General features: G+C 39.1%; 1 protein-coding gene across 1 annotated transcript; it reads left to right on the forward strand.

Moving 5' to 3' along the window:
• The first annotated feature begins 76,323 nt into the window (after positions 1 to 76,323).
• CDH7 (cadherin 7) lies at positions 76,324 to 196,243 on the forward strand. The gene is made up of 12 exons (XM_037128714.2): positions 76,324 to 76,782; positions 86,826 to 87,231; positions 126,133 to 126,427; positions 130,042 to 130,161; positions 136,677 to 136,844; positions 139,167 to 139,354; positions 151,465 to 151,718; positions 165,263 to 165,399; positions 166,238 to 166,359; positions 167,005 to 167,122; positions 170,511 to 170,762; positions 193,579 to 196,243. Exons 2-12 carry the CDS (start codon positions 87,022 to 87,024, stop codon positions 194,070 to 194,072), a joined length of 2,358 nt encoding a protein of 785 aa, XP_036984609.2. The 5' UTR covers positions 76,324 to 76,782; positions 86,826 to 87,021; the 3' UTR covers positions 194,073 to 196,243.
• Positions 196,244 to 288,358: the final 92,115 nt, after the last annotated feature.

The following is a 288,358-nucleotide window of genomic DNA, read 5'->3' on the forward strand; positions in this document are numbered from 1 at the left end:
CAGGAAGGTTATAGGTATTAGTAGATGGTGTGAACTGGTCTGAGTGGCCCACAGAGTGACTATATCAAATTCACCGAATTGTGAAATTCTCTTGATTTGAGGCTGGGGTTCCTAAGAAAACGTTTGTACGATTTCTGCACTTCCCCTTCACTGTGGCTGCAATAGAAAGGTAGGGGTTACTGGGGCATGGCCCTCCACTTCTGGCCAGACTGGGCTCCTGCCACGCCCCGCAACACTTGGCAGATAAATTCCTGTCCTTTCTCCTACTGCAGATGTGATTCAGCCATGCCGCAGCTTTCTAGGGCACCTGTGAAGACAGCCAGTGAGACGGAGCCATGGGCTTATCACGGATCACTCTTCTGCTTCCCTGGGAGCAGCAGCGCATCCCCACTTGCGCTTTGCCTGGGCCTGACTCCTGAGTGCCCTTGGCCATGAAAGTCAGTTTCCTCTTCATTACTCTTCCCTATAGGTTTGTTTAAAGTCTGGTATTATCACCACCTTTTGAGACCCTGTAACTGAAGTTTAGAGATATTGAAGCATAGGAGCAGCTTATTTTGAAATACTTGTGCTAGTTCTTGGGTTTCATTGTAAATGCAGGTGGTGGAAAAGGTAACAGAAAACACTTGTAATTCTTTTATCCTCAAAATTGTCAATTAATTTTAAATACCTTATGATATTCATTTCCTATAACCTTAACAGTGGTATCTTAACATTTTGTTTCATGTTTTCTCCATGCATTATTCTTTTATGATATGCTGATCTTATTCATAATTGTTTTTATTTTTTATTTAAAATAAACGAAATCCATATGCTAGGAATATATATTATGGGGACATGATTCTGACATCATAGGCAACATTGCTGTCTTTAAGGATCTTATGGTCTATGGAAAAAATAAATGTATAACCCTGAAAATAATAAATTAAATAAAATAAGAGATAATAACTTTAAAAAATAATAAAATAGAAAGGGGAAGGACATGACCAAAAAGCCTTAACATTTCCCTCAGCGCAGTTCGGTTTTACTCAAGTTTCTTCCTGATGACACGTCCCTCCTTATTTCCTTTCTTTATTATAATAAATACATACACATACACACATACATACATACATACATACATACATAAGAGTTATATATAATAACTCTTTACTTTTTAGAGCAATGAGGTTCACAGGGAAACCGAGAGCGTGTTTCGGAGATCACCCATGTAAGCCCTGCCCCCACACGTGTGCACGCCTCCCCCTTCCCCACCGTTATCAACACCATCTACAATACAGGTGCATGTGCTGTAATCAATAAACCTATGGTGGTGCTTCATTATCACTCAAAGCCTATAGTCTACATCAGGGCTCACCGTTGGTGCTGCGCATTCTATGCACATTCTATGTGTTTCGATGAATGTATATGGCACGTACTCATCAAGACAGTGCCATACAGAGTATTTTCACTGTCCTAGAACTGCTGTGCTCTGCCTTTTCATCTCTGCCCACCACCTACTGCTTGGCATCCAGTGATCTCTCTGCATCTCAGTAACCTTCTCTGGGATGTCATAGAGGTGCAGTCATGCTGCATGGCACCTTTTCAGGTCAGCTTCTTTCATTTAGTGCCATGCATCTAAGGTTCCTCCATGGCTTTTCATGACTTGACAGCTCATTTCATTTTAGTGCTGAGTAACATTCTTTTGTCTGATGTATCACAGTTCATTTATCCTTTCATTTACTGAAGGACATCTCAGTTGCTTCCAGGTTTTGGCACTCATAAATAAAGGTGCCACAAACTGGTACATTCAGGTTTTTTATGCAAACATAAAGTCTTCAGCTCCTTTGGGAAAATATCAAGGAGCATATTTGTTGCATCATATAAGGATATATATGATGTACCAGGATATACTGAGGATATATCAGTATAGGATATACTGAGGATATACTGAGGATATAAGGATATACTGAGTTTTGAAAAATAGTCAAACTGTCTTCCAAAGCAGCGGCATAATGGTGCACTCCCACCAGCAGTGAATGAGAGGTCCTGTTGCTGCCTTTCCTCACCAGCATTTGGGGCTGGCAATGTTCTCGATTCTCGCTGCTTTAACACATGTGTAAGGGTATCCCATTGTAATGTAGAGTATATTTTCACGTGCATAACTGTCATCTGTGTATCTCCTTTGAAGGTCTTTGTATGTTTGTATATCTGTATATCTTCTATGAAGGTCTTTAGCCCATTTTTTTAAACCAGGTTGTTTGTTTTATTGTCCAGTCATGAGAGTTCTTTGTGTGTTTTGCAAATTTTTTTCCCAGTCTGTGGGTGGTGTTTTCATTCTCCTGGTAGGGCTTTTCATTTGAATGAGGTCTACTTTATCATTGATCGTGCCTTTAGCACAGCATCTGCAAAGTCATTGCTGTACCCAAAGTCATCTAGGCTTTCCCCTGTGCCATTTTCTAGGTAGTTTAGAGTTTTACATTTAGGTCTGTGGCACATTTTGAGTTTATTTTTGTGAAGCTTCTAAGGCCTATACCTACATTTATCTTTTTGCATGTGGATGTCAAGTTGTCCCAGCACCATTTGTTCTAAGCGGCTACCTTGTTCCATTTAATTATCTTTGCTCCTTTGGAAAAGACCAGGAGGATAAACTTATGCGGGTCTTTTTCCCCAACTCTCTATTCTGTTCCATTAATCAGTTTGTCCATTCCTTCGCCAACACCACACTGCCTTGGTTACTTTAGCTTTAAATAAGTCTTAAGGTTGAGTAGCGTCAATCCTCCAACATCCTTTATCTCCTTCAATGTGTGTGGGCTATTCTGGGCCTTTTGCTTCTCCCCACAAACTTTAGAGTCAACTTGTCAATATTCACAGAATGATTGTTAGGATTTTGGTTGCATCGAATCTGCAGATCAAGTTGAGAAGAACTGACGTCCTAACAATACTGAGCCCTCCATCCATAAACACAGAACATCCCTTCATCCGTCTAGCTGTTACTTATTTGGGGGATGCTAATATAAAAAGTTCCTTGTTTTTAATTTTAAATTCCATTTGTTCTTGGTTAGTGCACAGGAAAGTGACTGACTTCTTTTACAGCATTTACTTTATAAAACTTATCATCGCACACTTGTTCTCTGCTCTTGTGACATATGTATCTTTTAAAAGCTTCTTTCTAGGTTTACAACCCAGGGGGGTGTTTGTCAAGGATCTGAGAGCCACTCCTTTGAAATGGAATAGTTATGGCACATAGGATAGTAATAGGAAGGTTGTAAAACTACCTTCTGTCATGAAAACATGAAAAGTTTACTTTTTCTTTGAGTAAAGCCATTTAGTAAAATACATAGGCTGAGATCTCCTCTCTCTTACTGCTGATCTTAAAAGCCCTGTTCCTTTCATTTCAGTGAGGTTGGGTTCAGACTTAGTGTGACCCTTTTTGCTATTTCAATATTCTTGAAAACAGTCCTCCCCGCCTGCACTTCTGGCTGGTGCAAATTTTCCCTTTGACAGAGCTCATGCTGTTCAGGGTGAAGGAGTGGGGAAACCTTTCTTGAGAAGGTGGCAGTTGATTAGAGACATGGATAATGTGAAGGATGGAACGTTGTAAGAAGTATACAGTCTAGGTGGAGTGGAAAGCAAGTGTTCTCTGAGGCAGGGATAAACTTGGTAAATTTTAGAAATAGCATCACTTCAGCATAGCTACAATAGGCTGAGAAAAGAACAGCAAGTGAGGTGTAAGTGATCCCATCGTGGAAGGCCTTATAAAACACTTGACTTCTACTCTTTATGAGAGGAGAAATCATTTTCACTAGAGATGTGGCCAAATTGGGGTATAGTTTAAAGGTTAATGCAACAAGACCTCTGAAACACAGGATGTTGGATGAGATGGAAAAATAGTAAAAAGGAACCAAACCTAAATAATAACAAAAGAACATAAACTGCTTAGTCTTATAATAAAGAAGGGAATAAATTGTTGGACCAAAGATTTGGGACATAGTGACCTTTATGGAGGAAAGTAGTAGATTGAGAATATTGTTGTGAACATAATGGACTTGAGGTTCCTGCTTGATATTCACATGGGATGTCTATTAGGACATGTTCCATATGCATCTGTAATCAATGAGAGACCATAACTGGGGCATGAACTTGGTGTGTTTGGCTCTAGGGCTTCCTGACATGCTGAGGAGAGGCAGAGAAGGGGAAGGGCAACAGCGATGAGTGGTTCAAGTAGTTATAGGTAATGAGGGGGACAAATCATGCAAGGAGATTGTCTAGATAAAATTACAGGAGTAAAATATTAATAGAGTCACTTTTTAAAAATACGAGTAAGAAGCAGCCAACTCTGCCTTTTTTCCCTAAAATAAAATATGTTAAGAGAAAAATATGATATAAAATATGTGCCTAAATTAAAATTTTAAGTGGAAAGAAAAATAAATGAACTTCTGTTAAAAGTCTATCAGTTAATAGTATTAGTTTCACAAATAAAATGTCTGTGAATGAAAATTTAGCTGGTAAATATTGTATAATATAATTTACATCTCCTCTAAGCTAAATGCTTGTTTTTCTATAAAATTTGAATTTTTATTTCATCTATGTCCTGATAAACAGAATAGCAGACATATCTGCACATTAATAACTTCCTGAATCAGTCTGTTTAAATTCTTTTTAGTATGTGAAGAAAAAGGCTAAGCCTTCTCCAGTCAATCAACAAAGACTATTTTCTTAATAGATGTCATGTCTCCAATTACTTAGCCAGCTTGAAGTCAAAATTCAAATTTTGTACATTCAAAATTACACATTCTTATTAAGTAAGAGAGATCACTTGGGATTGATCATATTACAGACTTGTTCCAGAAAAAACTGGGTTTTTTTAGCATATTAATAAACATTGGTGGTATGTTTAAGTACAATGATTTAAAATATTCATTTAAAAATTTAATTTACTTTGGAAAATATTCACCTAAATCTCACCTCCAAATACGGTATATTTTGACTATCTTGAGAAGTCTTCCTCACCGTATTATTCCCACCAGATTTCATTAGGAGGACTAAAGTATGAGAGGTTACAGATTTTTATGAGGTTTTCAACATTATACTAACTAAACTGCTGTGGTAAATCTGCTAAGTGGTGATGGATATTAATATGCACAAATATCAAATTGTTACATTGTGCACCTGAAAGAAATAGCATGTATGTCAATTACACCTCAATATACAACACACACACACACACACACACACACACACACACACACACACACACACCTGCATTTGCCTGAGTACAGTATAATAGAGCCCACCTAGCCTCCCTGCCCAGGCACAATAGAAATCCAATCTCTACAGTGTTAGGGAACTTCATACCTACTCAGAGAAGCCTTAAGTGAATGTGACAGTTGACAGTGACCATTGACCCAGCATCGAACCAGTAGTTAAATGACATTGTCTGCATGGGGAGGGGCGTGCATGCTCACTCTTGCTTGGTTTCCTAATCTGACATTATTAAACTCATTACTATTTCCTGTCAGAGCTTAAGATTTAAATTGTTACCTGGAACATTGTTAATGATCTATATACCCATTTTATTCCCAAATTGATTTGTGGTATACTTAAGCTCTAATTTAAAAAAAAAGAAGAAGAAAAGAAAGAAAGAAAGAAAGAAAGAAAGAAAGAAAGAAAGAAAGAAAGAAAGAAAGAAAGAAAGAAAGGAAGAAAGAAAGAAAACTAAAAACCAGACTTAATTCAAACCTCAACTATCTTTTTTTACAGTGGTTGGCTAATTCTCTAAATGGAACAGAAACAAAAGAGATGGTGTTCTTTATTTCTGAGGCCTTCCAAAATATATTTTGTCTCAGCTACTTTAAATATGTAGATGATAAGGAGATAAGGAGGGCTCAGAGGAAGTTCATTAAATGCCTTTTAAGTGTCCTGTGCTCTTCTTACTACCTTATTCTCAGAGGCCCATTTAATCCTCACCAAGATCCTACTGGTTACTGTTATTTTAATAAAACAAAAATAGCTGAGACTCAAGGTGTTTATGTTGCTCTATCAAACTTACAAAACTTTCCATTTTACACTTCTATCTCTCAAACAATGTTAGAAGAACTTCAATTTCTCCAGGGGACAGTGAATACTAGAGAATTTGCTGGGTGAACAGATATTTGACACAAATTACTGTTTTGGTATGAATAGTTGATAACAGCTCATCAAAAAAGATACCAGCTTAAAAGTATGGTAAATGAATTTTTCCAAATAATCATATCTTATTAAGCAACTAAGAAATACTCTACTCCTGGTACAGGAATAAAAATTATATTCATTGATCCATCAAATGTTTGTGGAGTGCCTCTTACAGGCCAGGCTGGACCTAAGAAATGGGGGAATTTTTATATTCCTCACAGGTAGAGTTGACACATGTACAATAGCAAATGAAAATAAAAGGTGCCCAGATGAATTCCAAATAAAGAACATATAAGTTCTTTAGTATGTCTTGTGAAATAGTTGAGAAATTCTTATACAAAAAAATAATACTTTATCTGAAGTTCAAACCTAACTGGGCATCTTATATACTGGCATCTCTACTCATAAGATCTAAGATGGAATTGAGCAAAATAAGAAATAGTGAAATAAATGTAAAATTCAAAAGATGAGCAAGAATTATGCATACAAAGATATAAGGAAGGACTTTTCAGGATGAAGTAAAAGTATGAACCACAGAACTACAGCAAGAGGCGTGCAGAAGAAGGTTGGGCCCACGGGAGAGTGTGAGGAGAGGTGCCTCCAGGTGAATGCACAGAGCAGAGCAGGGGTCTGGTGGTGGAGGTCCATGGTTGGGGGAGCATCTAGGAAGGTTCCCAATAATATCTGCCCCCTGGTTTTCATACCATTGACTTATTCTATCATAATAAATACAAAAGTGATAGCATGTCACTTCTTATATTAGGTTACAAAATATGTGACTTTTGTCTCCCTGGGTCTTGCTCCTCTATCTTCCCCCCCAAACTTCTACCCTCCCCTCCCCTTTTTTTCACCCCCTTGTGCCTGCTGAGGCAGCCAATCAAATGCTCTTGTGTTAGTTGGCACTTGCGTTACCTACTCATCAGCTGTCTTGTCAGAAAACTCTGCCCCTGGCTGCCCTGCCCTCCAAGCAGCTGAGGATGACCACGTGTAATCACTTTGGAGACATATCACAGTCTTACAACTTATTTTCTATAGATTTGAATTCCCAGTTAGAGGTCTGCTTAAACTATTAATACAATCCACTTGCATTTACCACCTGAAAGTGAGAACTAGAGCATCTAGCAGAGAACTTACATTTTACTACAAATGAGCTATACATGTTTCTCAATTTTAAAAAAGTGTATCACCCCTCTAAATAGCCTCTGAAGATAGACTTTTTTTTTCTGTAATTGCCCTTCCCTGATGAAATGTAGTTCTGCAGATGTGTCCCATACCTGTTTATGTCATGGGCTTGGGGAGGCCACATACTATTGAAGCCCTCAGTTTTTTTCACCCCCACAAGACAAAAGAACCGATTTTCACCCCACTGGAGACACCATCCCTTGCACTGAGGTTGTGTAACCTACAGAATGGGAACTCACTCTCAATGCCCCCCAGAATATATATATATATATATATATATATATATATATATATATATATATATATATATATATAAAGGCAGGAATCTTTCAGTACCTGACAGGAAAATTTTCATTGTGTAATGTTGGTGATGATAGAAATAAAGTTATATTTCTGGTAATACCACTTTAAGCTGTCTGGTTCCACTGATGTGATGTGAGCCCACCTCTGCGGCCAGGGGACCATCATGATGTGACCAGTGGATTAGGTCTGCTATTGTGGAGCCATTGGCTTGGTAAGGTGAGTGAAGTTGCCGTCTGTGTTTTAGATCAGACAGGTCTATCCCTGCAGCAGAAAGAAGGGTCAGTCCCTCCCAAAGTGTGAGATCACGATAAAAAGAAAGGCACAAAATGGGCTTTAAAAATGCAGCAGCAATGTCTGGTTGGTGATGTACTTATTCATCCTCAGTATTGAGATCACTACAACAGCATATTTGCTGTCTCTTCTCTCCATGGCCCTACACACGCCCAACCCCCACACAATGGAATATTACTCAGTCTTCAAAAAAGAAGGAATGTTTGCAACAACATGGATGAAACTGCAGAGCAATTTGCTAAGTGAAGGAAGCCAGACAGAGAATGGTATAATTTATATGTGAAATATGACAACAACAACAAAAAACTCAACAGAGTAGAATGATGGTTGCTGGGAATTCAGGGGTGTGGGAGATAGGTACAGACCTTCAGTTATAAGATAAACAGGCCTGGGATTGAATGTATAGCATGGCTGATTTGCTAAGAGAGTAGAACTTAAGCTTTCTCTTCAAAAAATAAAAGGTACATATATGAGGTGATGATTATGGGAATCTTAGTGCATATGTATATAAAGGCATCATCACATTGTACACTTGAAATATATAGGCATGTCCCCAAGGTTTGTGGGTTTGGCTCCTGACCACCACAATAGAGCCAGCATCACAACAAAGTGACTCTTAAGTCCTTTTGCTGCTGGAGGGTCTTGCCTTTGATTTGTAAAAATCAGGACACCTGTGATGTGCCAAAAAGTGTAGCACAATAAAAAGAGATGTGCCTGTATATAATTGTATTTGATAATATATCTCAATAAAGCTAAAGTTGAATAAATAAAACATAAAATATGAAGCTTGAGCCAGACTGAAAAAGTCAGTCATATCCCAAAATAACCCCAGAGAGTTTAGGATCCTCACATTATCCATCCTTTCCAGTGAGGACATTAAAAGACTGTATAGCTTTGAAAGGACATCTCATAAATCAAACATAAGCTGTTGTTCCTGTGGTTTAAATGCACTGACTAGATTAGTTATTCAGTCACATCATAGAAACCAGGAGGAATGAGGACAAGGTCAACCAGTTGTGCAATCTGGAAGGCAACTGGTCTCAGAAATTACCCCGGAGGGGAGGCAAGAGAATTACCAAAATTGTGATTTTAGGGAGAATTTGAAGAGAATTTAGACTACTATTAAAAACATTGCTTTCATTATATTTAATATCAACTTGTTCTGATTTTTCATTGTTTCTGGCAAATGAAAAAGAACTCAGTGCTTTATAATGTTTCCTTTGATTAAAATGCCTTCCCCTTCTTGATACACTCTCCTCAATTTCATCTCCCATCAAGCCAGGCTGATGAGCACCTACTTACCTTTTAAGAAATGGGTTGTGGAGGTGGGCAAAGTGTGTGTGGGGGGTACATCTGTAATAGTGTCAACAATAAAAATAAATAATACTATATATAAATACATAAAGTCAAGTTTTAGTGACATAGCAGGGAAAAATATTGATCCAGGAGAATGTAGAAAAATATATTTTACACGGTTAGCTTTGATTTTAAAAAACAAAGAAAAATAAAAAATGAAGAAAAGTGAGAAAAAGAGCTAAACCCAATGTATCCCTTATGCAGCGTCTCCTAAACCTTCTGGATGGTGGTGCACACAGGTCTTCGCTCTCCCGTGGTGACACATGAGGCCTTCTCTCAGAGAAGGCACATGTCATTCATGCAGCTGCCCCTCCCTCCTCACAAATATTTACTGTTACTTAGTGCAGTAGACATTTGCATGCTGGGCCACGAGATGAAGAGAGTGAACAAGACGAGTTTGATTCTTCTTGTCATGGAGCTAACATTTAAAAATAAGACATAGTTTCTCCTCTTTCCCCTAAGAATTTGGGATTCCCTTAGGAAAAGGAGCCATGAATTATTCAATTTGGCATCTCAGAATTTTAGCATAGTTGCTGGCACGGACTGTAGCAAATAAATTAAAACTATTTTCTGTGACACACAATGGAAAATCATTTTTTTGTTTGTTTGTTTTCTCTTAAAAGATTGGCATATTGTCATTGAAAGCACAATGTCAATTCTGTTACTGTGGAAGACAATTTATGCCTCAGGCGAGTATTATTTCTCTTTTCATGAGATCAAGTTGAGCACTCACAGCTGTTGTGTGATAGTCCCAAGAGCCGAGGCCAGAAATAGCACTGCAGTGATTCAAACCCAAACCCACCCGACCCAAAGCCCCAGTCTTTTCAACTCCACCACTTACTTGCCTCACAATACCTTGGTTATTGTGGGTTCTAACATTGTTTTATTTTTAAAATGAACTCTCTAAGAATATGTACACAGAGAGAGAAAATCGCGCAAAATGATAAAATTTGACAAAATGAAAGCAAACAGATAATGGGCATCTACACCAAGAAACAGAATAGGATCAGTACTCCAGAAACCCCACTCTTCCTCCCTCTCAGTAAGGGAGTCGTCCATAAACCTAGCAATGATCTCAAATGCAGACAATTACAATACTGCGCTTGCATTTGAGTTGTTTTGTAAACAAGTGAAGTTACTCATTACATATGTGTGGTTGTCTTCATCCATTCAACACTGTGAGATTCAAACACGTGAGCATAGCGATTGTTCATTCAGTTCCATTGCTATATGGTATTTTGTTGGCCATTTACCTATTTTCTGTTCTAATGTTGATTGACATTTAGTTGGTTGTTTATTACGAATAGCACTGCTGTAAACATCCTTATGAATCTACTTAGAAGACTATGGAAACCATTCTGATGAGTGTTTACCTAGCAATGGAAATTGCCATACCAGAGTATAGGAGAAAGAACTTTCTGCAGTTATGAGTGAGAGGAACCAGTAGCATTTGAGGCTTTGATTTCTAGTCTGCAGACTTAAATGAACACTTGGCCAGTCTCGATTGTCAGCTTGTTTCATTTTGCTATTGTAGTGATTATCCCATTAGGGATATCAAATCATGGTTTTGACTTCTATTTTCTTTTTTTAAGCATTTTTAAATTTAATTGTTGTTCAAATACAGTTTTCTGTCTTTTACTCCCATCTCAGCCCATCCCCCCAGTGCTCCCCACCTCCCTCCCATTTCCACCCCCCGTTAGTTTTTGCCCATGTGTCCTTTATACTCGTTTCTATGAATCCTTCTCCTTTTCCCCTGAAATTCCCTCCCCTCTCCCCTCTGGTCCCTGTGTGACTGTTCTGTATTTCAGTGTCTTTGGTTATATTTCTATTTTCTTAATGACTTAAAAGATTGTGCTTTTTCTCTATTTATTGACAATGAGTATGTTCTATTTTGTAAATTAGGTACTTAAGATCTGAGCCTAATTTTAAAGATTTAACTTCCTGTTGTTCTTACTGATTTGCAGAAGTTCTGTATATATTCTAGACACAGGTTCTTTGCCAGGTATAAATATTGCAAGTATCACCCTCCATTCTGTGGCTTCTTTTTTATAATCGAATGGTGTATCTTTTAATGAACAGAAATTTGTAGATTTAATGTAGTCCAACTGATCTTTTTTAAAAAATTTAGACCAGTTTAAAAAATAACTTTTGCCTGTTCCAAAGTCAAAAGATGTTTGCTACTGTATCTTCTTAAAGCAGTTAATAATTATTGGCAATAGTTGTTCATAATATTATTTTACAGACTTCTTTAATCTATGGAATCTGTGATGTTGTCTCTTTTTCTGTTCCACCCTGTTATTTTTTATTCATCTGGCTATAATTTCTTAATTTTAGTGTTTGTTGCTCAAAAGAAAATTTGTTTTGATTGATTCTCTTCATTGTATATTTTCTCTTATATCGATTTCTGTTTTTATTATTATATTGCTTTTCTTTTACTGTCTTTGAATTTGATGTTTTTCCTAAGTTTTCATAATGAATACATAAACCTTTGCTATTCAATTGTTTTTATTTCTTATATATGCATTGGACAATGAATTTGAATATGTATATTTCTCCATTTATTTCATTAAAACCTCAGCCTTCATTATTATGGTTGCTCCTTTTAAGATCATGTATGTTTATTCTCTTATTTCTTTAAGATATTTTTGCTGTCACAATTTGCTTCACTATCCTATGAAAATCTAGAATTTCTTTTCATTCTATTACTGTTTAAAAGAGTTTCCTAAAAATATAAAGAGATGTTTCTCATTGGCTGAAGAAAATTATTAACCATTATCTTTACAAATATTGTTGTTTCATTATCTCTCCGACTTTGCTAGGACTCCAGTTCTGCAATTGTTAAACATGTTTTACATACCTTTTTTTAAAGATTTCATTTATTTACCTTTCAGAGAGAGGGTAAAGGAAGGAGAGACAGAAAGAGAGACATATCAATGTGTGGTTGCCTTTTGCACATCCCCTATTGGGGACCTGGCCTGCAACCCAGGCGTGTGTCCTGATTGGGAATCAAATCAGCGGCCCTTTGTTCACAGTCTGCACTCAATCCACTGAGCTACACCAGCCAGGCCTGTTTTATATATCTCTTACGTTTTTTTCTATATTTTCATTCTTTTGCCATTTCATCATTCAGACTGAATATTTTCTACTAGCCTTTCTAATAGTTTACTAGTTTTCCCTTCAGTTGATACCCATATGCTGTTAAAATTATCTGGATAATAATTTTATCATATGTATAATTCTAGTATTGTGTAATTTATATAGTGTTATATAGTGTATATAACTATATAGCATAAATATAATATTATAAATAAAACATTATATATATATATACACACACATTTAATTCCTAGACTTTCCACATGAACCTTTTGATAGATTTAATTTCTTGATAAAAATCTCCAAATTTTTTAATATTTTCTTCCACACATTTTAATAGTTATTGTGATAAGTATAATAACTGTGCCATTTATCTGAATTTACTGTTGACTTTAAGTCCATTTTTTAATATTTCTGGTAATGTATACTTGAATACTGATGTATTTATTTCCTGAGGCCACTATAACTATGTACCACAAACTGAATGGCTAAACGCAATAAAAATTTATCCTTTCATGGTTCCTAGAGCAAGAAGTATGGAATCAAGGTGTGTACAGAGTAATGTTCTTTCTGAAGGCTTTAGAGAAGAATCATTTCTTGCCTCTTCCAGCTTCTGATGCTTAGTGGTAATTCATGTGTTCTTTGGCTTGTAGTGACATTACTTCAATGTCTGACCATCATTATAGCCTTTTCCCCACATGTGTGTTTCTCTGTGTGGCCTCTCTTTTCTCTTCTCCTCATACAGACACCAGTCAATGGACTTAGGTCTCACTCCAATCTACTATGACCTCATCATAGCTTAATTACCTCTGTAAAAACCCTCTTCCAAATAAGGTCACATTCATGAGTACTACAGTTAGAACTCGAATATATCATTTTGGGGGGGCACATCTCCATCCATCATAGCTCAACACTATTGAATATTTTGAGAATTTTGATGATGTTATTTTCATTTGAGTTAGTGTCATCTAGTGTGTGTGTATGTAGACAGAGCAGGAAATGAGCTCACTTACAGTGGAGTGCAGTTTCTGTAAGGTTCTCGTCTTTAACCCCTATATCCACATTTAGCCTACCAGGGCTTCCCACTGAGATCTGAGGTTCTTTCCTTTTTGGAAGGTTCTGTCTCCAATTTTTGTCTTCCTGACGCTATAGGACTGATAAAACTCTTCTTTGATTTTAAGAGGCTTTGAGCTTGCCTTTTTATCTTGTTGTCCTGTGTGGCTTAAGAAATTGGCACCTACATCCAGGGAAAATGGAATGTCAGATTCCCTTCTCAACATCTTCGTTCTCTCTGAGTTTTTGGACCTCCAAGTTCAGAACTAGTTGGCATCCCCAAACTCAAGCTGAAAATGTTGTCTCTGATGCATTGTGAGATTCCAGAAACCGCTGGCTTGTCTGCTCTTTGCTGTAATCTTCTGGCTTGGTCATGGCAGCCCAGATTACGTCTTGTTGATCTGACACAGATTCAGGATTTGGTCATTTCCTAACTTCTCAGGAAACATTGAAAATCTTATCTGATTATCATCTAAAACTGTTGTTTTGAACCACTACATTCTGAGATAGTTTGTGACACAGTAATTTAAAAGGAAAACATAATAAACAAAACAAAGTATTTGATGATGTTAATTCACTGAAAATCTCCAAAAAGGGCTTATGTGGCATTAAAATATCTAGTTAGTTGTAGGTGCGAGTCTCTGAACGTAGAGTATTTTCTAAAATGAAACAAAAAAGGAAGGATGAAGGAAGGAAGGATTCTTAGTATTTGGAAACTTTTTTCTTCCTGGGACATTTGAATACAAAACTTCTGCTTCCATTAATTGGCAATACAGTGACGGACATCTACTCTCTGTGGGCAGCAGACAAAAGAAAAGATAGAAAAAACCTGAATCACTGAGAGAATAGGTGAACAGCCACAGCAGCCCTGGACTTCTGTCTTTCAACTTATTACTTGGAACAAATGAACTGTTATTTCTTTAAGACTCTTTGGCTTAGATTGTCTGTTAGATAGAGGAAGTCCAGGGCTGGTGGAACATGTATACCATGTCAAGGGTTGTCAAGGAACAAGAATAAAGGACACATGGACAAAGTCAAAGGCAGGTAGGATCAAGGGTGGGAGGTGAGGGTGGCTGGGGTGTGGGGAGTAGTGGGGGGAAATGGAGACAACTGTACTTGAATAACAATAAAAAGTGTATTAACTAAATAATGCAGATATAATATAGATATATTCTTCTCAGTGGAACTAGAACTGTTCTAAATTATTATCACATTGCTATTTTTATACAACTCCTGGAATAACAAGATATATATGACCGCTCACAGATGGGCATTTAAAAAATATATATTATTTTTAAAGGCTTCTTAAAATAAATAATTAGCAAATGTTTCAAATATTAAAGCCACCAGATTTTCTTCAAAAAGAGTAGCTGTACATGTTTTTCTTTAACATATGGAGTAACTCAAAATAAAACTTCTGTTTGACAATTTATAAAATATTATATTAAAAATCATACATGGACAAAGGACCTCATGTGTTGCAGGGTATAGACACTCACTGTTTCAGAAACTTAATACATAACTATTTGAACTTGATATAGTTATGCAGTTGTAATCTAATTTACCTTATGAAGCCATAACACTCAATCTTAAAGATTTTTGAGGCACAAATAGTCAAGGTTAAATTCCTTTAGGCAATATAAACATGATTATGAAACAGGAAGAGGAAATCAATTTTCCAAAATTGGAATCAGAGACTCATTAAAATATTTATCAAGATATTCTTGTGGTCTGCAGAGTTCTAGACTGGTGACAGAACCATTACTGGGCCAAAAGCTTGTGGCATTGATAAAATGATTTTGTAGGTAACAAATATTAGCAGGAAAAGTTGACTTCTGCATAATATTATGCTAATAATATGTATTTAGTATGCAGCATAATGTGTCACATACTAGAAAAACACTGCCATATCATTTTATTTTTCTAAAACTTTTAAACTTAATCTCATTTTCATGGAAAAGTTACATTGATATTGCGTTGAGTAATAAAAGTATCTATATCTGTTTTGTGTGCCTATAATTTACAATAACAATGCTGAATTATGCTTAATCCACAAACTATGAGATATATAACTATGAGCTTCCACAAAATATAAGCATATATAACTATAAAATATGACACAAGATTTCTATTATACTGTCTGTAGCAAAGGGAAAATTATATTCAAAGAACTTCTACTTTGTTTCTTAACTTTTATTCCACTTAGCATGCCTAGAAAAGAAATAAAGTTGGCTGCATTTTAAGGAGACAGACCTGAATGCAATATGAGAATAATTTTCTTCCCCTAGCTCCTTTCAAAAAATCACTGTGATGGATTTTGACCAGGGCCAATATATGAACTAAAGGAATGGTTTGCCCTTCTCATGATGAAAGTCAATGGAAACATTTATAAAAACTATAGGTCTTTTCAACAAATGGCGCTAGAAAAACTAGGCATCCTCATGCAAAAAACAAAATGAATCTAGACAGAGACTATACACCCTTCACAAAAATTAATTCAAAACACATCACAGAACTAAATGCAAAACTATAAACCACCTAGAAGGTAACACAGGAGAAAGTCTATGTAACCTTGGCTTTGACAATGACTACTTTGATACAGAACCAAAGGCATAATCCAAGGAAGAAATAACTGGTAAATTGAACTTCATTCACAATTTCTGCTCTGCAAAAGATGCTGCCAAGAAAACAGAGTGACAAGAGACCAATTGGAAGAAAATATTTGCAAAAGATACATCTGTTAAAGGACTGTTATCCAAAATATACAAGGACTCTTAAAGTTCAACAACAAGAAAACAAACAACTTGGTTTTTAAAAAAATGGGCCAAGACTTTAACAGGCAACTTACTCAAGAAGATATATTAATGGAAAACATCCACAGAAAAAGAAGCTCCATAGCATATGTCATTGGGAAAATACAAATTAAACCCAGGAGACACAACTACACAATGGCTAAAATTCAGAATACTGGCAATGCTGAATGCTGATGAGGTAATGAGAAATGGTTCAGCCACTTCAGACGACAGTCTGGCACTCTCTCTAGGAAAATCCCATCTCTCTTTCTAGATTTCCTAACTGACTGAGTGAATCCCATCCAAGAGAACCTCTCTTATTTAAGCCTACTGTTTAGAGACCATTATTACTATACATTTACAAAATTCCTTTACAGCAGTACCTAGGGTGATGTTTGATTAAAACTGTGGAAGTGGGGAGAAGTGGAGGTGAATGGAGGTAGAAAACAGTAGAGGGGGGATAAATGATGATGAAACCTATTTAGAAAAAAAACCTCTGAGGACTGTTGGTCAGCCTAGCCACAGTTACACATCAAACCCAACCAAGGTTAAATTTGAAATTCATATATTTAATTATCAAAATGTGTGTTACTCATTTAAGTACCAACATTAACCATGAAGTTGAAAAATGTTTAAATGACAGAGATTCCCCATTGGGGTAATCAGCATGTGGAATAAGGAGCTACAAAACCTAAAAATGCTTTGTGTGTGGCTACATTTTCACAGTACTTAGGAACCATGGTAAGATTGCTGTGGCTTTGCCTGAGAGTTCTCATTCTTAATATGTTCAGCACTTCATACAGATGTCAGAAAATCTAATTTTCTCTTCAAGTCAGATAATTTTTTTCAGATTTGTGAAGAAATTAATTTGCTAAGCAGCCATGGCAAGGAATGCTAAAGAGGAAGAGTGTGCTGATAAATGTTACATAGGTGATTCTTTTTATGGAGAAATGCAAATGAAAGACATACAAATGCACACACACATCACTCGAGTACAAAATACGTGGAGATATCCTTTAGCCTTTTATCACACCCCTACCTTCATCTTCTTCCAACTTCCCTATCAAATACAGCCCAAGGAGACCTAGAGCATTGTGGAGCACTCTTCTGTTTTTCCATATTCATAAAAAGCATGTAAAATCAAGCAGGAGCAGATGGTGATATTTTTTTTCCTGAAGGAAGGACCAAAATGCATAAAATTTTAGTCTATGATGCTAATTTTTCAGGTGTATGCGCACTAGTTGACAGTGTGCATGGTTATTATCACATAGCTAGAGCTCTGCTTTTCTCATCACTGCAAGCAGTGAGGATTCAGTCTTAAATATCACCTTGGCTTTGGTCTGACAGAGTGTTACAAAGAGATCTTCCAAGAAATAGATATACTTATTCTTAACAAAAGTTTTTAGACTGCTCCTTTTCTTTTTTTTAATTCTATTTTTGTTCTTGAAAGCTATGTCCATCTTTACTGAAGGTCAGAAAGGCTATCAATACATATTCTTTGCATGAATGATTAATTGAAAAATAAATATTCAAAATAGATTGTCTACTGTATGTGAATGCAATTAATTTCCATAATAGTGAGGATAACAGTCAAAAATGTTGCTGTCCTTAGCAGAGCTCACCTTGTGGAATTTGGTCTGTGATTTTGATCATAAACTTATTGAATAAATTCCCAAGATGTTTCTGGATTCACCCAGTGTCATCTGAGTGACCGTCTATGTGGATCTTTACTAAGATATCAGAAAACAGAACATAAATGATGATATTGGTCTTTACTTGGATTAGAGGGATGATTAGAGACTTACAGTATTTGGTAGAGAAGAAGAAAATAGAATAATAGTGACTAAAAGGCCAACAGGAAAGCTCCTTGTTTTCACTTGTCTTTGGAAGCACACCCAGGCACAGAGTTCTGAGTTCAAGCCTCTGTTGAACTGTGGCTTAACTGTTCCTGCTATAACTCATTGCTCCCAGGCCAGAAGTCCAACTAAAGCAATGTAATGCTTTCAGTTATCACCTTTCACATGTAAAATTTTCATTTTCTTAAGTTAAGCATATAGAAGAAAGTCAAGATATAGAGTAGAAAAATTAATTTAACTGTAAGCCTAAAAATTGCGGTTTAAATTTTAAATGTTATTTCTATTTAGTGGTTGGATGCCTAACACTCTAATATTTAATTCAGAGACATATAATTATTTCTTTCTCTTAAGTAATATGATTTCTAAAATGTTTACTTAAACTCATTTACAGTTTAAAGATATTTTTGTCTGATACTTGAGGAGACCATGCTGAAATTAAGGAAGGGAAGAGAAAATAGGAAATGAAGAAATAACAAAGTAACTTGCACATATATTCCTGCTGAGGAAATATAGAAAATTTAATTAAAATATATGTATACCTCTTAAATATTTTAATCTCATTAGATACATAACAAGATTGTTAAGAATTGTGAGTCAAAAAACTCAGAAATAAAAGAAAACTAGAGAGGTGAGTCCAGTATGCTAAATGGTTTTCTTATAAGTGTATTTGCTTGTTTTGTAACAAGTGGCCTGAGCCTGAGAAGTTTGGCAACATATTTCAAAATCTTGGAGACCAAACTCATCAAGGAGTAATGTCTGATAGAACTCCCAGTTTTGCTTTGTGTTGAGATGCCAAAGATATAGACTTCCAAAGTAAGAGTGATCTGAAAGAGCTTGTTTTTATAGAAGCTAAATCTCAGCTCAGTTCACCACTGTCTCTGAAATTGGGTTAAGATAATTCCAAACTTCCACTGATCTCACCCACTTCTGAAGTGAAATTTAAAATGATAGGCCTCAAATTATTTCACAAGTTTTATGCATGCAATGTATAGCATCCAATCAATATTAATTAGGCATGAGAGGAGATAAGACTGCATGAAGCAAGAGAGAAGGACAAAGATGGAGAACAATGAGAGAGGTGGGGAGAACAGCAACGTAAAAGAAACAGATGTGTAGAACTCCATACATATCAGAGCCTATATCCAAAGACCAGACTTTAAACTAAGTATCCTTAACATACCTTTTTAAAAAAAATCAAGGTTGAGAAGTGAGCAGATAATGAGAAACCATGAAAAACAAAAACAAAATTTATAGGACTTAAAGACACAATAACCAAAACCGAGATCACAGCGTAGAGCTATAGCAGATTGAACACAAAAGAGAGAGAATCTGTGAACTGGAAGACATGTAAGAAATGAATATTGAGACTGAACCCCAGCTATTAGAAAAATTGGATAGCACCAAGAAGAAATTTAGAGATGGTAGCATTTTGAGTAAAGTCCTGAAGGAGGTAGGGTGTTCATCCATGAAAATACATAGGGGGAGAATTTTCCAAGCAGAAGGAAGAGTAAATGAAGATTCCCTGAGCTGACACTGCTCTTGTTTTTCTCAGAAAAGCCATAAAACCATTGACCTGGATGAGGATGACAATGAGATGTGTTCACATTGAAATATGGTGGAGAGGATGGAGGCCTCTATCTGTCCGATGTGAAGGAGGTGGAGAAATGAGGAGAGCAGAGGAGAAGGAGACAGAGAAATAGAGACCAAAGAGGTAAGAAGAAAACCAAGAGATATGCACATCCTAAAGCCATGCAAGAAAGGTTTAAAGGGGAGAGGATGTTGAACACTGACTTCAGAACTGCCTATTGGATTCATGGTGACCATGACAATACCTTTTGATAGGTGTGATAAATGTGAAAACCCAACTGGAATTTTTTAAAGATTTTATTTATTTATCTTTAGAGAGGAAGGGAAGGAGATAGGAAGAGAAATATCAATGTATGGTTGCCTCTCGTGTGTCCCCTGCTGAGAACTGGCCTGCAACCCAGGCATGTGCCCTGACTGGGAATTGAACCATGATACTCTGGTTCTCAGGCCCGCGCTCAATCCACTGAGCTACACCAGCCAGGGCCCAACTGGAATTTTCAATAAGCAATGAGAGAAGATCACAAGCTATGGAAGACATATTTTGTGGAATTTTACCGTGATGGACAGAAGAGAATTGTGTAGTAGCTGGAGTGAATAATGAAGTCAATAGATTTTTAAGGTGGTTTAAATACAATTGAGTTTACATTCTGTAAAACATCTAGCTGATTTGGGGGAAAGATTAATCAACTTGAAAGAGGAAAAATTGCTGGGGTACAATCCTTTAGTAATTGAAAGAAGATAGAATTGAGTGCACAGAGAGGGCGTCCATATTATCAGAGGAAACAGACCATATCAGTACAATTGCTTGCAAGTGGGTAGATAATGTTGACATTGTAGTCTATGAAGGTTGTACTCTGATTGTTTTGTTTCTCAATGAAGCAGAAAGCTAAGTCCTCAGAGGACAAAAAAGATGGGGAAGATATCGAAGATTTAAAGAGAGAGGAGACACCATTTGTGAGTCTGAATGAACCAGTAAAACACTGTGTGATTGTCAGGAATTTTAAAGACAGAACTAGGAGGATCCTGAATTTGATAAGAGCAGCCAGTGAATAGTGTGTTTCCTTTTATCACACCCATCTGCACAGTTGGACCTCAGATGCACAGTGGAGAGTTAGATTTAATCACAGTTGAGGTTTAGACAAACAAGGGCAGGGGTGGGGAGGGGCAAGAGACTTGAATTGAAGCCCTGGCTGGTGTAGCTCAGTGGACTGAGTGTGGGCCTGCGAACCAAAGAATCGTGGTTTGATTCCCAGTCAGGACACATGCCTGGGTTGCAGCCCAGTCCCCAGTAGGGGGACTCACGAGAGGCAACCATACATTGATGTTTTTCTCCTTCTCTCCTTCCCCTCTAAAGATAAATAAATAAAATATTTTAAAAAATAAAATTTCTTTTAAAAAAAGAGTTGAGTTGAGAATGGATGCAAGACAATGTTTATAATAACTGGACTTTTAAAGCTTCATAAGGAAAGAAGTGATAAAATGGAGAACTGAAGAAAAGTGAAAAGCAAGTCTACAAATCCCAAATTCTGGTGGGATCTAAGGATTTGTCAGCATCAGAACACAGGGAAAAGTTCTGGAATGTGAGTCCATGGCAATTAGAGAGTGGATGATCTTGCAGTTACTGATAATGACAAGGTCCAAAATATGATTTGGGGTTGAGGGGCTTGAGGAATGGTGGAGTGGAGGCTGGGTGGTATAGAGGCCCCAGGGTCCTGGAACAACCATACAGGTACCTATTATACTCACCACAAATTATCACAGGAGTAGCCTTACAATTTCGCTTAAGGGTAAATTGCACTTAACTCAGATTACTGAAATTTATTTGTAATGGAAGATACAGTCTTTGTTGCTGTTTTATATTTAAGGTTCACTGCATTGTTTACTTTAAATCTTCAAATGGAACCAAAAAAATAAGGAAAGGAAAGGAATCATATTTAAGGCTGTTGCCTAAATTGGGCAACATGTGTTACCAAATGAGCATCATATGAAGTAGTTTCACTTATGGGAGTTGTCTGAAACAGTAACAATTAAGAAATTTAATATTTTTAAAGATCAAAGATATATTAATAAAAGCGATTACTTGCAAAAGTCTATGATACTTGTTTATCATAAGCCTGTGAGGTAAATACTACTGTTATCCTATCATTGTTGAGGAACTGAAGAAGAGTTTAAATGATTACTCAAGGTTAAGAGCTAGAAAGTAAAAGAATAAGGATTTTAACTCAAGCTGACTTCTGAGATCTTACTCTCTGCCCCCAAGTGAGTGTTAATAGATTTCATACAGACTATTATTCCTATAGCGAGCTCATCTATTTCACGTTTCTTTGGTTTTTCAAATTCATTACATCTTCCTAAATGGTATTCTTTATTTGTCTGTCCTTAAATGAAATCATTTTATAGGATATATTATCAATTATGAAAGTGATGAATTGCTGCATTACTTTCTAAAGAGCTGTTCTAGCAAGCTGTCAAGTGTGAAATTTCCTCCAAAAGCTCTGAGGTCACCAATCGTCTTGTTACAGCCCTAACAAGGACTCTTCCTTTGCTAGTGATGCGGTTAGTTGTCAGGCCTCGTCATATGCCCTTTTCTCATAATTAACTCAAGGAAAATATCAAGTCTCATGGCAACCCATGTTGATCAGTATTCCAAGGTCTTTTTACACTTATTAACTGAAGTGAAGTTGGTGGGCAAAACTGAATGTACACCAGGTATTCCTCAATACCTTTAAGTACCTTTCATGAAGAATACCATAATGGACAGAGGAAGTGCTATAAAAGTCAGTCTAATGAAAATTAAATAAGAAAGGAGGTAAGCATATTAAGAAATAGGCATAAAACTTAAAACACCCAAATATCACTATAGACTTTTTATTTGCTCTGTCACAAGGGTCTGTTTATTTCATTTATTATGATATGTTATGGATGGAATGTTTGTGTTCCCCCCCCAAATTCATTCAAATCTTAACCCCCAGCAGGGTAGTGTTAGGAGGTGGGGCCTTCTGAAGGTGATTGGACCATGTGGCAGGGCTCAAGGGCATGGAGTTTGTGTCCTTGGACAAATCAACACCAGGGTGCTCCCTCACTCTTCCCACCATGAACCAGAGAGCAAGAGTGGGCCCTCACCAGACACTGAGTTCACCAGCTCCTTGAACTTGGACTTTCCAGACTTCATAATTGTGAGAAATAAATATTTATTCTTCAGGCCACCCAGACTATGCTATTTTTGTTATAATGGCCCTAACAAACTAAGACATATGCAATCAATAATTCTAATTATTTTCCCAAACCCTACTTTTAAAGGAGATTAAGAGAGGGACAGTTGGGTGTCACATTGAAGGAACAAAAGACTGTCTGGCACAGAGTAGGCATTTCAGAAAATTTGAACAAATCTTGGTTTCCTGCATGTTCTTATAAAGTCATTTAAAAAGCAACCATGACTGTTTTAACATATTTGCAAAGAATAATCTTTTGTCAATTTTAAGAATGGTGATTAGTAAACCCATTTTGGGTTCAACGTTGTTTCATGAAATCTCCAGTTTGAAAACATCTCACATGGTTGAAAGCAAAAGTGTTGTTTTTTGTAGATTTATGTATTCTCACTGCATTTTTCTTCTTGTTTTTAATATGCTTGGCTAAGCCTGAAAAATAGGCAAAAACAAATGCAGATATAGTTTTGTGGCAACTGAAGCTTTTATCAATTCAAGGGTGAGAGAATACTTCATAAAAAAGAATGGAAAATTACAAAGGCAAAACCAATAATAAAATGAATAGTTAGATTGTGAAGTATATAGCATCAGATGAAAACTTAAAACTAGCAAATATTACAAATATAAAAAAATACAGAAACAAATATTTTATTAACTTCCTGACACGTTTTTATAATCTTTTTTTCTCTAATTTTTTTGCTGACTATACTTCAAATGCCTCATTTGATAAGAATTGTGTAATATTTCCATATAGAGAGCAGAGGTCATTCAGCATTTTCTCTAGAAGAGCTTAGAATTTTTTATTGTGTATGCTTTCTAAGAGTCCCTCATTATTTTTAAATTGACGCACATTTTAGAATTGTCAAATTTGAAAAAACTGCTGTGACCATCTTTCATATGGAGAATGTAGGATTCCAGGGCCCTAATCTTAAATACTCTGGACTGAGAAAAGTCATTTGCCACTTTGTCATTGATGTCCTGGTTTTAGAACCTTGTTGGGATTTTGATGTTATCCTCCCCCATATTTCATGCCCCATCAGCAAGAAATTTAAACATTTTTCTAACAAGTTAATATGATTCATGCTGCTGAAATAATTGGGTTATCAACCAATTCAAAAGCCTATTAATTACTTGCATTCAAAATTTATCTCTTTCTTTACACAAGTTACTGCTTTTGGTGTTATCAGAAATCATTTTTCATTATAATTTGCTCCTCCGTGTCAGAATTATTTCGATTTATTATTGCTTTTGTTTTGCACTCCATTAATTTTATCTACATTTTTCTCAGGTCTTTAATAAATAAATTTAATATTCGTATGTAGTTTCAATTCAGCAGTTTGTTCTCTCTTACTCACTGAAATTTTCCAAACAATCTTTTTCCCAAACTGTAGGTCTCACAGCCTCTTTTTCTCGCTCTCATACCTGGGTCCACTCCAGGGAAATCCCAAAGAAGGAAAGGTAATGTGGAGGGAAGTGGTGGTGGAAAAGGGCAGCTGGCTTAAGGACACATTGGCTAAAAGCTTTTAACTTATGGAATTTTATCACACAGACGCACACGTGTATAGTCACAGGAATGCACTGAGAAGGTCTCCACGGGACACAGGAGGGGAGGGCCCCAAGTGCACGCCTCCGCAGTTCCATGGTCAGGAGTGAAACAAGAGTGTTCTCTCCCTCGGTAAGTGTGTTTGATGACTAGGTAAATGCTTGCAGTGCTACGCTCCGTGGAGCATAACAAACAGGCTTTCTTACTAAAAGTATGAAATGACTTTATAAACAAATTGGAGAAGAACTTCCATGCAGTTCTTTGAAAGTAACTCCATTTTCTTAAAATATGCATTTAAAAATTGATATATTGCAAGTGGAAACAACTTTTAAAAGTAATAACACCAAGTCTGAAAGACATTGAGCACATTTTAGACCATAAACCCTTGATAAAGTTTATTTTATTTGTTACTAATGCTTAATGTATTGATTGAATACATTAATCAATGAACTCAACATTTGAAATTACTAAGACACTAACTATTTAATATTTAAGAGGCAGGATAAACCAATGAAATGGATAAAACATCCTCCTGATTAAGGAAAAATGTAATGATGAATAAGGAATGATTCATTTCTACTTAAATTTTCTTTCCTGTCTGAGAAGGATAATGATGCAGAAAGTGGTGCTCTCCCAACAGAGAGATCGGATGCTGGGGTGGGGTAATTAGAGTGAAAGACACCACTAGGGCCATCAACAGACTCATCAGTGGCCAAAGCAGAGCTGAAAAGTAACCAGGGTCACTGATAAACTCAGGAGACTCAGCAGGAAACAACTGTGTGTTTTCCCAATTATTGTACTTTTCTTCTGAGCAGCATGAATCCACTCCCCTTGATAAGGTATCTTCGCCAAATTAACTTCTCAGCCGCATTTGCTATCATTATAGTCTTACTCTTGTGTCTAAGACATAGTCGTGTTCATTTTAATTGGACAGCCTCCTATCTGGGTGTGGACCAGAAGGCTTCTGTCCTCTCTGAAGCTTGACTTGGAAGAATGTGTGTTGTGTGTGCGAGTGTGCTCCTTGCCCCTTGTCCCCCACCATTGGGCTAAGGACAGGAGTGGAGACGTCACTCTGGATCTCAAATCCCATCTCTACCTTTTCCTCTTCTAAACCCCAGCTCTACTGGTATTGATAGGAAAGGCAGGGAGAGGAAGGAGAACAGGTGAACATCTGACCTGCAGGACAGGAACACAGCCCGATTCTGTGGGTTCTTGCTGCTTTTCTGGGTAACAGTGTAACCCAGGGGATGGTGGAGGACAGTTACGATGTACCTGTGTCTTTGCTGGAAGTTCTCAATCATGGTGGGAGAGGGATTTTGTTAGCAGGATTGATTTGCCCTGATCCATGTCTACTTGAAATTAGCAGCCTAATCTTTCAAGCCACTCATCCCTGTGGGTGAGTCTTTCCCTCTAGGTAAATTCAGCTACTCGGTTTCAGGGTGAGCGCTGTCTCTAATCATGCTTGAGTCTTACCAGGAGTCGACAGGAAGAAGAGGCAGTGAAAGAAAGAGGCAGAGGGTTGAACCGAATGACTAAGGAGTCTAAACCGAGAAGAAAAAGGGTGATGTGATAACCTTTGTAAAAGTGTCAGATCAAGGAAGGAAGCTGTGTCGATGCTCAGAGGTTGTCAGAATGTGAATGTTCAACATGAAATTTTGGAAGTACCTGTGCTGTACGTCTCCAGAGAGTACATCTCAGACTTCATAGGAGGATCTTAATTTTTAAAACTCCAGGCAAGAGAGGAGAAAAGTCAGTATTCAAGTGGGAGTATTTTGCTTATTTTGCCTGATCTACTGAAGTAGTTGCTCAAATAATCTTAAATTATTCAGCTTGCTTCTTATTCAATATTCATTTAACAAACATTTACTGAATTTTAGCTAGTTGTCAGGCACACTACAAGGTTCTGAAGCATTGGCGATGAAGAAGATAAAATCTCTCTTAAAGAGTTTCATGTTAAAACAGGAGACTGACAATTCGCCAGGACATTAAAATAGAACATGGAGGGACTTTCCACGGGTCCTCCTGACTTACAGGTGGGAGACAGGTAGAGATAGAACATTATCCCAGCCCACCTGTAACCAACTCCCAGGCAACTGACACCTCATAGAGCTGAGTATGAGAGCAAAGAAAACCATACGGCAAATCAATACAGCAACACTGCCTAATGTTCCCTTTCAGCGTCGGTTGTATTTTTTTCTAAAAAGTTCATATTTTTATAGTAACCACCACATCTTTACCTCTAGAAATTTTCAGACACTGTCCTCTCTCATCCACGCACCTTCTAAAACCCAGTCGCATTCTGCAAGACAAATCAAAGCTAAGGAGAAGTGGTTCTCAAACTTGGTTGCATTTCAGAATCACCTGGGGAACTTTGAAAATGCCCTTGGCCCAGAGTCGCACCCCAGAGCAGTAAGATCAGGACCTCTGGGGGTCCTGATTCAGCATCAGCATTTTTTTCACAGTTCTCCAAGGGCTTCTAACGGGACTGCAAGGTTGAGTTCCACTGCCTTGGGGCACTCAGTAAACTCAAACTTGGTCGTAATTCAAACCATGACTTCCTGTGTCTCAGGTGTGGCCTCCAAACAGAGCTTACATTCATGGCTCATCCCAAACAATCCAGGTCAAATGTGGCGGTGTTCTGAATGCATGTAAGGTTTGAAACTGGGCTGCCTTAAAGCTGGCCATGCAGTCTGTGGTCTGGGCAGGAGGCCGTAAAGGACACTCAGGGCAGCCGATTGCGTGTAATCCATAGCATGCCTGCAAGAACTGCCACAGAGTTACTTAACGTCAATGCAACCAGATTGCTTTAGAAACTTAGTGTTTTTGAAAAACAAGAATACAACTAATTATATTATTTTTGAAATAAAAACAATAAGAGTCCCTGCGTTGCTAAAGGAGAACTTTCAGTTCTAAAGGACAATGTATCTAAATGATGATGCTCAAACTAAGAGACTATTATGTAGTAATATGCTTATCTGTGGAGAGATTGAATTTAAACTAATGGATAGATAAGTCATTTTCTTTTTTAATTGATTTTTATAATGTATTTATTTTAATCCTCATGGGAGGCTATGTTTATTGATTTCAGAGAGAAAGGAAGAGAGAGAGGAATATCAGACGGGTTGCCTCTGGGATGTATCCCGACCAGGGAGCAAGCCCACAGTCTAGGTGTGTGGCCTGGCTGGGGACCGAACCCACAATCCTTTGGTGTACAGGATGATGCTCCAACCAACTGAGCCACCCGGCCAGTACAAGTCATTCTTTTTTTAACGTTGTCTTTGCCTTGTGTTAAACCCTATGTTCTTTTAATCAGTGGCTCTTCCAATCTCAGTAATATTATGAAAATGATCATGATTTTTCCAAGAACAGTTCTGTGGGAGCTTTAAACAAAAGCAAAATAAAAGTCATTATAGTTTTGCCACGGAGGAGACTGCAGTGAGTACCACGCTTCAGCCAGGGTCTCACCAGTGTTCTTGAACATGGGACATTTTCCTCAAATTTCCTCCCACTATTATTTTGTGTTCTTTATAATTCTCTAAGATATCTTAGAATGTTTAATCATTTTTTACAGACTCTCTATGCTGTTCTGACCAGTAAAGTTATTTTAAAAAAGCACTCTTCAGTTTCTATCCACTTAGGACTCGTGTGCCAAGGCCCTGGTATGGTCCGATAGGTTTGGTTTTAACGAATACCGCACATGCCCTAACTTACGATTCTGTCTCAGCTTCGGTTCGAGGTTACAATAGGAGAAATGGCACCCCGAGAGCGCTTTCACCTTTTCTCCCAGGCACACAGTGTTCTCCAAGATGAATGACTGGATTGCATTCTGGTTATTAAAGCGAGGTTTATTATGCTGTTCAACAAAAGTACATTTAATAGCGTTTTCATTATATTCAAATCATTCCCAGAGTTACACACTCAAAAAGCCAATGAAGTGTAGTTCTGCCGAGAATTACTCCTGTGTGAATTCAGGCAAAGTAAGAATAGTATATTATTCTTAATGGAAAAGTCCCAAATACATATTTGAGCTATAAATACATGTAAAGATGAATGATATGTTTTCCAAAGGTATTTGACTACGAAGTTAAGGTGCTTAAAGCAGAAATGTATAAAGAAGTTTAAGTATTTCATATGGGAAATGGGTGATATGCTGTTCACTCCCTGCAGCCCTATGGCCATTGCTCCAGTTGTTCCTGGGACACCTGCCAGGTATGTGTCTTAAGGTTCATGTGCCCAGTGGTGGTATTTCTTCTACTTCCCTTGGGCCACGTGGGCCCTCCCCACTGCTGGGAAGAGTCCTGAGTACATTCGTGTGCATAACTTTTTCTCTTACTTCTTCTCATTATTCTTTGGGATTAGGTGAAATCCTTCCTCATAACTATACCTGAGAAGCCCTGGTAATCAGATAATGAAAAGAATAGAAGATAATGGGAGAGAAAACTTGTTTTACTAGCTTTCTAACAAACATATATTTACCATCTGGAAGTGCTGATGGTTTACAGGGAGTGGATTCTGAATACTTAAATAAGGGAATGATCAAAAGTTAAACCTAAAACTAAAAATCAGATACTTTTCCAACACTCACAACTTAAAAATCACTTTTATCCATAATTAAGTGAACACCCATCGACAGAGTGTGTTATTCTACACCATCTTTCCATTCCTTCTGCTGTGCATTACAGCAGTGCGTTTGTAAGTAAATTTGTGAGAATTACTTGCTAACTTTCTTTTTTTTTTTTCATTCCAGCCTCTCACATCAGGTATATAAACCTGTATTTTTTTATTATCTGAAAAAATGAGATCAGTTCAAATAGAAGGGAGGCTGTTGGTCAAAAAAACAAACTAAAAGGAGGAATTGGAAATATGACCCACAACACTATTCTTTTTATCAGCAATGCACTTTACCACCAGCTGTTTATAATTGGGAAACTATAAAGACTACTAAAAATGTGTTTTCAGAGGCTGAGTTTCTTAGGAAAGTTCATTGCATTCTTTTATTTGAAAATAGACTCCACATAGAATTGAGCCTAGTGAGTATGGCCAAAGAAAAATATTTGTAATAAAATAGTACCTTAAGTGGCAGAATTCAGTATTTAATAAACCTATAAGAATTAGGTAGTATTTGAAAGTTTTCAGCAAACAAATTAACATATTTAAAATAACTACAGATTTGTTAATTCTTTAAATTTTTAAACTAATTTTTAAAATTTAACCTAACATGGTTATAAGAATTATACACTTGCAGTATAAATTTTAAATCATTGCAACATAGGCTGATTTTTTTTAATCTACCTGTATTCTAATGTTTTAATAATTATTTTTAGCATTGGCCATTACACTGTTTATCCTTGTAATTTTCTGTGTGGTAGTTTTGTTCTTGATGATTTGAACAAATATAAGCAGTTATAGTTTCAAACTAACAATTATTCTTAGCTAAGGGAAAAAATGAACTTTAATAATACATCTTAGTTTAACAGTAAAAATCTCATATAATTTTTAGGTCTTTTTAGATAATATTATTAAAAATTAAATTTTGAGATTAGTACTTAATTTATTTCCAGGAAGAATGGCAATGACCTCTTCAGATTCAAAATGTTAAAATAGTATTCTCATACATGTTGACCTCATTATATTACAACTTATTTTATTGTGTTAGAAAAAATAAAGGCTTTTTTTTTTACTTCAGGTCTAATGGTTTCATTGAAATATACCTTAAGAAATACCTTCCTATAACTAAGGCATTCTACTGAGGTCCTTTTAAAAGTTCCAGTAACTAAATCCTTTGGACTTTTTTATGACACTACTATTAGAACTAATCAATTAATTTGGTAAAATTGCAGGATCAAAAATACACAGAAGTCTATTGTGTCCCTCTATGCTGATAGCGAACTGTAAGAAAGAGAAACTAAGAAAATAATCTCATTTACAATTGCATCAGAGGAAATGCAATACTGAGGACTCAATTTAAGAAAGGAGGTGTAAGGAAAGACCTGTACTCTGAAAACTGTCAGACATTGATGAAAATGATTAAAGACATACACCTGAAACAAATACAATATTGCATATCTACTATAATTTAATAAGGAAAGGTACACTATTTTAAAGCTGCGGCACTATATTAATGCAAAGTACATATAAATAATAAAATGCTTTAGAATTAGGTACATTTGAATTTCAAAAGCATCTATATCCTTCTGGTTGTCCAGTTATCCAAAGAAGCCCAGCACCGAGATCAGGAAATCAGTGCTGAGTTTTACTTCTCCATTTCCCTAATGCTCAATTACACAATGGAACAAATATGGCCCTTTTTAAACGTGCATCAACACTCTTAATCCACGAGGGTTTAATACATAATTTGTGCAGCAAAGTGCATAATTCTGTAGTGGTGTGAAAAAGTCAATGCTTTTTAAAAATCCCCAGTGCTCATGAGAAAAATTTATGTACTTGAGAAATAAAGTTGAATAAGATTTCAGTTACATCCCTTTATTAAGCTATGGCCTTTTGGGTTAATAACTGCAAGAACTAGAAAGTAGGGGTCAGTTTTTCAGGGTGTCTCATTTACTATGAAAGCCCACGTTAGAACTATGGACCTGGGCTGTAGGTTATGCTGAGCCCTGTGGGGGAAATGGAGTACAATGTAGTTCACTAATCTGCTGAAACTTCCCACGGAACATCTGCATCCCAGTATCATAAAAAAATGAATGATTTTCTCTTCTGTAAAAATATGTATTGCTGAGATATTCTCTAATTAGAAGCCTTGTGAGTTTCAGTAATAGCGCAAGTAAAATTTAAACTCAGAAAAATCATCTTTTCTTTTCTTCTATGGGCCCGCTAGGCTATATTCTCCTCTCCCTGGTCTGCATTTTTAAGACCTTTTTTTTTCTAGCAAAGATCCCACGGCAAGAATTGGTTCAGTGTGTCAATGGATGAAATTAGTCAGACTTGCTTCAGTGAACCAATATATGTGGTCATTCATTCATACCTACTTTATTGTTCAGGTGAGTTGTTCTGGAGATTTAAACACCTAACCTAGTAGGGGAAGATCACCTTAACCTGCACACTCACCGTGGTTCTCAGTGACCAAGATGGCTTTACTCTTGCCTTTAGCTTGACTAAAATGCAGATAGCTTTCTTCCTCATTGTAGGTCCCAGACCTTCCTTAGAACTTTTACTTTTGCACAAAGACCTGGGAGTCACCTCTTTGAAATGTAATCATCTGAGAAGGTAGGGACTGTGTCTCTCTGTCTCTGTGGGAAAGCAAGAGCCTAACTTCCATAGATGGCAAGTGGAAGACACAGGGGAAGACACAGATGCTCTAATCGCATTGACCAACCACACCTCCGTGTCTTCCAGGACTTTTCCACCTGTTCACCCCAGCATGTAAAAATCCTTTCTCCTTTTGTTTTAGCTGGGTTGAGTTCAGTCTCTCTGCTCTATTGCCATAGCCTTGAATAAAATCTTCCTTGACACTTTAAACAAGCGTTCGGTGCAAATTTCGCTTTTACATCAGTTACTAAGATCTTCCTCTACCATTCTGTTCTGTCTACATGTCGATCATTCCCTTTGTCTCTTAGTCTATTTCAAAACATTTGGAAAAGTCTCTGAACTGATAAGAACCATTATATATGGGTTGTATCTCTTGAAGCCGAAATACACTAATGAATTAAAAACCAACTAAATAAAATGAAATAAAGGGGAAGGAGGGACAAAGCAAGTCCACAATATGATTCTTGTGAGGGTACAGTACATAAATATCATATTTTACTTAGGTTGAGCAGTGACACATGGTTTAGTCAAGCTTTCTAATTTGCCCTGGTGACCGGATATGTTAGTGAGGGTGCATAACCCTCCCAGGGTACCTGCTTTTCTAGAGAGATTTTATTTCTGACTCCCCATCTTGCTAGTTGGAGTCCTTGTCCATTTTCTTTTTTCTGCTTGGGTTTTGGAACCAGCGATCACTTTTACATCCCCTGCCATCTCCTTGCTCACATTTCTGGTCCCTGTCACTCCCCTTTCTGCTTCCCGTCACTCCTCTTTCTGCTGGGCAAGCGTTGACAGGCATAAAACTATCTTACTGCATTTATTTCATATTTAGTGAGCATTCTAGGTGTTTCGGAGAATTTTTTCAGAGTTCCCTGTTCGACTGTGGGGTGACTCATGGCTTTCCAATAGAGCAGAACTTTTTAGTGCTCATATCTATTTGCACTACTGAAGTTCATGTGTAGAATATGCACAACTATCTAGTGATGGTGTATCTAGATTTAAGTTATACAACACAAAATCATGGTGATTTGGGTACAGAATTTAATGTGACTTAATAATAATTTGAATTGTCACCTCACATCAGAAACAGTCCATTGTCAAATCTATGACTCTATTAAAAATAAAATAAAACAAAATATGATCACTCTACTTCTAACATTTTCTTAAAAATAGAACTATAGATACTAATACTTGCCTAGCATTTGAAAAGTATTGGTCAATGTGCTTAATTGATAGGAGCATAGTTATTGGCATATGACTGTATACATTACTTCTTATAGCAGATTGCAACTTTATAGACTATAGTATAACTTCTGTGTAAAATCTGTACTGTGAGGGTACATAAAATAGATGTAAACAAATGCATATTATAAAGACTAACTGAATGTCCCTTACAGACTTTTTTCATAAAATGATGTTTCCTGGAACTGTCTTAGAAACAAGAGTCTGAACACATTCAACATGATTGGTGGTTTAACGAAGCACTAATAGTAAACGGACGAAAAGCGCCTTTTCTTTTCTAACTGAATATTAAGTTAGTTCATCTTCAACATTGCGTGAGCTGCAGCATGTATTATAGAATACAGAGCTAATTGCCTTAGTGCTTCAGCCCTCTGAGCAGTGCAGATGTTATGCAAATGGTTTAGTGCTCATTTTCAGAAAGTAAACAATTGTGGTAAATTTTGCAAAGGTTCTCTCTCTCTCTGCATTACTCTAAACTTTCCAAAAATTGTTGCTAGATGCAACTCAGATAAATTGAATATGTTTGTGGGGCAAAAACCTGTCAGATGTGTAAGCATGATAGATTTTTTTCTAATTATAAAATTTCATAACATTAGAAAGTAACATGCAGTCAAACAGAACAATTAGTGTTGAGTTGCATCCATAATTTGATGAAACACATTCTTGCTATCCCAGACAACAAGAATTTGTCAGGTGTGTCTGTAGTAAGTATAAAATACAAAGAGATTTATTTATTTACATGAAATTTATACTTGGTAATTTTTAAGAAAATATTTTTAATTTTACACTTATTTTGTGTCAACTACAAAGATGAATTTAGAAAAAATTATGTTAACAATAAATATAAAGATGATTTTGAAATTCAGTTACTATATAACTTATAATCATTTATAAATATGCCATTCAGGTTGCTTAGAAATCTGAATTCTAACAATTTACAAGCACTCTTACTATAAAAGGGCAGGGTGTCCATAACTTCTTGATTATGTAAATTTGAGAAAGTGTGTGTTTTCAATGCCTATCACTACTGTAACAAATTACTGCAATTTGCAGGCTGAAAACCATGCAAGTTTATTATTTTAGAGTTCTACAGTTCAAAAGTCTTTGAGTCAAAATGTCAGTAGAGCTGTGTTCCTTCTTGAGGCTTGAAGAGAGAATCTGTCTCCTTGTCTTTTCCAGCTTCTAGAAGCCATCTGCCCTCCTTGGCTGCAAGCCCATTCCTTCCTCTCCAAAGTCAGCAGGCCAGCATCTTCAAATCTGGCTGTCGATGTATTATCTATCTATCTATCTATCTATCTATCTATCTATCTATCTATCTATCTATCATCTATCTATCTGACCTTTGTTTCCAAGGTCACATCTTTTCTGCTGATTCTCCTGCCTTGCTTATTTCTTCATAAAGATCTTTGTGCTAATTTTGGGTCTGTCTCGATAATCCAGAAGAATCTTTCCATTTCAAAAGTCTCCATTTGATCACTTCTACAAAGCTTCTTTTGCCCTGTGTAATGGGTTGAAAAGGAGCCTCCAAAGATGAAACCACCTGGAACTTTAGAATGTGATTTTCTCTAGAATAAGAATCCTTATAGATGTAACTTAAAGATCCTAAAATGAGATGATCGTGGGGGGGGGGCTAAATCCATTGAGGAATGTGTGGTAAGTGACAGAAAAGGAGATGCAGATGCACAGAATGAAGGTGGTGGAAACAGAATCTCCCTCAGAGCCTCCAGAAAGAATCGGTCTTGCCAACACCTTGATTTTGGCCTTGTGGCCTCCAGTGGCTTTGAGAGAATACACCTGGATGTTTGTGGGGATTGTTTATGGCAGCCCTAGGAGACTAGTACACCACTGAAGGTAAAAATACAGAAAAAATCTGGGGATTTTAGGATATGACATCTTTGCAAGGGCATATTCTGTCTACCAAGAATACAGATATCCTACCAAATTTGGGAAATTGCCCTCATATTCTGGCACAATACATTGTTTATTTCTGTCTCATTGGTGGTAGCAGGATACTTGAAACAAGGTCTTAACATTTCTCTTTATGGGCGACGATGATGTTATTGACACCCAAGCACAAATAAGTTCTGGAAGAAAATGTCATTCATTCCCTAAGGAACAGCTTGCTGAAAGGCTGATGATAAAAATGTTTGGTGAGGTTAGATAAAAAGACATATTCTGGAAATTTGATATACTGGGCCTATAATTTAGAAATACTTGTTATTCTTTTCTGTATTGGTCCTTTACTACAAGAACAATAAAATCACACAGAGTAATTTATCAGTTGAAATTCTCTGAACAAAACAAGCCCGTCGCCATCTCTGTGTTTTCCCTGTGAAATTTGTGTAATGTAAACAAAGAACGTACTTATTTAACTATTTCTCTCCCATGTGTTTTCCAGAAACTAACATGAATTTTCATCTAAGAGGTCCCGGTTTTAATTTGACAGTGAATTATTACTAAATCTTCCAAATGCTCCACAGTGTTAGATTATTTACAATTACATTTTATTACTAGTCTTAGAGTAATTATAAACTCCTCTTAAATTTCTCTGTGGATCTTTTCCATAATAGACAAAGATATTAAATTAATGGATTAGTAGATCAAATGGAATTGATTTGATCTATCAATAACAAAACCACTATGCTTATTTTATGTGTTGAATTTGAATAACTCCAAATGAACAATAAAAAATTATAGACACCCTTTGTGAAAAATGCTCAAATACTGATTTTATACCATTTGCCAATAGTTCACCACAAGTTTTCTCAATTTAAACAGCTATCTTTTCATAACTACCGATTAAGTATCTTGGCTGGATTTTATAATAGTAACTGCAGGTTGGCTTTTGCTGTAGCTATTCATGCCCCCAAGCTCCCTTCTTCTAGCAGTAACGGCATATATACCAACAAAAGTACGCCTTCTTACTGTTTGATCAGACAATGCAAGTAGTTCAAACCAAAATTTATTTTAGCACACTTAGATATATATACCACAGACAGACACAAAGGAGAAATAGGCTAATTCTTTAATTTAATATGTATGAATTAATTTAATACATTTGACTACAATTTCTTGCTGCCCTAATTTTATTTTCAAAAGAGACATAAATTATAGAGTTTTTTAAAAATAGGTTCCATTTCTACTTGCCTGTTGCAAGAGCATATGAGACTTTATGTCCAATTGCACTTCATTGAAGTATAAGGGGCCCAGTCTTTCTCAGAAACGTTATTGTCTTTTGGTCAAGCAGTCATCTGAAACAAGCAAAAGAGTGGCAGAAACCTACCGATAGCACTCCGTGCGACCCGTACTTCAGATAATACTTTTTGAAAGAGAGGTCATCTGGGTTAGAGCACAAAACCGTGTAATACTAGAGTAGTTCTAAAAATGAATAACAGACAACTTCTACAGTGTTGTTTTATTTTTCTGTGATTTAAGACAAGAGTTTTCTTCAGAAGTGCAGAGCAAGGTGAAGTACTTTAAAGCATTACTGAATATTGTGATCCTTTCCTTATTCAAATAGACCACGCTAAGCACATTAGTAGACCTCTGTGACTATCTGCTAGTGTTCTCACATGTTCATAACTATAGTGAACTTCTACATGTCCGCAAGCTACAGGTGTGCATCATAAGTGATGTTAAATATGTTACTGAATTTTTCTTAATATCTATATATTTATCAGTTTCCATCAAAAGACCCCAAACTCCTTACCAGGCTACATGGAAGCATGGATAATGTAATATGCTCATTCTTTGCTTTGGCTAGAATTGGTCAAGGCAATAATGAACATATGACAAAATTAGGGGGTGTTCCTCTCTGATATTCAACAGATACTGAGAAAAAAGTGAGTGAGTGAAAATTAATCCAATAAAAATATCCTCCACCTGGAGTGTTTTCTTATGACCAGGATTCATAAAGACAGGAATCCTGGCACTCAGTCCCAATAAGTTCTCCCTTCACGATGGCTCTGTCTAAAGTGCCAATGGCATTACCTTCCTTAAAACCGGGTCTAGGAAGGTCAATGTTCAGTCCAAATTGTCGAGGTCTACCTGTTACTTTCGAAATGAAGTATACATGAGTTGGCACTTTTCAAGTTTCTCAACTTTTCTACTTCTTAACAATTTGTTCATCCTTTCTCTTCCCTTTTCAGGTCATTGCTCCCCACATGACTTTGCACATAACCTCATTCTTGCTCTGTTACTATGCAGGATCATATTGCCACTAGAAGTTGTAAAAATATTACCTCTTTAAAGACCCTGTCACTACTTGAGTTCACACTCTGAGGTACTGAGAGATAATACTTCAACATATACACCTTAGAGGAGGGCAAACTCAGTTCATGCACCTTCCCTTACTTCATGCAGAATGGCATCATGCATAATAACCTGTGTAAGGTGCGTGATATCGAGAGTAAGACCAATTATTTGCATAGGTTGAGGGTGAAAAAGCCTCACTGGATCATTCAAAAACATATTATTTCATCTGCAAGGTTTAAATCAGTTGAAAATATCATATATATTTTAATTCAGTTTCCTCTCTTCCAGTTTTCTCTATGGGCTTGACATAAAGGTACAGGAAATGGTAAAATAGCATCAAGTTTACCCATTTGATGTTAAATAAAATGCCTGCTTAAGAGCCACAGCAGACCTTTAGCAAATCATTGCTGAGCTGTCGCACCATAGGCACTGGGAAGAATGTAATAAATTTCTGCTCTATTCAATTGCAAAAATCTAAAATATCATTCCTGAATAGGTTTGCTGGAAAGCAATCCCATCACATTTGATAGTGTTATTGTTTGGCACTACTTTGTACAGAGAGTTTGTTTGGATAGAAATAATCTAAACTGAATTGTGAGGAATTTTCAATGTTATTCCTTGCTATCAGTTACTAAATGGTCAGCATGATGCCATGGTTTGTATAAAGTACTAATAGCACTTAAAAATTCCTAATAACTTTACATAATTACCCTGTCTCTGGATAGAAGACAAGATGGGATGACATATTTTAACTCCTGAGAGTGAAGCATTTTAACATATTTATGTAGAATGTCTCCAACAAATGTAAGTTAACATAGAACGGCAGTTTACTGCTGTCACTGAGAGCTGAGACAAATCTTCAGCCTTAGTAAAAATTAATTTTATTATTTTCTGTATTACATGATATAAAACATCCATCTTTAAAAAACTTTTTAAAATTCTAAAAAAACACTTAATTCAAGAAATGACAAGATCATTGTCAGCAATTGTGTTGAAATTTTAGGTTATGCAAGAACAGAAAAGATCTCATTAGTGAGTATAATCATAGCATGAACAAACAGGTGCATCACAGTTTGAAAAGCATGCAGTGCCTAGTTGGTTTTACACTACCAGGATGCTCTGAGTTATCAGGGGTCTTGAGTAGACGGGGCTCTTGGATTTGGTAACAATGTTAGAATCAGATGGTTATTCATCACAGATTATGATTTCCATCATGGAATAATTTTAATGTTGTGCCAATCAAACTCAAAACCGATGTAATTTATATCTTAAATGATATAGTCACTGTGGTAGTGGCATATATTCATTGCAGCTAAAAAATATATTTGTGCTCGACAGCATGTACAGCATCATGCTATGCAAACCCTGCAAAAACATATCATCCGTTGACAAGCTAAAGAGTTATTTGTGTTTTACAATGCCTCTGTGGATTTTTACATTGGTATTTTATAGTGTTTTTAAGGATTGTGAAGAAATGTGTGGTTTTGTATAGATTTAAAATGTATTATTGCATATCCTATTTAAATCAATGGCATATAGATGCCCATTGCCTAAAAATCCATTATCCAGTTGATTTTCGGGAACTGATTAATTCTGATAAATGAGTAACATTCAGACTACCATTGGATCAGGAGGGGAATAATAGATTTATGAAAAAGCACTCATCGATCTTTGTATATTGCACAAGATCATTATTGAATTTGTTTTTTCATAGAAATACATTCTAATAGGAGCAGAAAGTCTAATTCTTCTTACCCAGTATCTCTAGCTCAGTCAACAAATAGATGTAAAATTGCTGGTCAACATCCTTAGATGAAATGGAAGGATGAATTATGTTTATATGTAATCACATTGGAGCAGTGTTTGATTTTATGTGAGTAGTGTTATATGCTATGTTCTCTTTTTAATTACAAAACTATAAGGCAAAATCTATCAATCCTCTTGTAAAAAAAGTTGTTCTATATTTTAAGCTGGCTTGGATTAACAAGTCTACTTACATGTCTAACAAAAAAAAGAGAGAGATGCTATAAAAACATAATGAGTTATCAAGATTAGTATTATTAAACTACTATCATATGCTGACACAGCTTTCATTTAAGTGCACAGAATAAATGAATTGATCTCCTCTGTAACTGAGATTCAGCTGAGCTTTTATTTGATCATCTCATCATTATATAATGAATTAGGGCTTGTTCAAGTAGGGCTCTTTTCAAAGCTGAATAAGGAAGCATTTCAATAGCAGGTAAAATCACCGATTGCACCTACGATGCACTGTCTCCACTGGTGTGGACAAAGTCAATACCAATTCAGGACATAGATTAGAAAGAGGTGGGTGACTTTGACAAAAAAGGAGTAGGTCTTCCTTTGCCTTTAAAGCAGAGATTGGCATTTGCATTATAAAAACATTCATATTTGAAATTAATTCAGACTTCACATAAATGATGGTTTTTTCAAATTTCATAATTTGGGGGGGGGGAGTAATGAAGAAGCATACTTACCACATCAAGCAAGAATAGAGTTGAGTCTTTATTGGGGCCAAGCCTCAAGAAATTATGGCTGATTTGTGATTCCATTTATCAGTTTACTCGCTTCATACTCAGTGGAGATAAATAAATATAGATATATTATAGATATAGATATAGATGATATAGATATAGATATAATGTGCACACAGCCTCAGAAGGGTCAGGGATTATTTTTAAATTTTTAATAATAAAATATTCACTATATTCTAAAAATAAAGTCTATATCTAGGCCATATAAAGTTTTCCTTTGACAGGGGTCACTGATTCACCTGTTGCGACAAGTCAACTTCTGACAGCAAGTACTGTTCATTCATGATCAAAAGTAATTTCAATGGTCAGATATTTCAAATTTTCAATTATAGAGTACTAATGATGATAACACATCATCTTTTCCTCTATGGTTTCTCATAACCATTTTCCTTTAACCAATAAACCTTTCCGAGGGGGGAGGAAAAAGCATTTTGCAAATAAATAACCTTTTTTCTTTAAAGAAAGGCATAGGAAGTTGTTAAATCTGTTTATGTAAATTTGTAAGACAAAAAAATAATTTATGATGTTCTCTATATATGTATATGTAATTCACTTATTCAAGTATTTTTTCCGTTACTTATTCATGCTTTCTGTCAATGAATATTTGGTGAACCCAACAATGCTGTGTGGCCACTGTGCTCTGTGTGGTGATACAACCCTAAGTTGTGCCATATCTTTGATCTTTTAGATTTCCTGGACTTGGGCAATGCAGACAGGTAGGCAATTCAATGTAGTGTAGTAGGTGTTAGCATACAGGTAAACTCAGGGTAGAATACTACGTCTCTGTAGGCCATCCGTTTGGCATGGGTCCCCCTGGGCTAAAATCAAGATGACAGCAGGACTAGATTCTTTCTGGAAGCTCAAGACTAAGAACTAGTTCCTTGTTCATTCCGGTTGTTGGCAATGAAGTCCCCATTTTCTCAGTGGCTAAAGTCATTGCTCACCTTCTAGAAACCACCCTCATTCCTAGGCTCCCAGCTCTCTGCACTTCAAAGCCAATGACAGAGTTGAGCCCTTCCCACACTCTTCTCTCCTGCTTCTTCCACCAGCTCCCTCTCACCAACCCTCTTGCCTTCATCTTCCACTTCTCAAGGCCAAAGCCATTGCTTTGGGCTGATTCAGATAGTGCAGTATAATCTACCAATTACATAATCTACTGAAGGTCAGCTGATGATGAACTTGAACCATCCACAGCTTTAATTTCCCTTGATCGTGTAATAGAACATATTCCTAGATTTCAGGGGTAAGGATATAGATATCTTTGTAGAGCCATTGCTCTATCACAATATTCTGCACATTTTCACCATATATATTTCCAGGCAAGTATAGTTATTTAACTAGTACTTTAATAGAAAAAACACACATTTTTCTAGGGGTCAACAACAAAACTTTGTATTACAAAATCGTCTCTCATTATTTCTTTATAGATTGTTTTTCCTGATATGTTAATTGGTTCAGTGTCATTAATTACTTTATTTTGTATCAATAATTACTTTTAGTATTTTACAATTCTTCCCTGAGTAACTTCTATTTGTATTCACCTCCAAGTAGTATTTATTAGATTATGTTTCATAAACATAATCTTCAGATTTGGGCAGGGTTTTTTTCATTTTATCACTTTCAGTTTTTTTATCCATGGTTGCTCGATACTATATGAGCCCCACTAAACAGAATGAAAACAGTACTTAATATCAACGACAAATTTCTCTTAGTCATGTAATTATTTCCTATCTTTCATGTGTAAGTTCCAACAAACTGCACCAAAGGCATTTTTACTTGAGGAGGAGACATTTTGACAGAGTTTAATCGATGCAATAATATGATTAAAGCATGTTTTCAGACTCATAGCCACATGGAGGAGGAATCACGTGTGGTTACGTCTGGAGACTTGGAAACCTAAGAGTCATTACTGCAATAGCCCCCTGAAAAGTAAGAAAGTACTGGAAATAAAAGAGCAGAAAAGGGTTAAATGATGTTTTAGAGATGAAAGTAGGATTAGTTAAAGATTTTATGAATGATAAGGGGGGAGAAAGGAAGAGTCAAAGATGACTGTCAGGTTAGTGCCTGGTTGGCTGACCATGGCTTCCCAAAAATAAGGCCAGAGGAAGAAGAGGCTTTTTGGGATTAAATTTAGATTAGGACATATTCACGTCATGATGCCAACGAGGAACTGAACTCAAGATGATAGTTTTATGAATCATCATTTCAATCCAAAAAAGCGATTAAGATTATCCAGGGAGAGCAAGCAGAGGTGAGAGAAATAGCAGAGAACCTTGGGGAAACAGTGATATGTAAAGCACAGGCAGAAAAAAAAAGAGAATACGAAAAAGTACATGCGGAATAATCCCTCAGAATGGCGTGTGAGAATGCAGGCAAAGGTCAGAAAAACAAAGTCCGATACTCAGACATTTCAGCCTATCAGTTATTTCAGATACACCAAGGGATTTGAAAATTTAGCTGTAGCTATGGGTGTTGGTAAAGTTCAGGAACTATTGTACTTTATAATCCTCAGCAGATAGATTTTGAAGGTTTTAGTAACATGTGCGAGGGTATACAGTCAGTAAATAAGAAGATGTCATTTTAGCCAATGATATTTAACTCCTTAATTTTAATCGTTATAATAAACAAACCAAAAAACAAAAAGCTTTTGAAAAGGTCTTAGAAGAAAACTGAGTTAAAGAAAAAGGGTATTTTCATGCCAATTGATAATGTCCCCATGTAAACAATAAAAGCAACCTAAGAGGAAGCAATATTTTCAGTGATATATTTATACCTATGTATTTTAATGTAAAGCTTCTACCACATTTTCCTTAAAACACCTAGACTGATGCAGAAACGCCAGATCTCACAAGAACACGGAAAAGTACAAAATATTACAATAATTTGAAAGGAAGTACAAGACCTAAGGGGCCGAACCGAGAATCGCAATTGGCAGCTGACATGAGCTTTGCCAATTGGAGCAGATGGTTTGAATATGATCTGGTTCCAAGCCACAACCTCCCCCTGGTAAGAGACCAGAATTCACGCTAACAGAAAACTTGGAAGCTGCCCTCCTACTGCACAGAGATAAGATTTTCAGGCATCATAGCATACTTGCTTTCCCCTTCCTACCCTGTTGCAAGCAAGTACCTCTCATTATGCAAACTGGAAGATTTTAAAAGAAAGGATGCGGACAAAGACATTAGGATTAATAGATTGTATCCAGTGAGGTGGTGCTCCAAGGCATTCAACTTTGTGGGTGAGATCAGTAGGTGCCTCATAAATTGTAGCTCCTGGGGATTAAAGGTTTTTTGGTTTTGGTTTTCCTCCTAATTCTTTTAGCATAGTGACAGAAAAAGCTGTCAGTGTTTAAGTGATGGTACCTCAGTTAAGTAAAATGATACTACATAAATAAATACTTGCGAGACCACGAAATGGACCCAGGAACTCTACCATCAGTCTGACATATACAAACTGAGAAGTCCAGGGCTGCCTTGCTCTTGTCCTGCGTGCTGAACAGGTCAGTGTTCAAGCTTCCTGTTTAGAAAACAAACAAGTACTAGTGACTTAGCTAAAATGGTCCTCCGTACTACATTGGCCCAGGCCATGCAAAACGCTGCCAAATTGCTGCTTGAACATGAAAGCAGAAGGCATCCACCCAGCCCCTCTTTCCTGACGCAGTCTGTGGAGCACACCCAACAGGCAGTGAGAAAACACTGGGGGAACCAAAATATGCTTCTTCTTAAACACTGAGTCTGCTAGAGGGTTCTTGTTTCCAAGATAAGAAAATAGAATAAAAAATCCATATAAGACTTACAAAAAACCCACTCAGAACAGTAAATAAGAAATGAAGTATTATAGCTTTAAGATTTAGAGAAAGGTTTTGCCTACAAAGATTATTCAGTTCTCTGAAATCATAAAATTAAGTATGTTCATCAATCACATGGTCCAGATCTGCTGAATGCCCAACACTATTATTGCCTTTATTCCTGATTTTCAGCAGCACTGAGGCCTCCAAAACCCAAATCCCTCTTCCTTCTTGCTCACATCTTTTAGCAATGTCACTTCCTATTTAGCACAGACTTCAGAGCCTTGTTTTGATCTTACTCTGTGAATAACGTTAGCTTTTTCTTCTCACTGGTTGTAGCCAAGTGGAATAAGTTCAGAGTTTCATCAACCCAGTGTCTGCATTCTCTGAGCCTCCGCCAGGTCTGCTGAGTCATGCCAGGAGAAGAAATTGTGGAATCTCAAGGATGAAGGCATCCTCTGTACACTGATCGGCATTTGATTACACACACACATGAGAGCATGAAAATCAATAATATCCAATATCTATATCCTATGTATGACATATACATGTTATATGTCATGCATATGCTATATATGTAACTTTATATGTGCGTACACATTTATTTTCATACTCTTGCTTCTTCCCCCCAGTGGACTTGCATCTTCCCCCTGGGTCATATCTTCCAAACTGCCTTCAACTGTAACCCGATTTCTCTTTTCCTTTCAGAACAGGGCCTTGCTCTACACAACCAAAATGCCCATCAGATGAGAAGGCATTCCAATTTCGATCACTGAGTTTAACAATCACCTGTATTGCTATTAGAACTTATTTCTTCCTGTTGAAGAAGAAAATGTGTGTTTTCTGTCCAAGCAGAAAAGACACTTGTTAGAAATTCTAAAATGTTCAGGGGAGAAACCCCTCATTGAAAATGTCTCACCTCCTGCCACAATTTTCAAACGTCTCTCTGGAATTCAGAGAAGTGGAAAACCTGTCTATAATTACATGACTGTACGACGTAACTCTGATTTCGAGGTAGCGCACCACCTCACAGGTGCAGCAGCCAGAAGCGCAGCTGCTATAAACATCCAGGGGAAATTTAGTTTGTTTTTCAGAATTTTACCAAAAGGCGTTCATTAACTTGTCCTTTTGGAGTTGCTATTTTGTGCTTATAATAAATATGTAGTGTGTGATAAAGTGATAAAGACTATAGAAAAAATTATAAAGCACTGGAAGGAGAGTAAGTTGTCTTAGGTAGAGATTTGTAATTTAGCTGGGATCTCAGGGTGACCTGGTTGAGAAGGTGTCTTCTGGGCCAACCTTGAGAAGGCAACAGATTTAGCCTTTATTGATTAAGGGATGACCCAAAAAGGAAAAGCTACTAATAGGAACCTCTCACATTCATGCCTTCTAATGTTTAATTTATGACAGATATTTTTCTACTATAGCTAATAATACAGTCTTGGTGTAAAAATGTACATGACCTGAAAAAAAGCTTACATTTATATCCTTCACTAAAAGATATGTGATTTCTACAAAAACTAATACTTGTTTTACACAAGTATTACAATAAAATATATCACAAAAATGAAAAGTTAATGACAATCTAAGTGAATCACTAAGCTGTCCACCTGAAATGAATACCTAATAAAGTGAAAAAGAATAATACAATATTGTGAGGTGATTAAAATTGTTTAATTCAAGATTACTTAATACTAAAGTATAAACTTTAGGAACTTTTTCTGTAGTTGAGTTAGAAATTGTTAGTTTAATAAAAAGAGCAATAATAAATAACTATAAATAGGCTTTCGAAATATAAATAGCTATGAAGTTTCTCTTTAACTTTAAATAATTATATTTAACTATATATTTATATTCTATTTAAATTTTTTATTTCATTTATATATTGTATTTAATTTCATCCATCAGCATGATATATATTAATTATATCATCACTGTGCATCATTTCTTAAGTGTGTGAGGACTATGAATATTTGAGACCTAATGTTTACAGATGCACTGTTGACATTTTTAATAACCAATCAGATCATTCCTATTGTAACATTTTTATTAAAAAATAAATGGATTTTTATTTTAAAATAAAAATAAATTTTACATTCAAATAGTAACATATTTGCAAATTGCAGAAGATTGAGAGTATTTAATAAAACCCACATTTATACAAGTTAAATTTGAGATTATAACCTGTTTTGCAAACTGACCATGGGGGTACTGAGGGGAGACATAACAAGCAGGAAGAACGGGCCACACTGTGAAGCATTAGAAATAAGAAGTAGGAGTACCATCTGCTTCGGAGAACATTGCCTTTTATCCATCAGTTAAATATTTGTAAGCATTGTAATCATTTCTCAAAGGATGTCTGTGCTCCTCAAAGAGGATGTCATTTATAAAATCCAATGTAAATATTCATAAATGTAATGCGTGGGTATGCACAAGACTGAATTCTCTAACTTAAGATTTCAAAGTGGAGCATTGTTGAAAGAATAGCAAAGTGCAAAAGGAAGAAATGTTTCATTGTTTGTTATATAATGGCACCAAAGGCGATGTCACCAATTTCAATGCTCCCTTTTATTGTGGCTACAGCATTTTTTAGTAAACTAAATAAATAAATAGGCTAAACACTTCTGTGAATCTCAATAGGAATTCTGAGAGAATTGTTTTACAGTTTGCCTACTAACTTGAGGCAAAGATACTTTTTGGAATACAAAAAAATTAGCAAATTTGTTTGTGATTGCAATGAAGATGAGTATATACTTCTTCACACCAAAATTACTTTCTTTCAGAATGAGAGCACACCTGTCAGATACAATAATGCTCATTCTATACAAGTTGACTGTAGGGCCCAATACCCCTGAGTGAAATGTCTCCATATTTGGGGGCTTGTCTTCTGATAGACCAACATACAGATGGACTGATTACTTAATTTCCACTCAAACGTTTAACCACTATCTAGTTACTAAGTCATTTATACCACATCCCACTGTGTATACTACCTTTAAAGTGGAGCTTGAATATTTGTCTCTAAAGACAAACATTTTTATATTTATATTTTCCCAAATATAAGACATCCACAAAGTATGCACATAATGCTCTTAAAACATTCATTCTCTTTGCTGAGATGTAAATTTAAGCTTAAATGGTGTGTTGAGACTATTCTGAAAAATAAGTTTTTGATACATTTTAATTATTTTGCATATAATAAATATTTATTTGAGGAAATGGTTCAAAAGCATAGATTCAGTTCTCTGTTGCTACAATACACTTGACCTACAAATAAGATGGCACTCATGTAATAATATTTACATGCATGAAGTTTTATGTGAATCACTAAACTTTGATACTCTTTTAGCTGAATACAACATGACCTCCAATTGGAACAAAGTGTTTAGAAATGGGGTTAGGACAAATGATAAGATGTTTAATAGACTATTCCAGAAAAAAAAAAACACATCAGCATCTTACATTGTAAAAAACATGTATCTATAATGAAGTATTATTCAACCTCAACAGGAGGGAAGTCCCGCTCCTGTGCCAGCATGAATGAAACTGGAGGTCGTGGCGCTAAGTGGGATTAGTCAGACAGAGGCAGAAGAATACTGTGTGACCTCACCACATATGGAAGCTACGAAAGCTGAACTTGTGGAAAAAGAGAGAAGACAGGTGGTTGCCTGGTGGTGACGGTGCTGGAGTTGCTGTTCAACGTGAGTATAATTTCAGTTATGAACAAACTGAGTAAGTTCTAGAGCTCTGCTATACCCCATGTGCCCACAGTTAACAACAATGCCTTGTGCACTTGGAAAAGTTGTCCTGAGAGCAAATCTCATGCTACATGTTCTTATCACAGTTTAAAAAATAAAGAAATAAACATTTAAAATGAAATACCATTATCTAAGAAGATTTTTCAAGACTTGGAAAGACTCAATGATACAGGCATTCTATCTCACATCTGGTAAGGTAAAAATGGGTAACACTTTTGAAAGATTATTTGGTGCTATGCCCTGAAGTTTAGAGGTTTCAACTCAGAAGTTGAACTTCTAGGATGTCATCTTGGCAACAACATGATGTGAAATGATCATGCACAGGCCAGTAGTGAGACCAATGATTACAGGATTATTTGTAATAATGAAAAGTAGAAACGATCATTCTGCAGAGAAAATTGTTAAAATAAACTTGTAGAAGACTTGATGTAGTGAGGAAATACAGGAACCTATTATTTAAATAAATAAATTACATTAAAATGTATGCATTAAAACATAATAAAATAATTTAAAAAAACCTGGCAATCCCAATGGTAGACTACCTAGCACATGGTGGAACCTAATTACATTAAATAAGATTGAAAAATAACAGCTCAGTGTTTCTACCAAGTTTTTAAAAATGGTTTGTCCCAATAGCTCAGTGTATTTTATTTTAAACTGGCATTGTCTCTCCTCCTTAAACTGGAACTTAACATTGGGAAGAAATGAGCAAAGAGAGTGTATTGAGAACCAGACAATGGAACAACAGGCACGTGTATCAGTCATTCCTATTATTCATGAATGATAGGCCCCGAGGGACCAATTGGGTAAGAGATGGGTAGCAGTGTGAGCATGTGAGCGGCAGTGCAGAAACACCTGGTCAGTGAAAGCCAGGCTGCCACCATGGAGATAGATTCTGGATAGAACATCCTTACCCAAAAGAGGTCCAGGGCAGTGGGGGAGATGTGGCAAGCAAGGCATCACTACACACACACTGGGCCCTGTGGTCGCCTGTGGTGTGAGCTGAGGCAGGAGTTCCATCACTGGTTTAAGGGTACAGGATGTGGGCTTGTCCTTCAGAGCCAAGAGAAAGGTAAATATATTCTTGAACTGCATACAAAATTAGGCAATACCAGCAATGACACTGGCTCGATACTGGTCCTGGGGGACTTTCCTGAGCTCTGTGTATTCTTCCCCCACCCAGGCGTAGAGTAGAAGGGTAAGCATCCAGAGAGATGAAACTAGAATGGGGGATTCTGTTTATCTCACGTTTTTAGTTTTTCCTCTCTCTTTTCTTCCTTCCTTTTTATTTATAGATTGTCTTCAGAATTAGTGTATGTTCTACTCAGAGCACATGTCATCTTGAACTCTGTACTGGCCACGCATTGTAGGACCAAGGGTGACTGTTGGCTACCATGTCCAAGGGCACCAACATGGGTTAGCCCACCACACCCATGGCGGAGCCCTTCTTTTCCTCCACTGAACAGATCGAGAGAGATCATGTTCCTGAAGGGAAATCAATCTGAGCCTCCTTTTTCAAACTCCTTTATGTTATCTCAATATATGGATGTTAGAAATTGGGCTTCAAGGCTCTTAATACAAAGGTAAAGATTAAGTAAACTCATCTATGTGATAAATGAGATAAAATATTCCTACTTTATAGAAGAGGGAATTAAATTTCAGAGAAGGTAAGCAACTAAAATAGAGTCACAGGATGTCAGATCAATACACTAAACCTTCATATTTAAATATGTTTTACTTGAGGATTAGGATTGGAAATCCAAACAAATTGACTAATATAGTAACCATAACAGAAAGATGAAGAACAGGATGCCAAACTAGGGATCACCAAATTTAGATTATTCATTTATATTATTCATTTATAAACATTATCAACTTTAATAATATATTTTATATAAAATACAAAGTATTTTTTTGGCAATGCTTCTGACTTGGTTCTGATACATTTTGGCTAATCCATACACTCAGCATGGAAAAGTGAGAGTTGAAATACATTACCAATTAGAAGTACACATTGAGTCCACACTGTATGTCCAGAGACACATTCGGTGCGGAATGACTGGATGAGCCTGGAGTGAACTCTGCATCACGTGCAGCATCAGGCAGGCTGCAGTCTCTGAGGAGAGCTGGAGTTAAGCCAGAGGGCAGGAGCTGAGTTTAGCTGCTTCTGCCAAGGTTCATGGACCCCGGGCTCACGCTGGTCCTACTTTTGTGGTGGGCTGAGCACCGAGGTCCCCATATTTTCTGGTAGGTCAAGCTCATTGATTTATTTGAATCAATGAGTATCTGTTCATGACTCTTAGTAATATTATTGATAGTATTGTTGATTATTGCTTTTTAAAGTCTCAATAGCTGTCCCTGCTTTTGCATGTAAAAACCAAAATTTTGGGATCTTGGAGAGAAGTGTGTCAGGTTTTGTAATACTAATTTCATTTTTCAAGGAAAGTATGTGTGTGTTTGTTTTACAGTATAATTAAGGAACCTTGTATAATTAGGTGCCTATGATGCTGCCAGACAGCAAGGTAAGGTAAGGCATTAACTCCTAATCACGCACCTTTATGGTTCAATGGAGATCTTTTCAAGAACCTATAGGTATGGCAAATAGCTAATAAGATGAATTGATTCTAGAAGTTACCAGAGGAGACACCCCCCTCCAAAATTCCAGATTTGTATTTTAGTAGAAGCCTCTTGGTGACTAAGCTTACATTTATTGACAGACTTAAAAGGAATAACTACGAGACTGAAAACTTCAGATTTGAGAAAGGAGAAGCTAGCAGATGAAGGAGCTGCCCGAGATGAAAATGCTTTTTATGATCAAAGAACTCAGAATGGCCCACCTGATTTAAACATGGTCCTAGCCTTTAAACCTTCTTTAGTGTTAAAAACCAGAAAGGAAAGGGTTTATGTAATAAAAGTGGTATCAGATGCTTAACCTTTTTGTTTATAAGATTGTTTTAAGAAAAATTATAATACAATGATATTCAAACATCATTAAAATGTTAAATATATGTATGTATATATCAGAAGATTTTGGAATAAAAGAATGATCTTAATCTAGAAATAGTGTTATCATCTCTTTTTGATAGTCACCCACCACAATTACTAATTTGCACATAGAAAAACCAAGAAAACTAAGGCATAAAACACTCTTTTACTCAGAAAGCCAGTGTTATAAACATCAATGGTGTCATAATAGCACTATTCTCATTTTAATTTTTATCAACTTAACAACTTGCAAAATAAATGAAAGGTACTCTTTAATGGAAAATTATTTGATAATATTTAGGTTTCTATGGTGTTTTATAATTCAACTCACTTGTCTGTGTGTAATAAGGTCATATTGAAAGAGGGTGTAAAGTTATGTTTAATAGATGATATACTGAGAAGAAAATACTTCATGACCAATTCAGTGTTAAAAAAAAGTGACAAGACAATTAGCATTATAAATTCAGTCTTCGGTAGGAAATCCTGAATGGCTGATTCTCCCCCAATTTCAGAGACATGTTGTAAAAATTAGATTACAGAAATTATAAGACACTATTTCCAGTAAAATAAGAAATAAGCTTTTTTTAAAAGATTCTGCAGGATTTAAAAGATAAATGCATAAGCTAATCATAAATGTATGTTAATACATAATATATAAAGATATACTTTGTAATAACAACAGAAGAGAGGGAAGAAATGTACGAATTTTGTATGCTATGTTAAGCTGGTGTCTATTTGAATTGAACTATTATAAATTTAAATGTAATCTCCATGAAAAGCACAAGTAAAATATTGTTAAATTATACATGTAAGTAAATGAGAAAGGAATCAGAAGAGTTCAGTAAAAATTCAAGTAAATACAAAAGAAGACATTAACAAAGGAAATGAACAAAATTATCATTAAGACATACAGAAAACAAATAGCAAAATAGCAGGTCTTTTTTTTATCAGTAATTGATCTAACAGAAATGGGTTCAACTCTCCAACCAAAATGCAGAAATTGGTAGAAGGGGTTAAAAAATGGTTCAAATACATGCTGTGTACAAGAGGCTTATTTTTGATCAAAAGACACAAGTAGATTAAAAGCGAAAGAATGGAAAAACCTATTACATGCAAATATTAATCAAAACAGAGCTGGATAGCTATACCAATATCAGAGAAAATAGGTTGTTAGTGAAAAAGAGTTACAAAAGACAAAAAATGATCATGGGTATTGACACAAATGTTAACTCATGAAGAATATGTGACAATCGAAAACACATCCGCCAGAGGAGGATGCTGGGAAGATGGCAATGTGGAAAGCCTGGGAAACTCTCCTTCCACCTAGACAACAATTACATTGGCAGAATCTGTCTCATGTATCTATTTTGGAAATCTTGAATCTGTTGGAGGCTTGCAATTTCCAGGGGAAGACTCGGAGTGAAAATTATAGTTAATTTCGGTCAATTTCGGCAATTAGCTCTGTCAAAGCCGTCCATCCCCCGCACTCGGCCCCCTGGAAGGCAGCTGTGCGCTTGTTTGTGGAGCAGCTTACAGATACTTGCACAAAAGCCAGAACAGGCAAAAAGGACTCTGTTTTAAAAATATGGTGGGTCTGGGCCCTGACTGGTGATTGCTGTTTCTAATCCCAGAGGCGCGAACAAAGATGTGGGCGTCGTTTTTCACCTGCTCTCATTGTTACAAGCTCTCTCCCCTCCTGCAGGAAGTGACATCCCTGGAATTTAAAGGGCTGACACCCTTTTCTTGTTTTTTTTTCAGTTTGCCTCTTTCCCCCTTTGAAACACAGATATTCAAGAATAAGACATTTTAAAACAACTGCATATACAGAGAAAATTATAAAGTGATCACATGTGCCCAGAAGAAGGCATGAACTCAGAAAGACTGGAGAAGACATAGAGTTTGCACCTGAGGCTGGTCTTTGGCACAAGGCAGCGTATAATAATCAATCAAACACACACACACACACACACACACACACACAATTTAAAAGCCAACAAACCCTGAGAAAGGGGAAGAATGGGATTTCCAGAGTTACCACATAATTAGATTGAATGTCTAGAGTTGAACAAAAAATACCAAGACAATACAAAGAAACAAGAGGAAAGTGTGACCCATTTAAAGGAATAATAAGTAAATGACCAGAAACTATCCATGAAAAAGACCTGATGGCAGATGTACTAGACAAGGACTTTAAAACAACCATGTTAAAGATGCTCAAAGAGTGAAGGAAAGATGTGGAAAAAGTAAAAAAAAAAAAAAAAGATGTATAAACAAAATAGAAATATTGACAAAGATATACGAAGCTGTTGGGAAAACTTCTTGAGATGTACTAGTACCGACTTGTAGAGGAGGATGGGGCTGAGAGACTGAAGGAAGAGGCTGACAATGTATAATTAGACTTATGGACAGAAGCTGAGCATTGGGCTGCAGCAAGGTAGTGGGTCTCTGCCCCCACAATGCAGTGAGGGCTTGATATTTATAACACTAGGAAAACAGTTGACTTGAGGCCAAGTGGCACTTACTTGTTAAGAGCTGTGTATTTCAAAGCAGTAAACAAGTTTATGGGCCTACTTCTCTATGTGAGTACATTTCTTTCAGGTGATAAGTGCTTACTCCTACCTGAGTAAACTGGCAACCAGCCTACTTTTTAAGACAGTGTCTATTATTTCAAGCATCAGAAACCATTTTACCTTATAAAAACCTAAAAAGAAGCCAAAAAGAAATGTTGAAGCTTAATAGACAATAAGTGAAAAGATCACTGGAAGAATTCAAAGACAGATTTGAGGAGACAAAGAAAGGATCAGAGAACTTGCAGATAGACGAATGGAAATTATCAAGTTTGAGGGACAGAAATCAAAGAAATATTGAATAAAAGTGATTGGAGCTTAAGGGAATGGGCACATGAAAAAATTAACTAAGATACATATTGTGGGAGTCCTTCAAAGAAAACAGAGACAAAAATAGCAGAGAGAATATTTGAAGAAATGATGGCTGAAAATTCAAATTTGCTGAAAACCAAATAACATAATCAACTAAGAAGCACAAAGAACTCCAAGTGGAAACTAAAACCATAATCAAATTTTTCAAAGACACAGAAAGAATCTGAAACTCCCTGGTGGGAGTGAATATGATACAGCTTCGTGGAAAACAGTGCGATAGTTCCTCAAACAGCTGAAGATAGACATAGGACCCAGCAACCTCACTACTAGGTAGATACCCAAAGATTTAGAAACAGGAGCTCCAACAGTTGTTTATACGGCAATGTTTATTGCATGATTATTCAAATTGACAAAGGTGGCATCAGCCTAAGTGTCCATCGACAGGTACTGGATAAACAAAATGTTCCATACGTACGCATATAGTAGAGTATCACTCAGTCTTTAAAACAGGATGAAATTTTGATATATGCCCCAACATGGATGAATCTTAAAACAATATTCTACCTCCAATAGACCAGGTAGAAAATGGCACATATGGTATGATTCCACATATCTAGGCACATTCACAGAGACAGAATGTTAATTAGAGATTACCAGTTGCTGGAGGGAAGGTGGATAGTGAATATAATAGTTACAATGCTTCTGTTTGGATTGTTGATTGAGTTTTGGAAATAGACAGTGGTGGTGTTTGCTCAAATTTGTAATATAGAATGCTACTGAATTTTAAATTTAAAATGGCTAACAGGGCAAATTTTGAGTTATATGTATTTTGCACTAGCAAAAAGTTTAAACAATCTCCCAATTCAAAAAAATATAAAATAATCAAACAACCAACCTGCTAATGAGAAATTAGATGCAAGAACATTAGCAATCTTTGATCGTGGACATACACTGACAAGTAAGAGACCAGTTATTTCCTCTAATGTAATATTTCAAATTAAACAAAAATAAAAAGTATCTTCTACTAACATCTGGCTTTCCTGCACTATGACTTTGAAAGGCACGAAAACCATAAAGCCGCATAACTGATTAAAATAGTTTATATTAGATAATGAGCTCCTGAGGGCAGGAAAGATTGCATTTTAAAACTACTGAGAAGCACAAGAGTTTTCATTAACGAGTGTTATACCTGCTGATAGTTATCGTATTTTAAATTAAACACATCAAATTTTAAAATATGAATTTATTAACTAATTAAAAATAATCAAGACCTAATTGTGTTAATATACTTTGAGTGAAATATTTTAAACTTCCCTTTGTTTTGCATTTTTGCAAATCTGTGTGGTTCCCTCTTTAGTAAAAGACACAAACATTGCCATATTTGCTTGTGAGTCCTCTTTGTTAAGATATGTTGTTTTGTTGGAAGAACAGGAAGAAAATCTAACCTCACATGGGCATGTAGCCAAGAAGGGAGAATCTAGCTGACCCCTGGAGGGTCTCAGGCCCCAGTCGCTTTTAGCCACACTTCAGAACCACTGATCTCTCTGGGCATCAACTAACCAAAAGACCTCATCCAGGGGTCTCAACCAAAAGACCCTGATGACAGATACAGATTCTACGTGGAGTTCCCCTCAGCCTCTAGGACTTAATACGAATGGCCCATCTGTTAGAAAACAACCACAAATATACCCATTTCAGGAGAAGCATTTCTCTTCTGTTTTCCCACAAAATCGGAGCTTAGTTCTGTCGTTCTACCATCACCATTTTACTGTCTGGTCTCTCTCTTTACACGGACAGCCCTTACGGGGCATGGGACTGTCCTTCCTCTCATTAGGACCAAGGCATCCTTTGAAAAAAGTACAGACTATTAATCAGAGGAGTGGTTGAAGAAAAGCATTTGAGATTCTCCTCAGAAGGGAATATCACATCTTGTACCATCTGGAAATAAGAGAAGCGTCCATGTTCTAACCGGAAGTGGAGGCACGGTGAGGGAGAAGACTGTGTTCCCTTACACTGGGTGGCATCTTACAAGCCTGATTATTTTAGAGTTAAAAGCAGGTTTCTACTTTTTTTTTCCCTCTTTCAGTTTGCTAATGTGGTTCCAAAGATAGCATTGCTTTTATACTAACCTTGGCATTTGGAACCTGAAAAAAAATTTTATAAAAACCATTAAATTTACTTAGAAACAATTTTCTAAATTGGATGATGCACTGAGAGTTACACAAATAATACCTCTCATGATAAAATAGAGAACAGTCTTTCTAGTCACATCGAAGGTATAAGACTTCTTATACCTTCTTCTGACCCCTGATGAGATGATTCTATCAATGCAGTTTATTTATTTTTATTTTCCTCTGCTTTTTAGTTGTTTGTAAAATTAGGTTTCTGAGTTTGTACATACATGTGGGAGACACAGAGAAAAATAATATATGGCCTACAGAATGCAGATATAAAATCTTGTCTTGCAATTTTATAGAAAGTTTACCTTTTCCTTGACAATCTATTATACTTAAAATTTGTTATTTCTCTGCCTTATGTAATAGATCAGAAATGAAAATACAATCGTCTGTGTTTTAAAGATATGGAAACAGGTTACATGCATTGTCTAAATGCATGTAGTTAGCAGAGAATGAACACTCTTTGTCACCTCATTGTGTTCTTTCTTTCCTCTCCCTGTTCTCCATCCCATGTTCCTACCCTGGACATGTGTTCCCCTCCCCTGTGACAGTTTGGGTGGGTGCGGAGCTGACTGTAGACCTCATTGCATGATGAAGCATCTGGTGGTGCCCCTGAGCTGCTGGCCCTCCTGGTGAGCTTGTCCCACGGCTCTGCCGTGGCAGATGGCAGAGCCACTGATGGAAGTGATGGCCTCATGTACGAATGTCAGCCAGAGGGACAGCTTCTGCCCTTGGGTTTCTAGGACCAAGCCCACCTCAGGAAGGGATCCTCTTACTCACGGGAACAGTGCGGATTTGGGAGGTGGCCACTTAGGGTGGGCAGTAAAAGTGCATTCTTTGTAAGAAAACACTGACTTAATAGGCAAGTATAACAGGTAAATTAAAAGTGTCTCCCAAGTTCATTTTTTGAAGCACATTAGAAGGTTCAAATTCACATTCTAAATTAAAATCTGAATTTTCATTCTCTAATGTACCTCCTCTATAATCTGTTTATTAATTGCATGTATCTTTATGCATGTTAAAGAGAGTATGTCACACGCACAGAGTCTAAGGACTAAAAACAATCATTATGTATCATATGCAGAAGAATACCAAGTTATTGTTGTGATTTATAGTAAAACGTTCTCTCTAATAGATCTTATTTGTCGGCCACGTTTTTGTCTCTCAAATGAGTATGTTATAATTTTGCTTCAGTGTAGCAATTTTAGAAATGATAGTTTACTGCAATTTTCTTCTTACGTCTGTTGCCTCGTGATTGTTGTAGTTATATTCATCAAATGCCACATTCATACACAGCAACACAACCGTGGCCATTTAGTGCCTATAATCACATAAAGAGAGGGAGCAAGGGATTGTCCGCAGCTGCAATGTGTGAGGGGGGAAGAGTGAGCTTTGGTGTTTAAAAAAACAGACGGCCACGCTTGGTCTCCAGGTTTCCTGCAGGGTCTGTACCTAGTCTGATTTTCTTTAGACTGGGGAAAATGCCTGTACCTGTGAAGAATGAAAATGAGTACATTATACACGTTATATTCAGGTGGAATATAGTAGTATATGGTAGCCCATTTAAGGGATTCCATGCTTGAAAATTCAGTGCAATAAAAAGTTGTGTCTCCTCACACTTTTGTGATTTATAGACAAGGTGAAAAATTGCCTTAAAAGTAGTTTTGCGTACGAGAGAAGGCTCCCTTTTTCATGCATATTTGATACATGTGGAAGTAAACCTGAAAATTATAACATCACAAACACGTGAGCATCAAATTGAGATTTGAACATTTAGTGATGTTTCTAATTTTTTAATGTTTTTTTTTAATCAGAGCCAAGACTTACTACTCTTCTTAAATGATGGGGGGAGGGTGCAGGGATGTTAGAGTATCCAATCTGGAAAAAGAAATCAATGTCGTTATGATATTTTTATTTTCCCTTTCAATTTTCCTTCTCACTTGTTGGTTGTCAAGAATGTCAATTTTAAGATGAAGTATTTCAGATGAAAATTCCTCTAATTTCTTTTTCAATTTTTTTTATTACGTAGGGGTTTATCAACAATGTGCATAGGAAGCAAACAAGATATTCAGCTTTTCCACGTACTTCTTATTTTGCTATAAATGTGTTAGAAATTGGGTAACAACTCCATTTCACATTCCAACATGCTATAGTCAATGCTGTCTGTATTCAAGGGGCGTCAAACTCATTTTCACCAGGGGCCAGGCCGGCCTTAGATTGCTTTCAAAGGACTAAATGTAATTTTAGGACTGTATAAATGTAACTACTCCTTAACAGTTAAGAGAGAGCTTGGCACTGTCGCCAGGTAGAAACAAGGTCCTAGGCCAAGGTGGAGGGACCAGATTCAGCCCACGGACCTTGCGTTTACCACCTGAGCTCTAATCTATTGCCACTGAATGGATGCAGCATGATTCTGAGCATGATTCTTCCTCTTCCTCCTGTATGGCCACTAAGTAATCTCACAGGATGATTCAGTAACAATTTTGGGCCTCAGAATGATGCAATTCGAAAACAGAAATAAAATGGCCCATCTAAATGTACCATGGAAATGTACTTAAGACATGGGTACGGAAAAACAGAAAATGAACGAGGCTTTAGAGAAATAATAATAATCCAAATCTCGTTGATCAAACTATATGCCGGATCCTTTACTAAGAATGCCACATTCTTCTAATCCCCATAATTCTGTGAAACGGGTTTATTTTTTCAGCAGGTGGGAAAGCAGCCCAGTGAGGAAATGCAGCTTCCCCCACATTCCCCAGAAACCGCGTGACAGAGGGAGGTTCCAGAGTGTGTTGATTGACTGTGAGATCGAATGTAGGGGAAAAGAAAGATTTTATACTTGTTCATTGCCCTACCGTTCACAGAGTGCTTTCGTTCTACCATGGGATTCTCTGAGAAGCCCCAGGAGGTACGGATATTGTCACCTTTATAGAGCTGAAGAAATGGATACTTATAACAATAATTACAGCCTAACAAAGCGCAGAGCCCGAGGTCCAGCACGAGACTCGTGCCTTCCCTCTCAAGTCAAACCAGCTGGCTTGGAGAACTGATTGAAAGGAAAGAACATACAGGGGGAAAAATGTACAGCTGCCGGCCATTCAGATGAGGACTCGTGGCTTTCTCTATTGAGTCTCGTGGTTCGCGTTACCGCAAAAAACGTGCCTGGAGGGCACCTGAGGGGAAAAACCGGGTTTGAGAAAGTGAAGGTGTTTAGGGCTGCGTGCGCAGCAGTCCCCTAGGAGCTCTGAGCCCTGAGCTCTGGGCTCTGCGTTTCGGGGATAACAGAGCAGAGCCTGGCTCGGGAGGGGAGCTTGGGGCCTGAGGCCGCATCAGAGCTTCCAGGCCAGGCCCCTGCAAATAACAGGCTCAAAGATTTGGGGAGTCACTCAATTCTTGGAGACTTATTTTCCCCCATTTATAAAACGAGACAGCTGAATTATACGTTGTAAAGGACTTACTGAATCTGAGAAGTTACGACCCTCGAGTTTAATTGTACTTCAATCCTTATTTGGAACCTATCGCTGGTGAGGGAAGAACCCAATCTCCAGAGAAGAAGAAAGTGCCGAAGGTCTCATAGCGCCTATCACGGCCCCGGTACCTAACCTTCGTTTTCAAAGCTGGCAGGAATAGTCTGGCACAAAGGTAAGTATGCAATAAATGCTGTCTATTTTATTATTTAAAAAATGCAGTAACAGTATTTGCCTGCACTTTGTCCCTATTTGTCTTCTTTGTAATTAATTCAGGTGGAAAAGGGAAGCCCCCAAAGAAACAGAAAGATCAAGAGCAATTTGTATGCAAAAGATTTCTCTTGATTTTATAACCACCCGCCTTCCTCCCCCCCCCCTTAGAGGACTGCTTGTAGGGCTGCTTCCAAGCTGGGCTGCAGATTTGAAGAGATAAACGGAGAAGATCATGTTCTTTAAGGCACATTTGCCAACGTGATGCGTACCTCCGAATTTTCTGGTTTCCCTAACTTCACCAGCCAACATGCTCCCAGTTCAAGTTCAAATGCTGGCCAGCTCCCTCTTTGCTCCTGAATACAGTAGGCCTCTCCCAGTATCTACCGACTCACTTTCTTGGATTTCACTTTCCGCGGTTTCAGATTTCAGTTGAAGGACTGAAAGGACTTTAATATGGTCGGAACTTCAGACCAAGGTCCAACCATATTAAATGGAAAACTCCAGAAATAGGACATTTTAAATCGTTTACATTTTAAATCGTGCACCATTCTGAGGAGCATGCTAACGTCCTGTGAGGTCCCAGCTCAGTCTCACCCCGGCTGTGAATCCCGTCTTTGTTCCGTGTATCCAACCCTACACACTGCCTGCCCATTCATTAGACCCCTGGTAGCAGGCATAGCGACCTGATCAGCTGTCACAGTCTTGCAGCGCCTGTGATCGAGTCGTCCACATTTAGTGGATGAATAATGGCCCCAAGGGCAAGAGCAGCGATGCTCTTTGCAATTCCGACATGACAAACAGAAGCCAATGCACTTCCTGTAGGTGAAAGGTGAGGACAATACAGCAGTGGTTTTTGAGATGAAGGGAAAGAACACACTGACATAACTTTTATGGCAGTGTGTTGTCATGATTGTTTTGTTTTATCGTTAGTGATTGTTGTTAATTTCTTACTGTGGCTGATATGTAAATTAAACCTTTAGCATGGGTGTGTATGTATAGGAAAAATCATAGTATATGCAGGGTTCGTTCAGTACTGTTCTCAGTTTCAGGCATCCAGTGGGGGTCTTGGGTAAAGGGGAGACTGTATAACAAGAAAGGACATTCTGCTTTGGAGACAGACTCATGTTTGTCCCTTCATTTCTTCTGAATGCATTCCTAAAAGCGGGGTGTACTTCCTGGGTCCCTAAAAAAGACAAAGCTCTGCCCTTCCAAAATGCACGTAACCCGGGGATTCTCACTGCGGGCATTTTGGACAGCGGCAGGATGGCTTTACACCCCCTCAAAAATGCACGTATTGAAATATACATTATTTTAATATAAATTGCTTTATTTTTACTTCTCATTGATTTTTGTTAGAACATTACATGGCCATACTTTACTTATTGTAAGTGTACAGGGGGATTCTGATCTATGAGTTGCATTTTGGGACGTTGAATAGCCGTTTTGAAGCATTTACCACAAAAGGATTCACTGGGTCCTAGAGGAGAGTTGGGCTCACCTTGTTGATCAGCAGGGTCCTTTCCAGGTGGGAGGAGCAAAGCTTCCCGCAGCTCCAGGGTTCCTTTAACAGCACTGGTGAGCCAGATCCCCCCTTCCCCAGGTTCACAAGGTCATCAGAGTTTTAAATTATATACACATAGATTGGTAGCATGGGGGTGGGTAGTCTGAAATCAGTATTGGTGCCTCTTCTTTCCCTACAATAACCTGCTCCACTAACATTTACTGAAAATATGCCTTGTGAAGAGGTAAGGGCTCACAGGATACAAACGGCCTCTCTGTCCAAGAGGTTACACTCACAGTGGGCAGGGGAGGAGGGGGCGCAGGAGCATGAAGGGAAGGGCACAGGTGTTGTGTTAGGAAACACGCAGCATGCTGTGGGACTGCCGGAGAGACAATCCTTACAAGTGTGTTCAGAGAAGGCTTTATGAAAGAAATAATGTATGAACAGAGGCTTCAAGGCCGAATGGGGTTTTGATGTACTAGGAGAGCAGACAGTCAGAACAAAGTTAATTGGTGTGAACATGTGGCCATGCTCAGCGAATCCTAAACGGTCCATGTGTGCTCCAGAGCGCGACTCCAGACGGAGCTGGCAGGTGGCCTGTGGTCAGAGCTCAGACAGTTGGGCTTGAACGCCATGCTTAGGAATTTGGACTGGTCTTCTTAGATCATAAGGAGAACCTACATGTTCTGGGGACCATACACTGTGTTCCCTTTTAGTGTACAGGACAAGAAGGGGACACAGAGAGAGGAGGGGCTGAGGGACTGAGGAGGGTCTTCTCTAATCCAGCGGTGGGGCAACACCACAGGGCTAGCACTGAGCACTGATATCAGAATGGGAAGGAAGAAGGCAGGTAGGAGAAAAGTGTTGTTTGCAAAATGGATGCAGGAGGTGCAGGAAATCAAGGAGTAAATGGCCACTCTGATTCTCTTCACGTGGGTGTTATAAGTAACTGGGGAGACCAGATGTTGAGAGTGGACAGTGAACTTGGTTCAGAGCCTGCTGAGTATCCCCCCAAAGAAGCTCTGCTCTCAAAAATGGTAATGTCAACATTAGAAGCAAATGCTCCCATCCACCCTCCAATCAGTCCTAACTTGTCACTATCAGTCATCTCCAGGGTCCAGTCCTGACTGGTTCAAAAAGCCATTTACAATATGAATCAGATTCTATCATGATTTTTTATAAAGGTAATTGAATCACAGAGACATCACTATTGTAGGTAGGCTTCACTAATGCATATAAACTATGTTCTTGGACAAATGCCATTAAAATGCATTGTGTATACATTGACAATAAAAATACTGTTTCCACCACTCCACCTGTGATGGGACATGTCACATGAACACGCACAGAGGAATAAAACGAAGTTCATGAGCACAGAGCAAACACTCACACATGTGCCCATTCCCCAAATCAGTCTTAAGAAGCCACTCACTTTTACACATTTCAGTGACAACAATGTTGGATGAGGACTGTCACTAACTATTAATATTTCTTTTTTTTTTGCTGGATTTTTCCAAAAACATTTCAGGTGTCTCTCAGTCAGACACCAAGGCTTCTTCCTATGTGACACCCTAATCATTTTTTAAATTAAATTTATTGGAGTGACATGGCTTAATAAGATTATATAGGTTCCAAGTATATGTTTCTATGATACATGGTCTGCAGATTGCATTGTGTGCCCACCACCCAAAGTCAAGTCTTCTGTTACCACAGATTTGACCCTCTTTACCTTTATTCACCCCCTACCCCTTTCCCTCTGGGGATCACTGTTGTCTGTTCTATGAGTTTCTCTTTGTCTTGTTTGTTCATTTGTTGCTATTGATTTTATATCCCAGATGTGAGTGAAATCATGTGGTTCTTGACCTTTTCTGTCTGACTTATTTTGTTTAGTATGATATTCTCAAGGTCCACCCATGTTGTCACAGATGATGGTATTTCACTTTGTGGCTGAGTGGTATTCTATGGTATATATGTACCGCATCTGCTTCATCTAATCATCTGTGGAAGGACACTTTGGTTGTTTCCATGTTTTGGACACCATGAATAATGCTGCAGTGAACATAGGGGTGCATATATCTGAAAATAAATGTTTTCAAAATTTTCAGGTAGATATCTGGCAGTCTAATTCTAATGTGCTATAAAAATAAACAACTATAATGCTTGTGCTTTCATTCAAGACATGACCTGCCATCTCTTCATCTCCATCGACTGGGCAACATTCCTGTCCAGGGTCCCAGTGCCATCCTGGTGGGAGAGCTGGAGAATGAGGGACTTCAGAACCAGACAGACAGTCCCCTCCCACTGGCTCTTGATAGGCTGAGTAACATCAGTGAGGCCATTTTAAAGAGAAGATAACAGCTCCCAGGAAAGATGGGGCTTAGGAAAACAAAACAAAACAAGCCTGATTAAGATGGCAAGAGAAGTAAAGTGTTAACAAGAACAAGGGGTTAGTCAGAAATGGAAGCACAGTATTAAATAATAAGCAATTTGGGGAGACATGCACACCTCTAGCTGGATGCTTTTGCTCTGTTGAATCACATGACAATCCTGATTCTGACTCCATGCACTAAGTAACAGCCCGATTATAAGGTAGCTTCCCATGTAGCTTGCCTGGACGTGGAGTGTCTAGTTGCCTCTCCAGTTAGATCGATCATTATAAATTGATCAGCTGGTGTGCATTATTCTTTCTGAACTTGGATAATGTGAGACCACCCTGTTCCTCATATGTTGATAAATTGGCTTTCTAAGCCACCTTGACTTAGAATCAACCCTTGAACCAGGATGAATTTAAGGCTACCTCCCTATGAACTTTTTTGAGAAACATATAGACACATCTTCCTTTAAGACTCCAAACACATCACTGATTCCAACTTTTCTGAATTGAATTCAAGAATTGTCACGTTAGGCAGGGTGAAGGTCAGAATTACCTACATGGTAGCATGTGGGACCCAGCACTGTCCTGTGGCTGGGTGAGCATATAGTTCAGGGTTCACCATCAGATCACATCTGAGAGTGAAATAGAGCCCTCACCAAATGTACAAACAGAACAGGAAAGCAGCTGTAAAAGAGGACTGTCATAGGAAAACCAGGGTACGTGGTCATCCTACTGATAAAGCAGGTTGTGCCAGACCAATCTTGAGATTGAACTTGAAATTTTCATGGTGATTCGTTTGTGAATCTAAAATGAACCAGCAACGAAAGACACAGCTTTTTATCTGCTATGTAGGCACAAAAATCCCTCAGAACTTCCTGGGCCAGCTCAGGTGGCCTTTCTGTACTCAGTGTGCTGTGGCACAAGCCAGCTTTTCCTGCATGGTGACCTCCAGGTCTGGTGACCTCACATGTGCTTGAGCTCGGATACCTCTTCCCTGAAGAGAGGACATGGAGTTCAGGTCCATACAGAACTATCACCACAGGGACCTTGGATTTCACCGGGGAGAGTGTGTGGGGATCAAAAGGGAGGAGAAACATTTACTTTTCATGTACAGTTTTCTGTCCTATTTGGATTTTCTTGAATTTATTTGATTTTTTAATAAGTCTTTTTGAAAAAGTCACTTTACCCTTTCCAAAATTATACACTTGTGCAATTGCGCGACAATGACCTCTATTGGAGGCCCGTGAACTTCGGAGTAGAGCAGACATATTGGACGATGTGAGTGCCACAGGGGCTCTAGTGCAGAAGAAATGTATTTTATAAATTAACAAGACATGTAATCTATGCATAACAAAATACAATGTCTCATATATAACACAGTATATGAATATGTACATGATCAGATTTGCTGCCTCCTACTCTGGTATGTCTACCCTGGATTTCTCTTTCTCTCCTCATCATCTTTAGTCGCAGTTTACCACTGACCATGGCCACACTGACGTCCACACAGTGAGCAGAGGGAGACACCTGGGTGCAGACTTCATTTGCTAAAAAAGGCTCCTTCGAGGCCGCTTTACACATGGAGCCAGCTGCTATAAATCATGTGGAATTAAACGGGACCTATTAAATTCTTAAAGTGGAATTTATTAACATTAAAACACATACACGTGAGTGAATAAATGCAGAAAACAAGTTTTAAATGCAGCAGCAAATTCCTGTTGTTTTAAAATCAGTCAGCTCCATGTTTTCAGTGATAGCAATGAGGATTGTATGGAACCTCTGCCTAAGGTCCAACCCGAGAGCACAGCGGCAGTCTGACTCTCTCCAACAATGTATGTCGCATGGAGACCACGGACGAGAAAGGAGCTGCATGCATGTCAGCTTGGCTTCTGATATGGGCACGACCGTGTCTCTGAAATGCATGGTCTTCCAGTGTTCCTGACGTTCCACAGAGGCCCGATTCTAGACAGTGTGGTGACAAGGTCAAGAACACTGCAGTCTGGTACCTGCAGAGTGGAAGTGGGAGGACTTTGAAAACGAGGTAACAAAACAAATTAGCAGAATGTATGTACATTTGATAGGCTACATGAATACATATTTAACATTTTTCAATATTCAATTTTAAAAGTAGATAATTACACTTATACTATGCTTACAGTTGTTTAGCAGTTCTGAATTCCCAGGAATGAGAAACAGAATCTGTGAGGATGGAGACTGTTGATGCATTAAGGTAGGAAGACCGTGATAATGGAGAGAACCCACAAGGCAAAGGACCAAAAAGATAGAAGGCTGTTTGTCTTTCAGATAATGTGTCAGGGAAGATAAATTGATTCTGTGCAGCCCTCCTGTGACCCAGGCTGACAATAGCTACCATAGCTACCATGCAGTTTCTACGGCTACTCTGAACGTGTGAAGGAAGGACAGGCAGGGGTCCCCTGTGAAGCAAGTTGTACACGTCAGTCCTACTCATGCTCCACCGAGGACAGCTTGTCTTCCCACCCTTGTGCAGTTCAAGGCAGGTTGAAAAATGTACTCTTCTCAGATGCTCACAAAATAAGAGAAAGACCAGCCTTGATGGACCGTTGCCTATCTTGACCTGGCACTGTGGCTATTTATCTATCCTTACCTACGTTAGACAAAAGTGTAATAATAATGAATACCTATTCCCAAACAATCCCCCATGTGCTTCTTTGGCCATTCATAAAAACTCAAAATTCTTTAACAATTGAAGAGTGGGTTCAAATTAAGACCATATGACTTCGCCTGGCACAAGCAAACGTTTTGTCAGAAAGAATAGGTGTTCCCATCCTGGAGAGGCAGAGGGTACATCTTGTCCAGCAGCCCATACCAGATGTTTCACTAAGAACAGTAAACCTCTCGTAACACAGAACTTGGCAATGCTGTTTCCTGAGGGTGCTGTCTTCCCGACCCAACTGTGAGCAGCTTCCAACCTGAAACGTGGCGATTGAGACCTGCCCAAATTCTACCCTCCCTCCCCGGTCGACTCGGGCAGCAGGTGCGCATGTCTGATTACCTTTAGGATCGTTTTCTCTCATTCACATCCTGTTGCCTGGAGTTGCAAAGGTTAAAAATGTTACGAATCCTAGAACATCAGCCGAAAAAACCACTTATGCATGTTTAATGCATTGTCTTGTCTTATTTGACTAGATACAGGTCACCCGATTTTTTGAAAAACTGTTCTATTTATATGTTACATTGCCCCCAGTGGTTTGAGAGATGCATCTGGTAGACTATTTTTTTCCAAAATATATCATTAGCTCCATTTGCCCCATGCCAAATGTCTTTGTTTATTTTCCATGACGATTTATAGTCATGAACTAACTCCCTTGCTGCTAATTTCACTGTAAATTTCATTGTGTTACTATACAGCCTCCGGATACAATTCTAACAGATCGATACACTGAATTTATATTTGATACGCAGCTATTAGCACCAGGATCAGCCAGGTAATTAAGTACCCAAACAGAGATATTTTTCCCACCTTTATTATTAAGAGTGTGTATTTCTGGGGGAAATATTTCTACGTGCATCTAACTCACATCAAAAGAGCTTGCAACTAAACCCCAAAGTCCCTGTGAATTCTAGAGTTTAGGCACTCAATTTCTTGGCCTAAGATAGTTTTCAGATACATTAGGAAAGGAGAAAGTTGAAAGGTATATAAATAGACAGTCATGTAAAGAGCTACACATGAAAACAAAACATAAACACCACATAAAGAGCTCAATATTAAACACTTCTCAGAATGTACATCATTTTCTCTGATAGAGTAGTCACCCCCTATTTAAATGACTATGGAATTCCCTTAAAGTCCAGTGTTCGCTTCAGTAAAGCAAAGGCCAATGAGTTCCCACTGGTGAAATAATTTGCCCTTCATAATTTAGTACGTAACTACCTTGGACAAAACATATGTTGTATATGCTTCATGATGATTGGAAAAATGTGCGGTCTTTCATATATTTGCATTTGTTGAGTTTGTATGATATTATTACATACCAAAGTAGTTTAAATTAATATTTAAACATAACTCATGTACTGGCTGAGTGTGTATATGGTGCAGACTTTTCTCCTAAATTCTTGGATATGAACGAGGCAATTACCTCCCCTCGATAATGCTAGTTCTAGTGGGGATAAGGAGAAAAATATTCTGAGGCAAAAAGTTGTAACATAAAAAGCTCACCACTGCCTATAAATGGGGGATCTGGGATTGAACGAGGCATAAGAATAATTATCCTGAACTTCAGCACGATAATGAATCTTGGGAACTGAAAAAGGTGGAATTGAGGCTGCTAATTTAAAGAGTATAATTTCACCAAAGAAGAAAAGAGACTTGTCTGTTCTTAGATAATGTTCACCCAATGTTTTTTCTCAACCAATGCGATCAGAGCCATTTGATATTGAAAACAAATATGAGACCTTTTAAAATTTCTTTGTTTAACCATTTCATGAGGCCTGATTAAAACTGATAGTGCCATTTAAATCAATTAATGCTGCTTTTTTTGAAGTTGATTTCTGTTATCACTTGAACATTTTACTTTCCCTTTACAGCTTTGCGTTTGGAATCCATTTAGGTCATAAGTTTTAAACCACTCGTGCTTACATCAGAACATGAGCTATGAAACTTTGCCTAAGTATCACTTTGCTTGAAATCACTTCCTGCTTCAATGGCAATGGGGGCTTTTCTTTATAAAAGCCCCCAGCCTTTTGTATTTGCCTTGTACACCTAAGCCTTTCTTTACCTAAATGACACTGAGAATTCCTCAGGTGTCAGGATGACACAGAAACACAGGGCGTGTGCTAATTAGGTGTAACTTAATAAACACCCAAGTACTGCTTTTCCTTATTGTCTTTTGTTTAACTACCTTGTAGTTTCTTAGCCATTATGGCCTACTTTTCAATACAATCATGTCGTAATATCCAGTGTATCAAATCTAATCCTACGGTGTATTGTGGGCCACCCTAGTTGGTCTGTTCTGAGCTTTTCCTCCCTTCCCAGTGAATGGAAGTTATACGTATGCCCTGCTGGTGGCTCGAATCACCTCAATTTGTTCCGACAATGAGAGGCAGCTGCTTCCTGTGAAAGGTGTGAGGGCCACTGAGCACCCCATTAAGGACTGGCCTCAAGCTGAATGCAAGAGGCTCCGCCCCTTTCTGCAAGGCCGGCAGAGCCTGTACGCACAGATTCGCTCCACTGCAAAGTGGTGCAATGGTTTAAAGTGAGGCTTGGTCTCTTTTCCCCTCTCTCGGTCTCCTTTTTTCTTTTTTTAAAAAAGCAAAACAGGAGAGCGGACAGGCTGGTGTAATCTTAGGAACATCTGTTGCCTCTCACAAGGGTCTTTAGCTGAGGACAATAAGTTTCTGAAGGAGTCCGAGCTCCTGTTGACAGGGTGCAATAAAAATCCCCAGCAGAAAGGAGTGTGGACGTGTTTGCACACACACAGTGCAGTCTTTTGTGCCTTCTGTCAGAATGGGGTGAAGAAAGGGTTCTTTTTCCTCTTTCTTCCCCATGAAACTGCCAGAAAAAAATACCTTTCCCCATGAGTACTTAATAGACTTAAAGAGTTACATATCCCCCCCTGCTCCCTGCGGAAAAGTTACATATCCCCCTGCTCCTTGCTTCTCTTCTCAAACTCTCAGTCTTAAACTCAGTTAGTCAGGAGAGTGAGGGAATCTATGCTTTGCAACATTTCACATCTGTCACTTTGGAGTTTTCTTAAGTTAACTTTTATACTAGCCCAGACAGTTTGGAGAGCAAGTGTTAGGCTCTTAATTGTGTGTGTGTGTGTGTGTGTGAGAGAGAGAGAGAGAGAGAAAATGATATTTCACACTGATGATTTTTTCCCTTGAATATGATCTGTTCATTGTACTCCAATTACCTAACATTGGGCTGCAATAACCATTAAATTGAGATAATTTATGTAGGAACAGTTACTAGGGTGTTTTTTTTCGTTCTTTTGCAAGATGATTTTCATGAGCAATTTTGCTCACTCCAACTATGACAATCTTTCCATAAATGAGATATGATGCAGCTGATATGTGTACATCTCCTGCAGCCTCTGGTTTCTTAAAACAAAACACACAAGAATTCCAATAGCTATACTTTTATTGATATGATACATGTTTTTGGAAATCCTCATAGTTTTACAATAATATACAGGGTCTGGCACAAATAATACTCTTTTTTATTACAAAATTATAAGCATGTAATTCTGTAACATAACAATATTACACTCAAGCACACCCTATGACATTTTAGGTGAAATGTTCAAATTAAACCTATAACTTATTACACCCACATTATTACCCTACCAACCACACTCAAGCAGGACTTACTTCTGCCGGACCCTGTATAGAAAAAAAAATCTAAAGAAATACACTCATGCCTATTAAGAGAATGGTTGATTTGTATAGATTATTATTATTATCCTATTCTATTTATAATAAAGACATATACTATTTCTGAAAAATATCTGAATTTATACATGGTTCTTTAAAAATATAATGGGCCCTTTGATCCTCAAATTCTTGTACCAATATACTGGTAATATATTCACACATTATATATTTTATCATTGTTTTAGTGCTCTTTAAAATTTCTAGTTATAGTGCTATACTGCACTTTATCACAAAATTAAGATGCTAACCCTTCAAAGACTTTAAAAATATTCTTTTCAGTTTAACTGAATCATTATACTCCAAATCCCATTTACATATGTGCAAGTAAAATACAAAAGTATGATGTTGTATTCATGCCTCCTATGGTGCTCATCGATAATGATCAAGTTTTCCTATTTTTAAATCAGAAGTACAAATAGCAGAACAAATGCAGTGTAAAAAGTAGAGTTTAGGGATACAAAGGCCACACATTGTAAATATGGAACAGTACGGCGGGCGTGATCAGCCAATACGCTGTCAATAGTAGGTGGGATGCTCATTCCTTTATGCAAAGCTTGTCATGAGCCAATGAGCCACACCCTTTAACTTCCTGAATCTGTGTCATCATTGATAAAATAAGGAAACATGCTTCAGTGTCTTCAAAGCTGTCTGTGTAGATCATTCCCCACCTGAGGTGTTGAGTCCAAGCACCCTCCGCAGCTGGCGGGCACTGCTTCATGAGGCTCATTAACCCTTTCACGTATCTGGAAGGGAATCTTCCAGTTGCATACTGTGACATTTTTCTGACAGTATTAAATGTAAAATGCCCCAACGAACTAAATATAGCATAATGAGTATTCATTTCCACGACTTATTCTCAAATACACAAGTGCATCAGGAAGTATCATGCCTTAATTTGTTCATAAGGTCTGTTTGTTTGTATTGGTGCTAACTTATATCATCAGTCCAGGTTGACTTAGTTTTTTACTTAGTTTTTTGTTGTGAGGGGCCCTTCCTTAATTTCAGGTGTACAGTAACTGTTTTGCTGGATGGGGAATGGAGTAAAGGAGAGAGGCATGTTATATTCCTGTTTAATCATTCGGTCAGACCTAAAAGTGGGAAGTGGAACCACTTACAGTTCACAAGATAATGACTGCTTCAGAGTTCACCTCTGTGCATGCAGTCAGTCGTTCAAGTTCATAAAAAGACTGCTGCTCTTCTTAACCATAAGTATCTTGTAGGGTGGCTGTTATTCAATATGTTATCAAGCCTGCTCACCTCCCTAAAAATTCACCTTTGAAAAAATGGCTCATTTTGTCCAGTCTTTCTTTGCAAGGTACACAGCTTCCTCTCCTATTTTTCCCTCCTGGATTTTCCTTCTGGGTATGAGATTAGCCTGAAAGCCATGTACTCTGGAGAGCCGTACTCCGGCTCCATGCAGCTCCTGGAAGGAGGGTCATTACCACGTACGCAGTTTATGTGTGAGTAGAGCACTGAGTAGAATTAAGTGACTGCAGCTATAAAGCCTGCAGAACTCAGGGCCAGCCAGCTCTCTGATTCAACACACAGGGAGTGATCAGGTTAGTACTCCTGAGAGGAGCCCAGTGGGGACAGGCGGAGAAACTGGCCCCAACACAGGTGCCACAAGAGAATGCATGTGTAGGGAGCCTGCTTTCTGTCTAGGGGTGTAAAGGATAATGCGTAAGAATCTAATTTTATCTGGGAACAACAACAACAAAACTATTAAATTCTTTTGCTCCTTGGAGGGTGTTTAGAGCTCTAGGAACACGGTGATCGGCTTATGCCTCCTACTGTCCACATACTCAGCACGTCCCAGCCCCAAGCAACTGTCCTATCAGTTTATGGTTTGGGGCTTTCCAAAAGCAAGTGGTTTCTTCCTCCTTCAAATGCCGGGCCACAGTGCTCATGGTTCTCGTACTGATTTGGCCTCTTCTCTCCTGTTTTTATAGTTACGTGTGTGCCTGCAATAGTCCCTAGAGCCTCGGCCTGACTTTCCTTTGTAGCTCCTTCGACGTGTACCATTAAACCTGGTACACAGCGCACACTCAACAAATATTTTTGAAATGAGTTTATTGTGAAAATCTACTTTTTCAAAAGATTCTATGGCTTATGGCAGAATGACAGAGTGATGTGTTGCAGAAATTTGCATTATTGTTTTTCTCACTGAAGGGTTTAGCAGGCTCTTGTGGAACAACTATAATTCAAGAGATAGACAGCATAGTTCTCACTATACTATATTATTTCCGACAATTTGGATTTGAGCTGCTTTTTTAAAAGTAATTTGTGTTCCAACTATTCTGAATCCAGAGATACAATTGCACGTGAGCAGTATGATCTGCTATTTAAATAAGTAAATGTTTTCTTGCTTTGGCATTTTATACCAAATCCAACTCAAATGTTTATCTGTTTGAATTTGTTCTTCAGGAAAAAAAACGTGTTGAGAAATTTGACATGTAGCAGCAGAAAATTCTATCTCTTCTTAAAAGCGATATGCAGCGACCCACACAGTCTCAGATACTCCTGAGCCCCGAGCAGAAAGATATCGGGGGGAGGTGGGGGCTGAGGGTCAGTACAACTTCCTTTGCTCAGATGAGGGAAAAACGAATTCTTCACCTTTGCTTTCCAACACTGTTAGGTGTCGCTGAGTTCCTGCCTCCTTCTAGGATCTTTTTGTTCGTTTGCCCCTGGTGAGGGGTAAGCTATTCGCCATCTCTGAGCAGATGTGGTCTCTTGGGCCGCAAAAGTGAAAGTCTCCAGAGAATCTCCCCTGGGGGTTTCCATGTCCTTCCTCCCAGCCTACTGAGTGCTGGTTGTCCTTGTTCTTAAAGGTGGGGGCTCGGAAAGGCCTGCTGCCCTCTTCCTCAACCAGAGAACTTTTAAGGAGCAAATTCCTTAGACCCTGTTAGACATCTTTGGATGTTTTATAAAAATTGGTGGTGCCTCGACAGTTCCCTTATTCTGTGAGTATCTACTGGGCCCTTCCACTAAAAAGTGTAATCTCTGAATAAGTACTTAATTTTGGACAGACTGACTTCTTACATAATGAAATGGGAGACTTTGAGAACATGCTAGGCAGCAAAATGGTTGTAAAAGCTCAGACTTTGGAGTCTTCCCATCTAGTTTTCTGTGAGGGACCCAGTCATCAATGAGATGCAGTGGCGGGGGGGGGGGTCCATGATGTTTATTACAGGCACATATGCCTGCCTCCTTTTAGTGTTCAGTTATGCTCCCTTATCGGTCGGTATAATCTAGACATTGTTAAATCTGCTCATGTTTTCTGATCACATCCCAGGAGCGGTCATAGAGCAGCACCATAGCTGGAGTCCCGGCGAACAGCTTTCTCCCCTGGATTTCTGCAATCATTTTCTAGACACTTCCTCACTTCCAGTCCAAGGCTAACCCAGAGGCTGCCAGGGTGTCCCTTTCTCTGTGGCAGTTAGGGTCACAGTGCCCCTTCATGAACCCCCTCGTGGTTTCTCACGGTCCTCGTGGGACATTCCAAACCTTTTCTCCTCCCATTCACAACTTCCACCCCACTCCCACACCGGATAAATCCACTTCCTTATGTTCCCACCACGTTAGAAGGTTCCTGAAGGCCAGACTTACATGTTATTTACCCTCATGTTCCCATCTCTAGGCTGAGGATCAAACAACAGGTTTGGTTAATATGTACCAATTTAGTGACTGACAACTAGATTTCTAAGTCCTTTCTTCTAATTAGATAAAATATATTGAATGTAGACATCCTCAGGAAAGTGCTAAGCATAACATAATGAAAAGACCTATTTTTTATTGTTACTACAATTTTATATTGGGGGAGACAGTCCCAAGAAACTATAAATTGTCCAACTTTAAAAATATATTTATTGATGTTAGAGAGGGAGGAAGAGACAGAGAAACATCAACAAGAGAGGGACATCTACGGGTTACCTCCCATACCCACCCCGACCAGGAATTGAACCTGCAACCTTGTGGTGCACAGGATGACTCTCCAACCAACTGAGCCACCCAGGCTAGGGCCATGGTCCCTCTTTTTGATAGCCTGTCTTATGTCAGTGCGTCCTACCTTCTGCCACACCTGTGTTTGGTGTCTGAGGACAATCTAACCATTGCAACTACGCCGGAAACTTGTCACTTGCACCAATCTGCTTCAGTGGACCAAACGCGTAGAGAAATAACTTTCCAGGCTGACAGAAACCAAGACGGTATTCTAACATTTCAGATTCCTCAGTCTTCAGAATACTGTGCTGCCATAGCTGCTCTCACTTAAAGAGGAAAAGAAATCAAAAGGTTTTGTTTTTTAAGTGGGGCCAAAAAGGGGGCATTTATGGAATCTGCATGAAACATTATATGACACTGATGAAATGAAACCTTCAACTGAGGGGAGTCAAATGAGACTGGTTTATATATAAGACTGGAAATATTGAGAAATATTTAAAAATTAAATGCAAATGCTATGACATTTCTTAAGTAAGCATATGCTGTTATAACTTACAGTTGTATTTTATAGAATCTGAAACGCGGTAGCACCTTAGGATTTGTGCAGTACAGCAACTTTTTTTTTCTTAGAAAACTAGGCTTTCTAATCAACCGAAAGCTGTAGGGAAAGGAGGGGAGAGGAGAAAGGATCTAATCAAATAGGACTCGTCCCCAGACTTGGCCACAGCAGAAACCTGGGGGGGTGGGTCATTGTATTTGTTGTGTCTAATGCCAGGCTTTCTCCTAGGAACGAAACACAAACACCTTCCAGACCTGGTAGGCCCACCACTCCGGCACGATCCATCAGACCTACCCCATGCAGGACTCTGTTTCTCAAACAGACCCAACTCTTTCCTTCCACAGATGTTTGCCCTTGTTTATTCTGCCCTGGTCACGTTCCCTTTAGATCCTCACAATCCAGCTCATCCCAATCATCATATTTCAGATTAAGTGCCATCTCCCCAGAGAGACCGCCCGTGACCACCCCAGAGAGAAATGGGTCCCTCAGGTACTATTGGAACCACCTCCCTTCTTCCCTTTGCCCTCCAGGTGGAGAGGAACCTGGGCCTCCTGTAGGTTTTTGCTCACATCAGGACCAGAGCCAGCATTCTGCTTAACAGAACTCATTTCGCCTCTTCTGGAATCTGTGTCAAGTTTATGGTTTAAGAATTTTTTTTTTAAGGAAGGCAGTTAGTATGGAAAAATCTGGTTTAAGCTGAAAGCCCAAACTGGTGATCAACATTTATGCAGAGGCACAAGATAAGACAAGGAAACTTTGTGGGAAATTTGAGGAAAAGTACAACTGAAAACACTTTTAAATAAGGGGACTTCCAATTTGTTCCTTTGTGATGGGATGTCCTCTGATTAAAACAAGCCGGTTGAATGAACATGCTGCAGGGCCTGGTGGTTTTGTGATTCCTCATCACTCTCCATCTCTTGTAGAGGAAAGGCCCAGGCAATCAGAGAGCAGCTTACAAGAGGCGGCTGTGTTCGGAGTCACGTTAGTGCCGACTGTGGTTGTTGCAACATTCACTTCTCTCACACACATTGACTGTGGGCCGAACAGGTGCTCTGTCTTGATGTTACTATCAGTCTTTGTCTACCTGAAGCTTCTAGTCCAGAACAATTGCAACAAAGGGTCCCATTCCAGAAGCCACATTATTATACAAAGCAAGACAAATGTACAGCTATAGATTGTATGATATTAGAGCCCTGGCTGGTGTAGCTCAGTGGATTGAGAGCTGGCCTGTGAACCAAAGGGTCACTGGTTGGATTCCCAGTCAGGGCGCATGCCTGGGTTGCAGGCCAGGTCCCCAGTAGAGGGCATGCATGATATTAGAAAGAAATGAAGATTTTTAAAGCAGGGGAAAAATCACGTGAAAGGTCTCAATGACGAAGCCAAGGTTTAGTGTCTGGATAGGCGAAGAACGATGCTGCCCCAGATGGAGAAGCACATAGTACAAAATCCTAGGTGCTGTCTGAGAGAAGAGCGGGTCTGTTCTAAGCATTCAGAGTTGGAGCAGTGATTGACAGCTGAGTAGAAATGGACCATGAAATGACCATCTAAGCAGGACTTGAGCTGGGGAGGTTTTCGGTCTGTGATATAACTTGAAAATCGAAGCATTGTTAAGCACACCCAGAAGCATGGTAATCTGCAACTTTGAACAGAATCTCAAAATGTTTGCTGACAGCATTATAAGCATATAATTCTGTTTTAAATACTAACTAGATGAGAGGAAAAATGCAAGCTAAACGTACAGGAGCAGGAGAGACAGAGTGAATAAGAAAGCAGAAGGGCGAACTAGAACAAGGTGACGCTCACACAAGTATTGGAAGACTCCCTGTTAAGGATGGATAAGAGAAGCAGGGTGAATTTCATTGGCGGAATGAGAAAAAACACAACGTATCTGGCAGTAATCTACTCATCTTCATAACGCCTACGAGGGAACACCTGGCCCCCAGGTGTAATCACGGACCGGGGCAGAGGAAGACAAAGCGTGCTCAACCCCACGGGCTGCAGCGTGCTCCATGTAAATTGCCAGATCTGCTTCCCCACCCGCTGAGGGGTCGCCATCCCACCGATGCTTACAGCACCCACCTCCCAAGTTTTGTGTTAGCAAATTTTCTGCAAGAAAGTGGAACTGGGGCAGTCTGAGGAAGCTGAAAGGGCAAAACTATCAGGCAAGAAAACTGTAAGTTCTGATTAGTTTTATGACTTTGCCTCAAGCCTCAGGAGCTCAATTGATCACGGCTTCCAGGACGGCTGGCTTGGGGAGGGGAAGAGGGGAAAACGCCTACAAATAATCTCAAAACTCTCCTTCAGCTCCGGCTTTCAGATGCAAATACCTCGCTTCAAAATGCACGAGCTGCGGCCCCTCCTACTTTCCCCAGCTTCTCCAAATTTTCCTGGGAAGGACTCCATCTGTACGGATTTGTCTGGAGGGCGCTGGAGGGGGGGCGCGCATGTGTGTGTGCACGCGCGTGTGTGTGTGCACGCGTAGCGGGCGGAGCAGATACCTTTCCTACAGCCCTCACAGAGTCTCCAGTAGCTGCCCAAGTCTCTGTGGCTCCCTGGCTGGTCGCGCTCGGTACTGACTGTAGGCGGCTGCCGAGGAGCACCTTCGCCGGCTCAGCCCTCCAGCCCCCGCGCCCTCCTTCCTGCGCCCTGGACGCGCGCTCTCGTTGCTCCGGACCTGGTGTCCTAGTCACTCAGGGGAACCAGTGTGATCCCTCAGAGCAAGCGAAGGCGGCCAGCCGGGGGAATCAGCGACCGGGACAGGGGCCCAGCGCCCCACTCCCCACGCCCCACAGAGAGGGCTGTGATTGGAGCACAAGCCAGCGTGCGGCGGGCACAGCCGGTGCCTGGCCCGCACCACCAGTCGGTCGGGCGCGCCGAGCTGCGCGCACTGGGTCCCGGAGCGCCCGAGGGCGCCCGGCCGCTGAGTGCGCGCCCTTTCGGATGCCAACGCCTGGGCGGCCGGCCCAGGACGACGCGGGGAGGGCAGTAAGGCCCCAGGTAAGTGTGGCTGGCTGCTGGGGGCTGGGACTGGGCTGCTGGGCAGAAGCGCTGTGCGCATTTGGAAGCGGGGTTCAGCATTGAGCGGAAGCGTGCGGAGTTTCCCTGTTGTCCCCAAGTTACTGCTGTGTGCAAGTGGGACTTGCTCAGCCAGGCAAGACGGGTGTGCAAACCAGGCTGAGAGTGCTTCCGGAAAGCAGGTGCTGGGTGACACCCGGTGCGACACGAGTTCACGAGTTCAGGGTGAGCGCAGACCCCAGCGCGCTTCTGATGAAGCAGTGAACGCGGTCTGGACTGCTCTCTTCCAAGAGGAACACCAGTGGGTCCCCCATGACCTGGGTTGGATGGGATTAAAAGTCTGCGCTGGCGGGGGCAGCCAGGCTCTGCAGCAGCGGTCCGAGACTGGAAGCGTGTGTGCATCGGCGTGGGCGGGGGGTCCTTCTGCCATCCTCGCTAGACTCCTCTTACCATCTGTGAAGGTGGAACTCATCGAAGGGTGCTTTGCTGTCTCTGTAATTAGTATTCTGTTGCTACCGTGCGCACGCAGGGCGTCCAGCTTCCTCCCCGCTGCTCCTTGGGGTGCGCTGGGGATAGGGCGCCCCGCTGCTCGGAATGCGAGGTGGACTTCCTCCTGGGTGCACCTGATACCCACGGCCAGTTGCTGGTATTCGACCTCCCTACGAATGAAAAGGGGCCTGTTTTCTGTTTTGACTGCACGTTTTAGATTGCTCACCTTTAGGATTCCGTAGATACCATTTAGGTGAGTAAACATTGGCAATGAGTTCACCCAGCTGTGGGCAAATGGAGACCCGTAAAGAAAGCTCCGGTGATTGGGTGTCTCCAAGCTTTGGAGTCCTGCAGATTGGAGCTTGGATAACTGAAAAAGCCTTTTATTTTGCAAGAAATATCTTCTCTTTATTAGATCATTTATTAAGTGAGAGGTCTTTAAATTAGATGCACCCGTCATATTCCCTGGAAACAGACCAGTGTTCAGGTCAGATTTAATGTAGAAGGTGCATACACAGAACTTTAGGGGGAAATAGAAAAAATGTAAATAATGTGAGACTACTTGGCTCTTGCTAAGTGACAGGTTTGCATTTTAAAAATCAAGTTAACATCACACACACTGATACAAACAACCATGTATTTTAAAAGAGTTTAGGGGCCCTAGCAGCCCTATCCCCCCTTTTTTTGAAGGAAAGTTTTCCCTGCTGTACTTATGAAGACAAGTTAGTGGGGGGGGGGGCAGGGGAACCAGGGTAGAAAGTAATTACATTGCAAGCTGTCAGTAACTCTCTAAAAATTTCTTCTTTCTCAAAGAACTAGTTAGACTTTATGTTTATCGGAGCTCTTTTCTTGTTGCATATCCAAAGGGGGAAATAGAGGAAGAATCCTTTTCTTCCTTTTTAGGGTGACTTGGAACCATGAATTAAAATTCAAAAGAACTGAGGCAGGTAGTCCAACTGGCCACTTCGAGGAAATCTTCCTTATGGGTGGGTGTTCATTAAGGACTGGAGTGGCAGAAGGAGTCAGGTGGCATCCAGTGATGACAATCTTTTCTGGTGAAGCTAGTTCAAAGTCCGGAAAAAGAAAAAGGGAACACTCACTAATCAGTAGTGCAGAACAGTACCGTGCTCAAAACTACTGAGGTCTGCAGCTTTAATAAAGGGTCATTGTACACAGTGTGAGATATTATTGTAATTAAGGCTGCAGTGGGTCTTCAGTATTGTGTTAATAATCAGCTGACTGACCCACAACTCCCCTTAAGTCTACTTTTATTGATGTAATGCCACAGAGCCTTTCCCTTTGTTATAAAAGTATAATTGTAGAGCATCTGCGTGGCTGCAGTTTCTCCTTGAATGGACTCTGGTTTTGCACGTCCAGTGCAGAAGAGAGGTTGGGGAGCAAACCCAGTCGGCCACCTGTGAGCCTTCCTCAGTCTAAACCTCAACCCCTCTGTCTCCTCACACCTGATGTCTTTGCTGGTGTCCCCAGCAGTCGGCACTTGAAGATGTTTGCTTGTTTGTTGTTCGTTTTGAGGGCAAAGCTGAGAGGAACTTCTCAGAATGTATAGTACTGCGAGGAAGTATGTCCAGTCAAATGCTTTTTGTCATCTTTTTTTTTTTTTAGAAATCTTTCTGAAAGTACTGAACCCAGGAATTATTGAGTGTATGAATATATATGCCTGTGTGATTTCCACCTTCCTGGATTTTTGTAAGGTTTTGCATTTATTGCATTACTAGTTTGTATCACTACATGGTTCTCTCTTGAAAGGCTGGAAAAAGCCTTTGCTCAGATCAGGAGCTTCAGAAACTTCTGAAATGACTTACACATGTTAGCTGATGGCAAAGTGACTCCTCGGTGTGAGGGAACCAGTGGCTTCTGAATGGGGTGAGACAGGGGAGCCCAGGACAAGGGAGGAAGACATGTGATCAGAGTCCTGAGTGTGACCGGCTGAGCCTCTGATGAGCCGAGCCTAGCTGGCTGTAACCAGCGGTACTCGAGTGCCTCCTCTGGGAATTTGTGGGCTCTGCAGAAAGATGCCCTGGCCAACGTATGTCACCCTCGTCCTTCTGCAGGAGTCCTCACCGATCTGTGCAAATGAGCATTTAGGCATCTGTCCATATGTTCATTTCAGATTGCATAGTGTAAACTTTCACTCTGGTAGAATTTCTTTTCGGCTTTACTGAAGCATGGTGCCTTTTATCTAATTCACATAAATCATACCCGGCGCAACGTAAATGCAAGGGTAAATTAAAAATTAACATTGATACAGCTCAGGTACGTTGTCAAAGCGTAAAGGAAAACCCTGGTAATAAGAAATTTGCCACTCGGTTATTATATAAATAGCTCATAAGGACTATGCTTTATTACTTTGGTTTCTTTTCAATTCATAGAGGCTGCTTCTATCAATAGTTAACTGCAAACTATTTCTCTTCTTTTTCATTCCTTTCACTCACCACACAGGTAATGTGTGCTTAGTGGAAATTGACTCTGTGGTCCACTTACAGAAGTTTTCACACGGCGCCTGATAATGCCAGGCACATGACAGCCTGTGTGATTCATTCCCAGCACCCCTGCCCGACCGTTTAGTCCAGCTGATGGCAGGAGGCTGCGGTCTGTGGCTGTGATGCTATCTGACCCAGGGAGCTAATGGTTGGATCACAGTCTCTTTACGTGAGAAGTCACATATCACAGAGGGCTCCAGCTTCACTAATTAAAATGTAAAGAATACACACACACACCTTTGACATGCAAAAGAAGAGGGCTCTTTCTTAATATTAGAATTATTGAAGTTCATACTAAACTTTTAATGGTATGCAGATGAAACAATTTAAATGGTAGTATATTTCTACAATAGAAGCTGCAGATGGCAATATTAAATCGAGAATGATTATAATGGATACATTAGGAGCAGATAGTCATCTGGAAATATAAGATTTTCAGCAACAATCAAATAATCGTATACATACATGCTCATAGTCTGAGATATTTTCCTGAGTTGGCACCCTATTTCAAACACATTCCATGGGCCATCATTCAAAGTTCGGTGGAAATAGTTTACTCCTCTTGTGTCACAGTATAGCAGGAAGTTACTTTTTGATCACCAGGGCTGTTTAGAAGTGGGGGGAGGTATTGTAAAGTTGGACACAGCTCACCTTCTTTTTTGTTGTTGTTGTTACATGTAGACTCACAATCCTAAAGAACAGAGCCTTTAACCCTCTTCTTATTCTGCCCCCTGACCTTCCTGATTTCAGGATTGAAATCCTGATGATTTCTGACTTTGAAAATTCAGACTCAGGGTCCTATAACAATGTCAGATCAACTGTGCTTTTGTTGGCTTTGGGAAAAAGTGGTAAATTCCGTAGTTAATAAAAAGCACTTTATTATCAGAGTGAGAACTATTTGACAGCCACTTGAAATTGCACATTGCATCCCATCAGGTACAGTCTCATCAGTGACTGGCTCTGTGACGTTTGGTATTTCAGTAGGATGCTGTAGGTTTCTGTTTGTCCTCATTAAAGAGGACAAGACTGCCTTGGGTGCTTCTAATGTCTGTTCTGGTTCATCTCTGTTACTCATCTGTGGTTCTGCCACGTGAGGGATCTTCAGTCCTGGGGAGCTTCACATTTGGGATCTTCTTTGTGGTTTTCTGCTGACATGGACCCTCAGGAGAACTAGGTGATTAGATTCTTCAGTGCTGAGTGACATCTTGATCCCGCAGGTACTGCCCTGAGTAACTCAGCTCGTGTATGGTGGTCGGAAATAGCGTGGCCACAGCTCTTAAAACACTCCTTGCCCTGGACTGTGTTCCCTCCCTTGGGCTCGTGGTTCTCTACGCAGTCACAAATGAGGGGACCTGAGGACAGATCTTTTGCCCTTTTTGCATTTCCCCAAACACGTGCATGTTCAGTGGATCTAATTGAAATCTAAGTAGCAAGGAGCGGATACTGTCCTTTTTACAAAACAGCGCTCTAACTTCATGGACAGAGTAAATCACAGTCAGGATGCCACTGGTGATGGGTGGTAACTGTCCTGGGAAAAGCCAGGGCAAGAGCAGGTCTTTAAAGGAGACCTTGGATGAATCAGGAGGCAGGAGTGAATCTTGACATTGACTTTAAATAACACCATTAAATGCCTCAGGAATGTCCAAAAGAGAAGAGGCTTTGCTCCCCTTGCTAGACACGAGAACTAGTAAGTGGAAGTTGTTCTTAAAGAGATGGTGAATCTTTGGAGTGCCCTCTGGCCATGGCTGTGAGTGGTTCTTCCCCACGTCTAAGCATGCATGTCATTCACCCTTCCTAAGGACTTGTCAGCCACATGCTGCTTGTCAACATGCAGCCCAGCATTGAGGCAGACGCTGGAAATGACAGTGTCCTCCCAGTAGGCAAGAGCGGGATTTTTTACCCCATTTTGTTATTGTTACAACTGTGATGCCTTGTGCTACCATGTTTTATAGATCAGCCAACAAACACCAGGGGGCTTATCAGTTAGATTCTGGAGGTATTTGACAGTCACCCATCATGGATGGATGGATATGTGTGTGTGTGTGTATTATCATAGATTACTTTCTGTGAAGCACACTGACAGTCCTCAAATATTATTTCTAACATTTTTCCTAGAAAAATGTGAATTAATGAATTTATTTTGGGGCTATCATGTTTCATCTGTGACCTATACTCATCTTTAAGAGAAAGGTGTAACTTCCTTAAGTCAGTACTGCTGACAGGTAATAAATTGTGTTAGTGTTGAAATAGACACCAAGTATAGTTCGAGACAGTTTCAGAAGACCCACTTCCGGTGCTGACTTCAGACACAAAGCTTGGGCAGTTGTTCCTTGCCCATAATTCAGAGGAACTGAGATGGCATACGAGTTTTAACAGAGGTAAAATAGAGCACTGGCTATTTATACTGGACTGCAAGAACACAGCCCAGTTTAAGTGCCACAAAAGCTAAAATAGTAATATATTTTATTTGAGTGTAACTGATAGTCATAGTGTATAGCTAAAGTTATTTCTAGGAGGCAAATATCACTGGGCACTTTTTAAAAAGCAGTTTAGCATATCTAAAGTGATTGGTAATTAGGGGTGTGTTTACATATGCTACTATTATGGTTACATATGAACTTAAGTGGCTTGGCTGAATCTGATACATTTTATGCTTCTTGTCATGTTTTTAGCTTGTTGCCATTAATTTCGATGGGGCAGGATCTAGAAGACTTGTGCTTTTACTAATTAACTATTGGTATGCTGATTCTTAAAATTTTTTGTTATTATGGAAATTTTAGTCACTGTTTTTAGGCATGAACAAAACATTTGATTAAGTATGTGATAGTGATTCGATCTGATTTTTAAAAGTAGTTTCACACAGTTAAGAGGAGCAGGGAATCCAAGAAAATTTTATGATAATGATTTCAGTTTGGTAACATAATATTCACTATTAAGGTTAAATGAATAATGAACTATCTACTTGGAAATAAGTGTTACCACCTAGTTGAACAAAAACAATTGGAACAAGACGCAACATGATAAAGTGATTTCAGGTCAAATGAATTATTTTAATGTAGTAAATACTGCTTGACTGATTCTCGCCCTCTTTTTTCCCCATTTGTTTTAATCATTTCATATCTCCTTTGTGAGGTTTTGTTTTATATTCTCTGAATTAAGGGGTGTGTTGTGCTGATCCCAGTATTACTTGTGGTGATGTTCACGTATGTTTTTGTTTGGAAAAAATGTCGTAAATGAAAAAATACAGGTGTTAGCTTTAAAATATCAGAGAAAAAAACACCACCTTCTAAATCTTACTCAGATAATTTCTTTGATCCGAGACCATTGTCCTGCAGCCAACATCACTGCTCTTTCAGATCCCCGTGGTGGGCTGTTGCTGTTCAGCTCTCCTCTCCTCAGATTTAGGCTGTTTCATGTTTCCTCCTCAAAGCTCTAACGCAAACATTTGTAACTGTCGAGAAATGGACACAGACGTGTGGAAGTGAACTGAACTGCATGCCACACATCAGTTCTCTGCACTGTCTTTCCTCCTGACCTTGGAACAGTGGCATGTCCACTTTGCAGACCTGGATAGCCGGTCACTCTCCTGACCTATCTCGCTGAAGACCAGAGGATGCACAAGACAGATTGGGTGCAGCGTGTGTCTGCTGTGACTTGTCCCTTGTAGGTGCCTGTGTAGGATGGGGGGGAAGTAGCAGAAAGGAAGAGGGTGAACAATACGCAGGTGTAAGATGGAAGGATGCAGGTGTTTCATTTGGGGCTCAGATTCGTGAGGTGGTATTTAACCCACTGTGAAAAAGTCAGCAACTGGGATTGATAGTGTGCTCAAGTTCTTTTATATATAAAACATTATTGGGGTACCTTTATATGTGTTAACATCTGTGGGAAGGTTGCAAGTCTGCTTGGAGGGTTATATAATAGTACATCTCAAGTTCAAGTTGTGGTTCCTTATGTTTGATGGCCATGGATAACTGGAGGTAAATGGTTCTTTTACACTCCTGTGGCTTTCTTAAATCTCTCTGCCTTTTATCTTTAATTAGTAACAAGGCACACATTTTCATAGCTTTAAAAAGCTAACAAAATTAATTCTATATAATGGTCAAAAGCATAAAGGTAAGACCTGTAAAAAACAGAGTTTGAAGATAATTTGGTTCAGCTCCCTGCTTTGCAGATGTTGCAAATTAACTCCCAGTGGAACCCAAGGTCCCACAGAAAGTGGAGTGTTCAGGACCAAGGGCCCAGTGTGCCTCCTCCTGGTCCAGATCGCCTTTGGTTTCTTACCAGTGAACACCCTGAGACAGCGGGGGCAAGTCTCTCCAATTCCGACACCAGTCTTCATTTGATTCATAAAAATGCAAAGTTCATGCCTTCAGGAAATTGCTTCCTGATTACAGTCTTTTTAAAAAAAGTAATTTGGTGCCATTGTGTGTACCCATCTCGATTTTTGGGGTTCATGATTCAGAAAGTTCTCCGGCACTGGCCAGAACTCTCAAGGCTGTTTACAAACACCACTTCCCAAACCAATGTTAATAGAACTCGCATCGAACTGAAAAGTATCCTCGTGATAATAACATCCCCAACGGCTATTCACTTTGGTGTTTCATTGTGCCAGCCACTGCCCTGAACTCCTCCGGATTTCCTGATTTAATCCCATAATGAAGTAGGTGCCATTGCAGCCATTGTTTTACAAGTGAGAAACGTGAGGCTTTGCCTTTGTAGAGTACCTTCTTAGAGTATGAGTAGCTTGCCCAAGACTGTAGAACTATAGAACTAAGACAGGAAGACTCAGCATTTGTATTTATTGGATGCATTTCCCAGTCCTGAAGTGTGTGCAGTTATAATAACTCCCCAAAATTTGACCTCTCCAAGTTCATTCCCTACTTTGTTTTCTAGAAGTTGGGGCCATTTTCATACTGAAGCCATGTTATCAAGTTCACTTAATGCAGAAAGGAGTCCAGATAGCATAGTTTAGCTATATCACATTTAAAAAAATTATTTCTGGAGTCAAAGTATTTTTGTCCTTGTTTTTATGAGAAAATTCATTCTCTCTTTGGGGAAGAGGTGGTTGACACTGGAAGTGTTCTTTGGCCTGAGGTTTCCCACACTAGGCACCATCCTGTCACCACAAGGGTAACACAACCCTCCTTGTTCCCGGGACCTTTGGCGGCCACTAGCACGAGGAACATAACTATGCTCCTACCATGCTGAGAACTATTGCTACTGAAGGCTGCTCCCCCAAGCTCCTGACTGCAGTTCCTGGCTCATCATGGACCATCGCGTATACCAGTGCATCACTGCCCAGCTCAAGCACCTACTTAATTTCTTTAATTATAGGGAACCTGTCTCAGGTGGGTTAAGTTAGCTCAGACTTCTCTACCATGAACTCTGAACCTCATCAAGGGGCTGGCATTGGGATACCAGTACCTGACCCCAAGTTACTTCTTGTTTATGGTTCTTAGTCTGGAATAAGACCTTCTAGAGTGGTTTCTAAACAGACCAATTTCACTGTCACTCCTCAGATGGGAGACATGGATTTGGGGAGATATGTTTGGCACCCCCATCACAGTTTACTCATCCTGGGGGTTCTCAGCATATGTCAGCAAGTAGCTGTCTATTTTGCAGGTAGCTGGATTATTTTGCAATGTCCTATGGAATTTCAAAACTTTATAGAGATATTTTAACACAAGTAGGTTCACTTGAGTAGAGTTCAAAGTCAATACAACCTGTTGTGTTCCATTGTGTGGGCTATTAAAACATATTTAATACATTTCACCTATCTTCTACTTATATGGCATTTTCTATAAGCAATTTGACAGTCAGAAACTGTCGTAGTAACAGATACTCCTGGTAGAGGAGAGACAGGTAGAAAAGGTGGAAAAGTTTATAATATAAAGATAGTGTATTTTTCTGCTTTGACAGGGAGATATTGTTTCAAGCTGTTCCTAAAATTGTATTTTTCTCCTCTCTCAGAAATAAGCACATGTTAATCCTTCACTCTAATTATCCTATTGTTGATTTATTTATAGTTAGTCAAATGAATGCATAAAGCCAAATATGGCACAATGATTTAAATGAGCAGTTTGTCATAAATTCTCACTCCTCTGTGTTTTGGGGTGTGTTTGAAAGTTTCTTTTGTAACTGATTTTATATCTCTTACATAATCAGAATTCTGTAACTAAAATAAGTAGACCTTAGGATAAAAAGGTGTTTTTTTTTTCTTTTCGGTGCTGCTGATACTGCACCTCCCAGGTACCTGCCCACAATGAATGGGGCTCACGAGTGCCCTTGAGTTTCCTCACCCCTCCCAGGGGCTATAAAATTTAATCCCACAACTGTGTCTGGGGGAAGGGCCTGCTATGCATGAGCTGAGCCAGGAGATGTCCAGTAAATATCTGTGGAGTCACTGATCACTGCAGTGGAATAGCATCACCCACCCCGCTGCACAGCATCCTTGACAATAAGTTTGAGGGGGGGCAGGGGACCCCACTGAGCTTTTCAGCTGATCACAACCAAATCGGAGCACATCAAAACAGCTGGTGTTCTGTGACTCAGAGCGCATCAGCCGAGGCTGAATCGCCTCATGCTTCTTCCTTTCTGCAGTTTCGCAGAGGAGGTTTAAACCCGCACACGTCCTTCCCATTTGCTTAAATCCCTGCTTTGAGCTGCTTTCCTTTCATATTCTAATACCAGTGCATGAAACTGCCTGCGCTATAAAAATTACATAAGTAAAGGCTAGCATTAAGATGATTTTTTTAACCAATGTTGCTCCATTTGAGTTGAATAAACCATATGCTCCAATAGACTGCCCTAGAAGTAACAATATTGTAAGGCTGCTGTACGGAATGAGAATAATTTTGCATCAGCACGATTTATACAACTTACAGACAGGGCAACAGTGATTGCAAATTCCCATCTAAGTTCATAATTTGGGTTTTCTGGCTTATTATACAAATAATGACACCTTGGGAATACCAGTATGAAGTTAGTCAGTGACAGTTTCTGGTTTCTGACACCAGTCCGTCTTCGTCCCGACAGGAACCTCTTGCACCATTCTTTGGCGGAGGCTGCTCGGCTCTGGTGACCTCCTCCAGTGGAACCCTCTACAGATCATCATCTCTGGACTCCCAGCTGACACCCTGCCGGAGGCAAGAGCTGCCAGGCCAGCTGGAACTGTGCCTTTTCTGTTGTCAAGGTTTTCTTCTTACACAGGAAAAAGAAAGAAAAAAAAAAGATGAAGTTGGGCAAAGTGGAGTTCTGCCACTTCCTGCCCCTCATTGCTCTCTTCCTGTGCTTTTCTGGGATGAGCCAAGCGGAACTGCCCAGGTCCAGATCGAAGCCCTATCTGCCCTCGGGAAGGCCCCGGACCAAGCGCAGCTGGGTGTGGAACCAGTTCTTTGTGCTGGAGGAGTACATGGGGTCAGACCCCCTCTACGTGGGAAAGGTAGGGCTCGCGGCCTTTCGAAGTCACAAATGATCATTGGGGATGTCTGGGGTTGCACGGAGAAGTGCTGGTTTTGCTTTGGGGATGGAAAACACGCACCTCTCACCCCTGTGAACAGGTGTCTGAGGCTGTTGGCCTTGGTTAGCCACTCTGAAGTTGTAAGACAAGTGTTATTCATACAGGGAAGCCATAACCCAGGCAGCCACCATTCCCTCCTGAAACAGGTGGGGATTCTACAGATGCCTCATTGTCCTTGATTGTGGCACGCCCAGCATTTCTACAGTTAGAGCAGGAATGTTCACTAGTAAATGAAGAGTTGTGGGTGTTTATAGCCACTTGCTTTCATGTCTTTTTGGGCGGTACTCTGTAAATGATGCCCAAACTAACTTTATGCTTCTATAGCCTTTCTGGATACTTGTAGTTTAAAAACTGCAAAGCGAAATTACTGAGTCTATTGTCTTTAAATTAGGAACAATTTAAACCCACGTTTTGTAGCAGTGGCCTTTTTTTGATGGATGTTTTAAAATCTGCTTTTTACAATGGCCTTTGGGTGAACAATGAATGTGAACAGAAGTCAGTTAGAAGCAACATTAGACGCATGGCGGGTTGTTTGTGGTGCATTTGTTTGGTGGCCAAGTGGTCACCAAACTGAACTTTCTTTTTTGTCTGGCTATTTGGGTGGGATTTTCATTTGAGCATGTTCTGCACCAAAGGGCAAGTAGCAGAGAATGACCTTTCCCCTACCATGCTCGTTCGATGGGTCCAGCCCCTAGTGTGTTGCAGTTTTGATATTTTCGTATGTCAAAATTTCCCATACTTCTCAATTTGGTGATGAGCATGTTTTTCTAAACAGTGCTCTCGACAGGAAATCCATACATCTGCGTTTTTGCCTTTCACATTGTCAGTGTGTGTGTCCATTTCTGAAAGAGCTGATGAATTTACCTGTGAGTACATTTTCAACTTTGAATGATAGAGGAAGAATCTTCGCAGTTTATTTACTTCGTGGGTTATGTTTTCACCTGAATACATCTCCAGTAAGGGTGAAAACCTATTTTGGTTGAGGAGTGTCTGCCTAAGTCAGGGTAATCTGTATTATATTTACTGTTTTCACGGAATGCCTCTACAGTTTACACAGAATGACAGACATTTATTGTAAAGGAAAGAATCTGAGTGAGTTCATTGTTTCTAGGGATGTGGGTTAGGATTTTTTTCCTAGCCCAGACATAGCAGGTTTCTGCACCAAGAAAAGATGTGTGAGCACAGAAATGTTTGGTGTGCACATCTGTTTTTCCCTAGCCATTCTACTTTTTCAGTAGTACCATCTTTTATAGCGTACATGTGATCAGTTTCTCAGTGTCCCTTGTTTTCTTGTAAACAAAGGGAGAGTAAGCAACTTCATGCATTGTTATTGACTAAGAATCTAGCTCTTAATTTCATTCATATTTAATGAACATTTAACAGTTCATCAAATTTTTCTTCCATGGACAGGTTTATAATATTCAGCTGATTCAGAAATAATTAGTAGTTATTGGTGAAATCACACTTTTGTGAGAATGTAAAAATTTTCTAAAGACAACTGTTCTCATTAATTTCATTTTAAGTGGAGTTGCCTGAGCGAGGTTGACATTTCGAAGTAAACGTAACTTAAAAAATATTTAAAGGCACCCTTCTTTTAAATATTACAGTCTTCACACAACAATTCAGAGTGTTTGTATCTAAATAATCCCTATGAGTCGATTTAAAATTATGAAATGCATGTGCCTGAGGTTCCTGACGTTTCAAATGTGCACGGGCCCTGTTGTTACTGCTTTTCTGAGAAATTGTCGGGTTCCTTGATTAGCACAAGAAATACTCTGTGCTTCCCTCTTAATTAATAAAAGACAGTCACTTGGCAGATGGTATGTGACAGGAAACAAGTTTATGTTTATGGCCTGTGTGGTGCATATTGGGAGTTCCATACAGAGGCTCACAGTAAAATGTTCAGGATGCAAAGAGGTTAAAAAAAAAGCTATTACATGACTAAAATATTTTTAAAAGGCCATCACTTAATTTGGGATGGAGAGAGAATTTATAGACAAGATAAACAAATGAAAGGACTTACAGGGACAATTTGTATTTGATTGGGGACAGGTGGCAGAGAACTGGCGTGTTTTGGGCTGTATGTCCAAGAAGACAAAATGGTGCTTTTTCACCATTTCGGGTTGAAAGTCTGAATGAGCAGAGGTATGAGAACGACGTGGACCCTGATACATTCCCTTGTGTATAGGGACAATAGATCTATTTTCTCTTTTTCTAAGTTGAGGGAGATAATGACTATGACCAGAAGTTTTTATAGGACAGACAGAACTAAAAATTAGAGATGGGACTGTGGATGAGTGGGTAAGCAGGTCATCATGGGAAAAAGGAGGGAGGCTGATCATTACTTTTCATAGACATGTATTTAACCTGTGCCGGTTAGATGGCCACACTCAGTCTTTCTGACAAGCTGTGGCTACTTAGGTCATTTGGAGAATACGCATGACAGCCTAGATGAACTGGATGGCTTGTTTTGATCATGTAGTGGATAAGTACCGTGTGTGTTGCATTATCTTCAGGGTTATTGCTTAATCCGCCACGTCCTACCAGTTCTATAACTTTGAGTACGTGCTTCCTCATCTCTAAAATGGGAATAATGATATCTAGAGGTCAAGTCTCACAATGAGAGTGACTGAGATAAAAGTATTTGGAACATGCATTCAATTAATTTTGACATTCTATTTATCTATTTCGCTCTATACTAATTACAAATTAACTGATTTACAGATAATCTATTGTGTTATATCTGAAATGTTACCTTTGTGATCCTTCAGCTGAAAGCAGACATGGTTTTAAGAACTATGAAGTATTTAAATGTACTTTAATGAGAGGAACGGCTTGTATTGCATATGCTTAGAAATATATCATGTCTTTATATTTGTATGTGATTAGAGTCTGGCCAAATATAGTCAGTAGGTGAATGATTCAATACTTAAACAGGGATTTCAAATGTCAGAGAAATCATGTGTGTATATATAAGATTTTAGACCTTTGAATTTGGAGGCCATGGCAATGGCTGATAGCCAATGAGATAAATAATTAAAATTTGGTTATTAAGACATTGAGGATAATAAAGTCACAAGATGACTTGTGACATTATTTTAGCCAATGTACTGGGTCATTTAACATAACTCAAGACCTAAGTAGAGCAGTTTGTTGAAGGTGCCAGGAGTGCTTCTAGAACCTTCTCCAGGAGGTCCCCAAGGCGTGTATTTGTGGGCTGGGTTATAATTTGACCTTTATCATTAGCATCCCACCATTTTCTTGTGATACAAGTTAAGAAACTGCTTCCTTCAAAGACAAAGACTTAAAAAAAGAGTTGTTATTATTCTGATAGGAGTTTTTTTTTTTTATTGCAGTAGAACTGACATCTAACATTACGTTACTTTTAGGTGTACAACATAATGACTCAATATTTGTACAAATTGTAAAATCACCACAACAAGTCTAGTTAGCATCCATTACCCTGAATAGTTACAGATTTTTTTCTTGTGATGAAAACTTTTAAGATCTACTCTCCTAACAATTTTCAAATATGCAACATGATATTATTAACTATACTCATCATGCCGCATGAACTTCTGTTTTAAAGCAAAGAAGTGCGCTTTTCCCTAAGACTGTTTGATAGTTACCATCATGCCTATTTCCCTGTCCTTTGTGGGGAGAACGAGTGGAGTCCGTGCCTGTCCACCTGTAGTCGCCTCAGCCCGAGTTGGCTGTCAGTACTAAGGCACTGTTACCTCACAGCCATCTCACTGAATGGCACTACACTCTTCTAAGTCCAGTCTTTTCCTCACCTTGGCATTTCTCGCTTAACGTCCCCCAAGCACCTGACACAAAAATTTGTCTACCAAACCACCCGGCCCGTGTTGCAGGGATTAAGAGTTTTTCATCTCTCCTAACCATAATGGGCTGTCAGGCTATTGCTGCGCTGCGGGCCATTACTTTCCCTGAAATGCCTGCTTCGTGCCTCTTCCACAGTCTGCTCTGCTAGTGATTAGCATCACTCTTGTCCTGCCTGCTACTCCCCTTTCTTCCCTACTCATTCAGGGGGAATTGATTCCATTACCCCAGACAAAATTAATGCGGAGAAATTCAGTGTGGGGTTCACTGGGCTTTCATGTCAGCTTGCTCACCAAGTGTCGGTGAGCATTTTCCATGCATTTGATTACACCTCCACAATATCTCTCGCCAAGAGAGCCTCTGTTCCCTGATGCCCAGGGCTAGGTTCAGCATTCCAGGAAAGAAAGGTTCATCTTGAAAGTAGGTCACGTGAAAAAGTTGAGGTAGGAATGAGATTACGTAACTGGGCAGGTTTATGTTTGATGCACAAAAAAGCAAATAATCCCAAGTATTTATTACTGAGTTCAGAGTATGTGCATCATGGTAAAACAAACATTTTATAGATTTTGGAGCGAAAAACCAACAGGAGTCTCCTCTCAGTATATAGATTAACCTGAAGTGGGCTCTGTTGTAGGAGAAAGCAAAGGTGGTATGTTTTTTCCTACAAATGTGCAGAAAACCCATTTTTGTAATAGCCTTATAACCAGAGTGAATTGTGGAGACACTTGTTCTGATCTTGTTACTCTGTGATAGAAATGGAAAACTCCTGGTGGCTTCAAAGGGAATTAGGACATGGATCAGCTCTGTGGGAAGTAAATAAGTTCATATGTTCAGAAATATTTGGGGGCAGTTATTCTTAGCTTTTAAATACTCTGTATAGCTATCAAGTATTAAATGCCCTTTCTCCACATGGAATTGACAATTTAGTTTTTGTTTCTTTGCAATCATACCATAAAGCAAATACATCTGATTTTGCCACTGAGTTGCAGAAGCCTACCATTCATTCATTTTCACATCGAAGGTATCTTAGGTTAGAGATGAAGGTTATCATTACTGAAGCCTGTACCAGGTGTGACTACATAACTAGAAGCTAAAGGAGGGGTGCTTATAGTTAGAAACATAATTACACTCAAACTAAACCATCTGGAATGGCTCTAAATTTTGTGATTATTTGCATTGATCAAAATCATTTAAAAGCACCATCTTCTTGAACTCTTATTTGTGGTTATGTATACTTGTCACCCATTTGGTGATAGGAAAAGCACAAATAAAAATAAATCTATACTAGTTGTGTTTTTACTGTGTTTCTTCTGAGATTGTAAGTGCAAAACGAGATACAGTAAAATGATGGTGTGGGGCCCTTCTATGATAAACATGCTGTAATCACTTGACAAGCTGTATGTGAGATGCTGGTTGATACGGAATCACAGTCTCCAGCTGTCTCTGTAAGTCACCAAGACAAATGACAGAATTAGACAAACAGCAGGACAGTCACTGAGCCTTCGCTGGCTCAGGCATGGATAGGTAACTACTATACTGGGAGAAATTTCATCCTGATCTGCATGCTTCTTGTATGATTTATACTGATGATCTGTCTCGGTGATTGTGACCATTGAAGAGAAACAGTAGTTTGTATAACTATGCTTAACACCGTGTCCCACAAGTTCTTTTGCATGTCACTCAGCCTGTTTTTCTCCAAGTTTACTCTCACCCCCGTTCCCTGTCTCCTTTCTCCTCTCAGTACTTCCCAAGTACCTCCCCTGTGGTAGGTGCTAGTAGGTGCTATGCTAGATGGGAGAGTTTAGAGAAAATGAACTCTGCTTCCACGCAAAGGTCAGAGTCTGGTTAAAAAGCTATTCAGGTAACAGGATGGCAAAGGCAGGCAGTTAATGCTACAGCTGATCTGCCCCTGGGGCAGGACAGAGGATGGAGGATGGAGCAGTGGATTCCTGGATTCTGAGCAAAAGCTTGTTTGAGGATACCTGGCGGGTGTACCTCTGTGATTGTACACTCCCTTTATACAATCTTCACATCAAAGGGGAAAAAATATCTTCTTAGAAAGTAGGACAGAGTATTCTAAAACTACATCGGGGGAAGCTTTACACCATAGGAAGATCAACAGGTAGGAACCCTAAGTTACACTTTCATGTTTCTCGGTGTTGTGAACAATGTTCTAAAATAGCGGTGTCTGACCGCTTGGCATCTCTGGGCCACACATTAAATACATTAGGACACAGAATCACAAAACAGTCTCATAATGTTTTGAGTAAATGTATGACTTTGTTTGGGCCACATTCACAGCCATCCTGGGCCACATGTAGCCTGTGGGCCGCAGGGTGGACAACCCTGCAAAAGAGAAATTCCTCTCCTCTTGGTAAAACGGAGATCTAGAGGTGAAACTTGAAGATGTTTCATTTTGAAACAATTTCAGGCTTACAAATAAGTTGTAAAGTATGCTTTTAAAACTCAACCTCTCCAAATGTTAATCTTACGTGACTACATCTACTATTTAAACCAGGAAATGAGCATTGGTGTAATACTGATTATGTCAGCAGCCACACTTACATTCTCTGCTTGTTATAATAGAGTGGTTTTGCTGGTAGCAGCCAGTCTAGAATGACTTCCTGTGTCTCCTTAGTCTTTTCAGCTGGGAGCAGTTCCTCAGCCTCTCACGTTGTCCAGACTGTGAAATGGTAGCGCATTTCACAACCTGATGGAGCTTTGGCAAGAACACCGCAGAGGTGATAGTTTGCCCTTCCCACTGCATCCTGTCAAGAAGTGCAGGAGGACATCGATATGACTCATCTGGAGTGACGTTGACTTTGACCAGCTGGGTCAGGTGGTGCCTGTCAGGGTCCTCCATTGAGAAAGTGTGTCTGAAAGTTTTGAAATCCAAACTGAAATTATGGGTTGAAATTAATGCTAGCTCTGGTTCTAGGGGACATGCTGGGTGATTCATTAAGGTGCACTGTCCATTTTTAGGGTGAAGAGTTGTGTTCATCTGAAACATGATCAAATTTAAATCTATAAACTGTCAACTAATGTCCATAATTTTATGTAGCAGTTGGTCTTATTTCTCAAAAGTTTTACTTTCATAATTAGAAAGAAAATATGGTTTTGGAAAATAATAAATACAGTCAGCTAAGGTAAAAGAAGTATCTCTAGAGAATGTGTCGATCTAAGGTGTCATATTTTAATAAATAAGAGTTAGAGTCTAAACAAGGAACAGAATCATATTTAATGTTTGAAAAGATTTAGTAATGACAGTTACTCCTAATGATTTATTTAGAGCCTATAACATTTGTTTCATAATCAATACTGATTAAATCTTTGAAAAGCCTTGTGAGTCAAAAAGAGGTCTTCTATTGCAGATGAGGTAATGGATACATTTGAAAGTAAAATAAGTAAGTGAGGGATCATTAGAGCTGTAATTTAGAAGAATTAAAAAGCAAATCAGGATGATTATATTAATTGTGGAAAGTGAGTTTCTGAAAAATATGTTAAGATGTTTCATGATTATGAAAATATTTTGATTAACTGCAAAGTATCAGGTTTAGTTTCATTATTATCAAGCCCTTTTATCATTTTTTTTGAAATCTTTACCTTTAAAGAAGGCATGTATTCAGGAAAGAATAGATACACTTCCATGGCTCCTAAATCATTACATATTAATTCTGAAACTTAACAAATCTTGAAACTGAATAGAGTTAGAATAACAAGCAGTAGTGATATTGGAGAGATTAAAATGGTATTTAACCTGGACATAGGAATATTAGAAACATATTCTAGAACAGAAATTTTCAGGAGAGGATGTGTAGAAAGAACATACTATTGAGCATCTGGAAAATTTAGGACTTTTGTTTAGTTCTTTCAAAATCTCATCCTGGCCCTGGTTGCTGTGGCTTAGTGAGTTGGAGAGTCATCCTGTAGACTAAAAGGTCACAGGTTTGATACCTGGTCATGACACATACCCAGGTTGCAGGATCAGGGCAACAAATCCAGTCGATGTTTCTCTCCCTCTCCCCCTCCCTCCTATTCTAAACGCAATAGCAATAAAAAATGTCCTTGGGCAAGGATACAAATACCTCCTCCTTTACAAATTCTGGTTTCTGGTATATATGCAATATACAGAACATTGAAGGAGTTTTAACTCATGCAAGTGCATTTTCGGGTAAGTGGGAAGGCCATTAGCCCATCCCAGAGGGGGGTCTTTAAACCAGAAAGAACCTTTTGTCACTAGCTGACCCTAATCACAGAGCCACATTCCAGTGAGCCGGTGTGGGCCCAGGAGGTTGTCCTGGATGGGGACATGCTCAGAAGGTGGCTTAGCTTCCTTTCTCACCTCATGGCTTTGCATTTCAGTGTAAGGGGCGGTCTGAACACACTCCAGTAAACAACAGCTAGAGAAAAGGAAAATGGCAGGAAAACAGTCGCCTTGAACTCAACCAGCCTTAGGTCTTCTCAGACCAAGGACCTGGGAATGATCTGTCCTGTCTCCACAGAAATGAGAGAGGGCCCAAAAGATATGAAGAAAAGCAAGAAAGTGTTGTGAGTCTGGTCAAGAACGTCTACATTCCTAGTTAAGCTAGAATCTTCATCTTTTTGTAAGAAAAATGCAGAAGAGTAATTTCTCATAATGGGGCTGTGTCCCGGGAATGGCAATCACAAGAACCAAAATGATTAACATCATCCCAGCAAGTTCTGTGTGTAAACAGTGCACAATTATCCGATAAGAATGCTTCCCTTAGAATGTTGACTTATCTTCTTAGTTAAAATGCTGGCATGTTTTAAGGTATTTAACTGAAAACACACAATCAAGATTTGGACAACACAACATAATGCTCCCCAGATGTGAGCTGGGAAGACGTGGCATCATCAGTAGTGAAAGCAGTCAAACCATGCTCGAATTAGAGTTTCCTGATCTGTGAGTCATCTAGGAGTCTGCAGCGGAGAGGGATGTGTGTGGAGAGTGGACGATTGCACATTCTGCACTCGGTTCTTTGAAATGAAGAAGTAACGTATCTGAGAAACTCAGTTCTGTATCTCACATTCACTCTCTCCCTGACACGGTTTGTATAATTCCCCCAACCAAATCGCAACAGAACAGAATTCAGGTGGCAAACTAACTTTGCTTGTTCAGGATCAATAAATAGGTATTGGTAAGTTCTAGTCATGAGAGTCAATGTTATGATAGCTAACAAAAGTGAAGCCATCAACAGTTAAAATGATTACTGACGAGTTAGATGAGAATTATGATGTGGCTATAGTGCATAGTCAGAGCTTATTTGCAATGTTAAGGTCATGCATGGAGTGTGGAAAGAAATACAGAGCCACGTCTAAAATAAGAAGAAACTCAAATTGTTGAGCAGATGCATGGCTTGGAAAAGTGTTTTTATAAAGATTCGCACAAAATGGTGGCGTTGTATAAAGCTTGACGTAGAAATAAAAAATATAAGCTTTATTGCAAAGGATGAGTTATCTTTTTGGTGGATCACCAACACACCTGCAAGACTTTAACCTACGGCACAGCAGTTGTGCTCGGCGAATTTTGGGGAGCAGTTGTGCAGAGTAATGACCTGAAACGAGACTGTTTTTCCCATTGATTAGATCATTTGTTGGAGACGTGAGTACAATTGAGGATGGGTAATATATACAAATGAATGAGGGTCCAGGGTTAAGGGCAGAGGAGGCAGTGTGCTCCATTTCAGATCCAATTAAGATTTCACCGTGGAATTTATGATGAAAAACATAGGGAACCGATATACACATGATTCATATCTTGTCTTGTGTATTGTTTTCGAGGGGCTGCTCTCGTCACTGTCTACAGCTTCTGATTAATGTTGAAGCTTGATTTCTGTACACTCTGGGAGCACTGATAAAGCCTGGTTTTTCAGGGCACTTCATTTTTAACATTCTACCCAGAGCGCAGGGATGTATGGAAGACAGGAAGCTTAAGGGAGGAGGGTTTAAACTGTGTCACAGGCTCCAGCAATCCTGTGATCACTCTCTCTGCTATTTTTCCAAGGATTGACCCCTATTGGGATTTAGCAAAAAAATAAAGCATTGAATGTAATTTCAGTTGTGAGATACACATGATCCCATATGGTGATTTTTTTCAAATTCCATGTGCCTTTAATATTGAAATCAAAATATTTACATGGATATTTATTATTTTCATCAAAAAATATATTCTCTTTATTTTCTAAAAAAAAAAAAAAGCACATTTCCTCAAGTCCTTTCCCAAATTCTGAAGCTTGCTGTGCGCACCGCTGACGGATGGTGACCTGGCAGCCTGAGGTTTATCTGTTAGGGCTGGGCTTCTGGGGGAGACCCAGGCGGAGTCCCACCGTGACTCCTCACCAAAGGGTTACTTCCAGTAAATCACTGACTCTCTTTGTTCATCCTCTTGTACAATAGGAGCAAGAGCAACAACGTCACACAGCTATTGCGAGCATAAGAAGCACCAGGGAGAGACCATTTCCAAAAGGAGGGAGTTCCCCGTGGGAAAGAATCAGTGCCTGTACTTGGTCCCAGGCTGCTTAGCGGCTGCATGGGACGCTCACGGGTTTTTGGGCCTTGCGGGGAGGCGTATTTTAGAACGCTCTGGTTTTCAGGAACTTGAATTACATTTTGCTATTAAAATATTCGAAGGCAGAGTTTTGTGGTTTTCTCGTACTCCCCCCATGTAAAGTGAGTGCTTGAAAAGATTATTCTTTCATTTCAAGTATTTTGCTTGTTGTCCACTACTGTCCTCATACTTAGCCCTGCTTTTTTTGGTTAATCCTCACCCAAGGACCTGCTTATTGATTTTTAGAGAGAAGAGAAGGTAAGGAGAGAGAGGAGAGAAACATTGATTGGGTGCCTCTCATATGCGATGGGAGGCTAAACTTGCAACCTAGGCTTGTGCCCTGAATGGGAATTAAACCTGTGACCTTTTGGTTTACAGGATGATGCTCTAGTAAATGGCCAGGGTGCTTTGTTTTGGGGTTTTTTTGATGTCCCAAAATATGATGATCAGGGTTAAATATTAATAAGTTTTAACTGATTTACCAGTTCTAAAAAGAAAAATCAAGATCCTTATTTCCCTGGATGGATATGAATTCTGTCATGAACACATGCTGTGGTCGCACTTCCTATTGTTGTTGTTGGCATTATTATCAACTCTTGAGAAAAACAATGTAAGAAAAAATTAGGGTTTGAGACTAAATATATGTCATCATAAAGTAACTAATAAATATGCTAAAAAGAAACCTATAATAAAATTGAGTATTATCTGGAAAAGCCAAAATTGATTTCTAAATAAGGTTTTTCTCAGTAAAATATTAAACGAGGAACCTAGTATCTCATCTCCCTCATCAAACTCCGAAAACTTCCTACACAGGCTGCCGATGTTCGCTCTCTCTAACCCTAATGTTTCTCAGTATTCTGCTCTGGGTTTGCAAGTTAAAACAGCATTTTTGTAAACCTTGGGTGGGCCAGAATGTTTGTTTGTCTCCATAAGATGGCTCCAGGAGTCATTAGTTGTTTTTTAGCTCTTTCAAAACAATACGGTTAGATTGTATTGTGACAGCTGTCATATCAGCGTGCATTTAAAAAACATCAAAATCGGTGATTTTTTTGTGTAGCCATTTTAATGATGAAGATGGAAGAAGATAAGCACCATTTTGGCATGTTATGCTTTATTATTTCAAGAAAGGTAAAAACATCACTGAAATGCACAAAAACATTTGTGTAGCATATGGAGAAAGTGCTGAGACTGATCAAATGTGGCAAAAGTGGTTTGTGAAGTTTCTTGCTGGAGATCTCTCACTGGACAATGCTGTGGTCAGATAGAGCAGTTGAAGTTGATAGCAATCAAATTGAGACATTAATTGAGAACAACCAACATTCTATCACATGGGAGATAGTCGACGTACTCAAAGTATCCAAAGCAATACAGTTATTGGTGGGAATGGAAAATGTGTCTTTTATGGAAAAATCTAAACAGACCTTTGGGCCAACCCAGTAGATTATAGGCTCTCTGCTCTAGGCAGACAGACAGACAGACAGCCACCATACTGCAGACACACCACACAGCTGTGGGTCCCAGGACACCGCGTTTTCCTGTGTGACTGGAGCTGCTGCATCTCAGTCGGCAGGGTTTTCTTAGGGCTGGACTTGGGTGTGTCCAAGGCATCTGCCATTTCTTAGACCATTTCTTGGACAGTCTAGTCTGCTGGAAAGATGGGGTGACCCAGGGCACGATGACCTGGACCACAAACTTTACTTTCCTAGAATCCCCATGGTAGACCTGGCTTTGTTGTAAAATCTTCCATGAACCAGCAGAAAGAAAGAAAGAGAAATGAGGGAGTGAGCAGGGCTAGGTTATCTTGGAGCTGTCTGGAATGTTCAATGTAAAACACTGGATATTTCAGCTGGTTTTCTGATAAGAAACACATAGTGGATAAAACAAAAAAGCTCACAAGTCAGGGCTTTAGGAAAGAAATATAGAACCTTTCTATTTGTTTTGTTTTCCCAGAGGGTATTGCTAATTATGTGGCAATTTTCATTTTATATGACCATCTTTGTATATGTTACCTACTACAAAGGGTAATGAATTGGTAGATTATTCCAGTATATTGAGAGAAAGCTGAGCTAGTTGTTAAATCCTGTAACTCAAGTCCATCAATCAGGGAGATCTGAGTGAATCTCAGAACCACCTTGGAAATGACTCATCTTCTGTCAGCTTATTCTCTGCACAGCAGGTTTAAAATAGGTCTTATGTAATACAGTGCTTATGCTAATACACGTCGACTAAACAGGATGATACATGTAACGTCCTGCATATTTGAGACAAAGAGCATCCATGAAAGCTTAGTTGTCATTGTTAAGAATCCTGATAAATGTTATCACTCCCCATCCAGGCTCTATTTCTTATAACTGATCTGGGTCCAGTGCTCTCTTTTCAAAGAAGAGTTTTAGAACAACACATAGTCTAAAGAGAAAACAAGGATAAATATAAGCAAGATTCGTCCGGTGCATTCTGTGACTGCAGACAAGTCTTTTGCACCACCTGTCTCTCAGCTCTCATCCACCACAAAGACTTGCCACGCCAGGTATCCCTACCCCTGGCAAAGTCGGAGTCAACCTCCGACAGATAACATCAGTTAATGTGCTTTGAAATATATCAAGTATGCAGCCTTCAATAAAAGTTATTTTTGGTGCAAAGAGCAGCTCCCAGTTATATTTTTTTAATATAAAACAGAGTTTATACCACATACCTATTTGGGCAATTATTAATGGATAATACTTAGTCTCTTTTGGTTTTTATTGACGAGTAATATTTTGATATATACCATTAAAATGCTTTTAGGGCTTGGCTGCTACTTTAATTTTTATATATTCAGAATCAAATTAGATTTGAAATTACATAGGACAGCTTTTCAAACCACATATTTGAATGGAAAGGGCAGGGCACACACACACACACACACACACACACACACAGACACACACACTTGTTTTATCCTCAAACACTTTCTGAATCTAGAAAGCTAATGACATCTTTGAGAGCTTCCCAGGAGGCAAGAGACTCCAGTGCCATTAGGATTCCACTGAAGAAAAGCAGTTCTTTAATAGAACTAGATAAATGGGATTCCCTGTTAATCTCTCCGTTGATTTTCCTTCTTTCTTTTTTAAGACTGTGCCTTTGGTCAGAACTTCATTTAGTCTGAAGTTTGGCTCAAACCTATTGCTAGCTTTTACCCATTTTATACTCCATTAAGTTCTAAATTTAGAACTGAATTTGACTCATTCATTTTCGTTCCAAAAACCTCCAACTTTTGTGTTGAGAATGCATGTTGCTCGCCTAACATTTGAGGGAAGAACGATACTAAACATCTTGATGTAATTAGAGTATTTTTTATAAACTTTGATTTTGCTTTGTGTCATTGGACAGATAAATATGAAGTAACTGAATATTTTGCAGTTCTGATAGCCACGTTTCTACACAGAAGGAGAGCCATAGGGTTCATGTTTGAAAAGATTGTTAGGCTTCCAGGAATTGCCACTGCAAAGGAATCCATTCAGGTAGGCAGGTGACCCAGACTATAACTAAAGAGAAACCAGAGGGTAAAAAGAAGGCCAGAGGTTATTCCCCCACTGTCTTATAAATTAAATAAAATGCAAGACAGGATGTTGCGATAAACCACCTAAAGGCTATGTGATAGCAAAGCGGGGCTTCCTGAAACACAGGTGGACAATGAAGGCTGAAGAAATGCATCTCTGGCTAAGCTAACCATTCATGTACAAAAATAATCATGTCAGTTGGCCATCTCCAAATGAAAGCCACATGAATTTTAAAGCAAAGCCAGTACCTCTGAGCATGGAAATCTGCAAGGTTTCTAGCTAAAATGAATGCTAAACCCACCCCAAATCTCAGAGGAGCCTTAAAATATGATGTCTGCAGTGAGATTGGCCTGTAGGTGAGTAGACAAACCATTCAGCCTGGAGTAAATTTGTCCATTGAAATGGATAAATTTATGTTTTATTCATCCAAATATAACAGAAGCATCTCATTGAGTGGAAATAATGCAGAACCTGGCTTTGGAAACGCTTCACTGCTGATTGACACCCTGACTTGAGGTAATCTTTCTCCTTCATCCCTTGCCACATTTGAAGTGAGAACTCTAATAAAATTCATGTCCTGCTCCCAGGATAAAAATAACTGTATTAAAGTATGGTATATATAAGTGCAAACTATCCTTATATTAAAAAATATGTGTGCATAAGAATCTGACAAGTGACCTTCTTGATGGGTTTGTAACAATGTCCACTTAGAGAAATTAAATTATTTCCTCATATTTGTCTCAGCTGCGATCATATCTCATTGAAAGGTGTCTTTAGCCACTTGGTGATTTTAATCAGAGGTTCAGTTGCTTCCTCTTTGTACTTTATGCTGACCTACAATACAATATTAAGTGTACCTAAGTGTCTGTTGTCCTATTTTTTTTCCAAAAACTTAATGCCATGGTGAATCAAAAGCACATTATTTGACCCTGGCCAGTGTGGCTCGGTTGGTTGGAATGTCATCCCATACACAGAAGGGTTGTGGATTTGTCCCCAGTTGGGGAGTGTACAACAGGCAGCCAACTGATGTTCCCCTCTTGTGTCGCTGTTTCTCTCCCTTTCCCTCACTTCCCCTCTCTTTAAAATCAAAAGCATGTCCTTGGGCGAGGATGAAAACAGCACTTTACCTGAATGTGATTGTGTAAATGTGATAGGCTAAGGTACAAAAACCAAACAGGATAAGCTGCAGAGAGAAGACGGTTTTATTTGTATGCCCAGGAGTGCTCCATCATGCTTTATTTTTTCCATCAGAACTTGCACAAACCACAGTGAAACACCTTTTCAGTGTTCGGCCCCTGGTGCCTCACACCTGGGAAGGCTCCTGTTGTCACAAAAAATACCAGGACAGGGTTGGCAGTTGCCTAAAACGCAGAATGAGATCATTCTTAAACTTTGCACCCTGAATAGCCTTGCTTCTAGTCTGGGCCTTCGGCAGAAAATCCAATAAGAGGATTTTCCTCCCAAAATCTCTGACACTAATTCATTGATTGACACTAGTTACAGGCTCCACACAGCCACACCAGGTCCTCACCAACGCTTCTGGGAGTCAGTGAAGCTATTAAGGACAGTTACATAACTGCCAAGTTGGTGAGAGAATGGGACGGATTGATAGTTTCTTCCAGTATTTTCGAAAGAGCGTGCGCCACATTTGAATTGAATTTTATCTCCTGGCTATGCCTTTGCCATTTTATCAGAGAACGGACTCTGAATTCTCAGAAAGATTTGATGGTGGCGCTTAGAACCCATCACTGAGATTGGCCCTGGTCAAGCTTTTGTTTTGTTATATATTTCAGACCTTTTGAGTTTTATGCCGACCACACTTAGTGGATGGTGACAATTGAAAAGAGCAACATTGATTCAAATAAGAAATTAGGTAAATGCCATTTAAGTTTTTCGTTAAAAGGGAATGGATATAATCTGACCATGCATTTAAAATTTATGTGAATACATGCAAATATACATATGATAACTTTTTACTAAAAGCATTTCATATACTTGAATGTGGTTTCTTGGTACAACGTTAGAGCTATTTCACTAGAGAAACAATTTTGGGTTTACAAGTCAACCATTTAGACATTTTTAAAGGCAATATTATCAGAAACAAGGGAAGATAAAAGACAAGAATATGTATAATTCAAATCATTTTTACCTTCATTGACCTTTCCCACATCCCCTTTCCTCTCCCTCCTACCCTTTTTTCCTATTCTTCTGCCACATTTTAACACCTGCCTGGCACTGCAGGCACGGGAAGAACTGCTCCCCTCGGACAGGGCAGAGGGCCTGGCCTTCTAACGACCCCATTGCTTTGACTTTCACCTGTGGGTTGAAATGGAATTAAAGGGCACCCGAAGTGTTTCAGTGGAACAGAGTTTTCTGTTGGAAGAGTGGTTATGTGCACCAAATTGATTCTCATATTTATGATCATTAAGTTCTGTATAGTCGCCGTGAACACTGAGTTAGTAAATACCCCCTTGCCCCTGCAGGAAATACAGGGTTAGTTTCTTGTGAACCTCTAGTCATGACGTTTCTGTCCACTGATCAACATGAAACCTTGTTTTATGAAGTGTTTGTTTAAAGACTCCTTGTTTATGCCTTTGTATACATTGCCAGTCATTAACATTGAACTCACGACCACTGGCACTATAACTCACACCTAACAGGGCTTAACTTCCTTCTTTCTCTCCTAAGGCCATCACAGTTATCTTGTGCACGGGTTCCTTCAGCACTACACTTGGGAACCATTTAAACAGCCACAGCACCAAAAAACCCAAAAATATAAAAGTTATGTCACAAAATGCAAAATGGGTACCCGTTAACAGTATGAACTGAAACAAGAAGATGCCCTGTTCAACCTTACTTGGAAACAGGCAAACCAGAGAGTCACTAACTATTTTTTTACTGCTCGGACCTGGTCCAGAAGTGACCACTAACAAAACGAATAAACATTAGCGAGTGGGCAAAATCACACATGCAGAGTCATGAAGGTCAACTCTATCTACTTTAGCAAAGATGACACACCACTCATATCCTGGAACACAATGTCGGAATACTTAAACATTAGTTGTTAGGCAACTAATTCCCCCAAATAAAGAAAATAATTTGCTAATGAAGATAAATTAACAGTAAGATAATTAATTATAAATAATGAATAGCAATAGTGAGCAATTCTGAAAAGCTACATAAATCCAGTTAGTGATGTGTTCTTTGATATAATGACAATGGATTGTTCAAAAGTACTGTAAGAAAGTAAGTCCTAGGTAACACATCTCCGTGTGTGCTGTGGAGATATTGCCCATGACCTGCCAGAATGCTTAGTTCTTACTTTGTTGTCCAATCATAACAAATGCCAGAATGTTTGGGTAGCATCTTTTGGCTCCCTCTTATCACAAAATTCTTGTGTTGCCCCATTTGCTATCTTAATATTGCCCTTGCTATCCATGTTTGCTGCCTTGTATGTAGCCTCCCGGTGGGCCATCATAGGTCCCTCTGGGACAAGGCAGCCAGTTGATAGGTGGAGAAATAAATAGATACCGAGGGAATTGATTTTGTATTCTTTCATTATAATTTCAGCAACTATGGTTTAATGGCTTTTGGGTTGATTTTCAGTTACCTTGCATTTGGTCAATTTATTATAGTATTCCACTTGCAAAGTAATACATTTTAACTGTGATTTGACTGAGTCCAATATATTGCATCTGACATTATTATAATTAACTTATTAGAGAACCATGGTGTGTACAGAACAAGAGTATGTGTTACATGATATGCCATTTGAATATATACATATTTGTATTGGGTAATTCTCAGACCAAAGGGACAAGTATAACACATAGGTATCTATAGAGACAGCAGGAAGACCGGGTTGTTTCCTTAAAATATGCTGACAATCTGGTAGAGAAGTTTATGTACTGTTTTCAGTGCAATTTAGTAAAAATATCTGGTTAAAGTGATAGCATGAAATTTGTTGTGTCATTATTAAGGCAAATGCTGGTCCTTTAAGAACCATATTCTCTAACTCAGAACCCTTATTTGTAGAAAATAGGAGTACATTAACAATAAATTCTTAACCAGTATTCCAAGACAGCTTTGCCCAGTACAGAAAATATTATGTAATATGGAGGAGAAAATCTAAAATCCTTGGGAAGAAATGAAATGACAAGACAATGAAAAAGTATCTGATCGTGTTTCAGGAGCTTAATATGTCCTTTTCTAGTGTCATTAGATTTAGAGTTAATTGTCTATATCATGGAAGAAGTATTTAATTATTTTAACCTGATCTTGATATTGTCTAAATAAGAAAAACAATAAAAAACATTTTGATTTAGAAGGAGATTGGTTTCCTACACAAGGAAATAAAACAAAAACTACAACAAAATTAAACTTTCAGCTACTATAACAAAGAAAATTTTTGGCCCTAGCAGGTAGTTCAGTTAATTAGCTAGTCATCTGGATACATCAAGGTTGCAGGTTCAATCCCCAGTCAGGGCACATAAAAGAATCAACAAGTCTCTCTTTCTTTCTGTGCCCTCCCTTCCTCCTTACTTTCCTCCCTCCCTTTTACCCTTCTCTCTCTCTCTAAAAATCCATAAAATATTAAAAAATTAATAGAGCAATAGAACAGATACAGCATCATATTAGAGTCAGATGCTGAACATTCACATTAAAATGCGTTGTAAAAAATTGTGAGGTTTACTGCTACTCTGTGTTTTTAACATTGGTGTGGAAAGTCTTTGGTTTCCTAGACCCAGAGTTATTACTTGGCATAAAGTAAAAAGTGGTCATTCATCTGATTTAAGCTGCCCATTAATATGGTTATAACATGAATTGGTAATGCTGACATTTTTCACTGTAGCATTAACACATACTCAGGCTTGCCTTCCTATGGTGAATATATTGGATTACATAATGGAGATGGATGAGGAAGTACATGTCCAGCTAAACATTTTGATACGGCACATGACCTATCAGGAGCAGAGCTAAGACTGGGAAAAAAAGTGATAACCCAGGCAAGATCAGAGTTTTGTGCGTTGTAAAGCTTCATAAGAAAAAACAGAGACGTGACTTGTGGGCATCTGACAAAGTCGTGATTGCATTGCTAAACCCACCACCTCCCCACACAGTCTGGGTCAGAGCTGTCCCTGCGTCAGGGCCCAAGTCAGGAGCCACATGGGCTTCTGGGGAAACCACTCTGTGCAGCTGGGCATCGATCTTTACAGAATTTTTTTTTTTTTTTTACATTTTTACCCCCCGCCCTCCCCCCTCCCCCAAATTTTAACTAAAGAGACTCATATCATGGCTGTGAAGGGTTGGTTTCTTGTTCAAAATGACTCGTGCAAGAACAGTGCTCAGGGCTGAGAATTCTCAACTTTCTTGTTTTCATGCCCATCAGTGAAACCCCCTGTTTTTGACATAAGACTGCCATCTTTTTGTATGTCTTTAGCAAAAAAAAATTAAGGATTGTTATCATAAGCAATATTTATTAAAACTTGTACATTATAAATTATGCATGAAATGCTTAAAAAATTTTATCAAAACTTATGCATTTTAAATTTTAGTAGAAATTTGAAATTTCTACTCATGTATATACATGTATATATGAATATGGAGGAAGAAAGCTATTCTTGTAAAACATGTCATGTGACCCATGTTTTAGATTCATCATATTGTGCCGCATATATTTAGGGGCTCCTTGGTCTGGGAAGGGTCGCTGAAGCTTTGCTTTGGGGGCGGCGGCTGTCAGCTAGTCTGCACTGCTGTTCTGTCCCTGTCCCGGCTGCTGAGGGTGGAGGCCATGCTGGGGTCCTCGGCTCTCAGTGTAGCCGAACAGCAATTTACAGAGCACTCGCCATCCATCCTACGAGACGCAGGAGCTTTCCTTACAGGTGTGGGGATGCGGAGTAATTATCAGACACATGTAACATATTCTTAGTCTAAATGCCAGGAGACTTGGGACAAGTGAGCTGGGTATACATAACAAGAATGAAATTAGAGCTGCTGTAGGTTTGAATTTCAGACCGTGGAGGCCTGGAGGGGCTGTGCGGATGTGTCCAGGCAGGACAATGGTGAACGAGGGAGCTGTGAGTGCGGGTTTACTGGACTGCACTCACACCTCGTGGGTGAGCTCTTTGATGGAAGGGCTGTGCCTTTCATTTCTGCATTCTCCACTGCGAACAGATGGTTTAAGTATTTTTAAACTGTATTACACAGATGAATATAGCTTAGAAGCTATAGTTTCTAAGTAGGCGGAGACTAATAGGAGTCTGCACTCAGTAGATGTAGGTAGGGGCAGTATACTCCCAGATAAGTTGGTGAAACTCAGAGCAACAGAAGTAAGCTGTTGTGTGAAGAATAGAGACGTGTAAGCAGGATTTACTTTGGAGTGGGCTAGATCTTGGTAAAGGAAAAGCTCTGACTCATGCTTTAAAATCTTAAGAAGAAAGGCAAATATCAACTAGCTATAAGCATTTTTGTTTTTATACTAGGTAGTTTTACTGATCTCTTTCATTTGGACATTCTAAAGACAAGCTTATATGTAATCAGGAATTGATCCAGGTTCAAGTGAACAATGTATTAAGCGCTCTGGGCAATGGCTGGTTGGGTACAGAGGGTGCTTGCTGGTGGTTAATTGAATAAACGTTCATGGAATACCAATAATGCACCCTTTAGGATCTTTGGACCCAGCAGAAGTTCTTACTTAGAGCTAGTTCTACTACGTTACATAACAAATTCTACATTGCTGGCTCAAATCTTCAAAGAGTTTTAAAGACCAAAAAAAGTTAAAGTCAGGAAACCAATTGGGGTCTTGAACCATAATAGAGCTGGCTTTAAGAGCTTTATCTAACCTGCCCATTCTAAAAAATACATGCAAAATCTGAAATTAAAAAAAAAATGGGGCGGGGAGAAAGGAGGGAAGGGGAGGAAAGAAAGAATGAAAGGGAGAAAGGTAGAAAGAGAAACCCTGCCTGTCTCATTGTGTTGGAAGCTCATTTGGTAGCTGTAAGCTGTGCTGGGTGATGTGAGCAGGAAAAACTACAGCTAATGGCTCTTTCAGACCTCAAGGGGCTGCCTGCTGGTCTGCCCCACCAGATGTCTGAGCTCCCAGGAGCGCACACCTTCTTGATGTCATCACCCCACTGACCACATATTCATTTCTGATGATGCCACGTGCTAGACAGCTGTGCAATCCGGAGAGTAGCATAGAGCGTGCAATTCCTTGTTCTTGTTGAGAAGAAAGATGAAGAATTATACCTGCTGTCACTGAGATGGTTGTTCCCAGATTTTCAGCTCATTAGTGACCATCAGTGTTTGCAGTAAGAATCTATTCTGGACAGATCCACTTTCCCCAGGTTTCCATTTTCCCTGTAGCCGAGACTGTTTACCTGGTTGAAAACCAAACCAATGGCATAAAGAAGTGCACAAAGGAGGGAGTCTGTGGTCTGGGATGGTCCTGTAAGAGGTCCTGTCATTATGAATATCTTTCAAGACATTCGTGAATTTACTATTTGATTCAATATTTATGAAGTGCAAGAGCTATACACTCATATGGCTATGTATTGGGGCTATAAATATGCAAAGAAATAATCTTGTCCTTTTTGTAGGTCACGCTATAATGAGGAAACATGCAAGTAATCTCAGTGTTGACTGATAGTGGGTTTTATAAATATGCAATGGAAGATTAGGAAGGAATCCAAAAATCATGCTGGGGAGATGAGACAAGTCTCTAAAGCAGAGGTCAGATTTTGGCTGAGCCTAGAAGCATGAGAAAGCAACTGCTAAATAAATGGGACAAGAGAGAAAGATGCTCTTGACCCAAGGGAGTGGATAATGCAAAGGAAAGGCATGACGTTGGGGTGGCACACATGGTTTAGGGTCTCTCTTTAATTCAGATGGCCAGAGAACAGGAAAAGGAAGACAGAGGCAGCTGTAACTTAAGAGTGCATCCCAAATGTTCAGTACACTTGCTAAGGAACAGTTTTATTGTTGGTGGTCATGTGTTGGTGCATTTGGGGGATGGTGTTGAGCCTTTTTGTATTTAAGAAAAGTAAACTTGGCCCTGGCTGGTGTAGCTCAGTGGATTGAGCGTGAGCCAGTGAACCAGGCAATCACGGTTCGATTCCCAGCCAGGGCACATGCCTGGGTTGCAGGCATGTTCCCTGCAGGGCAGTTCCCAGCAGGGGCTGCATAAAAGGCAACCTACATTGATGTTTCTCTTCCTCTCACCTTCCCTTCCTGTCTAAAGATAAATAAATAAAATCTTAAAAAAAAGTTAAAAAAAAAAAGAAAAGTAAACTCTTCTAGTGGTAAGGGGTTTTAATATGAATGGGGCCAATTTGCCAACTGTAATAGCATAATCAATAAAATATATTTTAAAAAAATTGAATGGGGCCAGGCTGGAGTCAAAAGGTCAATTCAGGGATGGCTCAGTGTTTCAGGTGCCAGGTGCCAGGGACTGCAGTGTGGTGTGGGAATGAGGATGAAAAGGACAAGGTGAGTTACTCAGACAGTGAACTAGTTATGAGACTTTTAGCAATGAAGTGTAGCATTGAGAATTTTAGGGGTGTACACAGGAGAAGGGAGGAGGGGTTCCCTGTCTTACTGGTGTACATTTAGCATCAGGGAAAGGACCCTCCAAATAATGAGTGTGGCATACTGATGATGAATTGGGTGTGTCTGGCTCAAGACGAGAGATATCACATTAAGTTGTAATCTGGTGATGCTGCATTGGAAGTTGCCTGAAGGACAGCCTTGTAGAGATATCTGTTAATGAAACTTTGAGATGCTTAAAAATAGGAGATAGGTGAGAACAACAAATTTTTGGACCTAGTTGATAGTTAAGTATCGGGTTGGCCAGAAAGGCCATATGGTTTTTTTCTGGAAAATGAAATACACATTTTTCATTTTCACCAGTAACTTTATTGATTTGGATATTTTGAGTATGTCAACTATCTCCTGCATGGTATGACATTGATTGTTCTCAATCAATGTCTTGATTTGGTCACTATCTCAACTGGTCTACTTGACTAGTGCATTATCTAATAAGAAATCTCCAACATGGAACTTACCAAACCACTTTTGACACTTCTAGCACTCACAGCACCTTCTCCATACACTGCACAAATCTCTGTGTGTGTGTGTTTCAGTTTCATTTTCACCTCTCTTGAAATAAGGAAGCATAATATAACAAAAATGTCTATTCTTCCATCTTCGATATTGAAATGGCTGCACAAAAATCATCAATTTTGATTTTCTTTTTAAATGCACACTGATATGACAGCTGGCACAATACAATTCAACAAAATTGTTTCAAATAAAGTTACAGACTACTAAATACTACTAGAGCCATTGCACAGAAAAAACCAAACGTACTTTTTGGCCAACCCAATGGATTTGATGATGTTGGCCCCCTGGTGAAGAGATGACTCTTAAGTCTGTTCATTAATAGGATTCGTGAGGAGGAAAAGCAAAGGCAAGAACTGTACAGGGTTCTGATTGTCATAGTCTCTCCCTCTTCATTCTCCTTTCCTGTTTGCCCACATAGTCATACTTTTAAAACATTGCTTTAAATAATCTTAGTAATCTTTGTAGGAAATCTATTTTTATGGACTAGATATGAAAGGCAATTGATTGGTTCAAAATACACCCTCTGAATCCTGAAGTACATACTATGAGTCACTGTATATATACAGCACGTAGACACCTTGACCAGAAAAAGATCTATGTATTTACAAAGGGATTTCAGAAATCATGAAAGGTTTAAGATTTCACTAATGTTCTTCCTTGTGAAGCAGCTGTCTTATAAATTTGTGAAATGCTTTAAGAAGGATCCTGTCTAAAAATTATAGACACTTCTCTAAGTCTCTGTGCTTGTTGTTTCTATTTGAAACATAAAACATCTATGAGTGTGTATGTATATACATGCATTTATACATACATGTGGACATATTCATATATCCATATGTATATTTGTGTGTAGTTAAGTGTTATGCATCTAGTCAGCCTTTTGCGCACACACATACAAAATAGGGTGCATGCAAAATATTTTGATCTGGGATGCTGCCCTTTCTGCACTAACATAATAAAAACTGTTCATTATTTGGTATTTCGCAAGCCATGTTTTCCACATGATTTCACTGGAGTCTTACAAAGACACTTTGAGGTTGGGACAAACGTGATGATCACTGGTTCATTACTACCCTTGAGAGATTAAGCAGGAGAGGTTACGAATGTAGCTAATAAGCAGTAGAGCCAAGCCCTGGCCACCAGCTCAGATCATGGACCATCAGCTCTTTCCATTGTGGGTCACTGTCTGTTTAGAGGATGCCAGACTCTCTACGAGTATTGTTAGGGGCCATGTTAAGTGACATAATATATAAAAATTGGATGTTCACTCTGGGATTCTCTCCAACAAATCCTGTCCCAAGTTTTATAATTAGCTTAGAACATGACAGATTTATTGGGAAAACAAATACAGCTCGATGAGTTTGCATTCCATCTGCCCTAATTGTTGCATGTACAGGATTCTCCAATCCTCCTAATCCTTCATCTGTTTCTCTTTGACCTTTACTTTCAATTGATATCTGCAGCTTTTAATTAAATGACATTTGACTAAATAACCTTTCTCTGTTTAGGAGGCTAATCTGTTTATGTGTACTTGGATATTGAGTTTTAAAAATGACATCAACTCTTCCTCTTATGCTGGGGCCCTAGATATTTTTATTAAGAGCCCCTGAAGCTGACATTCTATGCGTTAAAACACCAGCTCTTAAGAGTCCTAGCCCCCTTCTGTGGAGCCTTGGAATGCGTGCTGCAGACAGTCTTTGCTCCAGAGGGGTGATATCTATGGAGGGCACCTAGGAGGATTTGTGAGTGAAAGAGAGAAGAGAAAAAGAGGGTTTCCCAGTGTCCGTACTTCAGATGAGTGAGTTGATGTGTCCTCTAAGCTGGGCTTGAGGTCTGTTGAGTATACGGTAAATAATCAATATACCTGAACCTTGGAAACAGTCCATTATCCTGCCCTCAGAGAAGCTTACAGGTGAAACAATGGCCAGTGTACCACCCTAGGACTGTGACTTCGTTGTTTTATATTTTCATTTTCTCACCTTATAATGAAAAAAGACAGTGCACATGGAGAACCCGTGTATCTTCTTCCTAAGGCACTAAGTGTTCGAATGATACTGCATTCCAGAATACTCTGCTTTTCTGCTCCCCCCACCCCCCAGGGCCACAGAGCTGCACTATAGCACCATAGCCCTGTGCCCTCCAGAGCAGCAGATGTCAACAAACACTCATCCTATTTCCATCACTACCCTGGTCCCAGCAGACCTCATCTGCACATACTGATTCCGTTGGGTCCCCATCAAAACTCAGCTCTTCGAGAATTTCCATGAAAAAATCCAAGGACACTCAACGTGTCTCAGCATTTACAAAAGCCATCCTGAACCTTCACATGAGGCTCTGGGAGAGCGCCGCCCCGCATCCACCCCAGGGATCCTCACCCAGTGCTCTGGCCTGGCCCCCACTGCTGCTAAGGTGCCCCTTTCCACTTCCTCCATGGGGCACACAGCTTCTGGTTCCTCTTTCTGGTTTACCCGTGCTGAGGATTTCGTGATTATCCTTTCCAACTTCAGTGCGGGTGAGGATGTGGTGTGTGTGACTCTATCTCCATCCCACAAACTCTATGAGAGATTTCTTACCCATGGATGGCCTAGGAAACATTCTATGAAGACACCGCTTCCCATTCCATTACAGAACAAAAATCATCCTCCACCACATTAAAGGCCTGGGCGTCAGCATTTCTGCCCCCAGTCTGTGGACTGGAGCCCCCCGAACCAGGAGTCTGGCCTTGGTGGTGACTGTGAACCGCTCCCATGTATCACCACACTGTGCTTCTCAGCAAAGTATTCTATCACTCAGTGGCAGCAGCGGAGGCTGGGTTTTATAAAGGGGATACGACTAAGAAGGCCCGTGAAGCAGCGATACTATACAAAATGCTGTCCTCCGTCGAAAATGTTATCATCATGCTACTTTGAGCAACACGTAATAATGTCTCGTCTGCTCTTTCACACACCATTTGGCTTTCTTGATTTTCATGTTTGACAAGTGCAAACTAGGGGTAATTTCGGCTGGGGCATCTGATGGATCTGATTGTAGAAAGCCTTGGGCCGTGTGGTCCTGCTTTGCAAAGCCTGTGGGCCTCCAGGGCAGAGAAGGAAGGTAGAACAAGAATATGGGAGAGTTAGAAGGAAATAGGAGATGACCACAGACACAGCACTTCCTATCCATTATAAGATGGTTTTGTTTTTTACTTTTCTACCATCAGACATTAGGATACCTTGTACAATTAAAGACATCTTCAACGATAATACTTGGGCTTCTTTTTCTTTCCTGGTAGTGACTGAGTGTGGTGCTTACGAGCTCACAGCACTGAAAACATGGAAGGGTGAACTGCTTTTTCACAATTAAAGAGGTAGAGAGCCACACTCCCGCTGCCCTGGCCTTGAGCTAGAGAAAAATCAGTGTGTGTGTGTGTGTGTGTGTGTGTGTGTGTGTGTGTGTGTGTGTGTGTGCAGCCTCACCGAAGGATGTGTTTATTCATTTTAGAGTGAGAGGAAGGGGGAGAGGGACCACGACCATGGGTTGAACCTGCAACCTGGGTATGTGCTCTAGCAAAGATTGAACCCGCAGCCCTTTGTTGTACGGGATGGTGCTCCAACCCACTGAGCCACCCAGCCAGGGCAAATCATTGTATGTTGTTAAGATCAGATGACCATCATATAATACTATGTATTCCTGATGTTTCAAAGGCAGGATGACCAGTTCAGACTCTGCACGTTTTCTGTAAAGTGTTGTTGCTATGCTGTTAACGTATGTGAGAAATAACATGCCCCTGATTTGGGGTTGTAAGGGGGGAAGTGGAGACAAAAATGTTTTCTGGCTATTGAGGTGGAACATTGGTAATGGACAAGCGATTGTGATGGAGGTCAAAGGAAGACTGGGAGGCAACAACTGAGAAACTCAGCGGCTATAAACTCATGTTGGTTTTTTTATATGGAGGAATGCAAGAATCTTAAGATCTTCTAGAGCTAGGTCATTCATCTCTTATGGGAGGAGATGGTGGGGAAACATGGTATGAGTAAGAATGGGGAGTACAGACTGTGTCCTTGGTGAGAGCGAGGTTCAAGTCTGTGGCGTTACTGCCTAAGGTTGTTCAAGGTACTTAATCCCCTTAAAACGAAATGTTCTCCTCTATCAATGAATTAGGTCAATCATGCCTACCTCAGAAGTTTGTTAGGAGAGTTAAAGTCTCTTTTACCACAGTGTCTGGCACATAATTACACGCAATAAATACTTGCTCTCATTGTGAGCTATTTGAATAAAAGCGCTATAAAACAATACCCGAAGCAGGGTGGAGGAAAGCGGGATAGTGAGTGTTCAGCAAAGAACTATTTGGTTACAGGAAGGAGCAGAGCAGCTACATTTTCTAACGGGAGTGATGGGATCCGAGTAACATGGGATCAGACCTGCAGCAGAATTTTGGCACAGCTTCGTCACAGTTAAAGGGGCACCACCTCACACAGTGCTGTGGCCCAGATTCCACTGCTCCTGCGATTGCTAAGTCACCGTGACTACGGATGGTTTTCTATTTGACATGCGACAACACACACCTGTTTTGTTATAGGATTTTTTTAATATTGAAATTGCAAGTATTATGAAAAAAGAAGAGTGATTCCGTTGCCACCCTATTTATTATTTATTTTTATTGGTTCACAGTAAAGGAAGTTTTAGTTAATAGAAGCGACGTAAAAAAACTCCCACTCAAAGTGACGCCCTCTAGGGGCATTTCTGTGCATTGCTGTGCCTGGGTAGCAGCCTTCCCCCAGGAAGTTATCATCGTCCTGGTTTTGTTGCAAGGAGTCTGGGGTGGTTCACACCGTGGTAGAATAACACATCTGTATTTACCAACTATCCAGCAAAGCTTTCATTTAGAATGGAAGGGCAGATAAAGTGCGTCTCAGATAAGGTCAAATCCAAGGAGTTCAGCATCACCAAGCCCTTATTATATGAAATGTTAAAGGGGCTTACCTAAGAAAAAGAAGATAAAAAAGATGAACAGTGAAAGGACAGCAAACTCACAGTTATTAGCAAACACACCTAAAACAAAAGCAAACTGAACAGACAGCTAGATCAGGAGCAGAACCATAGAAATGGAGATCACATGGAGGGTTAGCAACAGGGGAGTGGGAGGAGGGGAAGGGGGGAGAAGGTACAGAGAATAAGTAGCATAGATGGCAGGCAGAGAATAGGGGGAGGGCAAGAATAGTATGGGAAATGTAGAAGCTAAAGAACTTATGACATATGGACATGAAGTAAAGGGGGGGATGGTGGGGAAGGGGTGTGCAGGGTGGAGGGGAATGAAAGGGGAAATAGGACAACAGTAATGGCATAATCAATAAAATCTATTACAAAGAAAAGAATAACACATCTGAGCCATGTGTCCATAATGTGTCAGGTGGAAATACTGAGAACACATGTAACTGAAAATCTCAGGGAAAGAGAGAGCAGATGGGTCTTCCTGGTGTGCATATTTGTGAGTGGTGCTAATTGAATTTGCGCATAATATACACTGTAAGTAAGAGTATTGGTAACATTTTTTAAAGATTTTATTTCTCTTTAGAGGGGAAGGAGAGAGGGATAGAAACAGCAGTGTGTGGTTGCCTCTAGTGCGTCCGCTGCTGGGAACTGGCCTGCAACCCAGGCATGTGCCCTGACTGGGAACTGAACTGCGATCCTCTGGTTTGCAGACCAGTGCTCGATCCACTGAGCTACACCAGCCAGGAATGATAATATTCCCTTTTAAATAAGTGCACTTGTGCTGACATTGTGTTTAGCTAGCACGTTGTTTTGTTGGGCCCTTTAAAGATACTTTGTGTATATTCTTGACATACATTTTTAAATCAAAGCTAATCACTTCTGCCCTGGCTGGTGTAGCTCAGTGGATTGAGCGCGGGCCTGGGAACCAAGAAGCCATGGTTCGATTCCCAGTCAGGGCACATGCCTGGGTTGCAGGCCAGTTCTCTCCCTCTCTCCTTCCTTTCCCCTCTAAAGATAAATAAATAAAATCTTAAAAAAAAAAAAAGCTAATCACTTCTGTTGCATTATTTAACCAAATTACTACTACTGGCATACATAAGGGACAACAGATCCTCACTCACAAGTGCCCCGAAATAATGTCTTCAGGCCCCCACCATTACAAAACAGACATTTGAAACTGTAGAAAAGAATGTTCAAAATAAATCTATGGGATTTTCTGCGGATACCATCATCCAAACATATTCTGCAACAGTTTTGCCTTTAGCAAGGTGACAGAACCGCACAATTCCTGTGTGGGATTTTACAAAATCGTTTATCCGAGGCATCACCATGTACCCGTCATCCACCTAAAACACAGCTCCCATTTCTGTGTGGTTCCGGGAACGGCAGTGCGCATGTGCACGAGGAGGGGGGTGGGCGGTTATGGCTCACCCAAGTTTATCCAGAGGATGCACAGCGAGTTGTTAGGAAAACTGCCTGGTCCAATCCACTTTGTGGGGGACAGACTCATGTCCTGGGAAGGCAGGCGCGAAGAGCCTCGAGTTGTCCAACATCAGAGCAGCACCCGTGGCACCTGCCTCCGTGCCCTGACTCTCATCCTTTGATGGGATGCTTAAAACATGTGAATGGGTGTCGGCATTGCTCTGACTCACTTTAGTGATTCTGATTGTGCTGCTGAAAAGCTCGTTTTATTCCCCTTGACTCTCAGTTTGTGGATTAATGGAGAGCAGAGTGCTAATATTTGATACTCATTTGAGAAGAAGGGACAGAGTCAAACTATGAAATAAATGTAGTTGTTCAGAAAGTACTCAGAGAACGTACTGCATTTTAAAATTGGACAGAATTTCATTAGTTTAAAAGCCAAACCGGATTTTGCAAGAAAATCAGACATAAGCAAGCGTGTTACTCATCCTTCCTTGCCTGTTCCTCAGTGTGGGGGTGTGGCCACCTCTTCCCAGATGGTGTCCGTGGAATCCTCCTGTGGGCACAGATCACTATATGGACACTTCCTCCCAGGAGCACTGGCCCTGCCCGGGCCAGGTCTGTGAGCAAAGCTCCTGGAGTTTGGCTCCGCCTCTGTCAACTGGAGGTAGACCTTGCTCCATTACTGCCCATCTCTTCCATTTCGCTCATTTTTTCTCTTCTTTCTTTCGTATTTTCTTCCTACAGCCTGACTAATTTTATTACATTTATTTATGCAAACTCTCAGGACATTAAACACTCTGATCAAGATCTCCAGCAGTAGGGAGGCTGAATGTCAAAGTCATGGTGGTTGCTAGGGTGCCCAGAAGGCTCTGTGGGGCCTCACTTTTCCTCCTTTATCTCCAGGTGAGACTTCGCTTTAGAGAAGAAAACCCGTCTCAGTGCCCTCCTGGGTGATCTGGGGGGGAACGCGGTCTTCTTCTACCTGCCTTGTAGCTGAGACAGCACGTGTTCCCAAGAGCTCTGTCCTGGGAACCTGGGGACTGTCTCCATTTAGGAAGCTTCTGTATTTATTGATTTCAGGCCAGAGATGTTTTTCAGGTTTGTTTTTAAAATTTCTACCTTTTCAGCAAATCACTGCCCGAGCTCTGCAGACCGATTTTCTCCGTTTCACCTGGTCAATAAGCCTTTTTCTCCTGCCTTTCAAAACAATGTTATCAATAAAAGGGAAGGACCTTTCCTGTGGCTTCCCTTCTATTCCTGCTGCCTCTGTGCCCGTGGTTCTGACACTGGGTGGATGATGGTAGGACCGGCAGAGCTCTCCCAGATGAGAAAGCCTGGGCCCAGGACACGTGTGCTGTTTGAAATGGTCTGCAGCAGATCTGGACCTCGCACCACCTGAGTGAAGATGAGACAGCCCCCCCGGGCCAGGAAAATGGGGCGAGGGCATCCTGTGGGGAGACATGCACACGGATTTGGCCGCTTTCTCTCCCCCAGTGAAAATCATCACAGTGAATCCCCCTCACTCTTGTGCCTGATTCATTCCCAGGTGGTTTCTAGATACTCGAGTGTTTGGGAGCGTGGGGAAAATAAGGAGTCCATCAGGTGTAGGTGGAAGGAAACCAGTGGCCTGCTGCTCAGGGTTACGTCCTTTATGAATCTTGCCACCTGGCTTGTCCCCCTCAGCAGCAGCTGCTTTACATGTAAGAGATCACATCTGTCACCTGATGAGAGGAAACTTGGGCCTCACTGTCCCGAGCTGGAGAGGGGGCCACACTCTGCTCAGCATCACTGAGTTAGTTACCTGTATGTGTTGCAGGTCAAATCCACAGCAGACCAGCTGAGACAGGGAGTTGCCTGCAGGGGATTTATTGGAATGTGTTCTTGAAATCAACACTTGACAGGGAGGGAGGGGGGAGGAAAGTGGGGTTGGCCGAAGAAGGAGCTGCAAGGCAGTTGGAACCTCAGTCTTGGCTAACCTTGGGGAGCTATGGAGCTGGGAAGGCTCTTCAGAGTTGTCCTGAATCAGGGGAAGAGGAGGAGCAGCTTAAAAGCCCCCCGTTAGCTAGTTGTTGGATGTAGGATGGCCCAGAAGAAAGGATTCCCTTTGGCAAAATGGCTCTTTTTGCCAGTTTTCCAATTTGCCAGGTGTTGATGTTTTTGCACCCAAAAGTAGACTCCGCAATTTTATTTTTATCAGCTATTATGGTTCCTGTTTTTGCACGTACAAGGTAATCAGTGCGGTACAGAAGTCTTCACGAAGTAGTTTGCAACCCATTTTGCTCTTGGTTTCTGCAGCATTTACCCAAGTCCTTTCTCTAAAACGCTGTGTACAAAACATCTAAGTCTGGAGGACGGCCTCTGCAGACCGCCTTGTGCCTCTCTGGTGGCGAGCATCCTCCAGTTTACCCTAATGAGAGGACAGGGAAACAGGTTTAAACTCGGGACTGCCTAGAAGCATTCCAAAGAGCATCGATGTAGAATAATGTCCACGACCCAGTGGTTCTTAGCTGATCTCGGTTGAGAGCAAGATTATTTGTTTTTAAAAATACAGTGCATACTCTGCTGTGACCTCCAATAACTCTGTAACTACCTTTAAAATGAATTACGTAGGTAAAAAATTCAATCCCTATTTATCATTATTACTGGGTTTAGCCGACATTAAATTACTCTATCAGGATCAACATCGCTGAGCCCTTTCACTCAATTTTTGGACTCCCCTGGCCCTGGAGAGATGGACCCAGTCCTTGGACCAGACTTCGAGTAGCACTGCTCTACCTCTACTTAATGATCAAGGTGAGAAGTGATGCTCCGGAGAAAAAAAGCTGACAGTACCCGGGGGTTTGCCTTCTGGTTCACTCCTTGGCAATTAGAACTGAGTGAGTCAGGTGCTCCCCAGGATCCCCGAAGTGGACCAGGTGATGTGCTCCTGCTGACATTTGCCTGGGAGGCGTTGGGTTCAATAAAATCTGACTCCAGGCTGATTGAGTCATTGAACGTTCTGAATGTGGCCTGGAAACAGCCACTGGAGCAGGGATGAGATGAGTACGGTACGGAACTGGAGCTGCCTCTCTGAGTGGTTATCACTGGCTCACTAATGCAAGAAAAGCGCCTCTTAATGGGGGGAAAACCGCACCATAGGCACAGGTGTAGATCTTTTTCGGACAAAAGCAAGGATATTCCCCCATGAGGAATGTGGGTGGTTCGGCTGTACCACTACAGGTGCCTGTATACTCATGGACAGAGAGTGACATTTCGCAGAGTCCTTCCAAGTGCATGACTTCCTTTTATTCTCATGTCACCATTCAAGGCCAAGGGTGCATGTGCAGATGCTGATCTGTAACAGATGGATCGCCTGGGATGTAAGAGTGAAAAGGGCAGCAGTTAGGTACGAAGTGGAGTGGACAGTCGGCCAGTACACCTCTGGTTCCTTAGTCCTGACCTTGGAGTGGTAGCATTCAGCTACTGAGTCTGCGAACTGAGACCCCGGAGGGCATGTGTGTGCCACTGAATAAGTGGGAACTATTTTTTTTTTTAGAATAAATACCATCTGAGTAGTCATTGGTTACAAAGAAATGGAAATGAGATTTTCTTGGCAATTTTCACCTTCCCTCAGCACTTCCTGAGTGGGATTCCTTTCCTGTGTTGCTCTCTGTAATAATTAATACCTGCACTTCTTAAACCACATGCGTTCCTCAAGGAGACTTTGAGCAGAAACGGTATTCCATTGGCCTGGACCGCAATGATACTTACAAATCAGAACTATTCAAGCAGAAGTTCAGTAAAAGTAAATTGCATGAGTTCTAACACTCTGTAGTAAATTTTTAAACTTTTAAAAATCAGGAATCTATAATAAGTAAACCCATGGTAGAGAATTTCCCTTAGAAGTCCTTTGCTAACATTTAATAAAAATCACTCACAGATTTATTAATTTGCTCATCAAAAGAGAATATGCCTATTTTTACTCAGCCATTACTCTATTTTTTTGTATACAAATGTAGTAACAGTCTAGACTTTATTTATATAATAATGAATTTTGCATTTTGTTACTCATTCACTGTAATGAAAAATTGAATGTAAAGCTATAACTCTCCACCTTCATCATATAGGTTAGTGAGGATGACCAGAGAGATTTGGTGTCTTTAGTTTTACTTCCTGGGGTCAAAGCTTCCATGATAAACATGATCTCTTTCCCAAAATAGTTTCATCTTATGTCTAGATTTGTTCTTTTTGATGATATGAAATACAGTGTTTTCAAAGGCAAACACATTAAAAGTACAGTTCTGATAATGTGGTAATATACCTTTATGGGTCACGTTCTATGGCATCATCTCCAGTGATTGCCACAGTATTTCAACCAAGTTTAAGTGCAGAGATTTTATCTCCATTTTAAAGAAGAGGAGACTAAGAGAGTGAAGACCACATCATCAGTATGATGGTAACAAGTAGAATTAAGATGTTCCTGGAAGGAAGAAAAGTTGATCAATATATTTGATTTTTTTTGTCTTAGTCTTTACTAAATTGAGGAATAGCTCCCATTTTCAGATTTTTCTTGAGGCAGATGAGAGTACTAGACCAGGCAGTTCATTAGTTGGTATCAGGTCCTCGCTGATTAAAAACTTGTAGAAAATTGTCATCACTATAGTGCACTGATCTGTTCGTAGCTTTGGTCTTTATAATCTTAAATAAAAGAAATAAGTGGTGGCTAAAAATTAATCAAGAACATGTTGATTCTGTCATTCAGGGGCATCCAAGGGCCTACAAAATGCAGCGAGAGAGAGAGAGAGAGAAAGACTGTGTGTGTGTGTGTGTGTGTGTGTGTGTGTGAAATCACAGCTGCCCCTACAGGGCTCTGTCTCTGGGTAATAAAGGCATGTACATGCCCTGGCACAAAACGACATGTCAAGTGTTACCCTGGGCAGACAGAGCCAGTGTCCATCCTCTAACTGGGCAGCTCAGAGGAGTGTTGAAAACCAACCAGATATACAGGGTGTGTTTTTTGTCTGTTTATTTAGTTTGTTTTCTTTTTGCCTAACGCTGTTAACGCTTAAAAGGACAGGAATTGAAATAAAACAAGCATGACTGTTTTTACAAAGTGGATTATACGTTTGCTAAATTTAATACAATGAATTGTTTATTGAGAATGTGGAGTATGATGATAAAAAGAATCTAGCTGTTGAGTTTATAAGTTAAGGAAGGGATTAGATATGAAAACAGTTAAAGCAGATTTCCAATGTAAAGCAGAATTAGATGCATTCTGTTGTAGAAATTCAAACAACATGCCCCGGAGGAAAGTCGGGGGACTCTTAAGGCCTCAGTACAAGGGAACTTGAACATCACTGGCAGGCAGGCAGGTGAAGGGTAGGAGAGAAATTTTGGAAAGGGTAGAAATGATTGCTATGCTTAGGCACTGGTGAATGCAGACCGACTTTGGAGCTCAAGAAGAGAGACCATATGGCCACATGGAGCGCTGTACTTAGAATTCAGGTTAAATCCATCGATCATGGGAAGCAATTAAATGTATTTCATGAGGGTGTAATATAGTTCAATGTTTATTTTAGGGGGAGATATTTTCTGACAAGAACAATGACAGCCTAGATGATGTGAGTTATTAAAGGAGAATAACTGGGCAGTTTTGTAACAGCCCAAGTGAAAGATTTTAAGATTCCAAATTAGGATTATTACTGAGAGAAAATCAAAAGAAAGGGTTGATATAACAGAGATATGGATGCGTACCCTATCAAGCAGGAGCCATAGTGAGTTATGAAATATATTATGTTTTAGGGTGCCTGTGAAATGCACTTTGTATCTGTGGCCTGTGTGCACTGTGAAGAGTCCAGCGTGATCTGACTCTCGGTTACATGCACGGTGCTGACGTAGAATGAGGTATAGAATTCACATAATGATTGCATTTCCTTTTCTGCCCTTCGCCCTATAGTCAGAGTCAGATAAGGAGTCTGTGCTTCTCACTCTTTGTGCTCATTTGCAATAATAATAATTAATAACTGTGAGTATTTACTGTGATGTCACAACACTATTTTGAAAAGGATTAGGAACCTAGGCAGCACAGGTGAATTTTGTCTAGTGACTAATGAACCAAGATTCTGTCATTGTTGTTCTTTAGATGATTCATAAGAGGTTTCCGAGGGTATTTGCAAGTGAAATCGGCATAACATTGTGAGTTCTACTCTGCCCCACACAGAATACAGGTACTTGTTTTTGACTGTGTTTTTCATGTGTTGTTTACTGGTTGTTGGCCATGTTGTGGCATCGCAGAATGTACCCCCACCCTAACCAGAGGCCTTTGCTGTGGGGAGGGGTACTCATCCACCTCTAACAGTCAGCCGTGAAGGTTGTGTGCAGCCTGTTGCGTGTGGCTGTGCCCCTGTTCATCCGTGCACCTGTCCCTCCATAGACATGTGCCAACTGAAGCATGCCATTAGGTAGTTCTACACTTGCAACATTTTTCTTTGCTAAACATACTTTTTCAGAGCAAAAGGATGGTAGATTTTCACTAGCATCATGGGGCTCACTCCACCTATTAAGATGATTATAGTGTGCATCGTCTCTCAGATTAACTGTCTGAAAGCATCTGATAATCATGCATCCATCTCAACACTTCAAAGTCGGTTGTCCACTTTTAAGTGCACAGCTTGTCCTGACCTTACAGGGACATGGAGCTTAGACTCAAAGCAATTTTCTGCTGGCAAATTTTGGCAGTGAGTCCAAGCCTAGAGATGGTCCTTGCTAAGGGAGGGCACAGTGCCAAGTGCTGGGGAGGAGGGTAAAGTTCAAGGGCTCCTGAAGCAGGTATGTGTGTGAGTAGGGGAGAGAGAGAGAATGTGTGTGTGAGAGATAGTGTAATATCTTCGTGTGCAGGAGTGTGTGTGAGAGGGTATGCAAGACAGTGTGTATATGTGAGAATTGAGTCGTGAGAGTATATGTGTGAGTGTGACTATGTGTGAGAAGGCATGAGCATGTGAGTGTGTGTCTGTGTGCATGTGTGAGACGTGGCGGTGGGCAGAAATGGGGTCCCTGTGTAATGGGAGAAGCCTTGAAAAGAGCAGGGATTAGTTAAATGAATCAGAAGGGCAGGTTCTGTAAACACGATTCCCTAATCAGATTTAGAGACACAGCAGGCCTTTGATTAAAGGTATGACCTGTGTATTACACATGGGTGTTCGTGGTCATCGAATCTTCCTGAACGTTTCACACCATGGCCAGCCATCACGTGTAGACACACCTAACCCAGAGAGGCTCAGCTGGGCGTAAGGAGCCCTTAGGAGAGTGCCCATGAGAAGTGGGCACAGGGGCAGTACTTGAGGTGTTAGCAGCTTAAAAAACACGTGTTTCCACCCATCACCTGTCTTTGTCTCAGGGCCCCCACTTTTGCTGCTAGTCGTTGCAGTGCTAGAGTTCAGGGCTCTTACAGAACGCCATGAAAGGAACCTTCTGGTAAGTCCTACAGTGTGGGGATGGGACCTACTGGAGGAGCTGAGTTGCTTTAAGATTTGGGGAGCTCTCAACTGGTGGGGGGCAGGTTGCCTGCTCCAGGGGGAGGATCCTACTGTAGAGGTGGCAGGTGGGCTTTTCTCCTGCTGGCCGGGATTTGCAAGCCTGGGGCAGCCACAGACAGCTGGCTGTACATAGAAACCGTTAAGAGCAGTGCCTGGAGCACAGGAAGCGCACAATCATTCAAACTGTAATAACTCTCAGCTTTCTTCATCTAAAACTAGAGAGAGATATGAATGTAAGTGTAACCCTGAGAATGACTTCAGAAAATTAAGTAATTCACTCTTTTTCAAGACTACAGCTTCTCTATGTGCTAGATAAGCATCCTGGACATGATCCCCTACGTCACCCCACACTGAACAAATCTAAATTATCACTGGTGCCGGAAATTCTTTTTTTTTGGTATTATGTAGTCCTGACTAAAAACTACGGAAACTAAGGGATGAATCAAGTATTTGGACATTCTGAAGCAGAATATAAACGCAGCTGTTCCAGTGCAGTGGAAGGAGCAGTTAACAGATCTGTGGTGCAGCCCTGGCTACTATGGCTCAGTGGATTGAGCGTGGGCCTGCGAACCAAATGGTTGCTGGTTTGATTCCCAGTCAGGGCACATGCCTGGGTTGCAGGCCAGGTCCCCAGGAGGGGACACATGAAAGACAACTACACATTGATGTTTCTCTCCCTCGCTTTCTTCTTCCCTTCCCCTCTCTCTAAAAATACATAAATAAAATCTTTTAAAAATTCTTAAAAACAAAACAAAACAAAACAAGAGATCTCTGGTGCAAAGTAGCGGTCTCCTCAACAGCTTCCCTAGAAGGAAAATGCACCAAGCATGCAGGTTCCACAGTCATGGTCCATCTTTTACAATTTCAGCTCCTGTCTTTTACAGAATGAAACAGACGTCTCTAGGACAATGAAAAAAAAGGGTCGTTCTTTGGTAAATCAGGTTTTCACGTTCATATTAATTGAAGCCCAGAGTGATAGCAGTTCCGGGGAATGAGAGATGGTTGAAATGACAGACTGAGGCCCGGGTCTCCCAGGTTATGAAGGACAGGAAAATGTGTAATTATTTCTGAGTTTCCTAAGGTTCCTCTGTTCAACATAATGTTCTGACGTCCTGGAGAGACAGGTCCAGATAGGAAATGCAAATCAGACACACGCCCCGGCTGCTGACGCTGGGGTTAACCGTGCAAGTCGAATGCACGGTTCTTGGTATTTTCAGAAAGGTTTTAGTTGAACTCTCAGGCACATATTGATTTAAAATTCCGACTTCAGAGAGCAGTGTGATTTTTTTCAGCTTCAAATTCGAAAATGTAGAACAGGATGTGGAGACCAATGTATCGATGGGCTTATATCCATAATTGGTAATCACGAAAAGGAGAGCAAGGTGGGAGGTCAAGGCCCCCTTAAAGAATGCAGTGATTTCTAAGCCCAGTGATTAACAGAGTAGGTCTACATTTACAAATGTTCTATAGCAAGTCCCTTTGCTTGGAATAAGACCAAATCAACGTATTATACATGTTTACTGAGTGCTCAATTCAAGGAAAATGTCTAACCCTGGCAAGGACAGACCCCAGTCAAAAATAACACCCCAAGTTCCTATCTTTGGGAATGACAGCAAATGCCTTTGGACATGAGATGGTTTACAGAAAGAGATGAAATTGTCTTGCTCGCCAGGGCAAGGCAACACTTGCCCCCAGCCTGTCCACCGTGCACAGTAAACACAAGTCTGTCTTTCCAAGACTGACATCCTTTTGTGTGCTGCTGCCCGGCCTAAGAATTATTTTTGCGAATCTCCATATCGCTGACTCTCTTGTAAGTTAATCTCATCTCACATGAATTTTTCACCAGCTTCACTCTGATGTTGATAAAGGAGATGGTTCCATCAAATACATCTTGTCAGGCGAAGGGGCGAGTTCCATTTTCATTATTGATGAGAACACGGGGGATATTCATGCCACCAAGAGGCTGGACCGCGAGGAGCAGGCCTACTATACGCTCCGAGCCCAAGCGCTGGACAGGCTCACCAACAAGCCCGTGGAGCCGGAGTCGGAGTTCGTCATCAAGATCCAGGACATCAACGACAATGAACCCAAATTCTTGGACGGCCCCTACACTGCCGGGATCCCTGAAATGTCTCCTGTGGGTAAGTAAAGAACATACTACGTTTGCAGTATCTACTTTTAGGGCATTTGTATGTAAAATTAAATCACCTTATGTACTGAAAAAAAATCACTTTAGTCTTTGTCTAACGGTTGCCAGTTAGGGTGAGGGCATTGTTGGAGATGTGTTAATTAGCAAGGACCCAGATTCTAGTATTCAACACGTTATTTTATTTTATGGAAAAGTGGGGGGTTCACCCTTTTACACAGCTGTCTCAATGTCTTCAAGGAATGACTTAGTTTTTACATTCCCTTTTCAATTTAAAATTAAAAAATGCCATTCCCACATGCCAAGGTTTCTGGTTTAATCCCCAGTCAGGGCACCTGCAAGGGTCCATCAATGAATTCAAAATGAGTAGAACAACAAAATGATGTCTTTCCCTTCTCTTTCTCCCTCTTCCCCTTCCCCTTCCTCAGTCTCTCTAAAATCAATAAAAATAAGACAAATGTAAAATAATAACTAAAATGTTGCCTAAAAGTTAAATAGTAACAAGTTAAAAAAGTAAATCTTCGCAGACACAGCCCTGTGATGATCTTTTATTTTCTATCGCCTGATAGTAGGATAATGATTTACTATTTGAAGATTCTCTCTGTGGTCAGTGAGTTAGGCAGCTTGTCAGTGGCTGGCCAGACTGTCCTTTGAATCTGCCGGTCTCTTTGCTGCAGAGTATTCTTGAACCACAAATGTCTATCCTCATGGACCCACTAATCTTTTTCTATTTTCTCCAGAAACTTAAATGCATGAAAAATTTTATTGAATTTGTAATAATGGGAAAGTGATCCTCAGTTTGAGATATATAAAGAAATGATGGTTGTTTTGCTCTGAGGCCTTTTGAAATTGTCCAATTACTGGAAAAATAGAAAGTAAAGTACTTCTACTATATACTTTATATCAGATATTACACTCTTTTAAATTTCATGTGTGCTACCTTTGGAATAGTTTCAGCCAGTATGTCCTTTAAATATGGATGATTGCATAAAACAAGAAAGCGTTATGGGACTGGAATAGAGACCAGTTGCTTTATATGTTTATTTCCTGTCGTTCTTAGTATCAAAGAAGGGTGCTTATTTAAAATAATGATTAAACTTGTATTTTAATGCATGAAAATTTTACCCAGCGTGACTTGTTTTACTTTCGGTAAAGGTCATTTCATTCATTCCAAGAGTCAGTCAACACATCCACTCTGCTGGGACATAGAATTGCAAAGCTGTGGACTGTGCGTGCCCTTTAAGGGAGATCAGAAGTCAGTGACCCAAGACTTCTGTTCCTATCCGATGGGGGAGGGAAGATTATTTGGGGCACCATGGCTCTCGCTGCCAACAGAATCGATGCTGTCTGTGGTCAGGAAAAATCTGACCCACACTGTCAGTCGTTGCCCCCGAGTAGCTTCTATGTAAGCATTTCTTCGATCATGCAAGCTTTGTCCACACTTTGTAGAGTCCACACCTTCCAAGTGTTTCATGCTGTTGTCGCTTAACCATAATAACAAAGCCAATAGCGATAGCAACAGCAACACGATGGTGGAGGTTTTAGAAGGAAGAGGAGGAGGACACTGTCCTCCCCAGATTAGTGATGTTTAGCAAAGCAGGGAGTTTTGTGGAGCAGTAGGGCAATTCTGTTCAGCTCCATCATTTTCAGGGGCACTGTGGGAGCTCTCCATCTGCTTGGCGAAGTCGTCTCCTTTTCTCCGCGGACTCTAACATGCAAATTGGATTAATGGGAACCTTGTTTTAGAGGCTAAAGCATGACGTGTCGCTTTGGTGGCAATGGTGTCACTGTGATAGCATACAGAATGGCCAGTATGTGCACACATTATTTTAGATTTTTGTTTGATCCCAACAGGTTCAGACTTTTCAGAAACTGATTTTCAAGTCTTCCGGATTTAATTGATACTGGTTGAGATCACTGGGTTAATAACAACATTGGAACTAAGTATCATGGAGTTCTAGATGAAATGCGTTATATAGATATTTAGTGAGCCATTGCTTATCCAAGTATTTAATTCTAACCAAATACTTGTAATACCCACTAACTAGTATGGTATGTATAGCACAAGCCTTCAGTGTTTAATATTCAGGGTTACTTTTTCCATTATATGTTTACTAATTATAAGATTTAAAACACACAAAATCCTGAAGGATTGTTTATTCATTGCCAGAAGAATGTAGATAAGCATGGAAAATTTAATCGAGGGTATGTCCCTAGGTATATAGTAAATTAATGAACACTTCACAAAAATATGTATTATACACAATCATATTACTTGAAGTATACGTTTCATAAGTTTATTTATTTAATTTTTTTTCCTTTCTAATGAAATAGGAAATCAATACTAACTATGTCACTAGAATGAACAGAGCTGTAAGATGGTGCATTACAGAGACTATAGAAAACATCAATATCATTGATCCTAACATTTTTAAATAAATCAAAATTTAATTCTTAAAATAATTTTCAAATATACATTATTTGCTATTTGGTCCCACCAGGCATCTACCAAAGAGAAAGAGAGAAAACAAGATAAAATAAAACAAAACAAAAACCATTTTCAGAAACTTTTAAAAGATGGTATTATATATATTACTTCATAATTTCCACCTAATTTTAAAGGAAATGTTAAGGGAAATTTTAGAGGTATTACAACATGGACATTAATGACGTATTTAAGGCATTTAGAAAGGGAGATCTATGTAGGAGTACATCTAAAAGAAATGTTAGGTGAAAAATGCCATATTTCCAAGAAATTATTAAAGCCAAACTTGAACCTTAGAAGAATCAGTGAAAAGAGGACTTTTCTAACTCTCATCAGATAGGATATAATTGATAAAATACTATGCTTAAATACATCAACTAATCAAACATACTTAATATTTTTAGTATTGCACTCTGAAAGAAATAAAGAGAACGAAGCATGCTAAGTGCTTCTCCTGGGGAATAACTGCATCTGTGGTAAAATAAAGAAGCAATGTGACACTGTAGCATCTGAAATGTAGAAAAACAACTAGGAATACAATTATTACAATTGGCATGTTTTTTCCTCCTTTGGGAGGTTTGGTTGAAATTTTCATTTCATGCTTTTGCGTGAAATCAATTAGTAGAAACAAATGAAAAATAAATAAAACTATTACTGAAGAGGCAGGGTAGCCAACTAATTAATCCTATAATCTTTGTTCCACTAATAAAGTTTCAGTCCCTGTCTGGCTTTGCTTAGCTGCAGCCGTGAGATTCTGAGTGTCAGGATGCTCTCATTTGTCACGCTGTCTTCTGGACAGTGATTGAGACTTAGAGAGATTGCTCTTGATAAAAACTTGTTACCTCGCTCTGATGGATGAGATGCCAGAAATTTTAGTCCCATCCAATTCTGAGTATTTCCAAGTCTAATAGGCATCATCAATCTCATATTTTTTTCCAGTCTCTTCTCATGCCCCTTAAATATTTCCAAGGGCTTAATTAGCATTTATCATGGTGCTGTCAGATTTCCGTGGGCCTCAAAACAAGAAAAACACAAAATTAAAGAGAAATCTAATCTTTCGTGAGTGCCTATGTTTGGTGGCATTAGGAAGTTTTTAATTCATTGGTTTTTGGGTTGGCATGTAGGGACCTCAGTGGTACAAGTGACAGCAACAGATGCTGACGATCCTACGTACGGCAACAGCGCCCGCGTGGTATACAGCATTCTCCAAGGACAGCCATACTTCTCGGTGGAACCCAAGACAGGTAACGACCCAACTGCAATGCTCCTCAGAAAGTCACCATTTCTACCCTGGCATAGAATTAGTATTAGTTATTTTTATTCAGTATAGTTGGCGCTGGTAACATTTTCACAGTGCTTCTCTCCATACGTATACTGTGGTAATAAGCAGCATATTATTTATAAAGACAATAGCACCTTTTAAGAATATTCTAAAAGTATTTCTCAGTATTCCTAGCTATCAGATATTTTATATTAAAAACTCCTTCTGCTGCTATCTGCTGACCATTCATGGAATTCTCGGTTATTCACCTTTAAGTTTCATTTTTGGCTTCTAGAATTAATTCATGGAGGAATCACACACAGTGAGACCCGATTCTCAAGCAGAAATCTCCCTGCCATGTGGCAGGGTTTGTGGTGGGTTCAGCTTCCCTCCCAGGGGCTGGATTTTTCAGGCAAATTCGTGTAAACATACCAGCCAGGATGAGAACCTGAGAAATCAAAGACTCACTTAAATGACTCATTTTTAATTTTAGGAGGAACAAATTGCTTTGCAAGATTGCCTGGATAGCATCTGGGGCTGCTTGGCTAGGTGTTGTGTTTTGCTTTTAAGCGGAAGTAGTTTACTTTAAGTCAGCATATAATTTGGAGCAGTGTCTCGGTGATCAAATAATATTTTATCAGTTCTGCTTTCTGGCCCTGTGCGTGGGGAAGACGGGGCGGGTGTGAGGATGGGTGGGCATGTGCCGTGGATTATCTTCATCACTGTGAAAATCCTAAACTCCCTTATGTTTTAACAACATTACCTTTATCATGGAGAAGAATTCAAATAGCCAAGTTTAGGATTATAAATATTTGATAGTGCCTATGATCCTAAATGAATATTTTAATGCCAGCTTCCCTGTTTTTCATGTCTTTTAAATAATGGCAGTATTAATTCATTCTCAAATCACTGCAGGAGATAAAAATGTAAATGTCTTGAGAATGGCAGTTGTATTCATGCATGAACAGAGGAGTGAATTTAAGTCTAGCTCATCATTCATTAGAATTCTCAGACTGCATTCTATGTTTTCCACCAGTGGTGGTGGTGGAATTTTGAAGCCACCGGGAGAGTCTAGTAGAGAATAGTTCTGATTAAGCAAGTAGTGAAGGAGAAATAAGCAAAAGTATTCTGTCTGTGATGTGAATCCTGTGAATGTAGAAGACGCTAGTGGCGGATATGATGATAGACCTGAGAACTTGAATTCACACGCCCACCTGTTCCCTTGCATATCCACTCTTTGCAGCCTAGAAAGACGTTGACAAGGCGCTGACAATTTGCTCACAAATTATACATTCTTGTATTATATAAGGTGTCTAAAAATAGCAGGTATTGTACCAATTCCAAAAATTAAATATTTTGCTTCTGTTAATGGTGGGCTTGTGATCATAGCTTTGTTGCAAGCTAATAGGTTTCCCGTAAGCCCTGTGTAGGTAATGCGTCACTGGTTGGCTAACTGGGCAGTAGTCAGTAGGTCTCAATAGCATGGGATCACATTAGTAGTACTTTAAACTTAACTTCAACTCCCAATTCTAAAGGATTATATATGACAAGAGATGAAGAAAGTTTAATTTTATTTTATTTCGGATTTTTAGTGTTGTAATCTTTAGTACAGATCTGTTCTGGTAATTTCTATCCTCTCTGCTAATTGATAATATGGAGAATCTACTTTTTACTCCCCAAAGTGTATTTTTCTGATAAAAATAGAAAATTTTCAGTTCTTAAGGGCATGAAGGACTGTATATTAAATGTAAGTTAGGCTTCCTTACCTGTGTCAGTATTATTTTTATCTATATGAGAAATAACATTATTTTTCTTCATCTCTAACACTAAGAGTTTTTAAGAAGAAAGTAAAATTTTTGGCAGGAAAAAATTACTGAAAATACACTAATTCAAGATTGTTAGAAAATAGACCAGGAAATCACTATTAGGTATGGCTCTCTTAAGTTTTTTAACTTCTAATTACTTTTATAAAAAGAATAATATTAAATTTATTATTCAGGATATTAATAATCATTATTATCACTTATTAATTGCATATCCTAAATCTAGCTTTGCTAAAATCTCCAAGGAAGCTCACGATTCATCACAGCGGTGTCTACAGCCCCAATGATCAGAGGGCACTCTATTCTCTACCTTAATTTCTCCACCCATAAAACAAGAATGGAAAAACCAATGTTGACAATTTACTGCAACAAGCAGGTAGAATGGCACTAAGGCACAAGACAAGGCAGTGTTAAAAGGACTGACTGCAGAGATTCCTGTCACCTGTCTTCATAACGTCCCCCCATTTACTGACAGCCTGAGAATCACCGCAGTGCATTCATCTATTCTCTAAACCTGTAAGCAAGGAAATCCCCTTTTTTTCTCAGTCTCACTTGTGGCAGGTTGGCTACCGAACTTGCAGTTCAAAATGAAAAGCAGATTTCAGGATGTTGTTGGCAGGATGAACAACCAAGCCTGGGACCAGTGCTACTGCCCAGGTCGCAGAGCTGTGAAGACAGCCCTGGGAAGTGGATGGAGTGTTGAATAGCACTTGTCATGTAGGAGCTCTTTGCAGACACGGAGGTGTGACTACAAGGTCCCAGCAATACATGGGGAGGTGTGGAAGTAGGCTTATAGTTGTCCATATGGAAAACAGTATCATCATAAACACTGATACCAGAATAAACTGGTGAACTGTAAACCTGCTTCTGCACTGCCCAGGACATTACAAACCCTCCTTCCAAACAGGCCCTTCTCTCATGTCCCACCCCAGGGAGTGGCTCTTGGTGTGGCCCCCTCTTGCTTCTGGCAGGGCTTGCTGAAAACCTCCCCTCCCACCTTGCACAGTCTCTTCTTCAGATTATTTGTGCCAGCCCTGGCATTCTCTGACATTCCAGAAGCTTTTGTCTTTACTATAGTTGGCTCTTTTCTATCTTTTTAGGGTTTTTTTTTTTTGCTTCACTTAAAAGTAGACAAGCTCAATAACAAAGGCTTAGACAGAAAATTTGTAAGTAAAGACAAAGGATTGAGAAGAGATTCACCTCACACACCTAATGGATGCTGCACCCACACAGCATGAATACCCTCAGGGTCACGTTCCCTGGGGCATGTGATGGCCCAGACTCCCGACAGGAATGCGAAGCCTGAGTAAGCAGGAACGAAAGCTCCAGTGAGTGTTTGGGTCCCACCACTAATGTGGTACACACACAAATTGTTAAGAAGATCGCATGGTAAGAGTACGCATAAAAAAATAACCCATCGTCAGTGACTGGCAGGGCCTTAGAGAGTCATCTAAAAATGTATTTCTGTCTTAAAAACAGGCAGCTGTTGAACAGTGACAATGAGAAATTTACATGCATAATAGCTTTTGTGAATACAGATTATGAATAAATGAAAAGTTCATTTCTGGGTTACTGGGTCAGATGAAAAATTAGTCAGAAAGCCTAAAGTCTCATCCAGTCTCTTCCAAAGGCCTATAGGATATAGTCTTCTTATTAGAGTAGCTAAGATGATTGATTATTGAAATTAATAATCAGTAGTATTGTCTTCCATACACTCGCACAGAACTGCAGGGACCTGACCACTGTGACTGCCCTTCACCGCTACAGAACCATCATGTTAACGACTTGCTTTGTGCCTATGTGTCTCTATGATACACAGCAGGTGTGAACCTAATCCAGCACACGGGACTTCCTCCCCCAAGGCACACAGTTTAGGTTTAAAAGCTAAGAGCTAGCTAAAGTCACAGAACTCTAAATCCATCATTTTTTTGCATGTCCCTATTTAAATTCAATTCTCTCCCAATTATTTCATTCTTGTCAAAAATGTTTCCTATTTGAGGTATTTAGAAATTACCTTTGCCATCTGCATTACTTTGCAAACCTTGTCATGAGTTTTTTGCCTTGGAAAAGTGTTATTTATAGGAACTGTTGTAAAGAGACAATTACAGGTGTGAAAAATGAGTGACTCTGCTTGCTGGAATTGTCTGCTAAATACTCTGTATTTCCTGCAAAAAGAATGCCACTGAGCCAGTCCCTGAGAAGATGAGGCTGCTGTGTTTTCTTGGCTGGCTGGTTGAGGTGATCTGGGCCTCTCTCCATCACAAGTGTGCAGGGATGGAAACTCACAGATAGTGATACTGGGTGAAAAAGGGACAATGAGCAGAAATTAAAGTGTAAAAATGAATGTGTAGGAAACATTTTTTAATTCACTGTTTTGCCATCAAGATGAAACATATTTCTTGGTAAGAATTTTGATATTCAGTGCTCAATTTATTTAGGAAAGCATTGCAAAAAAGAGATGATTAAAATAAAAAAAATAAAATAAAATAGTGAAAATGAGAAAGAGAGAGAGGAGAGATGGAGATGTGTAAATTCCAGAACTCTTAGCCGAAGTTTGTTTGAAGTTGGTCCCAGTGAGTGTTAGTTTGCTCAGTGCTAATTGTGTGACACATTAGTTACCAAAAGTATTGAGGAACAAGCATGACATATTCACACAGCCATCAGCGTGTAAATAGCCAAAAGAATGAAGTACAGGCATTATTAAAAGTGACTCTCTGTTACTGTGATAGTAGCAACAGTGTCCAACACAATTCGTATATATTAGAATAAGTGAAGGTAAAACAGCAATAGAAAAACCTGGCCCTACTGAAAGTATAACTTAAATGCTTAAAATGTCACTGCTGCTGTTGGTGTGTGCATGTGTGTGTGTCTGTGTTTGTATTTAAGAGCCAGTGCTCATGTCTAAACAAGAATGTGGATCCTTAAGACAGAACATTCTTGAACTTAGAATCTCAGTAACCAATAGTTCATTGCTTAAATTATTCTTAAATATTGAAAAGCTTGTCTCACCTGTTCCCCACCCCTAGAGTAGTTACCAAGGCATATAATATTTTGAGGTGTAGGGCAGGCCTGGTGTGGTGTAACCTCGGCTGATAAGTTAGAGCTGAAATGTAAGATGTACAGGCTATTACTATATGTATCCATTAGAGAATCAGCCTCAACACAGTTTAAAGTTAAATTTCAAAAATTTTGATGGATATGAAATTATTTTTATGCTGAACATCTTTATCCAAATTTGTATGTAATTATTTTCTTCCCGAAGAGCCATCCACTATAAAAAAACCCACTTTCTCCTTTGAAAAGCCCATGATATCAGGCTTCCTTCACCCCATGTCCAAGTCAGTAGGATTTAAATTCTAACTTCCCCCTGAAAGGTCGAATCTGTTTAATAAAATAGAGTGGGCATTTTTTTAAGCTTGGTCAATAAACAGAGGTGTCCTAGGTACAAAGGCTGGGCATTGTCTTTGCTGGAAAAATGGAAGTGCAAGAAAGGATAAGTAGGAGTCAGGATTCCTTGTACTTAATTACCATACTTTGCTATGTGTAATGAGCACCCACATTTTCTGCACATTATACATGGGATTGTTACCCATGGTATGTAATCATTATACCCATGTATAATATGCATCCTTATCTTTCCCTCAGAAATTTGGGCAAAAGTGTGAGCATTATATGTGGCAAAATGTGGTAGTAAAGATGGCCCTATATTAGTATTAGTAGTTTCAAGGACTTTAGGCCATTATTAAATAAATACATTGTTCATTAATATTTTCTAGATGTACATATACTAAGTATATTATGTTAGGTATGTATACCATTTTATTATTTACCTATAACATAGTTAAACTAAATTCCATCCCCTAATTAGACATAGCCTAAGAAACTTAATAAATTATGTAGTTATTAAAATAAAATAACTTATTCACTACAATAGTGATTATTGAGTCAAGTTTCCCCATCAAGCAACGGGCGAGTCTGAAATCAATTTGTCATACACCCAAAGCATTAAGGGCTGTCAATAGTAAATGCAATTGATCGGAAACAAACAGCAACCAAACACGTCAATATTTTCAGTGGTGTTGATTTCTATTAGCACAGTCATTCTCCTCTGGAGTGGATTTCCTGAAACCTTCAGATACAGCATAAGCTCACACAGCATCATAGCCACCGTTTGAAATGGTGCTTTGCTTATTAAACATAAACAACCCTCATTTTCTTATAGAGCATTCCTATTATTCTGCTGAAAAAGCAATAGTAGGGACCATGGCTGAAGGGGATTCACATCACTAGGAATTAAGTTGTTGGAGAGCATGAAAGAGAAGATAAGGAGAGAGGTTTATTGTCAGACCTGTACATGTGACTGCCCATCATTCTAGCTAAGAATTTTGTTTATTTATAGCTTGATATTTCCTGGACCGTATTCCATAAAACTTAAAGATAATCCTCTCTAATGCTGAGAATCCTACTCTTCCACATTATAGCATTTTCTGTGTTTTGTAATATTGTATGTAATTATCACATCCCTTTGGCTGTTAGTGTGCATTAAAATGAATAAAAACAAACAAAACTCCAAAAGGCAACCTCTCCAGAGGGACGTGCTACCTATGACAGTGTTCTTGGCCAGTATGAATTCAGTGAATCACGAGGCATTTTACTGGGATTTGAAATTTTACAGGAGTCATCAAGACCGCCCTTCCAAACATGGATAGAGAGGCTAAAGACCAGTATTTGCTTGTTATCCAGGCAAAGGATATGGTTGGTCAAAACGGAGGACTCTCAGGAACCACATCGGTCACCGTGACCCTCACTGACGTCAACGACAACCCTCCTCGCTTTCCTCGAAGTACGTAAGCTATTCTGTTAAACATCACAGGTATATTAGCTTTCCTTGTCATCCTATAAAATGTCTTTAAAAAGGAGTTTTTCCCCCCCAAACTCTTCTCAGACAAATACTTCTCTTATTACAGCCTCCCACAGTGGTGTTGTATCGGGCATGCTTTTCAATTAGCAATATAGAGCCTACAGGATGTGGAAAATAAATGGAAGCAATCATACATTTGTGTTTTTCTCTCTTAAATATATAGTTTTCCTACTTACATTATTTGAATATTATACTATATGTTTCTTTATGTATTCACATTTTATTTAAGATTATTTAAAAATATTCTGTAACTTACACAATGAATAGTATAAAATAATGTTTTTCACTTGTTATTGTGCATTTTTTTAGCCAGTTCATGCATGTTGAACATTTCTTTATAGTTCTACCACATCTTGTAAACACTCAGTGTTTCAAAAAGAGGTCAATCTAAAGAGCCAGAAAACCACATGCCCTCAATTGAGTTCCTTTGACCAAAATGGCTTTTGACTTCATCAAGAACAGGTAGAATAAAAAATTATAGAGATGTCCTGATTATAAAAAAGTATTTTATCTCACTCCCTTTTAGTTGTTTTTTCCCCTTTTCTTCTAAGTGCATGTGGTACTTCTTTAGAATGTTCAAGAATGTAAGGAAATTGTATAGACTACAATGTCTCCAAAATGCTTGTTTGATAGAAATGGGGAACTAAGCTCCCTCATAAACAGACCTTAGAGGCAAATAATGTCTAACAAAGATGATTTCTCTGCAGATATGAATGTCACTGTTTACTTTCAAATACTGCTTCTTTAGATATTTTATTTTCATAGTATGTATTTTAATATTTTTATTACTATAAAGCAGTGATTTCAATACCCCTGCCCCCCAAAAACCCTCACAACTTTAAGTTGTTCATTAAAAAAATAAATCTATACTTAATTGTACTCTTGACAGCCCGTAAAGGGTAAAGTGAAGATTGTAGAATTAAAAAATACAAAAAATAATGCAATTATATTGGGCTCATACTACATTTAACTGTTTCTCTTTTTTTTCACTGTATGGTGATAAAAAGTGATACTTAGCATGTGTGCAGTTTCAGTTGTCATGATTTAATAAGGCACACGTTTTCTAGCTTATTCTTTAGATCTTCTCATATTTATTAAAGTGAAGAAAGCCAAGGACACATCCTTAGGTTTTTCTTTTTTTGCTGACATTTTCTCTACCATTTGGTTACTGTTCTAACCTTGAGAATTTTGGATTTCAGCTAAGGACAACTCTGGCTATGTAGAAACAAAAATGTTAAGCATATGTTGTAATCATTTCTTTAAAAACCAGTCCCTATTCACAAAATTTAGAAAATTGCAAACACCAATGATTCTCAGCCTAAAATATGATCATTTTGTGTACACTCATCTTCCTTCCCACATTCCTCTCCAGGAGAAATCTTTCTCTGTGAGAAAGTGAATACGTGCCATGTTTGACAGCCTGAAGGAAATGGATTAGGGTGGAGGAAGGAAAAAAGTGGATGATTAGAGAAAAATGGTGACGGAGCTTTGTGCTCCGAGGAGGTTCGTGCTCCGAGGAGGTTCCTAGTTCTGAGGATGGCTCACGTAGTCCCTCTTTTTCCCAAGACATTTTTGTTTTTATTTTGAGTTGAGGGCTATCAAAGAGGAATGTTTACAAGAGAAAATTTTTTTTAAGAAAATACATTATTTTTGTTTCCCTTCTCTTTCCTCCTGTTCAAATAATAATGAGGAACCATTGTACTTCATTAGTCCTACCTACAACCCACACAATTAATTTTTATCCTTGATAAATTTATGAGCTGAAATAAGACTAAAATTATTTGTCATGCACTTCCTTGTCCATTTTTCTCATACTTTGTTAGTAATAGAAAATCATATATAAATTCCAACATTAAGTCATCAGAACTATTGGGACTTGTATTGGCCAGTTTGAAGCCTAGCTACAACTAGTTTTATTTTTAATATTTGTATTATAATTTATTTATATTCAGTTGCATATTATATCTATGATTATTTTTAATATAAAGCAGCACATTTGCCAACATCAGAAATATATTGTAGAGCTAGAGATTTTTCTCTTGCTTTTTCTCAGGCCCTATGTTTCTGTGGGTACATATTGATTATTGTCTGATCATCCCTCTGAAATAGCTTGTCTCATATTGCCTTAGTGTCTTCTTTATCAAAAAAACAAAATCAAGTTCATCAAAGATGATACCAAAAGTTACATTTTCCCTCATTTTGCTTGGCAAAAGTTCTCGCTCATTTTTGTTTTGAATTTTAAAGGATCTTACCAGTACAATGTCCCCGAATCACTACCAGTGGCCTCGGTGGTGGCCCGGATCAAAGCTGCTGATGCAGATATAGGAGCTAATGCTGAAATGGAATACAGAATCGTGGATGGCGACGGACTGGGAGTTTTCAAGATTTCCGTTGACAAAGATACTCAGGAAGGAATCATCACTATACAGAAGGTGAGGTTCTGTTGGTTTTCATTGTCATATGGGGGCTTCACAGAGATCACTTTACTGAGAAGCCAGATCTGCCTGGACAGGAACATGCATTAGACACGTGAATGGTCACATGGAACCACCATTATTTTCATTTTAGGAAGAAAGCTGTGCATTCATTTTTAGGTGTCATCATCTTGAGGAATCTTGAGTGATGCATAATCTACTCTGTCAATTCTATTCTCTGACCAAACCCAGCACTTATCCATGGCTCTGTAACAATAAAGGCAAATGTGTTCAGCCTTTTAAGTGACCTACTTGGAGCAATGACTATGCTTCTTCATTGATTGCTTAATAATGAAACCCTAAAATTAACAAAAAAAGCCTTTGCAAGCAAACTAGATAAGCACTCCACATACAAAAATAATAATCAATATACTTGGACATAGAAACCAAGATGTTGAAACTTCCCACATTACCAGTTTTTTAAAAAATGTGTACTAATTGAAAAGCTTAAAGAATTTTTTTAAAAACTTTATTTATTTATTTTTAGACAGAAGGGGAGGGAGGGAGAAAGGGAGAGAAACATTAATATGTGGTTACCTCTTGAACACCCCCTACTGGGGACCTGACCTGAAACCCAAGCATATGCCCTGACTGGGAATTGAACCAGTGACCCTTTGGTTCCCAAGCCAGAGCTCAATCCACTGAGCCACACCAAACAGAGTGAAATGCTTGAAGAATTTATACAAACAAAGAAGGTAAGTTCTTTATGAAGTTCTTACTTCACAAAGTAAGTTCTATGTGAAGCCTCTCATAATACCCTCCATATAAGTACAAAGAAAATTATTATCATCCCAGCTAAAGTCTATTTTCCATGGTGTTTTTAAAGTAGCTCCCGACACTCATTAGATATGGGGAAAATGAGCTTTTTACTCTTTGCTCTGTATAGACATGATCTTTGACAAATGTTAAATTTTTTAAAGTACCCAAAGAAATTATTAAAGAATACACACTTATTAGCTCAAATATTTGAAACACTAAAAATTGAAATATATATATGGAAATTCCCACTTCAAAGAGGCTGGGATTTTATCCAGTCTGACACTCCAGGTGTACAACTCTGTAATTAACTCTCCTCAATAATTAACACATATCAAAAAAGAAAGTTACATTTCAGTTGTTATAGGAAAACATATGCTTGATTTCAGTCCAGTAGGCAAAACATTTCCTCAATTATTTCCAGCGGACAGCTGCTGTGGTAGCCCAGCTGGCGACAGTCTATGGAAAAGTTATAATAACCAGGATTGGCCAACTGTTGGTAAAATATTTTGTTTTGTTGTCTAAAATAAAAGGAATGCAGTAAGGTGAACTGCTGCTTAAAGATTTCAAAGATTCGTCCAAAATCAATCTGCTCAGATCCAAGAATGTTTAAATATATGTGATATTACTGTTTTGAGCACATACATGTATTTCATATATTGTAATGACATAGAATAAATAATTGGACAGATAAATATGTATTTAGTGATATCTGATTCAATATTAGAAAAATTATCTTTGATTACTTAATTTTATGCCTTAATATTTTAGAGAATTATTAAAAAGAGAACTATAAAAAACTGGATAAGAATGCATTTAATTTTAAATTATAAAACTCATGCAAAAACTACAAGGTGAAAATTAATTTTAACTTAATATAGAGATAATTTTTATTTCCAAAACTCCACCCCCAAACTCATTTTTAAAAATTATAATGTTTCATGGTCTGCTAATATATTCCAGTACCTAACCAATACACGCAGAATTCTTAGCATTATTTAAATAAGCATAAATAAGAGGTTCCAGTAAGAGTTGATTAAAAATAGTGGATATGATATAGTATTTACTTTTCTCTGCAGTTCAAGCTTAGTGATTACTGACTGTTTTTACTGAAAAAAGTTGTTTATAGCATTATAAATTCATCTTATTTTTAGGTGGGAACTGTTGATTCGCAATTTTCTCATTTTCAAGAATTATTTTATCAATTTGTTAAAAAAAACTTGATTCATATCTTCTGCAGTTATTAGGCCTTGCACTGCCCTAAGGTCTTACATTAATCTAGTGCTTGTTCTCCTTAAAATCCTTAAGTAAGGCTGATGTTTATATTTCTCACATGGACACCAAAGAGCTGTTGGATTCCTAGAACTATTTAAACTGGTGTTCGCCAGGTACATATTCCACTGTTCCTCAGTTTCATTCATATTCGCTTAGGTGCTAAGTCACTTTTCATTCTTGGAAGCAAGAGGAGTTTTCTTCTAGCACCTCACACCTTCCCACCTCCTTTGAGAGTCTCCTATGCTCTGCCCCATACCCACTTTCCCTCATCTTCTAAGTCTAGAAAAGCACCCCTGTTCTTCCTTCTTTAAACCAAACAGGAAAACAAGGGACATAAAATGGTCTGTACAAACTGTTCTCCCTGTTCCAGGAGTGGTGTATGTTCTGTGTGTGTGTTTCCCTTCAGTAACGGGAGCCTGGTCTCACACAAGGGCAATGACCATGTCTTGGTTCCACAGATACCACGACTTTTTCGTAGACTTAATTGTGGCCCCAGGGATTGGAGTAAATGTCGGAGGCTCCGCACAAATGTCCAGGAGAGCTCAGACCCCATCTGCAGTCAGCTGGTCAGTCCCACTTTACTCCTCAAAGATTTGAACATGGCCTGAGGAAGGAGTCGCATAGAGGATGGATAACTCAATTCCCCGTGTAGACGAGGAAAGGGAGATAATCTGGCAGGTCCACCTGTGCAGATTCACCCTGGGAGAGAACATGTGAAGTTCCGAGAGTTAGGAGTGTCATGTGGAACGAGGTGTTGACATCCGATGAGGCCATGTAGGTGGAGAGATGCCTTCATGCCTTTGCGCCTCCTTCACAAGGTCATGGTTGGCAAATAGGAGCATATAGGTACCAGGATTTGCAAATAAGAATAGATTATAAATAATTTAAAGAGATATTTTAGGTACAGCTACAATAAAATATACTACAGAATAGAAAATTACATTTTCTAATTTTTCTCAATCCCTTATTATTGGAACTGTCTGTGATAATTCTAATTCATGTCAAGCATTTTAATTCTTTTCAAAGAACTGTATTATAATGATTATCAATATTTATTCAAAATGCTGTCATCTTTCTGGTTTTAGTGAAATTGCATACCTTTTGTTATTACACGTAAGGCCTTGTTGTGATTGCTTGTTTCTTGTCTTGCCCCATCTTAATCCATAATCACTCTTGGTTCTATTTCTTCCTGTTCCCTTTGGCATGACCCTAAGGCCGGGTATCATTGCCTCACTCCAGAACTATTATTCTAATAGCTCCCAAGCTTTCGACCTGCTTCTAGGTTCTCAACTCTTAAATCCATGCTTTCAAAAAAATTGCTGTTCAAAACGCCATGCCATTTTGTTTCTTATTGTTTTAACCAGTTTGAAAAGAATCTACCTTATGCCAGGAAAGAAAAAAATCACAAGAGCAAATAAAAGGAGACAATAAAATAACCACTAATGGAGTTATAGAACTCAGGAGGTCTGAAAGTATTCACTGAAGATTTACTGGAATTAATGAGAGTTTTCAATACTGAGAGCTACAAAAGTCACTTAAAATGGGTGGCTTCATGATAACTCATGAGAACAGTTGGCCTTCAAGTGCACCCACAGAGCCTCCACCCACTGGTTGCTGTGGATGGGGTGTCCATCCCTCAGATCCTCATGTCCGCAATCCTGCACCTAAGACCACAGAGTCTCCCCAAAGCAGCCTTTCCCCCAGCCCAAGTGCCTTTTCATCATCAAGCCACAGTACCGCTAGTCTGTTTCATTAGTGTTTTTGCTTATATTTTTTACACAAAAGTCTCTTTGGAGTGCGTTTCTCAGACTGAAGGGCATCTGTCCCTAAGATGTTCTGATTCTGTCAGAATTACAATTGTTCATGGCCCTCCAGGAGAAGATTTTGATTTTTATTTAGTTCTGTTTCTCAAGATGTCAGGGAAACGGGGGTAAAATCCCATCTCAGGTACAACATTTCGTCTCTGGAACAACATTTTCAAAGGTTCCCTACAGCCAGCGGATCTGAAAAAGAAAAAAAGTATGAATTTCATAACCTCAGTTCCTTTTCTGTATTCTGAATCCCAGTCACCAGGGCATTCTGACCAAAACCAAAAAATTATGAAAGAATACAAATGAGGCTTCTTCCATTGTTCCTGGAGTATTTTAAATTTTCACCGAGATAAGCAATAGGATGCTATGGGCAGTGTGCAAAACTGGACCATGTGTTGATGGGTTTTCCAGTCTCTCCTGACTACAGGGCAGCATTTACAGCCTCACACTGCTGGGAGGTGGACCGGGTTTTGTTGACAAATGCTCTCATCCTGATGATGCTGAGTGTCTCTAAATAGCGCTGCACATTTGGATAATGGACTTCCAATGTCCCTGTAGATAAAGTTACTTCTTTTGGAATCAGGTTATTTTGTACCTATAAATCTTGCTTGATAATCATCTGCACTTATTTTTTTCTATTCTACAGTGTAATAAAACCTGAGTCCATTGCTTTTTCATAAATTGTGCACCGTAATCATTGTATTGAGATTTATTCCAGTTTGAGGCAACTATTATCATATTTTGAAATATTTATATATGCCATTCTTGGCATAGGGTGAACTTAGGAATAGGGAGAGATGAACATAAAAATGATCTTGTCATTTATTTCTATAGTTTATTTTTATTGTATTTTTCCATCACTATTTATCCCCCTTACAGCCTCTTCCACATCTGCCCACCCATATCCCTTCCACAATCACCACACTATTCTCTGTCTTTAAAAATGTATATATTAGAAAAAGAGAAATTAGTACAGAATAGTGAAATATTACCTTTAGTTATATTATTGTTCAATATCTTATATAGAAAATATTTATTCATATGACTAAACGTGCCAAATCCACAGGGTAAAAATAGCTGTAGATGTTTTCGGAGAGCCATTTTTAAAGTAACTATGTTTTCCATACATTAAAATGAAATATTCCATAGTTTAAAGCAATGGCAAAACTACAGTTTAAGAACATTAAAACAATGTGCAGGTTATTCCTGTGGCCATTTTTTAATGATTTGATGATAGCATTTATAACCAGCTTCCCAGGGCTTCAAAATTCCAAAAGCGTAAACGTGTCATCTCGTGCAAAGAAACTCTCACTTTCTTCCTGCCTAGAATTCTTTTTACTTTTCCGTATCATAAATTTCAGTTCCGGTAGTTCCGTCTGTTATTTTCCCTTTGAGATGTGGCAGTCCTTCTTCCAATGTACCTCAGTTTTCAATAGAAGACCTTCGTTGGGGTTAAATATGGAATATGGAATTTTGCTCCCATAGAATACATTACCATAGAGTTGCAGTACAGTAAAAAATGAACATTTTCAAAATGCAGCTCCTTTAAAGCTTAAGTCCACATCCAGTCCGGGTTCGTGGGTGGCTTGTTCGGCAGCTCATGTCTTTTAAAGCTTCTTCAGGCCAGCTGTGCTGTTCTGTCTTCATAATCTCCCCCCTCCACACCCTAACAAAGGGTGAAGTCAAAGCCATCCGAGGATAGGGCGTGGTGGTGGAGGTACTGGCACCACCAGGCTCATGCACCCTCGGGCAGGAGGAGTTCGAATACACAGTGTGTTGTCAACCTTCAACTCAACGGCATGCGTTCTGGGGCTCTGGAGTTTCCTCTCTGGGTGTTGACATGTGTCCTTCTCTGCTGCTTGCGGTAACAAGGGGCTGTTTCCCACAGCCAAGCGTGTATTTTGCTGTTTTATAAGACGCTGCTGATGTGTGGTGGAGGGACATGAAACAAGGACCATTTCTGGCTGACTTTTTCTTCTCATTATGTTTCTCATTCAGAGGTTTTATTCAGTTAATCCTACCCCTGTGGATACACCCTTCTCCAAATGGAGCAAAGATATTTTGTAATGGACTAAAAAGGCATATGTTTTGCATTATTTTAGTTTTAAAGGCTGGATGTGATAAGATTCATAGAAACTCTTATTTGGTGAACACATGAATTTCTGATTTTTTTTTTGCAGTTTATTCATCCTGTTGTTGCTTTGTGATGTACCAGTGGATCCTAACATCAGTTTAATCATTCTGCACATATGTGTGTGTAGATACACTCTCATCCATGTATTAAAGTTTAGAACTTGTCTTTGAATTGTAAAGATTAGATATAGATTTGGGGTCTTAAAAGGAAAGTAAGAAGTGACTCTTTGAAGTAAGTTGATAGTGATGTAAATGCCAATTCATGATAGATTTCATCAAAGAGACGAACCCCGCTTGCTTAGGAATATTTATTTTCTTTGATTTCGACAGTTTATCGGAGCCATGCTGTCAGAAGTTGTGTTATGTCAAAGACATTTGCCAATGACTCCATCAGGAATTTCATTTAATTTTTTGCTTAGTGCAAGTCACAGATAATGTATAATGTTTGTTACATCTGTCTTTCTCCATGGTGCGTTGTTACCTAAATTCAATAGGAAGAATTCCTAGGGTGATACATTTAAGAAATAAATGGAAGAGGATTTAGTGATTGTCTAAGGAAAGTTGGAGAGAGAACGTAAGGTCACAATAAAGTTTGTAGCAGGGGTAACTACATGAATAACTGTGTCGTTCATTGTGATGGGAGTGTGGAGATGAGGAAGCAGGGTGGAGTACGTTCCATCTGAGGCACCTGTATACCAGGTAGACATGGCTAGGAGGTCATGAATAAACCTTTGTAGCTCAGAGAGATCTAGAGGACAAACTTAGGTTTGGAAGTCCCAGTATGTGCATGGCAATTCAAAGTAAAGGGACAATTGAGAACACATGCACAGCATGTCTATACGAGGGGGGAAGAATGTGTGAGGTATTGGTTGGGGACACAAACATTTGAGGTTAGGGCAGAGAAAGATGTAGAGATGGAAGATTGTTTTATTCTCCCACCTCTGCTGAATACAGTGAAGGTATTTTAACAGAGTTTATAATAACTGATCCATAAATCAAATAAAAACTCACATTTAGATAAATAAGAGAAATTCCATGTATTGATACTAATGGAGGGAGTCAATGGATCCTGGAGTCTCTGCTAGAGAAGACAGGGCATAACCCATGAAGAAGGAAATGCCCACATCAAGGGCCTGGCGTTCTCACACATTCCCGTGTCTACATCTAACCCCTCCCACCCAGTTTCACGTGCCCAAAGATTTGATCATTTGGGAGGATGTTGAGAGCAACAGAATGTGCTTTGATCTGAAATACAGGTGGGATCTCCAGAGAAAGAAATACTATTGGAGATGACAAACAGCCTCAGTTCTTTTGTACAAAATCAACATTAAACATACGACACTAAATAATCAGACACGCTCACATGCATTTGCATACACACATGGATGCACGTGCACACACGCACCCCAATGACAGCACGCCATGGCTCTAAGGAAGGGGAGAAGAACTTCCAGGATTTAATGAGTAAATTCCTGAGACATCGACAACAGCATTGACCCAAAACGCCAGATCTAAGAGCGAGTCACTGAGCTGAGTGACAGTGTGTCCGGCTACAGACTGAAAGTCAGCCTCCGTGGAGGGGAAAAATGCAGAGCGATGATTTCATTAAATGAACCCAAATTCCATTTTATTTGAGATACAAACTTGGCAGCAGGAGCTATTGAGATCCTGCAATTTGTGGCAATTATGTATTTTTTTTTAATTCAAGAGATAAATATTATAAACTGACTTTGCCAGAAACATGGGGAAACCAGAAGAAAAAGACAGCTTTTCCCTTTGATATGTTCTTACTCTGGGGTGTCCAACCTTTTGGTGTCTTTGGGGCACACATTAAACACATCGCAACACATAATCACAAAAAATCTCATAACGCTTTAAGTAAATTTATGAGTTTGTGTGGAGCCACAATCACAGCCATTCCTGGCTGCACATGGCATGCAGGCTGCAGATTAGACACCCTGCTAGGAAATAATGGCACTAACAATGGTATAACAGTAACACAGTGAACATTTGTACAGTGATTACTCTGTGTAAGTCACTGTTTCAGGTGCTTGCAAGGTATAAATAATGTATTGCAACACTATGAAGTTGGGGAGGCAGCAGGTACTTACCACTGATACTGCCATGCAATGCTGTGAGGTCCTAATTGCTCTTGGACATTGAAGAACTTGTTTGGGGGGAAGGGGATGCACGGTGGGTGGGCATGGCCTTGAGTTCATACAGTCTGCCCACCCCCAAGTCCACATACAATTTGGGAACGCTCTGCTCTTTAATAATCAATAATACCAACCTTGCATATGTTTAAATGCACATTAAAGACATGTGTGAAACTCCCTGTTTGCAGGTAGCTCACAGTGAAACAAATTTTATTATTAGGTAAGGGATTATCATTATCGGAACACTCAAAGATTTTCATGAGAAATAACAGAAGAACTTGTGGGAGAAAGAAGGAGCCATAGGTGATAGGACCCGACAGATACAAAGTGTGCTATTTCTAGTGCGCAGTTCATGGTGATTGTAGTGGAGGGGCGGGAGGAAGAGAGGAGGGCTTGTAGTCCAGAAAGATGACCCGACTCCTTCATGCTCCTTAGACCAGAGGTCAGCAAACAACTCCTTGCCTGTTTTTGTAACAGCTGAAGAGCTGAGGATGGTTTTACATTTTTAAACGATTGAAAAAAAAGCTAAAGAAGAATGTTGGGGGATGGGTGAAAGTTATATAGAATTCAGGTTCCAGCACCTGCAGCTACAGTGTGATTGGCCAAGGCCACCTGAGGTCATTTGCATGTGGCAGAATTCATTGGTGGGGCCTGCAAAGCCTAATTATTTACTATCTGGTTCTCCTAAAATGAGGTTGCCAATCCCTGCCTCAGTTACAATGTTTGGCTTTCTAAATCCTAAAGTTCATCAGACTTTGATGGCAAAAAAAAAAACAACACCTGGTTTTGTTGTTTGGAAAAGACTATACCAAACAGGCTACCTCCCTCTTCCAGGGTTTCTGACACAGATGTCCCCTCACAGGTGGAAGAGCACCTTCTAGCCATCTCAGGCTGGCTCTGTGCATCGCTAGTTTGGGTCTACTTGACTCATATGTCATTCTAGGTTCTTATCAATCCTGCATGTTGCTTGCTGATGGGATAACAGCGTGGACAGTGTTTTGGTCACATTTCCAGTTATGTATAGTCTCCAGCGATATGTGGGTTCACACACTGAATAGGGCCTGTTTAAACCTTACCCATGTCTCCTTCCCTTTCCTCTTTCTTTGTCCTTCGTCAATTGTCACTTTAACATCTTCCCCCATGTATAATCCTGCTGATTCAATCTAAGAGTTATGAAACATATTGCTTATACGAAAATCAATAAGAATAGGAAACAGGAGTTAAAATTTTATTGCATGAGCCTTTTCTTCAATTAGCTTAACTATCCTATCCATCATACCACACCCCTCTTTGGAAACTAGATGTCTGGCTGATTCTGATTTGCTCTGAAAATCATTTGGTGCGGCAATTCCTTTTGTCTGTAATTTTGATTCATGGCCCATCGTATGAATTATTTTATTGCTCTATTTTCATAATAGCTCTTAGGCAGCCAATCATCACGCAAGATACTGTGTTTCTTTAGGATTCAGTGGCATCCAGATGTCAGCACTTCATGTTGTTGCCTTTCAGACACATTACAAAAAACAAGACGCTTTAAAATAATTGCATGCAGTTGTGCAGTGAACTTTAAATTATTCTGTCACAAGTCAGTCAAACTTTACATGGAATGCGAAAGTACTTGGTATCCTTTCTGGTAAACCTGAGTGACTATCTTCAAAGTTGTGGTGGTTTTCAACTATTTTAAAACAAGATTTTTAACCTGATTTAAAAAAACATATTCTATCATAGAGACACAATGTATGAAAGAAAGATGTCTCTTATATAATTGGTCAGTTTTATAAGTAGTAGAAGAACAAACTGAATGGGCTAAACCTGAAATGCTCATATGTTTAGAGTTTCTAAGCAAGTGAATTTAGGTAAGTAAGAATGCTTTGTTCTATTCTTCACCATACTCAAATGAAATGTCAGATTCCATGTATAGACCCCCCAAGACTTGAACAGGGTCAGGTTTCCCGCAGGAGGATTTGCATCAAATTACCCACTGCCTTTTACAAATACATCTGCTTGGGTCTCATCCAGGTTCTGCTGAGTCAGAATCTTGGAAGGGGCCGGGCACTTGTTAGAAAGCCCCTCAGGTGGGTTCCCATCCTCCCCTTGGCCTGAGGACCCTTGAGATCGAAGCACGTTTTAGATAATAGACAAACAGAAAGGTAACCCTGGGAACATCACTGAATCTGTTACTACGGTGCTGTTTGGGGCACTGTCTACCATTTTTTCATGAAAACTCAGATAGGAATTGAGCATTTTTTCATTAGTAAGTCTGTGATGGTATCTGTGGTCGGGAGAAACAACACACCTGCCCCTTCCCCCATCTCCCATGTCAGCGTCAGGAGTTTCTAGGACAAAGGTATAGTGCACTTTTAAGGCCCCTGCAGCCTGGGTATCCGCATTCTAGTTTTTTTCTAACTAAAGAAGAACGTATTGAGCCCTTTCTATGTACCAAATTCCTAACAGACCTTGAGAATGCTAGTAATGAACAGAATAGTCTGGAACTTACAATCTACTAGATGAGACAGATGCTAAGCAAATAAATGTTTCAGTAACAGCTTCCTGGTCTAGATGTCATAATCCTATTTTGAGTATTGATTTATATATTTTTCCCTCAGTATTAATCAGAGATGAGCCATGGGATCGCCTTGTGTAATATTTGTGTGCAAACACACAATGTGTAAATGTATATTATATATATATGTGCGTGTTATATTTTACATAAGCTGTGTATATACTTAGTATATATTGCATATATATAGTATCTGCATGTCTTACACAGATATCTACACTCTGTATTGTTTTTTGTAACTATCTCGCTTTATATATTTTAATCTGTATCACTTCCTTCTGGGGAGACGTGGCCTGCATGCGTGTCTGCATGTGGACACACGTGCTCAGAGACATGAGTGTTGAGACAGTTCTCAACACTACACGTTATCCCATTTTTCTTAGTGCTTTTTTTGTTAAATACTGACACAGTAAATTATGCTCTGTATTTGATAGTATTTCTTTCATTTTCTTTATGTTTTGAAATTTTTGTATTACCTCATAAACTATGAAGACTATTTTGAGACATATTTTTAGTGGTGAGACTGAGATTGGAAATCACACACACACAAAAACCACAGAAAAACAGTGACTCCGTGTCCCTTAGAAAAAGAGAACCACGCTGTTGTTGGGAGAACTTCACCAGGTCATGGATGTGATTCTTTTTCACACATGTTGCTTCACTGGTACATTTCTTTCTCCTTATAACCTTTTAAACTCCCATATGGTTTGACTCGAGTAACTGTTGAGGACAGAGTTAGCATGTTAATCCTCTTGAAAGGTTACAGAGTAGACATTCTGGAATATAACTGACAGCGATCTACCATAGAGAGTGTGTGTCCTGATGGAGGGAGCAGAGGGGTGTCTGGGTGTCTGTGGGAGCAGAGTCTCTGCGTGGACAGGCTGTTCCGGCTCGCCACGCCCCTCTGCTGCTGCCGCAGCTGCGTGGAATGCCTGAGCCCTCAAGATTATGATGAAGTCCCTCAAAATCCATAAAAATGCCCTTTTAATGAGAAATTCAGTTGAAAGTTACATTCCTCTTCACTTTTAATGTGCCCCCCTAGACAGTGCCAGTCTATTACATGGTTGAAGGATATTACATTGATGTCCCTAAGGGAAAGGATTTTGAAATCTTATCTGTTGTCTTTCAAATGATCTTCTCAAGTCTTGTGTTTGACCAGGCAATGTGTGGAAGCAGTGGATTAAGTTAGTTCCAAAGCACGTACCATTGTCTGTGGACCAGCAAAGCGGCAAGGACTCTGATTGGCATTATTATTTATTACTTTTGAATGCTGATGATGCATGCTTGTGGTTGAGTCCTTCCCATGCATATTGACATTCATAAATGAAAAGGCTCTGCATTATGGGCTATTTAATTTTCCTAATAACTTTCTTGCAGGACCTGGATTTTGAAGCCAAAACAAGTTATACGCTGCGGATAGAAGCTGCAAACAAAGACTCTGACCCTCGCTTTCACAGCTTGGGGCCGTTCAGCGATACGACCACCGTGAAGATAATTGTGGAAGATGTGGACGAGCCCCCTGTGTTCTCCTCCCCCTTGTACCCCATGGAGGTGTCGGAAGCCACCCAGGTTGGGAACATCATTGGCACTGTCGCAGCTCATGACCCAGACTCTTCCAACAGCCCCGTGAGGTAAGAGCTCTTTGCTCTCTCTGTCTCTGTGCTTCTTGAACAGCCCATGTTCCTACCTGAGGATGCTTTTGGTTCATAGCAAATAAAGCCCATTTTGTCTCTGAGTGGAGCCATAACAGCAGATGCGAAACAGGATCTCAACAGCTCAGCATTTTACTCATTCAAAATGTGTCACCTGATCTTCCAAAGCCATTATCATGTGGCAGTACTGGGAGGCCTCTGTTATTATCCACAAGCAATAGCTGGTGATCCCATTCAGCCAATTATCCTCAGCTCTTTCAGAGCAAACTGTTCAGAGGTGGAGTGACTCGTGCCCCAGTTACAGGATGCATGCATGTATCAGAAAACTAATTTCATAGATAATTGAAATTAGGGGTGTATTATTAAACACATCCTTTTTACATTGGTCTATTTGGATTATATATATATATATATATATTTAGTGTTCGGTCACCCTGTACAGAGATTAGACACATTGTTATTACAACTAATCTCTTTTGCACTAACAGGATTAATCCTGAAAGCATTTCAGTATATCACAGTGTTGCATTTCACAGTTTTTGCCGGTAGTTTACAATCTGAAGTCACATGTTTGTTCTGTGTATGCATGTGTTTGTATGTGCACATATGACAAAGTATGTCATTTCAAGTGAATATTATATATACAGTGTACTTGAGCCTATGTTATATTACACATCTTAATTTTGGATCTTAAGGAAGACTTTTCAGAATGACAGTTTTGATTTGAGTACATAGTGTGTGAAGTACAAAAATCAATGGATATTTTATATTCAGATATGTTCAGTTTATAAGAACAATCCTTGAGATTTAACCCATACTTAAAAATCCTAAGTGTGTTTTATCTAAATTCTGAACTGTCTGGGCATTGACTACAAAGTGTGATGAAAATATCTGCTATACATGTAAAAAACAGATATATGCATGCATGCATGCATATTCATGCATGCATATATGTATATGTGTGTGTGATGTTCTTCTTTCTTTTATCTGACATTGATATTTAGCCAGGGAAAGAATTGATGTAAAATAATTGTTATTACAAAACTGAACCCCTAATCATTGTTTCCCTGTCTAAGAAATTCAGACTACTTAGATGGATATATTATTTTATTTTATTTTATTTATTTTCATTGTTCAAGTACAGTTTTTTGTCTTTTACTCCCATCCCAGCCCACCCCCCCTCAGTGTTCCCCCCTCCCTCCCATTTCCACCCCCTTTAGTTTTTGTCCATGTGTCCTTTATACTTGTTCCTGTAAACCCTTCCCCTTTTCCCCTGAAATTCTCTTCCCTCTGGTCACTGTCGGCCTGGATATATTATTTTAAATGCAGTGATCATAAAACATTTTTAAGAATATAATCCATGCACTAGAAATTTTGTGAGTCACAAATATACCAGACAGAACAAGCCTTCCCCTCTTTGCTGTTAGAGCCCAGCCTTCACTGCCAAAGCCACTCCCTGACTTCAGTTCAGCTCCATCCGCCAAGTCTTCCTGACTCACACACCCTTGAATTCGGGTTTTGTTATAGCATCACTTCTCCTACTGACACACCGAGTCTCTGTCCCTCACAAGCAGCAGCCACAGCACAACTGTGGCCACAGATCAGGTACTCGGTGTAGTCTGGCTTCTGCTTCAATTAGTTCATCTTACGGGACAAAAGAGGGAATGCTTTTATGAGGTTGGAGATAGGGAAAAAGATAAAAAAATAAGGACATTTTGATTTATTCCATCAGTATTTTTACCTGATTGTTATGTTGTTGAGCCTTTTCAGAGTGAATATTACACTTTTTATAATATGGTGCTATATAATTTGGGGAAGAAGAAGGAGGGCGAGTAGCCCCAAGTTGACAGTGGCTGGAGTAGGAGGTGAAGGGAGCCCCGTGAGTGTTCTCAGAGGCACAGAGGCAGAAGGGACAAAGGCTGATCGCTGACAGTTTGGGACAAGAAGACTTCTGTGACCTTAGGGAAAGAGAAGCTGGCCCGCACCATATTTTTACCTCATTTTAACTGACTTAAAACTAAAAAAGGTGACTTAAAAGTTCAGGTTAGTACTAACTTGTGTCTTCTGGTCCCTAAATCTATCTCACAACAGGGAGAGACGGACTTTGTGCAGAGTAAACCAAAATGTTATTTTGGTGTGACTCTTTCTTTTTGCATTCATGAGATTGAGGTATTGACTTAACATTTAACAATCAAACTCTTGACACATTTATTTACTTGCATAAGCCCGGCAAAGTCATTTGTAGCTTATGTTTTTCTGGATGTGTCTCTCATGCATTTGTCCTTCCCTGTCCTTTTAGGATATCCTGCAGGCCCATCTCATGTTGTAGTTGGTGAGCAGCTGTGTACCTTTGGGCAATCTCTGTAGAACTGGCCCTCCTCCCAGCACCCCTGTGTGCAGGGGGACCTAGGGAATGCCACTTAGCCTGCTAAATTTCATATAACCCAGTAAAAAGGAAGAGCAACCCTGCTCCCTGCTTTAGCCCAGGTGTTTTGAAGATTAGGCAAGAAAGGCAAGTAACTGATGCTGTTAAACTGGGAACCATGACTTAATTAAGTATTAGAAAGTTAGTATGATTATACATTGCTGTTATTACAGCTTATTGTGTTTTCATGCCATTTCTATTTCAAAGTCAGTAACACCAGGGAAAGGAGATGTGTCGCAAGCAACTATGTTGAAAATCATTTTGTAGTCACATATGTTCCCATACATAGAAAATATTACATAGATGTTTACTGGCCATAAGTATGTATTTGCCTTTGGGCATTTGAATAACAATCAAAATGGAAGCCAGTGCATGGGGAGATAGCACAGTCTCCCAAGGCACTGGGAGAAGTGTTCTCCAAGTTGAGATGGAGCCTGAAGATTCTTAATAACTGTGAGCTTTGTGCTTCTACACCTTCAGAAATAGTATAGTTCTTAGAGGAATGAAGAAGCGGTATTTATTTCATTGTAATTGCTTAAAATTAGGACAATGGTATTCAGTTGTAAAGCAGTATGGGAAGTTAGATAATCACTGTTGGAATTTATCCACATTCTTCGTAATAGATTACTGAAATCTAGCATATGCCATTTACATTTGAACATTTTTTGATATGTGGAGTAAGAGATTAAAATTCTAGAAAGAAATACACTGACTTGCTTCCAGCAAGGAAAAATTGAGATCCTCTTGCCCAGTAATCTCTGCCTTGTCCAGAATTTAAAAAATTTTATCTACTTTTGGCATCAGTCAAAAATTATAAGTATTCGTTGTGCATCTGCCCTTCTGTTACAGAAAGACTGGACTCCTTGACTGCCACAGAGCATTTGGGTGGTTAGAAGTATAGTGGCAATGGCGGGGAGATGAAATGAAGCCAGAACCCAGAACCCAGCGATGGGCTAGAACAGAACACAATAGAATAGAACAGAATACATTTTGGCCCTGGATACCAAATATCAGGCTTTATGTATTAAACTTTCCAGGACAGATTGTGTTCTGCTGATTCTGATCACATTTCTGAACAGTGAAAACTTCTCTTCGGTGCTTGTCATCAATAAGCTGATAAAACCTGTAGGAGCAGCTCCGAATCTAGGGGGCAGCTCCGTGCTCAGGTCGGCGTCCGTAGACGGGTCAATGAGTCCACATGTCTGTGTCAAGAACCTGCTTTGCGCATGACATGGGGGAAAAATTGGCAGGAAAAACAACGATGAATAAAACATCTCCTCTGACCTCAAGTAACGTAGAGTCCGGTAGAAAAAATAATTTATTCCACAAGAGTTAAACAGTACAAGGGGGGAAAAATGCCAGAGCTGGCACATTGTGAGATAAAAGTTACCACTCCAGGTTCTCCAGACTTGGGACTCCATTTGATGGGGTTGTGGCATAAACCGGGTTTGAGGGATTGGGGTATTCGGACCGGCTAAGAAAACATTATGCAAAGTCGGTTTATGTTTTATTTAGTAATATCCTCAGAGTCTAGTGCTACACTATTTATTCAGAGAATTTATTTCTGTGGGCAGCACAGCAAGCCCGAATCCCTATGCCCAAAATAGCCAATGAATTGCAATATAATGTTGTTACAAGTGGGATTGGATGTGAAAAGGGGAGGGTGAGTAAAAATTAATGAGGATCATTTCCAGCATTTCTAACAATGTAAATCCAGAACTGTATTTGTATTTATGTTTAAGGATTTCTGGATGGTAATAGTTATAAACAGGCTCTTTTTGCCTTCCTGGTAAAGTAGGTTCTCAGATAAAAGGTGATAAAATAGTATCAGATATTACATTTTGGAGTGTGACTCCACAGTGTGAACACGTTTGGGGGTTTGAATAATTCAGTGTGTGTTTTTGCATATATTTGTACATATCATTTTGATCTAAATATATTTGTAAATACCTGATTATTCTGAGAAATTTAGAGATCCAGGAACAAACAGAAAATTAGGGGTTCATTCAAAAAGTAGCAGAAATCAAGTCCAATGAGGAAAATATGAGTCGTAATTTATTTCAAAATGGTGTTGGATTTAATATAATTAGCACTAAAAAAAGTTTATGTTCAGGTATGGCGAAAATAAAGTTTTCATTAGACTAGTACACTTAATATCTAGAGATAATATTCAAAACTGGTTAAGTAGGAAATTCCTAACATATAAAAAATTTTGTTTCAATTATTATATTGCTGTAGAATTAGAACTCTACTCAGAGCCAAAATTTTCTGAGTTAGCTTTTCCGAAGACTCCAGGTGCAATGAACTTATTGACGATCACATTTCTCTTGATTTATCCCTTGCAGCATGTCCCTCATTTAAAATGCACATCGAACAGTCTTATTAATAGAAGAATATGAAATGCGTACCCCTTTGTGGTGAGTCTTTCAATGGGAGGTTGAAAGATCAGGGAGGTAACATCTGTTTAGCTTTTTCTCGACTGTAAGTATTCTTAATTGCAATCAACAGAAATTGGCCACTGGTAACTGAAAAAAGAAGGGCTGTATTAAAACACGTGGGTATAGCCCACAGGATTAAAATAAAAATTGAATGGCCAACTTCCCCAACAGAGAAGAGTAAGGTTTGCCTAGAGAGCTGCAAAAGAGGTGAGGAGGAGCCCAGGGTCTCTGCAGGGCGTGGCAGGGGCGGAGCACGGCCCACTTTTTTCTGCCCTGGTGGCCTTCTGCTTATGATGCACGTTTCTTGAGAAGTGTTTTGGCCTCTGTGAGGACAAGTGCCCATTTCTTATTCAGGAAGTCCTGGGCATCTTGATTTGGGGTGCCATCAAGGTTGCATGAGATTGGGAAGGTTTAAACGTGCAAAGGGAAACTGAGTTGCCATTATCAGAAGAAGGGGGTGAGGATGCAAACCAACAGGCGTGGCTAAGCTTTGAACCCAGTGGTTCATGTTGAAGGAATTTATTTCTCGCTAAGTTCCCATTAGGCCAGCATGTCCATTCCTTTGTTACAAATAAACATGCTCCTAGTCACACGGTTAGGAAATGTGGTTCCAAGATTTTAACAAGGTCTGCATCAAAACCTGTGCACTGCTTATAGCAACACACACACACATATATGCACATGTACACACATGCACGCACATACACATTTTAGTGACTAAGGTTTCAGCTTAAATGATTGAGCTATATCTGTTGTTCATATGTGTCCATGTTTATTTATTCCATCGGCTTTTGCCACTTTGAGAGTAGCAAGGACACATTTGTGCAAATCGCTCCCACCTGCCTACACATTCTATTTGAGAACCTTAACATGCATACCCATAGCTGGGTTACAGGAATTCTGCGTGCAAATATGAAAAGACATTTTAATTGATCTCCATAGGTTGTCAAACTACAGCAATAAAATAACAGGTGTTTTTTAGGAGATTTGTTTTGTAGCAGATGCGCAGAACACGGAGGGTGTGCAGGTGTGTAAGGTGTGGTCCCAACACTCTTGTTACCTAGCGGGACAAGGCATCTTACACAGAAACTTATTTAGAGTCCATGTTAAAACTGGACATGAGAAATCGTCTTGCAAAGCCCTCTCATTTTGCAGGTTAGGGAACAGAGAGGGCGGCTGTGGACTGGAAAGCACAGCTGAGTGCTGCAGGTTAGCGGCGGGATCCTGGCCATGATGCTGCCTTTTCATTCCCAGGGTCGTTCATGCTGGGTCTGCCCTTGGGCCTGTGGTGAGGTCCCCGTCGCTACTACTTGGAGCTTTCTTAACAAGACGTCATTTGCGAATGCCTTTACGGGTTCTTTTTTTTTTTAGTTTAAGTAAATTGAATAAAATAGTGTAATAGTGAAAGTTGTGGCACTAACGAGCAGAGAGATCTGAGTGTGGGTCTTCCTACTGTTCAGCGCCACGAGCATTGAAGAATATTAATGAGACTGCATGCTCCATACCAACCAAGAAAGGCCAGTACTTTTTCTAGTTTTCTTTTTTTTTCACCATAGAAATAGAAATACAGATACTGAAGGAGGGCTTGTTTTGCATCACAGTCATTAGTTGCATTTAGCTTAATGAACGAAACTTTAGAAATTTTGGTTAGACTAAAAATTTTTCTACTTTTGTGTGGTTGTTGCCGGTGTCCCGTAGGTCCATCCTGATTTCCCTAAACTGAAATGCCCTCGTTTTGTGCTTCATCCTGGGTCCTGGGGAAATTACAGACACATGCAGTGACTAGCTGTTAATGTTGCACAGTTGCTAAGGCTGGGCACTGAGAAAACCTTCCGAGATTTCTCTCAGCTCCCGCACTTTACTGATGGATGCATTTGAGCCAGGGTGTAAGTGACTGGGAGTTTCTACACCAGACCAGCCTGGCACCCAGATCCCCGGGTCTCTTGACTTCTAATCCTGTGGTTTTATGTTCACATCACACAACTTTGCATTATTTGTGATGATAATTTTAGAAATTACTGCTGGTGTGATGTAACAGAATCTTGATACTTTGGGAAGGTGTTTGGGTTGAGGGTAAAGAAATCTCTGAAAAGAAAGGGGTACTGGGTTGGCAAAAATTAAAACATGTTAGCTTTTAGGATGGCCTCTATCTGTATTCTGATACAATTCTTGGGCTTTCTTCCTGAAACCATTATCCATTTTCATCATAGTGATATATGGCAGGACCCTGTCTCTCGAGCCTTTGTTTTCATCACAAATTAATCAGCCACATTCATCTACACAGGCAGAGCTCCAAAGCCTTGTGGTCTGAGGGTCGCCAACTTTAGGCAGGAGTGCAGTCCACTGAGATGGCATTTAAGTATCTGGTGCCAGAGCTCCAAAGGCAATGGAACTTGGAGGAACTTGGGCAAGGCCAAGAAGACCCCTTGCAGCTCATGCCACATGCCAGGTCTTGGAAAGGCCCTGAGTAGGAAAAAAAAGCATACTTGGGATATAATTGGGAAGGCTTGCTGCTATAATGCTAGGGGATTGTCCTCAAGGAATTTGTAGCATGAAAATAATTGGAAAGGAGTCACTATGTGAGGCAAGTCACAGAAATGCAGAGATATAGGATAGTCATCAAGTAATACATCAGTTTGACTGGCCCAGGGTTTTAGAATGGGATGGCAGGGGTGGGGGAAACAAAAAGAAGCTAGACTGTAGAATTGTAGGTGACAGAGACTAACAGCTCATTTATAGGTAATGAGGTGCATTCTGGAAGCATGGCTCAGACAGACATGGTTCTGAATCTTGGCTCCCTCAACAAAGCAACTAGACTTCGGAATCCAGGACTGAAATACAGCAGCAATGATGCCTGCTTGCCTTAGTTAGAATTTGTGCTTGGCTAGTAGCAACAGAGCTTAACACTAATGACTTACTAATGAGAAGTCTGGAGCTATGCACTCAAGGACTGATTATTTGGCAGTATAATGTCATCAAGGGCCTTGGCTTCTTACACCACACACTCATCACCTCCTATTTACCAGATGGCTTTTGGATACATTCCCTTTGTGTTCATGTCCCAGGTGAGATAGAGGAAAAGGGGCAAACATCACATGCCAGCTGAATGAGCCACTTACTCCTGTCTTAAGGAGGTTTTCAATGATGCTCAACCCAACAGTCTTCTTTTGTGTCTCATTTGTTAAATCTTAGATACAGGGATGCCAGATCTACAGGGGAGACTAGACAATGCTGTTTTTCAGACAGACACATGGCTGCCACCACAAAAGCAGGGTTCTATTAATAAGAAGGGAGAATGGATGTGAGGCTTACATATACAAGTCTCTATCATACATCAACTTAAGTAGTTGTTTAAAAGTCAGAACGAAAAGCAAACTGCTTTCAACACTCAACACATTCAGAAAATGAGAAGTTTAGAAGGAGGATGGTTTGGGGGAAGGGCTGGCTGATGAATCTGCTTTCAGGTATTTGTTGAGCTTGAGTAGATGATGATGCAGGTATCTGGACTCATTCTCCAACTCTCAGGAATGGGATTGAGGCTGGACACAGAGGTTTCACTCTGTCTGCTTAAGAAATAGGGCCAGAGCCTTAGGTGCTATCACTGCAAAAACAAAGAAAGTGACTCTCTAATCGGCCACTCTAACACAGGGTGAGAAGGGCCATGCATGTTTGGCTGTAATTTGCAGAAACTAGTGAAGGTAGATTTGGTTTGTGATTAGAGACTCCATTCCCTTTCCTGTCCAACCTCTGATTGACTCAGCTAACTGCAGGCCTTTGTCCCTGGGCCAGTGGACCCAGAGCTGCACAGAGGGTGCTCCCCCAAACCTCTTCATGGCCTTTCCTGTCCTTTAGCTCAGCTACCTCCTCTTCTAGATTTTACTTCATAGACATTTCTCACCTTTCTAAAAAATGCCCATATTTTCTCGGTTAAGGGATGGTAACTATATGTATCAGCTAATGCATCATACATAAATGTTTACTCTTTGCATGTTGAAAGGGGTTGGTAGAAAACAAGAGCCCCTTTAATACTCGGTGGTCCTGAGTCATTGTGATTGGAAGACATGCTAACCACCACACCTGTTCTGGACAGCTTGTCTACCTCTTGCTCTCTCTGAGGTCCTCCATCTCCTCTCAAGTTCATCCTCTCCCCATGTCTGTCCTGACATCCTTCATCAGGATCTAGGATAGAAATGCATTGGCTTCCTCCTAAATATTTATTATATGTTGCTATTTTAAAAATATTTATATACTGTATTTTCTGGAATAGACTGTCACATGCAGGTGCTTAAGACTAATTGATACTTGCATGAATAATGAAAGGGAAATATGAGATAAGAACGTTGGAATAATTCACAAATTACCACATATGTACAGTTGAGGCTGTGCTATTTAGGGAAGACTGTGTGAGAATTATAGCTATTAAATATATATATATACATATACACACACACACATATATATATACTTATAACTGGATGATATATAGTTAGTGATATATTGGTTTGGCCAAAACATTTGTTCATTTGATTTTTTGTTTCTTGTTTTTCCCATAAGATGGATCTACTGGCACTTAGTTGTCTTCAACTTCATTCGAAACAATTTTGTTAGATTTTGTATTGTGACAGCTATCATGTCAGTGTGCATTTTTAAAAAATGTATCAAAATAAGTGAATTTTGTGTAGCCATTTTAATATTGAAGATGGAAGAAAATAAGCAACCCTTTTGGATATTATGATTTATTATTTCAAGAAAGGTGAAAGTGCAATTGAAATGCAAAAAAAGATGGGTGAAGTGTATGCAGAAGGTGCTGTGACTGATCTAACTGTCAAGAGCGGGTTGCAAACTTTCATACTGGAGATTTCTCATTGGATGATGCTCCACAAAGGTCAGGCAGAGGGTTGAAGTTAATAGCAACCAAGTCAAGACATTGAGAACAAACTCTACCATGCGAGAGATGTCAAATTGATAAAGTTATTAGTGCAAATGAAGTCTTCTATTTTATAGAAAAAAAAACCCACAGACTTTTTGGCCAACCCATAGAAATTACAGTGATTTGGATGATAGAAACTTCGGTGTTCATTTGATTTAGATCAAAACATGTAGAGGCCTAGGTGACAACTGGTTCTCTAAGAGGTTAGGGGTTTTTCTGTGAGGCGAATAGAAGTTGAAGACATTGAACATGTTAAATGGACTTTCAAGTTTAAATGTTCACTATTCTAATTCTAGAAACTTTCAGGCAGTTGATAATAGAGGCAAATGTTTTAGTCATTGACTTGAGCTCTGTGGGGAATTAAATGAACAACTTTCTATGGGTGTTGTCAAGGTCAAGGCCTTTTTGCTTGGTTGGAATGTAGAAGTCCATTTTTTTCTGAATGTGCAAATGTTATTGTAGTGATTTGAAAAATATAAACAAATGAAGCTTTTAGTATTGGCTTAATAGATGCTCATGGTCATAGGTATTAAGTTATAATCCTCTTGTCAAACATTAATATCAGTTCTATTTGTGTATAATATATATAAACATTATATACTATTATATAATATTTATATATATTATACTTTTATACATATTAAAGTATGTATATATTGACTATATACATATGTACATATACATGTAGTTTATATATACACACAAACATATACACAAAAGCAAGCATGTATGTTCACAATGTGAAATATTGGCATACAATGTTGGCCTAAAGCAACATTTCAGGGAAGAAAATCTAGCTATACTATTTAGTTTAAAATTAAAGCCTATTTGTAACAAATAAAAGTCCTCTCATTTGCTGGGCTGTTGTGTGGAAAGTGGATTGCAGACAGTAAGAATGAAAATACATGATAGCAGGTAAAATAATGTAAAACTGGGCTAATGTGGTGGTAACTTAAACTGAAGGTGCTGAGTGCAGTTGTTGAGACTTGCGTGCAGGGGCAAAAGGAAACCAAGTCGATGCCCAGCGCTAGAGATCCAATCTGATCTGTGAAGTGACTGGTCAAGTCATTTACTCAGGAGGAAGGATGAGGGAGGAAGTGGTTTGGGAGATTGTAGGAATTACAACATCAGTTTGGACATGTTTCATTTCATTTCATGTTGTATATCCATGTGGTGATGTTAAGTAGGCAATTCAGTATGTAATTATAGAAGGGCAAGGATATTCTATCTAAATTTGGGAGCAACAGAAAATATAAAAGGCGTTTAAGTGATGGGATTGTAGGAGATGTTAAGGGAAAGGGGTTATGTAAAGAAGAGAAGAGGAGCCATGGGAGATGTTTGGAAGAGTTCCAGTAGCTACAGATCAGGAGGAGGAGGTTCAGCCAGCCAACGCAGCTGGAAAGGACCAGATAGTGAAGTGGGAATAAATCAGGGATGATGTGGTATTATTCGTCAAGGCTAAAGGAGAAGGTGTTTTTAGGAGGAGCAAGCAGTCAATTGTAATACCTTGGATGAGAGATAAAGAACAGAACAGAGAAATGAACGATGAATTTGGTGACATGGAGGCCAAAGATGAACTTCACACAAATGAAGGAACATTTTTTTTAGAAAACATTTGCTTTTAATTCAAATAAAACTGTAGAAGATGAAAAATGTCTAATTCTGAGGAAAACATTCCCAAGAGGTCAGAACAGGTGGGCCTGGCAGGTGAAACAATTTGATTTCAAATTGAGGAAAGTCACTCACTCAGCTCTAATAAAAAGTGATAAGGAGAAAAGTTGAGGAAGATTTATTTTTTTTCCTTTACATGCCATGGAACACTGATTCCGTAGGCGAGAGTGAGTCCATTGGTGGTTTCAACTACATATTTAATTTTTCCATTAATTTGTGGATAATATATATCTGCAGTTCAGAGGAAAAGGGGGAAGAGTTTGCAGGAACAAGTATAAAGGACACATGGACAATGATGGCCAAGGGTAGAAATGGGGGTGAGTTGAGGTGGGGGGAAAAGGCAGAAAACTGTACTTGACAACAATTAAAATTTTTTAAAAACCTTTAATTGTTTGGAAGAATACTTTATCAGACTTGGCTCAAAATCTTCCATGTGGCGATCAACCGCCAACATAAGCATGCTAATTCATTAAAGGTTTCAGTATCATTTTATTCCTTCCCACCATCTCTCCTGGCATGATGATGCATAACTGATTCAACTACAGCCAGGACCCCTCAAACTTGGTCTTTCATGTTTTCAGTCTTCTTGTCCCCATCATCTGTCCCTCTGCCCCAATTCAGTCATAGATTTTTATGGACATGTGTTTGGCTGGTCAACTCTCGTGTATCTATGCATACTCTTGTTGAAAAGCTGTGTCAAGTATCTGTCTCTCTGCCCACCACATCCGTCCCTCAGTAATTCTGATAAAGACCTATAATCTGTTTCTGCTACTGATGTCATCTCAGTATCTGCCTTTGATTTCTTCTGTTCTCTCTCTCTCTCTCATGGGTCTTCATTAGTGCCTCTCCACTGTCCACAACTCAGTAAATCCAACCCTCTGCTTTGTATGCATGAGATGGAGTGAGTCAGACAAATAGGATGACTGGTTTCACATTAATGACCACCAACCTCAAAGGGTCAATCCACAATGCTTAGCTGTCCCAATATACTTTGTGTGTCCATCTGAAAAAAATGACTTCTCTCTTCATACCACCTTCTTCTCCCTGCTCTCTCAGCTCATAACCTTGTTTCATATGCCACCAAGAATACAGAAGCCATCAAAAAGCAGCTTCCTCAGATTCTCAACACCAAAAATACCTATTAGAGCACAAAGGCAATGATATACATTGGTTTATGGTTAATTTTCTGTTCTAATATTTTCAGATGCCTCCTCTTTCCTTTTTATGTTTCTTGCATTTTGTAATACAGCAGACTTGAAGTAGATGATTCGTTTTAATAATAATGGAGAACTACTGTGCAAATGTAAAATTCTTGCTTGGCCTAAATTGGGTATATGTTTATCTAATTATTTATTTGTTTTTAAATGAGAGCCTTTAATTCTTCCAACTAGAAAGACTCTGAGTGAAATCTGAAAGTAGTCATTGTGAGCAAGCACACAGTGAATTTTGTGTAGGGGACAAAAAATTAGATCCAATAAGAAAGATTTTTCACTAATGTTTGGATAGTGGATATCTTTTGAAAACTATTTACACAGAAAAATATTCATGTAATTTTCGGGGTTGTACTTTGAAATCTGTCTATCGAACTGTTGTCAACACCCCTAAATAAGAGATACACCCTCAATAGTTCCTTAAGATCAGGCTACTGTTATCAACACAAGAAATGTTACCAAGTGTACAGGATTAGGCATGATGTCTTCATACGTTTCATTTCAGAGGGACATACAACCATGACCAGGGCTGCTAGATCTATTGAAAATGGTTTTTAGGATAATAATAATAATTACTTGAAGTTTATAATGGCACATTCAAAGCTTTTGTGAAGATAACTGTCCAGTAGGGTTTATTTTGTACTGTCTGGCAGAAAGCAAAAGACAAACAGGTGAAGAACCAAGTATGACATTGATGAAGTTTTAAACTAAGCACACATTTATCGTTATTAATATGACCAATTGTGGAGTCAGTAGGACTTGATGATTGGCTATTCATTTAATGAAATAAATTTAGCAAATTATAATCAAACATAAATGTTGAGAGTTTTTTTTAATTGTTCAATTAGGTATTCAATTGACAGAAACACAGACCTGGAGAGATACTTCAACATTGATGCCAACAGTGGAGTGATTACAACTGCCAAATCTTTGGATCGAGAGACAAATGCTGTTCATAACATTACAGTCCTTGCAATGGAGAGCCGTAAGTGGAAAGGTTTAAAAATTAAATTAGGATGGAGGATGTGGAGTGTAGAGAATGGGATGTCATGACGTTATAATTTAAACTCCAATTATACTAGGCACTTATTTCAATTGAACAAAAGCTTGAAAATCCCTAGTTTGAAGCTGTGAATTATATGTATATTCATTAGTTTTATGTGCTAACGCTTACAAAGTTAATGAAAGAGATGACTATGAAAGAGTGGGTCTGAATCACCTTGCAGGGAGCTCCTTGTTGCCCTGTGGCCATATTTCACATGTCGCATTTATGCTGCTGTGGAAGTGGTCAGAGAACTTACAAAAATCGGTAAATCAATCTTTCTCCCCCAGCTGCCCAGATCTGCACATTCTGATACTGAACTTATGTTAGCCCCTGATAAGAAAAACATTAACAGAACATATAATTATAATGCATTATTTTGTATACATATAGAATATACAATATCTTGTACAAATATAAGCTCTAGCATCAAATAATATTGAAATACATGGTTTATAAGTCATTATTTCAACAAATACACAAATATACTATCTATATGTATAAGTAGGTACAGTTAATTATATGACATTTAGATCAGATTTTCTGTAGCTCTCTTTAAAGTCTGTGATGTTATCATTCTAGATTTTATTTGTGGCCTGGTCATGTTCTTATTAGATTTGTACTTTGGCTAGGTAAACAGTTTTGGTTGACTTTAACTTTTTAATATGAGTTTCCTGAATAAAAGGAAACCTAGAGCGAAAGTACTTTTACTGTGTGACCGGCAGTGGGAACAACAGCTTTGCTCTGACAGTAAATGACAAAACCTTTTCCTCCTGATTAGAGAATCCAGCCCAAGTTGGAAGAGGCTTTGTGGCCATTACGATCCTGGACATCAATGACAACGCTCCCGAGTTTGCTATGGACTACGAGACCACCGTCTGTGAGAACGCCCAGCCGGGCCAGGTAAGAAGCTTCCCAACACGACGCTTCAGGCTTGTCATTTCTTTCAAAAGACCCAGTGGTAGCTGTCCTTGAAAATTCTGCCAGCATTAAGATAAAATATAATCAGCATGTTTCAGCAAAACGAACACTTTGATGTATAACATAAACTAATATGAAAGGCACTTTCAAATTGTGGTTTAATTGGGATGATGAAAAGTCCACAAGAGGAAGGATAAACACTGTAAAAGCCACAGCAAATGGCGAAGGCCTTCATCTCCTTTAAGGAGAAACCGGGCACAGTGAGCTGGATCAGGCTGCTTCCAGCATTACACCGTGGGGCACAGTGCCTTGAAGTTCCAAGCATTAAGTGCAGTTCAACCTAGGTGTGGTTTGCCCTGTGCATCCATGTCATTCAGTGTCTTGTGATTTTTACCAGGACAGTTTAATCAGTGGGGACAGCTTTTTTCTGAGGTTCACAAAGGTAAATTCAAACGGGAATCTTGCAGAGGACCTGATTTGTTTTTCAGAGCCCTTTTTAGATAGGGTTCATGTTGGTACATCTCCTAAACCCCAGCCCATTCAGGAAGCTGGCGCTCATTCTAAGGGGCAGACCTTCCCTGGCCTGCCCACCAGCATGCCCTCACGCCTGCCGTGCTCCACCCTTAGGTCATCCAGAAAATCAGCGCTGTGGATAAAGACGAGCCATCCAATGGGCACCAGTTTTATTTCAGCCTAACCACCGATGCGGCTAACAACCACAACTTCTCACTGCAAGACAACAAAGGTAAGGGGTTCTTCCTGTCATGGTGGAGGCAGCAGGTACAGTCTCTAACAAGGGCTTTTGCTCACGCAGGAATACTGATTATGGTCTTTTAAAATATATATATCAGCAAGAACATTAATTAAAGAGCAATAAGTCCCTAAGGTAATTTTTATCTATGGATTTGCTGTCATGAAGAAGCTGCTACTTAAATAATTTTAGGCCTAAATCCAAATAGGAGAGAGACCAGATCCATCTCTCTCTGTCATTTCTTCTAGACATTTGCTTCCTTATTTGTCTACCAAGCTCTTTAAATGTTTTAATCGGTTGAGGGCTGGCTGAGGGCCTCACTCAGGACCACCCTACAGGTATAACTGAAGGCATCAGGAAAGTAATACTTGCATTTGACATAGTTCAACCTCAGTCAACTTAATACTTTCAATATTAACATTAGTTATTCTTTTATTTAACCTAAAAATAAGTGATCCATGCAAATAAAAACATATTCTTGATGCAGAGAAATATGAAATAAAAAAAAAAACCAAAAGAATTCCTTGCCACCCCAAATCTCATTCTTCTCCAAATGTAAAAACTCTAATCAGTGTCCTAAGTGTCATTGTAGGAACATTTTTACTAACACCTGTAAGGGAGTTCTGGTTTTGCTTAGTTATACATATATAATTTACCTACATATGGTCTATAGGTCTACAATTACTTTTTATTAGAATAAAATACATTAGAATAATTATTAATTGGGATAACTTTGCATAATTAGAAGAACTTTAAGCACAAGAACCTGCTCTCTGTTGTGTAAACTCAAATTTATATATCCACAAGGTTTTTATTCAGGGTATTTATTTTAGCAGAAGAAAAGCATGTGCAGCTAATATCTATATAAAGAAAAGTATTCCACAACAATACAGAAAATGCAAGTCTTTCAAGTCTAATATGTGAACCAAGTTTCAGAAAAAAAATGTAGAAATAGATTAGCCGGTCAAGTCTTAGTGTATCTGAAAAGTCCTGCTCTCAGGAGGTGGACATTGTAAGTGCTTTTACCTGAAGCCACTGCCTCCCTCAGTGCAGAATACCCAACTTTGGCCTCAGAAATTAAATCTGAAATATTTTTTTCTGATTCCCTTCTGTGCTCAATAACACTATCGTACACCCTTAGTGATAGACAAGACAGAACATTCTCCATGTGCATAGTCCAAGCCCTCTGACCTAATCGCAGTTGGTGGGGACACTGCCCAGCACTTGTATTCCTCCAGCACAAGGCAGAGAACTTAGGATCTTTCCAAGCAGCATATGAACATTCCCCCACGTGGCATTGCCCAGTCCCACCATGACTGCTGGGCAGCATGAGCACTAGAAGGTCTGGACTTTCAGGACACAGTCGGAAGATTTCCCTAAGTCCAGTCCAGAGCTCCCTACCCTGCACCTGGAGGGAAAATGCATGGGGATAAACAGAATGCCACTTCTCATGGTGGCTTCCATCTTTGGAAACACATGCCAGACCTGGTGAGCTCCACATTCTCTTTCCAAACATAGGATTCTCTTCTTATATATTGGACATTTCAGTGCTCAGTCATTGTGAGTGTTGTTTCACGTCAGACACGATAGATTACTAATTAACAACTTTTTGTGTCAAATCATAATACATATAACACCTGAATGATCAGTGTGGAGGCATAAAGATGTGTGTGGGTACACGTAAATGTGTTATTAAGTACAAGGGGGAACCCAAACAATGGAATTTATTAAAAACTGTATTTGTTCTTACATGTTTAAACTTCACCTTCAAAGTATTCTCCATAATGATGCAATACACCTGTTGAGATGTTCTTCCCCTCACTCAAAACAGTTTTTAAACGCGTCGATTTTGATGTGTTGTAGTGCTTCTGCCATTTTTTTGTTTCATCTCTTCCACATGGACAAGATGTTTCCTTTGAAGACTTTTTTCATCTGAGGAAAAAAAGTCACTTGGAACAAGATTGGATGAATAGGGAGGGTGGGGCTTGGGGGGGTCATGGCCTTTTCGTTTAAAAACTGCTGAGCATTCTGCATGGTCTAGACAAGTGCACTCATAAACCACCCATCATGCAATGGGGCAAACACAGCGAGAGAGTCTTCAAATAAAAGTTCATTGAAGCCCAACGCAGCCTCTCAAACAACGCCAGCTGGCGCACTGATAACTGATGGGTTCCTAGGACACTCGTCTAGCGGAGGAAGCCTGGATTACAGGGGCCCACCCTCTAGAAGATAATTTCAGTTTTTGGCGTTCCCCCTTGTACAGAGAAACATACTCAAGAAAATATTCCTCAACCACCCACATGTAATTTTTTAATGACTGCCTCTCAAATTCAGACATTTTAAATGATTTGCTTTACATGAAACCTACCAGGTAGAATCTGAAAATTAAAGCTTTATTCCTGCTACATCTGTCATTGCAGATGATGCATTTCCTGCAGTCTCTCCTGAGCCTGCTGATTTGCACTCATGAGACAGTGGGTTTCAGCTTGCTTTTCCAATAGAATACTGTTAATTGTTTGAATAAGTTTCTTGTTGACGGCTTGGAGAGCACGCCGGGTGGCACTATGATCATATTGTCCTCCTGGTCCTTAATTCATTCTGTATATTTGCAGAATGAATATACATGGGATTTGCAGAATCCCCCAAATCCCTAATTAGTTATTTAAGGTGCAGTAGCTGGATAGATTGCTAGCAGATAAAAAAATCTATTTCAGTTATAGACGAAATCACAGTTCTATGATACAGAGTTATTGGTCACTGTTAAAACTTTTGTAGTTGCTGTAATTGTTTACATGAAATAAAATGTGAAGTATCAATTAAATTCAAGCAACCCATTTTGTCAATGACAAAGTGTTTATATACGTAGGGTTTTGGTAACTATATATATACCAATATGGATTTTTTAAAAACTATAAAATAGTTCCTTTCTTGACTAGCTCAATTTAAATGAAATGACAGTGGCTTATTCCACCTGTTGCTCTATTGGATTTGGAATTTGTCAGAGAATACGTTTGAATTTTACTTATGCCATCTGATGATGCTCCTAAAATGCTTAGCCTGTGCATTTATTGCAACCTCTCCATAAGTGTATGGTTTGAAATTTAAAATAATTAAAGTAGTGTATCATATGTGATTTTTTACAAAGTTGCAGGGTCTACTAGAAGTGTTAAATCTTGTCGCATTCAGTTTTGCTCTACAACTGTTTCTTTGGTTTTAATTGTATGGCATGACAGATACATTAAAATGCATTCACATGAACCGATTATTAGAAATGCAGCTCTCTGTCCCAAGAAACTGAACAGAGTGACCTGAATAAGATGACGCGCGCAGGACTGATTCCATCAGGAGTCACACGTTAATAGCCTTGCTTGCTTTCTCCCAGACAACACAGCCTCCATCCTCACCAGGAGGACTGGCTTCCGGAGGCAGGAGCAGTCTGTCTACTACCTGCCGGTCTTCATCGTGGACAGTGGGTCGCCCTCCCTCAGCAGCACCAACACCCTCACCATCCGTGTCTGCGACTGCGACGCGGATGGAATCGCGCAGACCTGCAACGCCGAGGCCTACGTGCTGCCTGCCGGCCTCAGCACCGGGGCGCTCATCGCCATCCTCGCCTGCATCCTGACTCTCCTGGGTAGGTGCCGTGTTCAGAGCGGTAGGGGCAGCCGCAGCCACCACCGGGCATCGTGACTTCCCTTCTGGCTGCCTTTTAAGTACCTTTCCGAGAACAGACGGGAATAATCTGTGGGATGGTAAATATTTGCACCCCGAGCAGCCCATGAGCACTAGCCGCACCTGCCAGTGGTATATTTAAAAAATACAGTAACTCAAAAAAATATCAGGGCTCTTTCTGAAACAACAGGAAAGATATATGGCTTATGTTTAAAGTTGAATGTTTTTCAAGGTTTGGGTTTTGGGGTTTTTTTTGTGTGGGTCTTTTTTCTTTTTTGTAATTTACCATATCCTGGCTCTTTGCCTTGGAATGTTCTGCAGAGGACATGTATTAGGTTCTTTTTTTATGTTGTTTTGATAATATGCTTATTTTACAAGTTATGCTTTATATCCTAGTTCTTCTCAGAAAAGATTTAAGGTGGTTTTTATAATTTTGTGCAAATTTTAAAAGAGTGCAATTTCAGCAGTGCCAAAGTTTTAATTCCTCAAGAAGAAGTAACATATTTAATGGTACTTTCCCGTGATTACTATGTGGTGAAATGAGATTTATAACTCATATTAGAACTGCCGTTTCTATAAGAGATCACGCAGCATCCTTTTAAACACTGGGAGACGTCCAACACGTCTGGTTTTACTGGTGTTATTCCTCGGCTGCATTCTCCTTCCCGGTGTCACTTCCCACAGCAAAGGCCATAGGACATCTGAGACTGTGTCACGTGTTGTCTCGGGGGTCAGCAAAATTTGTAAATTGGTTTCTGAGAGTTTTGGAGAAGCAGAATGTCCCAACGGGAGTCATCACTGTGTAATGGTTAAAATCCAGATTTAGGGAGTTAGGTGCAGCTAGCTTTTATTCCTGCCTCCCCCACACACTGCTCCTTCACCAGGGCAACCCCTGAGTCTCCTTAGGGTGGCTCCTTAATCTGAAAGGGACAAATAATAGACCTAGACTCATAAGGTTGCTGTGAATATTAAGTCATTCATGTGCCTGTCATGAACATTTCATAAATTTTAAGTGTTCTCAAGTTCTCAACCTATTAAGCAACCTTAGTCTTACTTACTAATACACTGTAAGTACTCATTAAAAAAGGAAATTATTATTAGTAATTTAAGCTAACCAAATAAAACTAAAAGAAGATAAAATTTTTTTCATATAGCTTCATACAGGTGGCAGAAATTCATTAGAAATGGTAAGTAATTCCCAGCTAAAGACTGATTAGAATACATTTTAGAATATCATGGAACCATTGAAAACTACTTTTGATTGTTCTGCGAGGTTCCCAAACATAATAGTAATGATGTAAATTGCATATTTATCCTGCAGTAGTTGAATAACCTAAATAAGAAGGTAAAAATGTGCTTTGGTATTTAAAATAGCAATACCTTGAGTTCAGAAAAAAAGGAATGATAGACAGTGTGTTAATGACTCTTTGAACTTGACCAGTTCATCACAAAAAAGGAATATGGTAAAATTGTAATCCCCAGAATTTAATCATACCCAACAGTTAATTAGCTTTTAATTTTTTAAGGCTGTCTGTCTAATGAAGCTTGCTCCATTTTTTTGGAAAATATTTTTTTACCTGTGACTTAGGGATTCTTTGCAATTTAGGTTGCTTGATGATTCTAATTAGTTAAGAATCATTATCTAGTGGTTAGTGAAAGTAAGTGAGATAGAGTTTTATTAGATTTCAATCTTGCATATGATCTGTGTATATATATATATATATTAGCATATGATTATAGGTTTGGGGGTTTTGGTCAAAATTTAGTTAAATATGATTACTTTTGTTAAATTTGAACATTTTCCTTAAATAGACACCAGATTAAGAATGCCTCTTTGATTTTTAAGCATCAGGTGTTTATGTCTTATATTTTATTCATTGTTTAAAGTTTCTGCAACTCTGCAGAAACATAAATCAGTCTTTTGCACTGAACTACTGTGTGGAACTGTGGGCTTCTGCCCACAGCCTCTGTTTCCCTGTAAGGACTCTGCCCAGTGATCGGTCTGTTCCAATGTTAGCATTTCAGTTCAGAAATGGGGCCCTGTGTACCTGATTTCTTAAGTCCTTAGAAGCAGGTGACCAGGACTTATATACTTTTTGGATCTGTCTCCTGTGCTGTCAGCTCTGGATTGTCACAATGGGCGTCACAGCTAATGGGGGGTGTGGGCAGCTGCACAGCCTGACACAGAACTCGACTTCCGGGGCACAAAGGACTCCTTTTTTTTTTTTTTTTTACAGCACCTCAACAAGTGGCAGGAATCTTATGTCTAGACACCAAGTATCAGGATTTGTAACTCAGACCTTTGCAGGCTTCTGAACAAATATTGCTAGAAAGAATCAAGGAGAAAAGCTGGCAAAGTGGACAGAGAACTTGAGAAGGTTAATTTAAGGGTGAAGGTAGAGAGGCATCTGGGCTTATATGCCCAGTCAGTGTCCCAGGGATGTGACCTATTAAAGCTGCTTGGGACTTGACCTTCCCAGAACGTTCATGCTGGAAGGCACCACGGAATCAGTTCCAGCCCCAGCATCTGGGGAAAGTGAGGAACACTGTGGGGTGACTGTCCTGGCAAGTCCCCTGGTGTGCCACAGATGAGAGTAAACATGGCTGAGACATAATGGGATCTATTTGGGGAGGAGAGGTGGCCAGTTTCCCAGAGGAAAAAGGCCTTGAGCCCCTTCCTCCAAGGGCTTTTATTGGGTTGTAATATACAGGAATACAGGGCGGCAAGGATCAAACAGTAGTCAGTCTGTCAAGATGAATGAGAGCACTATTAGCAGAGCAGATTTCACAGGTTTATCAGGAATTGTTTGTGATGCCAGATTTTTCCCCAGATCTGCTCCAGCAAGGCAAGGAGCGGCACTCCTCCCCATCAGGTACTCAGGCTTAAGGGGATTAGAGCCAGGAAGTACTTCTCCAGGAGGGCATGGGAACTTGAGCTATCTCAAAACCAGGGGGTGAGAGTCCATTGCTCTTTGTTGCAGCCCCCTGAGTCCTTCTATGATGGCCTCCCAAGTGATCATGTCTGGCCCAGGTTGCCCCTCTTCTGAGGGGTCGTACCCACCAAGGACTTCTGACCATCTTTGGGGGCAGGGAGTAACCTGAGGCTCACATTCCAGAGGTCACCGGTTCATCCTTAGCCACAGTAGGTAGAGTTACAATTCCTAGAACCAGGCAGAGTGGTCCACAACAGAACACTTAGTTCAAGGATTTCCAGGAGTTCATAAGGCATTAAAATTCTAAGTTTCCATGTGCTCCATTACTGCTGTTAGATTTAGGTACAAAGGGAATATACCCAGAAAATATAAAAATTGCTGTTCACATGTGGTCCTTTCTTTCTCAAGATTTGAAATTCAAATTATCTGAAGCTGGCTTTGAGTCCTTACCTATATCTGTATTCTTCTATCTTTGTGGATGAACTCTTCTGATTTATTCATCTTCCTTCTGTAGTTTACTTGCACCTGAATTGTTAAATGAAAGAGATGACCCAAAAATTAGAAGGCAAGGTTTTCTTTATTTATACCAACTACTACTGTAGTGGGAGATATTATCTCCATATTCAAGTTCATATAAAGTCATCAATAAGATGCCTAAATTATTTATCATGTATTATATATACCCCAGTATTTGGTAAGATATTCTAATACTTGCATATGTGGTTTGCCCTAACTCCAACAGCAATTTCATTATGCATTTTTATCAGAGTATAATAATTGTTGATATATATGCCTATTTTTCAACCAGGTTGAAAACACTTAAAAAATTGTATGAATAACAACAAACACATTATTACTTCAGTGAGCTTTAAGAAGTAATCAGAGAAAAAGAATGCCCATTGTTTTGTTTTACAATATGGTTTCAATTTTAAATATTGCATATTTATTCAGAAAATATTTCAGCGAGATTCTCACTGATAGTTTGTACAAAGGAGCTTTTCGCTGCTCACTAAAACTGTCACTGAATTTGGTTTTTTTCTTCTTTCTTTGGACCTTATTTCTAAGTAACTGAAGTCCTACAACATGCCCCCTAACTCTGGCTCTTCAGACACAGTGGGACTAGGCAGACTGGCCCAGCTCCAGGTTTGAGAAGGCATTTGTGGGAACCGCTGTTTGCTGACGGAATTCAGGTGCTTCCAGCATGGCCAGCCTGCCATGCGGTTGTCATGTGCCTTTCCACTTTCCTTCCCTGATCCACCAGATGCTAAACCACAGTTTTTTATTTCCTGTTGCTGTGACCCTCCTGATTTTTTCCAAAAGGAAAACAAATCCTGGTTATATAACTGATAATATATAATATATAAGACCTTAATAAACTATGGATTAGATCGCTGAGAAAAAAATGGTAACCTGTAAGAGATTACACTCCATCATAATGTACAACAATAATACCTATTTGTCACAGCCGTCCCGGTGATCACAAAGGACAGGCCACAGTGGCTAGTTTATAGTAGCAGATGTGTTCATTTTTCGAGCATAGTAAAACATGAATTACATTTAATGAGCTTCTACTAAGTGCTTTATAAGTATTATCTAATTTTAATAACATATTATTCTAGGCACATATTATTATTTTGCCCACTTTTTATATGAGAAAACTGTAAATGAGAAGAAATGTGCACAGTTATAGGATGTCAAAGCCAGAACCCAAACACAGATGAGACTATTTTCTGGTTGTCTCTCCTAACATCTTTTTCCCTGTGGGTTTCCCAGCGTCAAAGCTCCAGATGTCTCTGGCACCTGCCTGTAGCTGTGTGGCTACTGCAGCCAGGTGCTGAGAAACTCGAGGCTACTCTATCTCTGATCTGTTTCTCATAGCGGTTCTATCACTTCTTTGGTTAACTCTGTATGGACTTCAGTATTTTTCATCAACATCTTACAGTTTCAGCATACAGGTCTTTGGCCTCCTTGGTTAAATTTATTACTAGGTATTTTATTTTTTGATATAATTTTAAATGGGATTGTTTTCCTAATTTCTCTGTTATTTCATTATGGTGTATAGAAGTGCTACTAATTCCTGTATATTAATTTTGTATCCTGTGATTCTACTGAATTTTATACTAGTCTATTTGAAGTCTTTAGGGTTTTCTATATATAATATGTCATCTGTGAATCATAACAATTTTCTCTGTCTTTCTAATTACAATGGTTTTTATTTCTTGTAATTCGGTTCCCTCTATCCTGCTTGGTAATAGCTACAATGCAAGCCAAAGCAGGTTGGCACTTGTGCTGGGCTCGGGGCTGCTTGGAAATGTAACTGTGCAAGCTGAGGCCAGCCACCACGTTTGCCAGCTCCGGTGCCACTTGGGGGAGGCTCTGGTTAAGGTGTGGGTGGTGGGGGATTTCAGGGGTGTGGAGAGAAGAATGTTAGCCAGTTCAATAGAGAGGGACAGATTTGGCACCACCCTGTGCCAGGCCAGCACAGAAGATGGAAACTGTTGTGCCCGCCAGTGCTTCTGTCTCCAGAGGGAGTTCATGTCAATCCCTGCCCTTCCAGGCTTCACCATCAGGTTAGTTGATTTAATTCCTTTTCTTTAATTCCTTTCTGCTGCCTCCACGCTGGAGCTTCAAGCATCGTCTCTGTCCCCCACGGCCTTTCTGTGTCTCAGACACAATGCCCGCTGGTTTTCAAAGCCAGGTGTGATGGGGACTCTTCTTCCCACACATGCACCTCAGACAGGGAAACCTGTTGTGGTCTCAGGCCATTCCCTCCTCTGGAAGGACCCCCCAATGGGACATGGCTTGTTCTTTGTGGTTATGGGAAATTCCTGTTTAGCTGGTCTCCAGGTGGTTCTCAGAGAGTGTTGCTCTGTGCTTAGTTGTAATTGTGGTGTGTTCATAGGGGGTGTGAGCTCAGTGTCTGCCTACCCCATCGTCTTGACCCAGTCCTCTGAGCGCTGTATGCATAGCGCTTCTTAAAATGCAGATCCGATACGCAGAAAGCGTGCCTGCCATAGCTGCATGCTAAAGGGAAGCATGGACAATTTGAATGTACTCAATTAGCAGAAAATTACATTTGATTTTGTTTTTGTCTCTATCCATAAGTTGGATCTCTCTTGAACTCAGATTTTTTTTCCATTTCCTAAGATTTTACAGGGTCCAGCAAAAGTAAGGCCTGCTCGAGTGTGGTTGGTAGGGTACATGAATGCCTCGCATGATATGGACAGCAATTTGGACATTTCACTTAAAATGCCACACGGTGTGCTTGAGTGTGATATTGTTATATTATAGAATTACATGCTTATGATTTTGTAATAGGTTTTGTAATAAAAAGGGGGCACTATTTGTGCCAGACCCTGTACAGTGTTAGGACATTTTTCCGAGATCTAGCCTGTTTAATTTCACTAGAAAATACAGATGGCACAGGTGATAATGTTTTAAATTATGTTTCAGATTAATAGCTCTGGAACCATGTAAAATCTCAAGCAAAAAAGGAGAATGTGTAATCTTAGCCTATCTAAATATAGAGAATATACTGCAGTAGGGATTTCAAGGACATTTTGTGTTACAATTCAGTTAAAATCTTAATTTAAAATGCTATAGCAATATCTAATTTATCTTAACCACACATTTGCATTTTATCAATTACAAATATCAACGCACCTTTGTAACTATAAATAATACAGCGGGTTCATACGTGCAAATTGCGGCCTCTGTTCCTCGGGATCTGCGTGTGCGTCTCACTCCACAGCACACACATCCAGACAGATGACAGATGCACTGCTTTCCCCCCGTCAGATCTAAGCCTAGATGTCACTTCCAGGGACTACAGTGAGGCTAAGTGCCCTCTATTTTTCCTACCATTTCACCTTTCAAAACACAGTGTATTTTACTCTCTGCTTGAAACATTTCATGTGCATCAAAGGGACGTGCATATTCTGCCACCTGCTCACCTCTCAAACGTATCAGCTTTCTGAGCTTTTACTCATCCAGTTGCAGACCCAAAGCATCTTTCTCCCCCTGGTTTCCAACATTGCAGCCCTGTGTCTGAAACCTTCTCCTGCATCCCCTCACCTGTTGTGCTTATACTATTACTTACATCCCAGCTCCCTTCTCAGAAGGAAGGTCCTCACCCACTGATTAAATTCCAGACCCCTCACACCGCAATTCTTTATCATGAAGTGTTTGTATTTCCTCTGAGCACATATTACAATTTGTAAATGTGTCTGTATGCTTTAGACAACTGTACAAGCACCTTGACAATAGTGATCTTAACTTTTTTAAAAAAAGAAAAGCAATGTAGTCTCAAATGCTCAAAATATTTTTCCACCTAGGAGAAAAAAATATTTTGGGATGAATCTGGGTATTTATCACACTCTCCTGTTTTTTTCTGCTGCATTTGTCATATATTTTAAGTCCATCAAGAATAGTCATACTATCTCTTTCATTATTCTATCATCCAATGAATACAATATATATTAAATAAATCAACAGGGAGTTATCCAAATCACACGCAAGTGCATGTTCAAGTTTGTTTCTGTGCACCAGCTATATGGCTCAAATTTTAGAAGGAACCACAGGAATAGGAACTGAACTTTCTGCTTTATTATAGAAGTTCAGAGTTTATGATATTATTTAACAAAACGAGATAATGCTTACTCAGTATAGCACTAAACACATTAAAACACTGTAAACCCACTTAACCTTCATTAAATTACTGTGGGGGTAGCTCAGGTAAGTTCTATTATCTCCTTTGGAGAGGCGGAAACTGAGGCAGGTGGAGAGGCATACCTTATCTAAGTAACAGATTTTTAGTACTCGTGATGCAGATCAATAGGGCCAAAGAGCAAAGAGTTAAAAATGAGAGTTATCAAAGGCTAAGTTCCACTTGCACACTGATGTGTGTAATTATTTGTAATAAATTGCTGGAGTGATATACAGATTATACTAGCAGATTTTTCATTTAGAAAAGGTCATATTCCATTATACCTTACAGAAACAATAGTAATTGTAGTAAAATCACTGTTATGCTCTTCAATATGCCATTTGGCAGTGGGATTTTCTAGTAGCATTCCTTAAGGTCATACACAGTTAAATTTTGTCCTAGTATTTCCGAATCTCTTGTTTAGATAGGATGTCCCAGAGAAATACATGGTGATTCACTACTGTGATGAACTACATATGCAATTTTAAATTTTCAAGGCTCCTCAATGGCAAAAAAAAAAAAAGAAATAAGTGAAATAAGTGCTAGAGATATAGTTTAAAGCCATTTAAGCAAACTACTATCATTTTAACATGTACTCCCTAGAGAATATTTACATGTCTTACTTTATGAAAATTAAGTCTTCAGCCTCACCCCTGAGTTTGGAACAGTCTACAGGGTCTTCACACATGGCTTCCACCTTGGATAAGGAAGGCTTGGACAAATCTTTATGATGAATAACAAATTCCGATAGTTCATATAGACCATAGAGGAAATACTGTTTCCTGGTGAAGGCTGGCTCATCTCCCAAGTTGTATGTACCTTGGTGCCATCTCTTCTGTGAGAATTTCTCTGCACATCCTGGCCAGAGCACACTTCCCAAACTTGTGTTCCTGGTGTATGTTGTATCGCTGTATGATCAGTTCATTATATATTAGTTTATTGATACTTTCTTACATAAAGTATTAAACTTGATAATATTCGAGTGCAAACTTATTACCATCAAGTATTGGTCTTTGTGCTTAAGACACAACTGTGAAGGACAAAATCAGTGCCCTTGTAGAGCTTATACATTTGGCAAACCCAGGTTCAGTAGAGGATATTGTTGAATTAACCAAAAATAAGGCCTCATCCTTTTGGTGACAGTCTCTAAACAATGGGTGAAACTTAAGGTAGTGATATTTAACAGGTGTGTGTGTGTGTGTGTAGGCTTGCAATTTGATTTAAAAAACTTTTATAGAAGTTTATGACAGAAAAGAAGGGGCTTGATAGTAGGGTGCGTGACTGGGCTATTGTAACCCCCAGACTCAGCATTTGAGATATGTAAAAATACAATTGAACACATGGAGGGAAGCTGTCCCTCCTCTTAAGTAGCTTTATCTGGCAGTGGTGCCATTTTGTACCACACCTACTCAACTCGGCCTAGTGCTGGGTCCCGAACTTGTATTCTGAGACTTCTGACATTTGTGAGCACAGAATATTCAGGGAGACAATGAGGTGCTGAGCTGAGAACTAGGTTGTAAATTATGTTGGAGCAAATCTGGACGACTTTTATGAAAGTATCTGCCATCTTTCAGGAAAGATACTTGGTGATAGGTTATTGGAGAGAAGGGCTTCTTACTTGTAGGGGCCAATGATGCTTATGGGTCACCTCTGGGAAGCTGGTAGGAGAGCCGGGCTAACACACTCTGAAGATGACGAAGCAAAAACCATGGTCCAGTTTCTGTGTCTGGATATATATATGTCTGTTACAGACAATAGTGAAGGGGAGAATGAAAGGGCCCACTAATTTATAGCGTGGCAGGTGCTCTATATCTGTCTCCATCTTTTCTCTCAGTTTTGGGAGGATGGTGCTGTTCTGGCTGTGTGTTTCTTTACACCTGTGGATCACTGTGCCTTCGTACATGAATTGCATTGTGATTTATACTATGTGTGCATGTAATGTACAAAGTTGGAGCTGCAGAGATCCTCTCATTATGATTTCGCCAGCACTATTTCCTATATGTTGGGATTCTCATAAAATGTTGACTTAAATGTTAGGAAACTGAATTCTAACACCAGAAGTGTAGGTTAATGTTATGTTTTAACCACTGTAGTAGCATTCTAATTTTTTCTAACATCTACTTTTCCCCTCCTCCTATCAGTCCAATCAGAAGGATTTTTCTTTTTTTTTTTTCCTTTCCAAAAAACAAATCTGATTGAATCACATTCTCTTTGAAACATGTTGGTTCCTGGGCCTGCAGGGTCTTTCAGGTGCCTACATCTCCAGTGCTGTCTTCTACCTCTTGCTCCGTTCTCCAGCCATGTTGGTGCCGACCTTTGCTCATCGGTTGACTATGCCAAGAGTAACCTTTCTTATCACTCCTTCACCCCCACCCCAGCCCCTGGTTAAATCTTCATCTGGACCTGGTTTCCCTAATACATATATATCTTTAAAGATTATGTTTTCTTATTTTGAGAAAATACATTTAGTTGTCTTATTATTTAATTAATATCTGTTTGCCCCATTTAATTGTAAGTCCATGAGGAAATGTATTATGCTTGATTCTATATGCGACCTTATATCATTGTGCCTTACACACACACACACAATGGTTAACACGTGTTTGTAGAGTGGATATGTGAAATTATGAACAGCCAGCGCAATGTACACATGCCACGTGTCTGGACGGCAACTAGACCTGCTCTTTTCTCTGTCTCCACTCAGAACTGTAGTCCACATGATAGAAAAGACAAGTGATAAAACCACTTAAACTACATTATCTTTTGCTTGCATAGGAAGAAAAAATATTTTAATACAGAGATTATCTCCATAGATCCTGAAGATCAGTTAATACTTATTCTACATAAAGGGTGGAATGTTTCTACATGCTGAAGTATTTGAAAAAAAATACTCTCCCAAGTAACCGAAATATTAGACACTTCACATTTTTAAATGTTCAGGCAAGATTGTGAAATAAGATAAACTCCATAAGACATTAATATCCCGCAGGTGAACTTTCTCTGTGGGCTGAGACATCTGTGGGTGTTCTCGTGTCTCCCCTTTACCGGACACTCTACTTGAGCATCCGAAGGCAAGTTTATTAGTAGTGTAAAAATGTTTACAACAGAACATAAGATGTAATTGTGTATGCACGTACACACACAGGACACACACATGCAGTTGGCCCTTAAGTGACACAGGGGTCAGGGGCACCAGCCCGGGCCCCACCAGGTGAAGCTGAAAATCTACATATAATTTTTGACCCTCAAAAAACTTAACTGCTAATTGTCTACTGTTGACTGGAAGCCTTACTGATAACAGAAATCATTGGTTAACACACATTTTATATGCAATATGTATTACACACTGTATACTTGTAATAAATGAAGCCAGAGAAAAAATGTTAATGAGATCATAAGAGAAAATATATTTACAGTACTTTATGTATGGATACCATAAGTTTATGAAGTTATCCAAGTGAATCTTCTTTCAGTACCTACCTGAATCAATATCACCTTATATGCTACAAAACACTGTAGATCTTATAAAATGATGATGTGAAAAATAATTCCCTTATTTACAGGTGCAGTGATTCCTGCACTGATGACTGAGAAGCAGCGATATGATTTTATCAGGGTAGCCTGCAGTAAAAGGGACCATTGCTTCATGGTGGCCCAATCAGTCATTATGAACTGTTTAGGGCATACACCATTACAGTCATCTTCATAATACAGTATTGGAAAGACTTACAGTTTTCAAAATCACTTACCTGTGACAGTAGGTCAATACACTGTTTCCCCTATTATGGAGAGACGTACTGTTACAGGAATGTAATTTTCTAAAAAGCAAATTTGTAAAACAGGAAGGAAACTAACAGATAACTAATCTTTATGAACCATCACACACCTTACACCTGTGTAAGACTAGTTCCTCCACGTCAAGGTTTGCACCCAATGTCCGACATAGTGAGCACTCGGACGATGGTAATAACGGCGCAAAAACGCTTCCTGCAGTTCTCACCCTGTACTTATTCCATCTCCACATGAAGACACACACACAACAGGTAGATTAATCCTATGGCAGGGTGACTGTTTACGGTTCATTCAGTGGAAGTGAATGATCGCCAAGGTCTTCATCCTCATCATCTTCATGGCTGAGCAAGCGGAGGAGGAGGTTCGCTTTGGCATCTCAGGGAGACAGAGTCAGGAGAGGCAGTCCCACTTGGTGTAACCACAGAACGACATAGCAATTCCATCTGACTTCTTTGCTCTTTCTTCCTCACACATGTTTCTCTGTGGCACCACTGCTCCTCACTCTGTGCCCGCGTCACTGAAGGTGCACGGCAGTGGAGCTGTCTGGATTCACTGGGCCCTCCTCCAAGGCTGCCGGTCAGTGGTCAGTTTGTTTTCTGGACCTGCTGCATCTCCATCTTCTTCTTCAATGTTTGGCACTCACTCAGAATCACTCATCTCATCTTCCATGAATTCCTCTGCTGAGGCGTCCACTGGCTCTTGAATTTCTCCCATATCTGTAACCTTGAAATCCATAACCCCCACTGTTTGTTTTTTTTTTTTTTTTTTTGCTATATCCACAGTCTCTTTCAGATTTCCTTGACTGGCTCCGTCATGAATGCTGTGATGTCACGCACAACGTTGGGACGCAGTTTTCACCAGCAGTTCTCTTCCTGACTTTCGTGATGTTTTTCCCTGTTGGGCTGCTGTTCCATAGTATTGACCATCCTTTCCATACAGTACCGTGTGTAATGAGCCTTTATGGTTGGTCCTCTTGACCTTGCGATCCAAAAGTTTAAGTAGAGGCATCATGTTTGGGAGCAGGTACACCACTACAACACCCCTGGTGTTGAATTCAGGGAGTCATAGGTATTCAGGGGCATCGTCCAGTATCCAAAGACCTTACACGTCAGCCTCTTACTGGCCAGGTACTTCCTGACTTCAGGCACAAAGCACGGAGGGAACCCATCCAGAAAGAGGGTTCCCATTGTCCAGGTCGCCTTGTTAGCCAGCCAAGAGATTGGCCCCTGGCATTTTTCTTTTTCCTTCAAGACTCATGGGTCTATATAGATAAGGGCAGTCTGGATCATACCCAACTGATTTGCACAAACCAGAGTCAGCCTGTCCCCTCCTGCTTGCTTCCCTTCCTTCCTAAGAAATGTCCTCTGTGGTATTTCTTTCCAAAATAGAGCACTTGTGTCTGCCTTTAAAAACCTGCTCAGACAGCTCTCCTTTCTCAGTGGCACCTGAGAATCGTTCTGCAGCCTCTTGGTGGGCAGAAGCCTCCTCTGCTGTCACTGTGACTTTTTTGAAGCCAAGGCTCTTTCTAAAATTACCAGACCATTGCTTGCTGGCATGAACTTCCCCAGGTATGGGTCCTTCACTTTTCTCTTGCTCCAAGTTGTCATGAAATGACCTTCCTTTCTCTCAAATTATGTCAGGGTCTGTAGGCGTGCCTTTCTTATAAAAATAGTGTTACCCACATACAGCAGCATTTTTTAATACGAGGTATTGAATACAAAAGTATTTAGCAAAGCATGCAACTTTTTCTAACCTGCTGATATAGCTATAGCAGTCGTTCATGGATTTCCTTTTATTTTTATTTTTAATAATGACTTATGCTGAATTCACTTCTCTTGAAATGGTGGCCAACCACCGCTACAGACCCCAATCTATGGTACATATCAAGTACGTCAACTTTTTCTGGGAATATCATGACTCTTCTCTGCTTCTTGGGAGTGCTCCCACCATCACCGCTGGCATTTCTTATGGGTCAGTCCCATGGTGTTATTCGGGGTGTACAGAATTACAATAGACATGATGAGGAATACCTGAGCACTGCCAGAGATCCTTTGTTCTTGTGATACAGAGTTTACTGGAGAGACGGGTTGCTCACACAGAGATGATTAGCATCACATGGCATTTTAAGCAGATACTCACGACACTTGGGCTCACCACAAAAGCACTGAGAGGTGGCTCTGAAATTATTAACCATATACAGTAGGTATATGGTTAATTTTTTGCAATTAAGTTTTGATACTGCATCTTGATGTTTGTTTACATTTCTCTCAATAGCAAATGGCACCGTGTACTGTGTGTATGTAAGTTTTGGTAAATTTTAAAGTTATATAATAGATTTATATGTTTTATGGTAGTAAATGATAAAACAAACTAAAATCTGCACATATTTTAGGAATTCGTAATGTATCTTTCTTCATTTTTTTGAATATTTTACCCTACATGCTTTGTCTGCAAGGCTTTTTCAAATTGTCAGAAATCTCCAAAAACTTGTCCAACATTTTTATTGGAAAAAATCCAGTATGTCTTGCAGTTAAGATGGCAGAATAGGTATTGCTCTTCTCACCTCTTTTCACAATTTTAACTAAATTATAGGAGAAACATACTTGAGAACCACCTGAACACAAGCTGAATAGGTTTTCTGTGAATAAGCATAAAAAGAAGAAATCTAGTAGTGAGTTGAGTATGTGGGGCACGCTGGTCTCACACCCACACATGGCAGTTAACAGTCGGAAGAGAGAACTCAGCTGTGCAGGTCCTCACTAAAAAAAACAAGGAATCCCAACCCATGGCCCCAGAGCTGAGAAAAGGAGTCCCCATGGCTTCTGGCTATCAAAACCAGAGGGGGTTGCATTCACATGAGGCAGGGGGCTTCTGGAGTCCCAGCCACCCGCCCCTGAGAGGCCCCACATAGACTTTCTCACTTGTAAACTCACTCAGGGTTCCCACCAAAAAGTGCCAGGGGCATAAGAGAGGAACTGAATTGATGACCTTCAGTACAAAAGCTGGAGGGATGGGGATCAGGGAGCTCTCTCCTGGGATGGAAGTGCTGGCTGTCACCAGTGTCTCTCTATTGAGACCTTCTGCCTCCTAACCAGCAGGCATGCACCTATGCTGAGCTCTTCCTTAGCCTGGCTAACACAGTTTTCCCTGCCCTGATGATTTCCTGAGACCTCAGCCACTGAACTCACTTGTCCAGCAGCTGCTGCTTCCAGTGGATTTTCCACAGTGGCTTTCTTCACCTCATGCTTGGACTTTCCTAAAATCTTTCAAAGGTTCCCCAAATAAGCATTTGCTGGCCTTAGCATGTCTTATTCCTCTCTCTGAGGGGCTCCAAGCCTGACCCAAGTGGCAGTGGGGCTCAATTTTCATTGCAACTCCTGCCAAGTGACTGAAAACCTGCCATGAGCTGCAGCCAGTGTTAGCTTAGAATGTAGCTTCAACTAAGGAGCCATGACCTGGCATAAGTGACGGCTGACCTCATCTCACACTGTGGCACTCACCAAAGGGTTTATGTATTGCCTAGTGATACCTGGCCTTGCTTTGAATTATAACTTCTGAAATGGCCCCAGAACCAACATACCCAATGACAAGCTGTGCAAATGACACCCCTTAGGGTGGATTTCATTTGGACCAGAGTCCTGCTAAAGTGAAAGCAAACCCTCTCACTCTGTAGGGTTTGCCTTCACACAACAGCTTCTCTACTGTAGTGATGGCCAGCCCTCACCATCAGTCAGCCTGAGGGTCAATACCACTACCGTGCCAACAGCAGTCAAGGTTGGACGACAACAGGGGGCACACAACCCACACAAGGGGTACACCTGGAGCACCGGGCTCTGGTGAACTGGGAAACGGTGCCACCGGGGCTCATAGGACAACTACTACATAAGCTGACCTGGCAAGACTGGGAGACATAGAAAATCTACTCAGTACCTAGAAACAAATATAGGGAAGCATCCAAAATGAGGAGACAAAGAAACATGTCCCAAATAAAGAACAGGATAAAATTCAACAAAATGTAGACAAGTAATCTAACAGATACAGACTTCAAAACACTGGCTACAAGGCTGATCAATGAACTTAGGGGAAGAAGAGATGAATTCGATGAGAACCTCTATAATGAGATAGAAACCATCAGAAAGAACCAGTTAGAAATAAAAGATTATCATAACCTAAATGAAGAAAAAACAGGGAATCAGTATCAATTAGATGAAGCAGAGGACTGAGTCAGTGACCTGGAAGACAAGATAGCTGAAAACACACAATCAGAACAACAGCAACAACTTTTTTCCTTGTGGCTAACGGGATTTCTGGGACAACATCAAGTATACCAAACTTTGCATTACAGGGTACCAGAAGAAGAAAGGGAAAGCAAGGAATTGAATATCTATCTGAAGATCAACAAGGAAATCAACAAGAAAACAGTGGCTTAAATAACACATGAGATCAGATGGGCATATTGATATTTTAGGACATTTCAACTAGGAGCAGAAAATTATACATTTTTTCAAGTGCATGTGGATTATTTCCTAAAATAGACCACATATATGCCATGAAACAAGTTTCAATAAATTTAAGAAGACAAATCACATCAAGCATCTTTTCCAGTCACACATGCTGTGAAGCTAGAAACCAGTTACAAAAGGAAAACTGAAGAACACACAAAGACATGGAGGCTAAATAACATGCTACTAAACAAAGAATTGGTTAACAATAAGATCAAGGAAGAAATTTCAAAAATAACTTGAGCTCTGGCTGGTGTGGCTTTGTGAACTGAACACTGGGCTGAAAACCAAAGGGTCGCCTCTTCCCAGAAAAGGCACATGCCTGGGTTGTGGGCCAGGTCCCCAGTAGGGGCTACACAAGAGTCAACCACACATTGATGCTTCTCTCTCTCTGTCTAAAAATAAATAAAATTTTAAAATACCTTGAGATGAATGAAAAGGAAAACAGGACAACCCCCCAATCTATGGAGTATAGCAGGTGCAGTCCCAGGAGGGAAATTGATAGCGATACATGCCTACCTACTTCAAGAAACAAGAAAAATCTCACATAAGCAATCGAGAACTAAAAAACACAGACAAAGCCCAAAATGAGTAGAAGGGAGAAAATAAAGATAAGAGCAGAAATAAACAGGAGTCTAACAAAAAATATATATATAAATGATCAAAGGAAGCAAGAGCTGGTTCTTTCAAAAGATAAACAAAATTGATAAACTTTGACAGAGCCCTCAGTGAAAAGAGGACCCTAACAATGAAGTCAGAATTTAAAGAGAGTGACAACAAACGCCATAGAAATACTACAGTTATACACCAACAAATTGGACAACCTATAGAAATGGAAGCATACCATCTCCCCAGGCTGAATCAATAAGAAACAGAAAACCTGAAGACACTAATAACTACTAATGAAATTCAGTCAGTAATTTAAAAACTCTCAACAAACCAACCCATGGGTGATACCACTTCATGGGTGAATTTTACCAAACTTTCAAATAAGAATTAATACCTAAACTTCTCAACCTATTCCAAAAATTTGAAAAGAGGATAGGATCCCAAACTCATTTCAGAAGGCCAGAAAAGAAACCACAAAAAAAGAGCAAATATAGGCCAGTATCCCTGATGAAGACAGATGCAAAAATCCTCAACAGAAACTTTACCAAACTGAATTCAGCAATACATAAAAAAAAATCATATAACATGATCAACTGGGATTTATTCCTAGGTTGGAAACCTGGTTCAATATCCACAAACTTTAATATGATACACCACATACACAAAATTATACAATCATATCAACAGATGCAGAAAAATGTATTTGATATAATCCAACATTCATTTATGATTAAAAAATCTCAGCAAAGTGGCTTTATAGAGGCCGTAGATGACAAACAGACAACTAGCATCATACTCAACATTACAAATTGAAAACTTCTTCTGTAAGATAAGGGAGAAGACAATGATGTCCACTGTCACCATTTCTATTCAACATAGTTTGGGAACTTGTAGTCACAGAAATATGACAATAAAAAAATAAAGGCATCCAAATTGCAAAGGAAAAAGTAAAACTGTCAATATGTGCAGATGCCATGATACTGTATATGGAAAATCCTAAGGTATCCACCAAAATACTATCCTAAGATAATGAAGGAATTTCATAAAGTAGCAGGATACAAAATTAGTATTCAGAAAGCTGTTGCATTTTTATAGACCAATAACAAACCATTAGAGAAATTAAGAAAGCAATCCCACTTACAATTGCATCCAAAAAGAGCAAAGTATATTAGGAGTAACTTTAACCAAGGAAGTATAAAACCTGTACTCAGAAAGCTCTGACATATTAAAGGGATTGTGGAAGGATATACTGCACTTGTGGATGCGGAGAATTAAACATTGTTATCATGCCCATACTGCCAAATCAATGTATATATTCAATACAATCCCTATCAGAATGCCAAAGGTATTTTCCAGAGAACTAAAGCAAAATACCCTAAAACTTAGATGACCACAGAAGACCCCAAAATAGCTGAAGCAATACTGAAAAAGAACAAAATTGGAGGTATCACACTGCCTGATGTCAAACTATAAAGCTGTACTAATCAAAACAGCATAAGACTGGCATAAAAGCAGGCAAACAGATCAATGGTAAGAATAGAGAGCCCAGAAATAAACCCACACCTATTTAGGGTCAATCTGGGACAAAGGAGGCAAGAACGTACAATGGGGTAAAGGCAGCATCTTCAATAAACAGTGTTGTGATAACTGGACTGATGCAAAAACATAAGTCAAAAATGTGTTAAAAGACTTGGATATAAGAAATTAAAACATAAAACTCCAAGAACAAACCATAGGCAGTAATCTATTTGATATTGCTCTTTGCAATATATATTTTTTGGTTGTTTCTCTTTGGGAAAGAAAAAAAAGAAAAAGTTTTTGCACAGTGAAAGAAACCATCAGCAAAATGAAAAGACAACCCACTGAATAGGAAAAGATAGTTGCCAATGATATATCTGATAAGGGATGAATAACTTGCATGTATAATGGGCATATATGACTCAATGCCAAATTCAGACAAATCTGATTTAAAAATGAGCAGAGGACCTGACATAATTTTTCCAAAGAGAACAAGCTGACCAATAGACATATGAAAAGATGTTAAATGCCACTGATAATCAGGAAATACAAATAAAAACCACAACGAGATATCACTTCACAGCTGTCAGAAAGCTATCACCAAACAATGAATAAGTATTGGTGAGGATGTGGGAAAAAGGGACCCTTGTTCACTGTTGATAGGATTGTAATTTGGTGCAGCCACTATGGAAAACAGTATGGAAGTTCCTCAAAAAAAATTAAAAATAGAACTACCTTATGAACTAGCAATTCCACCTATCTGGGTATTTATCTGAAGAAACCCAAAACCTAATTCGAAAAGATGTGTGCACTCCCATGCTCATTTCAGCAAGATTTACAACAGCCAAGATGGGGAAGCCACCTAAGTGCCACAACCACACCTAGAACAAAAGCAGACTAAGAGGACAGCTAGATCAGGAGTGAACCATAGAAATGAAGATCACATGGAGGGTTAGCAACAGGGGAGTGGGAGGAGGAGAAGGGGGAAGAAGGTACAGAGAATAAGTAGCATAGACGGTAGGTAGAAAATAGATGGGGGGGGCGGCAAGAATAGTATGGGAAATATAGAATCCAAAGAACTTGAGACACATGGTCATAAACTAAAGGGGGGCAATGAAGGGGGGAAATAGAAGAACTGTAATGGCATAATCAATAAGATAAAATTTAAAAAAACAGACAAATGGAAAAGGAAGAGGTTGTACATCTGTACAATAGAAAATTACTCAGCCATAGAAAAGAATGAACTTTTGCCACTTGTGACAACGTGGGTAGACATAGAGGGGTATTAATGCTAAGTGCTATGGGACAGAGGGAAACAAATACCATAAGATTTCACTTATATGTGGAATCTAAAAAACAAAACCACCACATTAAACAGAGGCAAACGATAGACACAGAAGATCAACTGCTGGTCACCAGATGGGAGCGGGGTGGGGGCATGGGTGGAAAAGTTGAAAGGAATAAGAAATACAAATTGCCAGTTATAGGAAGCATTAGGGATGCAGAACACAGCACAGGGAGGATGGTCAGTAACATTTTAATAACTATGCACAGTGTCAAATGGGTATTGGACTTACTGGGGTGATCACTTTGTAAGTCATAAAAATGTCTAATCACTGTGTTCTACACCTGAAACTAATACAATGATGTATGTCACCTGTAATGGAACAATGAAGACAATTTGTAAATCTACTCATAAGGGAGCCCGGACAGTTTCAACCCATGTTGTTCAAGGGTCAGGGGTGTGTGTGTTTGTGTGCATACACATGACAGAGATGGAGAGAGAAGATTCATTGTAATTATATGAAGGAAAGAGAATTGAGAATTCTGAAATATCTTGTCTACTTTGACATTGCATTGAACTAAAAGAGCATGCAATTCTTGCATAATTCTTACTTCTTACCTTTATTTGCTTTGCATCCCTCATTTCTTACATCCTTTTCCACTCGTGGACCTTCCTGCCCCCTCAGCTCCGCTGTCCAATGTGTGGAGCAGATTTCGCATTTTTGCCCGCCCCACCTGTCCGTCCATCATGATTTTCCCTGATACTTCTCACCTCTTCTATTCTGACTTCTCAACAAGAAGTCTTATGTGGCCCCATGTTCTTTCTGTTACAATTACTTTTATCTTTGGGGAACTATGTAAAAAGTTTCAGAAACTAAAGATATACATAATTCAAAAATTGTTTAATTTATACATTTGAAAACTTAACTGATGTGTCATTCTCTGCACAAGCAGTTGCCACTTGAGCTCCAGCCTGCAATCCCATTGCCTTGCATCGAAGCAGTGAACTCAGAGTGCTGCAGACGTGCACTGGGGTGGGGCCTGTCTCACCCCCTAAGTATCGCATTTAACTTCATGGACAAGAGGTCGTTTCAAATGCCCGAGACAACCATCAACGGTAAAAATACCTCACAGAATCGCTCCAAGTGTCAAATGGTAGACCTCCATTTTTCACCGTACTGCCTTTCCTCCGTCCCATTTAATCCTCAGTTCGCATGCCTTAGCAAATATTTGGTATGCTTTTCTACTTCGCTTGTTAACTAATCTTGTTCTTCGTTTTTCTTTGATCAAAGGAGGAAAGTGATGGCATTACTTGCTGTGATCATGGAATTTTGAATTAACATGATAACAATGAAAAGTTTTCTGTTGCTCACCAAGTGCCTGGCATTCTGCTAACTCTACTTATCGACTCCCGGGCCCCTTAGCTCTATAATCCACCCTGAGACCAGCGACGTTGTCTATAATTATCATGAATAGCTGGGCTCATTGCCCAGGATCACACATCGAACCTGTGAAAAGGCTGGGCTTTGACCCAACACCTTCTAGACACCTAAGCTGTATACAAGTTTCAGGTCCATGCCTGAGTGCTAATGTGGAGCTGTGACAGAGCTATAAGGCTCCAACGTGGACCTTGAAAACCACAAGGTTTTGGAGTGGTGGCAATGAAGAGTGTCAGACAAGAAGAGACAAGTGCAGGGGATCCATTTAGTGGGGAAGGAAGGCAAGTACCAGATGGGGACAGACAGAGAAATGGATTGGAGACAGGCGTTTGAACTATGTATCTGCCATTTTGGTGAAGCCAGTCCAGAACGAAATAGTAAGTAGGAGATAAAAAGAGACCAGGCATGTCTGGGCCACAGCAATGTGAGAAGTTGGCCAGAAAAGCTCAGAAGTGTATCCAGTTTCTAAACTGTAGGCTGTCAGTAAAGCTGATGCATGAGAAATAGGTCAGGGTGAAGTGGGGAACACAAAATATAGCAATAAATAAGGAAGAAGAAAGTGTCACAGAAGGCAATTGTTTTCACGACTATTTTCAAAGAGCTCCAATAAAAATGTCTTCATCGGTCCATCCCTGCTGATGTTTAGAAAAGCAGATCGCAGATAAATACTGAAGCAAGCACATACTTTCCACTGAGGATAAAAACATTAAAAAACACGGGGCGGGGTGGGCTGGGATGGGAGAAATAGACAGAAAACTGTACTTGAAAAATAACTAAATAAAAAAATTAAAAAAATATCAAGTACTTAGAGGGATGGTGTTTTAATGCAGATTAATGGGGAGAATGGAACATGCCTTACCCTCTAACCACTGTATTTAAGTTCCTCTGAATTCCATAAGATACCCTTTGTGGTTTTATATTTGTATTTTCAAATATATTCTTAATTGCCAAAGTAATGCCCTATATTTTAAATATAAGCATTTCAAAAAATTTTTTAAAGATGCCAGGAATAACAACCCTTTGGGCCTTTCAGATGCCCCCACCCCAATTTTGGCTGATGTGATCCGAATTGTTGAAAAAGATGTATGATTGGTAGACAGATAATTAATGTAAATTCACGTGTTTGCATATTTTTAAATTCCCAAACTTAAGAATACTTTTCCTCCTCCATTTCAACTTAATTCAGCCATGAAATCCACTGTCTTCATTCTGTAGGCATGTGGCCGGAGCAGAGCAGACCCATTTTCCTTGTGTGGCCAGGACACTTGCTCCATTATGTAATTATTAACTTTGATATAGGAAGCCTAATTCCTAATGTCACACAGATGCTTGATTTCTTAAATCTGCCGTTAGCTAATGCTGGAAACCTCACAACCAATATTCTTTCTTTTGGTATAATGCTTAAAGACCAAGTTCCGTATTCCTACGAGTAGGGTTCAATTTCCTACAGAGAAGCTTTTCATCTCCATACAGGGTCTGACTTGCTAGATTGTATTTAACAGCTGAGTTTTAGAGACAAGTAGTAGGTATTTCTTCAAAGACCCCTACTAAATGCTGTAATCCATTTTCTTCTGAAATTGCAGCTGCCAAATTATACCCAAAACATTTGTAAATGCCACTTTGCCTTTCCAGTAATTACTGAGTTCAAAAAAAAATATCCCTTTGTGTTTCTTTGCTTTGAAATTATTGTATTTATCCCGAACTTGCCCTTCACTTGGTTCTATCAAATGCTACCGTAGCGGTTATGGGAAAGAGGGAGGCATCAATTCTGAACAGGTGTGGAAAATGATTGCTTTTGATGTCCTCGAGTGTTCTATTTTTAAGGGCGTTTTGGCGATTTTAACACCTCAACTGTTCCGAATTCCCCTGTAAGTCGCCTGCCAGTTGATTTTCCCAGAAAGGGCAGAAAGCCCGAGTCCACTTCGGAGCCCCAACGCCGCAGGATGCCCGTCCTGGCCTTTACTGAAACTGTCCCTCTGCTGTCCCCTTGTTTCAGTGCTGGTCCTGCTGATCGTCACCCTGAGACGGCGGAAAAAGGAGCCCCTCATTTTCGACGAGGAGAGGGACATCCGAGAGAACATCGTGCGTTACGACGACGAGGGCGGGGGCGAGGAGGACACCGAGGCCTTCGACATGGCTGCGCTGAGGAACCTCCACGTGGTCAGGGACACCAAGACCCGCAGGGACGTGACCCCGGAGATCCAGTTCCTGAGCCGCCCGGCCTTCAAAAGCGTCCCCGACAACGTCATTTTCCGGGAGTTCATTTGGGAGCGGCTGAAAGAAGCGGATGTGGACCCCTGCGCGCCCCCCTACGACTCCCTGCAGACCTACGCGTTCGAGGGGAACGGCTCGGTGGCCGAGTCGCTCAGCTCCCTGGAGTCCATCAGCTCCAGCTCGGAGCAGAACTACGACTACCTGAGCGACTGGGGGCCGCGCTTCAAGCGCCTGGCGGACCTGTACGGCCCGGGCCAGGAGGGCCTGTACTCATAGCCCCGGGGCCTGCGTGGGACCGGTGCTGCAGACCAGGGGGGAGCAAACCCAAAATGCAATGGAAAAAAACACTGCATACAGACGACAGGAACTCCACTGGCTAGAGGAAGTGGTTGTACATAGTGCTCCATTTTTAACAATTTAGGTTTCTGCCTCGGTGAAGTGTAGTAAGTTCATTGGATTGACCCAAGGGATGGATTGACCACGGACCCTGAGCATGGGAAGGTTTTCTGGCCAAAAGGAATGCTCAGTGTTTTTGTGAGTAGATAGCAGCTCTCAGCTGCCTGCAAAGGCGCCCAGCCTCTGTCAGTGAGTGGTGCGCCCTGTGTCATCGGCGAACCCCAGATGCTGTGCACATACCCTCGTGATGCAGCCAATGAGAGCGGTGGAAAAGCCTGCAACTTCTTGCATATCAAATCTTGGGACACATTTAATTTATAGGGATGCTTTTAGCTTGCTAGATTAGAGAATCCAGCAGAATTTTATTGCTGTGGGTTAGCAAATATATTTTATGTAGCAAAATATAAATTCATAGAAAAGTCCTCCCCAATCTTCCAATGCAATCCAATAAAATGTGGTTTAAGGCAGTGTAAAAAAAAAAACAAAACAAAACATTGTTTAACCAATAAATAAAAAGGGTTCTAAATAAGACAAAGGTAAATCATGCTTAAAGTGTGCAATCGTTCTGAGATTCTTTTGTAGGTATAAAAAGCTGCTATTTGTCAATTTTTTTCTCTTTTGATTTGTACGGGAGAATATCCTTTCTTTCTTATTTGATACATCATATTACATTTATTTTGGAGCTCCAGTCTCCACTAAGTTCAGGTCCATCTTACTGCCTCATCAGAACATGCTGCTTTTGTCTCCGGTCTGAGCTCCGTGAAGGAAATGAAGCAGAGAAATGGAGACAGAACGGAGTGGTTAAGTCCTGCTGCAGCTGACATCTCGGAGAGGAGCACAGCTACTGGACATGCAGGTCACTGGTCTTAGCCATCAGAACAAGAGAGTGCAAGATTTGTGTTTTAGAAAGAAGATTTAAAAGATAATTGAGATTTCCTTTGATGCAAGATTTACTTTTCAAGGTCACAAGTTCTAGATGCTCCAAAGACTTTGTTTTACCCCAATCCCTTTTGCTGCAAACATATGGCGGGTAAGACTGATTTTTTTAATATACCTTCAACAATGTAATGTTATACATTTCAGAAACCCATCTTTAAATTCCAATGCAAATATGTTCCTCCAGAATAGACCTTGTGTAATTTCTGTGCTGGTTTAGATGTGCCAAAGTGAGGAGACCAATTTCAAGGGATCACATGTGTTTAAGTTTGTAATGGGCTTCTTGTTAACAGAGAAGAATTTTATGACTAATATACTATTTCTACCTTATCTTTTTTTTTCCTAGAACAGTACTAGTTTAATGTGCATATATTGAAGTAAGAACAGATTTTCTTTGCTCCTTTTGGGAGGAATTATTGTTGAGTTCCTAAGAAGTCTGTAGGGGGTGGAGTAGACATTGTGTAAGAAATTAAGTTCTGAAAGTGCTTCTTTCTGAAAGACAAACACTGGGACTAGGACTTCAGTATTTTGATGACGCGAGGAGAAACTATGTAGGATCCTGTAAACTCGCAGCCCCCTCCTTGAAATGAACTATGTGACAGTGGCCTTCAGCTTCATCACAATAAATAAGTCAATAAATTGGGTTATCTGCCAACAGTCCTTTCATTTGAACAAAGTTTTGTAGACATTGTTTCATGACCAGGTAGATATGCTTCTTGCTGTATTGATACACGTATATAGAAAAAACCAATTTTATAACAGAGTAAAAGATATGTCATTACTTTTGGTCATTTATGTATGTTTTTCAAATAAAAAAACTAGTACACGTATACCCTTTTCAAAAAAAATCACAGTGCGGCGTAGGAATTATGTAGGTACTGAATCGGCAAGGTGCTGAGAAAACAGTGGTGTAATAATCCCCTTGTCGTCTGCAAGAAGATAAAATAGTTTAGTACAGTTGACTTTTGTTGTCAGAACTGCTGATTGTTGCACATATCACTTAATGGAGGTGTGAATGTATTTTAGAAAAGGAATATCCCATTATTCACCAGGCTTTCTTTCCTTTTAAAGAATATATTTTCTTGGTTTTTAATTTTTTTCATATTTGCCAGTAATATATTGGGAAAAGACTCAAATTTAAATAAAGATTTGAAATTCTTGCCTATGCTCCATTGCCATTTTATGTGTGGAAGATTTTATCAATACTGTGTTGAAGTTGACTCAGTGCTTTTTTTTTAAATGCTTGAGATGACTGGGAAAATATCCCTAATGTAGACAGGATTTATATGAAGTACTCTAGCTGAACCTAACTATAATGATGGCACATTGATTTTAGTGTCCTTTTTTTCAGAAATATGACACTATGCATGATTACAGTTGAAAGATGGGCTCTGTTTTAAAAGCAAAAACAAGAATTGTTGACTGCTTAAAAAATCCATTTTAAGTTTCCCTCCCCCTCTTTCTCCCTCTCTTCCCCTCTCTCTCCCTCCCTTCCCCTCTCTCTAAAAATAAACAAAAACTTTTTAAAAATCCACTTTAAAACAAGTCAGGATCATCTCCAAAATATTTAAATGAACACCTATTATCTAGTCAGTGATATTCAGTAGTTTAGTAGGGCCTACCAGTACCAACTACCAAGAGTCAACGAAGCCACCTCTTCTAGTGACACTATGTTGCGAAATTGAATCAGCCATGGTGGCAATATTTAGGCCACTATGGAAATCAGCAAACACCATCTGTTTTCTTCGGGAGAACTGGTTGTTAAATTTTCTCCAACACTCCACTGCTTAAATTATTTTATAAGGGGAACGAACACCCATGATTGTGAATACAAGTATGAATGAACAGAATGTTAAATAGTGACATGAAAGGAAGTTTTGCTCTATCCTGCTAAATATAAGTGCATGGGCTAGTGATTTCCCGGTATTGAATCCTTAGAGCTCCAAGAAGAAAGGAAGAGGATCCAGCTCAATATGAGGAATGATGGCTTACTCATTTCAAGTACAGGTGATAGTACATTTACAGATTTCCACTCGCCCCCATGAGGCCACCTGTAGAAACTCAGCCTGCACAAAGTAACGCAGGTTTTGAACAACTTACCTTCCTATGAAAACAGCTTCCTTTCACTCATTACTGCCCATGTCAAAAGGAAATAGGCCCACACTCCTATTCTAAAATGTTATTATCGCATCATTTTCAGCCAGCATAACAAATACAAAAACTAAATCTTGCCAAGAAAGTGGACTTTTCATAGATCAAGCCTAAAGTATCATTCTGGATTCACAGATCAGTCTCTATGCTAAGGCAATTTTCCAAGGCCAGCTGCAGACCGACATCAGGAGGGAGACGACAAGAAAAGGTAAGTTATATGGAGACAAAAAGTAAACGGACAACCCGGACGAGCCCTGGACACGCTCTGCCTGGACACGAAGCTCAGCCTGAGGCCGACTGCAGTTGCAGCTAGTGCAGAACAGGCAGGAATGATGCTCAGGGACAGACAGCTGCCTGTGCATGCTGCCCTCTGAGAGGGTCTAAAACTGTTTCAACTTCACGCACAATGAATTTCTGCACTGGATGATGAGTAGGCTTTGGCACTTACTCTCATGTAAGTGATGTAGTTATACAAGATGAGAGTGATATTTGTGTTATGGCTCACATGCCCCACAAAACTTATGTGAAAACAGAGTTAGCATTATATTCAAATAGAAAGTCTAGAGGTGCTCCAAATAAATTAAGATGAATGTATTGTAAGAGGCAAAAACCATCTAATTTAAACATTTTGGTTTTAAGCACAAGTTGCAAATAATCTTCAAGTGTTCATCTTGACTGTGGCATCTATTGACCTACAAACTTTGTTACTCTAATTGTTTCTGAATTACTATTTCAAGGTTTATTTATAGTTGATATAATTAAATTTGAGTAAAAGAAAGCTTCAGCTTACTCGTAACTTGGGTTACATGAAATATATATGACAATAGATAAGGAACATCCTGTTTACTTCATCTTGAATATATGGTAAGTTGTTTTAAAATTATGACGTTTATTGTGTATGTGTGTATATATATATATATATATATATACACACACATATGAATGATGGCATATGAAAGTTTGGCAAGGGAAACTAATACAATGTTAAATGACTAATCATCATCATAATTAAAAGAGCAAGAAAGGCACAAAGGCATTTACATTTTATGTGTAATTGAAATGGTTTCAGAGGAGTGGGATAGGCCCTCGAACTAAAAGGGAGTTATTCGATTAGGCAGGCATTGTAAAGTTTAATTCCAGGGGTAATTTTTCAAGCAAAAACAAGACAGCCAGTGTGTGTGACATTCTGACACTTCATTGTTATGCTGACTGGGACTGGCTCAGAGCTTAAGTAACTGTAAAGGACATGTGCCGATTTGTGTATGTGTGTATGGGTGTGGATGTGAGGCACTGAGAAGTATGTCTGCAGTGACCTTGAAAAATTGTCTAACATCACCTTGTTAATGCCAGAATATTACTGTCATTTGGCAAGTGCCTGTTAGGCAGTAAGACCAGAAAATATGATAGTAACTGAAGAGAGCAATATTTTGTTTGCTTTATGAATGTGATTTAATTTACATGAGAAGGATTTGGGTGCTAAGGGGAGAACATTTCGCTGAACTCTCTGAACAATGGCCTCATTTTATTTTCCTTCTGTGTTTGCGATCTCATTGCTGACACAATATACAGTGTGAATTGCCTCTGATGGGGTGTCCTGGGCTTTGCCCTCAGGAGTGACAGTCTTGGGAAGTCGCCCCAGTGTGTGGTTATTGCATCGGGTCAGAAGCCAGGCATGGCACTTCTGCTGTTCCCCGGGTGCCATGCTAATTCCCTGAAAATTGAGTTAATGACTATCTTGGCTGTTTCAGAGGCTTGTTGATGATCAAGTGCAAGTGTTGTGTAAACTGTAAAACGCTGTAAAAATGTAAGCCTTTATTGTGGGAAATTGTGGAAATCGTGTAATGAGGTTGATTATACAGGGGCAGGTTTACAGTTAGTTGTTTGTACAGAGAAAGGCATGCAGGTTCCTAACCTTACAATAGCTTGATTAACGATGTTTTGTGTGCCCACAACTATAAACTTACTTTTGCCCGAACTTGTATTTATTGTTATATTGTAAATACAGGTAGTTTGGGGAAATATGCATTAAGGAAAAAATAGTAACAACATACAATTGGGAAGGAATATTCAAAGAGACAATTGACGTAATTAATTGAAGCTACTTCCTAAAATTGGTCATCTTATCAGGACTGTAAAGGATGAAGTCCAGTCCAGACTAATAACAAAGGCTATGAGCCTGGACCAGGGATGACAAGTAAAGAACAATTCTTTCCCACTCAGGAGGACTGAGGAGGTGGTGCAGACTCTTAGAGCAAACCCAGCCATGACAGACCACAGACACATGGGCACAGAGAAGACCTAGAGGACAGTAACCGGTGCAAGTTAGGCAATCGTGAGATATCCAGAGGTAATCAAGGAAATGAGGCTCTAGGGAATTTAATAATTTTTCAGTCATGAGTGGCATATGTGTGATGAATAATTCATACACTTCAAAGAATTAGAGGACAGTGACAGTGACTGCATATGAAAGGCATCCTACACTCTTGTTTTGATGACCTGAAAGCACTTCCAATATCTTATAGCAGCTATGTCAGCCTTTTGTAAGTGAAGAAGACATCAGAGATTAAAAATAATGTGCACAGGATACTGCTGCTTTGTCAGTGACCGCCTGTGTTGTAAAATCAGTGCTATTAATAAGACTTCAACTCAACATTAGCTATTAGTTTTCTGGTTATTTGAATCTCATGTGAACAAGCATTATAAAATAATCTATTAATAACTATAACTATAATGAGAATGTTGAGAAGTACAGCCTACTCACACTTAAAAAGTTCTTTACACTTTTATTGCATTAATTAATGGAATTATGCTCATGGTTTATATTTTTATAAGCAGGAAAATTATATGATTTATTACCTTACTAATATTTCATACTATAATTTTGTAAGTATAAATACTATGATTTTTTTAGAATAATTGTATCTTATCCAAGGAAATGTGAAGTAAGTGGTAGAGATGAAAGAAGAAAAATAAAACCTTGATGTTTTGCCAATTAATAATTATTATATTATTACAGACACTCAAAAAATGAAATTCTGGTTTGGGAGGGTAAGAAGGGAGTTGAAACTCATTCCGAAATCAGACTCTCTGATCTTAATTAGACTTTGGTTTTTTTTACAGAGTGTGAGACGCCTTTATTTAAAAAAAAAACATCTAAACGGAAAATGATACTAAAGTTGGTATTTCAAAGTAGTAAGAAAACAAAAGTATATATAGTACCACTAATCTGACATTTCATCAGTATGTTCCAGTTCTCTGCTTGTTATCTCTGAGAAGGTTGACTGCCCCAAGAATGGATGACATTGAAGCAATATGGCGGCTGGACATTATGTGGGTCACCCTCTCAGCAGACGCCTGTACTTTTTACTACACTGAGACTTACAAGAGTGTAAGGAAAAGCCCGACAAGACTTACATTTTGAAAAAAATAAAGAAAATAAATTTAAAAGATAAAGGCAGAATACCATGGAAGTGAACGTAAACAAGCTGAGATGCAGAGTTGCACTATGGGCCTCGGTCAGCCCAGTGTCAGGCCTGTGGGAGAGGATGGTGCCCACATTTGCCTGGGACCCACAGGGGGGCTAATGCCAGTTGAGGCGAGCTGTCCCACAGCTCCCAGCCTTTCAATCCGACATGAATGAACAATTAAAATTCATGAAATACAAGACAGTTCCCAGAAAACCCCAACTATTTCAGAAATCGTAATGATCAAAAACATCAAAAGAGAATGCATGTGTAAAGTGTTTAATGGATCAAAGAGAATTAAGCATGAACAATAGAGTTTATTGATGATGACAGTCTACTTAGCAAAGACCCAGATTATGCATTTAGAAGTGAATAATGTAAACTTTGAAGATAAAATGTCAATGAAGTGGCTATGTACGACACCTGACACTGAAGAAGAGAGACTTGGTAAACTAGAAGATAGAAGAAACTACCAATATCTTTATTTTTTAAAATCTATGTCACTAGGTAATTATACCAAATTAATTAGTATATGTCACTAGGTAATCTATGTCACTAGGTAATTATACCAAATTACCTAGTGACATAGATTTAAAAAAAATAAAGATATTGTCTTCAAAAACATAAGGGACAAGGATGAAATGCAAAGATCTAACATGCCTATACCCACTGTGATCTCAAAGAATATTTCATTGCCTCTCTTGACTCCCATTGTTGAATGATGGTTTACCTTTGGCCCAGGCCTGCTGTGCTCCTGCCTTTACAGCAAACTGTACCCACTCTCTACTACAGAGCCTGGTTCATTCAGTTCAGTTTTCCATGTGACCAATATTGTTATTAACATATGAAGCATTAATTCTAGCAAAAAGACATTGTGTACGTTCATCAAAACCTGTGGCACACAATGAAAAGTCAGCAGGATGCTTAAGCAATTTAAATTAAACTCCAATAATTGAACACAGGCTCTGTGTTTTAGTTTATCTTTCCTAAGGTGTTTGGATGATTTCTCCTGAAGTTTCTGAAAATCAAAGTGAAGCCCAGAATTTTTCTTCTGAAAGGAAATGTGTTTATTTAGATCGAACAGAAAGAATGCAGTTAAATAAGGATGGAAGTGAAGATGGTGGTTATTTCTCTTCTAATATATCTTCTCACCCCTCACTGCCCACGACACTTTCACCATGTTTTTGACAGCTAGGAAATGTAGCCAGTGGAAGTATGGGTCATTCTGTAGTTCTCTGGTGACCTCAGTCACTAATTCTAACCTATACCACTTCTAGGGGGTCTTAGATCTCTTTGTAAATCTCATAAAGAGCACTGGACCATGCTTTGCATTTCAGAGACTGGAAGGAAAGAGGCTCATTCAGTGCTATGTCAAGGTAATGATATATTTTTTCTTTTTTTGAGTATAAAGAGGGTGACAGGTGGGTGCTGTTCTACGAGGACTCAGTCTCATATCAAGTTCACAAGGGTAGAGTTTGATAGCCAAAGATCCCTTAACTTTTGCACTTGCTTCTTTCACTGAGAGAATGATAAACAAGTAAAACTAGTCTTGTTTTCTGATGGGGCAGTGGAGTCTACAGAGGCCTATAATCATGGTGATGGAACCAGACCTAAAAGAAGGTTCAGAAGGTTCAGATTCATTTTTCTTAGTAGTCTGAGGCTTAGGCTAATTTATAGACTCTAAAGTGAAGATAATTTGTGAAACTGTGTGTAAGAATTTACAAATGAGATTATTTCTTATTCTTAATATGTATTATTACTTTCATTATACATAATTATATGGGGAAAGATTTGAATCACATAAATAAATGCTCTGTGACAGATACTTAAGAAACTTACATATATATGTATATTTTACCATTAATGTACCTATATTTTCTGAGAACATGTATTATCAGCATTTCATCTACATGGAAAGTGAAACTCAGAGGTTTGATGAATTGGTCAATGTCACGAGCATTTCGTGATGAAGCCGGGACTTCAGCTGGGCTCAGATCATGTTTCCTTAACACTATGAGGATCCCTCATAATTGGAAGTTCAACAGACTGATATTATAATTTTGCCTATTAAACACATATGCATTGACCATGACAAAGGTAGGGCATTACAGGCAATTAAAGCTTATTGTTTTTCCTCCATGTTAATAATGTGGTCTGAGGAGGGAATCATAAAACATGATCCTTTAGCTCTAATGTCTCCAATTGAGAAAACATGTGCAATGGGTTTATAGTCACTTTTCTATAGCAATTTTTTAAAAATAACCTTTCTAGTTACAAAAACTTCAACCATATGCAAAATTAGAAGCACTCAGTTTCAGCAATTACCAATTAATTGAAGGTCAATCTTGTTCAATCTATACTGGTACCCCCCAACATTGGTTTTTAACTTTATGAACAATTCAACACTTTTCTTTGTAACAGCACATCAGTGCATACGCAATCAAGCAGGGCTGCAAAGGAATTCCTGATAGATGGTTTGAGTAGTTGTTGATCTCAAGAGTGAAGGACCGCCGCATCGTGAACGGGAGCTGGGATTAGAAGCTGTGACCTCACAGTGAATACCCAGGATTGAGCACACTGCCTTAGAGCAAATGCCACCACCAGTAACAGGCACCAATAGTTTTGTTACAATAATGGCCTTAAAACATTGTTTGTAATTGAAATCTTCTTAAAGACTACTACTACACAAGCAAATATTCAGAAAAAAAAGATGTTTGTAATTGTTGAATGCATTCTAACAATAAAGAGAGATTCAGAAAATGTTGGTCAAAAGAGTATTGATTTGTGACTTATGGCTGATTTTTAAAAATGTTACTTAAATCACCCGTAATTCATGTCAAAATGTCTCCCCCTCTCCCACTCAGCTTCCTCAGAGCCAATCATTTGTTCATGAATCGTAGAAGTGCCGATTTTTCTTCTACTGGGTATGTGGTGGTCACACTACAGTGAGGCAGATGTTATGACTACACACCTACTGAACAGTTTTTTTCTGAATGCCATTCCTGGATTACCTAAATCACAGGTAGCCTTTTTACTAAGTAATGATGTTCTTGTAAGAAAAATTTATTTCTCTAGACTTCAAAACAGACACTGAATTAGAATTTTGGGAGTGGGAGTTTTTCATTTCAGGACATCATCTAAAATGCCAAGAGCTACCTTAGGAGAGAGCAAACAGGCACCTCCCTCAGAATCTCCACCATGGAGACCAATTAATACTACTCCTTAAATGGTAATGCTGAAACTACCTATGGATCCAACTGGTCTCTACAATGGGCCAGAATGGTCTTATAATCACCAGTGGTTCTGCAGTATTTCAAATTGTCTTTTGCAGTTGAAACATTAAAATAAAAAATAATGGTATCGATTATAGCTACTCAATAAAATTATCCATGAGTTCATGCTGGTATACATGAATACAAAAAATTAGAAATAAATAAAGTTATTTTCTTATAATTGAATAACAACCAATAATATTGAAGGGGTAATGAAGTTAGGCATCAATGATATTAATACTAGTGTATAATGTTTGTTGATAAACATATTAGCTACATACTCTTAGGATTTTTTCTCACAACATATTTATCACAAAGGGATAATAAAAGTTTAACAGTGGAGACGTCTGCCAGATATTGCTTTGATCAGCTAATGATCTGACCACTAGGACACACTGTTACCAACTGCATCTTGCTATGATGCACCAAGAGGGGTACCAGTGTTATTCCCAACAGATGTCACATCTCCTTCAAGTGGAAGACTCCTAGAGTAAACTCAAACTGAGAAGCAGTCTCCAAAGTAAGGAGTCCATATTTTTTTTAAAGTGAAGAGATCAGAAATTGTTAAAAGCCAGGGAATTAAAAATTAACTTTCAGATTAAAGGGAAACAGATATAGTTGCCACACATCTACCTTTGGAGTTAAAATGCACTTGTCAACACATTTATGAAACTACAACCTGAAGGCCAGCTCAGCCTCTGATGGACCACACAGTGAGATTCCCTTCATGTATTTGGTGAAAGGGATCTAGGATTATGGTGGAAGTAGAATATTAGATGGAGACGGCATTATCTCAGTGGCCCAGATAAATTAAAATAGACAATTAAATAAAACATATTAAGAGACTGAACACCACAAACGCTCATGCAGACGATGCGGACGCGGCTACAGTTTCTATGGTGATCGCCAAGCTGCGGCTAAGCTCCGACTTCTTTTTCCGTATGAGTCTATTTTTTGTTCTAAAATTCTGAGAGATGTTTTATTTTCACCAACAGAATATGTGTTGGCAATAGCTAATTTTCCAACTAACTATTAGCTTTTCAAATAAGTGTCTATAAACTTTGTAATGAACGTTATCACTTTTTCCCTGTGATGTGAATGACAGACTTTCTGACTGGATTGGTATAGACGCACTTACTGCAAATCTATGGATTATTTAAGATCAGAAATTTTTTCTTTTTTTTTTACTATTTTTTAATTTATTTTTCAAGTACAATTTTCTGTTTACTTCTCTCATCCCAGCCCACCCACCCCGTGCTCCCCACCTCCCTCCCATTTCCACCCCCCTTAGTTATTGTCCCTGTGTCCTTTATACTTGTTCCTCCAAATCCCTCCCATTTTTTCCCCTTAAATTCCCTCCCCTAGAGAACAAGGGGACAGCAACCAGGGGGAAGATCAGAAATTTTCTTAAGAAAGTGTTGACTAAGGAACTATACGGGATATAACAAAACTTACGTGAGTTTCAAGCGGCCTATTTATCACTTATTGTACTTGTTAATAAAATAATATGTGTCTTAAAGGTTTGAACTATCACTAAGCAGAGGCTCTTTATTTTTTGCAGTCAAACCCTTTCCTTACGAAGTCAGAGTATATGAGTTACACACTTTATACTAAATATTCTAAAGTAATTCAAGTGATTATACTTAGAGAATAAAACTGACAAATTATTCTCTAACAAAATAAAATACAATGGGAGGTGTCCCATCCTTTATCTGCTTTAATGGCTGGCAAAAGACAAGTTGTAATTACAATTTCCTATGCAGTTAATACTATTAATATCTTTAAATATTTTTTCCAGGAAGAATCTTAAATTATCCCTTAACCTTTGATGGCATTATCAACATGTATAATGGACTCATGGCTTTATTTTCACTTTATTCATTCTACCTTCTAGAGAGATGAAGATATTCAGCGTGATAACTCTCCTCACTGTTTGACAGCGTCTGATTCATGGTCAGGCTCTGCTTTCTTGAACTCTCCCCCACATCGTCTAACGTGAGCTCTGAGTCTTTGCTAACACCGTCTTGCTGAGATATCCAGCAACTCTGCGTTGTGCTTCTGTGTTGTGCTGAGGAGTGAAGCCCCGTTTTGATGAACTACCGGACGGTTCCAGTAGGGGGCCCACAGCTGCACAGCAGATAATGATGGAGAGACGAGGAAGCAGCTGGAAGAGCATTGAGGGCCCAGGGCATGTTTTTCAAAGATGAGATGATAGTGCACTGTTTCTGTGAGCTGATAGGAGGGAGATAACTTCCGAAGTTTTATCTCTGAGGGGCTGAGGGAGGAGTCGAAAACATGGGGGTGGCCTCAGATATGTAAAAGGGGGGTCCTTGTACAGCAATGTGAGGGAAGACAGGCCTCCTGCTGTCAGCACGGGTAGCTGGAGAGTGAGAGTAGTGGGGACAAGGGGAAGTTCCCTGCTAATTGCTTTTGTTATTCTCCCTGGACAAGAGAGAGCACAGTCATCAGTAGGAAGTGAGGAAGAGGAGTGGCAACTCTAGGATTGAGGAGAGGAATAGCCAGAGTTTCAGGGAGAGGGAAGAGTAAAAACGGTTGGGGAAGTGGAGCAGCACCTGGGCTAGCAGTGAAAACTCAGCCCCTTGAAATTATTGCTCATGACCAGAAACCTGACAAACCTGTCTCTACATTCCCAAATCCCAACACATACAATGTAATTTTTAAACAAAGATGGGTATTGAGCACCTAATTCCTGATTTACTAAGATTATCAAGCCTTTCGCACACACACGTACACACACACACTTTTTGAGGTCAGTTTTTCAGAAGCAGTCATTAGGAGGGACAACGCGGCACCAGCACGTACAGCCCCTGTGGGTAGACTCCCGGGTCCAAGGCCGATTACCTGAGAGATACAGGTAAGAGACTGATTCTCTGCAGCTGAAAGTACGCATCTCTGCAGCTGGCATAGCAATCAGATCTATTTTATATGGATGCTAAGAGTTAAAATATATTAATACTTACAAAGCACTTAGAACAGGCACTGCATTTAATAAATAAACAAAAATCTTATATCATTTTCCCCAAATTGTGTAGAACACATGAAATCAAGTGAAGGGCATATCATCATGGCCTATTTGCTAACATGATTCTTTCTGGTGGTGATTAGGACATCACAGTTGGCAAGCCGAATGACTTAAATCATTTAATGTTGAAGCCACTCATGAACTAAAGCACTCCTTCCATCTGCTGAAGAATTCTTGCATTATTTCTTTAAATTATATCTAGGGAAGTATTGATAGAAACTAGTGTGAAAAGTTGGAGAAAATTTCAGTTGCAGATAATAAAAAAGCAATTAATTATTCATATTTACTATTTTGGCCAATTATAAGGGTAAAAAATTCATTCTTGACTATTTTTTATTTCCATGAGATCCTAAGATAGCATTGTCCAACAACTTTACACCCACTGCCAGAACAAAGCCCCTTTAAAAACAGAATATCTCAAAAAAATAAGACAGAATGTTATTCTGAATGTGCCTACTTAACCGACATGTCTTGAAGGATTATGGTGAGATACCATAAGACAAGACAGCCCTGAGGTAAAGGTGTGAATTACTACTCATCCCTTCTTCACTGATCTGGTTTTAATATTACCTTTAAAATGTTAAGATATTTAATTTCCTTTGTGCTTAAATATTTATTTTTGTATGGCTAAAGATTTATTTTTTTTATTGTGTTCAACTCTAGAAAATCTTAAAAGACAAGGTCTACTGAATGAACATTCTTTCTCTCATCTATAAAAATACAAATAATCAGACTTATAAAAGCAATGATTTTTCTTAGGGATTTTATTGGCCCTGGCAATAAAATCCCTAAGAAATATATATATATATATGTGTGTGTGTGTGTGTGTGTATATATATATATATATGTGTGTGTGTGTGTATATATATGTGTGTGTGTATATATATATATATATATGCATATAACTTCTTGAAAGAATTAAAACATTATGTAATACACTTATTACGAGGAAGTATTTGGTGTTACCCTTGTCCAAATTGTCCCATGCACCTAACTCAGACACAAAGCACTAAGACAAAGAACAGGGCCTAAGACCTGTCCGGACACCTCACTGGAAGAGCAAAGGTCTACCCCAGAGAAATAAGCTTCTGTAAAACAGGACAAGGCCTTTATCTGCACTGATCTCTCATTGGAAATGTGTTCGATGAAGGATTAGTGGAGTGTTGTTTTACGTTCAAAAATTCTGTTCAAAAGGTCTCCTTTGACTTTTCAAAGAACTTTGCCTCCCTTCACAGGCAATACCCACAGAGAAAGAAAGTCACTGTGTGATGTTACAGAGCGCTTCACAGTCAAGGACACTGTAAGGATTTGTGAATTACGTAAAAATTAAAACACTCCTTTTTTTTCCTCAAGAACAAATAAAAGGTTATTTGTTTCAGTTCTTCCTATACCTCTTGCCCTGCTAAGGCCAGAGATGATAACAGATGTATTAAGAAGACATTATTGTAAACAGCTTGATAATTATTCATTCATTTATTTATTGTATGCAGAGAGTAAGTAGAGCTTAGTGAGCTAAGTAGGGTGAAATATGTGAGTACAGAAAAATAATAACTTCATGCCCTTTGGGATATTATCTTTAAGGAAAAATATTTTCTAAACTACAGAAAATTACCTTGCTGGAAAACAATTAAATTAAAACTAAGAAATAAAAGAAACTTTAAAAGTTACTTTAAATGATTAATATTGAGAACTGTTTATATTTCCAGCTTGTAGGTATCAAGGAGTCACTGAGCTATTTTACTCATTCTGACCGTGCAGACCACTGGGATTCAGAGTTTTTCCATGTTTTCAACAACTCCCAGTTACTAATGAAAGGAAACAAGCTGGATAGCAAATAATCACCCCTTACATATGAATGATTATATGCATTTTGCTATTATACTCAAATTGGATTTCAAGACTCATTTCTGAATAACAAGCAAGGTAACAGTTTGCCAGACAAGAGTCTCTTGTCCTTTCAGAAAATGGTAAGGTAGTTAGTTATATAATTAAATTCTTTGTGTCTCAGAAAATACAAGGAGAGCCCCCATTCCTCATTACTGAAACTGGTCATGTGACTGTAAAGGACCTTATGTAAACAGCATTTGTTAAAAAGGTCCCTAAAGAGATTTTACTGTTTTTTATTCCTAGGAAAAAGATTTACCTAATAGACCGAACAAAACTTATTTTATTAAGGATGTTTTTATATCTTTAGAGACAAACTTTGACATCACACTGAAAAGATCTGATATGAATATTCATTTTTCTACCTGCTCTTCTATATTAATAAAAAAGAAATTCCTATATTTTTATGGTTCAAGTTTGTTTTGAAGCTGTGGTTACCGCTTTTAAAAACTTTTTTTCTGCATAAAGTTTACACTTTTTCAAGTAGTATATTTATGATTTGTGCAGAGGAACAGGATATAATTCAAGGGTTTATACAATAGAGCTATGTGAAAATTAGTATAATTCTTTGGGTATTTCTGCAGGTATCCTGTATCTTTTACCTTCAGTTTCTGAATGTTTAATTGTGGATTTTCAAGCTGTGTAAAGCTAAAATCAAATCAAAGAATTAAATTTTTAATTGCACACCATTTGCTAGCAACAGAAAGCCCTTTTGAACACTGTGTATGCGTGTTCCCAATATCAGGATTCCACGCCTGGGAGCCACAACCTCTGAACAATCCAGAACAAGGAGGTTGTATCGACAATCGCCTGTACTCACTGGAGAACGGTTAACTTAGATTTATTAAATTTAGTGCACTTTGGAAAATGTAAAGTTAAACACAGGAGACTAAGATATAAATTGTATTCTACAAGCAAATAAACTCAGCTCTTTGAGCTCTAAAATAAGCATAAAATACACAGAGGGCTGAAAGGAGACCATTTTGAGGGCGATTACCAGTTTTACAAGGCTGTCTGGCTCCTTTGCAACTTGCAAATAAATGGTGGTTCACGTGACCCATGACTCCTTTGCTCTATCTTAGGCTTTTTTATCCCTTTTATATGATAATTTCCCAGTCCAGTCAGGGAACAGCTAAGCTATTTTGAAATAAGTTTCATATAAATGATATAAAATGTGTTAAGGAGGGGCCAAGTTAGATGCAGGATGCAAATTGAATTCTGAAACTGTGTCTGCATTTTGATGGTGGAATATTATAAATAAATCAGACAACCATAGAAGAAAACCACAACAATGTAAAGAATAATGACAGACATTGTAAAAAAGTAGTTCAGAAGTACCCAGATAGTCTATTATTTGGAGTGAATAACTGAGCTTTTCAGATTAGCGTTGTATCCACCAAGTATATTTCAATTTTGGGTGGACTATTTTAAATTCATTTGTTTATGCAAATGTTCTCTGATATTCACCATGTAATAACATTTAACAATTTAGGTAGAGTGCAAAACATAAATGCATAGTAACTGTATGGAGTAGTATTATCTTTCTTATTTTTGTCAATGGAATAGTAACAAACAATGAACAGAAAACCCAGGCAGGTTACAGGTTACATCAGATTCTTCCCAAGGTCAAATACATACAGACACACTGAGGCCCACGTACCCACAGAGCAAAGAAAAAGCAAAACATGTCCAAATGCAAATGATTTCCGTGGTCTTAGAGTTTACTATGAAATGTGTGAAAGAGTCAAAAGTCCTTAATTCAATTTAAATGATTTTCAACATACCTTTTGCATAGATTCTAAATTACTTCATCAAAATTCTAACTAGCAAGTGGTCTTCAAGAGCCCTAGTTTAAAAGCTTTCATTTAGAGTAAGAGAAGATAAAGTTTTTAAAATGGAGATGACTCCCTTTGCTAAGTCTTATAGCTAACAAATATGCCTGCCTCTTGCTCATTTTACTGTGGGTTAAAGAGTCTGAAAGTTTGTTTAACATGTGTGATGGAGTTAACTCTACTGCAGACCTCCGTGAGGAAGGGAGGCTGACCTCTGTCATATAATCTTCCACTTGGTAAACATGAAGACATGCTTCTGAGTTGCATGTTTTAGATGCCTGAAGGTTATTGTGTCGAACAAGCCAACCAGTAGAAAAATAGCTGAGACTATTAACATAATTAGAATAAACATTGAGGGATTGATTAAAGACCCACTCCTTCCTGAGCATTAAAGCAGGGGGTCCTAGGTCCACAAGAAACATCATGATATGAAATTTTTAAAAAGCAACAACAAAAATAACTCTGTGACAGAGTTGTCACAACATTCTAGGGGATTATGATCATGGTGTTTTTTCACACATATTAAAAATTCTAACCCACGGTATACTGTGTATAAAATTACCTGAGGACTTTCAGTTTTGGTAACATTGGAACAGCTTATATTGGAAAAAAATCCTTCTGCAGATAACAGTTACACATTCTGTAGATACAGTCATCATTTTATCAAACGGATACGAGAAGCACACAGATGAAGGAAACTGGGGTGAATTTTTGGGTACTGAAAGAAAAAGAGCCCAACCAGGAACATTTTGTGGTTAAGTTGTGAAATTAAGCAGTCTGATCAAGTTGAATATCATTAAACTAGTATAAATACGGATAATTAATAATAAAATAATAGATGTGACTAAAAATTCCAAAGATGAAAGAAACGGATGTTTAAAATAGTCAATTAAGCCAAAGGAAGGTAAGAAAGAAATAACAAATAAAAAAGAGAAATGGCGAAGAGAAAGCAAATATTGAGATGATTTAAACGTAATAGTATCAAAATTATATTAAATGTAAAATAGTGAGAACAATCTGATAAAAGAGGTTTTCATACTGAATTTTGAAAAAGACAGACATGAATGACTATATGCTGTGTATGAAAAACACACACTATCAAATAGATAGCAGGTGTAAGCTCTGCTTACAAAGCCTGTGTTATTATATCAGTAACAGCAAATGCAGACTTTAAAGAAGTCTTACTAGAAATAGATATTGCATAATATAAAAATGTAATTCATCCAAAACATTCACATCAGCCTTTGGTGTTGTTAACATTCTGCATTTTGGTCATTAAAAGGATGTAGAGGTACCTCATTGTTTTAATTTGTATTTTCCTGGCACATGTAATATGGAACACCTTTTCATATCCTTAGTTGCCATTTCAACCTTTTTACTTCATCCCTTTGCTTCTTTAAGTATTCCTCAGTGTTCTTGCAGCTGTCTTTTCTTTTAAGTAAATGTTTTATATTTATAAGATGTTTCAACTCCAGTCTCTGTTTTATTCTCTGAATCTTCACCCACACTCCAACCATCTCAAACTAGATGCCTCAATAGACCTCAAATTCAAAATGTCTATAAAAAAATATATCACCTTTGCTGAATGGTTTGCCCTAAGCTTATTATTCCTATTTCTCATAACTCAGTTAATAACATTCTTTATCTAGTTAGACAAAGCAGAAATCTTTTCTTCACCAGCAACTCCGTATTATACTTTACCTCATATCTAACCTGTCACCAAATTCTATTTTACTTAAAAATGCTTTTAAATTTTCTGTCTCTATAATAGCCAAAATGTACAAAGAACTCTCACAACTCAATAACAAAAACAAACACACAATCCAATTAAAAATGGTCAGAAAATGTGAATATTTTCCCAGAGACCACAGAGAGGCCAACAAGATGAAAAGATGCTCAACATCACTAATTATCCGAGAAATGCAAATCAAAGCCAAAATGAGCTATCACCTCACACGGTTATTATGAAAAAGACAAAAAGTAAGTGTTGACAAGCATGTGGAGAAAAGGGAATGTCTGTGCACTGCTGGTGGGAGTGGAAATTGGCAGTCACTGTGGAAGACATTATGGAGGGTCCTCAAAAAATTAAAAATAGAACTACCATGTGATCCAGCAATTCTAAAACTGGGTGTTTATTCAAGGAAAACAGAAACATGAATTCAAAAATGTATGCACCCCATATTTATAACAATTATTTATAATAGCCAACATATGAATATACCCTAATTGTCCATTGGTGAATGAATGATTAAAGAAATTATAGCATGCATACATACACACACACACAAATCTCCCGGGTAAATCAGTGATGTTTCTGCAGGAAGATCCATATTAATATACCCTTTCTGCAGGGAATTAATTAACATCAAAAGTTAGGAAAGCAGACAAAATTATACAGATGCCATTCAAAGTGGATTACCTTACGGCCAAAAGGAAATTAAAGATACTCTTGCTGAGAAACATGTAAACCAGCAGAAATGAGCTCGTGACAAGCCAACTGTCAAAGGGCACTATTGAACGTCACCTCATATTGATGTCACACAATGTAGGAGAGCAAAACCCATCGCGTTTGTGCGCAAGATGTACTTTTTCCACACTTGGATGAAAGCACTCGCACAGAGTGTGATTCACACTTGCTTCCTGTCATATATAGAGAGCAGACATGATTGGTCATATTGATTCTGTATATACTAGGCCCTAGATGTGAAAATAAATATTAATGTTGTGAACTATAACATAAACTGGAAAGTGTTTGGGACCAATACTTTCAGATCACCAAAAAAGAGCATTTTCATGTAAAAATGAGGGTACATCTAGATGTTGCTGATTTTATTGAAAAAGAGATCTAAGTGACCAATGAGCCTACTGATCTGAATTAAGAGTTAAAAAGAATTACTCAAGGTTTTTAATAGAACATAACATTGGTCACTGAGTGTCCTTCTGCTCAGAGTGCTATGCAGGGAAACCCAATCTCACAAAAGACCATTTTTCTGCTCTGAAGCCCACTGACCGGAAAGGAGATGTCAGAGGGACTCAGGGGGCAAAGGTCAGGTGGGCCGCTTTCTTTGCTGTTTTTGATCATTCATTATTCATAAGATATTCAGGAAAGATTCACAATGCCATGGTATCACCAATTTTCTTCCTAAGTAATTTTTCAATATTATACTCAAAATAATATTAAGTAAAGGTCCATCAACCAAACTGGAGAGGACTTTGCCCCAGAGGTCTGTGTCTTAGGAAGAGCGGTCTACAGCCATTCGCCTGGATTTCCAATGATCGAGTACCATGTGAAGGGCTGGATTCTCTCTTCTGCAATGATGATGATTATAACTTATGGGTGTTCTTTGGGGTATTGAGAAGCTGGCTGGCTTTATTCTGTAACATAAATATCTTAGAGTCACAGCCAGCCATGACTCCTTAGTAAGAATGACATATTTTGTAAAATGATGTATGCTTTTTTCCTTCCTTTATGTAACCTTTGAGATGTTTCTCACGTAATTCTACCTATCACTGGTAAAGGTTGTGTGCAATGCTTCTCAATGCACAGTGTATCCTTGTTTGAACCTTGACTTAAGGCCCAAGTCTAAAAGGCTTAAGGTCAATGCTATGAGACTGTTAAAATACTAACATCTTGTTTCACATAAGCCTAAGATGGCCAAGTATAAGGAGCACTTTCATCTCACCAGCTCCTCCAAAATTGCTATTAACTGAATATATTTTGTCATGGAGTTGTAAATTTTTAACTCTGTGGCTTTGTTTACTTTATTTGATCCAGTTTCAGTTGATTTACTAGCATTATTTGTATATCCAAGTTTATTTCAGCTTTTTGGTTTATGATGATATGTGTATTCCTAAAATATTTTAACCCAGATATTATGAATTCCTAAAAAGCATCCTGTCTTTCCATTAAGAATGTATTATGCTATTAATTAGCCTTATTGGTTAGGATCTCTGCAGTTCCATTGGAAGTCATTTAAGGTGGAAATCAAACCATCTAATGCTAGAATTTTCCTCTATTTCCCCTCACTGTCCAATATACCACCAACTCTTCCCCAGACCCACAACAGGCATTTGTACGAGCCTTTCACAGGCTGGGGTGCCAGGGCCCCCAAGCTGATCAGAGAAGCCAGACTGACAGTGACGAGTGCTTTATAGCGAGTGGCACTGAGAATTTCAGCAATCCCTCCCTTACTCCTTTCTCTCACCCTATCGTGCGCTCATTGGTCAGCAGGTAACCCCTGATCTGTTATTCTCTCTGCATTGTTTACATACCTAGTTTACAGGAATCATCTACTATGTGTGCCTTTCTATCAAGCTTATTTCATTCAGCCTAGAAGCTTTAATATTCACCCATGTCACTGTATATTTATAGCTTCTTCCTTTTATTGCTGAATACGGTCCCATTGTGTTGATATACCACATCCTGTGGTGGGGGCATTTGAATTATTTCCATTTCTTACTGTGGCAAATAGAGCTGCTCTGGACATTTGGGTAAAACTTTTTTGTGGACATATACTTTCCTCTTCTCTAAGTGTAGCATGTGTCATGAGCTGGCTGGATTTTGAAATTGGCAAGGACCTGCCAACTAACAGTTGCGGAACTTCCCATCACCCCCAGTAATGGATGAACATTCCAGGTGCTCCGTGACCTCACCAACACTTGGTATGGTCAGTCTTTTAAGTTTTAGAAAGTGAAATAGCTGGGTGTACATGAGAGCTACAATTTTAATTTATACTCATCTAGTGACTGATGATCTTGATCACCTGTTGTGTGTTTTTCTTTTTCTTTTCTTTTTTTTTTTTTTTTTTTGCTATCCATGTATCTTCTTTGGTGAAATATCCATGGGAATTGTTCAGTTCCTCTCATTTGTTTTCTGTCACAATGATCACTGCCCTTCACTGCCTGATGCCTTAAATTATGAAAGCTGTTGTTGCACATCTTTGTCCTGTTGTGTTACGGTTTCAGGTGGAGGATACATCCAGTGCCTGGTCCTTCTTCTTGGTCAAAAATAGAAGTTCTTATCTGCACAATTAAATTTTTAGCCTTCTTTCTATGAGTCCATGTACAGTTTACTGACAGAGTAGTCATTTAGACTAGAGTATTTCTATACTTTCTGTCTCCTGATAGGAAATCAGATAGGATGTTTCCTTTCAGGCTTCTTGGTACTGTCATCAAAAGGGCCCCGAGGGCTGGGTCTGGTATTCCATTTTCATTATGTTTATTCATTTCCCCCCACACTTGAGGTATAAATGAGTTAGTGCACTTGGGGGCTCTATACTTACTCTGAGCTCCATCACTAGAGACTTGGACTTGATCCTCTCCTACTGCTACAGTGGTTACACTATATCTTTTTATTATATCTGCATGCATTACCCAGATGCCAGCTTTCAATCTGTTCAAAGAACTATCATTAGCTTTGTTTCATGTCACTGATTATCTCCTCTAATTACTACAGTCAGATTATTTGGTGTTTTCCATAGTTGAATGCATTTCCAGGTGGCCCAGGCAAATGATTGGGAATTAATAATTAGCATCCAGAGGGGAGGAGGGGAGATAGACTGGATAAAAGAAGGTGAATGGATTAACCAAAGCATATATAGGCATAACTCAGAGATACAGACAATAGTGTGAGAGGAATGGGGGCAGGGGCTGGCTGGAGATGGTCAAAGGAGGGGTATCTGTACTAGTGTCAACAATAAAAATAAAGTTAAAAATAGATAAATAGCACCCAAAGCCAATCTGCTTATGGTTCACCTCCCTTTAGAGGATACACATACACATACACACACGCACACACACCTCATTAGGGCTGCCGCATGTGTTGTGAACTGCCCCCCTTACCACTATAAGGGTTGGGTTCACACTGCAGGACTCAAGTAGAAGGAATCTGGGTGACTGTTCATAACTATGACCTTAAACTACAGAAGCAATCATCACAAGAAATAGGAGAAGAGGACTCGAGTGGTGAAAGAACATCAATTAGAAACTTTCTAATTATAAAATGTCTAGATTTTAAAATTCTATTTTCTATGATTCTGATCAGCTATATATCATGTTCTGAACCCTAAGTATTCTCTCTCTCTGCTTTGGGTCTAGTTCCTGGATAATTAACCTATAATCTGCCTTTTCTTTGGTCAAAGAGAATTTTTATTTTTTTTATTCATTCTTTCAATGAATAAATGATAGAAGTCTACCTCAAAGCAAGAAACACATCAAATTAATATTTTCCCTGAATGAACTATATATGTTTTATTCCAATCCATCACTTCTTTCTATTTTCACAAAGATAGCTCAGAAAAGGGTCCTATCATATTTATCATGGTGGAACACATATGAGGGAATTAAATATAGGCCTTATCATGTGTCTGTTTTTCTGTGTTCCATGATTTTTCTCTCATTAAGGAGGTATTCACATGTCAGTGACTCATAAGAGATCACAGAAGACCAACATTGGTCAGGTCATCAGAAAATCTGAGAGAGACCTGAAATGAATGAATGATTGCCATTTAGTTTTGGTTTTATTTTATTGTGGTTTTTTTGGTCTATAATGACTAAAAATTGAGTGGAATAACACTTGCATTTCTGGGTTTCATGAATCTCAATGTTTTAGCCCCATGGCTTAATTTAAACAAATTAAATCTAGCTCAGATTTGAGGGTCAACTCTTAGTCTGAAAAGACTTCAAAGTTTGGTCAGCTCAAATCTGACTGGTTGGCTCAGAGAAATACTTGGATGATACGTTTATATCATAAAATGTCTTCACCTAATAGTAAAGGCTATTGAGATAATTACATTATGAATTATTCATTAAAATAAAATTATATTTTCTAATATGGGTTTATAATTATTATGACATATCTGGCAAATTTTATTATATTTTATGGAATATTCTGTTGGCTAAACACTGTAAGTAGCTTTCTTACAGTGGTGTTCTCAAGGTATGGTCGGTCACTCAGGGGGAGCAACTGTGTCTGCTGAGAACTCGTTAGAGGTGCAATTCTTGCTCCAGCCCCCCCAGCTCCTGCCTCTTGTTCCCACACCTAATGTTTCAGAATCTCTGAGAGTAAGGCTAAGAAATCTTTTAACAAGCTCTCCAGGTGATTCTGAACAAGGCAAAGTTTGAGAACCCTGCTATAAATAATCGTACTTTGTTACTCAGCAAGTTTGAGACTGCCATAAAGTGATGTACCTGGGAAAACATCTACCATTTGTTAATTACTTTTATTCAAATAATCTTGTGCATATCTTCAACTGAAGCTCTACAGGAAACTCTGTGTGTCAAACCAATTTAAGGATGTAGTCAAAATAGATCTTCATAAAAATGAAATTGTATAATATCAAATATAGGATGACCTAGCAATATGCCATACATTATAGATTTAGATTTTTTTGAAAAATTTTAAGCAAAATAAGCTAGTAACTATAATATTTTCTTCTAAAATTATTTCATTGCCTTGACTTCATCCATCTATATTGAGTGCATTTAAATATTGACATAGAAGTGACTTCGATGATAAAAACCCATTCCACTTAAAATAATACACGCATGAAATACATATGCCCGAAATGATGAAAAGATATAAAAGAAGGTTGTCCAGGGATGGTGACCAAGTTCAATTAGTCTATAAAATTGTTATTTTAAGACAGTAACTGGTGTCAAAGTCGTTTTAACAAGCTATTGATCTCCTCCATCCTTTCTTTACCTGTCAGACACAGCATATATTTGGTCCTTTCCTTGTCTAGAAAACAAGTATCTCCCAGAACCCAATTCAATATACTGCACTAAAAGGGTAAAGCCAGTACAGTTGATTCCAACACTTAGCAGCTTTCAACATACTGAGAAATGCTAGCTACGTAAATTGCAACTCCGACCACCCATCGAGGTTTCCTTGTGTATATATGGCATGCGCATGAATCTACCTACAAAGCAGTGGGTGTTAAGCCGTGTTGGAGACACGTGAAGATCTAATAGATGTGCGTTACTCTCGGCAGCAGGCTAATCGTTTCTGAAGTGCCCTCTCGCATCCCAGTTTACTGTCTGAATGCGCATTTGTGTTCCAGTCTGTATGTATGTAACAAAAGGCCACATCCAGGAAAATCACAACCCACTGCCTCAAAGCGGAATTTTCAATAGCAATATGACTCTGGTTCTCCCCTCTTATCCTCTTACTTCACCCATTTTAAAATGATTTGTTTTGAAGCTTACGTTAAAGGACTTGAAAGACAGGCCATGTTCTTCAGGGGACAGAATTGCTAGAGCATGACCCAGCTTCAGACACTCCCTGCAGATAAAGGGGCGGAGGCAAGGTGGTGAAAACAGAAGGCGGGCCACTTTGAATCAGATAAACTTGGAATCCTTGTTCTGTCATTGACTTACTCTCTTCTTTGGACAATTAAATCAACCTCTCAGTCTCTGTGCATCTGTAAATTAACTTCACATGGTTACTGGGAGAAGTAATGTTTATGTTGGTTTCTTGCTTTTCTGTAACCCTCCCTTCCTGCCGTGGTGACCGGACGCGGTTGTCAATAAAACCAGTTCACTTGCAAGACAGTGATCAGCGCATTCTCATTAATCATTGTTTTCTCCGAGACCATGATTTTAATCTCCGATTCCCTCACTTGGATGCTGCTCTGCTTTTGCAGTTTTAATAAGTTTGCTGTGCTCTTTCATTCTCACAGACTAGAAGCTAACTTTTAACGTCCCTTCAGTATTAAATATTTAATGGTGTTTGAATACTAACTTCTTAAGCATATATTAAATCATTCTGTAAATAAGCTAGTACAAACCATAAAGACTTCCAATAGATACTGAGAAAAATAAGGAATTAAGTCCACTACAAGCTAAGTAAAAGTCTACAGGAGATTTTATATGTTGAGGGAAGGGATACATTTCCACTTATTTCCCTGGAATGAGGAACTTTTTCTGCTAATTACTAGTTAATGTCCCTAAAATGCACTGAAAATAGGTAAGTCTTGCATCTAGTTCTTCTAATGAATGAAATCTTTGTGACGCCTTCGAATACTAGGATCATTTTAAACATTTGAAAACTCTTTATGTTAATTGTTTCTCATTATTTACTTTGCAGGGTGACTGCTTCCATTTGAAAAGAAAGATATTCATCTTCTTTGAGCACAAGCCCTCTCCTTAAGTCTTCTGGTTTTGCCCTCTGGTTTTCATGTTTGACTTCAACTCAAATATTCTTTTAACTACCGAAAGTTCTGCAGCCCCTCACATATGATGCTCAAGTAACACCAGTGGGCGGCATCTTCCCTTAGTCTCGTTTCAAAAATTGAGAGTCTAAATGTTGTCAAATGCTCACGTCTCTCAAATTCCAATCCTCTGTTTTTTTTATTTTTAATCTTACACACCCTTGATTCTGGATAGTGGCCACATTTCCTACCTCCTCTCCCCGCAGAGACACAAGGTCAATTCCCCTGTGCATCGTGGCTTGGCCGTGCATTTTGAGTGATGCTCTCGGAAGACTGCTGGAGTGACATAAAATGATAACTTATGCTTATATAAACTTTTATGTGTTGGAAAAATAAATGTTTGGCACGACATCAAATACTTGTCGGAATTTGTTAGTCCTCCACTCTGGTTTAATATGAAATTTCTGGACAGCTTGTCTCCTTTATCTTTTTTTCCCTGTGAGGAGGTCCAAATGAGTGGGGATGATTCATGCTGACCTTCTAACATCGCTTTGTTGTCATGGTCCCTTGGTGCTCGATTCTGCGTCTGAACTGAGGAGCAATCAATTTATCTCTGAGCAGAGAAAATAGAAATGGAGCAAAGTGAAGAATGTGTTAAAGGTACGCATATGGTTCACTGTGATCTAGGTATGTCTCTTTAGAATCTAAACTATAAACACACAGTATAGTGAGCTGAACGATAATTTATAACTGGTTCTAACTTATGGCAGGGCCTGGGATTAAAATATCTATTAACGTTATATATGTTCCATGATCTCTGAATTTTTATTGTTTGATTTAATCCATTGTTACCATAGGAATTTATTAAGGGATAAATATTAATCACATTTAAGCTTATGTTTAAAGTAATTCAACATTAGAATTTTTCATAAGCTTATTTTTGGAATCTCACACAGTCCTATAATTTGATACTTAAAACTAGTGTTCTTAACTGCTCTGCAGAAAATCAAAGGGCAAACTAAATATGGATTTAGCAATACAGGAACTTATAACCAGATACACAGATATTGAGAAAATACTAGATTAGCACTCAAGTACCTGTCCTCAACTATGGTGAAGTTTTCTTCAAATGGGAAAGTTTGATACACCGGAGTCACTGAGATCAGACCCCAGGAGGGAGGAAGCCCACCTTCCGTTCCACACAGGAAGAGACTTCTTGTCACGTCCTTGACTTTGGCTGTACTAGAGAAGTGCTCTTGGGGGCCCTTCAAAACAGCTTTTCTTTGTGTACATCTCCTCTCCCTCAATCTCCTGTCCTCACCTCCTAGCCTTCTCAGGTAGAAGTGACATGTCCTCTGTGCAGACTCTAGACAAAAATTGTCTTGCTGGTCAAAAAAATTAATCTTTAAAATTGGACATATGCTAGCCATTCTAATACAATTTAATTTGAAAAAAGATTGTATGTTTTGTTGTAGAAAGAAATTAAAACACTGGTTATCAATATATGCTTAATTTCTTGAATTTAATGACAGTAAAGCAGCTACTAATGATTGAACAATTCTTGTCAGCTGATTTTCTTGCTTTTTTTTAAAAATGCTGATAAATGAAACAGAGGAAATGCCCTGTTTTTCCCTGAAATCATAGGGTTCTGACAGATTGAATGAACTTACAATTTAAAGGTGTAATAAATCTGAAGTGCTATTCTGAAAGGATATAAAGCATTATATAACTGGTTGACTTTCATCCACTCATTCTAATTATTTGTAAACTCAGTGCACAGAGACACACAAAAAGAAGGAGGATGGACAAGAAGTTATCTGCTGCCCACTCGTCTTCCTCATATAGTAAGCAGACTGACCCACTAAAGATGTCTGTGCCCTAAGGCCTGAAGCCTCTCAATATATCACCTCACATGATAAAAGGTACTTTGCACATATAATTAAGGTTCCTGACTCTAAATGGTGAGAGGATCTGGTTCTTCACAATGGTCCTTAAAAGGAGAGAGCTTTCTGTGGCTGGATTCAGAGTGATGTGGCAATAGGAAAAATCAGGGTGATTAGAAACATAGGAGGGTCTTGTTTCCCAGTGTTGGTGGGGGCCCCATGGAAAGCATGAAAAGGAGTAAGGGAAGTCTCTAGGAGTAAAGACTGGTGTATCTGGCCGTTGCTAAGAATCATGGACCCCAGTTCTATAATGGCCATGTCTGAATTCTACCAATGCTTTCAATGAACTAGGAAGTGAGTGGATTCCACTTCGTCTCTCCGATGAGAAACCCAATTCTCCAAACACCTTAATTTCAGGCTAGAGACCCTAAACCCAGGGTGTCAAACTCATTTTCACCCGGGGCCACGCAGCCTCCTAGTTGCTTTCAAAGGGCTGAATGTAATTTCAACTCATTAACAATTAAGGTGTAGTTACATTTATACAGTCCTAAAATTATTTTGGCCAAAATTATTATGATTTATCCATCACACCTGGCTCATCCTAAACCTGGGCTGCGAAGTGTGACTTTGATGTTCACAAGATTCTCTTGCCATGAAATGTGTGAGCGGAGATGTTGCAAAATTATTTTTGCAAACGCCGCCAGCTTCTGCAAATTTGCCTTCCAACTCCAATCTTCCGAGTTGCTCCCTCTCCAGGACTTCTCCTGAGGAAAAGTCCTTATTGATATTAGAGAATACTGGATGGATCCAGACGGCGAAGTGAAACTAGACAGAGAAGGTATTTCTTTATATACTGAACAATGGATCCAGCTGAAGGAACAGATTTCTGACACTGATGATGCAGTAAGAAAACTAAAATCAGAGCCATATAAAACTTGTACTGGTCTAGTTGTTTTCATCTGTCTGTTTACATTGGCTTTTGTTTTCTAAACATTTTTTCCCCAAGCTATTATATATTTGTATTGCAGAACAATTTGTCGGAACATACTTTATTTATGTATTTATTTTATTTTATTTATTTATTTTTAAATTTTATTTATTTACCTTTAGAGAGGAAGGGAAGGAGAGAGGGAGAGAAACATCAATGTATGGTTGCCCTTTGCACATCCCCTGCTGGGAACTGGCCTGCAGGGAACCGGCCTGCAACCCAGGCATGTGCCCTGACTGGGAATCAAACCGCGATTGCCTGGTTCGCAGGCCCAAGCTCAATCCACTGAGCTATACCAGCCAGGGCTTCATATTTTATTTTTAATGTGCATTATTAAAAACTATCTAAATGAAGCTCATTGTCAACTTCACTGAGGATCACTCCGTGCCCACCACCTAGTGTAAAATCAAATCAAATAATACAAAAAAGAGGAATGTTCAACGATTTTGATTTATTTGAATAAATACTTGAAGAAACTTTTGTATGAATCAAATACAGTGTTCCTTGTCAGATATCTGACAAGATATCATTCATTTGAAAAATTTTATTTTTAGCCCTGGCTGGTGTGGCTCAGTGGATTGAGCGAGGGCCTCTGAAGCAAGGGGTCACTGGTTCGATTTCCAGTCAGGGCACGTTCCTGGATCATGGGCCAGGTCCCCAGTGGGGGACACATGAGAGGCAACCACACATTGATGTTTCTCTCCCACTCTTTCTCCTTCCCTTCCCCTCTTTCTAAAAATAAATAAATAAAAATAAAAATAAAAATAAAAATAAATTTTATTTTGAAAATAGACACACTCTGCCTGCAACACATCCAGGAGCATCACAAGTGTGCTAAATTCTGTGAAAAATACTCCTTTGCTTGTTGGCCTGCAGTAATTTCCACTAAATCTTCCATACCTTTTCACACCTCCCCCTCCCCCAACTCCATCCCCTGCCCCGTTTCAGTGTGCTCATTTACATGAAACAGTCGCCTGTCCTTGTCGTTAAATAGCACCCCAAACTGAGAATTGAAAGACCTCCAGTAGCATATCAAAAAGGTTAATGGTAAATTAAATGATGCATTTCGGTGGTACTGAGGACTTCATTAAAATTTAGCATTCGTTATTGGTCTTTTCTAAGATCACAAGTTCCAGTGAATCATTTGATTCCACCTTTGCAGTTTCATTAATAATTCAAAAACTTGGTTTCAAATCTCTCGTTAGCAGCTTTTAGTACCATGCTAGTGACCCAACATCACCCAAATATCAAAGAAGGGGACCTCTGATATGGCAGTGGGGGTTTTATCCATCAAGAGGAATCTGTCTCCTTTCAACATGGCTGCCTGAGTGGACCGGTCTCCATTTATGTCCCAGAAGGCTGGACTCCAAGCAAGTTTTCTCTAGTAAGATGACTTCAGTTACTTATGTAATGTAGGAAGTGTTGGTGTCAAATTCTATAAGTAACACATTATTTACAGAAAATTTAAAATACGCAAAATGAAAAATGGAAAATAAAAACAATGCATTAGCTCTTTGCCTGGAGAGAACTACTACTATCATCATTTTGATATATGTTTCCAGTAATTACATATAACTAAGATCATACTGTGTACATAGATTTCCAATTTCTTTTCTTTTGCCCAACATAATGCATATTTTCTCTTTTCATTAATCTTTTAAAAATGTGAACTGATTATCATATCCATGGGGCACAATTTATTCAACCATTTCCCCTTTACTCAATTCACAGTTATTCAAGTTGTGCTATTGTAAATAACATGGAAATACTATTTGACTTTTGTGCATAAATTTTTCTCCTGACCTTGACAGACTGGTGGAAGCCTATACACCTTAAGCAAGCTCAGGGTCCATGTGGCCAATCCAGTCCCAGCTCCAGGAGACAGTGTCACCTGACTGCTGCTCTATCATATAATTTTAACCTTCAACATTGCCAATTTAATAGATGAGTATTATTTGATTATGCATTACTGTGTTTTCTGGGAAAATCATGTTTTGAATAGGCGATTATCTTTTTTAAAAGGGTGGACGACAATCTCTTGTTTACCTGACTGATTTATTTCAATGACTGTTAATCTTCTCTACTATAAACTTCCATAGCATGCACTCTCCAACACAGTAATTTTTACACTAATACAGGTTATTCTTCACTTAGTATCTGTCATTAGACTGTCCTATGTACTTTAAAGTAGGAGCTACACCATTTTTTGGTCATCCAGGGTAGGTCTCGGTGTCATGTTGTCTCTTTAACAGAATACATAAATAATTTACAAATGCACGTGGCTGTTACTGGGATGGAGCTGGAAGTGTTAGTGACTGCCTGATAATTTTTTGAAGACATATCACCCTGTAAACATATTTACGACTTTTCCAGGAGTCCTGAATAGGGCTCATAAAAATAGGTTGGCTCTGAAATTGAAGGCCACCTAGTACTTTCCTGATCAGTCCTCGCCTGGACTCGCTCCCACAGGGCCACTGTCCAGCTCAGTGCCAGCCACTTCGCGCCATGGAAACCAGGGGAGAAACTACTATGTGGTTAGGAATCCAGCTCGGGGCTAGATAACCACCTGAGGAGCGTGGAGCGCATCAGCCTGTGTCAGTCGGGCTCCAGTGAGGAAAACGGAACCCCACTTGTGAATGCAGACTGAGCTAATGTGATGTGTTACCAAGGTGACAGAGGCTTAGAGACAGGGTCCCGCCCTATGGTCCTGGAAGGGGCCCGGCGAGGTGGATTTTGAACGTGACCGGAGTTATGTGAGGGTTAGGGCAGCCTGGGCTACCGTGGGATGGGACAGGAACAGCAGTTCTCTCTCCCACCTTCTAGAGTCCTTACTCTGGAGACCAACAGAGAGGCAGGCCGCCAGTGGGGCTTCCAACAGGAGCCTGAGGATTACAGTTTGTAAGATTCCAGTCCCAGGTCGTAGAGCAGAATATAAAGGAACAATTTTATAGTTAAGAGGTGCATAATCTTCACATATACTAGTCTAAAAAGGGCAAGATGCTCACAATACTCAGCATGTCCATATCATTAGAAAAATAATGGTGGGCCTAGAAAAATAAACTCTTAGGAGGAAAGTAGGTGCGTGCAGTTTCCCTGAAGCCCAGAAGGGGGCGAGGGTCTGTCCAATGGAGCCCGGAGGCCACCTTAAGTGAGGGAGAGGAGTGAAAGCTGGGTTTGGCCACAAACAGAGTTGTTATTCTTACCAGTGACACTACTAAGGGCAATTTCACTTCAATGCTAGGAAACCTGCAAATACTGGACCAGATGAAAGAACAAATTGTAATGAATAATGCGAGCTTTAAATTGAATAAGTTTGGAGAGCAACAAGTATTAGTAGACTTTGATGAGGAAAGAGTATTCTTGCAGAAATTACAAGTATGAATGAGCTCAAGAAGGCTTTTGACATCATAATCAAGGGTGGTGCTTACAGCTTCCTACGTACCAGGCATCTTACAAATAAGGAAACTGAGACAGAGTTTGTCACTTGTTCTCCGACACGAAGCACATAGGGAAAGATCAGTCCTTGAGACTGGAAGAGGTTCTTTCTATGGAGAAACAGAATTGAGAAGAAATTGGGTCCAAAGTAGATACGAATCAAGGGGAACTTGTCATTTTCGTTTAAATAATTGTCATACCTCTGAGCGTGATGCTGTTCTCACCCAGCTTCCTCACTGTGCTGTCACCTAAACCAGTGCAAGCTTGGAGCATTTCAAGTTTTGCAACTTGGCGGACAGGATTTCTTATCTCACCTGCTCTAATTCGAGCCACTCTCTATGATAGTCTCTATCTAATCTTCTCCACAGAACTGTGAACATCTGGACTCACAGGGACCCCTGTTTGCACTGAAGCTTCAGTTCAACTCAACCACTGAGTCTATTGATTTCCTTTTATCACCTGGGTGACATTCTAGTTCTCTTTTCCACTGAAGATACAATTCGTTCTCTGAACAATAAGCAAAGATCATTTTTTGTTTGGTTACTTAGAAGTAATGGTAAATCAATATAAAAAGAACAATGTTTTCTTGAGTGACCTACATTTGCTGAAATTTATTTTATAGCTACATTGACTATATTTTCAGAATAAATTTGGCACACACAGCTAACACATAACAGTATAAGACTGTGTGTTTTTCATGTTTACATTTATAACCACATCAATAACTAAAGCAGCAGCAAAGTTTTACTTCCAGGATATGAATAAGCATTGTGCAATTATTATGATCTCTATTCATATCATCAAAGTATAAATTCCATACCCAAAATGTATTATTTCTTTTTTAATGCCTGTTCTGTTATTAAATCTCAGTATTTTAAGTTTTTTATTTATTTCTCGAAACTTTTTAGAACACACTTGAACTCACTTTTAACAAGAAGCTAAAAATAAAAATCAGGACAAAGAAAAACTTGAAGAATGTAAACATGCTACCCCAAATGATTATTTACTTATTTTCATAAAGTGGGCTTCAAATGTGATTGTGAACAATGCTGTTGGATAATGACCATGGCAGTGACCAAAGGCTTCAGAGTACTGGTCCCCTGGGCTAAGTTCTGAGTCCCTGAGGGCAGGTGGGTGTCTGGGCTCAAATCCCACCACCAGCCTCCATACTGGCACAGCGGAGAAAGTTATTATACTTCTCAGTGAGTTTATTTATCTTTGAAACAGGTAAAGACAGAAATCTATCTGACAGGGCTCTTGAAAGATTAATGGTTGAAGAATATAAACACTTGGACAGGGGCCTAGTGAGGTGTAGGTTTCAATGGAAGCCAATAGCATTCATTCCATGGGTAGGATAAAGAAACATGGAAGGTCATCCCTGACCTCTGGGGGGTGTAAATTGGGGGGCTGTGTATTATCTGATATGACTTTTGTCATATCAAGTGGGGGAAGGTAGGGGTGCTTTAGTTTAGTGAAGTTCTGTCTTAGGTTTGATTAATTTGCTGGCTCCATAGCCCAGTCTTCCTCCTGAGCTAGCCTATTTCCTACCTCCCTATGCTATCTTAAATATATCTAAGAATCACTGAGTTTCCTGCTGACCTAAATGTAGGCGGCATCTGTGGCACAGAGGTCAGGATCAAAATAACCAGTTGCTTGAGAGAGAGAGAGAGAGAGAGAGAGAGAGGTGGTTCAGCTCCATTTAATTTACTAAATCATCAAGAGCCTTCCTGCTAAAGATTAGTTTGTTTGCTCTTGTAATTTTCACTTATTAGTGTGAAGAGTATGTCATTAGTGGAAAGGATGATTGATGATGATAATAGGCAGAGCAATTAATATGCATACATAGTCAAAGTAAATATTTGAGGCATCCTTACTATCTCAATCAACCTAAAGGAAACAAACCATAAGAGTCCTCTAATCAGCTTCATCCATGACTCCAATTATCAGCAACAACAATACCCAGGTACTCACTTTAGAGTTTGGGGAAACATTAAGTCTAAACATTGCTAAATGGTTTAAGAGACAGATTTTTCTACTTCCTGATCTGTTTCATTTCTTATCATAAGAAATTGCAAATGGAAGAAGGTTGCTATTTCCCTGCATTCTTTCAAAGGCTTTTACAAGTTAAGAAAGAAGGAAGAATGAACAAGCCTTTGTGAATTGAAATGTTTAGCTCAGCTATTTAAAATCTTTTGTGTTGGGTTGCAGGTTACCCTGCGAGCTGGGACCAGGGAGAAGTGAATCTCTTTGTTCAGCAGCTCTTCCTCTTTCTGATGCCAGATTTGAGGGATCTGAAAATGCTCCATGAGAAATGAGCCCAAGTTGGAGGGAAGACTTCCCCAGAGAATTCAGGACAGTTGAATGAAAGATATCCCTGTTATTTCAACACGATTTAATGTTTTCCCTCCCTCTTTGGTCACACCTTCTTTTTTTCAAGCCCTCTGATGGAACTCTCTGCATGGTGGGCATAGCACTTGCTGCCCAGCTCTTCCTTCAGGAAGCAAGATGCATTTTTCCCATTTTCTGAGAGGGCTGCTGAATGTACAGATGGTACTGGTGTTGTACATGCTGTTATTCTGAGTGTCCCCAAAGTCCAGAGTCAATTCTGAAGAGGAAGAGATACACGCATAGAAATGGTAGGGCATGTGAATCATCCCTTGACCTGTCTGCCCATCTCCTGAGAGGTGGTCCAAAAGCAGCAATAGAGAATTCCAGGAGGAGACAAGAAAATTGCTGCCTAAGAACATAAAATTCACAGGCGAAATAAATGTGGGTCAAGCTCTGTCATATTTTCCTCTCTGCTACAGGCGCCCAGTAGGACATTCAACTCAGAGCTGGTGCATTTTCCAGACCCTGCTCGCCTAGATACCCCTGCTTAACGCCGCCTCACCATCACAGGAGACCGGGTTAGCCCTTGCTCTTCATAGCCTTTACGCTGAGAGTTTTCGTCTTCTTCCTCGCCTGGTTTCAGGATTCAGTAAATATTTATAGGGGAACGGATTCAATCTCTGAGAGATCCCCAAAGTCCAACGTGTTCTCTCTTGAAATTTTCAAAGATCACAAAAAGCTTTGTTTTCGTGTCCTTAATCACAGCTACCTGTCTGGCAAAGCTATTTCTAGTGTCTTTCTTCTGGCACTGATTCATCCTTTGCCCCAAAGTCAGCCTGCCTCTGAGGCACTTTCTGCTTCAGAATCATAACACCTTACTCTTTACTTCCTTAGCCCTGATTTAAATACACTTTGTACCATTTTCAACATTTATGATTTTTCTTAGTGAGACTGTTGATTTGCCACCACCATTTACTCCACTGAACCTGAAGTCAGGAGTTCTACCTTTGCCTAATGTTGATCTGTGTATGTGTGTGCCTGTGTGTTACAATCCGGCTGACACCAGCATGGTGATTTCTATCAGGTTCAAATTTGAACATACTGGGACACCCCATGTGGGCTAAAACCAGGGGTAGGGGAGTTCACTGCATGCCGGAGCCAAACAAGTGAACACATGAAGCTCTTTGGAAGGCTCCCCCCCAAACTGTGACCACATGTACTGATAGCCACAGGAGGACACCGACTGTGGGGCCCAGAGAGAGCAGGACTGGAGCGTTAGATAGATGGGCTCAGTGACATGGCTCTGAAGGTGAGCAAGTTGCAGGGTATGACATCAACTCCTTGGAGAGTCCCTTTGACCAGTCACTGCCCGCAGTCAAGACTGAATTGTAGTTGTTGTTCACTTGCCAGCTTTGTTTTGAGCCCTTTAATCTACCCATTGCTGGAGAAATGTTTATGTCTAAAACTGTGCCTCTATTTTTTCTTACGAAATCATGCCAACATTCTAGAAATTAGAGCTGAATCATAAAGGTCAAAGCTCTGTATCTCTTTTATGACTATAATGAAACTCAGGATGAAGAATATTAAATTGCTTCCTAAATATCATATATCATTCAGAGGTAGGATTGGTGCTGTAACCAAGTTTTCTGACTCCTAGGCTAGAAATTTTGCTTTATACACAGGATTCCCTCCATGTAGTATGTGCTATGTAGCCTCACAGCAGTTAATCTGTAAGGATCTACTTTCCCCTTTGGTTTAAATCTGAGCCCCAACTGTTGCCAGTACTCAGTCTGCCTCCTCCTCGTTGCCTCCCATTCACTCCTTTAAAATAAACTGTTATAAAAAGTATCTCACTGAAAAAGAACCTAATGTTGAAGGTAGATCATGGGAACCCCCATGAAAGAATATTTCCAAAAAAAATGACAAATGCTATATAGACTTTCTAATGTGTAAGTGCACAGAAAAATGCCTATGTAATAGAAAACAAAACAACTGACGCTGTAGTCTTGTTTACAAAGTCTGCCCTGAGCTGCAGTATCACATTACACAGAAGTGGTACTTAAGTGGCTTCTTCTTTAGTTCTCTTCCCGCCCCCCCCCACCATCTGCAAACAGGTACATGCCCATTCACAACACAATGTTCTGTGGGGCTTTGCATTGGCTAAAACATAGGGGAGATGCTAGTACTCAATGAGAAAATGAAATCAATCACAGTGGACAACTTCCACCAAAGTGATATTTTCCTACGTTTGCCAAAATTCCTTTCTGTGAGCTTGGAAGTTGCTAGAATACCATACTCCAAACCCATGTAGAAAAACTGTATTATGGAGAAGCACTAGGTACCTTGCTTATGTAAATACACTTGACTGCCTTAGGCTGCACTTACTGGGTCCTGTTACTTATGTACTAAGACTCACTCCATGAAAAAAAGAAAACAAAAGTCAGGAAAACAAAGTGATACCGCTTAAATCACCAATCAGACCATTAGAATAAAGTTAGGCCGGGCTAAAAAGAAATCAAGCTGAAACATAACTGAATTGTCATTTTAGTGACTCTTGACCTTGATTAGATGCCAGAGTCAAGTGACTTTTGACATTAAACTGCTGACTATGCAGTGAGTGATTTCTGAAATACTGATGAGTGTAGGGATGGGAAACATTTTTCAAATTATATGGAGAACTTCATGGCTATAGATTGAATAAACAGATATAGGCTATACAAAAAATGGCACTAATGACATTCACTGCCATCAAGGCATTTGTTGCCTTGGTATTAAAGCCAGCGATACTGTTTTCTCATCATCCCTGCAGAAAGCAGAGTGAGTGCTAAAATTTAAAAGCTGGAAATACTAAAACAATGTTTTCTGTTTATGTCTTTTTGTTCATAGTTCTGAAAATGCTTTAATCATCTGCTACTTTGGCAAAAGCACAGTTTTGCAGCCCTGTTTAATCTTCATTACTTCTGTTTCAATTTAAGATCTGATTTGCATTTTTTGTCTCAATGTTGGCTTTTGCTTAGTTGCTGAACTCCATAGGTATAAGGCCAAATGTAATAATATTCAAACTGATACACCCTTAAAAACTCACCACACTATGTGCAAATGATAAAGATTCTTATCAGAAAAACAGGTTTTCCAGATTTTGCAATGAGCACAAAAGTTATGTAAAAAGCTGTATTTCACTAGTTTTCATCCGGAGACTTTGACTGAATTCATGTAATACTTTGAGACTTCAATAAATAAAGTGATACTGAGGCCCTTTATTGGCATATTAAAAACTAGGCTTTGTCACTTAGATTCTGACCTAGGTTCTGGTAGGCTGAAAAAGTCTTGAAGGACCCAGCAAGGCAAAATTACACACACACATACACAGGGTATAATAAAATGCGTGTGCGCTTTGGATTCGGATCGACCAAGTGCTATCAGAGTTTTGCCCCATCCCACTTCTACAGACTAAAACTATGACTGCTTTCCCTTCCTACAGTTGGCCTGGCGCACTGAATTGTCACTGAGTTCCAGATAATTTAGCGACTGTGCTATGTAAATATAAAGTACCTATATATTTTGACAGAATACCAAAGATATTACAAACTGCACCCGAAGTCTCATAACAGAATATCTTGACCCCAATCTAAGCACGTGACAATTGATTACCAGTAAAACTGACTAACGGAGCTAAAGACGCAGCTGACATCAACGAATAGCCAATTCCAACCAGAACGGTACCCTCCAAACATCCGACAATACACCAGCGGCAACTCATTCAGATACGTGTTAAAATTTGTATTTGAGACACAAGGAAAATGAGACTCAAAGTTTTTACTTTCAAATTCACACTTTCAAAAGTGTTTTTGGCCCTGGCTGGTGTGGCTCGGTGGATTGAGCATGGGCCTGTGAAGCAAAGGGTTGCCGGTTTGATTCCTGGTCAGAGCACATGCCCGGGTTGTGGGTCAGGTCCCCAGCAGGGGGCACATGAGAGGCAACCACACATTGATGTTTCTCTCTCACTCTCTCCTTCCTTCCCTTCTTTTAAAAAATAAATAAATAAAATATATTTTTTAAAAAGTGGTTTGGAACTGTTACTAATGCCTGGTCTGTCTGAAATCAAAGTACATAGTCTTCCCACTCCACTCTGCTCATCCATTTCAGAATAGCATGCCCCAGTGCACGCTGTGAAGGTGATTCTGGGCTAAGTGGTTTTTGTTCACTGAACGGCACTCACATGCTATAGAGAAACTTTCTCTAAGAAAAAGGACCAGTGTGTAGTGAGCAACTGTGTATTCAATGTCTAAACTGATGGACTTATCAAAGCCAGATAGAGATACCTACATATTATACCAGAGTAGACACTGACTGCATGATGGTCATGTCTCATATGTTCTTTCCTCTAAGGATTTTCTTCGCATATCCCATTTATTCGAGACTGGATTCCTGATGTTCACTCGGTGCAGAGGGTTTAGGAAGAGTGAGAAGATGTGTTTGACCCTAAGCTCAACAGCAGTGTGATGGAGAAATGTGTTTATAAATAATTACTATAGAAAGTGGTCCCTCTTCTATGTTTCACATTCATGTCTTTTTTTTCTTCTGACATACTGTCCTTCTAATGCAGGTTGACAGAATTTTGAGGGAATAAATGTTTTTTAATCCTCTCAGACAATCTGATCAGCCCATCTATATAAAAACCACATGAAACAAAACACATTACACTTTACAAACAAAATACATATTATAATGTGTACTCTTTCATATATTACTTTTCTCCAATAATTCTCTTGACAACTGATTCCTTTAGATGTTGTCTGGCATTTTCCTTACCCAGCAGAAACTCTGAAATACCAATTCCAATTCTTTAGAAACTATCAGGTTCCTGTGGCTCCTTTTACCAACACTGTGGATCATGCTGGTTTTTTGAAGCACACAGTTGATACAGAGACAATCCGTCAAAGTACTCGTTGATGAAGCGTCAGCATGGACCAAGTTGGGTTCCCCCCAATTTCTTTTTTTGTGAATCCCATTGGCTCTCCCTTCAAGACTTTTTCTTTTCACTTCTCCTATCCTGGATCAAGATACCAACTTCAACCCTGGCTGGTGTAGCTCAGTGGAGTGAGCGTGGGCCTGTGAACCAGAGGATCGTGGTTCAATTCCCACCCACTCAGGGCACATGTCTGGGTTGCAGGCCAGTTCCCAGCAGGGGATGCATGAAAGGCAACCATACATTCATATTTCTCTCCCTCTCTCCTTCCCTTCCCCTCTAAAGATAAAGTCTTTAAAAAAATACCAACCTCAGCCTTTCAAAAAAAAAATGGCTTTATTGTTGTTTAACTACAGTTGTCTGCATTTCCCCCCCGGCCCCGGCAATCAACCTCCCTCCCTTGCTTCCACCCTCCCCCTTGGTTTTGTCCACATGTCCTTTATAGCAGTTCCTGAAAACCTTTCCCCCCTCACTGTCCTTTCTCCTCCAGTATTTTGTATCTAGGCCTCTGATTCTGTATCTCTTGACCTTTTACTAAAACAGGAAGATCAGGCTCAGGAAAAAGTATAAGCTATTGGTTTTGCCTCCAACTGCTTTTACATACACTGGACCTTTATACCTCTCCTAACTTCATTATGGATTGAAAGTACTGACCAGTCAAACGGAGAGGCGGCAGTGAGTGAGGTCACAGGGTGCTTTACTTCTATCGCCCCCAGATGTCCCTAGTTCTCAAGCTGGCAGTTCGCACTGGACTTGGAGCATCTGTGGGTTTCTAGCAGATGCAGATGGTTGCAAGAGAGGTTTATTCCAACCAGTGCCCGACTCTGCTGACATAGGATGGCAGTATGGTTGAGGTGGCAGGAAAGAAGAGGCAGAGGTTTATGAAGTAATGATTATTCATAGGGTTACTAGAGCCCTGTTAAGACAGATGTTTGAAGTTGTCAACTTTCTGAGGAAAGCTAATTTAAGAACTCTCCAAAAGGTAGACTAAGCAAGAAAGTGAAAACTTGTGTGGCTTCTTTAGAAACTAGCTTACATTTTCTAACAGTTCTAGCAAAGATAAGCTTCAAAGATGTTCTTCAGCAATGCTCTTTAAAGCTACCTCTCCCAGCCTTCATGGATTTTCACAGAAGACAATGAAAACAGAAATGAATATTTAATTCCTGTCAACCTCATTTTATTGGAAAGATAAGCAAAACAGTGATCGCATGATGGCCTCGGGTATTTTATCCCCATATTCCTTTAAAAGACCTGAACTTGGAGTGAAAACAAAACAAAACAAAACCCTAAAACTGAGAAAAAAATCTCTTCCCTCTTCCAGAAGAGTCTCCGTTCATTTCATTCACTGGGTTGGGTTGATTGACATTCCCTATTATGGGATGGAGCCGAGGTCATAAGGGGACAAGCAGTTACAGAACTTGACTCAAATCAGCAAATATTTATTTAGCATCCCCTGTGTAAGGAGAACTAAGCCTAGAGTTACTCTGTCAGTTAACCTGAAGATACTATGCATTCTTCCTCCATTCTTTTGTCTTCTGCCTGAGGCAAGACGAATGATGATCTGGAGGCTCTTTTCTCAGAGAAATAATTATTTGGTGCATTGTCCCAGCAGTCAGGACAGAAGCTGATGGCTCTTCCAACATCTCAAGGAGACACAGGGAGGAGTCAGCACAGACCTGAGATGACCCCTGATGTGAGTCAGGGCACTGAGATTTTCCTAGGAAAGCCCTGCCTACTTTATTACAGATGGCAATTCTTCCCTTTTCCGGGGATCATACAAGACAATTTTCAGCACTAATTAATTGCTTCAGCAAATTACTCTAAAGCTGAAAATCAAATAGGTTTTCAGAGTTAACCTGCACATTTGAGTTTTAGGTAAATTTTCATTTCACCCCTTAAGCTTTTGTTCCCACGAAACACACACACACACCCGCATATAAATGTTAACACCAGATCAATCTACAGCTCGGGGAGTGAGGCTTACCACAGCCGCACAGAAACACCACGCATTAAGGGGAAGCAATCGCCACGAATGCATTTCCTAGCGTGCAGTGGGCAGGCTGACGTTTACCGGGTAATTATGTTGAATTTTCTCCCAAACCTTTTATTCCCCCGGGTAGTCCCATCTTTTGTGTAAAGCATCATCAGTATGCCTTTTCCATACATCACCCCGTGACAGCTTCAATGGTGTGCTGGGGCAACCGCTCATCGGCGCAGTGGTAGGCCGTGATGATTTATCACAGCAACTGGCGTGTCGGAGGGAGGCCGCGCAATCACGCATGGGCCAGAAGCGTGCACGAGCGTGGGCAGGAACGCAGTCAGGGGTGCCAGAGCGTCCCCGGAAACCTCACCTGGGCACACGTGTCCTAGTCCATATAGGGGGTATCTGTGGACATTCACCTGGACACCTGGTTGCAGTTAGTTGTCCAAATATTTTCAATAAGCTTTTATAAACCCTTTGTGAATATAATTCAGATTAGTTTTTATAAGATAATTTGTAGTTTTTGGAGGTGACATAAAATTGAGGATATTGCTTTATATTATGGACACTCTACAGTTAGTGCCTGTCCCATTGTCTAAAAGGATGTGAAGCTTAAAAAAATTTATTCTGGAAACCACGTTCTTATGCGAGGTAAGTTTGTTTGAAAGCCTAGCCAGTGACTGATAAATATTCCACCTTGATAATTAGTGCAAGGCAAAAACAGTCTATAGTAAAAAAGGAATGTTTATGAAATTCAGGCATGGAGAAAAAATTCATCATTTTAACCCCATTTATAATGGCAGCAACCAAAAAAAAAAGGTTGGTGAAATTTTTGGAGATGTTGAGAAAATTTCCTGGCTCCCAGGAAATTCAGCCTTTTATTTTATGACTTTTTGAAATGATAAGAATAATTAAAGGGCTTTCTTAGGGATGCTGGTATTATTCATTTTTAAAGTAATTCCATTCGTCATATCCTGGTCATAATTCTGTCAGCCTGCTGTCTGACAGACTCAGCCATGCCCGAGATGATCCGTAGGACGTTGCACTCGGTCCAGTTTGGGGGGGACGGCACCTCTGCTAACCAGCCTGGCTTTGGGAGGCTGCTGCCCTGATTCCAACGTGAACCCCTGTCCTGCTCCCTGAAGGTGCTGCTCAGTTAGAAAGACCTCTTGGCACACCTCCCAATACAGCATTTGTCAAGGTCTTATCAATCCTCAGTCCCACTCGGGTGAGAAATATTTTCTAAGTTAATTTCTCTCCACACCACGGGAAGCTGTTGTCACCAACTTTATTGGGCAGTAAAAAAAAAAAAAAAAAGAGAGGCTCTAAACAGACTGAATCGTACATTTTGCTGCCAGTTTGCATTTTGGATATCCTCAATATGCATCACCTTATTTTATGAGTTTGGATATATTTCCCCAATTCCTTCCTGCCCAGGTCGGGCTCCTACCAAATTTATATTTGTGCAATTTCAAGAGCACTTATGCTTCTACTGCCTTATACGATCCATCACTGTAATTTATCTATTTATGTGTGTCTTCCCCCATAGGCCTCAGGGTCCTTGAGGAGAAGAATTATATTTTATCAATTCTTGTATTCTCATAGGTAGTACATGACAAGTGCCCAGTCAATACAAGTTGAAATAATTTTATTGTCGACTACAGTGACTTAAATATATAAATTATTATTCATCCAAATGAGTACATGTATGTGTGTGCATATCTTTTACTGTCTCCTAGCATCTGCTCTGTGTTTGGTCAACGATATGTTAACTCCATTTATTTCACAAACATCAATTGAAGGCGACTGTTTGTCAAGGTTGCTGTTAGGACTCAGACAAAAGAAAGACCCAGCTTGGTAAACCTAAATTCGCAACATAGTATGTTAAGCTTTTCCAGAAAAACAGTAATCATCATCATTAGTCATAGTGACTAAAAAAACTATTATAAATAGTAATTAATGAAATGATATGCACGTAATGAAAAACCCATTTGTGCTTCCAGAGCAGAACTGCCTGTGCTGGTGACCTGCATGTCCTGTGCAATTGCACACTCATGTTTGCTCTAAGGCAGGTGCCCTTACTGTTCCAGCTTCACACTCCATAAGAGAGGCTAACGGGAGTCTAACGGGAGCTAAGCTCTGACTCCCTGTGAGGTATTTTACTGAAAATAAGTCTAGATGCTCTGAGGTTATGGAAGAGGCTTATTCACAGACTGAGGTTTCCAGTGGGGATTTCAGGAGGCTTTACCTAAGCTGTGTCTTGGACATCATAGTGTAGTTATAAAGATGTTGGGGAAAAAAAGGTCTTAATGGGAATGATATCAGATTTGTGTTTGGGCTGGCTCACTCTGATGGCAGGGGAAGTCATTCAAGAAAAGTCAGGGTAGAAAGAGTATGAGAGAGAACAGTGGCTCTTGGATTTGGACAGACATCAGAATGACCTGGAGAACTTACAATAGCAGAGTGCTAGCAACCAACTTCTCAAAATTCTGCAAGTCTGGAGAAGGCCACAGAATTTGCATTTAAAAAAATTTTGTAGGGGGAAGGCTGATGCTTCTGGTCTGGGGGCAACACTTTGAGAATCCCTGAGCCAGATTTTCACAACAGTTCGGGACAGTTGTGAAGAGGAACCAAATTTAAATGGATACAATAAGGATGTAAAGGAGGAGGAGGTGTATTTGATAAGTATTTAGACTAAAAATTCAATTTTCAGGAATGAGATAACTATTTGAGTTTAAAAAAAATTCTGGTATAATTCTTGTATTTTTAGGTTGGGTGATGCTATTAACTGAGATAAAGAAATCAATAAGGACCATTTTCTAAAAGTTAAGAAATGTTACATTTTGTGATTTTTGAGATTTGACACTGTTCCCAAACCATTAATTCTCCACGAGTCTCTCATGTTTCTGTTCTTCTTCCTGTAGCAGCTGTAAGTTGCTTTTTTAAGGATATAGGCTCACCAAATACAGACACAGAGTCTCTCTCTGGACCAGCATTTCTTTGTCATCTAGGATAATAAAGTCACTGATTCTATCTGGGCCAGGATTGGGCAGGTTTCTTTGCAGTCCTCTTTAAAAATTGGGGTTTCCTAAGGTGACAGCCCCTCAGCTGTGACACCATCTGCTACTGGATACGACATCCACTGGGGCCACTCCATCTCACCTCCTGGGATTTGAAGGGCAGGATACCAACACAACCTGAAGTTGCTGCTACCTGGCTGATAAAGTCCTTTGTCTCTGACCCAGGAGTGTCGTATCTCCTCTCTCAGAATCCTTGAAAATGTGACAGCCTAACTTGTGAGCCTGCAAATTGGATGACATCGTAGACACTTCCCAGCTCTACACAGACTTGTGTGGGACATTCTAGTGGATGTGGCTGTGAGGAAGATACAGAAAGGTCTGATACTCAAGAAGACAGATTTCAGGAAAGGATTTTGTTAATCGTCAGTATATAAATGAGTAGGGCAATGTGATTAAAGAAAATCAGCAAAGGGGAGCACATAAAATTAGGTCCGCAGTTGGAAAAGCACAAAAATGAACTAGGATGTCCCTTTTTAGGTCCCAGAAAAGAACTGGAAAAGAAAGTCCTATGGTCTTAGTTACAGGTGGGAGAGGGACTTGGAAGCAGAAAGTCAGGAATCGTACCTTTAGAGCTAAAATCAAAACAATTGATTTTAAGTTACTTATGCCATTTATTCTAAAGCATTTCATATAAAAATATTCACTTAAAACATGACAAAGGAGTTGGTAGATGATAGAAAATAAGAACTAGGAAGCAAGCAACCACTGACATCTTCTGCTACCAGGTACAGCATCCACCAGGGCCAGTCCATGGCAATGACATAGCTGTGTCTCAGAAACATTGAGTCACGGAAGCCAGATACAACCTCTACCCTGCTGTTCTACACCTATAAAATTCTAAAAGAGGCAAAAGTGTAGAGGTACAAAGTTGATTGTCATTATTTGGGGCCTAGGCAGGGTATGGAATTGGGGTACAAGTAAAGTTTTTTGGGGTGATGGAAATATTCCGAATCATGACTGTGCTGGTTAGACTACTGTGTCTCTTTGTCCAAATTAAATTGGCACCTAAAATTTATTTTATGTGAATTATACCTTAATAATACTGATTTTGAAGTAATATTTTTCAGCATTATATATGCACAAATTAAATGTCTTCTTTTTGAATTTTATTAAAATATCAAATCTTAAGAACTCAACATAAGTATAATTTTATTTTGTGTTATTAAAATATTCTTCTTTTTAATATTCTATCACCTGCTAACACTTCCATACACATATTGAATTTATAATATTGGCATTATTTAGACAAACTCATCACATTTCCTTAGATTTTGCTTCTCAGTATGTCTTCAGAGTTATGAGATTTTTAAAGCCCTTGGAATATGTCAATTTTTATACTCTTTATAAACTACTCAATTTTTATATGCTCTTAACCTACTGATATCTTAAGAAGATAGAATCTTGATAATGTCCCCAAAAAGAAAGAAAAGTCAGCACCAGTTCCAAACACCTAAAGAATGCCCACATACATGTTTGAGTCAGAATGTTTTAGAAATATACACCTACTTCAAAGAAAACAATATGTTTTTATTATAACCTGAAAACCTGAGTTTTCATCCTGTTATAAAACTAGGCTGTTTCTTGTTTAAGTCATTTAACAAATCTGCCTCAGTTTATCTTTCAACTGCCTATCATTCAAATATAGTTCATGCAAAGTTGTGTTCAGCGAGTTCAGAAATGCTTGGAAAAGTAGGAATAATGACCATATTTTGATAAAAGTTTGAGAATTGAAGTAGTGAATAATCAGAATTTTAGGGTAGTTTAATGAAACTGCCTCTGTCTACTCAAAATTGTTGACTTCTCCAAATCCTCTTTTGCAAAGCACTGATTTACTTATCCATTTGTTGAAAAAATTCTTATCCAGTTCCTATTTGAGTTACACCACTTGCTGGGCCAGGGGCTGGGACACCACACTGAGTGGAACAAATCCAATTCCACTTCCCACATGGCTCACAATCGGGTGACAGACAGACGTCAATCCACTGAGCCTTCTGTCACATAGACTGAAAAAGAAGCTTGTAATGGACTCGTACTCCCTCTAAGGCACTCTTACAGAGGTGAGACACAGATGCCAACAACGAAATCTGAAATTCAGACAAAATATAAATTCCTTAATAATTTAGAGTCAATCTTATGTCATGTGAAATATTTATTTAAATCTACCAGAAAAGATCTTTATAACTTGTATTTCATAAAGAAGTGGCTTTAATTAGCTAAATACTTTCACAAATTATGTTAATAAAACTCTTAAGAATTATTGTAATCCAGTACTGCACTAGGAAATAAAAAGAAAAGGATAGATTTTATTACTTCAATGGAGTACAGTCTAGCAGCAAACAGATCAGAACATGGGCAGTCATTGTATAAGGTCCTAATATGTGAGCACAGATTAGACCCGGTTGGATGGGGGTGGACGGACATGAAGGCAAGTTCAAGAGTCTTTTCAAAAGAGGTGATCTATGAAGTTGTCCCAGCAGGCAATGCTCAATTTGGTAAAGACGGGAAATAGTTCTTGAAACATATAATAGTCTTTAAACAATTTAGTCCCCAAGATCTAAAGTCAGCATTAGAGTTCTATCTCAATAAAAGTTATCATTACATTCATGACCATAGTTTATATTTTTGTGTGTGAGAAAGATAATGTGGCACTTTTCAACTAAGTCTGAAGTGCACAGTAATAGAAACTTAATTTTCTACTTATGTTTAGCCATTATTTAAGTCACTTGAGGATGTGCACGGTTATCTCCCTATTAGGAAATTCTGTTCTACTTTAAAATGGAGACTGTTGCACCGAGAAGATGAAAGGCTGGGACTAGACACCTTCAATGAAATTCTCAAACCTCCTCCCAAAGCACTCTCTCTGCCTCCATGGCTTCTCTGTTCTCCACCTGCTCTGCTCCTCACTGGCCACGAAAAGCACAAGGTCTGGGAAGGATATTGCTCCGCCATCAAAAGAACTTCACTTACCCGTTCTGTAACATTGAACTTTCCCCACTAACGTCTGAAAGACTTGTGTGAATCTCCAAATAACTGATAACTGGTCAACATTTTGTGGAAAGGCACAATCTTTTCTCTACTTTTACAATCCCAATATTTAGTAGATGATATAGCAGCATCCCACCAAATATTGTGAAATGATTTTTTTCAGCATATATATTTGTGGGAAGATAACTAGCAACAAAATGAGGTAGGTTCTACCCTTTACCTGCTTTAGTAGATGAGGAAACTGAAGCTTACAGGGATGACTACTCCTTGTCAGTAATTGCTAGAACCTGAATTCCAATCCCTTCCTAATCTGTCCGTAGAGATTAAACCCCGGTGTGATTCTGCCCTGCTTGGTAGATGCACTGAAGACGCAGAACAGATAGTTTCTCCTCAAAACACAGTACTTGTAGCAATACCTGTCTTCAAAATGGAAAATAAACTCGCAAACAAAGCAAACCTGATGGGAGCCACGAAAGAAATGGATCATTTGTGGAGTCAGAAAAGCAGGGGTGGGAGATACTCGAAACCACTTTGGAACAATTAGCTTGCTCTCGTCTCATGCAACCATTTTAGAGAGACCATCACATCCTTCCACTCCGTCTTTTTCTTCTACACTCACACGTTACTTTAACAAACCCAACATTAACGATCCCCATACATAAATGTTTTATACTGAATTTATTTCATTTGCAAAATAAAACTCTGATATGAATCGAATTAGAAAGAAGGCAGAAGAGAAATAATACAGCATTTTCATTTGGGGGAAAGAAGAGTCGAGCACATACTCGGTTGAGTGTGTGAATGCAAATAAGGCCCGAGGATGGAGGTCCCACCACGTTTTGCACTGTTGCTCTGGGAAGAAGGAAGTGTAGGCTTTGGGGTCAGGACAACGGTCTTGGCTTTTCCAGCCTCGCTCTCTAACTGGCTCCTGCGTTCAGCAAATATCAGGCACCCTGGCTCTTTAATACCCAGAGTGTCTAAAGAGAAGATCCTTGTAAAGTGTTTCCTCCTTAATTAGTAGTTTGCTAGGTTGCCCAGGGTGACTCAACATTATCATCAAAAACTTCCTAGTTATTTCAAGGACTTACACCCCGGGGAGGTCATGACTTCCTGCAACCCAGAGAGAGAGGCTTATTACTAATGAAAGAATATAATTGGCCTGGGGATTCCATAGTTTGTTATTGAAAGAGAAGAAGTTTTGTTTTGCCTTTCATTTGATAATGGAATTTTGGTCATCGGCAATAACTAGATGACAGAGCTGAGTGAGGCGGGGAAAGGCAGGCCCCTGGTCCTGCTTTGTTAACGAGAACACTGCCTGGTGCACACACCCATTAAAATAGATTGTTGGTAAGAAGAAGAGCTAAGATCATTGTGATAAGATCAGGGGATCTGATCCCAGCTTGTGTTACTGCATTTTACATATTTTACCTACTTTATACATTTTTTTAAAGATTTCATTTATTTGTTTTTAGAGAGAGGAGAAGGGAGACAGAAAGATAGGGAGAGAATCATCAATGTGTGGTTGCTTCTCACACACCCTCTCCTGGGGACCTGGCCCGCAACCCAGGCATGTGCCCTAGACTGGGTGGGTACCAAACCACAGCCCTTTGGTTCACAGGCTGACACTCAATCCACTGAGCCACACCAGCCAGGACAATATTTGATACATTTTAAAAACAAATGCACAATAATTGCAGGGCTAATCATTTGATTCGTATACCAACCACTGACTGAAAAATTCCACAGAGTGTGTGGAATTTTTCAAAAGAATTTTTAAAATCTTTTTTTCCTTTAAACACTGAGCACACACACTAGCTCTCTTAGCATTCATTAGAACCTCAGTCTGACATGCTCCTATTCATTACAAGTGATGACGAAAGATTATGGCAGATGGGGAGGGAGCTGTAAAATTTGGTCATTTCAAATTTCCCATTTCTCTCAGGCTTTTTTGAGTTTTCTTTATTATTCAAGAATTGCATTAGATTTGTTACTTCAAAAATCTAGTCACTTCATTGCCCTCTAAAACCTTCCCAGACCGTCTTAGCTGCCATCTTCAGTTCACAGAAGACCCAGGGGCCACATTGACATTCTGGCCAGAATTTCTCAGTTTTACCTGGTGCTCTTCGTGCTGTAGAAAGATGGTCTTTTCTTTTTGGTTTTATTAATTTCATGAATAACCATTAAAAAGAAAACATGAAAACTTTCAAAAGGTGCCCAGGAATTATGAAAGCATTTAAGATGCACTTTTAGACTTGGTGGATGCTTTATGCCCCTGGCGAGCTTGGCTAATGAAGCCATTTACATTCATGAACCAGAAAGATGGCCTGCAGAAGCCATGAGGTTCATTTTTACACATTTAAATACATTCACAGTATTATCTGGACATTACTGAATTGCAAGGCCAGGAGCCTCAATTACCTGGGAAGCTTATTTAAAATAGCCCAGTTCTTGTTACAAAAAAATTCAATTGTTTCAAGTTTATATTGCCAGGATTCCATTTACAATGGGTGTTGAGGGGTTATTCCTACTAAAAAATGGAGCTGTGCTATTTCTCACTGTGGTAGACCATTAATACTTACTTTCATACTCCTCAGCTGCTGCTATGTTGTACTAGAGTTTCACAGTGTTGAAAACATTCCCTGACCCCAATGGGTTTAGCCAGCTGCATTAGCTGTTTTGGGATAGTAAGATAGTAATTGGATAATTAAAGCAGAAAGTTATTTAATGGTAATAATAATATCCCAGACATTTCCCTCAAAATCCAGTGGCAACCTGGGCAAGAAGAAAATGTAACTCATTGTTTTACATGAGATTTGCTTTTTTAATTTGTTTGCATTTCAGGAACATCTGTGAAAGAAAGTACCATGCTAGGTCAAAGTCAAGTTGAAAATAACTGTGGTTTTCCTATTTATGTTCCCACTTCCCCTTGCATCCCAGCCACACTCTTGGCCTCCTAGCCTTCAGGAACTGTACAGGGTCATCAGTATTCATTATTTTCATTAAGAGCTTCTTCATGCAGGTGCACACACTCACTTCTAAAAATGATAATACGGTCACCACGATGTTCACAGCAGCACAATTTACAATAGCTAAGAGGTGGAAGCAACCTAGGTGCCCATCAGTAAATGAATGGATCAGAAAATTGTGGTACATTTACACAATGGAATTCTATGCAGCAGAGAGAAAGAAGGAGCTCCTACCCTTTGCAACAACATGGATGGAACTGGAAAGCATTATGCTGAGTGAAATAGGCCAGGCGTTGAAAGACAAATACCATATGATCTCACCTTTAACAGGAAGCTAAACAACAAAACAGACAAGCAAGCAAAATAAAAACAAAGACATTGAAATAGAGTACAGGGGGACAGCGACCAGAGGGGAAAGGGGAGGGAATTTAAGGGAAAAAAAGGGGAGGGATTTAGAGGAACAAGTGTAAAGGACACATTGACAATAACTAAGGGGGGTAGAAATGGGAGGGAGGTGGGGAGCACGGGGCGGGGTGGGCTGGGATGGAGAAATAGACAGAAAACTGTACTTGAAAAATAACTAAATAAAAAAAATACAGTTCAAATTTGTTTTACTTAGTCTTTAGAAAAGGAATTATGTGCTAGAGTAATGGCCCCGAAGGCACACCATCCTTGTAATAATCCCGAGAACTTTTGTTGCAAAACCACAAAAAACTGATGTTGAACATGTTCCTAGCAACTCATGTGATAATACCAATACTTTTGTTTCTGAAGCTTTTCTCCTGCTATCGAAACATTGAAGTAATTATAATTTGTATACATAATTTGCTAAAAGCTTTTGATACACTGCAAACTTTTTTATATTTAAAATAAAAGATGCATAATTTTAGAGATTAGTATTGAAATAGATTTTGTTCTTGAATAAAAAAGACCTTAAGTAAAAATGCACGGGTGTGTGGATTTTAGCAGATTAGTGACAGAATCGATAATATATGACATATTTCCAAATGGTGAAGTAAAATTTTTAAGAGGTTTTGGGGGGATATCTTTAGATAACTTACTTGATACCATGACAATGTATATAATTTGAAGTTTTTATAACCTGCCATAAGCTAAATGTTTTCTTATATGACCTATTTTAATAAGGGGTTCTATCAATGCATAGATTTTAAAATATATTAATTTTGGACCTTCTAATTTGCCTGATACTTAATTAGGTGTTGAAATTACTACTATCACAAAGTTTAAATTTATTATATGCTTTATCTTTTCATATTCATTATTTGACCTTTGTTCACAGGAACAAAACATTCTAGCATCAATGAGCAAAGCATTTTATTCACAAAGGAAATACATCCTTGTCTAGGGAGGATTGGTTTAGGATACAAGTTATATTTTATTTTATTTTTGGTCTGAATTTTTCAATTGTACATTTACATAATTCTTAGGGATACTCATTTCTAATTTTAAATAATAAAATTGGTATTTTCACTGATCAGTTTATGAAAATTACTTATAGTCTTACTATAGAACTCATTGTTCACTTGTGGTGTGTGGAAGCAATACAAAGTGTTGATATTGCTTGTAACCCTCCTTTCTCCTTCTTTTTGTGGTAAATACATTCTCAAAGATAGAATTCACTTTATAAGTGCAATGCCTAGTAATTGAACTCTACAATATTTTTTCCCTCAATTGGGGAGGAAAGTCAAGAGGACATTAATGAACCTGTAGTATTAGTGAGAAGAACCTGAAAGTAATAAGCACAAGATAAAAATCCTTCGACTGCAGTTTAATGATCCTCCATCACCTTGACTTCATCTGCACACCAGCGGGATCAGCACCTCTGTGCTGGTAGCTTCTCTGGTTCCTCCTCAAGCCCCTGTGACTTGGGGGGCACAGTTGGGGTACACTGGCCAGCAAAACAGGCTCAGCTTCTGCCCTTCTCTTATTACAGGGTAATGGGAAAGGGAAGTCTAAATTAGGAGATGACACAAACCAATGACTCACCTTAACGTTCACTCACAACCCTGATATAAGAGTTACAGAGGGGTACGGTCTGGGAATCAACCTGGATACTCTGGTTCACAAGGTCTTCCACGAGCAATGGTGCCTAAGCTAGAATACGGCAAAATGCATTAAAGAAAGGGCTTTCCAGATCCAAGGAAGAGGATGCACTCATGCCACGTTCTGCCTACAGACCAGGCGTTGACAGGAGACCACACTTCCTGGGGCACAGACAGTGTGTGAAAGTGTGTGGTCTGTGGGACCCCAAGTGAGCTGAGTGAGACCAGGTTGTGGAGGCTGAGTAGACTGCATCAGTAGTAATGTTGGTCCCACGTTTACACCTTGGGACTTCAGGGATTTGTCTTAAATTCGTAAAGTTACTCCAGTTTTAGGGTAGAAAATGGCTGGAGCATGGGTGGGTGATGCCTGGGTGGGTGATGCCTGAGTGTGAGGTGTCGGTGGGTCTTATCTGTGGCAATGGCTACCACACAAAACAGTAACTAAAATGCTATTTACTGAGCTCTCAAAGATTATGTATAGGAACTATTTTTTATTTTGTTATTAAAGGAAATAAGACTTAGAGAAGTTAAGGAAATTATGAATAACACAAATGTTTAGTCAAGCAACTGGACATTAAACCCAAGTCTATGATTCAGAATCCCAGTGTTTGATCACAGATGCATTAGTCTTTTTTTCACCATCACACTTTTCACTTCTTCTGATCATCTGACCTGGGGTCAGGGGTCTCTGACAGTAACCGAAGAAGAATATCACTGTCCCACGGGGAGGAACACCTCATGGAACACTGGTGACGTGCAGCTTCTGTGAACCCCCCTGTCTCTGGAGCATTTCAGGATAAAAATTCTCCATATTTCTCTTCCTTTTAGTATCCCTTGTGACTTTGAAAGCTTATAATTCTTTCCCTCTGGTGGCTACCAGCTATTCTATGTCACCAAAATCAATGGCATATTCTCAGTCCGCACGTTTCTCATTCCCTCAACAACTTTCACACAGTTGATGTCTTCTAGTCTCATTGCTTAAATAACATCAATTCAGTGGATCCTGCAAAGATGAATCTCCAGTCCTGACTTCTCTCTTAAGCTGCACAGGCAATTTGCTACTCAACATCTCCATTTGAAAAACTAATTGCATCTCAAATTTAACATACACTGATTGCTTGACTATTCCTGACCTGAAATATTTCTGCTTTGATGTGTTTATTTCCCCAAAAGAGAAAAGTTTAGGTCAAAGTATGGAATATTTCTTAATACTTCTTTAAAAAACACACCCACATACAAACCATCAGCAAATATAGTTATCAGAAATATATTGAATCTAACTACTTCTTACCGCTTGAATCTTTGTTGTCTAGTCTCATGCTACACACAGAAATTACGTAATGATGCCAATACATTGATTTTAACTGGACCAATCCTAATGATCCTGAAATTACATAATGATACTAATACATCATTTTTAACTGCACCAATCCTAATGATCCTAATGGATGCCTTCATCACTGCCCCTTAAACGGTGCCTCCACCATAAATCAGGGCCATCCACTCTTTATTATTTCTACAGCTGTCAGAGTGGCCTCTGGTTGTATACATAGGATGGAATGGCTCCCATCTCTGACCTCCAAGGGTTACGTACATCCTTGTTACATGCAGAACAAACTCAAAATCCTTTTCACAGACCCCTTAGCAGACATGGTCTGGCTCCTAATTATTCTCTACCATTCCTATGACTCTTTTTCAAGTTCATTCTATTCCTGTCACAGTGGCCTCTGTATCCTTCCAGGCACACTTGAGCATTGGCACTGTTCTTCCCCTAGACCATTTCATCCCTGAGGTTCTCATGCATTACTGTGTTTGATTCATTCATGTCTTGGCTCCAAAGTTCTGTCCTCAGAGATGCCTTTCCAGACCAACCTAACACAGCACTCAATCTATAATCTTGCTGAGTTTTAATTTTCCTAATCTGTGACCTGCAGAGCATTATGATGTATACTTCAACATCAATTTACTCATTTGCTTATCTAGCACCTGCCTCCCTAGAATAGAATCTCTCTGCTCATAGGGGCTTCGCCTTTTTCATTCTACATCCGGCACCTACAGCAGTGTTGGACACGTCCTAAGAAATTATTAGATATTTGTCCAGTGAAAGATTAAAAAATCCACTGAGTCGGTGTCTGTGCCCACTGCTCTAACAGCTACATCTCTCTAGATTCTTCTTTTATGTCTGCCCTGGGACTGCACTGATTTGACAGGTGGCTCCCCCTCCCACAGCCTCTCTGAACATAATGGTCAAGTGCGTGGACCTCAGAGATTTGTGGTCCCAGACAGAAGCCCCCACTGTCTGCTTTACTGACTGCGACCACTGGCAAATTCTCCATATCTCAGCATCTTCCACTGTGGATTTGTCATGGTAACCACCTCGAGTGGCTGTGATGTGAATTAAGTGCAGAAAACTTTTGAAGTAATACGTATAAAGAATGGCACATAGTAAGAACTCAGTAAATATTATTTTTATTGATCCTTTAGAATATCTCCTCAGATTAAGTAGAATTATTAACCCATTTTTCTTTGGTTCAACTTTCAAAACCATCTAATTTTAAATTCTAGGTCATTTTGTAAAAACAAACCCATGTGTTATAACTGTTTGCCAAACTGCTCCCTGCAGACTGACCATAACATCTTTTATTACAGTTTGTCTTAATTTTGTATCTGTTATATATGCTTATGTACTTGTTTCATTTTATTTGAGGTATATGTATTAATTCCATTCTGGCAGAGAAAGCATGGTCATTCATATGCAATCCCTCCTCCTAAACCTTTATATATTGAATTCTCTTGGGAATTAATCTTTTTGCCAAAATACTGTATTCTTTTGAAGTGTGTTAAACATTTGTATTATTCCATTTCCAGTTTTATTGAAATTAAAAATCAGCCAAAGAAGCACTCTTTGAAACAAAAAATTATGGGATTGTGCATGTAGAACAGATGCCTAATAGACGCAGCCTTACATTTAACGTCAGTGCTGTGGTCAATTCCAGTTAGTTTTCAGTTTAATGGATTCAGTCTCAAGCAGGATGAGGGGTCTAACTCAGGCATTCGAACGTGCTGTGCTGCGTGAGATAACTCATTAGCGGACAATGTTCCAATTACTGAAGCACGTTTCAATGGATTTCCTATTTACTCATTGAACATCTCCAAAAACTGATTCTTGAAAGGTCAAAAACGTCAATGTGGAACTTTTAAAAAAAAATAGAGCCAATGGGTAACTGAGTCACCCTTTTAGGAATTCAATACCTTTTATGTTCAGACTTCTTGACTTTTTACTGATCACCTAATGGTGAGCATCACCAGCTTCTGTTTATGTAGAATTAGCATTCCATATCCCCATAACATTTATCCCCTCTGTCACCATCAGGTAGGTTGGGGAGCAGGTCTAGGAGAGAAGGTTCCCTGTACTTACCCGAGAGGCAAGCCCCTAACTACATATGTGTTGGGATGTTGCTGTCGAACCTGCCTCAGGTCTGCCGCTGAGCAGGGGTTTGGGGAATTTATTAGGCTCCGCCTTTCTCTTTGAACAGGAAGAATTGGAACTAAATTGTCCCTGCTTTTCTGACTCATCTATGACGTGTCACTGTTTGCTCACTACAGACAGACAATCTCTGGCTCAGTGGCTCTCAGCAAGCTACTTAGAGACAGGCTAATCGTTGGCATGTCCTGTGTATTTGAGTCATTAGGGGAAAAACTCCCACCCATCATTCAGGAAATTCGTAGCATAATATAGTCACACAGTATTCACATCATAATGGACTGTTCTCGTTACACCAATGTCAGGAGAATGTCCACACTGCTCTCAGTATGTGTAAGGCTACCACCTGTGTGAAGATCGTCTATCAAAGTGTGTTGATTTGCTCATTCTTCTTAAGAAATACATAATGTTTTTATAGTGTTTTTCTTCATAGATCAAGGACCAGTTTTGTTACAGATAAATGACAAACGTTCAGAGATACTCCAAGAAGGTAAATTCTATCATACTGCTCATGTGGGTATTCACAAATAAATATATAACATTTTAAATAGAAATAGGCACCCATCTTTTGGAGTTAAAGGATGATTTGTTTGTTCATACTCATTGATAGCATGGTTAGTTCAGGGGCCGATCAATTGCAGATGCTGGAAAAGGTATCAATCACTTGAACACGTTTTCAAATAAGTGTTTAATGGGCCTCAGTGAAGTTCATTTTGTTTCACTTACATGGGAAGATCTCACATTTGAAATGCCAAGCTGTCCACTTGAACATGTTTGAAATGGAAGTTGGACCCTGAAATGAAGGTTACAGCTTTCTCCCGACTTCCATTTCAGGAAAGTGTGACCCCACGGCACTTCTAACTTACTGTTGAGCACAAATTAAACATGTGTTAATCGGTTAACATGCAAACACACTCACACCCTCCGATGCAGCGGTCTCCAATATTTCCATTGAAGCAACCACCCAGCAATCGCTGATCATTTTCTCGCCACGGGAAACAGTAACATTGTACAGACAGCTTAGTTTCATACACGGGGGGCTTTAAGTGAGCAATGTGTCTCTTTTTTTTTTAAAGTTAGCTATAATGTATTGATTGTTTATTATGTTCCTAGAGATCAGATCAATATTGATGTCAAGAGCTATGGACGTCACTCTTCTGCTTGTGGAAGAAGTGGGATGGGCTTCTCCTTCTCTCCATAGCTCGTCCCTTCTTCCCGATCAGTTCAACTTGGGTGAAGGTGTAGAATGACTCAAAAACTGGTTTTTGTTTTGGTCAGGTCAGAACACCTGACCCACTTGACAGGGTAAGAGGTTGTGACATTGGTGCTCTAGCCGCTGGATTTCTAATGGTTCTTACCATCTTTGCTTCTTCATTTTGAGTGTTTGGCTACTGAGACTTCAGTGTACAGAGCACCGCACAGGAAAACCACTTTCCCCGCACACCTGGCTTTATTTTCCAGGCACGTCAGCCCCAGCTGGAGACTCTAGTTTTACACCTGCACCAGGGATTCTTTCCTTTCCGGCTCCCCTGTCCCTCCCTGCATGTACTGAGCATGACGCACTTAAAGAAAACAATTAGAAACATTTTTCATGTAAAACTGGGCCAACAAATAGAACACCTGGCACTTCCCATATTAGCACTAATTATTAAAAAAATGCCATTCTGAAGTTATTTTAATTTTGAGCCATCCAGTTGGTAGGGTAGCTGTGGCTAGGGGGGCAATGACATAAAAATATTGGTCGCTTTTTTACAGCGCCTAAAATATTCCTGTAAAGCACAGTTCCAGCTGATTTTAAACCTCAAAATCAAAATTCACTTCCAGAAATTTCATTCCCAGGAAAGGTCACCACGCAGCAGAGGAACCATTGAAATGACAGTAAATGGGTGGCACTCGAGCAGGTGGGCTGCTTCCTAGAACAAGACCCGCAGCTTTTATTCATGGTGCTGTCGATGATTGATGTGTCCCTCCCCTCCAGAATGTATTCAGGACAGGTTTGCACCTTTTATGCCGGGGATCTTCCTTTCTCACCAAAGAGCGATTTGAAATACTGAAAATAATTATCCTTTTGAAAGGTGAAATGTTAAATTTGTATCTGGAGGACACTGTGGCTGTTAAAAATGTCGACGGAGCATCTTCTGACAAAGACGGAAAGCCCTGGTTCGCGTTTTCAATCCAAATGCATGAAAAAGAAATCAAACAGGGACGGTTGTTCATAAGTCTGAGGAAAGCGTGAAATCTGCGTCCTGCCTGGCACGGGGAATAATTTAGAAAGTCCCCCAAAGTGTTAACTGAATGTAATGTCAACTGTCAACAACTGCTTTCAGGAAATAAATTACCTCTAATACCCTGTGTATTTTTTCACACCTTCTAGTCCTCTGTTGCCAATTAGTTAATACGCGCTTTGACAGAGAGATGATGATTCTGAATCATCGAAGACTTGAGAGGCCGGGTGAGAAACGCTAATAAAGCACTTACAGGAGAAAATCTCTTGTAAAGCCTCACTATATCAAATCCTAATTTAGAGAAATGCAGCAACTACCTGCAAAGTGCTCTCCAGTTAATGTGCAAATGTTTATTGGATTCTCATTTCTCGTCTGTTTCATGTTTCCCTGACATCGCTGCCTCTCCCAGGGAGGCATGTCCTCAAGGAATTTATATTCTTTGTATTGATCGTCATGGAAAATCAAAGTTATATTTGGCAAGGATAAAATGTATCATTCTTGAATTACTAAAGAGTCTGTGCTCTGGCACACAGGAGAAACATAGTTATCAAAAAATGAGGTCACCTTTCAATGTGTCTAAAGGAAGTATTTATATGAAGAGGTTGGGGAAATGGGCCAGGGAATAATAAAAATTACATATGAGTCAAGTAAACAAGCTAAAAACTTTCAGACTAAATAGCAAAAGAACTGCATCTTAGGTGGCAAGCAAGAAAAAAATATTAATGCTGTATACAAGTGCCTGGATGATTCTAACTATTACACTAGAATCGAAGTAAGATAGCTGTTGTCAGAGCCAAATCTTAACAGAGCTCCAAGTGTGTTAAGTGTTCCTTTTGTGATATTCTGCTTCCCCTTTCACTGGCTCCCCTTCCCCTTTGCCAACCTCTAACCACAGCCCCAGGTCACCACGGTGCTCCCAGGACCCCCAGGGCGTGGCTCCGAGGCTCCCTGCTGTGACAGGTACCCTTCCCCTTTCTGCACCCTCTTCCAATTAAATGGTACGAGTCCTAGTGTTTTTGCACCATTGTCATGTTTTGATGGCTTTTGAAAGAAAAGGAAGCTCTTTTTATTTTCCGATAAATGCCTAGCCACATGCCTAGAAAAAATGCATAAGCTATTTGTTTTAATTGTCTCAACTCTTTATTCCCCATTTAGACACAGCTGGCTTAATAATTTTATTAACACCAAAGCCAGATTATCTCAGTTCTGTACTCAGAACTCTCTAATGGACTCACGTCTTGCTAAGACTTGAAATGAAACTCCTTGCCGTATTCCAGTGACCTACGAGACCCACCATAATCTGAGGAAGACTGCCTGTTTCCTTCCCAAGACCACCTTACTCCCCGACTTCTTGTCCTCCCACTCTCAGCTCCAGCCACACCGGTTTCCTGGTTGTCTCCCTTTGACCTCCTGGGCACCCCGCTCAGGGTCTCCGCACACGGTCTTCCTCGTGCCTGGCATGCGCTTCCCTCCATTACCTGCAAGGCCAAGTCCCTTGACTTCTTCAGGCTTTTACTCCAATGTCATCTTTGGGAAGAGCCTTTTCTGGTCATGCCATCATCGCAAAATTGCATTTCTGGGTTCCCATCACCTGTTCCTTCTGCCCCTAGACCTCACCACTTTCCAGCAGAGTATACAGTTCACTTTTTTTTTCTCTACACGTTCACAAGACCATAAACGAACGCCATGAAGGCAGAGTTTTGGCCTGTGTTGTATACAACTGCTTCCCAAGGGCCTAACAGTGCTCGGTACCTGATGTACAACAACAAGAAAAAAACGCCCACGGTAAGTAAATGAGCACATAGGATGGGCATTGAAAACTGAATCTTTATAGATGGAGGCCCAGAGAAATTGCTCAAATCCATAAGTTGTACTCACGCCTTTCTAGCTTTCGTAGCAAACCGATTTGACAGGTTTAACCATTGGGATCCTGTCATTTAACACTGGTTTTCTCCTAACCCCCCCAATTCTCTATTTCAGTCTTGTTGAGGAGGGGAGGCAGGGAAAAATAAAAAAAACTTACTTAAAATAACTAAATAAATTTAAAAAAAAAAAACACTGGTTTTCTTTATGCAGTTTTTCACGGAGGACATTGTCTGTGACGAAGTTCCAGTCATCATGTGAAATTAGTAAAAATCATTTTGATCGTTTCCCTTAAATTCACATCTAGAGGGTACTTTTCACTTCTAATGAAACCAGGGCTCAGCTTTGTTTACGCCACCGAGCTATTGAGAGCCATCTACAGGCCTGACATGGAATGAGCTGGCCCTCCCTCCTGTCCTTCCAACAAGAGAAAAGCCCAACAACCTGAAAATCAGTGGCCTTCTCAGACCTATCTAAAAACTGAGGTCACAGGGCAAACCATCACCCTGAAATCCAGGGAAATCCAGAGAATCACTGCCAAGGTCAATTCACCTGCTCTTGGTAGAAGCCCCTGGGCCATGAACTAGTAGTGACACTTACATGTCTCCTTTGACATCTTGCTAGAGGCTGGGTGTGGACTAGTGTGAGAACAAGGAAGCCACAGTCTTATACCTGAGGAGGCCCGACTTTCACAGGTGTTACCATTAGGAGCCCCACTTGATTCTCATGGTGAGAGCCAAGAAAGGGCCCCTGGGGCCTGTGGCAGTGGGAGAGAGAGAGTAATAATTGGGAAATATACCGAGTATTGTCCATAAGTAAGGCCTACCCTCCAAGAGGAAATACTTTACTGGAACCTTCCCACACAGGAGAGGACACTTCTCTGAATCTAGTCCCTCTAGTCTTCTTCATAGAAAAGGAGAGAAAAGTTCAGACACAGCAGTGAAGGTCACAGCCAAGGACCCCAAGCACACTAAAACACCAAGGTGCAATCAGAATTTTACAGAATAAAGAACCCTGCCTTTTCCCATCATACCAACAGGACTCCAGTACAATTACAGTGGATTAGAGCGGTAAAAGCCATCAAATGCAGACACTAAGAATTCTTTAGGAAAACTCAGACAACAGGGAGATAAAAACAAGAACACAAATAAGGCACTGCAGCCCCTGATCGCTAAAAGTACAGCACACATTAACACTGTTAGCTAAATCAGACCAGCTGAGACTGCACTGAAGACTTGCTACCTTGTTCCCATCCCTGAATGAACTATGTCTACCTTTCAACAGAGAGCATAAGGCATGCTGTAAAAGGCAAGAATGAATTGTTTTATGAGACCAACTAAGCATCCGAACCCAACTCAGATGTGGCACAGATGCTGGAATTATTATACAGGGAATTTGAAATAACTCTGCCTAACATACTAAGGGCTTTAGTAGAAAACGTAGACAACATTCAAGGACACATGGGTAATGTAAACAGAGCAAAGCAAGTTCTAAGAAATAATTAAAAGGAAATGAGAGAGATTGCGCACACTATAAAGAAGTGAAGAATGGCTTTGAAGAATTCAGTTGACTAGACATGACCAAGAAAAGAATCAGCAAGCTTGAAGAAATGTCAACAGAGACTCCCAAAATGAAAATGCAAAGAGAAAGTATTGAGGGAAAAACAGAATAACCAATAACTTGGGGATACTTTGAAGTGATGTGAATGAATGTAATCGGAATACTGGAAGAAGCAGAAAGAGAGGGCAAATCAGAAGAAATAATTGAAATAATGATGGTTGAAAATATTACAAAAATTAATGACAGCAAAACATAGATCCAGGATATAGAAAACACACAGCAGAATAAATACCAAGAAATATGAATGTATGCTTATGCCATTCAAAAAGTGTAAATGAGAGAATGTGCTTTCTGTAGAACTCTGGAGACCAAAGTCTTTAACTAGACTGGAAATGATTATAAGAATTACAGTGGACTATAGAGAGAAATGATGTGTCCAACAGAATAAAATATTTAAAACACTTAAAGGAAAATAAACACTCATCAACCTAGAATTCTATATTCAGTGAAATTATCCTTCAAAGATGAATGTGAAATGAGACTTTCTCATAAAAACAAAAACTAAAAAAGTGTTACGAGACTTTTAGGCAGAAGGGAAATGATTTAGTTCTGAACATTGGGTTTCCATTAGGAAAGAAAAAGTGGTGGAGATAAAAAATGAAATAAAATAGTTTCTTGTTCTTATTCTTCATTGATCCATCAAATAACTGTGTAAAACAATAGTAGTGACAACTTACTGGATAATGATAGTGTGTGGACGATCGGAACAAATATCAGTGTTGTGAGGGACACGAAAGACCAATTAGAAATACCCTGTCATCAATTGCCTAGACTACATGAGAGGCAATACAGTCTCATTTGAAGGTGGATTTACATTAGTTAAAAATATATATTGCAAAATCCAGATAACCACTATAGTTTTTCACATACAGTATATTGATGATGCTAACAGAGGAATCACATAAAATGCTCACTTAAAACCAGAAGGCAGAAATAAAATAGAAAAACAGAATCAAACACAGGTGTAACACCCAGAACAAGAAGAGTTACAAACCTGGTAAGTATTAATCCAAATCTATAAGTAATCACTTTAAACGTGAACAGTCCAAATATACATATTAAGATACAGTATGTCAGAAAGGATTAAAATAATATAAGATCCAACCGTACGCGGTTTTCAAGAAAACCACTTCATTACAAAGAGTCCACCTAAGGGAACCCATTCATTGTTTACCAAATGCCATTCAATTCCTGCTTGAGCACGAGGCCAGACACCCTGTGAGTACCGACAATAAAACAGACTGAAAATGCAGTTGTCCTTGTGAAGATTCCATGGTTCAGTGGATCTCTTTTGTGATCGGGGTCAGTTATGGACTAAATGTTTGTTGACACCCAAAGTGGGTGTGCTGATACACTAACCCCCAGTGTGACTATGTTTGGAGATAGGGCCCGTGAGGCGGGGATGAAGGTTACATGAGGTCCTGAGGGAGGTCCTATGAATCTGAGATGGCTGCTGCCCTGACAAGAAGAGGAAGAGACCCCACAGTTCCATCCCCAGTGTGAGAATACAGCCAGGGCGGGGGCAGCTTTTGCACAAGCCAGGACTAGACCTCTGATCAGGAACCAAGCTGTCCAGTGCCTTGACCTTGGACTTTCCCGACTGCAGAACTGTGAGAAAATAATTTTCTGTTGTGTGAGCCACGTGCTCTGTGATACTGTGTAGGGCGGCTGGAGCAGACTAAGAGAGGACATCAGCATCGTCTACAGCACCAGGTCTCCCACCCTGTCACCGGGATAAAGGAGCCTTGTTCAACTGCTTCTCATAGTGAAGATGATGTAAAAGCCACAAGACAGACATGAGGGGCTGCTTCTGGAATCCACACATGCATTTGCAAGGCTCCTTCCCCTGGTGCTGTTGCCTCAAAGACTGCCTGCTTTGCCCGTCTCCCTACATTTGCATCCTTTCCTGATGTGGTCCCTTCCGACTCCTGTCACCTTTGCTGCCACAAGATTTCATTGCTCTTCAAGTTGCCAGAGCAAAGGGATACTCTGGCCCTCTTTCACGTCACAGGGCAGCAATTCTGACATTCCTGAGCTCATCCTTTTCTCACTCCTTCTGGTTCTTTTTTCCTTCTTCCCGACTTCCATTTCCCTTTTGTTTTTTCTCATTTATTTTTCTTTATCTGTTAAAAATAATTCGATAGTAGCATTCATATTTTCTCCAGTCAGAAAAAATATTACAGGTTTTGTCATGAATGCTTTCTCCTTTAATTCTTAAGAAAATAAATATTAGAGAGACATTGAAGTCCTCTTTAATAGATAACACAAGAAACGTTTCCTTTGCTTTTGCTCCAGGGACATGCCTTATAAATTTTGACTGAAATCATCACTCTTCCTGTCCTAATTTCACATGCAAACATGAACGGGGTGTGTGTGTATACAAATACTTTGCAGCATTGTGTGACCATTTAAACACTCGTAAACAAATGGCACTGAGAAGAGCGGACACAGAAGCTTCCCCTTGTTTTGCACGTGCTTTGCCAAGCTCTCGTTCTTCCTCTGACAAATATTTGCTAAGTTTAGAATTGTGTGTCCCCCTGACACTAGCTAAGCACACAGAACACGTTTCCAGACCAGCTAAGTGACTGGAACTTTCCGTCCTTGCAAAATAACCTGGCCTGTGAATCATTTGTAACTTGTTTCCTCCTCCTCATAAATGTCTGTTAACGAAACTCGCTGCCATACACCCTGACCTTGGGTCTGGGGTAGTCTCCCTAGTGCAAGAGATGAAAGAGAAACTATTTCCTTACTTACAGATTCCCCTCTTTATTTACAAATAAAAACAGTTCATGCCATAAAGAATTTCATACCATAAGCCTCAATGCACTTTTATGGTACATTGATAGAGCTTTGTATTGATTGCTTTTGTTGAAGTATATCCAGAAATATTTAAAGAATCAAACTGTAGCTTTATATTACTATCCTTCACATTACTATCCTATTGATGGATAATTAGATTATACTGAATTGTTTTGCAGACAATGCTGCCCGGTTCCCTTCTCAGTGCCTCTATGTGTGTATGTGTATTAGAATTTCCATTTTACTGATAATAAAAATAAGAGTATCTCATTGCCAGTGCTTTGCATGCCATTACTCATTTTATCCTCATGATATTTTTATGATGGGTGCTGGTATTATTCCTGTTTTACAAGCAGAAAACTGAGATGAAAAAATTATGCCATTCGCCCAAGAGAAGAAATGATATTTTCAGTTAGTAGGAGCATGCATTTCCTGTTTTGGTAAAACACCAAATCGCTTTCCGAAGCGGCTGCCCACTTCCTCCTCTCACCTGCCATATGTGACCGTGTCTATGACGCCACATATTAAGAATTGGTCATGTCGGACTTTGGAATTCTTACAAGAATGACGGATAAGAAACATTTCATCCTTGCTACTTGATTTATCCCAATTGATGGGGTTTATTTTTCTTTCACATTTTTCCCTTTGTGAATGGTTTGTTAATGTTACTAGCCAATTTTCTCATTTGGTTGTGTGAGTTTTCCTCAGTATTATCAGGCATTCTTTAAATATTTCTAGTGCTTAGCTAGATATAAATGCTTTGTCCAACAGACTGTATGTACGCTTTTGTTTTTGTTTATATAGAAAGTTTTAAATTGCATATATTGAAAAGAATCATTGTTTCACTGTTTTAAAATGTGCTATTCACTTCTTTCATTCAGAAAGTTATCTCTTTCAGGTTTCCAGATATGTATTTCATTGGAGTTTAAGCATGATATTAAATCACATCTTTTCTGTACTCCCCTGAGTTGAGAACGGAATGAGAAAGATGTGAAATTTGGAAAGGTGAGGGTTGCCCGGAGAATCCACGTATTGGTAGGGTTTTTGCCTTGTTTTGCTTTGTTTTGTTACCTGCAGGTAGCCACCAGATGGAGTGTTGGGGACTGAACTGTAGCACGCAGAGCTCATGCTAATTAAGCTTAAGTAATAGGCCCAGAGGCTGGAAGATAGCAGGCTCAGGTATTAACCCAAATATTTTTGCCAAGTAGTTAGAAATGAGGACAAAGTACAATTGAATTATCCTGTGGAGACAATATCTCCCAGCTATGTATTTTGTGTATGATATGAACATGTTCCCTTAACTTCTGAATTTGCTGAAGTTCTTAACCAAGAATGGATAACTAGATGCAGAACTTTGTTGATGTATTGAAAAGACATATATTTTTTCCTTTATTCTATTAATGTGGCAACTTATAACATTTGGGTTTTGTATGGCAAATCAAATTTGTATTACTGGGATAAATCCAACTGGGCATGGATCTGCCAGTTCGCCAACTTGCTCTTCTATGTTAGTGTGCTGTTAGATCCACTCACTCAGGTCTGAGTTTCATTACTCCGTTATTCAAGTTCAGAATTTCCACTTGATGTTTTACACAGTATAGCGTTATCTCGTGTGATTCTTTATAATGCCATCTAATTTCTGGCACCTATAGACCCTACATATATTACAAACCAGGCCTCCAACTCCATAGCTGACTCCTCTGGCGGCCCGGAGGGGGTATGGGGAAAAGGGGACCTTAGTTCACTGTTGGTGGGATTGCAGACTGGTACAACCATTATAAAAAACAGTATGGAATTTTCTCAGAAAAATAAAAATCCACCTGCCTTTTGACCCAGCAATTCCACTGCTAGGATTATGTCCTAAGAACCCTAAAACATCAATTTCAAAGAACCTATGCACCACAATGTTCACAGCAGCACAATTCACAATAGCCAAGAGCTGGAAACAACCTAGGTGCCCATCAGTAAATGAATGGATCAAAAAATTGTGGTACATATACACAATGCAATTCTATGCAGCAGAGAGAAAGAAGGAGCTACTACCCTTTGCAACAACATGGATAGAACTGGAAAGCATTATGCTGAGTGAAATAAGCCAGGCAGTGAAAGACAAATACCATATGATCTCATCTTTAACAGGAAGCTAAACAACAAAACAGACAAGCAAGCAAAATAAAAACAAAGACACTGAAATAGAGAACAAGGGGACAGCGAGCAGAGGGGAGGGAATTTAAGGGGAAAATGGGAGGGATTTAGAGAAACAAGTATAAAGGACACATGGACAAAAACTAAGAGGGGTGGAAATGGGAGGGAGGTGGGGTGCATGGGGTGGGGTGGGCTGGGATGGGAGAAATAGAAAACTGTACTTGAAAAATAACTAAATAAAAAAAATGTAAAAAAAAACGGGCCTGAATACTCTGATGTGAAAATCCCTTGTAGGTACCCCGTGTCTCCACGTGTTTCACATGTCTTCACATGTGTTTGGTCATACAGCTTTATATCTTGGGAGCCTGGTAATACTAAATTCAATCCTGGACATTACATATGAAAGATTGTTTAACTTTATTTTTTTAACTCCTGAGAGGACAAATGATAGAATTAAAGTGTCCTGAAATCATTGTATTTTCAGGAAATCAGTAGTAGAACTAAACTACATGATGTTAATAAATGAAGGATCTATGTTTTAATCTGTAAGGCATAAATAACAAAAGATGTAAAACAGCTAGATAGGGTCGCAAAAAGACTATTGACATTTTTTAAATGATTCGGAGAAATATTTCTCAGTGCCAAGTTAAATGAAGGGAAGTGAACAAGAATGGTGTGTCTGGTTTTGATAGGACTTTACGAAGTATAAACAATTAGTTCCCAATTTTCTAATGTTTTGAGTTTCTGTGTATCAAGTAAACATTACTCCAACTGTTGTTTTCATTTTCCTACGCATTTAGTCCAGCCACATGGGAGCTATGTTTCTGACAGAATGTCTAAGGTCACAGAAGATAATATACTTGTAGAGACTCTTCAGGTCGCTGTGCACAGTGTCAGCTGGCATGGCCACTGTCCCATTCCCATGCCCCCCTGCACAGTGAGGGGTGACCTGTGTGAGTGACCTCTCTTACTGGGCTCACTACTGTAAATGGAAATGACCCCACAGGGACCAGAGAGGTGCAGGTGCACCTGTTTCTATTCACTGTTAGTATAAAGTATACGGGTGAAGCACAATCAAAAAAATCATATGGATCTTTCATATTACATTTTTGCCCCAAATGACCAAGTAATAAATAGTAGTACAATTACTTGTGTTTTCAAAAATATGGAAACTAAGGCAATAGCTTAGAAAGATTTTCAGTGTAGGCAACAAATTCCTATAGAAGTTTTAAATTCTAAACTATAATTTGATACTTTGGTGGCAATTCAAGCATGCATTGCCATAAAAGTAACCAAATGTTAGTTTATTTACAATAAAAATATCTAAAAGATTCAGCTGGAGAAATGTCATAAAAGGACTTCAATGGCAGCCTTGGGAATGCATGCTTAATGTGGGAAAAAAAATACCAAAACTATTAGCCATGCTACTTTCTAAGATGAACCCAGCTGACGTTTCATGAGACTTACTTTGTCCCAGGTGCTATTTTAAGTATCTGGTATTCATTTAAGTAACACAGGTATTAATTTTACTGTATCACCTTTAGCAAGCATTACTATTATTGTTCTCATATTACAGATGAGGAAACCGAAGCTTCTAAAGACTCAATAACTTGGTGAAATACACACATCTAGGAAGTGGCCATTTTGGAAGGTTAGCCCAGGGCATGGGAAGTAGAACGTGCTCTCTGGGTACCGAGTCGCACACCGCATCTCACAGCATCAGCGGTGCCATGACAACCATACTGCCCTCTGGTACCTCTACCTCATGTCGTCTTCAGATGGTGTTCCATGAATCAAGATTACAAGTACAGAAAAGTATATGAGAGCTGAAAAACAGATTCTGAATGAGTTTGGACTTTATCTTAAAATTTCACATTAAAATCATCAACCTAGTAAGAAAAGTCCTTGTAATGCTACAATGAGAAAAAATTCTTGAGTTCTAAGTTTTTCAATTATACTAAAATATTGTGGTTATAAGTATCTTAAAATATGTGATTGAGCAGGATTATTATAACGTTTATATTTGTTCTATTTTGACTTATGTATCTTATCTATTTTTCTACTCAACTCTTCTAGTTTCTCTTATTTCCTGCAAGTCTCTAGGCAAAATAGCTATTATTGAAAGTAACACTGAAAAATAATTAACAGGAATATCAATATCCTTTTTGTTGGAATTAGAGTCTACTTCTTATTATTTATTTATAGTGTCATTAAAAGGATCAATGTTTACTTCCATTTCTATCATAAAACAAATACTCATATTTATATTTTGTGTATGGAGCTAATGAATGGCCTGGTGCAGTATTTCTCCCTGGTGATAGCCATGGAATCTATGAACTCCACATACAACAAAAAAATGTACAAGACTAATTATGGAAAGTAGCCTGTTTTAACTGTGAAACCAATAGATTTTCTTATGTAGCATTTTTTATGTATTTCCAAGTTCCTTCATTCAGTACAAACCTATGGATACAGTTTGTAAGGAAAGATGATATATAAATCAAAACGAGTTTTGGTTTAATTATACATATGCCTGAATATAGAAACAGAGGAAAGTGATAGAATCCAGCCAGGCCTGACAGTGAACAACTCTGACAGGGAGTTCTGAAGAAGATGAAATTAGAAAGCAGACTTTGGCTATTCCTATAGATATATAAAACTTTAAATCCTACAGCATGAAGCATTTATAACAGTTCCCAATATGGCCGTCATGGGTATGAGTGTTTGTTACATTATTTATTTTAATTTTAAATACGTTCATAGCTTACTCCCTACCCAGGACTCATTTACAGATAATTATTCTTAGTGATGGACATCTCTAATTAAAGTTATAGCAGTCAGTTTTCATTTGTTATTGCCCATAGTCTACACTCAGTCTTTGACAATCTCTAATAAGAATAGTAAACACCAAAGAATTTCTTTTCAAATATTTATTTTGAGAGGGAAAGGGAGGGAGAAAGAGACTGAGAGAAACATCAATGTGTGGTTGCCTCTTGCACACCTTCCACCCGGGACCCAGACCACAACCCAGGCTTGTGCCCAGACTAGGAATTGAACCAGCAACCCTTCTGTTCACAGGCCAGCAGTCAATCCACTGAGTCACACCAGCTGGGGGCAAAGGATTTTTTCTCAGTGATAATTCTACTCATGGTCTTCAATGACACACTTCTCTCCATAGGCTGTCATTAAAATACATACAACTTAGCATACTGTTTTTATTTCATTCCCCCAAATTTTAGGGGTATGATTTGTTATGGTATCTAGAGATTAGGTTAAAGGCCAGTCTGGATATTGCTGTGAAGGTATTTTGTAGATGAGATTAACATTTAAAGCAAACCTTTGAGTAAAGTCTACAACAGGGGTGGCTTTCAGCCAATCAGTTGGAAACCTTAAGAGAAAAAAAGTAAAATAATTCTCGCAAGAGGATATGCTTCCTGGAAGCACTCACTTGGGGCTGCTGTGCCAGTGCCTGCCAACCTGGAATCTCGACTCTGCAGACTGTACCGTCACATCAGCCAATCTTTAAAAAGAATATATAGTCATTCTCTCTCCATCCACACAAGCACACACACCTGTCCCTGTCCCTATCTGATCGGATCATATGCCACTGTCACAAGGTTCCTGCTGCAATGTTATTTTGAATATAACTCTGTAGCCTGGACTGAAACTGTAAGATTTGTCTTCTCCCAGGCTATAATGTCCCAATTCGCTGAAAGCATATAACATATGGAAAAATGTGTAAGTTACTAAAATCCACCAAAGAAGAAACACCTTGGTTCCATAAAATCTCCACTTTCTACTGTGCAGTTAAGTAAAATGAAAGTCATGCTTTCTATGATTAGGTAAAAATCATAGTGGGTTCATTATTGATTTGGGATTAAAGCGCTCACAAATGGGAGAGTTATAGAAATGTATTTAAGCAAAGAGCAGAATTCTCCCTTAATTTTCAAACAAATTTATTTTTTAAGAGGTGTTGGCTTGCCAGCATCTGTTTTCATTTGTTGAGTATATGTCATATTTTTTAATCTAAGTATCACAGACATCCAATATGAAGAAATAGGATACTCCAACTGTCTCCCAAAATTATTGGGTTGGCCAAAAAGTTCCTTTGGTTTTTTTTCCGAATGATGGCTCTAGTAGTAATTGTCTTTAATTTCATTCAGAATAATTTTGTTGGACTGTGTTGTGACAGCTGTCGTATCAGTGTGCATTTAAAAAAGACTTATCAAAATTGGTGAATTTTTGTGTGGCCATTTTAATATTAAAGACGGAAGAAAATATGCAATATTTTTGGAGTATTATGCTTTATTATTTCGAGAAAGGTAAAAATGTGACTGAAATACCAAAAAAGATTTGTGCAGCGTGCGAAGGTACTGTGACTGACGGAATGAATCAAACGTGCTTTGTGAAGTTTCTTGGTACTATTGACATTTTGCCCAAATAATCCTTTGCTGTGGGACTGTCTTATGCATGGGAAGATGTTTAGCAGCACCCTGGCCTCTACCCTCTAGAAGCCAATAGCAGGAGATACTCGAAGCATCCAAATCAATAGTTATTGGTGAAAATAAAAAACGTGCCTCTTATTTTCCAGAAAAAACTAAATGGACTCTCTGGCCAAATAGAAAAAGCAAAGCCCTAGAGAATGACCTCCCTCTGAGAGGCAGGCCCGAGTCCTTCCTGAGTCCCCTGTGACACAGGCACATTTAGAACAGCTCACGTGGACTGGGATTAACACTGGCTGAATCCTGTTCGCCAACTTACAGGGCTACCAGTTGCACGGTAGTAGTCTGTTTGCTTCTTTCAGTATACGCCATTTTGGTTTTTGAAACTACTCGGGGAAGGATTATTGGATGTTATACCTCTACATCTTCTGGGGGATCCAGGACGTTCCCGACTGCACTCTCAGCGACATGATCCTTATTTTTAAAAAAGAGAGGGGACCAGCACAGGACACAGGTTCACAATGGATGAATTGTCGGATCTTAAAGGTTTCTTTTTTCATTGCTGTTTTTGCCTGGTCTTTTTTTCTGACTCTTACTTCCACTGTCATCTTGTCTACCTCACTATTCCTTTTCCTTTTTGGTGATGTTATTAATTTTGGCATAGAACAAATACAACGTGTGTTTTTCTTTCCCCCAGCATTCTATAATTTCATTTTTTATCTACGTTCATGTATTCACACCCCCCCGAGCAATTATAAATACCATGTAGCACAAAGTAATCACAAGCTTTCACAGATTACTTGATAAATTATTCCTGACATTTCAAATATTAATGCATACTGTTTTCAGAATCCACAATACTAAAACATTGGGATATATTTCTGAAAGAGAGAAACCCCAGTTTCAAAGCACCCGGACTCCATTTTTTCCATTTGCCTGTGAATAAAGCAGTTAGTGTGTGAAGAGCAGATAGATTTCTGAATGTAAACTTAACTCAAAGAAGAGCCGTATTAGCCACAGGTACAATGTCCTGAAGTCAGAAGTGTTCTCTCATTTTAAATGATTTGTTCAACAAATATTTAGGATATGTTTACTGTTCGCCAGGAACAGTGTTAGGTGCCAGGGATGCATCTGGAAACAAAACTGAACTTGGTTCCCGCTCTCATCACTTTTTCAACTTGGTGGAATAAAGAAAAATTGAGCACATAGTCACACAATAAGTTTATTAACTTTGAAAAGTACCATGAAGAGGCAAAACAGAACGCCAGATATAGTATGGAAATTTGACTGATGCTGAGAGAAAATTGGGCAAAGAGAGAAAATTGACCACTGACTATTTGAAGGACTGAGTATTTGAAGTTTGTGAAGAGAATTCTAGGCAAAGACCTTGGTTTTGGAGAAAATGCAAGAAAGGTGTATGGCATGCTGACAGGAAGGGGGGCTGGATCTGGTATCAGACACAAGGGGGATATGCCCCACACAAGTCACGCCAAAGAGTATGGCTGTGCAGGAAAGATGAATGAGTCTTCTGTTCAGCGTGCTGGAAATAGGACCAGTGTGAAAGTTCCCAGGTAGAGCTCTATGGAGCGATTTAAGAAGTGATTCAAGTGCTTTGGATAAGAGATAACTTTGAATTACAGTCTTGCTGGTAGAGGGGAGATGAGACTTACTCAAGAGGTACTTACTGTAAAAAGATAGGAATAGGTAAATGGAGTGCGGGGGGGGGATGTCAAGGATCTCTCTTATACTGACAACTAGAAGTGTAGGTAAGTGAAAGAGAACTGAGTTTTCAGTCAAAGATCATGAATCCCATAACTGTTTTGAGCATGTTCAATTTGAAAGTACTTGAAATCTTTATGAGCAGTTATGTCAAATAAGTAGCTGAATATATAAGCTGAATAGTATATGGAAATTCTGGGCTAGATTTTTATATTCAGTAAATGTTTAATGAATGAAGAAAATGAGAGCTTTTGTGAATTACTCAAGGCTCATATTAAGTCAAGTCTCAAACCTTGGTCATGTGACCCTGTTCTCCTTTCTCTACGCCATGTTGCCACACTTTGATGTTTTATTTCTATGAGAGCTCTTAAACCACTATTTAAAATCTTTTATCGTTGTCTCAAGTAAGTTGTCTCCTGGGGTAACTGATGATTTTTTTTTGACTGATCTCCTAGCTTTTGTAAACATGGCTGCAAGTATTTAATAGAATCTCCTTCTACTGAGCATTCCCCATGACCAACTAAAGCCACTTCATCTGAGCTGAGCTGCTAGGTTGGGTGAGTGTCGCCCTGTGCAACAAAAGGTCACAGATTTGATTCCCAGTCAGCACATGCCTAGGTTGTAACTTCCGTCCCTGGTCAGGGCATGTATGGGAAATAACCAGTCAATATTTCTCCCACATTGATGTTTCTTTTCTGTCTCTCTCTGCAATCCATAGACACACACATACATATACATAAAACACATATTATTTTTTAAGATTTTATTTTTAGAGAGGGAGAGGGGGAGGGGAAGGAGAGAAACATCAATTAGTGGTTAGCTCTCATGTACCCACTACTGGGGACCTGGCCTACAACCCAGGCATGTGCCCTTACTGAGACAGTGACTCTTTGGTTCATAGTCCACATTCAATCCCCTGAGCTACACCATCCAGGGCTGGATATATATATATATATATATATATATATATATATATATATATATATGTGTGTGTGTGTGTGTGTGTGTTTATATATTTATATATATATATGTTTTATGTGTGTATATATATAAAACATATGTGTGTGTTTGATGTTTTACATACATATAAAACATTAAAGCCACCTCATCGGAGAGGTCACACATCCCTGGTATCCTGTAGCCTGTGACTAGCTCTGAGGGGGGTGAAAAAGGCCAGCCCCTCTGCCTCGGTGTGGGGCACATTTGCAGTGTGACACGTCCTTCAGAGTCAGTACACCACTTGGATCCACCCGAGGGGACAAACCCTGACGGCATCTGCTCGGCCACTTCTGGTTCTCACTCCCCTTTAGCTGCTTTGCTAGAGGAGCGACCTGCATGTGAAAATGATGTGTTGTAAGTGCCCTCAAACTGAATCGGATTTGGAAAATAAAATCATAGAATACTGATAAAATAGAATAAGAGTCTTTTTTTCCTCAGAGAAACACAATATATAGCTTAGGGGGAAAAAAGAAGGAAAGTAAAGGGCTTTTCTCTTTCAAGCCTGAAATACAAAATATGTGGGATCAAACTGTCCCCATGGAACACCAGCTTATTCCAATATAAAATACAAAGAAATAGAAAATAAGAGTTTCTGAGAAGCCCTGGAGAGATCCTAATTTGGGGTCAAAGCTTGCTTGTGGGTTTCAGTAGACGTAAGGAATGTTAAGGAGAAAGGATGGCTGGCTGTGCTGGATGAGTCACCAGTGGGGCTGAAACATGGGAGGGGAGATGCCACACACTGCAGATGCCCCCATTCCCGTGGGCCTGCCTCGGAATTGACTGAGCACAGGACTGAGTGGCACACGCATGCAGGGCTACTGACCTGGATTACCAAATTTACTTATAGACGTACCAAGCACTGTGGTTGATTTGGATATTTCATCATTTAGGTGTATGTATAAATGGGTCACTTATGAATTACCACCTGAGCTATATTTAGCCTTCCGGTATATTTCACCATTGTAAACCCAGTTATTTTCATAGCAATGGAGTTGTAAGTAATTGTGTCGTCCGGACCAACAGAAGTTGCTGATGTCGATTACTCCTCAGCCACCTGTGTTTTCAGTGAAAGGCTTTGCTGAATGACTTAACCTTTCCTAGGTATAGAATTTTCAAGAACTTTGAAAAACGTGAGCATTATATAACACGTAAAACTTGATAAAACATTGATTTAGAAATATTTTCTGGTGCTCACTCTGGGCTGCACCTCCTGTTAGGAATTTCATAAAAATAAATATAACTGATTCTCACAATTGCACAAAGACACTGACCTTTGTCCCTGTTAATAAATGAGAACCTGAGATTCAGAAAAACTAGGTTGCTCTTAATGAGTCAAAAAGATGACGACTTTTAAAAGCTAAGGTTTTAACCCTAATACTTATTATGCAGCTATTGACATTTGAATTGAGCCAAAATGATTAAGAAATTCTTAAATAAATGATTTGGAAATTCTAAACACTATAACTTAGAAAATTAATTGGTTTTACCTAGGGTCTCTGAATATTTTGAGTAGTCCTATTAGCTTTTATTTTTTATTGGAAAAAGCATACAGTATGTGTATGTGTGTATATATACATTCTATATAGAATTAATATGCATATAAACTAGTATATAGTATAAAATTCAAAATATATATAACATTTCCCAAGTTTGTGTTTCTAAGTAAGAATTTAGTGTTTATGAGCCAAATCATAGCTTCAGATCAATCTCCAACACATTTTTAAATTTTTTTCACTTAGATTGAATTAATAGTGACTCAATCATTTAATTACAACTTATTCTGTTCTTCAAACATTGTGAATCAATTATAATGTTATGCAAACACTTAAAGTATTAGAAGAAGCATGAAATTAGCCCTTGTGAAATTTAATAAATCTGTGATTCAGAAATAATCACTCTTTAATAATGGTTTTGCAAATGAATATTAAGTGGGCAACGTTATTGTGGCTTATTGTCTTACTGACCTAAAAGTTTACACAATTTTCCAACCCCAAAGAATTTAGTTGTAAGGAATATTTTTGAACTAGTAGAATTACTGAGTGACAGCAACAGAAATGTCATTACATACTAGTCATTTGTTCAGTAACTAAGGATTGGATATAGTGCAACTGATTAAATGTTGATATTTAATGTATTTTAAGACACTTAATGTATTGTCTAAACTGCAGACCAACTCAATTCTTAGCAGTTTTTGAAGAATGTCTTTGTTTTCCATGAGGAGAGCATATTCTTTAGCTCATCAATGGTGGCATTTATAAAGGGTATTAATTTTACCCTATTAATTTTATAATTTGCTTAATCTTATTAACAAACTTCTAATCAAATTATGATCAGGAATTGTAAAACAAATTACTTCTGTCCTGTTTGAAAAAAAAACACTGTTTCTTTTTCTAATGTTTCCATTAAATGCTTCTTTAAATTCCAAATCATACCACCATTATCTATGAAATAAAATTGCCGGTGTTTTTCTGACTCCAGCTTTCGTGTGGTGTCTACAGGGAACAAGCTGTCAGTCAACACACACTTAGTGAGCACCTAGTATATGCAACCAGTATCTGTTCTCCACACTGCAGTTACAGCCTTGAGTAAGTCAGCTACAGGAGGGATTAGACGCCAGTCTGAACATAAACTCCATCCCCCACCTCCTGGCTGACAGCTCAGCCATGTGTGACTTTGAGCGACTCCTGGGATACGGGGAAAAAGCAGGCCATAGCACTGGAAGATTCTTGAGGGACGGAACTTAACCAAGTGAGACTTGGTTTCTTTCTAAGTGCATTCATCAGCCCCTACAAGGCTCCGGCTGCAGAGCATAGAGGATAGGCGAAGGCATCAGATGGCAAATCCTGAGGCCGCCAGAACGACTGTGCATTTCCCTGGAGAAGCCAGAAGAGCGGGAGCTACAGAAATGGTGTCTGCAACATGCTGAGCATCACAGCCAAGCCCTCCACCACTGAACCGTGCAGGCCCAGGGCCACACGTAATGGTAAAGGAGCAGCTCTAAGTTTGAATGCTGAGCAGAGCGGCTCTGATGATGCCAGGGAAACGGCTTCCAGTCTGCCTTGGCCGGGACCACTCACTGCCTACCGGGACAAACGCTGCAGCAGCAAGGAATGTATGGCCAAATGGGAGAGCGAAAATACGAGCGTTTCGGTGAAACCCGGGTTGGAGAATTGTCTAACCCTTTAATTGGACATGCTACTGTAGAAGAGAACACAGAAGTTAGAGGGAAGGTGATAAAAGTGTGAATTGATGAGGACTGAGATTCTCCCTCCAAAAGAGGAAGGCTACAATGTCTGAGATTTGGGGGAGCACAGTGGACGGAATGACAAATACAGGTCCGCATGTGTCCTTGGTTCTCACTCCCATCTCGACTCCAGTCCCTCTGGTTGCAGCAGGTGCCCCAACGCCAGCCCTGCCTGCCTCGCTGGTCCCCAGGGCTTGCCCCTGGCTGCCTCACCCACTCCCAGAAAGGCCCTGGTGCCTGACATTTTCACTCAAGTTCTTCCACAAGCCCAGCTCTCTGACACCTCTTCCAAAATACAATGTTTGTGTTCTCTGATTTTGTTCACTGTTACAGTTCTTTTTTGTCATAGACTTCACTGGAACTGGAAGCAGGGATCCTATTTGTTAGGTCTCAGTTGTAACTTTTTGTGTCTCTGGTAACACAATAAATTACATTTTAAAACAGAATCGAGTACTTTCTATTTTCAGGTTTAATGTTTTCAAAATAACATGAAGAGGTTAGTAACTTCACTGAGACACAGTTTAATTCCAAAACAAACTGTGGGCGATGTTGAATCCTTTTCCCTTGGATACAGGATTTCTGGTAAAAATGATGCAACAAATGTTCATTTGGAGGAATTTATATACCAGTGGGACTACTACTGGGATTTATTTGAAGTAAAGGAAAAACTGTGAAATTTTAGAAATTAACGCTGAAAAATCAGAAGATGTTATACCTGAGAAGTTCGATTTCAAGTGTTCTAGCAGCTTAGATCAGCCCATTAAGATGGATAACACCATTGTTTATCAATATCACTCTTAACTTCATGGAGGAAATCATGCACCATCACATCACCCGTGGATGTGAAGGTTTCCCAAACGCAACCTTTTCATTTATGAAACTTCTATTTCATTGTGTGTGTGTGTGTGTGTATGTATGTATGTATACACACACGTAGACTGGAGAGTTCTAAGAGATATGTACAGTTCTGCACCCTGAGGAATTTTAATCAAATTACTTAGTTGTTTAATATTTTCCTGAATACATTTGTAAATAGGCTTTCTACTTTATTTTTACTTTTTTAAAATTTTTATTTATTTATCTTTAGAGGGGAAGGGAAGGAGAGAGGGAGAGAAATATCAATGTATGGTTGCATCTTGTGCGCCCCCTGCTGGGACCTGGCCTGCAACCCAGGCATGTACCCTGACTGGGAATTGAACTACGATCCTTTGGCTCACAGGCCCACGCTCAATCACTGAGCTATGCCAGGCAGGGCTCTACTTTATTTTTAAGACCAATTCTGAATTTCTCAGCATGGCTTGTGTGGTCTTGGTCTTGCATTATTAGAACTCTGACTCCTATACTCCTAACTCACTACATCCTATACACAATGACCTTATTTTAGTTTCCCAAGGAGTCCAAGCTCTTCTCTCCCTCAGATCCTTACATGGGCGCCTATTTAGTGCTTGACAAGGTCTTGCTCCCTCTGTGTCTGTTCTTTTATATATTTCAGCATTTGATGTAAATTTCACTGTCCTAATCTCTCAGGTCAACATCAAAATTGTCTTTAATCATGTATAACAAACCATTCTTGTTTGACTTGGTGTTATGTATATCACCACTGTTATTATATAATTTGTATCTATTTTGACTTATCTTTCTCCTCCTTTAGATTGTGGTTTAAGAATAAGGACTTTATCCATATATTTATAATTTCCCAGAGCTTCTTTTATTTTTATTTTACTTTTTTTTTTATAGAGTCTGGTACCGAATAGGTATTCAGCACATACGGACTTAAAAAGTGCCTGAATGCATCAACCTAATTTTAGCATAAACAGCCAAAATTATCTCTGGGTGTCACTGTAGATATTTAATTTCCATGTTTCCTTGAGCTGCTTAGGTATTATTTCCCAATGAATTTTACTGAGTTATCTTTTAGAACCAATTCAAAATAGAAAGTATTATCTAGGATATTATCTACATAACATGTTTCACTAGAGTTTCTGATCATTTTTTTCTATAATTAACCTATATAAAGTGAGTCATGGGAAATAAATGCATTGATTTTTGTCATCTCAGTAGGGACCTACTGCTTGGCTGAGGCTGTACCCCAAAGTACTGATCGTATTAATATCTGTTTCAATGTTATTTTAATGCATGTGCCTGCCATATATTGTATGATCTGTTTCCACCAGCTGAGAGTTGCAGATAGATCATTTGGATGAGATTATGAGAATATACATGTATACAGTTCTCAGGATATGACTTCCAAGTAAACTGACAAATCTCTAGTGAAATTAATTTTAGGTGGTCATTTTTCATATTCTTAAGTGAGAGTATAATTGGCTATTATGTTTATGGAAAGAATTTTGTAAAATATATTAAGAACCTTGTACATATGTTACTTAAGGTAATTTAATTTCTAATAACTCATCCTATGCACATAATTAGAGAAACCCACAGATAATAAATACATGTATTTTCATTTCCACAGCTTAAATATCATACAGCTTGGAAATATAGTAAATGCCAATCAATATGGAAATAACTGCACAAAATTAGGATATCCATAAAGTATAATGCAATATAATGGTGGGCATTCATTAAAAAATAACATTGATAATTTCATTATGATTTGGAAAATGATATCGGCATACAGGTAAGTAAAAACTGATGCAGAATGGTAGATGCAATAAAATATCAATTAATATGAATATTTGTTTTATATATATATACACACACAAATATGTAGTAAAATACTAAATAAAATAATTAAAAATAATGCATATTTTAGTACAGCTTTGAAAAATTAAATTGTGCTGTACATGAGCATGCATACCATACTAACACACACACTACACCTGAAAAGACAAATGAGTATATAGTTATGCTTTCCTCTGCATGAGGATTATGGGTAATTGCCTGTTCTCCATGCTCTTTTGTGTTTTCTGAAATCTACGAATTCAAGAGTGCATGTTTATTCACAGAGTAAGATGGAATATTATTTTAAAATTTATCTTACTTATATCTCATAAATTCAGCAATGGATATGTTAGTCTGATTATTCCCAGTTCTGGTGTTTTAAATTTTTTTCAGATATTCTATTCTCAATACCTAGAATTTTTTTGTTTTGCTTCATAAATATTACACTGAAAAGTTTTCAATATATTCCTATTTCTTGAGATTCCCTCCTCATTTCTTCTTCTTTTGCAATGTATTCAGAAATAGACAGAATAAAGAATAACACTATCCATATTGTATTTCTCCTGTTGGAAGAACTTATGAGCATCCCATACATTGATTTGCACATACGAGACTTTCAAAGGCTACTGGGCCTCAGTCTCCTTGGAGAGTCGCAATTTTCCTTTGAGATTTCATCCTGACAGAAAGATAGATGAAGATCGAACTTTTATGTTAATGTTACATTTCTGAAATGTAAATATCTTGATATGAAAAGGTTTTGAAGACTCAAATATCATTTTAAAACATCTTCTTTCATTATGAATCTTTTTGTAAACAAAAGAGAATAATATGTTGATTAGCAAAAATAATTAGCATTCAGAAGCCACTGAATGGCTTTCTATGTTAATATTAAAAGAGTCGACTGTTGTCTGTATTCCGCATCTCATCTCAATGAACTGCTTGCTCGAGAAAGCTACAGAATGATGGGCGGGATTCTGATTTTGCAGTGCAGTGGAAAAGAGGGTAAGCTTTCTACTTTTAAAATCCAAGTCTTAAGAATATGGCTACTGCCCCAAAATTTCCCAGAACCAAGTAGTTATTTATATTATTGGACTTAATCTTTCTCCAACTCTTTGCTTTGCATGGTTCCTAAGATACCATTTTCTCTTTGTTTTTCCCTGTCTCCCTAGCAGTTCCTTTGCAAACTTCTCTTAGGAAGGAAGCCCAAGGTGGAGTAAGTCAAAGAGGGGGAAGAAAAAAATCCCCATCCACATCAGGGTCAAATTAAACTTTATTCCCTTTCTACTCTTTTCTGGGATAGACCTCATCACAGTTTTAATTGCCTGGCCTAATATTAGACTGGGCACCAATCTTAAACTAGACTGCAACGGTGCAATGGAATTAAACCTCTAATCTGGGTCATTCCCCTTGCCCGATGTTCTCATGGGATTACAACATCAACCAGTATCTTGTGTTATACGTCTCCCTGAGATTGCCTCCCTCAGGCAAGGACTCTTTGAAGCTGGGGGGCTATGACACACCCATCACCCCATGTGCATCCCTTAGCTAAGTGAACAGACAACGGATGGTGGCTTTAAAAAGACACCCTATTGGGTACCCCTCTAGTGAACACTTGCTCTGTAAGTATAGTCCTCAAACCATGGTCAGGATTATAACTCTAATTTGGAAAACCAAAATTCTCAACTGTGTTAACAGTCCTTCAGTGAAGGCTTAGGGGTTACTACAAAAAAAAATTGACAACTATCTGGCTAGTCCACATGATGATGTTCCCATTTCAATGGGACCAACTCTAACATTTATTTGAAATGTAATATGCTTTCTGGTGGACTCCTTGCTCTTATGTGAGTAGTCAACAAAAGCTGTAAGGGTATCCCTCCCAACCTTTCGACAACAAAACAGCCAAATGATCTTCAAATATACAGGGAAAGAGAGAAGACAAGCTGGACAAACTGTACTACTGGGGTCAGACTGAAACACTGAGAAGGCTACAACCCAGAAGATACAGGGAGGCAGGAACTGCCTAGAGAGAGCCTGGGTCAGAGCAACGCAGAACCTGCCCTGCCCAGTCCCTCACCATCAGGCCAATAGCCATCATGCTGTAAGTCACATTTCACTGCCAAGGGAAGGTCAAGACCATGGAGACAGACCCTCTGTAGGGAGCAACACAAAAGGATGACCTGAAAAGCAGGAGAGACTAGACATTGAGAAATACTCTCTGGGGAAACATCCCTGGAATTAAGTCCAAGGTAACATTAAAGGTAAAGACCAATGAAGCACATAGTGCCCTAAGAATAACCAGGGAAACACTTATTCCTAAACCCAGAATGATACTTAACTATCGTCACCAAATGACTCACCCTAAGGTTCTGAGAGAAGGAAAGGCATGGTAGTTCCCAGGCATAAAATCTGTTTACTTGAATCTTGTGTAACAATGTCCAGCATTCAGTGAAAAATTATTGGCTGTAGAATAAGCGAGAAACAACCATAATGTGGAGATAAAGGAATCCACAGAACCAGATGCAGATATGAGATGCTGGCAAGGAAAACCATACAGGACATTTAAAGTAGCTATTTTGAACATGCTAAGAGTCTTGTTAAAAGGGTAGAAGAGAGATAAAAACTACAAAAAAAACCCCAGCTAATATGACAAGGCTGGAAATAAGAAAGAAGATAAACAATTGCATTTAGCAAGATAATCAGAGGACTGAGGAAAGATTACATGAATTGAAAGAGGGCAACAAAAAATAATCAAATTAAATCTCAGAGATAAATAGAAAAAGAGAAAAAAACAAATAGAAACACATACAAGAAATTTGGGACATTATGTAATGGTGTAAAAGAAATGCAATAGAAATCCTGGAAAAGGAAAAAGGTTGAGAAAATGGAGAAAATATGTAAAAAAAAATAATGGCAGAGACTTTCCCAAATCAATGACAGGTGCCAAAACACGGATCCCTGAAAGTCAGAGAAAATGAAGAGAGATAAATACCAAGGTGAATAAAAGAACTCCCTGCCTCATGCCCCACATACTGAAGCAGGACATACCTCAACTGCTAAAGATCAAAGACAAGAAAAACGTGAAGGCACAGAGAAAAGAAACAGAAAATTGTAGCTGACATCACAGTAAACTGCAAAAAATTGAATGTGATGTAGAGGCATCTTTAATGTAATAAACACCCTTGTTAATCCTGAACCTTATTCAAAGCATAAATATAATTCACAAAGGAAGGAGAAATAGAGAGTTTCTCAAAGAAAAACAGAAAATTTATTACAAGTAGAACTGTACCACAAGAAATGTTGGTGGAAGACTTCAAATAGTAGGAATGTAATAATTGAAAAATGTAAATGTATACAAATAAAGATATCTGGAAAAGGCATAAATGAAGATAAATATAAATTCATGGTTTTATTTAAGTCCAATTGATCTAAAAGTACCTAAAGTAAAAAGAGGAGAACTGTATGATGTACTCCGAGCAAATATATGAAACAATAATAGCCAGTCTTCTCAATCTCTTCAGAAAATATAAAAAGAAAAAACAATTTCCAACTCATTTCACAAGGGTACCTTTATCCTGACACCACAAGTAGAAAATAATTATAGAAAAAGAAACAACACTAAATTGTCCCTCCTGAACACATATTCTGCCATTTCCCCCTCTCAAGTTAATAAATCTAATTCAGTAATAACTCAAAAGGATAATAAATTGTACCCGGTGTGGGTTATCTAAAGAATGCAAGCTTCCCTTGATATTTGAAAATCAATCATGGTAATTCAAAGTATTAATAGACTACAGAAGAAAAGTCAATCATCTGAATTAATGCAGAATAAATGATGATGAAATATAATGCCCATTATTGATTAAAAACTATCCATAATTGAGAAGAGAACTTCTTCAATCTGATAAAAGGCATCTACTAACATCTTGCCACTGGGTCATATTTAATTGGGAAAGGCTGAGTACTGTCTCCCATAAAGTAGGGACACGCAAGTTTGCCACTCACCATTTTTGTTCAACCTCCTATTGGGTACAAAAATCAAATAAAGGCAAGATGACACCGCGCAGTTTGGAAAGAAAGAACTGAAATTGTTTCTACTCCCAGATAACATCATCGTTGACAGAAAAATACAAAGAATCTATCCTAAAGGGGCCAGAACTATTAGGATTGGACAAGTTCCCAAAACACTGGCTGATACATAGACCAGCGATGATTAGAATTTGAAGTTAGAAAATAGTATCATCTATAAAATATCAAAGATTCCACTAACTATGTACAGGATCTGGGAAGTCCTTATAATTATACAACACTGAAAAAAGAAATTGGAGAGTCATAGAATTTGGAGCAAAAACCATGGCTCAAAAAACTTAATATTCTTTAATTATAAATTTCAATCCAGCTCTCTTCTGAATTTACCATATCTTTATAATAAACTAGTTAATGCACAAGTTTAAATGTGTAGTGAAAGGAAGTAGAATATCTAAAATAAATTAGAAAAAACAACAATAGAGTTTTGAGAACCTGTGATACTTAAGATTTACTATAAAGCTAGAGTTATCCAGTCAGTGATATTGATGAAAAATAGACATATAGGCCAATGAAACAACAGAGATTTCAGACACTAATCAAAACACATTTGATCAACTGCTATCCAAAAGCTATGTGTTACTATAATTGAAAGACAAGTAACTTGTAGAAGATATTTGTGAATCATAAGCCAAATAAAGGACATGATTCTAGAATATATAAAGTTTTTGAAAGCCAACCATTAAAAAATAAATGAGTGAACTAAAAACATGGACAAACTTTGAATATTTCATCAAAGAAAAAATATGATGGTGAATTGGCCCATAAAAATGGAGTCAGTCTCATTAGTCATTAGAAAAGTACAAATTGATAGCAAAATAAGACATCATTATATTTACCAGAATAGCCTAGAAGAAAAATTGAAAATACCAAGTGTTGGCAAGGTTTTATAGCTACTATAATCCCCATGCATTGTGGATAGGAATCAAAAATTAGCACAGTATTTATAGTATCATTTAAGATTCCCTTCCTTACTCATTTCTATATTAATCACCTTGGGCAGGTTACCTGTGGAATAAACATAATTTATTAATAAATAATTGTGTTTCTTCAGAGTGCCCACTTTCTGAATAAATTCCACTGAAAACCTCAGTTCCTGGGTTAGCATCAAGCCTATGGAAGTAAACTCTCAGCTGTGTAGACAGAGAGAAAACTCAGAGCAGTTTACCTAGCTGTGGAAGTGTGTGTGTGTGTTTTCATTTCAAGGGCAAATGAAGCCTTCAATCTTACAACATTTCTAGGGTGAAAAGTCAGAAACACTGACAGCAGAATTTATCTGGACCTTGGAAAGATGTATGTACACTCCAAAGGTTCAGCATAAGAATTTGAGATCCTCTCCAAGGAACAAAAGTTTCTATCGCCCTTTATGAAGAGGAATGTCAGGGGAGAGCGTGCTGTTTCCTGAATATAAACAGGGAGATCTACTTCCTCACCTAAGGCACTGGTTATATTTACATAAGCCTTTTTTTTAACTGAGATATAGTTGACATACACAATGTGTTCAGTTAAGGTGTACACTGCGTTGTTCTGTCACATCTATATTCTGCATTGGGATCACCTCTAGGACCGTAGCTAACCACCTCTGTCATGTAATACAGTCATCATTTCTTCTTCGTGGTGGGAGAACTTAGGATCTAGTCATTTAGAACCTTTGACATTTATAATACAGTGTGTTTGGCTTTAATCTGTATGCTGCACACCAGATTTCTAAGACTTGGTTATCTACTGGTTGCATGCGTAAGAGATTTGAGTTCTCTTGTATAAATCACATCATCCAAGGGATAGCAACCAGGGAACGTGCAGGGAACCACACAACCATTATTTGCTTTTTAGGTAAATAACGATAACCTGTCTGATCCGGAGCACCTGTGTTTGCAGTGGTGTTAAGCTCAATAAAGATGAAGGTCAAAAACACAACTATACCTCATCCTACTCTGGGCTTCTGAGGCCTCAATAAGTGGGCTCACTTCAAAAAGAAAGGAGTTTATTTTAAAGCAGAACAGATAAAATTGAGCAGCTGAATTCTATAAAAGCACCTAAGGCCAAGACATGACATGGGGGGGGTCTTAGGAGGGGACAACCCCAAAGCTGAAGTGTCCACTGCTTGCCTCTCCAGGTCTTTAATCAATCAGCGTATAATATGAACATGTGCATACACATGGTGTCAATAGTATGACTCAATTATAGATTATTTCTAGTGGCTTGCACACAGGGCTTCTCCCTCTTAGCATGGGAAGAGACTGGCCTTAAAGTTGTAACAGTACATATGATATTTATTATGCCTCCTCTCTCCTTCCCCTTTTCAGGTTTAATCTGAGAGAATTTACTCAGCTGAATTTAGTGTGTTGTCATCTGATAGGGTCATCACGGTTCAACCAGACAAGATAGAGAAACTCTTTTCATAAAAAACAAATTGAGGTCAAAGACCTCAATTTTTGCATTTAGACCATTTTAACATAGTGTTCAACATAATAATTTAACCTCTGGTTTTCAAATTGAAAGATTGAAATTATAATTCTGACCCTACTGAGTTAGGATAAAAGCTCAGGATCTGGCTGAGTGCTGCTTACTAAAATGAGTAAATTAACAGGAAAGGGTAAAGTTATTAAATGATTAAAATGAGGGTTAATTTAAATAATCTAATGAAACATTGCCTTGTCAATGGTAAATAATTTAGCCAATTATAATTGCGAAATTATTAGGGCAAAATTCTATAAGGATTATGTTGAATTCATGCTTTGGATTTGAATTTGACCTATTAACTGCATTCCTTTTTATCCACTATAGTAAATAAAAACTACTCTTTATCACTTTGCTATGTTCGAAATCAGTGCGCATCATAATTTATCATGTTATCCAAGAAAAGACAAAGTCACAAAATATATTACCCATCCCTCACTGAGTGTGAGCTAATGCAGCTTCTGTTCTCTTCAAATGGCACTCTATTTCCAAACACATAAGAAAACATGAGTTTCCCTCATTGGCATATTCATGGTGATAACAGTGTGATGTCCTAGCCAGTCTGGCTTAATCGCCTGTGATGTTCCCAGCTCACTAGACCTCAGGGTGATTATTTGTGAAACAGCTTTGATAGTCACACTTCTCTTATTGCTGACATCATCTTTGCTGCATGATCCATTTCTGTGTGAATCACTTAGAAGCCTTACTTAGGCCCTCTAGTGATGAGTTCCACCCTTATTTAAATAGTATTAGTAAATGATTTAAGGAAAATGTATCATGTATTCCAATTACGTGATATTCTGGACAAGACAATGCCATGCAGACAGTAGACTGTTCAGTGGTTGACAGAAGTTTGGGGTTGGGGAGAGATGAACAGGTAGAGAATTTCTAGGGTAAAGAAAATACTCTGTCATATAATGATCGTGGATACATGTCATTATACATCTTGCCCAAACCTACAGAACACATACCGCTGATGTAAATTATGACCTTGGGTGAATATGATATGTCAGTATAGATTCACTAATTATAGTAAATGTACCACTCTGGTGAAGGGGTGTTAGTAATGAGAAAGGCTGTGCATGTGTCGGGGTTGGGAACATATGGGAATCTCTGTGTCTTCCTCTCAATTCTGCTGTGAATCTTTAAACAGCTCTGAAAACTAAAATCTTAATAAAATAGAATATAAGAAAAATCATAGAGTAAGACACCCACCTTGAGTACAGAATAAAGAAAAGGGAAAGAAAGTTGGGCTAATGAGGAAAAGGGGGATCCTGCTTTAACTTGACCCCAAGCCTTTTTATGTACTGGAGATTAAATATTGAACCTTCCCCTGTCAGACTTTCCCAATGGGCACTTGTCTCTCTTGGCACTTAACCTAGTCTGTCCTTGAAACCCCTTGGATAGGGAACACGGTTCATCCCCTCTTGACTCCATAATGTAGGTGAAGGCATCTGATGCGCTGGGGCCCGACAATTCTTACTGAGGTTACTCTGTGCACAGAGCAGAGGCAGCCCTACTCTGTTCCTACAACAGTAACATCTGCTTACACACCTATAAATACAGAAATGAAAAGGAAAGATATTTCAGAGTCTTTGGATAGGACATACGTGTTATGTTTGATATTACAGCTTCCCCCAGTGACAGGAGACTTCAAGTATCATGCATTCTTTCCACTCCAAATCTAGAGCAGACTTTGAAACCCATTATGGTAGAGAGAAAAAGATTTTAGTTGATTGGAGTTGACGCCAAAGAATAGACTCACTAAGGAAGCTCTGTGCCTCTTATTCTAAAAGTAACATGGTATAAATTATTTTTGGTCTTTCATTTATTAGTGCTGAAACATGAAAAGAAAGTAATAAAAGTAAGTCAAATATTTCAATTATATCTTACCCCACTCTATATTCTGGTAGCGAAAAGAAAAGTTCTACTTGGACTTGGCTGTGGACTTAAAGTACAAAAAGGAACTGGAAATTATAGTAAAGCTCAACATGTGTATGTCCCTATTTATTACAAGGTTTGCATGATGTTGTAATTCACTATTATTTAAAAACTGAAATTTTACCCTTGTTGTGTACCATGTTGTTTATATGTGTTGCATAAAAAATGAGCCCAAACAGTTTGCCTTAAACCCTAAGGTGTTGTGTCAAGATTCCGAGGGTTCGATGGTTGAGTTAGGCCACTGGTGCCTGGTGCCCTGCCTGTTGGCGCAGTCACAGGGCATCTGGGTGGAGTCCCCTGAAGGCTGGACTTCCCTGGAGATTCAAGAAGGCTTTTCCCTCACAGGCCTTGCCCCTCTGGTGGGTGGGTGGCTGAATCAGCTTGGAGCTGGCTAAACAATTTGTTCTTTCTCTTCGTGGCACTTCCTTTTGTGGGTACAATACTCAAGCTTCTTACACGGTGGTTGGCTTTCCCCAGAGATATATTTCCAATGATCCAGATAGAAGCATTTATATCTCATTAACAGTTGGGGGGGTAGAAGAAAATTCTCAATACCTTTTGATCTAAAAATCAGAACAACAATATCTTATTTCCCCTAATAAATGCTGCTTCAGCTCTATATTACAAGTTTTGAAATAGGTGTGAGCTATATAGGAATGCTATTGTATTTCCTTGATTTTTCTGTAAATCTTACACTGCCTTAAAAAGTAATGTCTCCAAGGTAAAAGGTGTGAGCCCAATGCATAGACCCTATTTTACAAGCAGCCCCTCTTAAAATAGCTTAAAATCTAGATGCTATATGGAAAAGCATCTTTCAGAAGTGTATACCAACATAACACCGAGAGAAAGACAATTCATGATGTTGTGCAAGGCAAACTATTCTGGCAAGAAGAGAGTGGGCTTTGTTGGCTCCGTCCAACAGAGGGACAGGGGAGCTGACAGAATGACGAGGTGGACGCCGCGGGGGCTCCGCACATCTCAGGATGTTGTTGCACAGCGTTTTCTAAAAGCAATAGGAAGCCCTCTGAAAGGGTCACTCTGGCGTTTTGAAATATTCCATAGGAGTCATTGCTGGGGTCAGACTATCATTTTTAAAACTGCACTTGGCTACAATTGCGGAGAGGATTGGAGGGAAGCCAGACGACATGGAGATTTATTAGTGCTATTGCATTAGACCCGGTAAAGACAATAGGAAATCGTTTCAGAGTGCTGCAAATGGAAATGGAGAGAGAGAGGATAACTGCAGACATATGTATGTGTGTGTATATGTATACTCATATAATAGATGCAGATGTAATATGTATAGCAAAATAAATAAAATTGTTGATGGATTCAATATCAAGTGCTGACATACAAGAGTAAGAGACGTAACTAAGAAAGCCAAGGTCACTGGCTTGTGTAACCCTGGAACTGCCATTTACTGCAAAAGGAGACAATGGAGAATGGGAATTCGATTCTCACTCACTCACTATTTAGATCCTGATGTAACTCTGAATCACTGTTATTTAAAGGGCGTTTCAGCTTCCACGTGAGAGCATTGCTCAGAGTAACCTGCAGGAGGTACCGCTATGGGATACAAGCATGCAGATTTGCTTTTCCGCTACTGCTTCCGTTTTTGTGGTGTGATACCTGACACACAGTAGGAGCTTAAATACTTTGTGGATAATGGATATAGGTTTTAACCGGAAAGTAAGTCTGGGCACTGTTTCAGAGTTTCAGATGTCTGCCTTTGAAGGCTGCTGGAACTGGTCGTACTCACATTTTACCCTTTCTTCCCCAAACACACAATTCCTCCAGTGTTCCTGTCCTTATTCCACCACTCGTGTTGTTTTAAAAAGTCATTTAGATTTACTGCTGAGTCATCAATCACTTCATATTTATATTTAGAAAGCTCTGAGTTTACGTCCATGACATATTCTTGCTCTTTGATTTCTGTTCCTGCCATGTGTTTTATATAATCTGTTTGAATTGTTTTGTTCTGTTTGGACACTGATGATACAAACAGAATACCCATCACAAAAGTAGACCACAAAGTATGATTTAGTATTAAAATAAACATTAGGACAATATACATTTATCATAAGACAATATTAATTTTAATCTTGTATCATCAGTTCTCATTTTCATTTATTTGCACAAAATATTTTAACATGTATGGGAAATGTTTGTATCAGGAAACTTATTCTTCCTAGAATCTAATAGAGCAAAAGCTTGCTTTTGAACTCACTTTCACTAAGATGCTAACTTTGCTCTTCTGTTTACATTATAATTTTACTCCTGTAATACATTGTATTATAATTACACTAAATATATTTATATCTAATCCATGTTAGGTAATCTTATGATGGGTGTATTAGTATTTTATCTAAAACACTATGCACTAAATAGAAATGCCATTTTAACTTTATTTTGCAAATATTAAAGCCCTTGAGATTTCATTTAAACACATATTATTGCTTATAAATGGTAAAGAATTTGTAATTTGACTTGTCTACATTTGTATTGCATACCAATATACAAATGTGTATGTACTTACCTAAAATTGACTTTTGGATTTAGACAAAACCACGGCATAAATTTGGAGAAAAACCAAGGCTAATAAGACACGACCTGTGCTTGCTGATTGTCACACAATCATCCTTAATGTGTGGCCCTGGGACAGCAAGGGCGTTCCTCAGAGAAGTCCCTGGGCTGGGGATTCAAAGTGGGGTTTCAATGGCAGTTAAACTTTTACCCAAAGAATTAGAATAACTCTTTAACATCATAGATTATCTTCTCCTATTTTCCATTTCTGTACAAACAGAATCATATCATGTAGAGGTTTTTTGTTTTTGGGGGGTGGGTCTGGACTCTATTTCAATATTTTGTTCTTCATGTCTTTTCCCTGAATACATTTATTCACTGACTTGCTATTTCCCTTGGCACTAATTCTAGCCATTATCTTTTCTTACCTATTATATCTGCTATGTCTCTTCGTGATTTCTTATTTGCTTTTATGTTGCTAATGTGTTCCCTTATTTCTTTTTATGTGCAGACTGGGCTTGCTTTAAAATCTAGGTCCTTAAAATCTGAGCCTATTAAAGCACGCTAACCTGTCAGTCACTGAGTGACCCCTATCACTCATTCGAGGTGCTCCTCTGCCTTAGCTTACATTCCCTGGGTGGCCTGGCTGTTCTGGAACTATGTACAGTGGGAGGGCCAAAAGCCAAAGGCACATTTGTGTCACCCCAGCATAGTTCAAGGAGAGATGGCTGAGTGAAGGTCATGGCGAAAAGCCACAGTCTCCACCCATCACAGTGAATCACCCCAGTTTGTATCTATTTGTCAAGACATTATCATGCAGGACACATCAGCTTTAGATGCTCAGGAAAAAGGACCCAGGCAGGGAGCATTCTAGATTCCTATGGCCGTGCACTGGTGGTGGCAGCTTGGAGGGAGAAGCTGAAAGAAAATCCAAAAGCTCACCAGTTGTTTCCTGTTTTTGCTGCAGTACTTTGCATGAACATGTTTTGAGCTTCCCTGGCTTTGCATCTAAGCACCTCCATTCAAGGGAAATCAACCTTGCCAAAATACTTGCGGTACGGGAAGAAGTAATGCATTTTTCCAAGGCAGAGAAGGTGGGGAGCTGGAGAATTGAAACCGTATTTTTATAAAAAGTGTCCTCACAGCTCTGCCTGTTAATGTTCAAATTTCATGTTTTCCTGAGGAATGTCTCTTGGGATGGTCTTTGGAGACCTAGCTTTCTGTGTTGGCTGAGTTCACCCCCTCAGCAGCAGCCTGAACTGGTTATGCCCCGGATAATTCTCAGAAACACCGTTCACAACAGTGAAAGCCCAACAATTTTCAAAAATAAAATATTGCAGGCCACATTGGCAGCAGAAAGAGATTTCCCAGACTTTTTCTCTTAAAAATTTTATGTTTGTTTGCTTTTTATTCCTTCTTGGATTTTTAAAGATAATTAAGCATGGGCAAATGTTTGAAAAGGGCTTTCGAAGCCCGACCCATGGTGTAAAATTATATTCTGAAGGTAGAAGTAGGACTGGTGATGCCAGCCTACAGTGCCAGAACTTGTAATAAATGAGAGAAATGGGATGGTAACGAGAAATGTGCGGTCAGGAGAGTTGAGGATGAGGGTACTGCATCCAATGCTGATGGAAAGAACCAATGAAGAAGAAACTACTCATAACAAAGAAGAGAGATGGGTTTAACTTCCATAGCAAAACCCAGTATACGAGGAAGATACATGTTTTGATGACTGAATTCATTGAGGGGAAGCTCTTGAACAGTCCCGGACACAAAGAATGTGAGCCACACACCTGTGCTACGAATGATGCCCTCCCTCTCCTCCTAGACCTGACTTCCCATCATGTATCTTTGTAATTCACCTCTCTATTTTTTCCGTCCTTGACCGCATCTATTGGTTGAATCTAATCTTGTAGCCCCACTCTTGTTATCTTCATTGTTAGGGTTTTCTATTTAATAAATATGCTAACCATTGTTTTATTGGGTTCCATGGAGAACAGGTTAAAAAACATATGATCCATTCACCTCATCTAGAACCCTTACTAATAAGATAAAACCTCACTGACGGATTTTGGTTATTCTCCTAATACGCACATTTCAAATCTATAGCACAGATTGCTAGAGTGATTTTCTTCTTAAGGTCATGAAGTTAGTTAACAGCACAACCAAAAATTCTAAATGTATCTACATGAAATATATGTATCTAGATGCAATATACTTATACAGAAGCTACTTTGCAACTAATTGAATAAAATGCATATAAATAAACCTGGCACTGCCTTCGTTCCATTTGCTAAACTCTTGGAAACTCTTCAAACATTTTAAAATGTATTTCGCATCATACATAAATCAGTTTAGGGGAAAAAAAAGTTGACACACGAGATTTGCCCCATGTACTGAGTCACAGTCTGCAGTCATTGGTCAGAGGGCCACCAAGAAAAATGCTATGGTAGTCCTTTAAAACCAAATAACACAGGGTCACAGGAAATAATTGCTCTGATGTCCTGTGCATTTATAATTTAGAAAGTCCTTCACGTGGAGGAGCTGCCTGTGGAGCTATCACTTTGGCTGTTATATAATTAAGCACCTCACTAGTAAATAACTCCAGGATGTATCATTAATCCTAGGCCACTGTACAAAAAGGTTGGCTGCTTAAGATCCCATTTTCAACCAGTACCGTTTGGCAGACTCCATGTATGGCGCTCCCTCCCAAAACAGGAGAGGGGGGCAGTTGAAATTGGTCTGCTATACACGTGGCATCGCACACTCTTGTCACTCAAGCAAATGGGAAGAAAAATATAAATGCTGCTCAATTTAATTTAGAGGGTACAAACTTTGGCGTGGCTGCCCAACAGCACTGTGTCTTAAGTCCCTTTCTCTAGTGGATGGCATGCTGGTGGGGTTCTGCTCAAGGAGAAGGCAACCCCCAAATGAAGTCAGTACCCACCCAGTCCAACCAGCTGGATGGGCGGTTGAGGTCATGCCTCCAACTGTGTTTGAATTAACGCACAGTTTTCTAATAATTGTATTCAACTTGCTTAAACAAGAGCCTACTTTGTTTAAACTATGCAAAAGCTTAGCCCTATGCGCATGAGATGGGGCACAGTCCTGCTTCAAAGATTATGGACTCAGGTAAAAATTGCAGCAGATTTTATAAGTTTTTGAAAGGTCAATAATGACTTGGAAGTTGCATAAAAACAGGCAAAGCTACAGAGAATGTATAATGACCTTTAAGTCAATAGAATAAAAATCAAAACGTGCATACTCTTTTGCTTTTCCATATGGGCATCCTTTTTGAAAAATTCCAATAACAGTACATGAAGCAAGAAAGCTCATTGGGGTTAGCTCCACAGAACTGGTATGAGAACATTAACAATTTATTCAGGAAAAAAAGCATTTGCAGAAGAAATGTGCTACAGGCAGCCTGTGTGATGGAAAAGACATTGCTTCTGTAGGCAGACAGGATGGGCATTTAACTGCACTTAACGGTCACCTGGCTCTGTAGCCCAGGAAAATTCATTTAAACTC

The sequence above is a fragment of the Artibeus jamaicensis genome, unplaced genomic scaffold (assembly GCF_021234435.1).
Source record: "Artibeus jamaicensis isolate MK-2021 breed Jamaican fruit bat unplaced genomic scaffold, CSHL_Jam_final contig_354, whole genome shotgun sequence".
NCBI classification, from domain to species: domain Eukaryota; kingdom Metazoa; phylum Chordata; class Mammalia; order Chiroptera; family Phyllostomidae; genus Artibeus; species Artibeus jamaicensis.

Excerpts from the sequence above, each read along its gene's own strand:
- CDH7 (XM_037128714.2), top strand. The coding sequence starts at position 87,022 with ATGAAGTTGGGCAAAGTGGAGTTCTGCCACTTCCTGCCCCTCATTGCT. Across the intron at positions 126,428-130,041 it reads CCCTGAAATGTCTCCTGTGG|GGACCTCAGTGGTACAAGTG; the intron begins GTAAGTAAAGAA and ends GTTGGCATGTAG. Across the intron at positions 151,719-165,262 it reads TCTTCCAACAGCCCCGTGAG|GTATTCAATTGACAGAAACA; the intron begins GTAAGAGCTCTT and ends TTGTTCAATTAG.